The sequence below is a fragment of the Epinephelus lanceolatus genome, chromosome 19 (genome assembly GCF_041903045.1).
Source record: "Epinephelus lanceolatus isolate andai-2023 chromosome 19, ASM4190304v1, whole genome shotgun sequence".
In the NCBI taxonomy this organism is placed as follows: Eukaryota; Metazoa; Chordata; class Actinopteri; order Perciformes; family Serranidae; genus Epinephelus; species Epinephelus lanceolatus.
The window spans coordinates 35,044,561-35,315,308 of NC_135752.1; the positions used below are offsets into that span (position 1 = coordinate 35,044,561).

The 270,748-nt window shown below is 40.9% G+C and overlaps 11 protein-coding genes across 17 annotated transcripts; 6 read left to right on the forward strand and 5 right to left on the reverse strand.

Annotated features, from left to right (window-relative positions):
• Positions 1-919: 919 nt before the first annotated feature.
• On the forward strand, positions 920-38,441 carry ogdhb (oxoglutarate dehydrogenase b). Of its 2 annotated transcripts, none has more exons than XM_033646964.2 (23): positions 920-1,058; positions 3,173-3,596; positions 8,488-8,676; positions 8,919-9,012; positions 20,707-20,831; positions 22,354-22,508; positions 22,661-22,807; positions 23,110-23,200; positions 23,615-23,794; positions 23,889-24,017; positions 24,294-24,473; positions 26,121-26,273; positions 27,550-27,652; positions 27,756-27,884; positions 27,969-28,119; positions 28,400-28,527; positions 31,010-31,188; positions 31,377-31,448; positions 31,725-31,850; positions 31,944-32,016; positions 32,123-32,286; positions 34,624-34,778; positions 34,862-38,441. In XM_033646964.2, exons 2-23 carry the CDS (start codon positions 3,363-3,365, stop codon positions 34,980-34,982), a joined length of 3,078 nt encoding a protein of 1,025 aa, XP_033502855.2. In that variant the 5' UTR covers positions 920-1,058; positions 3,173-3,362; the 3' UTR covers positions 34,983-38,441. The 2 variants fall into 2 exon arrangements, with proteins under 2 accessions (XP_033502855.2, XP_033502856.2); XM_033646965.2 differs by having other exon boundaries at positions 20,716-20,831.
• Positions 38,442-42,686: 4,245 nt separating this feature from the next.
• On the reverse strand, positions 42,687-53,483 carry pargl (poly (ADP-ribose) glycohydrolase, like). Of its 2 annotated transcripts, none has more exons than XM_033646119.2 (16): positions 53,345-53,483; positions 51,459-51,865; positions 51,125-51,247; positions 50,880-50,969; positions 49,323-49,394; positions 48,284-48,370; positions 48,028-48,188; positions 47,851-47,930; positions 47,679-47,751; positions 46,177-46,252; positions 45,942-46,089; positions 45,718-45,796; positions 43,900-44,008; positions 43,617-43,713; positions 43,402-43,530; positions 42,687-43,328 (listed from the first exon to the last, which is right to left on the reverse strand). In XM_033646119.2, exons 2-16 carry the CDS (start codon positions 51,861-51,863, stop codon positions 43,210-43,212), a joined length of 1,848 nt encoding a protein of 615 aa, XP_033502010.2. In that variant the 5' UTR covers positions 51,864-51,865; positions 53,345-53,483; the 3' UTR covers positions 42,687-43,209. The 2 variants fall into 2 exon arrangements, with proteins under 2 accessions (XP_033502010.2, XP_078018074.1); XM_078161948.1 differs by having other exon boundaries at positions 50,880-50,966; positions 53,345-53,481.
• Positions 53,484-60,792: 7,309 nt separating this feature from the next.
• zmiz2 (zinc finger, MIZ-type containing 2) lies at positions 60,793-115,957 on the forward strand. 3 transcript variants are annotated; one of them, XM_033647037.2, is made up of 20 exons: positions 60,793-61,248; positions 72,356-72,457; positions 77,934-78,051; positions 86,254-86,456; positions 93,118-93,286; positions 96,620-96,823; positions 100,368-100,580; positions 100,666-100,749; positions 100,858-101,035; positions 102,130-102,271; positions 105,613-105,691; positions 106,026-106,157; positions 106,279-106,384; positions 107,836-107,993; positions 108,079-108,146; positions 108,231-108,299; positions 108,385-108,626; positions 109,987-110,108; positions 113,065-113,277; positions 114,348-115,957. In XM_033647037.2, exons 2-20 carry the CDS (start codon positions 72,408-72,410, stop codon positions 114,453-114,455), a joined length of 2,658 nt encoding a protein of 885 aa, XP_033502928.1. In that variant the 5' UTR covers positions 60,793-61,248; positions 72,356-72,407; the 3' UTR covers positions 114,456-115,957. The 3 variants fall into 3 exon arrangements, with proteins under 3 accessions (XP_033502928.1, XP_033502930.1, XP_033502929.1); XM_033647039.2 differs by having other exon boundaries at positions 60,896-61,248; positions 77,937-78,051; XM_033647038.2 differs by lacking the exon at positions 60,793-61,248 and adding an exon at positions 61,473-61,610.
• Positions 115,958-120,315: 4,358 nt separating this feature from the next.
• On the forward strand, positions 120,316-127,674 carry LOC117269580 (peptidyl-prolyl cis-trans isomerase-like). Its single transcript, XM_033646692.2, has 5 exons — positions 120,316-120,483; positions 123,789-123,819; positions 126,810-126,898; positions 127,009-127,181; positions 127,278-127,674. Exons 1-5 carry the CDS (start codon positions 120,415-120,417, stop codon positions 127,411-127,413), a joined length of 498 nt encoding a protein of 165 aa, XP_033502583.1. The 5' UTR covers positions 120,316-120,414; the 3' UTR covers positions 127,414-127,674.
• A 2,385-nt stretch (positions 127,675-130,059) lies between these two features.
• On the forward strand, positions 130,060-133,665 carry LOC117269579 (peptidyl-prolyl cis-trans isomerase-like). The gene is made up of 5 exons (XM_033646691.2): positions 130,060-130,224; positions 130,353-130,383; positions 132,936-133,024; positions 133,126-133,298; positions 133,383-133,665. Exons 1-5 carry the CDS (start codon positions 130,156-130,158, stop codon positions 133,516-133,518), a joined length of 498 nt encoding a protein of 165 aa, XP_033502582.2. The 5' UTR covers positions 130,060-130,155; the 3' UTR covers positions 133,519-133,665.
• An 11,569-nt stretch (positions 133,666-145,234) lies between these two features.
• Positions 145,235-153,498, reverse strand: dusp26 (dual specificity phosphatase 26). The gene is made up of 4 exons (XM_033646682.2): positions 153,138-153,498; positions 152,668-152,851; positions 147,390-147,601; positions 145,235-147,257 (listed from the first exon to the last, which is right to left on the reverse strand). The coding sequence occupies exons 2-4, from the start codon at positions 152,844-152,846 to the stop codon at positions 147,046-147,048; spliced, it is 603 nt and encodes a 200-aa protein (XP_033502573.1). The 5' UTR covers positions 152,847-152,851; positions 153,138-153,498; the 3' UTR covers positions 145,235-147,045.
• Positions 153,499-154,929: 1,431 nt separating this feature from the next.
• Positions 154,930-162,851, forward strand: ddx56 (DEAD (Asp-Glu-Ala-Asp) box helicase 56). The gene is made up of 14 exons (XM_033646681.2): positions 154,930-155,058; positions 155,665-155,826; positions 156,394-156,548; positions 157,521-157,691; positions 158,072-158,162; positions 158,335-158,576; positions 158,712-158,855; positions 158,993-159,106; positions 159,247-159,341; positions 160,427-160,500; positions 160,665-160,754; positions 160,849-160,954; positions 161,083-161,183; positions 162,337-162,851. Exons 1-14 carry the CDS (start codon positions 155,002-155,004, stop codon positions 162,418-162,420), a joined length of 1,686 nt encoding a protein of 561 aa, XP_033502572.2. The 5' UTR covers positions 154,930-155,001; the 3' UTR covers positions 162,421-162,851.
• Positions 162,852-164,801: 1,950 nt separating this feature from the next.
• Positions 164,802-192,240, reverse strand: aebp1a (AE binding protein 1a). Of its 2 annotated transcripts, none has more exons than XM_033646680.2 (21): positions 191,591-192,240; positions 185,205-185,450; positions 185,045-185,098; positions 182,433-182,498; positions 181,997-182,068; positions 181,728-181,784; positions 181,562-181,621; positions 179,471-179,548; positions 179,085-179,194; positions 176,402-176,541; positions 176,071-176,155; positions 175,840-175,984; positions 174,779-174,858; positions 174,564-174,687; positions 173,737-173,933; positions 173,330-173,503; positions 173,111-173,236; positions 172,773-173,019; positions 169,081-169,220; positions 167,583-167,682; positions 164,802-165,808 (listed from the first exon to the last, which is right to left on the reverse strand). In XM_033646680.2, the coding sequence occupies exons 1-21, from the start codon at positions 191,835-191,837 to the stop codon at positions 165,249-165,251; spliced, it is 3,108 nt and encodes a 1,035-aa protein (XP_033502571.1). In that variant the 5' UTR covers positions 191,838-192,240; the 3' UTR covers positions 164,802-165,248. The 2 variants fall into 2 exon arrangements, with proteins under 2 accessions (XP_033502571.1, XP_033502570.1); XM_033646679.2 differs by having other exon boundaries at positions 173,111-173,239; positions 191,591-192,239.
• A 9,304-nt stretch (positions 192,241-201,544) lies between these two features.
• Positions 201,545-210,043, reverse strand: pnx (posterior neuron-specific homeobox). Its single transcript, XM_078162381.1, has 3 exons — positions 209,894-210,043; positions 202,067-202,196; positions 201,545-201,969 (listed from the first exon to the last, which is right to left on the reverse strand). The coding sequence occupies exons 1-3, from the start codon at positions 210,041-210,043 to the stop codon at positions 201,545-201,547; spliced, it is 705 nt and encodes a 234-aa protein (XP_078018507.1).
• Positions 210,044-212,266: 2,223 nt separating this feature from the next.
• Positions 212,267-222,059, forward strand: ash2l (ash2 like, histone lysine methyltransferase complex subunit). Of its 2 annotated transcripts, XM_033646075.2 has the most exons (17): positions 212,267-212,373; positions 213,706-213,772; positions 214,212-214,357; positions 214,453-214,541; positions 214,661-214,755; positions 215,116-215,211; positions 215,952-216,047; positions 216,161-216,236; positions 216,445-216,462; positions 219,080-219,179; positions 219,573-219,790; positions 219,877-220,044; positions 220,229-220,422; positions 220,882-220,974; positions 221,058-221,156; positions 221,242-221,301; positions 221,403-222,059. In XM_033646075.2, exons 1-17 carry the CDS (start codon positions 212,315-212,317, stop codon positions 221,508-221,510), a joined length of 1,782 nt encoding a protein of 593 aa, XP_033501966.1. In that variant the 5' UTR covers positions 212,267-212,314; the 3' UTR covers positions 221,511-222,059. The 2 variants fall into 2 exon arrangements, with proteins under 2 accessions (XP_033501966.1, XP_033501967.1); XM_033646076.2 differs by lacking the exon at positions 216,445-216,462.
• A 3,178-nt stretch (positions 222,060-225,237) lies between these two features.
• grk5 (G protein-coupled receptor kinase 5) lies at positions 225,238-246,631 on the reverse strand. Its single transcript, XM_033646331.2, has 16 exons — positions 246,361-246,631; positions 245,532-245,621; positions 245,322-245,434; positions 241,851-241,928; positions 241,646-241,743; positions 241,476-241,568; positions 241,184-241,247; positions 237,013-237,153; positions 234,537-234,727; positions 233,276-233,313; positions 232,591-232,680; positions 230,100-230,308; positions 229,885-230,022; positions 229,199-229,336; positions 227,295-227,426; positions 225,238-226,047 (listed from the first exon to the last, which is right to left on the reverse strand). The coding sequence occupies exons 1-16, from the start codon at positions 246,410-246,412 to the stop codon at positions 225,958-225,960; spliced, it is 1,755 nt and encodes a 584-aa protein (XP_033502222.1). The 5' UTR covers positions 246,413-246,631; the 3' UTR covers positions 225,238-225,957.
• Positions 246,632-270,748: the final 24,117 nt, after the last annotated feature.

The following is a 270,748-nucleotide window of genomic DNA, read 5'->3' on the forward strand; positions in this document are numbered from 1 at the left end:
GAGCAAAGGGTGGCTATTTTGAAGAAACTAGAATATAAAACATGTTTTCAGTTATTTCACCTTTTTTTGTTAAGTACATAACTCCACATGTGTTCATTCATAGTTTTGATGCCTTCAGTGAGAATCTACAATGTAAATAGTCATGGAAATAAAGAAAACGCATTGAATGAGAAGGTGTGTCCAAACTTTTGGCCTGTACTGTATATAAAATTAAAGAAACTGATGTTTATCCAAAAATACAGTCTAAAAGTAAAATAAAATAATAATTACATTACTATTTTATATAAATGACATATAATTATAATAAAGAAACCATATTTAATGTTTATCTAAAAAAAATCAATCTAAAAATAAAATTAAATTAAATAATTATCATTACTATTTTATATAAATGATATATAAATATAATAAAGAAACCCTATTGGATGTTTATCTAAAAAATATACAATCCAAAAACAAATAAATAAAATAAAATAAAATAAAAACTTTATGGAAGTAAGTAAGAGACATAAATATTTGGATCTGAAGTCAATACTGAATATTGAAATTTAAAAAAACACTGAATTCATACCATAAAAATATTTTTATTTTGAAAACCATGTATCTGACATTTTAAAATGTGTGTTGTAAATAAATAAATAAATAAATATATAAATCATTTTCATATTTTAATTTCAAAGAGAAAACATCAGAACGTATGAATTTAGATAAATGGTTAAATTATATAAATTCAGTTGTGTTTAAACCACAATATTAAATATAAAGTGACTTTTAAAACTCTGTTAATATTTATGTTTCTTATTTGCTTCCATAAAGTTTTCATATTTTCTGACGCAACCGCTGTCGTCACAGGCCGGCGTGACGCAGATCAGCACCGGAGTGATTAGACAGTGCCCGAGCGCGAGACCCAGCTGAGCTCTCCTGCTGCAGTCACACACACACACACACACACACACACACACAAACAGCATCCTGCTCAGGACGGGACACAGCTGAGTTTGCTCCTCGTTCACTACACCGGCAGGCTGCGGAGGAAGCCACGCGAGCACCTGGAAAAGGTAACGAAATCCGAAAAACTCAACATTTGTTAAAGTTTTAAGTTAAGCGGTTAAAAATGAAGAGTTACGTGACTTTATCTGAGCAAGTGCCGTGTGGGACACCCGCACGTGACGCTACAGTTTTTTAAACAGCAGTTTGTATGCGCTCGAGCTCGGAGCGGTTGGTGTGTGTATGAGTAAACAGGTATAACTGCCGTTGTGGGGACATAAAACTGTTAAGAACGGCACATAATGAGGACAAAATGCAAATTCTCATAGCGCAAATCATTAAATTTCACGGTTAAAACTTTGTCTAAGTTCAGAACTCTTAAGTTAAAGTTAAGTTGGGGTTAGGCATGTATTTAATTATGATTAAAGTTAGTCTTTAGGAAATATATACAAGTGATGTAAAAAACGTACGGTTATGAGTGGGTGGTCTAGCTATATTTAGGATGCACAGTACCCACTGTAATGTACTGCAGTTTACTGTCTGATCTTGAACTAAGATAAAGTTACAGCAAAGTTTCTTTTTTAATCAATAAAAGGATAAGGATGGTGATATTCTTTAGTTTTATTTGGACATGTGTGGTGTCATGGAGTGCTGCAGGGATGACGTTTTTGTAAGCTAATGCGGAAGTTAGCATTGCTCTGTGTCCTTACTCAAATAGCCTATGGCATTTTCCATTGGATTTTGGATTAATGCAGAATATAAGCCTTGTGGCAAACAAAAGTTTAAGATGCTTGTTTTGTTCAGCAAGATAATGCTCACAAATTAACACAGTGTTTAAGATTTTTTAAGCAGAAATGCAGTCGCAAGAAGCAAAAAGCTAATGTTTGGATATAAGTTACACAAACCACAACACGGTCACATTTGGCCAGTTGTTAGCGACCGCCTTTTTTAGGGCATGTTAAAGCTTCAAAGTTCTTTAACATTTTATTTCATAGAACAAAATATGAAAATCTCTTAAGTTTTTGTTAACCAAAGACTTTATTTCAGGCATCTAACCAAAAACCTAGTTAAAAAACCCATCGACTGAAGGGGGATTTATACTTGTGCGGCGGACCCTAAGCTGTAGCCTACGCATGTGGCCTACGCCGTTGTGAGCATTTATATTTGTGTGGTGGTGTCTCTGTGTCACTCTGCAGTTACACCTCCAAAACACTAGTCGGCGGCAAAGGTTTCTGCGAAGCGCTGCTAAGTTTAGTTGATTAAAAACACACTTTATACACACATTAAACACACATTAAACATGGCTGAATTGAGACAATTTCAAACACAAGTACACAAATCAGCTTCACTATAACTCGCAACATTCACAGACAAAAAACTTGTCTTTTGCTGGACACATTTCTCCAGAAATACAACATGCTAATGTTATTAGCACAAGCCTATGGCATTTTACATTGTATAAATTAGCCTAGTGGTTAGCGGACTTCACTCTCTCTCTCTACTCATATGAAGCCATGAACAACAGCAACATGTAACAAAGGTAACAGTTACAAAGTTTGGCTCTATTACAACTCACAAGGTTCACTGACAAAACAACTATTTTTTACACTAATCACGTTTTCCAAACAAATATAACATGCTAACGTTATTAGCACAAGCCTATGGCATTTTACATTGTATAAATTAGCCTAGCAATGAGCGAAGATTTTCTCTGCTCATATGAAGCCAGGATAAATCACACACAAGACTTAAAATGCTATTTTTGTGGAGGCTTTATTGTCTTCACAATTTATTTTTTCTTATCTGTAAAATTAAAGTAAATAAAAGCTTTGTCTCCACCGAGGGAAATGGTTTCAGCTTACATTTCTGGGGAGGTGCGCGTCAGGCTGCGGCGTAGGGTATGGCGTCGATTTGACACAGAAGTATAAACCCACATTAGAGACGAGGGAACAAGGAGTGCTAAAATACTAACTAATTTTCGTGTTTTAGGACTTTAAAGAGCTCCATTGTTGTCCGGGATCAATTCAATCAGTGCCACAGACAGTGACAGAATATTGACGGACGGATTTCTGATCTTACCATGGGATTTGTAACAAAAATATAGCCTTATCCTTAATGATTTGCTCACAAGTTGCACTTATTAAGTAGCATGTTTCTGATGGACAATTACATTTACACTTAACAGGATCCGGTGGACGATCAGCAGAAGAGAAGGAGCAGGAGCTGTGGAGAAGTGTCATCAGGTTCAGCACAAACAGGAGTAATATAAGTGGCAGCTGCTGAAGAGCCTGGGGCGTCTTCTTTTCTGGAACAGCGTTGCTGTATTCTTCTTCCAGTAAGGGAGGAGGAAGAGGAACTGTGGCTAACCTGCAGCCATGCACCGCTTAAGGACTACATTTGCAAGGCTTCGGCCTTTAACAGCTGCGCAGACAGCCCAGAGCCAATCGCAGCCCAGACTGTTGGTGATCGAGGGGGGTTTAAGGACATTTAAGCCTGCGAGGTGCCAGAACACATCCGTGGCTGCTGAGCCCTTTCTCAATGGCACCAGCTCTAACTATGTGGAGGAGATGTACTATGCGTGGCTGGAAAATCCCAGGAATGTGCACAAGGTATGGAGCATATTTGTGTGTGTTTGATGTCCCACAGGTGTTAATTATGTTTGAAAAGTTGAATTTGCCTCCAGGGGCACGCTCATCCACACATGCAAAACAGGTTCAGTGCATTCCCGCAATTCACAATGAATCAGATGTCCCAAACCTTTACTCTGAATGTCTTCCACCTTCTTCCTGAGGGAACTAAAGAAAGATCAGTGGTAACAGACACCTGTCTAAAATTTAGTAGGGTTAAGGTACAAACTGACACTACCGGTATTGCCTGTGTTTGCTCAGGCATATTTGGATAGTTGAGCATCATAGCTGGAGGCAGTGGAGCAAAAGGTGAATGACAGATAGCACAGTAGATAGAATAACAATCACTGTGAATGTCCTCTCATCAAAGATGCAGATGGGCCGGTTATGTCACATTAAAATATGTTGAGCAAAGGAATCCCTACACCAGTGTTGTGCACGTTAACGCTTCACAAGAGCTAGCTCGAAGTTTAGTTCGCACACCAGTGACGGCAGTGTCGGCAGCCTGAATCTGGCCAGTTTATCAGGCCACTCATTTATCCAGAGTCTCAGAGGAATCGGGCAACTGGACACGGCCCAAGATATTCCTTCTGGCATGCAGAGTTTGTGCCAATGCTTGGCCAGGTAATTTGTGGCAACGGCCCAGTGATGGCAGTGTTGGTAGCCTGAATCAGGCTAGTTTATTTGGCCCAGTTCTGAGATGTCATTTATGCCGAGTCTCAGCGGAGTCAGGCAACTTGACACGGGTCGACTTATTTATTCCGGTGTGCTGAGTTTGGCCAGATGATGCTTTTTGGCTACCTGGGACAGATTGAAATTAACAAATTTATGTTAATTTCTTCTGTTTTATTATTGTTATTATATATATATATATATCTATCTTACCGAATAAAACAAAATCTTGTAATTGTAATTCACTTTGAGATATTTCCCAGGACTGATCGGCTGCTTCAGCTCGATGTGCAATTTCAAATTAGTTGTTGATGTGGCTGACACAACTTGCATAAAAATGTTTGATTTTTTGCGTTGGAATCCAAACTGATTCTGAAACTCCTTCAAATATTCATATAAACTGGCTTTAGTGATGATGTCACAGGTAGCTGCGAACTGCACTAGCCATACAGGTGATGTGTCAAAGTCTGTTCCCCTGTCGGAAAACTGCATCGCACCCCCCTCTGTGGTTAGATAGGGAAAATGGTGGTTCAGATATAGGTAGGGGAAAACATATCGACGGGAACGCAATCTTTCACACAACACCAGCATGCAAGGGCCATAAAACACAGAACCTGAGTGGAATTAACTGTGTGTTGAAAGTGAACGATGCTCACATTCATTTGTTGCAAATGGATACGTTCAGTTCACCGTTCATCAAAAACATTATCATGTTCAAAACGCACGTTCATGTATAACACTGCCCTCCACCATAACTGAGCAAGTCATGTTAACCATGGAAACAAAGAGGGAATTTTGTACTAACAGTACAGTAATTTTTTGTCTAACTCAGAATGCTGAAAGTCTCATATTAGCTTTGGCTGAACTTTGGCATGTATGTAGATGGAGTACTATGGATTTTGTCCCCCATCTGTACCACTGGGAACCTGATAGCGGCCAGTATAAACAGGAGGAATGAGTACAGATGAAATTAGATCATCAAAGCAAGATGTTAACACCCATGGTCCTATTCTATCCCACCTATTTTCAGAGCAACGTGAGTTGCACGTACAAAAATCAGTAACTGTATTGGTTTCAAGCAAGTTGCTTTATTTCTAAATACTGAAAATGCCCATTATTAAACTGTTATGACACTGTGGCAATGAGTTTACTTGTCCTTAGGCACAGCAGTATAACCAGTAGTAGTTGTTCTGGTAATTATAGTACTGCTTATGATGGCTGTAACCCAAGGCTATCATTGCTACTACAATAATAAGACTTCATAGCACATTGTAAACATTGTGCCACAATGATACTACTCTAAGTGCTGTAAAGGGACCAATTCAGGTTTCCACCCTCAGCCTGGAGATTACTTGAATTACTGACTCCATCCCATAATCACTTTCTCCAAATCTGAAATGACCTCACATGTATAAGTTCTGTAGACAAGTCAAAACAACACTGAACAGCTCTGTTGAATTCAACCTCATATATATACGCAGGACCAGCATTTACAAACAAATCCTCCCTAATTACTAGAAATGCTGAGTAAAAGCAAAGTTACCAAGCTTATCTAGAACTTTAAACTTTGCTTTTGGGGGGCCAAGTAGAACAACCTCAGCTTTACAATCAATAAACGGATAAACATTATTAAGTGGATTAACCCCGAACCCTTTGACAAAGACCTTCCCGTTGGAAAGCTGTTATAAAAATGGTCAAACAAGCATTTTGTGTAATAGCTGGAATGTTGTTCTTGTTGATGCAATGCCTTTAACGTACTTTACACTAAATACAATATTTATTGTGCCTACTATATTAAGTATGCCATTACCAGCTGCCTTTCACACTGACGTATGCTCAAGCAATAATCTTCTCTGCATACCTGTCTGAGCTACTGTTGAATGAAAGTTTTTCACAACATTAAATATGTTTTTTATGGTACATTATACATGTTAGCTCCTGTACTTTCCTCTTAACTGTACCTTACAGACCTGCAGTGAGTTTTGAGTATGTCCAGTAAGCTCACCTGTCATACTCAAAAATTCTTGCTAATCTAGTATACATTGGGACATTTCTCACATACACAAAATCCACATACTACAAGGTTAGTGTTATCTGTCATCACTCCAAACTGCTTTAGATGAAACCGACTGCATTCCTATGAAAACCCCGTGGTCTAGTGCTAGGTCTAACCAACAAAAGAAAGTTTGCTTTCACTTGTCTCTCCAGCAGCTGCTCCTCAAATTCATCGATCTGATCTGATGCGCTCTGATCAATCCAACCACAAACTGATTGAGAGGAAGTCTTGAATGTAATGATCAAAAAGTTTGTCGCTCAGTTGTCCATCCCGCATCTTAAACTCAGCAAACTGCTGCTGAGGTAAAAAGTAAAACTCTTGCAGAGTTCTGCCAGTGCTGCTCACAAAGGGACACATATGCACTCACACAAAAGGCAAAGTTTGTCAATCCGGTACATCTCGAACAACCACATCCCCCACACCCCCGCTGTCAGTTACTGCCACATATAGAGTCTAGTTCTGTGGGAAACACTGTACTGTGCAGCTGGAACGCACTACATACTCTATTTTATGTCATACTGACTATGAATTGTATGTAAGTATGCAATTTCAGACAAAGCCTGTGTCTTATGTAAGGGTTTGATCATATCAGTGTGGACTCAACAGGCACCCTGCAGTCATTGTCTCTTGGTAATGAGCTTTGTTACTGTGTTAATATCCTTAAGTGCTACAGTGGTGCGGTAAAAATATTATGTCACACTTTACCTGTAAGCTGATATCCCACTATAGAGGTAATGAAGAGCTTCCTTTACACTGTGACAACACTGATCTTAAAAGCCTCTCACTGCAGTAAGCCAATTACTCTCCACTGGGTAGAAACTCAAGTGAGAGGTCAAACACGGTCCACGACTCTGATCCAGACTAAAATATCTCAACTCTAAGATGGTTTGCCATGGAATTCGGTTCACACGGAGGATGAATTTTAATGATCTGTAAGTAAAATACCTTGACGTCCACTAGATATTTACTGGCACAAATACAGTAAAGGCATTTGAGGTTCCCAGACAATATGTACTAATAGCATATGTGATTCCCTGACTTTTCTTCTAGTGTCACCGTGAGATTGACATTTTTGGTCCAGAGTAAAATGTTTTGACAACTACTAGAACCATTGCCATGAAATTTAGTGCAGACATTCATGTCCCTGTAGGGCTATTGAGCTATATTGCTCAGGGGGGCACATTTTCAGAAAGCAAAGGGCCCAGGGGCCATTTACATTTTTACAACCTCTCTCTCTTCTGTATAACAGCCTGCAGTTCAGTCAAAGCTTCACTGAATTTTTGTCATGTGACTGTTGTACCCAGCCAAGTCATCCATAGCTTCCCAGTTGTGCTGAGGAGTGCAAAATGTAATGTTTTGTACAGGATCTGGTTAGTGCAAATGGTTTTTGGTGAAATTTTAAACAAGACATGTAGAAAGAAGTGATTTTGACAAAAAATATATCATTATTATATGGTTAGAAGTGGTTATTTTTCCCAAACAAAAGTATTCATCACACATTATACCTTCAAGTACTGTCGGAAATGTGAAAATCCGACCATCATTTTACAGAAAACATACCTTTAAAACCTGAGTAGCTTTTGGGGATTAGAGGCAATTGCAACAAGTGCACTGGAGCACTCTGCTGGTTTGAAGGATTTGTTGTGGCAAAATGTCTGATATTTTAAAATTTTATTTATTTGTAATTAGAACAAATCTACAGGTCGTGCCACCAGTTGAGTAGGCCTGCAGTTGGATGAACCCAAGGGTATTTTTGCTGCACCGTGAGGTTGACATTTTGGATTTTGAGTGAAATAGTCTTGACAACTATTGGTTCGATTGCAGGGAAACTTGCCAAAAAGGTATTAGATAAAATTTAGATCATTTCAGTGATCTCCTGCTTTAATCTTGGACAATTATCAGGTAAAAAAGTAAATAAATAATATTTATTACTAAATACTACATATTTTTATGCCTTATTACAGTCATGAAAAGCTGCTAGCATGGCTTGTTAGTGTTGTTGTGTTTGTGCATGCCTTAAGCAAGAGTTGTGACAACATATTGAATTATATAACAATAACATAGTAGTGTATAATATTATAATATTTGTTCAAACATGTTGAGTAATTTGTCTCCTGTCTTTCTCTCTCCTGTTTCTCCCTGCAGTCCTGGGATATATTTTTCCGTAACGCTAACGCTGGGGCTCCGCCTGGTGCGGCCTACCAGAGCCCTCCACCCCTCAGTGGGACTTCTCAGGGACTGGCTAGTGCCCGGGCACTGGTGGGGGCTCAGCCCAATGTGGCAAAACTGGTGGCGGATCATCTAGCTGTACAATCACTCATACGAGCATATCAGGTAAACTACACACACCTGAACTTATCATGTCACACAGAGAGTGCTTTTTGCCTCGCTATTATATGTCTATATGTCTATTATATGTCTGCTAACATGTGCAGACATATGTTAGGAAATCTTCTATGAAGATTTCAGCAGTTTGCAAACCACAGACAGATGCTAATCTGCAGAAATGGGTTGTTAAAGACAGACCTGTTAAACCCTCCACACATACTAACAGAGCTGTGTCACCCTGTGTGTAGGTACGAGGGCATCACATAGCGAAGCTGGACCCCCTGGACATCAGCTGTGTAGACTTTGATGATGCCCCGTGCACCGTTGGTTTCCAGAAAGTTGGTGAGAAATATGAACCTGCTTACATCTTTACTAACACTTTCCTCTCTGTTCCTTTTCTTCCTGCTTACCTGTCATTTTTATCCCTGGATCCCTTTTGTCCTGAAACACTTGATCTCTTTTTTTTTTCCCACCTATTCTTTGCCCATTCATTATATTGTTGAACACATCACGCACCTTTCATTGAGTGTCTTCTGCATTGCTCTTGTTACCCCTTTCTTTTCTTTTCTTTGTTCACATGACCCACCCATCAATTCCCGCGTAATATCTCACGTAATCTCCCTCCATCGATGGCCTCCCACCTCTTTTGTTTACCACCCATACTCCGTCTTACATGGTACATATACTGTAGGTACAGGGTCACCACGTGGCTTAGCTGGACCCTCTGGGCATCATGGCTGCTGACGTGAAGCATCCCCTCTTATATCATCATCTGCCACAATAAAGAGGGTGAGGAGAGCAAGTGTCACATTAGGAGGTGCTTTGTATTAAAGAGCAAGTGCTTGTAAACTTGCAAAATGCTCTCATCCCACCTTAAAAAAACTTGGCCACAATCTCTAAATTGACAGAACTTACACTGTCTAAGGACATCATTATTATGGTGTAATTGTGGAATTCTTTCTGACTTTTTTTCTGCAGCTTTTTAGTCATTTATACAGCAACACTTTCGAACAATTATAAAATAATAATACAAGTAATACTTTATAACCATTAATAAGAACATTTTGATGGTGAAAATCATTTTTGCAGGTGTATATCCTCCTTTACTATAGCTTAAAGATATAATATGTGACATTACGGCATTAAAATGTCTAAAAACAACTAGCCGAATGTTATATATATTTTGTTGAGTTATCCCAAACATTTCCAGCAATGTTCAAACCCAGAGAAATCTGTGATTATCTGTCAAGGACATGGTTCATGTCATTTGATCCCTGTCGCCTGTCAGTGGCATCATATCCCCTTTTGCTTATGCATCAGGGTTGTGGTTGTCTGCCTGAAGCTGTCATATACTGACTTTTATGTAGTTTCAAGCCAAATTTTCAGGCTGCACTTTTTAGATCTTGATTTTTTTAAACTATATATTCTTACTGGAAAGGATTTTAGGCATCTGGGTCTTAAGTTATCACAGAAACAAGCTGAGCAAACACTAGTGGCAGCTCATCTCCAGCCCCTGCCAGGCCAAACACTACTGATTTTTAACATGAAACTGCTTTATTCTGTGTTTTTACTGGTTTTAATCACTGGGTCCATTTGTTTTGGCGAGGTGGAGACCTCTGCAGATAATTCAGCTCCCACCAAACCCCCTCCCCAACAGTGGCGATTGCTCGAAGACTGCAAGGGAAGCTCAGAGTGGGTTGTTCCACTATAGCGAAACTAGACAGTCATTGGATAAATGCTCGGTTTTGTCCCGTCCATCAGACCCTCAGCGTCTCTGGGGGTCTATGGGGCAGTGGGCTGGCCTCGGCTGGCCTGGACGCTGGGCTTCTGCATGATGATTGGATGATCTGTCTGAGGCTGAATCCCTTTTTGATTGACAGGGAAATGAGCGAATCAGCGATCTTGAAATATAAACTGCCACCGGAGCATTTTTCAAGTTTCATTCCGTTGTTCCGAGTTGATCTGGAGACTTTTCCAATCCTCTTAGTGACTTTTTCTTTGTTAAAAATGACTAGTGACAAATCTAGCATCTTTTTCTGGTGTTATTGGAGACCCTACTCGTGTTTGGAGACTCTGACTTTTGTCGCTCTGCAGTTATTGTCCCCAACGAGCAGCGGGTGCTGTGAGCCCCTCCACCATCCCAAAGCACTCACAGGCAGTCACGCTAGCCTCACGCAGCAGCACCAGAGGGTAGAATTTACGTATAAATAAACGGACACATGTAGGCTGAAAATGAGCTTCCCCTCCTTGAAAGACCAGCAGCCGCCACTGCCCCCCAAACATCTGGATCTTAAGTTATCAGAGAAAAATGGTGAGCACACATTAGCAGAGCCCCTCCGTGGTGACCAGAACAGCATAGGAAACACAGATTTTACATGAAACGTGATTTTAACTTGAAACTGGTTTAGTTAGTGTTTTTACTGTTTTAATCACTGGGTTCGTTTTGGAGCAGAAGAGACCTCTGGTAAAAACCTCCTGAACAACAAACACTGATCAAATGCTCCAGAAACTGACTACAATAATGGCATTAATTCATCTTTTGTTGTTGCATTCATTTAGAGACCTGTAGCTGAAGAAAATTACTTATTGTACGTTTAATGGGTAGTTTATGAACCATGCCTACCAAGCACAAGCCTAGGCACTCAAAGATCAAAGACATCCTCATGTTTTTTTTCCTCCTGAGTATTTTAATATTCAGTATTTGCTGATTCTTCTGCATGGGAACACATATATTCCACTTGCCTTTATACTATCTACAATGCTTGAATAGGAAAAATAATGATTTGTCTTAAAACTACTCTGAAATCTGTTTTAATTATCTTGAAAACATCTTAAAAATCATTCAATTTAAGTGTGTGATACTCACAGACATCCTTAGCAGAAGGATTTAAGAAAATATAACCTGCACCACAGGTTCCTTTGATGCTTTCCTGTATGATTTTGAATAGTGTCTCCAAGTATTTTTTATAATGTCTGTGGAGAGGAGCGTCATTTTGCAGCTATTAATGTGGCAGGAATCTTTGGAAAACTGTGAGACAGCCTTGTGAAATATACTAAATACTTTTTGGTACAAGTGTCTCAAAGCTGTCACCTTGAACTGTGACACGGAAATAGTGCTGAAGATTTTTCACTGTTATCTGACATTTTATGGACTGAACAATACGAGAGGAAATAAGATTAGATTGAAGATTAATCGATAAACCCTCCAGTTAGTATGTTTAACCTTCAAAATGTTGCTGAAAGAGACACAAAAGATGGACAGAGCATTCACATGTGTTTGACAAATGACCCTCACAGGTGTTCTTAGTTTGACCTCTATCTCCTTCTGAGGTCAGTCCCAAACAAATTATTAAACTGCAGACTTTGTGGATTATCTTAGTAGAAGAAAGGATTGTTAAAGATTAACTAACATTATTGACTGCAATTATTGCTGCTTATTATAAAGAGTAAGTTATTAATAATTGGTCCTTGGTTTTTGACTTTCTAAGAGGCCATGACGATGAATCAAGTCAGTCTAGATTGTTATTCATTCATGTCTTTGTTTGTACCCTAATAAGTCATGTTTGGTCTTGCACGTGTGTATCCTGTTGTTCATATCAGTACATGCTGTATAGTAAGTCGCAGTTTCTGAGGAACGAAGATAAGACAGCATGCTTTAATGGCTGGTAGTTTGAGTGCTGTTGTGACTGCAGATAAATGGAGACTGTAAGCACGTTAGCATGGTGACGTTAGCATTGAGCTCAAAGCACTGCTTTGACTAGGATCAGCCTTAAAGAGCTGCCTGCATGGCTTTAGACTCTGGTTCATTTGTATTTATGTCCTCATTTATTTTACCTGTTTATTATTAGAATTGTATTATTAGAATTTCCTCAATGCTCATTGTTGACGAGGTGTGTACTGCAAGCTGAATTATCCGCAGTTGTCTCTGACTCTAAAAACGAATGGACCGGGTGACTTAAACCAGTAAAAAAAACTGAAAAAGCAGTTTCACGTTACAAATCAGTGTCTCTCCCACGTTGTTTGGCATGTTGGAGACGGCCTGTTTGCCTAGCAAATGTGCAAATGTGTGTTCACCTCTTCTCTCTGATAACCTAATGTGTGCTCACTTTATTTCTGGCAGACGTTCAAGAGGTTTTGAAGAGAACCCAAATTATCTGCAAAGGTCTCCTGCTCTCCAAAACAAACCCGGTGATTTACCCAGTAAAAACAATCAATAAAGCAGTTTAACGTTACAAAAATTCTGTGTTTGTCCGACGCTGTGACGCTTTGCTGATAACTTAAAATCCAGATGCTCAGGAGGTTTTTACCGAGAGCTGAATGGCCCTTTTCCGAGACAGTGATTGGTTTGTCCATCCTGGGCTACTGTAGAACATAGCTATATCCCCCTAACCCCGACACACTGGGCCTTTAATGTCTTTATAGTTGACCCAGTATTTCATATTTGGTGTTGCACATGTGTATCCTGTTGTTTCTTATCAGCCCTTGCTGTACAGCAGGTTATAGTTTCTGAGAGAACAAGATAAGAGAGCATGCTTTATGGTTGACACACACCACTTTCTGTACCTATCAGTTTAAATGTTTGGGAAGTGATCTGGCAATTTACTGACTTACTTTAGTTTGACTGTGGATTCAGGTGTCTGAAACACTGTTCTATTACTGTTACATGTTAACTAAACATTGACCTGTCAGTTATGTCGCAGTATTTCAAAGAGTTGGAACAATGTGAACAGTGTGTTTGCTGTGGTGTGTCCAGCATGCCTGCAGCAACCTGCCATTGTGTCCAATGAAAAGGTTGGGCCTCTGAGTTCAAACGCAGGCGATTGTCATGAGCTGTAATAGGATGTTTCCACAGTTAATAGTGGTATTGTTTAGTTTTTCTTTGTCCTGGTGGCGCTGAGGTTCACAGTGGTTGGACAATAGGTTGGTGTCAGGGTCCAGATCAGCCCTAAGAGAACAAATGAGAAGCTCTGTGCGAAACTTAACCTACAGTGTGTGTGTGTGTTTGTGCCTCTCCATGCCTCCAGAGTTCTCTCACCATAAAGAACATCTGTGTAATCTCACTGGATGTAGGAGGAGAACCTCAAACTTTGCTCTTTGCTCTTTTAGTGAGATCTAACCCTCAGCCTACAGCTAGGCTGCTTTCGGTCTGTAGGTTTCATTGTGAAGTTCAATTTTAGTTTCCTGTGGGTTATCATTAGCTCATTAACTAGTGTTTGGGTTGTCCCGGTCTCCTCTATGTTGGTTTTCATCTCTTCTTTTGGTAAACGGTGAAGAGCTGCAGGAATGGTACTGCTAGGAAAGGAGGTGTGTGTGTTTGTTGGCTCCTGCTAACCTTTGCTCAGCAGCCTGTGGGGTCAAACAGGATTTATAAGAGATAAGACTTTATTGTCTTCTGTCTGTACACAGTGCAGTACAGTACATTGAAGAACAAAGTTGTGTTTCCCTGGTACCCGGCGCAAAACAAAAGAATGAATGAACATAAGGTGCAGACAACAAGGTACAAAAAACAGGCACTGAACAATATCCAAGACAAGGTACAAACATATCATGCAAAAACAAACATGTAGTGTAATTAGGCCTGTCACGATAATCATTGACTTATTGTGCGATATATGGACATGACCTTGATCATTTTGGAGACCTCCATATCGCCTGTTTGTTTATATAAGAATGTCACCAACATTTAGGCCAACATGAAGTCAGAAAAACAAGGTTCCCATGGTCGTGAAATTCCTGGAAAAATTAGGACATCAGAAAAAAAGTGTTTTCTAGGCCTTGAAATAGTGTTACAGAATGTTTTGAAAAAGTTTTGAATATTCATTGTTTAAAACATCCCAAAACAGGTACACAACATCGACTAATTTAAAATCTAGTGTTGCACTTGATGACCGTTGAAATGTCACTAGTATCTCATGAGCTGTGTATGCAGCCAGTTGGCAGCGGGAATGTCTAACAAGCAAGTCCAGTTAGCAAATGCTAGCAGTTCACTTATCCACAAATGTCCGGGAAGTGCGTGTTTAATAATGTTTGGCTTTTGAACAACAAGTATAATACATGACTAGAGAGAGGCAGACTACAGCTGCCCTGGATGTAGGCTCTGCGCCAAAATATTTGACATTAGTAGCAACATGGGGGAAGCATCTCTGGAAGCTCAGTCTCACTCCGAAGTCATCGAAATCACTTTGGCAGTGACTTGCGGCATCAGAAAACCAACCAAAAGAGGCGTCCTTTAATGTCGGCATGATATGCAGCTGGTTTTCTGTTATAGTTTAATGGTGCCTGGCGCTGTCAGGGGTAAATGCGGTGGGGCAAGGATGAAAGGTAAGGTGGCAAATGAGTGGGGCGGACGGGACGGGTGGTGGATGGGTCCAACAACCATTGACTTTCACCCGAGAGAGCGGTGTTCGCGTCACGTAAGATTCTAGAGCCAAACGGTTCTTTTTTCCTAGACCTAACCACATGCTTTTGTTGCTGTACTTAACCACGTGGTTTTGATGACTAAACCCAACCATGTGTTTGTTGTTGAAGGAAAAAACGTCAATTTGCGGTGTTGTACTGACGTAGTGCGTTTGTATGGACGTGGAAAGTCCATAACCAAATGAGGTCGGAGTCAAGAGTGTTGTCTCTGGTCAAGGAAACCAAAGAAACGCTCAACGTACTGCTAGCATCTACACATCTTTCACGCCAGCTGTAGCCAGACCAGATGACATTACCGCTTTGTGTCTACTGTATTTGTAGACATTCTTTGTAGGTATTCAATTCCATATTCCACGCTTCAGTTTTGTTACAATATCTGTCCTAGCACATTGGAGTAGGAGCCTCATTATTTTACCCGATAATTACAAAATTGGCCTAACGTTACCTGCTTTAACCTACTTGAATAAAGTCATGAAAATGCAGTAAAACGTTGGAAAAGTTATGAAAAAGTTTTGAAAATCCATTGGTAAAAATGTGTGGGAACCCTGGAATAAACAGCAGAGTTTTCTCAGCCATTATAAGACTTGGGGGCAGTGATTGCACGAGACCATAGAGAAATAAAACAACACTTCAAAGACGTAGCTTGTCGGTAGTTTGCAGCTGCACTTTTTGAGTAGTAGAGGCACAGTCCTGACAGTGATTTGTGTGCCAACCCCTCGCAGTGAACCAAAAAGTCCTTTGTTTGTAGTTTTTCTCACCAATAACTTCATCCTCCACTTTGTAAATCCACCAGCAAACCACCAGGCTCCTATGCCGTCGATCCCCAGGAGCCGACTGCAGCACAGCAGCCGAATTATGGACATAACGGCCATGTTCTAAGCTTGTCCATTAGTTGCAAGAGGCATCAAAAGTTCATGATAGGATAAGTGCAGTGTTAGAACATTTTAAACACAAGTTGTGTAAATAAATGTAAACAAATGTACATTGTGAAAAGCAATGTCCTGAGGATGTTTATGTAGTAGGTTGTGCCAGTAGTCTAAGTAAAGTGAGGAAGGGTTTGAAGTGACACGTGCTTGTGTTTGTGGATGGATGTGTGTATGTGAGCGAGCTTTGTTTCCTCTGTTATTTGTCTGTGGGGCGGTTCACAGGTGTAGGGTTAGGGAGGAAAGTCTAAAGATCCCTTACGTAACGCAGAGAGCTGACTGTGGTGTATTGGATTGTAAAGCCCCTGTCATCAGCACAACACCCTGCAATAATGTGCTGACAGAGACGTACAAACACAGACAACTTATCTCTGTTTGGTGTAACCAGCACATCACATTCTTTAGATAAACACCAGCTATCATATCTTGTCTCAGATCGCTCCTCCTCAGAATATAGACAGTGTTTTACAAGCAAATCCAACCCAGCGGTCCTGTTTGTTGTTTGTTGTTTGTTTGTGTTTAGTTGGAAGCACACTGGCTGCCTGTGTGTTGTCTAACACCACTTATCTAATCCACTGTGTGGTTTATTATAGGGTCAATTTAAGAAGTTGTGCTTTTATTTTAGTTTATTGTTTATTAACAAGGATCCCCATTAGCTGACGCCAAGATGCCGGCTAGTCTTCCTGGGGTCCGAAAACTTTACAGTATCATAAAAATACAAATACAATTTAACAGATCACGCAAAACATATTTACACAATAAGAAAGCATACAAATAATTTAAAATAATACAAGGCTCAACATTGTCATCATTGACTCTCTAATAAGTGACATCTCAGCTTCTTTTTGAAGAAGGCTATACCTTGAGTTTCTGTAATGACTCTTGGAAGACAGTTCTGTGCACGGATGGCCCTGTGAAGAACAGTTCTTCTCATACTTTTGCCAGGGGTAGACTAATCAAGCTTCTACTTGCCCCTCTGGTGAAATACATGTGCATGTTCGATCTATAAATTATTTTATTAGGGACCTCGGCCAATGGACAGTATTCCTGATGTTAGCTTTTTCAACTTGCTGTATTTGATTTTAGCCAAGTCCAGTCAATATTTGTTTACATAAACTCACAAAGTCAAAGACAGTCAGTAAAATGACGAATTTAGAGTCATTAGTGGTAAAATAGAATTTGTTGCACAACATTTCTGAGGTTTTTTTGCTTATTTTATTCAAAAATGTGCTGATTGTTTTGAACCAAAAACAGAATCATGTACTACAACAGTTACTTAGCTTCCTTAAATGTACTTTTACCCTCATTTATTCAAAATGGAAAAAAAAAGTTATAAAATGTTTTTTAGTAAAACTGAAAAATTCACTGGGGCCAACTTCTCAACTGTGAGAATTTGCTCTCTCTTTCTTTAATGTGATATTACACTGAGTATTTTTGGGTCTTAGACAGTTTGTCGGACACTAGTCTCTATATACAGACTCTACATTCAGTGAATGTAGAGTCTGTAGGCAAACCCTAGACTCACAAGTCAGTCTTTAGACGCTTTGCTTAACTAAAGACTGATGACTTTCTCCCTGATTTTGTGTTTAGATGGGCGGATACAATTTCAGAGTTAAAAAAACTCCCTACATTGCAGAACCAATAGTAAATCTGCAGGGCGGTCCTTCGGTGGCTCGCTGAACTCTTGTGCTTGTAAACATAGTCCCACTAGAAACACGTGTAGCGGTACAAAATGGCTCAGCCACGCTCGCAGAAAACGCCGTCAAAGTTAGTGGATGTTTGTCACGTTTGTGGCGACACATTCTCGCCAACTTTAAGAAACAAACATAATCTTTTACAAGGCCATGACTCATCCGTCCGGCCGGACTATAGAGGCAATCGCCTCGTTGTTTACAAATACTTCCGGGTAGAAAACCAGCAGAGCATTTAGCTATATATATATATATATGTATACATATATATATATATATATATATATATATATATATATATATATATATATATCACATTTTTCACATCACTGTATCACCGTTTAGACTAATCCGATGTTTGTAAAGTCTATAAACACAATGATTGAACAAACATTACTATTTCTTAGCCGTTAGCGGTGTCTGTAATAGGTAATAACTCATTAAACGGTCTGTGAAAAAAATATTTTTTCCAGCGGATATCTTAGTTACAACATGATTGAGCTAGCAAAGCAGTTTTGTGTTGCTGTGTGGTATTTATTCAGTTTTGGGAAATGACGATGTCTAGAAAGCATCAGTGGCTGCAGCTGACAGGGACAGCTAACACTAGCAGCAAAGCTAACATCAGGACGTCATCTGTTAAAAGCCTCCCGTTGTCAGATACGACATGAAACTACTCCAGTTAGCTCAATCATGTTGTAATTAAGACATGTGCTGGAAAAAATATTTTCTTCACGGATGAGCACATGTTTGAAAAAACGGAGTTTAATCTCTCGGCATCCATTTTCAAGCTCTCTGTGTGTTTGTTTCCTTGCGGACGAGAAAAGGGGGAGCGCACATTTCCGAAAAGGCGTGTCCTTTTCAAAAATACAAGAGGTGTTACTTTGTTGCCGGCCGTTTTCGCCGGTGTGTTAAACACACTTTAGAAAGGAGTGTCCCCAGACTATCAGAAGGCGGAGATCTCTGATTGTCTGGTGGTGAGACCAGGCAAACCCTTGGAGGTCTTGCCTCCGGAAGAAGAGCGGAAGAGCCCTGGTTTCCGGTTGTAGGCTGTTTGTAGTCCGCGTGATATTGACCAATCACGTTTGAGCCGGCTGCAGTTGTTGCCAGATTGAACGGTCCGTGCGGTGAACTAACGAGGCATAACATAAGTGGCGTCACTGCAAACTCTGGTCGGACACAAAATGAAAACATTTTAAGACATTCAAGAAATTTCTGGGATGATTATGCTCTATTTTCTGACATTTTATAGACTATTCGGTTAATCAATATATCAATTAATTGAGAGAATAGAAATTGTAGAATTGATTTATTTCAGTTTATTTCTGGCATAATCTACAAGATTTTTAATCACTACATAGCAGATCAGCACAACATGCAAAAAATATGACAGTTGTCTACAAACAAGAATATAATTCAGCCTATAAGGAGAACAAAGTTTCCTGTCTTAAACAAATATTTACTTGGGTGAGTGGAGCAGTTTGTTTAGGAAAATTTCTCAGAAAATCAACAACTACTGATTGAACAAAGTCAGCAAAACTAAACTTCAAAAACCTTGTGTGTATTTTCTGTGGAATTAATACCAAATAACTTTGTTCATTCCAGCAAAACGTCCAAGAAAATTATGAGGGAAATTATAGACCTGTAAAATAAAACTTTGCCAAATTCGGAAATGGTTTAATAATTAAAAAATTTGTATTCATTGGATGCTTATTGAAGCGGTAATAAAGTGTTCTGTGAGTTAAATGGAAAGTTAGCAGTGCATTACACAGACAAAGGAATATAAAAGGGACGGATGTGCAAACAATTAAAGTAGAGCACAAAACAAAGACCACAGTTTCAGGTTATGACCATGAGGCAGATTTAAAGGAGGACACAGGACTTGCCTGATCTTGTTTAGGTTAGTTCACAGCCTCGGGGTCCTGGTGAGGAAAGCTCAACCATTTTAAGACTGTATTCAGTTCAGTTTTGATTCTGTAGTAACCACAAGAGAGTTTTGCCTCATAAGGGATTACAGGATATAATTAATTGACTGATTTTATACACAAAGGTCATTTTACCCGTAATGAGGAGCAGTAAAACTCTTTTAATAATCTAATAATCAGTCCAAAATGTACTCCCTGCTCCATCTGGTCTCATGTAGCTCAGTAACTCCAGCGCAGTTCAGGAGGTCAGATCCCACTGCTTCACACATGAAAATCAAAAGATGAGTAAACTGATCTTTGTACAATCGTGTTCTTTGCAACAGCTAATATCATCAATCAGAAGAACATTAATCTGCAATTAACTTGGTAAGCGATTAAAAATGCAAAATATTTAATGGTTCCAGCTTCTGAAATGTGTGGATTTATTGTTTTTCTTTGTCATTTTTAGATACATACAGTAGATAAATAGAGTAATTTACCAATCCAGGCAAGAAATTTCACTGTTACAACAACTTAGAGCACTGGTGCCCAACCTGGGGGTCCAGACCTCCACTAAGGGTTGCCTAAAGGCCCTGACACACCAAGCCAACAGTCAGCCATCAGTTGTTGGGCCATTGGTGAGAGTCTCTGTGAGATTTTGATGAGCATTTTTTCGCAATTTTATTTATTTTTTTGAACTAAACATTTAATCAGTAGTAGGACAATGAAAATTATTGCTAGTTGCAGCTCTTGTTCCTCTAAGGCTTATCATTAAAATGAGGGTAGATTAAAGCTCAAAGAGGCTGTAATATTTCTGTCAGGAGTCTGTCTGCAGCATTTTTGATTAAATGTAATCTGGCAGATTAGACAGCTGCTCAGGGAGTTAAAATAGCGAAGATGAAAATAAAAAAACACGGATCACAAATTCCAGGAAATCTTAAATTCAGTGGTGTTTCCTGTCCCCTCTTTTTTCCCTCCTCTCATCTGTTTCTCAGCTATACGTCACTCACATGGACTTTTTCTGTTTACTGCTATTTCCCCCATTGCCCCTCTCCACTTTGACCTGGTTTGCATGCCTGTGCTCATTACTCCTCCTGTCATGAGTTCACACAGGTGTTTACGGGCTGGTTGAATCAGACCTGGACAAGGTGTTCCGGCTTCCCACCACCACCTTCATCGGCGGCAACGAGAGCTCGTTGCCTCTCAGAGAGATTATACGACGCCTGGAGGTAAAATACTTTAAACTGGGTCATTCATGTAAAAATAAAAATCTAGAATCATGATAATAACTATTTATAGCACCTTTCATGCAGAGATGCAGTCCAAAGTGCTTCACAAAACAGGATTACAAGTGTATCCGCCCCCTGATTCAGATACGCTACAAAAATAAATGGGTTCACCTTTGGCCCATGCTACACCCTTCCACCATCATGAAAACCAGGCTGGTAGTTTTTCCATAATCCTGGAGACAAACAAGCAAACCTAACCGAAAAAATAATCCCCTTGGTAGAGGTAACGATAGCAATTGTCTGATAAAGTGGGATTACCCCAAATTAAAAACCAGAATAAAAATGTCTTTAATTTTAAGTTACCGTCTAAGATCAAGATTAGATTAGATTGTACAAGTACTGAGACAATGAAATATGATTTAGTATTTAACCATAAGAACAAAACGCCTTAAAGGGGTCATGCACACCAAAATAAAAATTCACCCATTATCTACTCACCCATATGCCGAGGGAGGCTCAGGTGAAGTTTCAGAGTCCATTTGTACTCAGTGATGAACTCAATAGATTTTGGTGGTCAAATGTTAAGGCCACTGTGACCCTGTCTGTCGCATTCTGGTGAACGTGATATCTTAAGAAGACTGTAGGGGATTTTCTTCAAAATTGGCACAAATGTTCACTAGGACTCTGTGATGAACTGATTTGATGTTGGTGGTCTGATATCAAGGTTACTGTAATCTTGCATCTGGCTCATTCTTGTGAAATCTCAAGAGTACCTTGAGGGTATCTCTTCAAATTCTTTTTCTTCAAAAGTCCACTTTGAGTCAAGGATGAACAGATGAGAATTTGGTGGTCAAAGGTCAAGGTTACTGTGAACCTGTCTGTCACATTCTCATGAATGCAGTATCTCAAGAAGGCCTTGAGGGAGTTTCTTCAAATTTGGCACAAACATCCAGCTGGACTCAACAGTGGACTGACTAGATTTGGTGAATTCATGTGTTAATCATGACAAAATTTCATACAAATCTGTAATAGGATAAAATGATGAAGTGATGACCTTTTCAATCCAAAAGGTCAAAGGGCAACTTTACTGTGACATCATAATGTTCTGCAAAAACACTTTGTGGCATTATTTAATGTCATAAGTCAGGAACAGAGGGGGAGACATTTGGTCAGATATTGAATTGGTGATTCCTATCTTGAGTGTTTACTTTAAAACTGTGCTGATTGTACAGATCTTCTGTGCTCCTGGGGGGAAGTTGTTGATGAAGTATCCATGTTTTCACAGACATATATGTCAACTGTAAGTGCAACTTGACTGGTGCGCAGAGGCGTACAACAGCGAAGCAATAAATCTGGTCGGAACATAAAATAAAAAATTATCAAAGGTCAAAGGATTTGAAAATCTGCGACAGATGAAAGTTCTCGAGGAACCAGAGGATCTTAAGAGTTTATGGCCATGAAGAGCTTTTAAAGTAATCAATAATATCTTGCAGCCATTCAAACCCTCTTCTCTGTCTTCCAGATGGCCTACTGTCAACATATCGGAGTAGAGTTCATGTTCATTAACGACGTGGAGCAGTGCCAGTGGATCAGACAGAAGTTTGAGACACCAGGAGTCATGCAGTTCAGTCTGGAGGAGAAGAGGACTCTTCTGGGCAGAATGATCCGATCCACAAGGTCTGTCTTTGTTTCTCCACATTCCTCAACACACCTCAGTCAGTAACTGGAAAAACATGCAAAGCAGCTTGAGGTGTTTCTGTGAGTTTGAGGAGGGGGATGTATTGTTCTGAGCCACAATATGAAGCAGCAGCACCACCACCTGTTCACAGGTTTGAGGAGTTCCTCCAGAGGAAGTGGTCTTCGGAGAAACGATTCGGTCTGGAGGGTTGTGAATCCCTCATCCCAGCTCTCAAAACCATCATCGACAAGTCCAGTCAGAGCGGAGTGGAGAGCGTGATCATGGGGATGCCCCACAGGTAAACAGTGGCATTATATCTCTTACAATAAGATGTCAAACTGGCGTTGTTGTCTAAAGCTTGGCAGACTATGCGTGTTTAAATATTTTTGTACGTGTGTTAGCTGACGCTACTTCTCATGCTGCTCACTCTCTCTGACTCACTCTTGCCCTGGGGCTGTTAAATACCAGATCTCAGTACTTGTCCCTAGCTGGGTCAATTGGAGGTTGCATCTGAGCCAGTTGTGGCCAGCGGGCTGCCAGTTGTGTAGGCCTGGTCTGTAGCTTTGTGTCCCTTCCTGATTTGTCTTTCTCCATCTCCAGGGGGAGGCTGAACGTGCTGGCTAATGTGATCCGAAAGGACCTGGACCAAATCTTCTGCCAGTTCGACTCTAAACTAGAAGCAGCCGATGAGGTGTGAACACCAACTGCTGAGACCAGAGCAAACTTTGATTAGTTTCATTAGTGATCAGTGGTTGTAAAGCTGCAAATACTAATTATTTTACTGCCAATTAATCTGTTGATTTGTGTTTGGATTGATTGATTATTTGTTTAAGACTATAACATATCACAGTTTCCTTCTTGTCATTTTGGGAGGTACACTTACCATATTGGTCTCATCTAACTCTTGGCAAGTAAGCGAATAAGTGTATTTTCCAAAATGTCAAGCTGGTCTCTTAAATTGCTTGTTTTGACCGAGCAACAAGCCAAAACCCAAACCTTTTTATAAACTACTGAATTAGGTCTAGTTGTAGCTGTGTCACGGAACATCATTGCCAAACAGTTTGTTTAAATATGCTGGCTTTAACTCTTGATTTTTTGCTCTCAGGGTTCTGGTGATGTGAAATATCACTTGGGGATGTATCACAAGAGGATGAACCGGGTCAGCGACCGGGAAATCACAATGTCACTTATGGCGAATCCATCCCACCTGGAAGCGGTGGACCCAGTGGTGCAGGGAAAAACCAAAGCTGAGCAATTCTACTGTGGAGACACAGAGGGCAAGAGGGTACACTGAGCTTCATATAAACATATCGAAATGAAACAAAAACACATTTGCTTGTGTTTGCAGCATGTTTGTAACCTGATGGATGATTTCACAGGTGATGTCTATTCTGCTTCACGGTGATGCTGCATTTGCAGGCCAGGGTATCGTGTACGAGACGTTCCACCTGTCTGACCTGCCGTCCTACACCACACACGGCACGATACACGTGGTGGTCAACAACCAGGTAGGCTCTGATTACGGGCTAGCATGTTATTGTATCCACATGTCTGTCTGATTTTGAAGTGGTATTAGTCCAAAGAGTTCGCCTAGATTAAAAAATAAAACCAGTTTAGCTACATTAAATGTTGTTTTCTCAAGGTGCTGACAACTTTTGAATACACAGCCTGAAATGACATTGAAAGACAGTAGATCTTGCTGGTTTGAGATTGAGCCTCACTGGTTAGAATGAGCACAGTATGATAACAGCTGTATGTAGTAATTAACTCTCTCATCCACACAGATCGGTTTCACCACAGATCCCAGGATGGCACGTTCATCTCCTTATCCCACAGATGTCGCACGAGTGGTCAACGCTCCCATCTTCCACGTCAATGCAGACGACCCAGAGGCTGTGATGTATGTGTGTAAAGTAGCAGCCGAGTGGAGGAACACCTTCCATAAAGACGTAGTCGTGGACTTGGTAAGTTTATAGGAGGTGTTGTTTATGGCTCTTTCATTATATGCAGGGGGTTTCCTCTGCTGAAATGATGGTTAGGGGATTTTTGAGGAGGATCCAAGGCAGAATGAAGTCATAGCATATCAAGACATTTTAATTACCTACTGGCATTTATTGCATGAGCTACAGCTTCTTATACATTAAAGAGAGGCCTGACAGGTCTAGGAAGTTAAACAACTGGCTGTGAAGAAAGTTTGTCAGTACAGTAGGAGTGCCAATGCAAATCACCCTCCCAGAGGCAAATAGTGTTTTGAATCTGAATTTGATTTAGATATGTCACCTGCATGCTCAAACCCGTCTGTTAGGTTCAGAGAGACAGGGAAGGTTTATGGCAGAGAAAGTAAACAAGTTATAAATAAAAAGCAGTAAAGACCTGCCTTTTTAACAGCTTAAAATATCACTGTAAGACAGGGCTAATGTGGGAAACCCAGTCTGACTCAATGGATGTACAGCCCCATTTGGCTACTCTTATTATCTGCGTTTTAGGGACTTTGTACAACATGTTGTACGAGCACATTGAAAGGCAAAAGTGTTTATATCTGATCCCACTGGACACATTCAAAGGCAAGGTGAAAAGCAGGTCAACATGCAGAGAGGAGGACGCAATATTGTTGAAATACAGGGAAATAATGGCACACATTTTCAGAGAGGCATTCATATTGTCGCACTTCGGTGTTCACATGAAAAGTGACAGAAATTAATAGCTGTGTCAGGAATAAGATGAGAGAGAAGTTCAAGCCCTGGGTCCTTTCTAATCTCAACACATCTGGACCATCACAGTGTGAGGTGGGTGTAAATGTCGGATTGTTGGTGTCAGGAAGTTAAAGAAATTGTTGGACACAACACCCCCATATCTGACTTCAGTAAATCGGGGGAATGTGTTTGGTGTTAGGGGCCGTTCACATGCCGCGTTTTTTGTGCCGTCAAATTAGATGTCAAGGTAGACATGCTAAAAGTGCGCCCAAAAGTGAGAACATCACCATCATGGGGTGCAAGCGTTCCCAAGCGCCTTTTTATAGGGGCGTGACAGCTGTGCCCAAAAACACTAGTTCCCAACCTAGGGGTCCATTAGGGGGTCACCAAAGCTTCACAGGGGGTGGCACCTCAAAGCTGATCAGCTCTGAACTCAGGATTTTGGGCAAGTAGGCTATGCTATGGTGCTGGTTATGGTCGCTTAACAATGTCATGTGCACCCTGTCACCGTGTCATTAAAAGCTGGTACAGAGTGGGCACAACAGTAGCACCCAGTGCCCAACCTTGCATTTTCCAGGTGGTAAAAGACCGGGCATATGTCCATACATCATCTGAAGGGCAGCTCTGATGGAGTATAATGGCCTATTCCTTTGTGCTCTTCCTTCCAGTATCTGTGTTATTGGGCTCAACAGGCTAAAAGTGGAGTTAACAGACAGACAAGAGATTTGACAAGAGACAAATTTGAGAGTATGGAAACCTTGAACTTGTGATAATTTGCCAAGTGCAGATCAAAACTGAAACTCAGAGTGACACACTTAGTTTTGCATGATAATCAATCAAAATGGACACTTGGTTGTTTGAACAAGAGAAATGTGTCATAAGAAAAGCATGTCTAAACCTTTGCTTCCTCACATTCAGGTCTGTTACAGACGTAACGGCCACAATGAGATGGACGAGCCGATGTTCACCCAGCCGCTGATGTACAAGCAGATCAAGAAGCAGAAAGGCGTCCTGCAGAAGTTTGCTGAGAAAGTCATCGCTGAGGGAGTCATCACGGCACAGGCGTATGAGGTAAAGCAACCTGCACTGCTGCAGATACTGCTTATCAGACATGCAAACATGTACAAGGCTTTGGAGCAGACAAGGTGGTTGTCCTCTGCTGTCGTGGTCGTGCACAGTGTGAGACTTTTTAACAGTTAAATTCTCAAAACAGCCTCTGTGTCACATTTACCTTGGGACAATTCTAAATCTCAAGGGGCTGTTTCTACATAGCTGCAGCACTCTATACTGAAAGAATAGGGCTTTATTGAAATTGCAAGATGATGTTTCATTGTCAGCGAGAGGAGACATAATGGAGCATCTCTGCAGTCTGAATGAAATAGTAATAGAATAGTCTGACACAAACAAAAGTGTTTTTGAGAGAGTGAGGTGGAAAGGGCAAAAACTGCTAATTTTTCAGTCTGTTCAGTTCTTCGGGCTCTTTTGTGCTATCAGCAGGAACAAGACAATAACTGATGACCTACAGGCACAAAAATGTAGTCCGTACATTTCTTCACATCTATTTGTAATTTGTGTGAAGTGCTACACACTTAAAAGAAAAGTGAATTAATTACTGTACGCTGAAGACATTTCAAAGCGATTAACCCTGCTTACACCTGGTATTAAAAGTATAATATGCAACTTTTTTGCTTTAAAATGTCTTAAAATGACCAGACCAAGACTTACATGATCCCAAATATTTCCAACAAAGTTCAAACCCAGAGAAATCTGTCGTTTTAGTCAAGGATCATATGGTCACTGTCGCCTGTCAGTGGCTTCATATCCTCTTTCCGCATGTGTCAGTGTTGTAGTTGTTTGCAAGAAGCTGTTATAAATTGACTTTATGTCGAGTTTTAAGCCAAAATTTTACATTACAGTTTTTAGAGCTTAGTCATTTATAACTGTGTTTTACCCGAATGAAGGATTTTTGTCAGCAGACGTCTAGATCTGTGGTGTATGTGTTTATTTGTGAGAAGTGGGGAAGTGAGATCTGATCACAAGTGGTCACTTGAGACGTATGAGGACACGATTGTAATGCCAGGTATCAACAGACAGGGTTAGAGCTTTCTATTTGAAATCAGACCACCCAAGATGAATGTTCATACCAGATGTAAACAGGGCCTGTTGGAGAAATGACTGAGGTTCCACGTAGTAAGCAAACACCTGAAATGTGGCCACAACTCAAAGGCTGTCACACCCTTTCACTGTCAGGAGGTGAATATGTTCTGCAACCTACACAGGCTTGTGACTAAGCAATGAGCTACTGTACATAAGACAGATACTCGCATAAGTTTTCCATCTCTTTCAGGAGGAAATAGCGAGGTACGACAAAATCTGTGAAGACGCTTACGCTCGTTCCAAAGATGAGAAGATCCTTCACATCAAACACTGGCTGGACTCACCGTGGCCTGGTGAGGATTCTTATATTTTTATTAATTCTTATTGTATATTCATCACAGTTTGTGTTTTTTGCGTGCATTGACCTGTGAAATCTTTGTGTTGGTATGTCTGTAGAGTTTTTCACACTGGAGGGACAGCCCAAAACTATGAACTGCCCTGCCACTGGCATCACTGAAGAAGAGCTCGTCCATATTGGAAACATTGCTTCCTCTGTGCCAGAGGAAGACTTCACGATACATGGAGGTACTGTCTGCTCTCCTCATCCTGTTTCAATGTCTGACAGTGTTGCCAGTCTCTTTTTAAATCTTTGTTTTGACGCTGTTTCAGGTTTGAGTCGCATCCTAAAGGGCCGTGCTAACATGGTGAACCAGCGAGTGTGTGACTGGGCTCTTGGGGAGTATATGGCCCTTGGCTCTCTGCTCAAAGAGGGGATCCACGTACGCCTCAGTGGACAGGATGTGGAGAGGGGCACGTTCAGGTACAGGTTCTGTTTCTCTCTGTGTGTTTTGGAGGTGTGTCCAGAGGTTTGTGCAGATGTGATTTCTTCCTCATGAGGATCTTTATGGCTTCAGAGAAACCCCCCTATCTACTGTACGTTCAGTTTTAAAGCATGATTTACACCAGTCGATTACAGAAAGACAAGGGTGAAAAATACTGGATGAAATAGGGCCGTCACTGTCAGGAAACAGACAAGGATTAATGCTGTTTTTGTTTTTACAATTTTTGCTCAACTTATCCTTTTTGTTTCTGCCTCACAGCCATCGACACCATGTTCTTCACGACCAGAACGTTGATAAGAGGATCTGCATCCCAATGAACTACATCTCCCCTGATCAAGCTCCTTACACTGTCTGCAACAGCTCTCTGTCTGAGTATGGAGTGCTGGGTGAGTAACATCGGCCTCTTTCACACAGGCTATGCCAACCTAAAAATGTCTAGGCATTACCCGAGGGAGCTGTATGAGAGAACACTTAGTTAAGTTGGATCAGACATTAAACGGACTTTACCTTGCCCGCTCTCCAGCACAAAATCAGTGTTATGTCCAATTGAGCCTATATGTGGATAGAGCAGGTAACTGTCCAGAGAATTCTCAGCAAGTGAGTGAGTGTGTTGATGATGTTTCTGTCATGCGATTTGCATGAAAGCAGAAGAAAATAAACATCTGAAGGTGAAGAAAAACAGTAATTTCAATCAGGAGAGACTCATTTTTTATAGTAAAAGAATATTTATTAAGGTGCACATAAGAATGAAAAATGAAGAAAGTCTTTGGCCATTAGACCCCGTAGAGATGGCATGATTTAAGGAGGGTGATGAATCCATAGTCGAATAGGGAACTGGGTCTAGACAATGATGGTGGTAGAGGTGGTGAACTTGAGATGAGAGGAACGTGGAGAAGGTGAAATGATCTGGATGAGTCGAGGAATGAGCCTTTGCTGAGCTTGTCCTGGACTCTTGATACAAGGTGGAGGAGGGCGAGACAATTCTGCCTAAAATGATGGCTGACAGCAGCAGAGGAGAGGGCAGGTTTAAACTTTTGCAGCAGCATCCTGATTGGCTGATAGAGATCGTGGTGATTTTTTTTTTTTTTTTTGAAGATATTTTTTGGGGCATGTTAGCCTTTAATTGATAGGACAGACAAGTGTGAAAGGGGGAGAGAGAGAGAGGGAGTGACATGCAGCAAAGGGCCACAGGCTGGAGTTGAACCTGGGCCGCTGCGGCAACAGCCTTGTACATGGGGCGCCTGCTCTATCCACTAAGATTGTGGCGAAGTTTGATTGGATAACTAGAAAAGCAGCGGGAGTTGGATGGAGAGAATTGTGAATAGGGATGCACTGAATATTCGGGAACCGAATATATTCGGCCGAATATTGCAAAAAAACACACATTCGGTATTCGGTGGAATAAGTTAAAAGCAAGGCCGAATAATAGCGGCTTGTTTTGATAACGCAATCAAACAGCGTGCCGTGACGGGCGGAGTAAAATGTCGGCAGTGTGGCGATCCGTCCGTCACCACACTCGCATTTGCGACTAAAAATAGTTTTGAGCGAGCAAAATAGGCTTAAATCATTCAGCACGCTGTGCGAGCAGCCTACAGATTTCAACCAGCAGCAGAAACGAAAGGCGAATCCCATCGGTTGTGGGTTGAACGGGGGTCACAGACATAGACAGTAATGTATTCCTGTCAAATACGGCGGCCATCGGCTTACCGGCTACGGATCAGTCGGCTCCAATAATATCCTCTTCTTGGCGTCATGACTGCCCAGAAGTACCTGAACAGCCGAGCCAGCTGAACACAAGTATGAGCCGTTCACGGTCCACAAACCTCACCGCACTTTAGGGATTGTTCTTTACTTATGAAGGGACTGTTCTTTACTTGTCAGGGGAGGAGGGTGGCTGGTTGATTCTTATTTTATTTATTTATTTATTTTTGATCCCCCCTATGTTAATCACTTATTGATGCTGTTTTTGAAGTATGAATAAGTCAGTAAGTAATTTATTCCATTGAAATATCATTGATGTATTATAGAAAAGTGATTTATCTTTTTATAAATGACAAAAGGCACATCTGCCTCATTTTCGCTGTGGTATCGTGATACTACTCAGAATCATGATATTTTCATTGGTATCGTACAGTGGGATCCAATTTTGGTACCGTGACAACACTAATCTGGAGGGGGTTCATCTGCAAAAACTAATGAAAAACTAAACAACGATATTCGGTATTCGGTACTATTCGGCTTCAGCTTCGGCCACAAATTTTCATTCTGGTGCATCCCTAATTGTGAATGGATGAGCACAAAGAAAGTCTTCCTGATTGAAATTACAGTAGGCTGAGCTTCATTTATACAGAGACATCAATGAAAATATGAGATGACGAGATTTGGGAACTTCTCTCTGTAAGGGCCGAAGTCAAAATGGTCAGACAAATTCAAGGAATAGCAAGAGACTTATGCCTTACCAAATTAAGAACCGGCTATGTCACCATAGTGTTATCCGCGTCATGTCCTGCCTCCTGCACTCTACAAGGTGCCACCCCTCACCTAAACCAAACAGAGTATTTTCAGTAAGTGAAAATGCTTCTGACACAATCTCCTGTTGTGCACTACATGCTACATGCTACATGCTATACAGTAAACAGAATCCCTGTGCAAAGATCCCCCAGAAGAAATTGTCAGTAGTTTTAAATATCTTGTAGCTGTGATTGATGGTTACTTCATCTCCACAATCCTCATTATAAAGATAGTATTACAGTATCTACAGGTGTTGCCACAACCAAGACTGATATCTTGTTATCTTTGAGTTTGTCACTTCCAGACTCATTGAAGATTGATTTGCTCATCAGTGAACCTGCTCTTTTTTCTGTGCAGGTTTTGAATTAGGCTTCGCCATGGCCAGTCCCAACGCGCTGGTGCTGTGGGAGGCCCAGTTCGGAGACTTCCACAACACGGCTCAGTGTATCATCGACCAGTTCATCAGCTCGGGTCAGGCCAAGTGGGTCAGACAGAACGGCATCGTGCTGCTGCTTCCTCACGGCATGGAAGGAATGGTAGGAGCTGAGAAACTTGTTGTGCCACATTCTGCTTTTAGCTGTGTCTCAGGCTGGATTATTTCTGTCTCATGATGCTGCAATGTCACCTTGTGATTAGGGCTGATCTACATTTTCACTGGAGCTGTGTTAAAAATATATAACGTGTCACCTCCTGATTGGGTTTCCATGTTATTTCTTTCTCTCAGGGTCCAGAGCACTCGTCTGCCCGGCCTGAAAGGTTTCTACAAATGTGCAATGATGACCGCGATGTTTTTCCTGTGAGTTTGTTTCAGAAACATCACATTTTATGCACCTGTCACTCCTTATAACTTCCGATTTTGCTCATATTCATCAGATTGAGACTCAATCCAGAACTCTAAAACTCTAATTGAATCTATACCAACGTGACCCCTCCTGTTTACATACTGCACTACGACAACAGAAACTGTAGCTCCAAAATTTACAGCATGCTTATCTCCCAAACAGAAGAGATCCTGTTCTGGGTATTCTTACTTGCCTCTGATTTTTATCCCTACTTATTTTTTATTTTTTAGGAACTGTCAGAGGACTTTGCAGTGCGTCAGCTGAATGACTGTAACTGGATCGTTGTCAACTGCTCCACTCCTGCAAACTACTTCCACGTCCTCCGCAGACAGATCCTGCAGCCCTTCAGGAAGCCTGTAAGTGGCACACCGTGAAACATGACTCAAAGCACAACATAATGTGGTTCAATGTCACTGAGCATGTTCTGTGCTCTCTTTTTATCTCCTCAGCTGATAGTGTTTACTCCCAAGTCTCTGCTGCGCCACCCTGAGGCCAAGTCCAGCTTTGATGACATGCTGCCAGGTGAGTACTGACAGAAAGAAGTACAGGATGTAAACTTCCACTCCTCTGATCTATATTGTAGTCTCTCTTTGTGTTACTGAGAGTCTGTGCCTGTGTTGTCCTGCAGCCACACACTTCAAGCGTATCATCCCAGACAACGGGCCTGCAGCTGCCAGCCCAGAAAAAGTCAAGAGAGTCATTTTCTGCACGGGAAAGATCTACTATGAACTGGCCCGAGAGCGCCAAAACAGAGGCATGGATGATGCTGTCGCTATTGTTCGCATCGAACAGGTAATGTCAGAGTGGAGGAGCTGTTGAGAGTAAAACTGCAGTGGAGACAAGAACTGGATGCACAGCAGGTGTAGGGAGGTTTTTTTGCAACCAAATAAAACAGTTTAATCTGCTTTCTATGGCATCTACTTTTGTTGCCTGGAGTTTGATGTTTTCCTGGAGGGTAATGTTGGCTGGTTGGTTTGCTGTCGCACACTTTGGTCCAGGTCATGTCTCAAATATGAGCCAAATTAGCACTGAAATTTGGTGGAGGTATTTCATCCCCAGGGGATGATTCATAAAGATTTTGGGCACCCTTTGACGTTTCTGATAATGCCATTATCAAGTCAAATTTTCTCTGCTCCTGACACTTTGATTAGAAACAAATGGTCAGATACCCATGGTATTTTCTGTTGCTGAAACTATAATATTGTGTTAGAGCAAGCAAAGCAAGCAAATTAGAAAACGGCTCACTGTTGCTCAAAAAAAAAGATTGGAAGTACTCAAAGTTTCGTAAAAATGGAGCAAGAGTGAGTGTTTTTTCAAGCAAGCAACATGATGAGGTAGATATCTTCTTCAGGAAGGACTGGAACAATCTCATGTTTTCTCGTTAGCATCCAGTTAGGACGAGGTGTTTCACAACTGGCGAATATTCACCCTTAACTACCCCTAACCTTAGCTAACATTTGTGTAACTAACTGGGGAAGGCAGCTAACGGCTAATTTGGTTCGTAGTGAAGTACAACAGATAGCTGAAATCAAGTGATGTGAACACAGAGGCTCTGGGCTCTGAACTAGCGTGAACAAAGACAGCAAAACTCTTACTTACTTTTCATACCGTCCACAGCAGCACAAAACCACTTCACTCCTTCTGTTGTTTATTTTCAACAATGACAGACCTACTTAAATGACACAAGTCACAAATACATATTTTCAGAAGTTAGTACGTGGTCCTAAATCCTCCCCTTGTTTGTTCTGTCTCTGTACAGCACTGAGAGAGTCTGCTGCCCACAGACAGCAATGATTTGCTCTCCATTTCTGACTCTCTGATGATTATGATAATAACAATAAAAATAACAGTAACATTTATTTATACAGCACCTTTCAAAACACAGTTTTAACAATTTTAAAAAAGTAGGTTTTCAGAATTGATTTAAAACCTGAGACTGAGTTTGCAACCCTGATCTCCTCAGGCAGGTCATACCAAAGTCGTGGAGCTCCGACTGCAAAGGCTTTGTCACCCTTGTGTATTAATCTAGACCTCGAAACAACAAAAAAAGATGCATCTGAGGATCTCAGGGTGCAAGAAGGAACATAGGGCAATAAAAGAAATATTGTAACTTGGAGCAAGGCCTCTCAGGGTTTTGTAAGTAATCAATACAATCTTAAAATCAATTTTACAAGCAACAGGGGACCAGTGTAGGGACGCCGGATCATGTTTTCTAGTCTGACAGCAGAGTTTTGGATGAGCTGGAGGTGCGAATGTCAGGAGAATCTTAACCCGATTTCAACGCTAATAGACTTATTCGACAAGGTGCCTGATAAAATTCCCAGAGCAAGTTGAAATTTTTGTTTGTAACTGTCCATTATTCACGTCACCTGGCACAAAATCACATCTTGCATAATCTTCGCTTTTGGTGTGAAAACCCTATTACAGGGAATTCCTAACTTGGATGAATTGCAGACAAGAGAGCAAGCAAACATCAGATTGCTTCAGTTTATGAAGATGTCCTAGCCTGCTCCATGTGTCAGGTAATGGGCTAAATGATGTGTTGCTTGTTTGCAAAAAATGTTCACCTGGTTCAGCCTATTATCAGGGCAATAGCAGGCCATTGTCCAGGCTCAGTCAGAGTTTAACAGGCTCCCTAAATGTTGTTATTGCTGATAGTATATCTGGACAATTTTTGTGCTCCATCCACCAGAGTTTGCTTGCTCGCTGTATGTTAGGAAAAGGTGCAAGGGAGGGAGAGGTGTGAGGCACGTGCTCAGTCATAACTCAGTCAAATCAGAACACACAGACATGAAAGACATGTTTTAAACATCCATAAATCTGCTTAGAAATCAGAAGATAGGCGCTCCTTACAACTGCAGAACCTGCCTGAAAATGAAAATGTTTTTACGTCTTCTTCAGTATCAAAGTAATCCAGTGATAGTTGTCTGTACGTCCTGTACATCTGGACGCTGCATACAGGAACTGCTTCTGTCTAATTCAGCATACTTCTAATGTAGACAATTTGCCAAACATAAAAAATACAGGCTTAAAAACAGCTAACGCTAACTGATGTGTGTCTCAACTGTAAACATGATTATGCCATACATTCTAAGTACTCTTAACATCAGATTTTTCCTCTCCTCTCAGCTCTCACCCTTCCCGTTTGACCTGGTGAAAGCAGAGACTGATCGTTATCCAAATGCTGATCTGATGTGGTGTCAGGAGGAGCACAAGAACCAGGGCTACTACGACTACGTCAAGCCCCGCATCCGCACCACCATTAAACGCACCCAGCCCGTCTGGTGAGTTCACCTTACCAGATATCAGTAAGTATCTCTGCTGTGAACGTACGCACGCTCACGTGTGTGTGTGTGTGTGTTTGCAGGTACGCTGGTCGTGACCCTGCAGCAGCTCCAGCTACTGGGAACAAGCAGACTCACCTCATGGAGCTGCAGCGTTTACTGGACACAGCGTTCGACCTGGAAGCTTTCTCAGGAAAAGTGTGACAGCTGGTTTACACCTCCCTCCCTCCCTCCCTCCCTCCCTCCACGCTCCCACACATCTGATTCACGCTGCCGTCAAGCTTCAGGTCTTCAGCGCAGGTTTCCCCCCATGAGACTGGCTTTGCATTGATGTGTGTTCTTCCTCAGTATATTTACATATCAGACCTGATATCAGGTGGAATCTCTAAACTAAACGCACAATGACTTCTAACACTGTTACCATGACGACCTCGTGTTCACAGTGATGGACACCACCACAGAATGTAATGCAGGTTAAAACAACAGCATTGAATGTATGAATTTATACAACATTAATTTGTAAGACAAAGAGTTTTATCTTCTTTTTTCATTTGCTCTTATTTTTGCAAAATCATGTCAACCTGCTCCGCAAATCCAGAATCAACCATCACACTGTGTGCAATCACCTGCCAGACAAATATGTGAATCATTTATTGATCTGTGACAGATTATTTAAAATAATAAAGAGTTAGGTCGGGCAGCCAGAGGAAATGTAGAAAGCAATGACAGACATTTTTTACGGGATAGCTTGACATTTTGGGAAATAAGTTTATTCACCTTCTTGGAGAGCGTTAGAGGAGACTGGTACTCGTCTCTTACCAGTCAGTTAGCTTAGCTTAGCATAAAGACTGGAAGTCCAAAAGTGACACAATCTGTTTAAGAGCACCTCTAACACTCACTAATTCACACGTAATATCTTATTTGTTTATCCATACAAGAATCAATTTGTTGAAATGACAATTCATGTTTTTAAACGGGTTTATTTGCTGCACTTTTTCTTGGCTGGGCGCTTTGACTTTTGTTAAAAAAAAAAAGGCATTAAATTTATTATAGTAAATTAAAAATAAGGCCCCAATTGGTACGAAAATGTCTAAAATCCATATTTAAAAATCTTAACCCTCATGATCCTGTTTAAAATAAAAATTAAAAAAAACTAGAAGCTATAAACTATTTGCAATGGAAGGCTAGGATTTCCGTCTTTTGTGCCATCACATTGTCTGTGTGCGATGACGACATTACATTATGCTACAAGCGGTCCAAAAGACAGTGAAAATATGCAGTTACGTCAGAGTGTTGTGCCGTCATGGCTGTGGGAGATTGTCATTTGCATGATCCTGTTTAAAATTGATCTAAAATAAAAACCGTAATAGCCAGAGCATTCTTTTTGCAGCAGTAGCAGCAGCAAGTTGCACATTGTGTTCTACCTTAAGCCCTTTTTAAACAGGAATTGTGCAAATTTGCAGGAAAGCCCAATCAGTCTTTTTTCAGCATTGGCAGTATAAAAACAAAATCGGGGAGTGCAGCAAAATGCCGCCTACCTACTTTTGTTTATACAGAATGCACCTTTTTCGGGGCAATGGGGGGCGTGAGCAAGTAACAACACGTGTAGCTCAGCGTGTGACGTAAACAGTGACGTGGGAGGGAAGCCGCGGCTGGTCAGTCCTTCGACGATTCTCTTGTAAGTTGGCCCGTTCTTCATCGTCCCCGTCATCTGACGGTTAATGGCCTCTTCGTTGCAAGGACAAGGAGGGCGCACAATTCCTTGTCTCCCCAGTTGCTCATCTTTACAGTGTCTGTCAGGTTTGTGTTTCCCTCTTGCTACTAGCTGCTCGCTAATTCCTGCTATCAGCTGTTTACTGTTTATCCACTGCCAGTGGGTCGCACGTGCGGCGTCATCAACAGCCCCTCCCACAAGTCATCAACAGCCCCTCCGATGGCGGAAGGCGGCCTCGTTCTTTTTAAACTGAAAAGGTTCCGCCAATATAGGCCCGTTTCCACTGAAGAAGTTCCTGGTACTATTTGGGGGGCAGGAACTTGACAGGAACGTCCTCTCGCTCGGCCCTCTCAACCGCCGTGTCTCCACTGAGAGGGCGGAGTAGGAGGAAGGTTCCTGTAAAGTTACCGGGCTCTGGATGTGACGTAATCGTTGCGCGACCATTTTGACCGGGGCGACACGGCAAAGAAACAACGGTTTGTCTTCCATTTCTTGCTTTTCTTCTTACGACTCCTTTTAAAAATGCGACTCCTCGTCTGATGAGTTTTAAAAACGCCGGCTATTTTGTCGCTTTCTTTTGACGTCACATCCCGCCTTGAGTATATCCAATCAGCACCAAGTTAACCCCAAGCCCCACCCAGGAGTTTTTCGGGGCCGTTGTGAGTACCTACTCTGAGGCAGGGACTTGTTTAGCCCCTGTAAAAGTTCCAGAACTCTGTCCTTCGGGGGTGGTTCCTGCGGTGGAGACACGCACACGCTGTATCCAGTCTTTATGCTAAGCTAGGCTAACCAGCTTCATATTTAGCGTACAGACATGACAGTGGTTTCAACTGTCTCATCTAACTCTCAGCAAGAAAGTGAATCAGTGTATGTCCCCAAAATGTCAAACTATTTCCTTTAACCAGGGATGCACAATACTGGATGCGCTTTTTTCTCTCCTAATTCCACTGAACATCAAGTCTCTCCTGTCGTGGAGTTAACACATTATTATCCCTACTCGTATTGTGACTGCCCACTGACAGACTCATAAAACACACTACTTTTAAAACAAACACATTCGCTGGGCAAAATAAGAAAACTGCTTCAACTCAGGTTACATGTTCAACATGCAGTATTTATATTTATGGAACATTTTCAAACTAAACTGCACAATTCTACGCTCTCTCTGAGATACACTAAAGACAAATAATTAAAGCGTCATCTGATCAGCCTGTCACAGTGGCAGGAATTCATTTTAAAGCCTTTGTCTACTGACACAGATGATGTGCCAGTATTGTCGGGCATTCCTACTTTAAACTGGATTTGAACATCTGGCAGTGTTTCACAGCTAAAATGTGATAGTGACCACATGAGCATCATAACCTGGGACTGGTGATAATTTGAAATGTTTAGGCCAAGTAACGATTGCTGAACAGTAGTACGGCTATTTTAATTAGCTTTTATAATGTTTGAGTCAGCGCCCACATGATAACTGTGACAAAATGAAACATTAATGTCTACCTTTAGTTAAAAATCTTGTTTCAGTCTGTAAAGAAACAGGTGAAGGGGCTCCGCATCTTTCTGCACTTTTATCTGAGTTCAGCTGTGACTTTAAATGACTGTGAGGGGAGGCTTCATACATCATTTACCACAAACACACCTCTTCTTTTACAGTTCATTTCTTTCTCATATACTCAGCTTTCTTTTCTCTATTTATTATTTCCTCCTTGGTTGACTCACCGTCCGGCCTCGGCCTCGTCACTGTATGTTTACGTCTTTGTTTGTGCCAAATCTAACAGATGACTTGAAATTATATTTCAGTACAGAAATCATGCCAATGCAAAGAGAGAGACTTGTGTAACGACATGATGAGATTCCTCAGCTCCTCAGATTTGAAGGATGTATTTATTTTCATAAAGTGTTTTATGTTTTGTTGTTTTCGATAAATAAAGATTATAGTTCCTGGTGAACGCGGCTGTCGTTGTCTGTTGAAGGCACTGAAACATGTTGTATATCCTGTCTGTCACACTGTGCTGTACTCAGGGTTCACACACGTTCTCAGGCACAAAGTTTTAGACTTTTCAAGGACCCATAATTTGAAAAAAGTCTTGCCCCACATGCCTGGCGTTTTTGAACATATCAGATTCAAACTGGTCGTCACACACTGACACATATCAGAGCTACGATATGTCGACAGTTTCAGAAAATAAATGTGCTGTTTTACCGTAACAATTTCATTACACACAACAAAATTCCAAGATTTTTCCCAAACTTTCAATGATTTTTACTGATTTCATGCCTTTTCCAGGCCTGGAAAATGTGACTGTGAAATTCCATGGCCTTTCCAGGTTTTCCATGTCCGTGGTAACCCTGTGTACTTTACAATTTTGAGGTACTTTCCATTTCCTGCTCCTTTGTACTTCTACTCCACTACGTCTCAGAGGGAAATATTGTATTTTTTCTACTGCATATAACTAACAAATTATTATATTAGTTGATTATATGCAGTAAAAAAAATACAATATTTCCCTCTGAGACGTAGTGGAGTAGAAGTGATCCAATAATACATCAAATTCCTAAAGGAATAAATGATTTATTTTAAATTCATGCCCAGTTTTTAGGGATATTGTACTTGCATTTTATTTGGCTGAACATATTTTGGATGATGCTTTTGTTTAGACATTGCTGACATTGGTCTTTGTGAAGTATTTTAATGCTTTATAATCACTCTAAAATACACAGAATCCAAATTACAATATACATTACTCTGAAATGGGCCATTCTGCATGAGCACTTCTTACATTTATTTATTTTTTTTTTCACGTTACTTATTTGTTTCCACATTGCAGAAAACATGTATACAAAAATACAGGAATTTTTTTTTTCTTTGTTTTCACCCCCTGGGAGCAACCAGTCAGATAAAATCCAGTATAAAATAATAATGTGCCCCCATTACAAAAAAGAAAGGAAACAACAGTAATCGACAAAGTGTGTGTTTGTGCACACTATTATACACTATTATAGCTGTCCTCAGGTCCTCGTAAAGCAAACCTTACCTTTTCTAGGTTCAAAAATTGTAATGTATCTCTGACCCAGTGTTTAAAAGAGGGGAGGGGGTCATCTGCATATTTTAAGTATATTTCAATGCAAATAGTTTAGCAATTTACTTAATAAAAAAATGTATATACTATTTCTATACTGGTGTGTTTCTACTTCTGTGCCATTCGGCCACTCTCTAGCTGTCCACCAGAGGCCCTCTGACTTCTCCATTTGTCCCAGTTACCTGTCATCAGTGATGGGCGGACCGATTATTTTTGAAGTATTGGTTCTTTTGAGTTGATATACAGTACAGGCCAAAAGTTTGGACACACCTTCTCATTCAATGCGTTTTCTTTATTTTCATGACTATTTACAATGTAGATTCTCACTGAAGGCATCAAAACTATGAATGAACACATGTGGAGTTATGTACTTAACAAAAAAAGGTGAAATAACTGAAAACATGTTTTATATTCTAGTTTCTTCAAAATAGCCACCCTTTGCTCTGATTACTGCTTTGCACACTCTTGGCATTCTCTCCATGAGCTTCAAGAGGTAGTCACCTGAAATGGTTTCCACTTCACAGGTGTGCCTTATCAGGGTTAATTAGTGGAATTTCTTGCTTTATCAATGGGGTTGAGACCATCAGTTGTGTTGTGCAGAAGTCAGGTTAATACACAGCCAACAGCCCTATTGGACAACTGTTAAAATTCATATTATGGCAAGAACCAATCAGCTAACTAAAGAAAAACTAGTGGCCATCATTCCTTTAAGAAATGAAGGTCAGTCAGTCCGGAAAATTGCAAAAACTTTAAATGTGTCCCCAAGTGGAGTCGCAAAAACCATCAAGCGCTACAACGAAACTGGCACACATGAGGACCGACCCAGGAAAGGAAGACCAAGAGTCACCTCTGCTTCTGAGGATAAGTTCATCCGAGTCACCAGCCTCAGAAATCGCAAGTTAACAGCAGCTCAGATCAGAGACCAGATGAATGCCACACAGAGTTCTAGCAGCAGACCCATCTCTAGAACAACTGTTAAGAGGAGACTGCGCCAATCAGGCCTTCATGGTCAAATAGCTGCTAGGAAACCACTGCTAAGGAGAGGCAACAAGCAGAAGAGATTTGTTTGGGCCAAGAAACACAAGGAATGGACATTAGACCAGTGGAAATCTGTGCTTTGGTCTGATGAGTCCAAATTTGAGATCTTTGGTTCCAACCGCTGTGTCTTTGTGAGACGCAGAAAAGGTGAACGGATGGATTCCACATGCCTGGTTCCCACTGTGAAGCATGGAGGAGGAGGTGTGATGGTGTGGGGGTGTTTTGCTGGTGACACTGTTGGGGATTTATTCAAAATTGAAGGCACACTGAACCAGCATGGCTACCACAGCATCCTGCAGCGACATGCCATCCCATCCGGTTTGCGTTTAGTTGGACGATCATTTATTTTTCAACAGGACAATGACCCCAAACACACCTCCAGGCTGTGTAAGGGCTATTTGACCAAGAAGGAGAGTGATGGAGTGCTGCGGCAGATGACCTGGCCTCCACAGTCACCAGACCTGAACCCAATCGAGATGGTTTGGGGTGAGCTGGACCGCAGAGTGAAGGCAAAGGGGCCAACAAGTGCTAAACACCTCTGGGAACTCCTTCAAGACTGTTGGAAAACCATTTCAGGTGACTACCTCTTGAAGCTCATGGAGAGAATGCCAAGAGTGTGCAAAGCAGTAATCAGAGCAAAGGGTGGCTATTTTGAAGAAACTAGAATATAAAACATGTTTTCAGTTATTTCACCTTTTTTTGTTAAGTACATAACTCCACATGTGTTCATTCATAGTTTTGATGCCTTCAGTGAGAATCTACAATGTAAATAGTCATGAAAATAAAGAAAACGCATTGAATGAGAAGGTGTGTCCAAACTTTTGGCCTGTACTGTATGTACGTGTATCAAACCTTTGCAAACCTCTGTCTCCATGACACTGTTATAGTACATCATGTTTGACAGCCAGTGCTGCTGCCCCATAGAACATCTCTTCAGTGCATTACCAGTCATCATGTATACGTTTATATTGATTAAGGTAAAATATTTAATTCAATTCATTGACTCAGCAACACACTTGTACATGCAGGTCTCCAGGGTGTCTACAAGTATCAGGCAGTTAGATTTAATGCTTTTGAAGACCCGTTAAAGACGCCTTTTAACCAAATTTAGGACCGATTTTTGGACAAATCATGTTTTACTTATTGAAGAAAGCACTGCAGGCAGGTAGCACATATGGGGTCTTGTGCAGAGGTAAGTGTTACGTAGGAATACGGTTATTACAGTGAGTTAAATTAGTCTACATTTTGTTTGCAGGTAAGTCCAGGTATGAAGTAAAATGACTATTAGAGAAATTAAAAAATGGATAAATGAGATTAGATAAAATATTTGTAGCAGTTACGACCTCACAAATTCAAATTTAAGACTACTTAATGACTTTAAGGCCTTATTGTTGTAACATTGAATTTCAGACATTATAACACTTTTAAGGAGCTGTAGACACCCTGGTGTTAGTAGGCTATGTGAGCTCAATATGATGTTACACTAATGAAATTTGACTGCACTAATTTGTCACTCTTCCTGGGCATGCAGCAGACGTGCCACTTTGAGAGACCAGTTCATCAGTGTCGTTCAGTGAGCTGCCAGGCTGTTTGGACTCCAATCTGATTCAGTTGCTTCTTGTTTCATCACTGTAGCAGGCGGCGTGAGCAGCACCCTACGATAAAAGCGAGTAGGTGAAAGGTTGGGGATTCATGAACACTCAGATGTTTGACACACCACACACTACAGAATCATCCATCACCACCTGGCATTCCACATCCAGCCACTCCCTCCTGCCCCGCCCACACACTCACCTGCCTCCCATTTCCCCTCATCAGCTCTGCAGCACATACACCAACACCTTCTCCCTCATCAGCTACCGGATTTTCTTTGTTGCTTTCCAGTGTCCGATACCTGGAACCTGTACCTGCCTCGTTCATGTTCACCTGTGGCCTGTTAAGTCCTTCTGATGGGACTTTTTACTCACACCAGTAAGCTCATGCACCTTTATTAAATTACTACATCTCTGAAATGACACTTTGCAACATGTCTGACGAATGTATTACAGTATAAATGCAGCACTCGTGTCACTCACACAGTATGGATCTCAGTTTATTATAGACAAACTCAACATTTAAACAAAGCAAAACAAAACAAAATAAATGATCAGGGTGTTTGATTTCAGTTTCACTTTGATTTATTCTTTCTGAGAAGTTTCCTCTGACTGTCCAGACGCACACTTCCAGACAGATGAAGAGAGGAGGTGATAAAACCAACTTGATTTGCTCATTTTAATCGACTTTAATCCTTACAGTTCAGGAAGCTTTAAGAGCAGCAGCAGGTTTAAACCCTCTTAAACCACGACAGCACAAGATGGTTTTCAGTGAACATTATCCATCATCATGTTTTCACGGCCCGTGTCTGAGTTACAGTTTCTGAGGACTCACTAACACACAGCTGCTGCACTGCTACACACTGTCATCAATCAAATTAGGGTAAAAATGAAAAAAGCAATACCTGTGATCTTTACAAAAAAAAAGAAAATTAAATAGCAACGTCATCATTTCTGTCGTGTCAGATATAAGTGCAAATTCAGATGCAGACTTAGACGAGATGTCGTCACAGCAGACTCCTCGAAGGTCTGAGGGTGTTCCTGATGAACTCAAACAGGTCCACATGGGACCAGCCGGATGCCTGCTGAGCAGCACAGTAGTCCTCCAGGAGTCCGTACAGCTTCTCTGTGAAGAACAGCAACATTAGAAACTTCTTTTCTAAGCTAACAAACATTTGTTATGTCCCGACATCACTCACCAACTGTAGTTCCCTCTGTGACCAGCAGGTGGTACATCTGCTGCAGGCCCTGCTTCAGCTGCTCATCCTGAAAGGTGAAGAAGGCCAGACCTCTCTTGGCCTTGGCTGCTGCCATCAGCTGGATCACAGCTGGACAGAGAGGAGGAGCTCAGGCTGAGTGTGTGTCATTGATAATGCAGTGAGAGATCAGTGGGTGGATGGATACAGGAAAGTACCTTTGAGCTGTGGGTCTCCGTTGAAAGCTCCACAGCCCCACTTCCCGGTGGCGATGTTGGGCTCGTTGTGGCCGTGACCCTTGAATCCACAGTATGCCTTCAAGGACACAAAAAAATCATGTAAAAATAATAACCGTAGCCTTTCCCAAGATGCAAACAATACACACTATGATAGAAATAATCCAGATGTGTTGTATGGATCTTCTTCCTCTGTGCCGTAGAGGTCAATTATTATTAAAATAAAGACCCAATCAACACCGACACACTCAGAGGTGATCCTGACCTTGTTGAGCTCCCGTGTGACCTTGATCATACTGTACTGGTCCCTCCTGTGTCTGAAGTGCAGAGCGTCAATGGCTAAGATCTGCCTCTTCAGTCGAGCCCACTCGTCTCTATAGAGATCAAACATGTGAGGAAAACCAAATACAGTCACATACAGTACAGGCCAAAAGTTTGGACACACCTTCTCATTCAATGCGTTTTCTTTATTTTCATGACTATTTACATTGTAGATTCTCACTGAAGGCATCAAAACTATGAATGAACACATGTGGAGTTATGTACTTAACAAAAAAAGGTGAAATAACTGAAAACATGTTTTATATTCTAGTTTCTTCAAAATAGCCACCCTTTGCTCTGATTACTGCTTTGCACACTCTTGGCATTCTCTCCATGAGCTTCAAGAGGTAGTCACCTGAAATGGTTTCCACTTCACAGGTGTGCCTTATCAGGGTTAATTAGTGGAATTTCTTGCTTTATCAATGGGGTTGGGACCATCAGTTGTGTTGTGCAGAAGTCAGGTTAATACACAGCCGACAGCCCTATTGGACAACTGTTAAAATTCATATTATGGCAAGAACCAATCAGCTAACTAAAGAAAAACGAGTGGCCATCATTACTTTAAGAAATGAAGGTCAGTCAGTCCGGAAAATTGCAAAAACTTTAAATGTGTCCCCAAGTGGAGTCGCAAAAACCATCAAGTGCTACAACGAAACTGGCACACATGAGGACCGACCCAGGAAAGGAAGACCAAGAGTCACCTCTGCTTCTGAGGATAAGTTCATCCGAGTCACCAGCCTCAGAAATCGCAAGTTAACAGCAGCTCAGATCAGAGACCAGATGAATGCCACACAGAGTTCTAGCAGCAGACCCATCTCTAGAACAACTGTTAAGAGGAGACTGCGCCAATCAGGCCTTCATGGTCAAATAGCTGCTAGGAAACCACTGCTAAGGAGAGGCAACAAGCAGAAGAGATTTGTTTGGGCCAAGAAACACAAGGAATGGACATTAGACCAGTGGAAATCTGTGCTTTGGTCTGATGAGTCCAAATTTGAGATCTTTGGTTCCAACCGCCGTGTCTTTGTGAGACGCAGAAAAGGTGAACGGATGGATTCCACATGCCTGGTTCCCACTGTGAAGCATGGAGGAGGAGGTGTGATGGTGTGGGGGTGTTTTGCTGGTGACACTGTTGGGGATTTATTCAAAATTGAAGGCACACTGAACCAGCATGGCTACCACAGCATCCTGCAGCAACATGCCATCCCATCCGGTTTGCGTTTAGTTGGACGATCATTTATTTTTCAACAGGACAATGACCCCAAACACACCTCCAGGCTGTGTAAGGGCTATTTGACCAAGAAGGAGAGTGATGGAGTGCTGCGGCAGATGACCTGGCCTCCACAGTCACCGGACCTGAACCCAATCGAGATGGTTTGGGGTGAGCTAGACCGCAGAGTGAAGGCAAAGGGGCCAACAAGTGCTAAACACCTCTGGGAACTCCTTCAAGACTGTTGGAAAACCATTTCAGGTGACTACCTCTTGAAGCTTATTGAGAGAATGCCAAGAGTGTGCAAAGCAGTAATCAGAGCAAAGGGTGGCTATTTTGGAGAAACTAGAATATAAAACATGTTTTCAGTTATTTCACCTTTTTTTGTTAAGTACATAACTCCACATGTGTTCATTCATAGTTTTGATGCCTTCAGTGAGAATCTACAATGTAAATAGTCATGAAAATAAAGAAAACGCATTGAATGAGAAGGTGTGTCCAAACTTTTGGCCTGTACTGTATATATCAAAGACTTAAAGCAAAGTGCTGTCGTACCTGTCGACGCGGTCCTCATGAGGTCCCGCCCACTCAAAGCTGTCACCGAAACCAGAGTAACAGCTGAACTTCTGAGAGCCTGAGGAACAGAATCAACCATGAGAAGACACAAATTGTATTTTCAGTAGCGGATTTATCCACACTTCAAAAGAAATTTCAGATGTATTTCAGTTGACTGGCAATATGAACACATTAATTAACTAATCATTTCATCACCACTGTACCTGTGACGATCAGACACTCGTTGTCGGCGAGTTTCTCAGTGAAGAGACGAGAAACGATCAGCTCTGGATTCATGAGGAACAAGATCTCCTCCTGCACCAGACCAGAGCCCAGAACACCTCCACCGATCCTGCTGGCGGCAAAATCCACCTGCACACACACATACACAAAGGAACACCTAAATAAATGCTGGACTGAGACAGCTGGGGATCGTCACGGCTTTGTGTCAGCTCTTACCTGCAGCATACCTGTACCTTCAGTCTCGATGGTACCGTGTGATGTGACGTACAGTTTAGGCATCGTCTCCTTACAGCTGTCACAACAAACAAGACAACAAAAGTTAGACTGATTTCACTGGTTTTGATACAGAGGATACATTTTATGAGCCATGCTAGCTGCTCCGCTGCAAGGACGCTAATAGTCAGTTGGTCAGTCCACCAGTCTGGCGAGCTCCCCCCCGAGGTCTGGCTCCAGGGGTGGGTGTCCCCATACCGGGTGAGGTCCTCAAAGTCCGAATATGCCATTTCATCAAGGTCTTCTTGATTTGCTCTTAGTCTGGCCCCTCCCCAGGGACCACTTTGCCTTGGGAGACCCTACTAGGAGCTATTATCCCGGACAAAACAGCTCCCAGGTCCACAGGGACACGCAAACCTCTCCACCACAAGCCCGTTTCCACCGCAGGAACTTCGGGGTAATTTTACGGGGCCGCAGGAACCACCCCCGAAGGACAGAGTTACGGAACTTTTACAGGGGCTAAACAAGTCCTTGCCTCGGAGTAGGTACTCAGAACAGCCCCGAGAAATTCCTGGTTGGGGCTTGGGGGCTACTTGGTGCTGACTGGATATACTCAAGGCGGAATGTGACGTCAACAGAAAGCGACAAAATAGCCGGCGTTTTTAAAAACTCAACAGATGAAGAGTCGCATTTTTAAAAGGAGTCGTTAGAAAAAAAGCAAGAAATGGAAGACAAATCATATGACAAATGGACTGACGAAGAGGTCCAGGTGTTGCTGGCATTTTAAAATGGTCGCACAACGGTTACGTCACATCCAGAGCCCGGTAACTTTACAGGAACCTTCCTCCTACTCCGCCCTCTCAGTGGAGACACGGCGGTTGAGAGGGCCGAGCGAGAGGACGTTCCTGTAAAGTTCCTGCCCCCCAAATAGTACCAGGAACTTCTTCAGTGGAAACGGGCTTCATGTTAAGGTGGCGATTCTGGTAGGAGGCCAGGGGGCAGACCCTGAACACACTGGAGGGATTACATATCTCATCTGGCCTGGGAACACCTTGGGGTCCCCCAGGAGGAGCTGGAAGGCGTTGCTGGGGAGAGGGACGTCTGGGGTGCTTTGCTTGGCCTGCTGCCCCCCTGTGACCTGGCCCCGGATAAGCGGAAGAAAATGGATGGATGGACGGACATTGCTACAAACATATGTCTGCATGTGAATCTGTAGGCAACAGGACAAGATTTTGACACTGAAAACGTTCTGGTTTTTGTCTCTCGACTAATTGGTATTCATTCATGTTTAAGCAGCAGGTAAACAGTCTGTGTGAGGAGCAGAAGAGGCAGACTGTAATGTAGTCTCAGAGTTTTGAATGAGCTACAGTAGTTGAGTCGGCCTGAAATAAAGACATGAATCAATTTCTCTGCATCTTTTTCATTTTCAAATGGTCGTACCTTAGCGATGATTCAGAGGTTGTCTGAAGCGCTCTGTAAATAAAGAGTCATAGTCGTAGTGTTACCTTCTCCAGTTGGGGATGTCCGCGTCTTTGAGACAGCGCCTCTCAAACGTCACCAGTCCTTTTGGTTTAGTGTCTGCGAACACATCAACAACAGTCACAGATCTTCACTGAACCGTCTCAGAGACAGGAGGAAGAGGAGGAGGAAGAGGAGGACGTTAAGCTTTAAACTCACTCTCATCTGTGACCACATGAAAGTAATGCATGATGGCCCTCAGCTTCTCTTTCTTCCTCTCAGACCACTGTCCAAACAGACTGCACGCAGAATGAGAATGAAGGATGAACATACAGGAAGTACACAGACTTAGTATTTTAAGGAAGCAGCCAGATGTGCAACAGATGTTTTCCTGACCTGGTGAAGTTAATGGACGGGTAGTTGTGGTACTCTGCGTTGGAGCTGGAGGTGTTGCGGTGAGGGAAGGTGCAGAAGAAGGCGTTAGCGAGCAGGCAGGATATCTGGACCTGTGACAGCGTGATGGCTGCAGTGTGTCCACTCTGAAGCAGCGGGATGGCCTGAGAACATACACACATACTTCATCACCATCATCATCATCATCATCATCATCATCAGTGTGAGCAAACTGCAGAGTGAAATGGAGCCTTCTTACCTTCTTCACGTAGTCAGGCAGCTTCAAGGCCAACGCAGCCATCTTTGGAAACAGTTTGGAGAAGTAGTTTTCTGATTTCGGGACACACTAGAAATAAAATACAATTTATTATCGTTGGAGGGTTTAAATACAAAACTGATTACATGTATGTAAAAACATGCATTCATATATTGTCTCTGATGGGTGACCATACTATGAGACATTGCAGTGTTTTTTTAATAAATGTTAACTCAGGGTATACATTCAAAATTGATACCTTTCCTTTAAGAGAAGCATGGTATCTTTATTGTTTTCCCCTAGTCTTTTTTCTTTTTACTGTAAATTGTATTTTTATTTATTCATTTTAAATTTGAATTAACATTTTTAACTTTATTTTTTATTTATATTATTTTTTTTATATCATTAAGTTTTAAAAATGTATATATTTTAGATGTATTTGTTTTAGTTCTTGTTATAATTTATGTATAATTATATATATTTATATATGTTAATATTTTATTTTTGTTTATATTCTAGTTGTTGCTTTTTTTTACTTAATTTTATTATCACTACCACTATTTCTCTATAGAGGATTCACCTCTGTTTATTTGCCTTTTTATGTTTGCCCTGTAAAGTTCAGTAAACAAAGTTGTGAAAAAAATAAAATCATTTTGTTTAATCACTGTTCCCACAGTTTTGTTACATTTTTATCTTTATTTTTATTTCTATTTTTCCAAATTATTATATTTTATAAGTGTATATTTTATATGTATTCTTTATTTTTATTTGTTATTTATCATTATTTTATTTTATCTTATTGTTTTATTAATTTTTTTTAACTTAATTTTATTATCACTACCACTATTTCTCTATAAAGGTATTCATATTGGTATAAATACCTCTATAGGTTGGTATTTATATGTTTATTTACTTGTCTGGCAGTGGGCATAGAAACTAGAACTACTGATTTATGTTTGTCCTGTAAATTTCAGTGAAAACAGCTTTGAAAAAATAAAAACAAAATGATTGAGTGATTTGAAGTGAACACATGGACACTGACCTTAACAAAGCTGGAGAGGGCGTCAAAGGACCACTGACCTTTGTACTTCGGGTTATATTTGATGATCGCTTCCTGGTGAAAGAGACGGAGTTTAAAAGAACACATTTCATGTTTATTACAGACGGATTAAAATCAAAATCAGGTTTATCACCAAGCAGGTTTTCAAATATAAGTTATTGCCTTGGTGTTTGGGGATATAGCAGTTAGCCTGTTTTTTTGCTAGCATTATCATCATAACAGTAAATCATAGACTGTAAATGCACCATGCTAACCGAGCTAGCAGCTAACATAAGGGTTAGCTCCACCGCCTTGTCCATATACAGTCACTTCTGGCTCCAAAAATCCAAAATGGCAAAGTTGAGGCTTCAAAACCATAGACTTTAATAATAACTAGATAATGGACTCCAAGATGGTGCCTAATCATCCCAATGCCATATGCCAAAGAGTTTTTATGGCTTCCGGGTTTACTGCCACAGTATGTGTCGTTTTGTTTTTTTTTCTCAGCTCATAGACTTTACATTGTGATGACATCACAGGTTTTTAAATCGCTTTTCTCAGCACTAGGAAAGCTCCATAAATAAAAACCCAACATGGTTCAAAAATTCAGAATGGAAACAGTCATAATGGACCTTGTTTGCAGTTTGAGGTGTCTTGTCAACAGTTTTACGGACATGTCTTTAACAATGGTGATCTAAAAATTTGCTACAAAGTTGAGCAGTGTTCCTTAGCCTGGAAATCCAGACCCAAATCTAGAAAGATTTAGGGTCTGGCTATGAGTAATGAAAATGGCCCAACTCGAGGGGCGGCACCAGGCATGCATTTGAAAATATCACTGCACGCAATTGGATAACACTACGACCAATCAGAACAATACACGGGGTGACGTATCCAGAGCTTAGCTACCAGCAGAGCTAACTGGTAGATTAGACTCTTGCCGTATTCGGTCGGCAAAACAGCAAAAACGTCCTTCTTGCAAAGGAAAGATTCGAGCGCCGTCTTCTGTTCGTCTTTTAGAGAAAAAGCCAAGTCTAACTCGTTCATTGTAGCGGCCAAAGCCGTTTCAAACAACTGGTGTTCATCTGTAGCCATCTTGCAATGTTTACTGACTGATTCCGGACTTCATCGTCGCAGCGTTGTCGTCATCTGTTTAGCTCGCCTCTGGCCCGCCTATATCAGATACATCGATGTGATTGGTGCAGCTTGGCTCCAAGGGCATGGGTAATGAGCATCATTACTGATTGCCAGAGTGATTCGCTGAGCAAATTCAAATTGTGCTCTCACGAGAACTCTGGATTGCCAGGGTAAGTGTTCCTGGGAGCCTGGGATTGAATCTCTTTTGGAGCCAGCCTCAAGTGGCCATTAGAGGAACTGCAGGCACTTGACTTCATTTTTCAGCCCCTGAGGTTGCTGCTTGGTCCAGGGAATTGTTCGCAATATAAAAAGAATTGTGCGAAGTGCAAAAATAATAACCCAGGATTTACAAAAATTTGAATCAGTGAAACCATTGGTCAATATTAGTATAAAAATGTGCAAATCTGTCCATGGCTGCAAACGTACCTCCACATCATCGACACTCACTGACGTCTTCTTGGCCAGAGCGCCCAGCTGTTTGGAGATTGCATCCCACCTACTGGTCTGGGAGGTCTGCTGTGGTCAGAAAAGATTCATCCAATCAACATCAACTTTCACTGCATTGATTTCCTTGTGACATAATTCATTATGTCGCAAGATTTCATTCTCTTGTGCATCAATTTGCAAACCAGCAGAGGTTTAAATAACATGGTGAATAGCCTCAAACACACCTTTAAGAATCCAGACTTCATCATGGTGCTCCCTTGTGAACACGGCATTTTCACCACGTTACTGAGCCACACGTCTCTCCCTTTCTGAGCAATGAGTCCAGCTCCACAGTTGAAAGCATCCACCTAAAAAACAATACTGATATATTAAACAATAATTACTTTCTGCACTGAAAAAAATCTGGGTACTAATGGGTACTGACTGAAGTAGAAGTCTTCAGTAGCATCTATGGAAACACTCAGGTAAAGTACTCCAAAACTGTGTCTCAGTACAGTACTTGAGTAAATGTACTTAGTTACTGGAGACAGAGAGAACTCTGAAGGGCCAAACTCTTACATCTACGAGGACATTGTGCGTCCTGCTAAAGCCCAGAGGTCCCAGCTTCTTGTCACGCAGTCGCTTCAGATCTTCCAGCTGACATGAAGTGTCCTCCACTTTCGTCCTTACCGCCTCCACCCCCTCCACCAGTACACCACTTACATCCTGGGGACCGGAGGGTGCAGAGGTAGAGTAGGAGGAGGGGGAGGCAGAGGAGGAAGGGATGGCAGAGGAGGTGGAGGTGGAGGAGGAGGAGGAGGGGACGGCAGAGGAGGTGGAGGTGGAGGTGGAGGAGGAGGAGCAGGAGCAGCGGCAGGAGCAGGCGCCTCCTTGACTTGTGCTTTCTTTGCCGTTGTGCTCTCTTTCAGGCTGAAGCAAGTCTTTCATCTGGGAGCTGTCGTTGCGGTGGCTGTGCTCGGCCATCTCTGGAGGGAGTCACACACAAACCATGACAGTGAGTTTAAAGGAAAGTTTCATCTTGAGCGTTTAGTTTGACCCCATGACTGACAGAAAAAACAGGATCTAGGTGACGCTTTGGAGGAACAGGAGGAACAGGTTTTTGATCAGATATTGAAGAAAACCAGTTTTCCAGTTGCTGAAATCACAAACCGGCTGCAGGTGTCTGCTATGATTTTCCCACAAAGACGTTCAAGTGCCTCGTCAAAAATATCACAAATTTCATCTCCTTCTTCTCCCTCATTGAATGTAACAGAATCTATGAATGTGCATATGCTTTTTTCATCCAATTTCATTTCAGTGTTCCACAGATGGAGAGAAAACGTTGCCAATAGTTTGGCCTTCTGCTAACCGGAGTCAAAGGATCACTGCTACAGCTTCATGTTCACATTTATGTTGCTAATGTTAGCTAGAGCCTTGAACCACAGCGTGTCCTCCGCTTCACTCCCCGCCACTACAGACCACCTAATCAGGAGAAGAGCGGGCAGCAGCTCCAGAAACTGACCCCCAGCCAGTCAGTGGCTGCAGTAACCTGAATCCAGCCAGTGCAAACCCAGCTCCGGGAGACTGGACAGTTTTGACTTCCTGCTGAATCACCAAACTTTCTGTTGCTGCTGATACACGGGTTCGACAGAAAGGCAGCCTGCTGTGACACCCAGCACTGGAGGGTTTGTTGAGTGCAGAGGTGTGAGTGTCTTTTAATATTAAACATTGACATGTGTTGTGATTATTTCATATTGTATTTTATGATTTTGTTTTATCTGTATTTTCATAAATGGATCTTATCAGCGTGTGGTTTTATCTTTGAGTGCTGCAGTAGGTGTTGGCCTCTGGTCACAGGAGCAGCTGGTGCAGTGGGAGTTCACCTGGTGAGTTGTGCAGATACAGTATAAGGTTTGGTGTGTCACTGGTAGAAGTTTGGGTGTTTTTCTGTTGGTAAAAGGGGTTTATTTTCTGTGTAGTTTTGGTTATACACAGATGGTATACTTCCAGTGTACTGGCCTATAGATTGGTGCTCCACACCTCCTGCAGCAAGGCGCTCTAACTTTTAATACCTTTAATAATGTTGCTGATAGGGAGCCTGAAATTAATAAAAGCCTGTTGTGGCATTTTGTTAAATTAGATTGGATGTTACACGTACATAAAAGCTCCACCTCAAACAGCTGTAACGTTTACAGTACTGTTTAACGCAGCACTTTCACTGTGAGGTGTTACTGCCTTCACTTCCAGTAAGTAAACACAGGATCTGAGTCCTCCACAGGTTGTTTGTACATGCGATCTTTCAAAAGTCTTTAGAAGCAGAAATACAAATAATGAGCCACTTATAAACACACACAATCTACATGTCAGCGACAGTAAAGCTTCGGCCTGATCCTCCACAACTGAAATCTGTCTTTACGCATGACATACGCACACTAGTGGAAACAGTTTTAAAGAAATATACTCACCTTCCACTGAAGATTCTCCAAATGTGTTCAGATTTAACGTAATTATCTTTAATTTCAGGGCTCATCGATGTAACTCAGTGAAAACGCCCCAACACGCACCAACTAAAGTTTAGTTTCACTTTACAGAGAAAACGAAAGTAAAGAGGGGCGCAGCTTCTGCTGCAGAGAAACTGAGTTTATACTTTCAGTTTACACTAAATGCTCCAGTGCGGGGAAATTAACCGTGTTTATCATATATTTAACATTAACTCATATAGTCGGCGGATTAATTCTGCTTTTAGGACACTTTATTAACATTTCACCGTCATCATAAACATGTAGTGGATAATTATCTTTAAGCATTCTTCATTTTATTATTTCACTATCCTCTTTTCCAACCCTTTCCACTTCCACCACTGCCAGATTGTCATGCATAAGTAGCGACAGTTCAGTTTATAATGAATATAATAACGTCTTTTTGATTAAAGCCTTATTGAGGTTAATTTTACCGAATAAATACCTAAATAAATGAATAAAATAAATCTAATACTGCAACATAGAGGCAGTGGATGTGTTGTTAGTTTTGTGCATAATCCCAACACATACAGAAGTTTAATTAATCTACTACTTCATGTAGCAGCACAATGCTGCATTTACTGGAGTTAAATTTTTGAACACAAGGCGGCAGCAGAGAGCCACGGTGATTAGTTTGCAACAGGGTTTCCACAAAACCACCAAAAATGTGTTCTCATATAATAATAATAGTATTTCAAAAGAGAAAGATTGTGCCTGTTGCCCAACTGCATTTATGTATTTAATAACCATAATTAGTGACAGTGTTGGGGAGTAACTCATTACATGTAATTCAATTACAAAATAAATGTAATTGTTATCGGATACAGTTCCTTAGAAAAAAAAAACAACAGAATATTGGTGATGACAAAGGGGTTACATCCAAATATATTCTATATATTCCATAATGAGATACAAACTGACTCACAAGAGACACAAAACCATCAAAAAATACACAAAATTACCCCAAAGAGAGACAAAATGATCTGAAAAGGACACAAAACAATAATGATGAGACATAAAATGACCAAAAAATACACAGAATTATCCCAAGGAGACATCAAATAACCTAAAAGGAAAACAATATCATCTAAAAGGGACACAAAATAACTATAATGACATAAAGAATGACTCAAATAAGATAAAAAATGACTCATAATAGATACAAAACCACCAAAACATAGACAAAATGTCCAACAAAAGACACAAAACCCTCCCAGACTACACAAAATTACCCCAAAGAAACACAAAACCACAAAAAAAGATGCATAACAACTACAAAGACATGCAAAACCACAATAAAGTCTGTGTGTCCTGCTCCAATGGAGACAAGGTGGAAGAGCCCTTCGCACATCTGTGCCCAGGGGCCAACTGTCTCATAATCCACTTGTGGTTGGGCCCCTTCTAAGGGTCCCCTGATAAATCTGAGGGGTTGAATATTGGGGTAGAATATTGGATAACTGAACCTTCTCAGATCTTGGACAGGATAAGAGGCCTGAGGTGGACACTGCTTTTTCCTATAAGCGGTCACATGACAGAAAGATTTATACTAATTGGTTTAGTCTTTAACAATGCATTTATAGACTTATTATATGTTTTCAATGTACAGTGGTATCTGGAAAGAAACTGTAGCTGTTTTATTTTCCTCTGAAAATTAGTGTACTATTTTATTGTACCTTTGTTTTACCAGGAAGGTCTTTTAGCAGACGTGCAAACTCTCAACAAGCATAAAATACAACATGAAAATATTTGAGTAAATGCACTCAGTTACTCTCCGCCTCTGCATGCTGGAGCCTGCCCAGGTTTTTACAGTAACAGCAGGGCACTACAGCTCCTGTCCAGCTGCTCCACATGTTTGGATCAATGAACCTACACAAAGTTTTAGCCGAGGAGTCTCCGATATTTCATTCACACGCCTGCTTAATTTCTGCCCAGATCAGAATAGAAGTGAAAGCTGAGTCCGTGGCACCAGATGGTCGTGGGAGTAACATGTAAAAAGATGAAAATCAGAGGTCGGAGGACAGAAGGGTGATCTGGAGTTCATGCTAACTGCGACAAACTGCTTTCAACCAGCGAAACGGCAGTATGAATGCACCATCAGAGGGTCACACAGATGGTTAGCTGGATAAAAAAATCTACATCAGGAGGAAAGGAAGCTGTTACAGCAGTGGAGGAAGTATTCAGATCATTTACTCGTGTAGAAGTACATGAACCACACCATGATAACAGTCCACTACAAGTCCTGCTTTCAAATTAAATAAAAATACACGAGTAGTATCGGCAAAATGTGCTTAAAACATTAAAATCAAAAGTATTCATTACACAGAAGAAGGCCTGGGGTGTCTGGGCTCAGCCTTAGAGATAGTGTAAGGAGTTCGGACGTCCAGAGGGAGCTCGGAGTAGAGCCATTGCTCCTTCACTTCGAAAGGGGTCAGTTGAAGTGGTTCGGGCATCTGATCAGGATCCTCCTGGGCGCCTCCTGTTAGAGGTCTTCCTGGCACATCCCACTGGTAGGAGGCCCCGGGGCAGACCCAGAACACACTGAAGGGATTACATATCTCATCTGGCCTAGGAACACCTTGGGGTCCCCCAGGAGGAGCTGGGAAGCGTTGCTGGGGAGAGGGATATATCTGGGGTGCTTTGCATGGCCTGGATGAACAGTTCTTGTTGAGGTCGCTTAGCAACCTCAGATGCAGCCTGCCTCTGTGCCGATACTATCGTGCATCCCTACAACAGTGCTAACCACTGGCTAACCACCGGCTTCCTCTCACAGTCCAAAGATATGCAGGTCACATTAACTGGAGACTGTGAATGTGAGCGTGAATATCTCGGTGTGTCAGCCCTGTGACAGTTCGGCGACCTGGGATAGGATCCAGCTCCCTCACGACCCTGGTTAAGAATATTTTGGATTGTTTTTTGTATTTTAATGTAAATAAGATTATGAACAATACCAGAGGACATAAAAGCACCAAAACAGCTTTTTTTAATCCACAAAACGGGCCAGAAGTGGATCTTCCAGACCCCTTGACAGAGGTATGGGCTGAGCCCCGAACGTCCTGGAATCCTAGAATCGCGACTGTGTATACCTGACCTGTGCGGAGCTGCTACAACTGGCCCCTGGATTTTTGCACTAATGGCTCCTGGGCAAAGCAAGTTGAGTATCCCTGGTGTAGTAATTTCACCCATCCTTTTATATTCAAAGAATGTCATCTAGAACCCACCTGGAGGGGCTCCATGGGTAGTAATGAATGACATTGCATAATGTTCTTCTTCCCTCTAATCATGGTCCTAGTTAACAGGTTAGCCTTGGGCCATGGTAACAACATTCGGCAGTCCTTGTCCACATTAGGGCCGGGGCTAATGTGGTCAAACGCAAGCGTCAACACTCATGGTTCGCAATCATGTTTTTAGGGGGTGGAAATTTTGTGACATAACTACTACAACACTACATGATTACCTCTCTGGCAAACGCTGGTGCAGTGGTCAGCATTGTTGCCTCACAGCAAGAGGGTTCCTGGTTTGAACCTAGTGTGAGGCGAGCCCCTTTTTTTGGGAGTTTGCATGTTCTCCCTGTGTCAGCGTTGGTTTCCTCCAGGTGCTCCGGCTTCCTCCCACAGTCCAAAGACATGCAGGCTAATTGGTGACTCTAAATTTTCCGTAGGTGTGAATGTGAGTGTGAATGGTTGTCTGTCTCTATGTGTCAGCCCTGTGATAGTCTGGTGACCTGTCCAGGGTGTACCCTGCCTCTTGACCAATGTCATCTGGGATTGGCTCCAGCCCCCCTGCGACCCCCATCAGGATAAGCGGTAATGGAAAAAATGAACTACTACTACAGCCTTTACTATTTTAAATGATACAGTAGGATTGAGAACCAAAAACTCTGGTCCAAATTAGAACAGAGACTAGAAGAACACCAGCGTTACATCTACATTTAAAAATGCCATTTGAAACATGGGTAAACATGTAAACATTTGAGGGTAACATCAATGCTTCCAACAATTCTTGAACACTTTCTTTAAAGACGGGTTCTTCAGAAACAAATGGTTGTGGGTAGACCCTCAGTCGGTCAGGAAGAACCCTTTTGGGACCCTTATTTCTAGAGTATAGATCGTAAATCAATACTGTTTGGGTTTTGGACTGTTGATTGGACCAAACAAGCTATCTGAAGACATCATATTGGGATTAAGGAACTGTAACAGGCATTTACAACTGTTTTCTGACTAAAATATCAATCGATTACATAAAATCAAGTATTATTGCTTGAGTAAATGGGAGGTCATTGAAGAGTGTGGGGTGAAAATTAGGATTTGTAAGGTTCCCAGGGATGATAATGGAGTTGTGGAGTAGCTGGAGGGGCAAACACTGTCATGTGTTCTTGTGATGATAGTCATGTGTGCTGCTATCCAAGCTGCGTACACTATACAGTACATGCGGCTGTGTTTTCCCCTCATGAAATATCATGTGTCTGTTAGGAAACAGCGGTTTAGGTAGTGCTTGGGTAACAGAAAAGGGTGGAGGACCTCGCTCGCTCCGCTGCTCAGTCATCCTGCGTCTGTGAGTGTTATTCTGGGTCAGCCATTTCCCTGGAATGTTCTGCCTCCTGCCAAAGAGAAGTCACTACAATGGCATGCACACATAACACTGCAGAAACACAGGGATGACTTAAAAAGGCCTGAAAGTGAGGAGACATGCCCCCGTGTACGTGTGTCTCTCCTGGTGGTGGCACATTTGCCTTCCTGTCTTCACCGCTCTCACGCATGAATATTGAAAAACAACACCTACAGTTATGAAATAAGTGTGTGTACAATATGGTGAGCCATCTGCCTGAACTCTGCATCACACTCCCATGAGCATAATCAATTTTTAGAGGGAGGGAAAGCAAGATGGCATGTTTTCCTGTCCTTTTCTTTATCCTCACCTCCATCAAAAATGCAGAAGCGAGATGAACGACATTCTTAAATCTGAGAGTGTAGCCAGCTTTGTTTTTTTACTCCCTCTTTGTCTCCTCAGCCCTCCCCATCTACCCTGCCCCCCCTTCCCTCTTTCTTTATTTCCTCCTGGAGGTCAGGTTGTTGCAGCACTGTCTCAGAGTCAAAGCAGGGTCAACGCCTCGTCTTAGGTTTTGTGTGGAGCTATGTGGTGGAGGAGTCAGTCACTCCGTCCTGTGACATTGTGAAATGACTGCAGTAGTAGACTGGATATTGTGTGTAAAGTGTGTGTGTGATTGTACTATGCGGCAGGTCGTGGGGGAGGAAGCAGCAGCAGCAGCAGCAGTGTGGAGTGTAGAGGTGGTGGTGGTGGTGGTGGTGGTGGTGGTGGTGGGGAGTGATATGGATAGTGTGGAGGAAAAAAAATGAAGAAATGGGAAATCTCGGCACCTGTTTCCAGGGCAACAGAGGTCTGAAAAACACAGGCAGGTTGGACTTTTTTATTCTCCACACTGCACTGCCCTCTGGCAAGATACTGCAGACACCTCTTAATGACTCCAAAAACACTCGCTGCCGGCCCTACTGCTGCTGCAGCTGAAACACTGCCTGGCTCGCAAGTGACACCACCACCACCACCACCTCTCTATGCGTGTGTGTGTGGAGCTAACATTGTTACACTTATATGCAGGTGAATAAGTGGAAATCACAGACCGTGTTGTATGCATGTGTTGTATGCATGGATCATACATACATGATAATGCACTGGTGATGTTACCCTCCATGATCATCACCACCACCTCCACCTCTCTATGCATGTATGAGGAGCTAATATTGTGACACATATGCATGTATGGATCATACATATGTGTCATGTTCGGGTGACCTCACTCTCCATGATCTCCTGCCCCTCCATCATGACCACACCACCTCCACCACCACCCTCCTCCCTGTGCATGTGTGCACACTGCTGTGGCACTTTCATTGTGACACATATATGCAGGTGCACTGGTGGAAATCACATACCGTGATGCATGCATGGATCATACATATGTGAGAATGCACAGGTGACATCACTCTCCATGATCTCCTGCCTCCATCACCACCACCACCCTCCTCGCTGTGCATGTATGCAGCTAAATTTGTGACACACATGCAGCAGGTGCATGAGTGGTGATCACACACCATGTTGCACGCATGGATCATACATGTGTCATGTGTGAGTGACGTCACTCTCCATGATCCTCACCAACCAACCGTCCATCACCATCACACCACCTTCAGCACCACCCTCCTCTCTGTGCATGTGTGTGTTTGCACTGCTGTGGTGCTTTTATTGTGACATATATGTGGGTGCATTGGTGGAAATCACAGACCATGATGCATGCATGGATTGTACATATATGTCATGTGTGCGTGACGTAATTCTCCATCATCCCACCCCCTCTCCATCACCTCGACCCCCACCCTCCTCTCTGTGCATATGTGCAGCTAACACTGTGACATATGCAGGTGCATGAGTGATAATCATAGACCATGTTGCATGTGTGGATCATACATATGTGTCATGTGTGAGTGACATCGTTCTGCATGATCCCACCCCTTCTCCATCACCACCACCACCCTCCTCTCTGTGCATGTGTGCAGCTAATATATAGGTGCATGAGCGGTAATCTAAGACCATGTTGCATGCAAGGATCATATGTAAGAATGCATCACTCATTACCTCCACCACCACCCTCCTCTCTGTGCGTGTGTTTGCACTGCTGTGGTGCTTTTATTGTGACACATATGCGCTGGTGGAAATCACAGACCATGTTGCATGCATGGATCGTACATATGTGTCATGTGTGAGTGACGTAATTCTCCATGATCCCACCCCCTCTCCATCACCACCACCACCACCCTCCTCTCTGTGCATGTGTGCAGCTAACATTGTGACACACATGCAGGTGCATGAGCGTTAATCTCAGACCATGTTGCATGCGTGGATCCAACATACATGAGAATGCATGACCCTCCATGATGTCCCGCCCCTTCATCACCACCACCACCACCACCACCCTTCTATCTGTGCATGTGTGCGTTTGCACTGCTGTGGTGCTTTTATTGTGACACATATATGAAGGTGCACTGGTGGAAATCATAGACCATGTTGCATACATGGATCATACATATGTGTCATGTGTGAGTGACGTCATTCTGCATGATCCCATCGCCCTCTCCATCACCACCACCACCACCACCCTTCTCTCTGTGCATGTGTGCAGCTAACATTGTGACACACACGCAGGTGCATGAGTGATAATCACACACCATGTTGCATGCATGGATCATACATACCTCGGCATGCACGGGTGACGTCATCCTCCATGATCTCGCTCCCCCCCTCTCTCTCCACCACCACCACCTCCTCCACCACCCTCCTCTCTCTTCTTCAAAATGATCTGCTGCTCTGGTCTGCAGTCAGTCAGTCAGCCCGCCGCCTGACTTGTAGGAGGAGGGACAGGAAAATGCCTTTCTCTGTGGGAGACATTAGCCCTGTGATCTCATGAATATATTACAGAGGGTCATTGTGCAATGAGGAAGGTATTGCTGAGCAGCAAGGTTATGGCCTGCCCCAAAGCACAGACTGCAACAAGCTGATTCTAATTGACTCGACTGGCTCACTTAGTGACTGTTTATATACCGCACGGAAGTTTACAATAAATAAGATAATAACATTTAAAGCGTTACGGATAGTGTGCTCACTCCTCTAAGAGTGTGGCACGTAAAAACAAAAAGACAAATATATTATTAATACGCTCGACAACACGGTAATCAAGCAGCCTTGTCTTGTTAGCCGGACTGCGACACTAGCTAGCCGTGGAGCTAACTGTCTACAACCAAGCGGCTCTTCATCGTCTGGCAGCTGGAGCAGGGAAAAAGGTAAGCTCTCATTACGTTAATTAAACATCAAGCTAGCCCTGTTAGCTCCTTAGCTAACTGCTTACGACATCGTCAAGCTAACCACTCACTTGGCGTAACGTAAAACAAGCTAACGTTACAAAGTTAGCAAAGTAGCCGTTGGCAGCTAACGGTGCCAGCGGCGCAGCCAGCAGCAGCTGCAGCGTGTTAAAGACCCTCCACAGCTCTTGTTTCCACTCACAGCCACTGACAAGACACATAATCCCAAACTTAAGGCTCCAACAACTGGAATATCACCCACGAATTACCCTTTTATTATCATTTACGTATTACACCGGCGGTGTGCTGCAACATATCTGCGTTTATCAGGCAGCTCAGCTCAGGTAGGTGAAACAAAACATCTGCTATTCTCATTTTTTGTCAGTGATGGGTAACATACAGAGAGATACTGTGGAGACAGGGAGGCTGCACTCCTCCACAGCATGCACACTGCTCAAATGCTTTGTTCTGCTTTGTACTGCTGCAAATTTGAGCAGCATGTTTTGTGTTTGTTGTTGCAGGAGCAGGGGGATTTTGGAGGTAGAGATGCGTTGCATGATTTGTGATCCCTCTGACCACCATCATGACAGATATTCTGCATGTTTTGGCTGATTTAGGATGCTGCACACAACTGTTGTGTTATTATGCATGTGTTGTATTGGCATTGCAGTGTGTTTTATGAGGTGCCTGTTTTCCCCCTCCTTGTGGACATGACTTCCTGAATGTGTCATGGGCACAATAACATGTTGTCTTGGCTGGAAGCCAGGCTTGAGTTGGTTAGTTTGGGTCAGTGTTTACATGAAAAGGCAAAGACATGTTGGATGTAGAGGGTGGTTAAAAAGACTGGGAGCTGCTAATGTGTTCAGGCAGCTGGTGTTTGGAGCATCCAGATGTTTTAGGGGCTTGTGCACCTTGTGTTTTATCTGTCACTCTATGGATACACTCAGTACAGTGATGTAAATGAGCCCTTTATTAGTGTTAAATCTGCCACATTTGGTCAAATATTTAATTATATGATTGATAGGAAATGAATTGGTAGTTGATAATCAGTCAAACATAACAAAAATGTGATATTTCCAGGTTCTTAAATGTGAGGATTTGCTGCTTTTCTTGGTCTCATATTGTAGTATACTTAATATTTTTTGGCTTGCAAACGTTGTTTGGACAAATAAAGACATTTCATGAAGTCACTTTCGGCTCTAGGATATTGTAAAAGACTTTACTCTTTGTTTTCTAACGTTTTGTAGAGACAATAATTCATCAGTTAATCAAGAAAACAATCTACATATTAACTGGAAATTAACATTATTATGAGTTGAAGCCCTAACTAATATATCACAGGTGTTGGCTGATCATGTTTTTGGACACTGTATATCAGGGATACTTAACTTGCAAAATGGCAGGAGACCAGGGGCCCATTATAATCATATTTATCATTGTATATAATAAATGAATTGCCTGTTTTCCTTTTGACATTTGCTGTCTTCACTCTTCTTTGCCAATCTTAGCCAAGAGGCAGCAGCTCCACATAGGTTAATGGTATGCAGGGGTGTCTCTAGGATTTGGAGAAACCTTTGTTGGGGGGCTGGGGGATCCTCCACGGGCACTGTTTTTAAAAAACAAGCTCTGTTTTAGGGATTTTTTTATGCACTCTGGCACCTTACGTACATTCAAAGTAAAAAAATTGCAAGTGTGATTAAATTTATTTTCAAAGTGAATTAAAAAATGGTCAGCGGTCGACCTGACAACCTGTCGTAGGCCAGATTTGACTTGGGTTAGGGCACCAAAACCTGGTGCCTATGCGACTGGTACCAAGGTGACCAAATCACAGCACAGATTTCCCCCCTCATTTCAGTGCTAGATTGTGTGCGTGGCGAGTCGAAAGAGAGAAAGCGTGGGTATGTGTCTAACACGTGACAGTTAGGATGAAGTGTCTGGAGTATGACGTTAAGTAGCAGTGCAATGTGACTTTCAGTTTCAGCTATTTGTCAGTGAATGATGCTACGACTCTTCAAGACCCAAGCCAAGTTCCTGTGTCTTGCTTGCCACCTGCTGATTAAAGAGAAAGGGTTAGACCAGAAATTAGCGAGCTAAGTTAGTATCCCTTAAATTGGACCCGTAGGGCAGACCAGCTATTCTTATTGTAGCAACAATCTGAGCTGCTCGTAAACAGATAATAGAGAAATATCTGGCTGCTAAGTCTCTCCTGTCATGAGTTTATATATAGTCTACTTTTACATTAAATTTGCCATTGCCCTTGTGTTGTGCCAGAAAGTGTTTAGGCACCAGTTCTGTCTTAAAGGGGTCCCGATACCTTTGGTATCTGAGGAAATCAATCGATATCCAACCCTAGATTTGGCCAGGCCGTAACCTGAATACCACAGCTGTTTAGGCTTTTCTTTTTGGTTAAACTTCAATCCCTAATCTTGATCCTGTTAACTCTAATCAGACACCTGAAGTGCACATCGTACTTAATGCTACGCTTTAAGCCGGCAAATGTGCAGTGGTGGAAGAAGTATTCAGATATTTTACATAAGTAAAGGTAGCTGTACCACAGTGTAAAAATACCCTGTTACTAGTAAAAGTCCTACGTTCAAAAGGTTAACGTTGGTATTTTTCAACCCTATTTTCCCATGGTTTTATGTTTGAGTGACTGATGGCAACAAACATTTTCAAAAATGGTCCAGTATTGAGAGCGCTGCAGCTGGTATCGGCCAAACAGGCTGCAATGTAATTCCTGCGGGCATTCGTTCAGTGTCAAGTGCTTATATTTGCCACTGACAGGCTCAGATTATTATTCAAAGTGTCTGGCAACATTATGGAAAGGATCCCTACAGAGATAGAGGTTTTTGTAACTGAGTAAGATCCTGAAATCGCTATTGGCAAACCCACAAGTCTCCATTGAAATAAACAGTAATTTTAGCCTGTATCGATCCAGTATATTTTCACATCTTGGGTGAATTAAGGGTTTATTTCAACCAAACCAAAGTTGGTGATTGTTGGAACAGTGGAACGACGAACCAAGATGACTTTTGTGAGTTATATTTTGCTTCTGTTGACTTTGAATGAAGTGTATTTTACATTTTCAAATTTATATTTATTTAAATCGAGTCTGGTAGCTTTGGCGATACTTATTTTGGGGCTGTTTCTAGTTAACAAAAGTGATCCTACTCTTTTACATGAAGGTCTGTCTCTGTTGGGATCCTTTCCATAATGTTGTCAGACACTTTAATAACAATCGGAACCTGTGAGTGGCAAAAACAAACACTTCTTGTTGGACCAATTTTAAAAAATGTTCCCATTTGTCTATTTTTAGATGTGAAAATAGGGTCCAGGTTGAAAGATACCAGAGTTACCCTATAAGTTTGAGCATCAAAATATACTTAAAGTACCCAAAGTAAAGTTACTTACTATGCAGAATAATATTTTGCAGGTGGAGCTCATGTTATCTACTTTATGTATAGCTGTGTAGCTTGTCAATTTCCCCTGGGGATCAGTAAGTTATCTTATTCTTACCTGTAGTAGATCATAATTTATTTATTGATTATATTTTCTATTAATGATCTGAATCTGCAGAGTAACTAAAGGTGTCAGATAAATGTAGTGGAGGAAGTTTCCGTCCAAAATGTAGTGGAGTAGAAATATAATGCGTCAGAATATAAAAGGAAAATATAAGTACCTCTAAACTGTACTTGAGTACTCGGTTACTATCTACCACTGTCCACATACAGCAACAACATATTAAGGTTCCTCCAGCCCTTGTATTTATCCGTTCTTTACAGTGTATGTCTTTTGTTAGTGTCAGACAGTCTTTTATTCCTCACGGTAATAATATCTTGTCTTTCCATTGTTGCGAGCTGACATTTGCCTCTCACAGTGACGGCTGCTCCTCTGTATTTAAGAGGCTATTAATTGGTAATCTCTCAGATCCCATTGAGACTCTTAATTAGCGCTTTATTAAAGGCAGGTGCTCGGCAAGATCAACCAGTTAAGCTTGTGTATTGTGCGGCATGTTTTCATCCAGCCGCAGTGGCCTTCTTCACCTATTCCTTTATTCAGAACAACACTTTGAGTTTCCAGACACTATTGTTAATAGATATTAGCAGTCTGGCTCTTCACTAAACTTAATGTTTCCATTAGTTGTGATTGTCGAATGTGTGTTCTTTTTATATATGTTTCCAGTTCTCTGTCAAACCAATTTACCCGTTAGACTCTTTTCACTAAGGTTTGTGCCACGTTATTAAAAATTAAATTAGAGCTGAAATGAGTTTAGTTGATCGACAGAAAATTTAAGTAATTGCCAACCATTGCCTTGTTTTACTTTCTCAATTGTGAAAGTTTTTTCTGTTTTATGTGAAAGTAAAATTAATATGTTTGGATTTTTGGACAATGTTAGCGATTCAAAATGTCACCAGGGGCTTTGGGAATTTGCAATGGTTATTTTCTGCCTTTCAATTGAGAAAATAACTGGTAGATCAATTTCTATTGAAAATTATTGTAGTCAATTTATTAGCAGTAGAAGGTCATAATTAAGTGCGCTGATTCAACTGTATGATCATTTTAGAGGATGTATAGTGGCGCTGCTGAATTGTTTGTGTTGCATTATACTGGCAGGTGTTTCTATTATTTTGTCCACCTCATTTACACCAATTTCAGCAGGTTAAATCACAGAAAAACACCTCTCTGTATGATGCCAAATAGTTAAATAGCGCAATATTTAATATACAAGAAATGTCAAATATATTCGTCATTGTAAGGATTTGCTACTTTCTTTGTTTCATGTCATAATAAATTGAATTAATTTGGGTTTCGGGCTGTTGGTGAAGCAAAACAAGTCACATTACCTTCTTTTCACTATTTCCTGACATTTCATAGACTAAATGTGACCTTGTCTACTCTGTTGTTGAGCTGAGAATGACAAAGATGATTGTGTTTTGGATGGCAGACCATTGTGAGGTTTATGTGAAACGGTGAATATTCAAAGACACATTTGAATTAATAGCTGTAATGAGTAATGTGACAGTGTTCTCGGCTCTTTTTGTTTGTTTACAGACACAGTTTGCTCTCTGACTGGCTGAGCAGGCTGCAGAATTAACAGCTAAGTTCGTCAGAAACCTTTTGATTCAGTCTAGTGTCAGAATAATTCACTGACAGAGACCACTTTAGTCGTAACTCTTGGCACATTATAGATCAGGTGGCTGGTTTTCTGTATTACATCATTCTTTTTATATCTGAATTTAGGGGTGGAGTGGACTTCGCGGAGGTCCGTCCGCTAAAAGTGGACGTCCGCAAGCCCTGTGCGCGAAAAGCACGACCGCGGGGACTCCGCTCCGCCCACCAGTGTCACACAAAAGACTGTTCGGCATGTATTTTTCACATCGCAGGGATTTTTCACGGACATTTTTACACGGAGTCCGCTCCGCTTATAGTACGCTCGAGTCTTTGGGGGTGCGAGTGCGCATGCGCCAAGGCCTCTACTGTAGCCTGGAGTTTGTTTAATAGTGACAGGGAGTCAATAATGGCGGACAGTTTAGTCTCAAAGAAATCAAAGAATGCGCCACTATGGCAACGCTTTGGCTTTGCGCCAGACGAAGGAGGCAGCCCTTGCTTGCACTGATTGAGTAAGCTGCAAAATTTATTTGTAAGGAATAAAAGAAACAACTTGTTACTGTCACCCTGTTGTCCTAAGATAGTTTTTTTTATTTTAAATGAGTCAATTGTGCCCCCCAAGTGGCAAATATCCAGTATTACCGACTTGATGTGGTTTTTTTTTTCCTCATACCGACCCAACCCTAGCAGTCACCACGTTTGCCCACTTAGTTGCCTGTAGAGACTGACCTCTGGTGGTGCATGTTGTGCGCTACATACAATACATCCACAGTACAGCTTTTCCATATGAGTTGGGGTCAGAATTGAAATTGTGGCTGGTGAATTCCAAAATCTACCAGCCACTCAACATATTACCATTGTTTTGTTGGCTGTTGAGTGAAGCAAATCCAGCAGGCACTTGCATATTTTATATATTTTTTATTTTATGGCTGGAGCTGATTTACAACCTTTATTGGAAAATTACACTGTCAGGATTTCTAAATACTCCAGTGTACCTTACTATCATGATACCACCCAAGCCTAGTGGGAATCTCGAAGCACCTCAGGAGTTGATTCATAGGGCTGCGATGTGATTATAAAACGAAAAGGGATACATCTTGATGCATACATTTTTTATTTCTGTACCTTATTTATTTTTGGGGGTTACTCCAACTTCATGTAAAAAAGTGAAACATGGTCTCTCATATTTGTCATACACCCAGAATACTTTAGTCTAGTTAGACGCAACTTCTTTACACTGTTGTCGTCCAGGTCCCTCTTCCCTTCAACTTCCCAGAAGCCAAAATGGTTCTACAACCAGCTTCTAGGCCATGGTGTGCTGCGGTTGCTCTCACTCAGCCATCCTCACCAAAATTCAAGTGGTTCCCAACTGGTGCGTCCTGGTCCAAAAGTAGGTTGAGGGTTCTTTCTGAATGGACCCCAAGTGATTCCCAAACGTGTCAAGTTTGTAAAAACCACACTTTATTTTGGAGTGCAATGAATTTCTGGCACAGAGCGTTTACTTTGAAGTACTGTTTCCTGCTGTAGAGTGAGTCACTAACAGACAGCTACTTGACAGAGACAGCAAACTAGCTCGCTGACATGGCCAAACGTAGTTATGATGCCGAATGTATTAAACTGTGTGGATCTTTAACAAATGACTAAGGAGAAGTCTGGACCCAGTGGCTGGACCAGTTGGGAACCACTGGCTTAGAACATAAACACAAGACGTACATGGTGACATACGTTACATTTCGCCATCCAATTGGTTCAGCCGTAAGGTACATACAGCCTGATCTGACAAACTTGTTACAGCCACAATGCAGAGAATTGGGTTTTGAATTACTGATTATTAACTTTTCTGCATCAAGACAAAATATTTTAAGAGAGAATCAAAATGCATCAAAAAACCATTTTCTTTTCTCCTATCTGAACTAAACTGCTACTGACGATTATTTTTCGTATCTGTTCATGTGCCGAATTCTGGTCCTATTGCAATTTTCCAGAAGATGTCCCTTTAATGTCTTAAACCTATTAACGGTGTGTATTTTTGATTTGTACCATCATTGATACTTTATATTTGCACTCTTTCTTCCTTTGTGCTGCAACTTCTGCACAACAAGTTCCCTCAGGATACATAATCTTCTATTATTTTGTCCAACTGACAGTCAAACACTCAAAAATAATCAATTTACAACAATATAAAACAGAGAAAAGCAGCTAATCCTCTCATCAGAGAAGCTGCAGCTGTTAAAGTTTTGGTATTTTTACAAAATAAAAGGCCCAAGATCAATCAGTTATCATAACAGTTGACGAGACCCACTGAAGTTAAGAGCCTCGTGGTGGTCTGACTGGCAGCTAATAAATTATGTAAAGTGTTTGTTTTTATATTTGATTAAGTAGCAGAGGGAGTATTTAATCATCTCTCCTGACTAGCTGCCAACGTCTCTTCCCCTCCAGCAGTTCATACATACTTGAACATTAATAGCTGTTTTCTCCAGACTTGAATTGATTATTAGTTCACTTGGATTTGATTATTGCTTTTTGGCTCCGGATGTCATCAGCAGCTTTAATAGAATCTATAGAGACTTCTGTATGTTTAGTGTTGGAAACTGTGTGTATTAATTATGAAATGTGAGTTTTTAGTGTCGTATGATCACGTAATACTATTGATTTGAAAGAGCTGCTTTACATCACTGTATCACAACAGTCAGGGCATACAATCATGAAGATATTGCAGTAAAGCATGAACCTTTAATTTTAATTTTAGTGGTGATTACTGCAGGGTTTAGTTTGAACTTTTCACTTGTTAGTGAAGATACAATGCCTACGTTTTCATACAGGCACCAAAAGTTCTTAAATGTTGATGTTTGCTAAACACAAAAACGTAGCAAAGTATCAGTCAATCTTTCTCTCTTCTGATGCAGATTCTGACGACACCATCGCTCTTTATCTCCGAATTCAATCTTTATCGCAGCTACCTTACCCTAACTCATTGAGGTAATAATAAAGAAGTATCAGAAAATATCAGAAGACGGGTGAACAAGATTACGAATCTCATCAGACATTAAATGCCAACTTTGCTACCTAACAGCAGAGCTTGACTCAAATATTCAACTGTTTGGATATTCATTGGTTGGTGAGGTATTTGGTTTTCAATTTTGGGACTCTGATATTTGCTTGTTTTTTGGTTTAATTGTATAGGTTGGGTTAAATGCAGAGGACAGATTTTGAGTACTGAGGAATAGGGTTGTTCCTGGTGACTAATTTCCGTGTCGACTTAACGAAAATTTTAATTAAGGTCAGTCGAGCAATCTAAAAAAGGAAAACACTCAGAAACAGTCAAAATTTATTGCTAAGTATTTGAAACATTGTCCCCCAAAAAATATTGTGTGCATTAAGAGCCCTTTGAAGCCTTTAATCACAATCTTCAACGACCATGTTGGATTTTAAATGCTGCTGAAGTACGAAACACTTTGCGCCGTGCGGTATGAATGTAAACCTGCACATTATCTGACAACAACTCACTTAAAGTTAACAAATAATGTACCACCTCAGAAAAGATTAATTGCTGCTGAATTCATTTTCTAGATCAAAGTGCTGCCAAACCACGCTGGTTTTGTGAGAGGACATCTCTCCAATTTAAAACTCCAGTCTACTCGAGCATTACCGTGGGGAGGGGGACTGCTGTCTGATGGCTCTGTAGCACCCACTAGTGGTGGCGGCTGCATGACAGTCAAGCAGTCTTTTACGTGAATACTAATATTTCTGGTGCCGACTAGTGAGGGGGCGGACGTTTAATCGTTAAGAATATTAATTGCACGCGTCCCTACTGTTTCCTATTCCGTTTCTGTGCTTCTGTTTGACAGCACTTGTAAGGTGTTGTCTCAGATTTGGAGCCTGTTATTATGAGCATTTATGTAGGTCTATAATTGATCCAAAGTAAGAGAAATAGTCGCAAGATATTATGTCACAACAAATGCAAAGATAGGACCTCATCAAGCCACACCCCTCAGGATTACAAACATGCGTAAATCACACCAAATCCTGCTTTCTTCTAACTGCAACCTCTTCAATTTAAAAGTCCAAAGCAGTTGGAGGTCCATATAACGTGCACAGGGTTCCAACTGTCATGGAAGACCTGGAAAAGTTATAGAATTTCACAGTATCAAAGTTTCCAGGCCTGGAAAAATCATGGAACTTTGTTGTGTGTAATGAAATTCTTTGAGTAATCTTTCATGTATAACCTTCAATGTAATGTAACATAATGGCAAATTTATTTTCTGTAGCTCTTGATGTAATGCAGCTCTAATATGCATCAATTTTGTTTACCATCATGTACATTTCTTAATTTCTTCCTAGTGTTTCCTCTCTCCCTCAATATATGCAAGCTGGCAGAAATAATGTTTGAAATGTTTGAAAAAGGCTGGACAAGTGGGGCAGTAAAAATAACTATTGTGGGTCATTGAAAAGTCATGGAAAAGTTTTGAAATTCTGTCCTGTAAAATGAGTGGGACCCCTGTGTGCAAACAGCTGTTTCATGGTATTATGTGGAGCTGCAACAGTTTGTCAATTAATTAGGGGTGTTTTTTGTCATTTTTGCCACATATTTGATGTTTCCAGCTTCTCAAATGTGAGTTTGCTGCTTCTCTTTGTTTTGGACTGAAATCACTTTGTGCACTGGCATTTTTTGGTTTTCTGATGATTCATAGACCAATCAAATAAGTCGATTAATTGACAAAAACAAGTTGAGTCTGTTAGTTGCAGCCTTAGTAGTATTTAAAAGGGAGGATTAGAAATGAATGTTGGTCAGTAAACTTGAACCACACTTCCTCTGTTATCTGTTACATCTGCATTTTGCACAAAAAGCTGGAGTCGCTCCAAACAAAACAAAACAATGTTTGTCGTGGCAGCAAGGGTCAGCCGAGGGTTGATGGAGCGCCCGCAGTGTTTTTGGCTGTCAGAGTGACGGCAGTAGCTCCGACACAAGAGAAAGAAGGACAAGAAAGGCGAGCAGTTGGATGGCGAGGAAGAGTTGCCGGGTAAAGAAAAGGTCAGGAAGTTGAGGTCAGAAGAGGCAAAGAGAGCGAGAGAACAGCGTGTCTCAGTCGTTCCACTGCAGGTACAGTGTGTGCTGTGATAGAGACAGACCCCCCCCCCCCCTCCACCACACACACACACACACACCCACACACCCACACACACACACACACACCCTCCACCCCCTCCTCTTTGTGTGGTTTCAGCTGTGATGGAAGTTACAAGGTGCCGTCTGGAGGCTGGCGATGCCTTTTGATAGGAGGGAATTCAGGTATAACGGTCATGTGATACGAGCAACCCTCCCCTCGTTCTGCACAAGATATGGGGCGTCTGACCCAAATCTGCAAAGTGCATAACCAAAGAGAAGAAATGAGAGGAGGGGGGATGTTGGAAAATTAGCATGTGTCAGTTGGTAGCTGTCAGATAAAGAGAATCATTAGCGGGTGCTGCGATGGAGTGAGGATGAGGGATGTGTCGGGAAATAGAAGAAAACATCTGGTATTGAAGGAGGGAAAGTGGCAGATAAACATGCAGGGGTGTTATTAAATGAAGCAAATCGCAGAACAAGATGATTCCTCTCAGCAGCAGCGGCGGCAGAACAAGCGTGTGCGTAAGCGAGCGACTGATTTGTACGTCGGTGTGCTGCTGAGAGAAGAGTCTGCCTCTTCACATCTCTGTTCTCTTAAATTCCTTTTGAAATCAGCAAGCTAAATTTAGCTTCCAGCACCCCTCCCCCCACCTCTGAGAGGTATCAGAGCTACAGCAGTCAGTGATAGGCTAACGTTTTGATGTGCACAGTCCACACACACACACGCAGATTAAAGTGAGTGGCTCTGAGTGGGAGGGCGCTGTGTCTTTGTGCTCACAGTGTGGGCTATAGTGATGATAAATTGTTGCTGTGCAGCAAATGAGCTCTGAGTAACCGTCTTTTTTATTCCATGTGTGTCTTTCTCCCTCTCAGGGCTGCCTCTTGAGGACAGTGGGGGCTCTCTCATGATCCCCCCGTTCATCCGATGAACCCCCTCAACTCCATGAAACCCTCCCTGCCTCCCACTCCACAAAGGTACACACACATACACACACACTCTGTTGTGACATTACGCTCAGTGTCCTCAGGTGAACCATGTGACACCCTGTCTTTGTTATGGTGTATTGTGCATCCCAGGGGGCCGTTCCCCTCTGGATACAGGGCACTGTTTGGGTCATCTGGGTTTTAAGTTTCCATCCAAATAAGGTGCAAATTTTAACCAAATTTAAGGAAAATCTGCAAAAGCAAATGTGCATTTCCATTTGCATACTGCAAATATTAAAGAATAATTTCAGTATTTTTCAACTTGGGCCCTATTTGTCCATGTTTTTTGTGTCTAATGGAAACCAAAAATTTAAGTTTTGCCACTGACAAGCTCAGATTGTTATTCGAAAGTTGTGTTCACACCAGGTGCGAATCAAACAATCCATTCGAGCGAATTACATGTAAAGTCAAAATAAAGATGCAATTAGACGCAAATTCCTGCTGGGTGGCATGATGGACACGATGTACGCGGAGCAAATGACGCAACATAAGCGGCATGACTGACACGAGTAGCACGATTTCATGTCATATGCTTATTTGCGAGAGTTGAAAAATCTGAACTTCAACCAGTCAGCATTGAGATCCTCCTGGGACGTGTGATCGCGTCTTACAGGCATGCGCATACATGCAATTTCTAGTGTTCAAACCCGCGCAAGCGATGCAACGTGAAAATTCGCATCACATTTTGTGCGAACACAACATAAAGCCCCTTTCTCAATGCACAAGAAAACCCACTAACATCTGGCTTTTATATTAAATGGGAAAGGTCACAGTCAGCATTCACTCCTGGGACAAATGCCTCTGTAGTAGTAACAGGTAGTTAAAGGGCTCCAGCTTTCAGTGGCTTCATTTGACAATGATGAAAATACAACACTCAGGTGGACGCATAATATTAGCCCCTTTGTCTGCGAGATGCAACGACAGGCAGCTGAAAATACCATCTGTCGCCATCCAAGCAGTGTGCAAACATTGTTCCAAATTTTGTCAGCATCGAGTCTGAGAGAGAGAGACTGAGTAAAAAAGACGTAACCACCTACTTTGTGACAATGAATGTGATACACCAGTAAAGAAAAAACGGCACTGGTCCATTGGCAATGGGAGATGAGTCTGTCGCCTATTTCTAGCGGGTTTACCGGTGTTAAAAAAAACCTGCGCACACATACTGATCTAGGTGGAGAAGGGGTTTAAGTGTCATTATGGAAAGGATCCCTACTAGGGTTGTCATGAGAACCGATACTTCGGTACTAAGTCGATGCCAACACACAAAAAATATGTTAGTACCTGTTTGTTTTGGGGTTTTTTTCGGTACAACTTTGACCTCAGTGGGCCGTGTCGATTCCTGTCGGAACTGACGGGGGTAGTATACGCGTGTCATACGGTGCCGAGGACGAGTGCCGAAGAAGAACACCTGTTCTCTGTCGTCTTTGCTAGAAACAATGGCTTTTACAAGTGCTGCTGGAGCCACAACACCTCAGCTCGTCGAAAAGTCAGGTAGTAGGAGTGTGTGGAGAGGGTCTCATTTACACCACATGTGCCTATCAGGTCGACACCAGTAGCGCGTAGAACGAATGCGGTTGTGAATGCTCTAACCCGTTAACATGCTCGCCGAAATGAAAATGCGAGTAAACAGCGACCGTTCGCGAGCACTACACGAAAGGTCGCTGTTCGGCCTTAGAGTTAAAGTTAGAGTTTGAAACAGTTTTGATAAAGCAGTGAATTTAGAAACACATGAGTTCTGTTTTTTGATTCTTATCATGGTATCAATTGAGTATCAAGAATCGTGAAAATTCACTGGTATCGGTATCAACTACTGAAATTCTGGTATCGTGACAAGCCTGATCCCTACAGAGATAGACCTTTTTGTTTAAGCAGAAACAGTCCCAAAATCTCATCGCCAAACCCACCAGACCCCATTTAAATAAACAGCAATTTTAGTGTATAGAGGCAGCATGTTTTCACACCTAACTGGGTGAAATTAAGGGTTTATTTCAACCAGACCAGATTTAGTGATTGTTGAAACAGTGGAAAGATGAACCAAGATGGTACTAATGCACAAAAACATAGGAAAATAGGGCCAGGTTGAGAAAGACCAAAGTTAACCTACACATCTTTATCAGCCTTTATACAGATCAGTTGATCGGCTGATGTGGTGGTCACACTGAACATAAGTATCTGTACCTTTGTTCAGTGACAGTTAAGTTTTTTCAAACAAGATTATCATGTCTTCAGCAGTGTTGACAAAACGCAGTGTACTTTGTGCAGATCTACTGTGACAGAAAGTAAGAGGAGGAATTTGGAGCCACAGATGTCTGGATTGTGTTTGTTCTGCAGCTCACGGCTCAGTTTCATTCAAGACTACAGTTTGATCCACAGCATGTAAAACAGCACTACAGTTTATAGTAGATCTTGTGACAGCAGCTATGAGAGGAATTGTTCTGCAAACTGACCTTTTGACCTGCTAGATTCATTTATAAAGTACTTCTGTAGTCTTACTGAGCACTCAAAGTGCACAAGGAGCCAATTGTGCATCCTACAAGGGCACTCGACATGTGGACTGCAGGGCTCGGGATCAAACCACCACCCTTTCAATTCGTAGACAACTACTCTACCTTCTGAGCCAAAGCTGCCCCACAAAAAATCATGAGCCTGATCACTGATCATTCAGACAATTAATCTGCAACAACCCTCCTCTAATTGCACATTAAGCCACAGCTGATCAGGCAGAAATACCAAATAAGAAAATTAGTCTGTGAAGAACAAGTCATGGCTTAAATTGGGCCAAATCTGTACTGGTGTCTGCCCAGTTTTAGGAGCTGGTTCATCAACAGTTGGTGGAGGTAATTCTCCAGTTGGTGCATTCACTGTGTGGAGAAGCCGATACTTCAGCAAGCTAACTAACTAAGCTAACCACGGGCAAACGGGCTAACTTCCCCATCCTCTCTCTCAGAGCTCGCCAGGGAAAGTGAAAGCCAACCTCAGGTTCAGTCTCGTTTTGGAATGAGCTTTGTCCGCTTGGCGTTTGTCTCACTTTATTTGGGTTTTTTCTGTGCTGTGTTCGCAGTTCTGCTGCGTATGGTTTGGCACCTGGTCACTACCTTTTTATAAAGTCGCAATCTTACTTGCGCGCTGCCTAAGAACGTCCAAGACACAGCAAAATAAGAAGAAAATCCAAACAAAGGGCAGAGTCTCTGCAGATAAATACATCACTACAAACTTCTGGTGGGTTATTATGGATGATTTAGAGGGATTACTTTTGTGTGAGTTCGTCCATTGGTTTTGTTTTCGGACAATCCTGCGTAAGATGCTTTTGCTGTCTCACAGCTATATCCCCCACCTTGTCTTGAAGTGTTGTAAACCTTGTGTGGATGGATGAAATCAGATTCAAAACAACACTATATACAGTACAAATGTAACGTTTGTTTCTAATTTGCCGCTCGTTTATTTCTGCTAGCTTAATGTCTGATATCAACCGAGTGTAATATTGCGTCAGTTGAGTGTGCTGCTAAGACATGTCTCAAACAGAGATGATGTTTTCAGTGTCAGAATGTTCAGAAGGTGTTGGGCTTGTGAAAAATGGGTCCAATATTTACTTCAGTGACTATGGGGTGAAGAAACAGTCATAATCTATACTCACTTTCACCTTTCCAATTGGGATGAACATACTCATGGTCCCTCCTCGTCTCCTTAAGGATAACACAGATACAGGAAATGGATCTTAAAGTGGACCGTCTTGGTTTATCAGCAGTCCCTGTGTGTTTCTCAAAGTCAAGGAAGGATCCTTAAATGGCTGAATTTCAAGGATGCTACGTCATCTAATCTCACCTAAGGACTGTTCCAATGTCAGGGATCCTTTCAGTTCTACCGAGGACTGAGTCCTTCATTCAGAGAATTTTCAAGGATGCATGTGTGTATGTAAGTGCCACAAAAGTTTCATTAAGCCTACCTGTTTGTGTTTTTTAAGTATAATCTAGAAATATATTGTCTCTAAAAGTCTTCACTCTGCTGAGGGTTAATGACGCACACCTGGAGACACTTGTTAGCTTGTTCCCGTGTGTGTCCACTGAATGACAGGAAGGACTCTTGCCTTGCTTCCGCAGGATCCATCCTTTGAAGTACTCATTCTACCAAGGACAGACCTTTGACTTTGAGAAACACCACCTTGTACTACTTCTGTCCTTCTTCTTCTTCTTCTGGTTAACTGGCCTTGAAGGTGCATTACCGCCCCCTGCTACAGGCGTATGGGTGGTTTAATTATATCCAGGATTTATCGAACGGTTACTGCATCTCTATCAAGGAAAATTATATCCAGATAATTCCCATTATAGTTTTATTGCTAAGCCCTAGTATACCTTTAACTCAGCATTTTCCAATTCAGCTTCTAGCACAATTACATGAAGGAGGCCACACACTTATTAAACACAAGCAGCATCATCAGAGCCATGAATAGAGTACTTACTATGATGTGAGATGAAATGGTGATACCTGCAGGGAGTAAGGTCAAACATATAGAATATAATTGCACAGCTAGAGTTCAAAGTAAAGTCATTGTTTGTTCTGTCAAAGCAGAAAAGAAATCTCGTAGACTGTGCACATTAAGGCCTGAAGAAAAGAAATGAATGAAACTATAAATTCAAAATGGTGTTAATCCAACATTGTGGGCATATGTTGAAGAAATGGGCACTTCCTTGTTGTTTACTTAAATAAACACAAGAGAAAATGAATGAATTCCATCAAACAGCTTCACATCCTTAACAGTGAGGCAATCGACGGTCGAGTGTCCTCTGTTCAGCCTTTTTGGCGGCAGCTTGATTAGGCTAACTCGAGCCAAAACACTCCTTTAATTGAGTGCAGCCACAAAGCCTGTTGACTGCTCCATTTCTCTGCAGAAAGCCATGAAAGTGAGAGACGTGTTGCCAACTCGCTGACACGACAGGCAGCCTCAGAAACGCAGCTGATTGTACAAAGAAGGGGAAGCAGGAGAAAGAACAAACGAGTGCTTCGATTCAGTCTTGTGTATTTGAAATTGGCTTGTGATTATTAACCCAAAAAAGTGTGCAAAAGGGATGGTGAAATATTAAAAAACACACCAGTCAAAGGGGTAAAGATGTCAACTTTATTACGCCAGCAATGTGGTCTGACAGTGATGCTGTTGTGGTAGTTTCCTGCAGAGGAAATGGTTTAGAAGGAGGAAGTAGAGGGTAACCTCAACTGTCAGATGAATAACCACGCTTAGGTTAATCGTTAGCTCACCGAGGTGTAAATGATGCACTTACGACCTTTAACTCAGTCCTCTCTGTGCTGCTGCAGCACAAATAACCCCTGATAACAAGCTGTTAAACACACTTTAGTTTTAATGAGGAAATAATAATGAAACACTGTCTGTGATGCAGCGACTGAGCTCTGAACGAATGCTCTCCCCTGAACCTTCCTAACCATCCCAGTAACTCAGCTTCGTATCCTCCTGCAGCAGTGACGGCCCCTTCCTGAATGACCCAGTCTCCTGGCAACCAGGCACCAATCAGCACCCAGGATCTCTCTCTGTAGTAACCACAGTGTGGGGCGTGACCAATCCCACACACAGCCAGGTAACACATGTCTCAGCACCCGGGGACACATTTCCTTTTCCTCCTCCTCCTCCTCCTCCTGTTTTATGTTCTGTAGCGACACACAAAAGGGCTTTTATTTATTTATTTATTTATTATTTATGTGTGAAATCAAAGCCTGTATTCACCAGACTGGTGCATCAACTGTCTCTAGCATATTTCTTGAAATATATATTTATGTTTTTATTTTTTTGTATTTTTTTGAGAGTATAGCAGGAATATGCACAAAAACACAGTCATAAATAATTAAAATATGGTAAATGGTGCTCATCAGTTCAAACATTAATACACATTCACAGCAATTTGGGATTCAGAATCTCGCCCAAGCATGCTTCACCATCAAGCTGCTGATCTTCCAATTAGTGGTCGACCTGCTCTACCTCCTGAGCCACAGCCATCCCCTTAATTCATTTTTTATTTTTGACATTTTACAACTATGCATATTGAGTTGGTTTTATGCAGTTAATTCAAGATATTTATTTGCGGTGTGCATATTAAGTATATTAAATATACACTGAACAAAAATATAAACGCAACACTTTTGTTTTTGCTCCCATTTTTCATGAGCTGAACTCAAAGATCTAAAACATTTTCTATACACACAAAAGACCATTTCCCTCAAATATTGTTCACAAATCTGTCTAAATCTGTGTTAGTGAGCACTTCTCCTTTGCCGAGATAATCCATCCCACCTCACAGGTGTGGCATATCAAGATGCTGATTAGACAGCATGATTATTGCACAGGTGTGCCTTAGGCTGGCCACAATAAAAGGCCACTCTAAAATGTGCAGTTTTATCACACAGCACAATGCCACAGATGTCGCAAGTTTTGAGGGAGCGTGCAATTGGCATGCTGACTGCAGGAATGTCCACCAGAGCTATTGCCCGTGAATTGAATGTTCATTTCTCTACCATAAGCCGTCTCCAAAGGCGTTTCAGACAGTTTGGCAGTACATCCAACCAGCCTCACAACCGCAGACCACGTGTAACCACACAAGCCCAGGACCTCCACATCCAGCATGTTCACCTCCAAGATCGTCTGAGACCAGCCACCCGGACAGCTGCTGCAACAATCGGTTTGCATAACCAAAGAATTTCTGCACAAACTGTCAGAAACCGTCTCAGGAAAGCTCATCTGCATGCTCGTCGTCCTCATCGGGGTCTCGACCTGACTGCAGTTCGTCGTCGTAACCGACTTGAGTGGGCAAATGCTCACATTCGATGGCGTCTGGCATGTTGGAGAGGTGTTCTCTTCACGGATGAATCCCGGTTTTCACTGTTCAGGGCAGATGGCAGACAGCGTGTGTGGCGTCGTGTGGGTGAGTGGTTTGCTGATGTCAGTGTTGTGGATCGAGTGGCCCATGGTGGCGGTGGGGTTATGGTATGGGCAGGCGTATGTTATGGACAACGAACACAGGTGCATTTTATTGATGGCATTTTGAATGCACAGAGATACCGTGACGAGATCCTGAGGCCCATTGTTGTGCTATTCATCCACGACCATCACCTCATGTTGCAGCATGATAATGCACGGCTCCATGTTGCAAGGATCTGTACACAATTCCTGGAAGCTGAAAACATCCCAGTTCTTGCATGGCCAGCATACTCACCGGACATGTCACCCATTGAGCATGTTTGGGATGCTCTGGATCGGCGTATAAGACAGCGTGTTCCAGTTCTTGCCAATATCCAGCAACTTCGCACAGCCATTGAAGAGGAGTGGACCAACATTCCACAGGCCACAATCAACAACCTGATCAACTCTATGCGAAGGAGATGTGTTGCACTGTGTGAGGCAAATGGTGGTCACATCAGATACTGACTGGTTTTCTGACCCCCCCAGACCCCCCCATTAAAGCAAAACTGCACATTTCAGAGTGGCCTTTTATTGTGGCCAGCCTAAGGCACACCTGTGCAATATTCATGCCGTCTAATCAGCATCTTGATATGCCACACCTGTGAGGTGGGATGGATTATCTCGGCAAAGGAGAAGTGCTCACTAACACAGATTTAGACAGATTTGTGAACAGTATTTGTGAGAAATGGTCTTTTGTGTGTATAGAAGATGTTTTAGATCTTTGAGTTCAGCTCATGAAAAATGGGAGCAAAAACAAAAGTGTTGCGTTTATATTTTTGTTCAGTGTATTATTGATTCCTGACAAAAGCAGTCATTTTAGCTCGCTGAACACAGGAGCTGCTGGTTTACTGCTGCTTCCATCAGTTAAGCCCAGTTCAGACCAAAGATTCGCAACGAAACGAGTTGAAACAGTCAACTACTTGCAACATACTGTTTTGCAACGTCTTAAAAACCTGCCGGTTCACACCAGTGCAACTAGATGGGATGGTGTATCATCTCTATGCAGCAACTCTCTGTACTTCTGTTCTGATTTGCAGCTTTTCAGGTATATTTTGCGGCTGAATATAATTTGTAGTATGAATGAGGATAGTGATAGTGAGATACTGGCTACAGCTGCATTTGTAGTAATGTTGAAACGGCAAGAAACATTACCATAACGAGCATCAGATGGATTCATAAAAAATACAACCCAGTAATTTCAGTAAGCAGCACCAACCAATCAGTCAATGTGTGTGTCCAGCTGACTTCACTACAAGCCGATTGGCTGTTGAAACAGGTGATATGCTTTACGTTCTAAAACCAGCCATATGTGATTTGACCAGCTGAGTTGCAGGTGACACCGTCAGCCGGCTTCAGTAGAGCTCAGACCGGCCACTTCACACTGCTGCAACTTTTCTCTGCAACGTCCTAGAGCGGTTTTGTCTTGCTGCAAAAGATTGGTCTGAACTGTGATTTAGTTAGTTTGTGTTATTGTGTGACTCTGGCATTTGAAAGGGTTAGTTCAGATTCACCAAAGTCACACAATAACGCAAACTTGCTGATGGAAGCAGCAGTAGACCAGCAGCTCCTGTGTTCAGCAAGCTAAAATTACTGTTTTTATCAATGGAGTCTGGCGGCTTTGACGAGAATGTAAATGGGGAACTGACGCCGTTAATGGAACGGGTTGTCTGACGGTAATGCCGGGTTCACACTACATGATATCAGCCTGATTATAGTCCAATGCAGTGTTGTACGATGTCGGCTTGGATCACGAACGACCGTAAGTGTTGTACGCAATAATCCATCGTTTCATCTCGTGTAGCATGACGCAGTTAACGACAACCGACATCCCGACAAAAAGTCTTGCATGTTTGATTTTCTATTTATTGTCACAGCCGTCATTTGGACCAATAGGAACACAGAACGACCTGCTGCTGTGGACAACTGCATGTCAACAACAGCTCAGCCTTTTAATATTTCCTCTAGGGACGTTACCACACAGAGTAAAAAGGGAAAAATGATAGTGTGAAACAGCAGAGGCACTTTGTCAACCCGCTGATTACTGCCATTAGCATTAAGTTAAGTGGTGGCACTTTTTACGTTACTAGAACAACATTTCGGCTGGCACATGAACAGACACCGTGACTAAAATAATAGTAATAATAATAAAAATAGGGCAAGAATAATTCGATGACATCACACACATTGTGAAAGGTGAGCAGGGATGATTGGTTGTGGACCAACGTGTAGTGTGTCATGTCTGTCGGCCAAGTCACGGCATGATTTTATGACTCCACAATTGTCTAATCTGACATAGTGACTGTCAGGACAGACAGAAATGTTGTGTAGTGTGAACCAGCCATAAGGTAGAGTGGTGAAAATATTCTAAATATAGTGTACAGTTAAATTGATGTTGGCTTTTTTAGGTGGATAAAATATGTTTTGCTGCTGATCCCATCCACAGCAGTACATTGCTTAGCTTCTGTGCCGGACTCTTGCCTGCTCCTTTAAACTGGGGGCGTGTGACTGACATCTACTGTATGTAAAACACTGTCTATGGATATGTGCCTCATACAACCCCACTTCAAAAGATCCAAACTATCCCTGTAGATGACATCTAAAGTGAATCAGAGAGTAATTTTTGATCACTTTAAACTAAGTGACGTGTACTTGACTTCCAACTGAAGCTAAAACTTTAATATTTATGAGAGAAAGTAGCAAAAATGTGGCACAGTCTGTAGAAGTAAAAAACGATTTTTATGTTTCTTTTTTATGGAGCCCCTAAAGTCCCCAAAAAAACAAAAAAACAAAAAAAAACAAAAAAAAAAACAAACTCGGGCGCACGAGATACTAAATCGAGCGCATGAGATTCTAAAACGTGCGCTCGACATACAGTTATTTCCCACGCTTTGATTTATTTGTGCATAGGGCTAAATGTTTCTGCAGAGGACAATGCCACATATCACCCCCTCCAACACACACACACACACACACACACACACACACACACACACAGACTGACAGCTGTCAGTCTGTGACTGTCGCTGTCTATGGTGCTGAAAGCTCAGACAGGTCACTGTCTGAGTCAGTACCATGGCTGTTTACTATTTATAGACGAGGTTACGTGACAGCTCAAACTGTATTTTGTGAATACAAACTATATGCTGATGTTGCAAATAGTACAGTCTATAAACAGTAAGCAACATCTAAAATGATCCTCACTAATAACAAATAATGAATTATAATGTAGCCTAATAAATCTATACAGTGCGACCACTAGATGACTGCCGGCTGCCGTCCAGTCCAGTACACAAGACACACTGATCTCTGTGAGCTCGTACATCATCTCCAGGTAGAACAATTACTGTAAAACACTTGTGGATATTTTAGTCTTACAAGTCAGACAATAAACTGCTTACCCTGCAGTCTGACTGCAGCAGCGTCAATACAAAAAGTTACCTCCGTTATTTCGGTGTTTATATTCTGCAGTGTGTTAATTAAAATACATAACACAGCATACAGTATAGTAGGCTACAAGTTATGTATTAGTGTAGTTGTATTTTAGTACTGTAAAGTGAATCCATTTGGACAGGAGACAAGACGTGCAGCAGCAGTAAATAAACCAATGCGCATTATAAAGAAATATAACTGACACGTAAAAAAACAACAACATTGTAAATTGTCAGGAACATCCAAAAGGTTGCAGATCCTGCTCTGTGGTCTGTGATATTTTGTTTATTTCACATAATTTCTAGTAACTTCATCAAAGAAATGCATTATTGATCCATACAAATACAACTGCCAGAGTCCAACTTTGTTGCTCGGGGGGGAGTTTCTTCAGTTTCTTCCTCCATCTCTGCCGAAGCCATCAACACCAGTTTAGTATCTCGTGTGCTCGATTTAGCTTATCTTGTGCGCACAAAATTGTTTTTTTTTTTCTTTTTTTTGGGACTTTAGGGGCTCCGTACTTTTTCATAAATACAGAAAGCTTGTAAGTCTTTGTATGAGCCCCAAATCTTTGAATCTTTGGATGAAAACTGCTGAAATAAACCACGTTAATTTAAAAAAAGTTCCCAAATTTATATTATTTTTGTTTTTGTGATGAAGACTGAAAAGTAGTTTTTCTTTAAAAAGTAAGTGTATATACACAGCAAGGTGATTTACAGTGGATAATATACATTAGCCCTTACCCAGAAAAATGCTCAAAATTTATTATATAATTTTTCCTTTGACTGATAGTGGCAATCATCAGTATTTTTAATGTGAAAAGAGTCTCATTTGATGTTTTTATTCCATTATATTGCCTATAATTTCATCCCAGTGTCGGTTTTTGACAGCCACTGGTTAAATTCATGTGTGGAGACATTTAAGATTTAATACAAATCAAACTTAAATTGAAATCAGGAGTTCTTAAACAGAAGGAAAATTATTTAAAGTTATCAATGGAGCAGACGTGAAGCTAAATCCACGTGGCTGTTTCTCTCCGATGTGACGGATCTTATGAAGTCGTAAATTAACACTTGAGAGCTGCTCTTAAAGGTCACTCCCACGCTTCACTGTAAGTAGGAGTGAGCGAGCTGCCTCATAAATGTGTCTCATTCTTCACTAATTTAAAAAAAAATAACAGTTGTACTCCTCAGTTGGCTCATTAGAGCATTTCTTAACGTATTAAGTTGGTCCCAAACTTCTCAGAGTGATGCATATTTGGCCTTTTTTATAAGTGTAGGAGTAAAAGCATTTTATCGACTTGAAAAAAAAAAATCCCCTGCAAGATGTAGGAGAGCTGCAAAGCATATAATAAGCATATCAAGTCAAGTCAAAATTTATTTATATAGCACATTTAAAAACAACCTCAGTTGACCAAAGTGCTGTACAGTTCATCCAAAGAATGAATGAATAGCAAAACCACAAAAATTATCAATAAGATCAACAATAGGTTTAGACAATAAAACATCAACACTAGAGTACAGGTAAAATACAAATAAAAGCTGTAAAAGACATGTTTGTCTCAACTAGAGGTGAAAGCAAGCGAAAAGAGGTAGGTTTTTAAAAGAGATTTGACTTGACTTGACTTGATAAGCATATAATATGGGAAGGACAAACATGCCTGGGCTGTTGGGTGTTATAATCTGTATTTTTACTTATTTTCTGACATTTTATAGACCAGACAATCTGCAGGTAATCAATAATCAATGTAATTGTCACTGTCATCCCATCAACTAGTGATTGCAGATACATTTGGAAAGGCGCCAATAGACTAACAAAATAAACGGACAAAATATCATTAAATTGATATTCTTACACCTGTTTTAAAAACTAGCTAAATAAACAGAATAGGGCTGCAACTGAAGATTGTTTTCACTACGAATTTTGTGATTAATTGATTAATCATGTAGTCTAGAAAATGTCAAAAAAATATGAAAAATGCTCATCACAAGTTCTCAGAGGTTAAAGTGACGTCTTCAGATTGCTTGTTTAGTCCACCCAACAGTCCAAAACCCAAAGACTATCATACATTTACGACATCATACATCACTTTCTATCATAAAACACAAAGAAAAGCTGCATAGTCTCATATTTAAGAAGCTAGAACCAGTAAATGTTAATTTTTTTTTTGCTTGAAAAGGGACAGAAATGACAAGTCGATTATCAAACTCTGCAACAGAACATTAAACCATACACCCTGTGAATCAAAGTTTCCTTCACTGAACTAAGACTAGCTTTAAGCTCGATGAAAACAGAATGAAACGTACCAAGCTCACCGTGACATGTTAGCTTGTTGCGTACGGTACAAACAGGTAAATGTCCACCACAACTGAACAATTGTAAGATTTCTTAACAAAATACACAATCCAAAAATCCAGACACCAGATCTCTCAGATGTTCGGTGACTACCTTGACGGCTGCATCAGACAACAGTTAAATGGAAATCCAGGTGCCAGGACAGCTGAGGAGCTTGAATGATCTTCACGGGGAAGAAAGTGAGAATGACAGGTGGCATGGTGCAGGCATTTATGAAGAGGGACGGGCTGACCCATGTCTCCAGACAATTGTGGCGTTATCAGAGCTTCCATGATTGGTCACTCCTAAAGGCACTTCCTGTAGTGACATATCGAGAGAGGCTTGAAAGTGAACCTTCTCAGTTCGTCTTTTCACTGTTTAAATAATCACTGACTCTGGTTTGGTCGAAATATGTTTTTAATTCACAGAGTTAGACGTGAAAATACACTTTTTTTTCTGCCGTTGCTGCTTAATGGGCACCTAAGCTGCAGCTCTTATTTGTTCTTCGAGGGCAGACCATTAAATTAGGGATTATAAAATGCCAAAAACAGCCAAATACACCAACCTGTGATGTACTCAGCCATCGACAACAGCTAATACAATCATCCAATCACCCAACCCCAGTTCAGCCCTAAATTAGTCTGTATTTGGGATTAAATTAAGCTTTTATTTTAACAACTTAACAAATTAGTCTTCGGTCTATCTAGAGCACTTCCTGGATAATTATCAAAATAAAACCTTACCAAAAACCACCAAGGTTTAAATCAACTGGTGTCAGTTATTTAGAATAATATCCAATTAGTTGTTTGAATGTGTTGGTGCACACACCATCACTGCTGAGAAGAGCTACAAGACTCAGTCCTTAATTTAACTTCATGAATGTCAGTGTCTTCCAGATGAAAACACAAACATCTTCGTCTTCTTTTTAGTTTCAGTTTAACTTGACTCTCAGGGTGACTATAACTGTTTCGTCTCCCACCTTCCTCTCTCCAACTGACTTAATTTCCCTCACTATGGTTCGTATGACTGTTCACTGTGGTAACACCTCTCTCTGTTTCCCACGTAGGTGTTCGGTGGCCCCATGGGTCCGGGTGAGAGCTCAGGTGGTCACATGATGCCTGGCGGCAGCCCCGGTATGGGTCCTGGCATGGGCTCTCAGTTCATGGGCCAGCAGTCGTATGGAGACGCTGTGTCTAAAGGCTACGGACAGCCGGTCATGTACGGACGTCCCAGTGCTGCTTACAACCCGGCCTCAGCCTACGGTGGAAGGTACGCTGCTTTTCTCTTCAGCTGAGTGAATTCAACATGCAATTATACTTTAGATATGACTGCAAAAATATAACATGTCAGGTTTTAAAGTGACAGGAAACTTGATTTATCTTTCTTATGTGTATGTATATATACGTACATGTGCTGTGCAAAGCAGCATTTAATGCAGAAAAATATCAAATGACAACTAAAATTAAGTTTAATATAATTTATTTTGGCCTTTCCTTCTGAAGCTCAGATACATATATATTGGCTTTATGATTAGATGTAAATTAAATCAAGAAAATAGATAAAGATCAGATAAAACTTTATTCACCTCGAGGGAAATTGCTGTGCAGCAGTTGCAGTATAAAGTAGGAAAGAGTGCATTTAGAAAATATAGAAAATGATTTGGAAGTTAAAGTCAATAAGGTGCAAATCCAAAACATAAACAGGTTAACAGTAAGGTGTATGAAAATAAAGTCAAGAAACAAAATGAAAAGTTTGCTTGAATTGTTGCAGCAGAAAAACAAGTCAACAATGCGGCGGTTTAATGTGACATTTGTGCTCACATTGACAGCTGTAACTGCAAAATATGAGTAGGTAAAAGTAAGTCAATGTTGCCATGTTACTGTTGCCACAATAACAAAACTCATAAGTCTGCAGCCATGCTATCTGAACTGTGAGGCAGCACTTAGGGAGAGTGGTGGTTTGAGCTAAATGCTAATGTCAGCGTGCTAACATGCTATTGTTTAGCATGTCTAGCGCCCTATCTTACACCAGGTGCAAAGCATCACACAGCATAGGCTTCAGATGACATGTGTTTAGGTGCATTGTTGGCGTATTGCTATTTTGAGGCAGCAGAAAAGGACTGCGCCCTTAAACCAACAAAAATCTAAAGTCTAAGGTCAGACTGGCGCAGTATTTTCCTTCTGTTTAAAGCAGTCGTTCCCAACTGGTAGGTCGCAGTCGAAAAGTGGGTCCTGGGTCCATTCTGTATGGACCGCAGGTGACTCGCAAAAGTGTCAAGTTTGCCAGAAACACACTTTATTTTGACATACAGTGAATTTCTGGCACAGAACTTTTATTTTGAAGTGCTGTTTCCTGACAGAGACAGCAAACTAGCTCAACGACATGGCCAAACACAGGTATGACTAGGGGTGGGAATCTTTGGGCACCTCACGATTTGATTACGATTACGATTCAGGGGCTACGATTCGATTATAAAACTTTTATTGATGCATCTTTAATTTATGTATATTGATGGACTTTTTCACAACACACATTTCTTTTTGTCTCACTGAATAAGCTTTCAATACTTGCAATTTTTAAAAACAGTGCATTTGTAATAAGAAAGAGTTGAATTCATTTCCATTATATTTTATTAAAGGGACATTGTGTAACATTTTCAGTTGTTTATTGGCAAAAATTGATGTCTGCATTCATAAATATGTCATCACTGGTGTACTATTACCTCCACCAATAATCTGACTTATTCTCGTAAAAGGAGAATTTCGGATTTGTTTGTACATTGTGCGGGTAAGTCGTCTGTGGGTTTTCCATTACGTTTCGCCATCTTGAGAATACACCCGCCAGCAAGGGACATACAGTCAGGTCCATAATTATTTGGACAATGATACAGTTGTTGTCATTTTGGCTCTGTACACCACCACAATGGGTTTTAAATGAAACAATGAATACCTGCTTAAAGTGCAGACTCTCAGCTTTCATTTAAGGCTTTTTTCCAAAAATGTAGTATGAACCGTGTAGGAATTACAACCATTTCTTCACACAGTCCCCCGACTTTAAGGGCTCATAAGTATTTGGACAAACTAACATAATCATCAATTAAACAGTCAGTTTTAATACTTGGTTGCAAATCCTTTACAGTCAATGACTGCCTGAAGTGTTGGACACATAGGCATCATCAGATGCTGGGTTTCTTCCCTGGTGATGCTCTGCCACCCCTTTACTGCAGCCGTCTGCACTTCCTGCTTGTGTTTTGGGTGTTTTGCCCTCAGTTTTGGCTTCAGCAAGAGAAATGCATGCTCAATTGGATTCAGGTCAGATGATATGACTTGGCCATTGCAGAACATTCCACTTCTTTGCCTTAAAAATGTTTTTGGTTGCTTTTGCAGTATGCTTCAGGTCATTGTCCATCTGCACTGTGAAGCACCGTCCAATGAGTTTTGAAGCATTTGGTTGAATCTGAGCAGATAATGTAGCCCCAAACACTTCAGCAGGTATTCATTGTTTCATTTAAAACCCATTGTGGTGGTGTACAGAGCCAAAATGATGACAAGTGTATCATTGTCCAAATAATTATGGACCTGACTGTACAGCACCGCCTTCAGCGTTTTTGTTGAGAGCCAGGCCAGCAATGGGTAACTGAGGAGCTGAAGGAGAGGAGCAAGAGGCGCTTCGTTACTACCCTGGCAAATTTGAAACAAAGTCCCACTCTTTGAGCATAATGCAGGATCATGCATATGCAGCATCATGGGAGACGGAATCCTTGTCGCCAAGAAAGCGCAAAAGGGAAAAGACAGCGTGACCGGCGAATTAAAAAAAAACGAAGGCCCACATCGGGGTAGCCTTTCCCAGGTAGAGAGAGCTGCTGAGGGAGAATGGTAATGCAATCACAGGCCAGCGCCGCTGTTGGCTGTTAGCCGCTGTTAGCGGCCAGTCGCTAACAGCCTCATCCCTCTCCTCGCATCACTGTGCCGCTGTTAGCCACTGTTAGGCACTGTTAGCCGCTGTTAGCGCTGGCCTGTGATTGTATTACCTTTCTCCTTCAGCAGCTCTCTCCACCTGGGAAAGGCAACCCCAATGCTGACCCTTGTTTTTTTTAATTCACCGGTCACGCTGCCTTTTTGATTCCCTTTTGCACTTTCTTGGCGACGAGGATTCTGTCTCCCGTGATGCTGCATAATACATGATCCTGCATTATGCTCAAAGAGTGGGACTTTGTTATGCTGCAGTAGTGCCGCTGGCCACTAACAGCTGTTAGCGGCGCAGTAATGCAAGGAGAGGGATGAGGTGTGTGAGGTTGAGCCACTTGTCAGTTGTCAAAGGACAAGACGTGATTGGTTTGTTTCAATTTACATCCGCCCCAACAGTCCTACGTTGTAAACACAGCCAGCATGGTGAGGAGGGGGTTTGTTAACTCGCGTCGCATGTGTCTGTGTAGGAGCCTGAATACTCCATGTAGTATCGGATGACACGGTTTCATCAGTGTTATCATAGCTTTTTGGTACACATGACTGTTGTTGCAATACGTGTTTGAAACAGTGAGGCGCTAGAGTGCGCCATCTGTTTGAATACAATATATGATTTCAACGTTAGATGGGAGAAATTCCTACACACTGTGGCTTTAAACATATAAATGGAAATGCTTGCAAACTGTAAAGTTACAACTTTGTTGTACGGAACCAAAGGTAACAACAGGTATCTTAAATCACAAGATAAAATGCGCAGTTTGAGTAACAAATGATTCGGTGACGACAGACGTCCACGCATCACATGTAACCGCGTTCCTACCTGCCTTCAACAGTGAGGCCATGACTTCTGTTTTGGTTTGATGGTAGAGTGTCGGTGAAATAGCGTCGGGATGGGATGGTGTATCTGGGCTCCAGTGTATGCAGCAGTGCTCGAAATCCCTGATTTTCCACGACAGAAGAAGGACGCAAATCCTTGGCAATAAATGCCGCGATGGCCTTCGTAATTCGCTTCGCCTTTTCAGATGAGGGTGGCAGCTTTCTAATTGCTTCCTCGATTGTTCTCTGGTCGGTAGCACCACTAGTTGCCGCAGCAACAACAGCCTGCCGTCTCCCTGACTCCTCCGTCAGGTGGAATCGAGTTACATGGCTTCTCATGTTTGTTGTGTTGCCAAAATATTTTATTTTAGCACAACACAGCTTACATATAACGTGGCTCTTGTCCAGTTTGCTTCCGCCGTCAGCGTTGTAGAAGCCGAAGTATTTCCACACATCTGCTTTTAAATTAGAAGAAGCTGTTCAGCTCTCACGGCGAGGTGGGTAGCGGTCAGCCATGTTTGTTTTCCTCTGTGTGCGTGTCGGCGTGTCCGCTCCAGGTGCGCATCCCAAAGTGTCCCGGAGATGACACGTACCGCGCTTCTTAGTTCCGCATTATTTAGAACCTTCTGTATTACTCTAATTAAGAGATTTAAATAATCGAAATTTGGACGTTTGTGAATCGATTCAGATTCGTCCACGTCCGAATCGCGATGCATCTAAGAATCGGAAATTTCCCCCACCCCTAGGTATGACAGTGACGTATTAGACTGTGTGGACCTTGAACTGGTGGTGACTACAGAGAAATCTGGACCCTGTTGCTGGACCAGTTGGGAACCACTGACTTAAAGAACACATTATTCACACAGTAAGATGTGCCTACAAACGCAGGTTCACAACGCTCATACACTCTGCTTGTTACACACGCACAGAGATGCAGATGGGTTGCAGGTGGGTGAAATAATACATAATTAATGAGGAACATATTAATAACATTCTGTAAAATGTGAACATAGCAGAGAGTAGAGCTGCAGAGCTGCTGTCTGACTCCCCATTAACAGAGAGGCTGTGCGCACTCACGCCCAAGGAGCAGCGTATCTGCTAAAAGTATAGTTATGTTTTCCCATGTCAAGTTTACTCTCACTTCTCCAATTAGATGAGTCCGCCATGTAAATAGCAGCGGGCCAGGTGCAGGCACACCTGGCTTTTAAAGGGAATGGGAGATGACATTCTGATTGGTTGAATTCATGTTACACTAGGGCTGCTCGATTATGGAAAAAATCATAATCACGATTATGCAAATGATTATGCAGCACATGTGATGACTTATATTGTTTACACGACAGTATGTCATTTCTGTCTCTACATGGTCGCGCGTTTACAATTCTCCTCTGCTCTCTGTATCGCGCACAGCGGAGTTCAGCCCCGATGCGCGCGCGCACACACACACACAGACCAACCTCTCTCGCTTTCCCTCTGCCATTTTCTGCACGCTGTTTTTGAAATCTTCCGCGTTCACCTGCCCCTCGCATTATTCGTAGTTCACCTACTTGGCTAGCTCGTGGAGTGAATAGAGGAGAGGAGAGGAGCGGGCAGTATTGCGCATGCACGGCTTCCGGGTGCGTTTGATTTGGAACACAAGACAATGAGAGTAAACTGACAAGAAGCGCATAATCGTTTTATGTTGATTATTTTGTTTTCATAATCCTTGAAAGTACAAATCATAATCTAGATTAAAATTCGATTAATGGAGCAGCCCTGTGTTACACCCAAAACCAATAGACGATTGATTAAGGGACTAAATACAACTAAAGGTTTCATTAGTTCTGCTGATGTATGGTCATAAACCAAAGTATGGGACAAGTATGGAATAAAGAATAAGCTCTGTGAATGTTTTAAAAAATCTGCCATATTAGGGCTCAACGATAAGGACTTACCACCAGGGCAAATAAAATGCCAGAAAGGAATGAAATACATCGTCTTTTCTGGAGCTAATGATGGAAGGAGTGAACCATGTCGCTTCGTCTTCCTCTCTGCTGAGAGTTGCACATGCACAGTACCTTTCTGGCTTCCGTCAGAAAATGGCAGCAGGTAAAGACAAAATTTATGTGCCTGAAAGTTGAGTTTAGTCGAGTGGCGTTACAGCAGTGGTCCCCGACTGGTTGGTTGCAATCCCAAAGTGGGTCACTGGTCCACTCTGAATGGACTGCAAGTACTTTATTTTGAAATATAAGGGATTTCCAGCACAGAGCTTTAATTTGAAGTGCTGTTTCCTGCTGTGGAGTGAGTGAGTAACGGACAGCTACTTGACACAGACAGCTACTAACTCGCTGACACGTCCAAACGCAGGTATGACGCTGAGTATATTAAAATGTTTTCACCTTAAACTAATGACTAGGGAGAAACCACTCCAACTATGTTTTGCAATGTGCCACAAGTTTGAGAGCTAGACGGATAAAATCTGACCTTTTTTCATGACGATTAATTTTACTCTTTGTTATTTGATAACCGCTGAGAAATAAAACACTTTGTGAGTAATAATTGACTTCAGGCAGGTGGATTTCTGACTCACTTGCTCAACCAGGCATGCGGAAAAAAACCCAACATAGTGTTGAGCCCTGCAGGTGTACCAGTTTGACCCGAAGTAATTCTTTACCGTCACATCAGATAAGACACCCAGGTAGAGAAATGTTCCCGATTTGCACCTTTTTCTCTGAGTGTTTCACAACCAGGAAATAAAGATGATAAACTCAAGTAAAGAAACAATGCAGGAGCTATTTACAGCAGCTAAAACCATTTCCAAGAATTGAGAAACAAAGTTAACGCTAACTTTTCGGAGAAAAGATTCACAGATTTGAGTTTCCTGTTCCTTTAACGCCGAGCACATTTTGTAAGAAACATTTTTCAAGCCTGACTTTGATCATGAAAGAAAAAGAAAAACCAAAAGAGTCTGATAATTGAACAGTGTTGTATATTGTGCTTTGTGCTATTTCTGCGGGGTTTTGCATCAACATATGTCAGCGTGGCTGCTCTCACCCACTGCTATGACTCACCGCTCATGACGAAACCACACACACACACACACACACACACACGCTGAGTTCACTTAGTTCAGCACCCACTCATCTTCCCGTCTTCCCCTCTCACTGCAGTTACTCTGGTAACAGCGGAGGTGCCGGTCTGGGCGTCCGTCCTCCCTCAGACTTCACTCAGGCTGCTGCCGCTGCTGTTGCCGCCGCCGCTGCCACAGCAACTGCCACTGCTACGGCAACTGTTGCAGCAATACAAGAGAAACAGAACCAGGAGCTGAACTATGGCCAGGTAAATGTCTCTGCCAGGTACATGTGTGTTTCGGTAGTAAAGCGTGGGATCTGCAGAGGGCAACAGTGACTTTCATTCATCTTTTTTTTTTTTTTTTTTTTGGCTGAACAAAATAGATCCAGTGCAAATGCCGCCTGTCCATGTTGGTTTTCTAGCATATTAAGGTATTATTAGGTAAAAATCACATTCATTATTTCCATAAACAGTGTTAGTTGGAGCTCTTCTACACCTTGGATGGACATGAAACTCTCCTGGTTGAATCATCAGCACAGGAGATGAACAACTGTGTTAGAAAATATTTGTTTTGTTGATAAAAAGTCTGGAAAATGTGGGGTGGAAGGTGGTGATTCCCAAGCTGCATTTCGACAGAAAACATCCAATCTCAGAGCTTAAAAGTGTGTGAAGTGCGTCGCTATCGGCAGTTGAGAAAACTGAAAACACAATCTGCATGAATTTAGCAACTATGGCATCATCTTTTGTTCCCAACTGCTGCCCCAGAGCCTTTTGAATTCAGCCATTAAATTAAGTCAATTTCTGCCATGTTTTAATGAATAAAACGTTCTATAAATCAGGCTATGAATGATATATGAACAAACCCCTCTGTAAAAACCTTCACAATATTGATATTTAAAAAAAACGCGGAGAAAACAGCCTTTAAAGATATGTATTGGAAATTTCCATACATTTTTAGACCAAAAATAAGACACTATAGGTGAGCAGGGTTAAAATTTTAACTGATATCACCATGAGACACCCCTATTTAATTACTTACATTTATACAGATATTTTCTTGTATTAGAAGTTTTCTGAAATTTAATGTTTAAACATACATATATCTAATTAAATATGCACATGTTTCATACATTTCCAGAACCAAAATCTTAACAAAAATATACACCACTACCACCACCACACCACTAACCTACAAGAAGACGTGTCAAATGTCAAAACTGGTGATGTTTTCACCTGTAGTGTTTCCTCTTTAGTAACATTCAGGTTGTCATTTAAAAGAAATTTTAAATACAGAATAAGGAAAAGCACTTCTGCCACTCTCACAAGATTATTTTATGACTGATGATCTTAAACTTTCCAGTAAACCTCTTAAGGAAATGTTTTATTTTCTGATCGATCCTTTTATTCTCTGTGTTTGGAAAATCTTGAAATAATGAATCATGCAATTGATTTAAAAGTTACCTGTCGCTTACTTAAACAAAGCTTTTACTTTTTACTGAGAGTTTACTAACTCATCAGTCAAAGTTCAGGATGGTTCTTCCTTTACAGGTTTAACACAGCGGCCAGTGTTTGGATGATTGTGATGTTTAGTTGCAGGGTTGTAGGAGGGGTGCAAAGCAGAAGCTGATTTTCTGCTGCCTACACAGATTCATGACACATGCCTCTTATTAACAGCAGAGACATCACATCATTTCACGCCGCTCTCTCTTGCCAGACTATTAACACTGTCGACTTGTTTACAAAATGAGAGTCGCTGCAGAAGCTCACAAACATGCTGTCGTTATTTCTGTCTCCAGTTCAGTAGAACAAAGTAAGTGGACAACATCATGCACCCCAATGTACAGATGTATTAATGCAGACAATCTTTACTCACTGTGAAGATTTAAATTAAATAAATCCTAAGACACACCCTCTGAGCTAGTTATGTGGCTGTGTTCATTATCCTTCTCAGAGGAGGAAATCAGTTCTAACTGGCCAAACGTTTTGTTCATTTTTAAATTAAAAAATTAAAGGGACACAAGACAAGCACTCGGAGACACAAAATGACTGACAAGAGAGACACAAAACAACCACAAAATGACCAAAAAAAATACAAAATTACTGTAGTAAGATACAAAATTAACTTAAAGGGACCCAAACAACTACAAAAGACACAAACCAACCTCAAAGAGACACAAAACAACCACTAGGAGAGACAAAATGACTTAAATAACTAAGAAAGAGGCAAAAAAAAAAAACTATATAAAAAAAGGGGCAAAGCAACCACAGAGAGACAGAGAAGGACTACAAAGAGACACAAAACGACCACTAGGAGACACAAACTGACACAAAATGACCAAAATAACTACAAAAACAGGCAAAGCCACCACAGAGAGACACAAAAAGACTACAAAGAGAAACAAAACAACCACATGGAGACACAAAATGACTACAAATTACATGAAATGACCAAAAAAGAGACACAAAATTATCTCAGAGAGGCACAAAGCCACAAAAAGATGCATAATGACTGCAAAGAGTCGCAAAATTTTCCTAAAGAGACACAAAACAACCACAAAATGACCAAAAAAACACACAAAATTAGTGTAGTAAGATACAAAATTAACTTAAAGGGACCCAAACAACTACAAAAGACACAAACCAAACTCAAGGAGACACAAAATGACAACAAAGAGACACAAAACGACCAAAACAGACACAAAATTACCTTAAAGAGACACAAAACGACCAAAACAGACACAAAATTACCTTAAAGGGACACAAAACAACAACTAGGAGACACAAAATGACTTAATTAACTAGGAAAGAGGCAAAAAAAAACTATTAACAAAAAAGAGCCAAAGCAACCACAGAGAGACAGAGAAGGACTATAAAGAGACACAAAGAGACACAAAATGACAATAAATGTCCAAAAAAGAGACACAAAATGACTAAATTACTAATTACTATACTAAATAACTTAAAGGGGACCCAAACAACTACAAAAAGTCACAAAACAACCTCAAGGAGAACTTTAAGGGACACAAAATGACCACTAGGAGACACAAACTGACACAAAACGACCAAAAACGAGATGCAAAATAACTACAAAAACAGGCAAAGCCGCCACAGAGAGACACAAAAAGACTACAAAGAGAAACATAACAACCACAAGGAGACACAAAATGACTACAAGCAGCACAAAATGACCTACACAGCCACAAAATTATCTTAAAGGGACACAAAACAATCTCAAGGTGACTACAAAAAGATGTTAAATGACCAGAAAGAGATGAAAAAAACCCACAACATGTCTGTGTGTCTGGCTCCTATGTCGGAGAGGTGGTGGGGCCTTTGCATATCTGTGCCCAGGGGCCCATCATCTCATAGTCTGACCTGGTTGTAATGCAACAAAATAAGAAAAACAACAAAGGGGTGAACACTTTGTGAGGCACTGTATGTAGTAACCTGAAGTCACCACAACTTCTGCTTGGTTTTAGTCCTTGTTCCACTTCTCTGGAATGATTTAGATCTGTCTGTCCACACTCTGCCACCTCCCTGTGCTGCCACCCAGCGAGCTTTGTTCCTTACCCCTGCTATTGTACTTCCTTTCCCTCCCAGATGGGTGGAGCATCCTCTTACAGCACCCAGTTCCTGTCTCATGCGGGCCCCCGCGGCCCTCCAGGGATGGTCTCTTCCAGGCCCGGGCCTCCACCTTCCAGCGCAGGCCTGTATCCCACTCACCCGGCCCAGGCTCAGAAGATGCCTCAGCACGGAGGGTATCCCGGTCCACAGCAGGGGCTCAAACGACCTTTTCATTCAGAGGTCAGTGAGGAGGGGGGGGTCACCAGTCAGTGTCTGCTCGCACAGTCAAAATACAGAAGATCTTTTTATATTCTTAATATTAGATAAGTAGGGAGCAGTTTTGATTCGAGCTGGTGCAATGAATTGATCAGTCAATCAGCAGGAAATGAACTATACTCTACACTTGACAGGTGAAAGGAGGGGGTTACGTAACCACTGTTCTCACGGCGGCAAGTTCACATACATTAGTCAGCTATAACCATAAAATGAAGGATGGTTTGCTGCCGTTTCATCGTCACTAGTTCACACTTAGCAGCTAAAGATTCAGAAAAGAATTATCTAATTGACTGCTGCTCTGAGGACACCACCGGCAGCTTTTAAGGTGGAATGTTTCCATGCTGCGTCACGCATGAGTTGACATCTTGAATCAGTCGACACACCTTAAACTTTGACCATTCCTTTAGTTTTTATTGTATCTACTGCATGACTCATGCGTTAGTGATGATTGGATCTTCAAGAAGAAAGTGCACTCTGCTAGCAGTACACCCCTGCTCCCCACCCTGTGAATATTTACTGACTGACGGACAAATTGTTCTGGTTAATTAAGAAGTTCCAGTGTATTTAATTTCATTTTGCCACACCCATAACACCCTATTGTTGGGGGGTGAATGTGGGGCGGTTTTTGCTGAGTGAAAAGGCGTCATGTGATCTGAGCTTCTGGGGTTGCAAGATATTTACAGTTCGATCACTGCCTCCAAAAATATCAGGGTTTCACAGTGTTACACAGTTATTGCTGTTCTTGTCAGTATCACTTGCAATGGCCCTTGAAGAAATTAAAACAGAAGGGGTTTTTTTGCTGAAGAAGCGCTTGATTTTAATTGAAAACCTTTCTTTTTGGAAGTATGTGTAAAAGGTCTGAGAGGCAGTGGAGGAGGAAAGATGTGCATGTGCAGGTTAGATTATCCGAGCCTGGTAAGACCATCCTCGCCCTGCTGACGCCCCAAACACTTCCAGTGGGCAGGAGTACTCGCCTTGACTACAACCTGTGGCCTGCCTTTTCCATCATCAACTACAGCGCAGTCCCTGATTGGCTGCTGGCATTGTCAACTCAAGCCATTTTTAAACAGGAATTGTGCAAATTTGCAGGAAAGCCCAATCAGTCTTCTTTCAGCATTGGCAGTATAAAAACAAAATCGGGGAGTGCAGCAAAATGCTGCCTACCTACTTTTGTTTATACAGAATGCACCTTTTCAATCAATCAATCAATCAAACTTTATTTGTATAGTACTTTTCATACATTAAAAATGCAGCACAAAGTGCTTCACAGAATAAAAAAACAAACAAAAATACTACATATTGAAAACCCGCCCCTCCCACCCCCACATATAAACACACACACACACACACACACACACACACACACACACACACACACACACAGTCAATATAGTCAATAACATGGCTGGGCACTGAGGAACCAGGTGAGGAAAGATGGGGAGCCATCCACACTGAGAGGTGTCACAGCCTACGGCCACAGGCAGCGCCGCCACAGAGACCACCTCGACCCAGACAAACCGAGGTAGGCTCCACACATGGTGCAGAGCCCCCCAGTACTCTAGGCCTGAGGGATGTCCAGGACGACGTCCCTGCGGGCAGACTGGACACACCTCTCAGTGTGGAGGCCCCCCATGAGGAAACACTGGAGCTAAAAACTAAAAACTAAAAGGCAATATGATAAGATAAAACAAGTATGAGATAAAATAATGATAAAATGCATAAAAGTGTAAGGATTTATAAAAAATTAAAGATTTAAAGATTAAAATAATATTAATAATAATAAATAAATAAATGAAGATTTAGAAACTTAATAATAATAAAATGCATAAAGATTTAAAAATAAATCATTTAAAAGCATTAGAAAGTAAAAATAACATATAATAGAAGAATTAAAAGAGTAAAAGAAATCAGTTAAAAGCCAGATTAAAAAGGTGAGTCTTGAGCCTCCTCTTAAAAACATCAACAGTCTCTGCAGTCCTGATGTTCTCTGGCAGGCTGTTCCATAAGTGAGGGCCATAATGGCTGAATGCAGCCTCCCCGTGGATTTTTGTTCTCACTTTTGGAACAATTAAAAGGCCGGTGCCGGAGGACCTCAGGACCCGCGAGGGTTGATATGATAAAAGCAGGTTAGATAAATAAGATGGCCCAAGACCGTTAAGACATTTAAAAACTAATAAAAGAACCTTAAAATAGATCCTGAAACACACGGGGAGCCAATGCAGCGACTTTAAAACTGGTGTAATGTGCGCCCACCCTCTGGTCCTCGTCAGCACTCATGCGGCTGAGTTTTGGAGTAGCTGCAGATTAGAGATGGTCTTTTTGGGAAGACCAGAGAGCAGGGCATTACAGTAATCTAAACGACAAGAGATTAAAGCATGCATCAGCACCTCCGTGTTAACCTGAGAGAGAAACGAGCGGACTCTGGCTATATTCTTAAGATGATAAAAACCTGTCTTTGTTACATTTTTTATGTGTGGAATAAAACTGAGTTCAGAGTCAAAAATGACGCCCAGGTTCTTTACACATTGTGCAGGTTTAAAATCTTGTAGTTTCGGGGCAATGGGGGGCGTGAGCAAGTAACAAAACGTGTAGCTCAGCGTGTGACGTAAACAGTGACGTGGGAGGGAAGCCGCGGCTGGTCAGTCCTTCGGCGATTCTCTCGTAAGTCGACCCGTCCTTCACCGTCCCCGTCATCTGACGGTTAATGGCCTCTTTGTTTGTGAGGACAAGGAGGGCGCACAATTCCTTGTCTCCCCATTTGCTCATCTTTACAGTGTCTGTCAGGTTTGCGTTTCCCTCTTGCTACTAGCTGCTCGCTAATTCCTGCTGTCAGCTGTATCCTCTTAATCCACCGCCAGTGGGTCACACGTGCGGCGTCATCAACAGCTCCTCCCACAAGTCATCAACAGCCCCTCCCGTTGTGGAAGGGCGCCTCGTTCTTTTTAAACCAAAAAGGTTCCACCAATACGTCTACCCTACGAGGCGGAAAATTGGGCACCTCGGATCAACTCGCCAATCCGGCTCTGTGTGTCTAAACACTCGCAGCTTACCGGCCCAACATTTGCCGAAAATCTGGCAGTGTAAAAGAGGCTTATGGTGAGAATCCCTGATTGTCCCCGATTAGATTTTAATTCTGCAAAGTATGGCGGCAGCGAGGCCAGACTGATTCACAGAGCGAAACAGAAGGTTGAGCTCATGTCATCAGGATGGTCTTACCAGGCTTAGGTTCTCTGTCCAGTTTGCAAATTTTATCCAACACCCCAGATAATCATCAATTTCCAGTTTCACGATCTACAGCTGTGAACTCAGTGCCCTCACTCATGAAAGAGGAAGTGAGAGTCTCGAGGTGCAACAACATCAACATATGTTTGTCAACAAAGAGATAATGTGACACAGTGTTACATGGTTTTGTAACACAGGTGTGAGGTTCAAGCTTCTGTTTGTATTCTGTTCCTTTGACTCCACGTATGTGTTTTGTATTTCTCAAATACTCCTCTCTCCTTCCCAGGGTTTCCCGGTGCAGCAGTACGGTTCTGGAGGGATGTCAGGGTACCCGTCTCAGCCTCTGCAGTACCCCACCGGTCCACAGCAGCGATGTGCCCCCTCGCCCTCTTACCCCTCCAGTCGGATGCCTCTCATGGGACAGTACACTTCTGGATCACACAACCCAGGACAATTCCCTCCTGGAGCCGGCCAGCCCAATCCTCCACAGTATTATAAGGTGAGCACTTCTATTTCCTCTGACTTTACAAAGCCTGGCTGTGTGGATCGTTAGCTGAGTGTCATGTTTCCTGTCTGTTCACCAGTCGGAGCCGTTCAATGGTCAGGGCAGCCTGCCGTCAGGAGGAGCAGGAGGATACAACGCCTTCACACAGGCTGCAGTCAACGGCGTAAGTCATGTATGCACTCGACTCAGTGCCTTATTCAATGACTGAGTAATGACACAGAGAAATGTACTGATGATGATGATGACACGCGTCCTCTTCCTCGTCTCTCAGCCAGGTCGGGGTGGAGTGATGCCTGGGTATCCCAGCTCGCCGATGGGAGGGAACCCCACGCCGCCGATGACGCCCGGGACCTCCATACCTCCCTACCTGTCCCCGGGTCAGGACACAAAACCCCCCTACCTCCCACCGGACACCAAACCCAACATCAGCGCCCAGCAGGTCTCGACAGGTGAGACACAAGTCTGCAGTAGTCTCCAGGCACGCTGCTGCAAGTGTTCACATCACATACACTACATGTAGCTACATGCTAACGTCGGGGAAGCATGAAATCTTGTTTGCTGATGATTTAATGTCTCTGATTTCGGATCATTTTCTTGCTGGAACATGTCTGGTTGTGTTTAAAACCTTGGTGTTTAAAACCTTGGTGATTTTTCCACAGTAGAAAGGGCCCCTATTCTCCGTTACAGTCATTACCTGGCTGCAACGTCGGTGCAGAGATGTGGAGATATGGAAGACCTGTAAATGCTGACCAGTCAGAGTAGACTTGGCTTTTTCGGGAGGTGTTCTTAAAGAGACAGGAGCTAAAGTAAAGCGTCTAAGACAGAGAGTGAATACAGGTTTTTCAGCACAGACAGTATGAGGACAATTTCAGTGTTAGCTGTTTAAGTTTGTGTAAATTTCAGACACATTCGCACTGTGAGGAAAATACTAACAGTGTCGGGGTGGAGGAGAAGCCTTATAACTGACCTGCTGCATGTATTTGAGGAGTTACCTGCATTGCCATCACTTCTGACGAACCAAGTAGAAGCCAAATTACAACAATGGCAGATTAAACAATGACAATACAATTTTCACACACGAGGAAACAACAGTCTCATCAGGTTGTTCCTTGTATTTCCTGCTGAGTGAATGTAGTGAATGAATGTAAAGACTGAGACTGAAGACTATGATAAAACAATAAGCAAACGAAGCTTATTTCTGTCCTTGTAGCTGACGCTCTCTCCCTTTGTCTTCCTCTTTTATAAAGATGCATCAAAAAGCCAACAATGTAACTTAAATAAAGAAGAATAAATGTCTGTCTCTCGTCAGCACTCAGTACTTCCTTATTTTATGAATGAAGTCATACTCAAGTTGTAGCAAACACAGGGTCATTCAGCTCTGCACACTTTGCCTGGTAGTTCCTGAACCATCCTCCGAGCAGGGACTTTTTATAACCCCGTTCACTATCATATAGGAACTAAATTTAGTTGCTTTGAGCTATGTTGGAAATGCATGTGAAGTTTCTCCAAAGGTTCTTAGTCTGCCTCTTGTTTTGCACTCCAGGTAACCCGAGTGACGACCTGCGTCTGACGTTCCCGGTACGAGACGGCGTGGTGTTGGAGCCGTTCAGACTGGAACACAACCTGGCTGTCAGTAACCACGCCTTCCAGCTGAGAGACTCAGTCTACAAGACACTCATGTTGAGGTAGGAAGACCTTCCAGTCACACACTCGAGCTACGGTTATAGCTCCATTAGGCCATTTAATCGGACTACTGTCCTTGTCCTAGTATACAAGCATGGAAAGAGAATCAATTTATTGTCCGACTCCGCTATGATAGGTGGCGATATGCCCCCTTTCAGCTTGTCAGTATTGGACCTTTTTCTGGTTGATCTATTACGTCACAGACCAAACAATCAAGCGTCGTCCAGCTGTTTTGCCACTTTTTTGAACAGGTCATCATTCCGTGTTTTCTTCCACTCCATTATATTTTGAAATATTTAATTTCAGCTGACAAAGCATGAACTGTTGGTGTGTCTCAAATCACATACTTCCATCACTACACTTCCATGTAGTATACTATGTGCACTATGTACTTATTGGCGTAGTGCGCAAATTTCGACAGGGTAGTGTTGTCTCAAACCAAACACGGCCGTTGTGCACTCACCGGAAATGAGTACCGCAAAATAGCTAGTTATAAATTAGCATTCGCATTATCGTTCGTGGTACCAAATCATTACAGACTGCTAAATTATCCCAATAAACATACTGCTGGCTTATACCCGACAACAATATAGTGGTGCTTAGTGCAAAAAATACGTGTTTGTACAATGCAGCGACGCTCACGGTTGCACAGTCCTTGGCCGCTATTTTCAGTTTGAAAAGTGGTCCCTCCCCTTCCGCTAAGTAGCCAAGATGGCGACCACTGAATGTGAGAAGTGTCCATAGTTCCACACTCAACTTCTTGACTGTTTTGAGTGCACCATCTGGGTACTCATAGTGCACTGCATTTTTCCATACTTCTCTGTGTTAACGCACTCAAAATATTAAAGGGAAATTTTGGTTTATTTCAACCTGTCTCCTATCGTCCTAAATTTGTTTCAAGTCACGAGTGACATAAAAATAATAGTTAGCATGTTAGCCGTTAGCCTAGATACAGCCGGGGCGCATAGTAGCGTCAGACCTGTTAAAACGTAAGTTTTATGTAAACGTGTTGTCTTACCTTACCGGTGTGCTGCCATGTTTGTTTACCATCTAGCTCTGCTTTCCAAAGCGCGGTCGAAATATCGCGAGAACAAGCAGCAACAGCTGGAAGGCAGAACCAGACAGTAGCCTGAAAAGTTCATTCATTTATTATATGAAAGATTTATAGAATAATGGCTGACTTTTTGCCAGACTTCGACTTTGTGGAGGAGGAATTTGATTTTGCAGAGTTTGATGGCCGCCCTTATTTATTTGAGCCAGAATACACTGACGAAGAGCTTCGTGAAATTGAAGAACGGAGGAGGAGAGAGAGAGAGAGAGGCGCAACAGGTAGAGGACGAGAGAGGAGGAATGGCTGCTGCAAGGCTGCGTAGCTCTGGAGATTGGTGGTGTACCTGTGAATGCTGTGCCCCAGTGCCCACAGAAGAGGAATGCCTCTGTTGCAAGGAATGGGACCGGTTGCAGCCTTATTTTCAAGGTCTGGATGTGACCAAGGACGAGACACCTCCACCTGGAGTAGTATCCAGCTGGGCTTTATCTAGAGCTCACGAGATTTCAGGCACGGTATGAGATCGCCCTGGATGGAAACCGTGGAGCATGTGCAGAGCGCCTCGGCCAATTTGGGATGCAATTGACTGTATACATGCAGGAGGAATTCAACTCCCAGTTGCATTACCTGGGTGTGTTAGTCTGACTTTGAGAAATTCGATTTAGTACAATTTCAGTCGGACTGACATTATTTGATTATTTTTATTGTTTTATTATTGACACCAAAACAACCATGGACCAAATACTCTCTAAACCCACGACACCCAATCCCACCTCGCCCCTCCCCGAGGCTGGCCAGCACAGACAAACAAATGAACACCACTAATTATACAAAATAGGCGTCAATATACAAAATATAAATCAATTAAAAAAACACTGAGGGGGCAATATCACAGTTCGATACCATAATAAGCACCTGTAGGCATTGGATCACATTTCTTGAAGTATAGACATTATCATAATAGTCCAAGAATGGTTGCCATTCATTGACTGATCCTTGAGTGGTATATCTGAGCTTTTCTAACTTCAAGTGAGCCATGACATCATTGACCCAGCAGCCAAACAGAGGGGACTTCCTGTTGAACAGACTGAGACGTTTTGCTAGCAGTGATGAAAAGGCCAAAGCACAGATCTGGGCTCAGGAGAGACCCGTGGCTCTGGGTCCATGGTTTATTTTACATGTGTATGAAAATGTCTCAGAAATCTTGTCCCAAAGTTGTCCCATCCTTCAGGTGTTTACTTGTATTTTAAAAGTCCAGTTTTAGTCTAACTGACACAATAAATTGATGTAAACGTACTGGCTTTCAGCGTCTTTATTTGTTGTTTTACCGTCATATGTTGCACAAAACGTGGTCAAAAAGTATTTTATTTTCTTCTTGTATTATTTGTTCATTAGGGTTTTTTTTTTTTTGTCTTTTTCTAGCGTCTTTTGCTCACTTGGTACGTTCCTTTTTTGATATTGTTTCTGACTGATTATGACTGTCTGAAATCAAGCCTGCTTTGTGTGTCACCACTGATCGGTACACACACTGTTGTTTTCATATCGTTGAGCCTTCAGACTGTTGCATCTTTTCATGAGTCTGATAAAAGAAGCTTTGCTGCTCATCAGTGTTAATAAAAGAAAGTTGATTTTATATTCTTGGGTTGAGTGCTGCGATCACTTTCACAAACCAATACAGTGCTGAAATCATTGCTTTGTACTTCAGAACAAAGAAACTTCTGTTATGGCATCATTCCTCACAGTTTTTCTAAGTTGCTTAATATTTCCTTGATTGCAAAGAAGACACACTTGAGAGACCTTTTAACCACTAAGGGATTGTTTCAGGTTTTCTGGTGTCCAGAAAACAGAAATATACCATATTTTTCTTCTCACACCTTAAATTACATCCAAAAGAAACACAAAGTGCCTCATTATCTCAGAAATCTTTGATAATTATAACAATGATAGTGTCTTTTTGGTGCCTCAGGACCCCCTTGAAAACAAGATCTCAAGGGGTATACCTTCAAAGTAAGATTTGAAATCATCATTTTTAACACCAGACTAATGTTCCACTTTACAGGACAGATATTTGGTAATTAACAAAACAATCATGAATTGTTTTGCTCCAGATTTTAGCTATAACCTTTTTAAAACTCTATCTGAGACATAACACGAAGTGTCAGTGTGAATTCAGAGCTCTCCGTTTCTCTTCCTGGCTGATTGTTAAAGCCTTCATGAAGACAAAAACCAAGTGAGGAATGTCTGATAACCCCACCCAGTCTGTGCCTGATAGCTGTGTTGTGTCGCCTCCTGCAGACCTGATCTGGAGCTGCAGTTTAAGTGTTACCACCATGAGGACAGACAGATGAACACAAACTGGCCTGCCTCTGTACAAGTAAGCGTCTTCAGCTGTTATATACATTTTATTACTTGAGTCTTGGCTATTTGTTTTGTTTTTTTTTTAAGCCCTCTTTTCCTATTTGTTGTCACCATAAGGACCGATTGTGTTAAAAATGTCATCACTGTAGATATTTGATACCTCCTGGATGCTGTTATTGACTGTTAAACTTTAATGCTGTGATAATTATTATTATTAATTTTAAAAGGATATGAGTTACTACAGTGTGTTAAAAGTTTTTAAAGGTCATGTTGTAAAACATTTATAGATCCAACAAGGCTAAAAAAGCCACTTGTCATTTAATTCTGTCCCTTTTTCTCATCTGTATCAGGTGAGTGTCAACGCAACTCCTCTGTGCATTGAAAGAGGAGACAACAAAACCTCCCACAAGCCGCTGTACCTAAAACCAGTGTGTCAGCCGGGTCGTAACACCGTACAGATCACCGTAACCGCCTGCTGTTGTGTAAGTAGCCTTTAGATGACAGCTTCCTGTCTCTGGGTTCGGCTCCCACAGTCCAGCACATTAAATGTCTCACATTAAAATCCCATTTTAAATAATGGTTTCTCCTCCCATCTCTCCGTAGTCCCACCTGTTTGTGTTACAGCTGGTCCACCGGCCATCTGTCAGGTCTGTCCTGCAGGGTTTGATGAAGAAGAGGCTCTTGCCGGCTGAGCACTGCATCACCAAGAGTGAGTTGTAATCTGTCGTTTTAATTTGAAAGCACTTTGGTACAAAACAGCCGTTGCTTTTTTTTTTTTAGCTTACCTGAGTGGATGTGTGTCCAGTGGTGAAAAGTAGCACAGTACATTTACTCAAGCACTGTAGTGAAGTACAGTTCTGAGGTACTGTACCTCTTTTAAACAAGGTATTTTTATCGGCCATTCAATAGACATCTGTACATAAATATAAAAATTTAAAAAAGGGGAAAATTACTACAAATTAATTAACTTGTGTGACATAAGTAGGGCAGTACAGCATGCCTCATTGCAATTTTTCAGTTTCCATTTAGCCACAAAAGTTAGAAATGGTTGTGAATGGATGTAAATGATACATAACATCCTTGATCCAACGTCCATATGTTGGAGAGTCCTTACATTTACACAGGATGAGTCTTCTGGCCAGAAGTGAAGTCCGCTTGGACTCTACTTAAGTTATCATCTAGAGGAGTTACTCCAAATATTGCCATGGACATAGATGGGGCAACCAGCCGGCCAGACATTGTTGAGAAAGTTTTAAGTATTAAATCCTAGAAATGAAATTGTTTCGGACATGTGACATAAAGTGGCTGAGAAGACTGTTGACACCTGTGGCATGTAGGGTCAATATCACTGCAAATCTTAGCCAACCAAGCTCTGGACCGGTGGAGTTGGTGCACAATCTTAAATTGAGCAACAGTGTGTCTCAGGCAAATAAAGGATGAATACACTTTTTTGAATTAGGGTTGCAACAATTAGTCGACCACTCGATGACTAATCGACTGTTAAAATAATCAGTGACTATTTTAGTAGTCGACTAATCGGTCTGAGTCATTTTTCATAGAAAAGTACTATAAAAGTACTCCAAAATACTCTTATTGCAGCTTCTTTTTATCTTGCGTTGTTCCTAACTTTAATAGATGATAACATATCAGGTATGGACTTCATCTGCAGATGTGACAATTCAAAAATGAGACCAAACTTTTTTTTAAGCCATGACAAAGGACAAATGTGTTCTGCAACAAACAGTAGCTGAGACGATTTCTGGAAATTTGCTCTGTGCTTTTGCCACTTGATTACCGGTAAAGAGGAGTGAGTCAGCAGTCAAAGTAAAACAGGCAAAAAATCAGGTTTTCAGCAACTGCGAATCACCGCAACCACGAGAGATCCTTGAGCATACAGTTATAAATGTGCACACAAAGCAGCAGTTTGAAAGACTAGTCGCAGACAGACAGACAGACAGACAGACACAAACAAAAGCAAACTTAATTTCATGAATTGATTATGAAAAATAATGCTGTCGTCTAAAAAGTTTGGGAACCAGTGGACACCTCTCCAGGTGTCTGAATTCAGAAGATGCTCTGAGCTGTCCTGAGCAACAGAACTACATTTCTCACAGAGCAGTTAAGTCACTGTACTCACATTTTATTGTCTCATTGTTTCAGTAAAGAGAAATTTCAGTAGCGGCACTATCCCCGGGACCCCTGGTCTGAACGGAGAGGATGGCGTAGAGCAGACAGCAATCAAAGTTTCCCTGAAATGCCCGATCACATTCAGACGAATCCAGCTGCCAGCCAGAGGTCACGACTGCAGACACATACAGGTAGGGGTCTCAAACACTCTTACATGTATACATGGACGTACACATGCAAATTAACTCTCACACATTGATGTCTTTCATGTTGCAGTGTTTCGACCTGGAGTCCTATTTGCAGCTTAATTGTGAAAGAGGGACCTGGAGATGTCCTGTGTGCAAGTACGTCCTGCATCAGTTTGTCACTGCACCTTTTAGCATCAAATCTTCTCAGCATTAAATTCAACTTGTTACTCTCCTTCACAGTAAAACAGCTTTGCTAGAAGGTCTGGAGGTGGACCAGTACATGCTCGGGATCCTCGTCTACATCCAGAAGTAAGTGTTTACATTTGGAGTTCATGTAAATAATTGGTGTGTTTATCCAGTGACTAACTAACCCGTCTGTGTCGTCCTCCCTCAGTTCTGACTACGAGGAGATCACCATAGACCCGGTGTGTGGCTGGAGGCCGGTGCCCGTCAAACCAGACCTGCACATAAAGGAGGAGCCCGACGGTCCGGTCCTGAAACGCTGCCGAACAGTCAGCCCGAGTCACATGGTCCTGCCTAATGTGATGGAGATGATCGCCGCTCTGGGCCCAGCGTCATCCCCCTACCACAGTCTGACTGCAGGGGGCAGGAACACCCCCGACTACAACAGGCCAGGTAGAGGCGAGACTGAGACTGAGACTGGTGGAGGAAGTATCCAGATCCTTTACTTGAGTAAAAGTACTATTACCACACAGTAAAAATGACTCCAAGTGAAAGTCCTGCAGTGAAAATGTTACTTAAGTAGATATAATCAGGAGGAAGTTACTTAAAGTATCCAAAGTAAAAGTACTCCGTACAGAAAAATGCCCTGTGTATGCAAAATTAATTTGTAAAGTAACTTGCAACCACAGCTTGAGAACTAAGGAGTGCTTCCTCTCCAGTGGAGTAGAAGTATAAAGTAGCATTAAATTTAAATAGACAAATAAAGTACAGGTACTCCTTAGTTCTCAAGCTGTGTTTGCCATACACTGATTTATTTTTTCTCGTGCCATCGTAGAGCTCACTTTCCCTTCCTCACCACACAAATGAGACAGAATTAGCTGCTAGCCACCCCACGGTCCCTTCGCCTCGCTCCCCACCACTGTGGACTGCTTCCCTGGGAGGAGAGCGGGCAGCAGCTTGGGAGATGGCTGGCTGTAGCAGCTTAAATTTGACCACCACAACCCCCCCAGGAACTGGTGTCACATCAGGCTGGTGGCCAACAGCAGCACAGGATCCAGTCTGTGTAACAGCAGCAACAGAAAGTTTGCTGATCTAGCAGGGAGTCTGGACTGTCCAGTCCCCCAAAGCTGGTGTTTGTGTTACTGCGGTTGCTGACTGGGGGTCAGTCTCTGAAGTGGTCTTTAGTGGCGGGGAGTGAGGCGGAGGACAAACTGTGATTCAAGACATTAGCTAACGTTAGCTACATAAAAGTGAGCTTGAAACCGCAGTGGTGAGTCTTTAACTTCAGTTAGCAGAGGGCCAAACTATTAGCAACATTTTCTCTCCTCCTCTAAAACACCTTGCTGACAAATGCTATACATTAATAAACAGTTAGGATGTCCTTATTTCTGCTCACAATTACACTATATTTTGTTATATAAATTATCGTTATAAGATATAGTTTATGTGTTATAAATTAAGAGAAATACTTTGGACTTTAAACTACATTCTTGTGGGTTTAAAAGTGTAAAAGATCTTTATAAATGTGGAGTAACGGATCTGTACTGTTGACTGGTGCTGTATGTAATGTTTGTAATCTTTGTATACACACACTGTACACAATGGCAGTGCATCTGCTCTTAGATGGGAAGTGACCCAGAACAACAATTCAAGAGCAGAGACCACAGAGTACAGTCTCAGTGTCCCCATCCCCCCTGCATACGTCCTACAGCTGGAAGCACTTTCTCTGCTCACTATTATGCAACAGAAAACAAAAGTCTACACTGACCTGTTTTTATTTGGAAGTAACATTTGTTTTGTGTTGGTCTCGTAGGGAGCCAGGGATTCTCCAGCCAAGCAGGATTCACAGACTTCCCCAACACTCCTGGCACCCCGACACTGGGAGAGTACGCCCCCTCTGGACCTCCTCCTCCAATCCCATATCAGTCTGAGCAGGTTAGACACCTTTAAAACACCTCTCTCTCTTACGTAACATATGTATGAGCAGGCTTCTGTCCGTCTTCTTGACAGAGGATCACTGTCTTTTCTGTTTGGTTCACTCAGTGCATTTTCTTTAATGGTCGAGTGGGCAACAATGACAACCAGAGTATGAATAGAAAACAGCCAGAAGGCTCTGAGCTTGTTTTACATACAGACCCAGAGTCAGTAACTGTCACGGAACTGAGGCCTGAATGTGACGTACTTAAAGGGACAGTTCACATCCAAATCAACAATCTGTATTTTCCCTCTTACCTGTAGTGCTGTTTGTCAAGTGACATAGTTTTGATGTGGGTTGCCGCAACACATTCTCACTCTGACCTCGTCACATATTGATGTTGGGTCATGGACTTTCCACGTCCAGATATGACGTGCAAGGTACCCTGGGTGTGTTGGTTGTTGACGTTCTGGGAAGCTGTGTCAACTTCTGCCTGTTACATGCATTGTCTTCTTTCAAAATACACTTCGGTTTTCACAGGAAATTTACTGTTAACATACACTCTCTTTCAAAATAAAAGCACTACGTCAATACGACAATGCAAATTGATGTTTTTTTTCCTCCAACAACTGATACACATGGTTGGGCTTAGGAAAAAAGAACAGGGTTTGGCTTTAGAATCTTATGGGACGCAAATACTGCTCTCTTGGGTGAAAGTTGGTGTTCGTCGGACCCATCTACCACAGCTCCTGCCCGCCCCAGTCGGACCTTTACCGCCTTAATTTTCATCCTTGTCCCACTGTGTTTCCCCCGATGCCGCTGGGCACCATTAAATTGTAACAGCAACCGGCAGCGTATCATGCTGAAGTTAAAGGAAGCCTTTTTTCATTGGTTTCTGACACCGCAAGTCACTGCCCAAGCGCCGGATTCCAGCGACCTCAGAGTGAGACTGGGCTTGTTGCCAAATGTTGGAGATATCGGCCATAAAGGTGTCTGAACTAGGACATCCCATTCTTATTAACGCGATATCTCAAGAACGTCTTCAGCAGCGCTCGACAGTGCGAGCGTTTCACTCGCATTTGCGACTAAAAATAGGTGTGTGCGAACTGTAAAAAAATATTTAGGGGCACATGCGCGCATAAAAAAATCAGCCAAAGCAGCCTATATTTTTGTCAATAAAAAAATATGATAATCTAACCGCAAATGTTGGAGGAACTCCAGCCGCCTTCCCTCTTCCCCGTGTGACGCGGTTATGGGTGGTTTTCCAAGCCACTGTTGGTACAATGAATATAAGTCCCACTGTCGGCAGCGCGGAAATAAGTCAAAGTGTAGAGGAGACGGACTGGGAAAAGCACCAGACCTCCAGGGAAGCCTGCTCCATTCTCCCCGCAGTTAGGGACTGTTCTCCAAGCTACTGCTGCTGGGCAGTGTGGAAATAAGTCAAAGTGTGGCGGAGATGGACTGGGTTATGTAGCGGACCTCCGGGGAAGCCTGCTCCGTTCTCCCCGCAGTTAGGGACCGTTCTCCACGGCCAGGCTGTCGGCTGGGTGGGAATAAGTCAAAGTGTGGCGGAGAAGAGGGACCGGGTAAAGCGGCGGACCTCCGGGGAAGCTTGCTCCGTTCTCCCCACAGTTAGGGACCGTTCTCCACGGTACCGCTGCTGGGCATGATGGAAATAAGTCCTGCAGAGTTTCAGAGGACCTGGAGAATGTTTTAGGATAGTAATAACATTATATAAGATAATCATATTGCAAAGATAATATATATATAAGATAATAACATTAAAGACAAAATTAAATTGCAATACTTTTTCAAAACTTGATGATTTTACCTTTCTGTACATTTTGTATACAAATTCATTAAATAATTTTGCTTGTAAATGTCTATTTGCATCACGTTTATTACGGAAAACACATTTTTTGATCAATTTACATTGTGCCCCTAAAGTTCTTTGTGCGCTCCTTACTCTTTCAACTTAAGAGCACATGTGCTCCTTGGGAAAAAAGTTAGCGTCAAGCCCTCGTCTTCAGGCAATTTCTTAAAATTTGGCAAAAATGTCCACTTGGACTCAAGGATGGACTAATTATAATTTTGGGTAGTCCTTCTGTCTGTACCATTCTTGTGAATATGATATCTCAAGAATGCTTTGACAGAATTTCTTAAAATTTGGCACAAACATCCACTTTGAGGTAAGGATGGACTGATTAGATTTTAGTGGTCAGTGGTCAAAGGCCACTGTGATCACGTCTGTCTCATTCTTGTGAATGAGATATCTCAGGAAGATCTTGAGGGAATTTCTTCACATTTGGCACAAACGTCCACTTGGACTGAAGTGATTAGAATTAGGTGGTCAGTGGTTAAGGTCACTGTGACTTTTCATCCATCTCATGTTTTTGGCCATAACTCTAAAATTCATACACTAATTATGACGAAATTTCACACAAATGTCTGATCTTGGGTGTCCACCTTGAAACTGTCATCTGATCTGTCATCGTCCTGATTTGCCTTCATAGTTTTTCAGCTGCAGCAGAAACACAAACAGGAACTCACTTTTACTTTCAGTTCCTGTGACTATTTTTGCGCCTGAATCTGCAGTGTTTGGTTGAAAGGAACCAATAGTTTGCTGCTGCGTTAGTCACCAACACTGACTGTCTCGTCCTTCTGGTTTGTGAGTTTAGTTAAGAGCCTTTAACTGAACCTGAAGGAGACAGCACAGACTGAGATTATATATCTGTTCACACACAGAGCCTCTAAACCACATACCACCTGTCGCAGTCAGCTGCTCGGCCGTCCTCTTCTACTGTCACACACTTCTGGTGCCTCTTAAGAAAAAAGACCAGAGGGATTACACCTCAGGCATAGAGTTGACACTGTGAATTTAATGTGTTGCATAGTAGAAACTTTTTATGTTTTATTTTTATGACCATAAAATTAAAATTCCCCTCTTTGTGTCCCTTCCTGGTGTGTCCCTGTCAGACGCCTCATCCTGGACGAATCGAACACTCCCATAACGTCCTCCAGCAGCACAGTTCAGGTGTTCATGGTAATCAGAGCCTCGGTGACGCCGGCAGTCCGCTGCCGCAGCGGAGCGTCAACACCCAGAATAATTCCCGGCTGCAGAGCGAAGGCTCATTCGGTCTGGGAGGCCCTGGAGCACAAGGAGGAGAGGGGGCCGACCATGCACTAGATGTGAGTGTTGAACCTGCTGATCATGTGCGCAGTTACATAAGAGCATGGAACTTTTATAGGACTTGAATGTGACTTGGTTTCACTTCATTTATCTATTAAACTGTTAACAGTGACATTTGGGACTTAAAGAGTAAGGTTGTTTTTTTTTAGCCTACACCTTATTTTCCACATTTTTGTATCTAAGTGACTCATGGGAGCAACAGTCCTCAACATTGGTCCTGTATTGAGTGAGAGCACTGCAGCTGGCATCCGCCAAAAAGGCTGCAATGTAATTGTTCAGGACATTTGTTCATCATCAATTTACATCCACCAAAAGTCTCAGATTGTTAGTATAAGTGTCTGACAACATTATGGAAAGAGTAAGATCCTTTTTGTTTAACCAGAAACAGCCCTGAAATCACTTATCATCAAACCCACCAGACTCCATTCAAATAATAAGCAATTTAAGCCTGTATAGAGCCGGCATATTTTCACATCCAACAGGGTGAATTAAGGGTTTATTTCAACCAAACCAGAGTTGGTGATTGTAAGAACAGTGGCAAGACAAACCAAGACAGCTTTTGTGAGTTTCATTTTGTTTCCGTCGACTTTGAATCAAGTGTGTTTTACAATGATAAAATTAATGTTTAGTCTGGTTGGTTTGATGATGGCGATTTCAACAAAAAGGAATCTTACTTTTTAACAAAAAAGTCCGTCTCTCTCGGGATCCTTTCCAAAATGTGCTCAAACACTTAAAATAACAATTGGAGAACAAAACGTTGTGCAATAGTTCAACCCCACTGACAACTGAAAGATCCCCTGAGCAACAGCTAAATAAGAACAGAAGAAATCAGCTGATATTCGTGAAAGAAACTGGCATCAAAATGTGTGCAGATTTTTACAGGAACAGGTTCCTGTTTCAGTGTCAAGTGCAAAATAATGTCTATAAATAGCTGTAATGAACAGGCATCGTGTTGCTTTAAGCTCCTCTTCAAACTTCATAATAGAAATGTTTTAATGGTGGTCAGTGTCAACATAGAACTATGCATTTTGTTTGATTTATTTTTTTATTCTCTCTGTCTGTCGTCAAGCTTCTTCCTGAGCTGACCAACCCGGACGAGCTGCTGTCCTACCTGGGCCCCCCTGACCTCCCCAACAACAGCAGCGACGACCTGCTGTCTCTGTTCGAGAACAACTGACCACCCTCATGTGTTCGTTCATCTTCCAGCTTCTCTGTTTGCTGTAGGCCTGCCCTCATCGGTTGAAGACGGCACCGTCTCTGTCTACACCCACCTCTTCTGTGTGTGTGTGTGTCTGTGTGAGAGAGAGTGAGTGTGTGTGTATGAGTGTGTTTTATGTTTGTGTATCTTTGTCTTTTTGAAGTGTCCTGCTGTACTTTGATATTCACTCTCAGTGCAGTAAACAGGAAGAGGAGGGAACACTGTCTATCATGAAGAGTTTAACAGTACAAACTGTAGGCACTGACTCTGCAGACCAGCATTTTCAAAACTATAGCACAAATCACAGGCTGAAGGATTTAAATACACAGTATTTAAGTTATAGATTTTATTAGTTGGAGTGGAGGATGGTGAAAGCCGGGGTGTGTTTATGAGGTGTTAAGGGACACGTTAACACAGTGGTTTCCAAACTTTCTTTCTGTCGGGGCGCCCTTTACACACACACACACACACACACACACACACATTCCTGTTGGATTACTTTGTAAAGTAAACACAGTATTTCTCTGCTGTTTACCTTGCGATTGAAATAAAAGATTATCGTTACGTTAAAGGGGAAATTCAACAAAGTTTATGTGGATATTTAGATTGAAGCAATAAATTTCTCAGTGGGTGCAAAATCTGTTCTTCCTGCACTCAGAGCCTTCGTTAGATGGTAATGTAAATGGAGGGAAGGAAGAACTACAGGATATCTTGCCGTGGATTTCTAGTCTCCACCTCACACTAAAATACAATATGGAATTTTAGGTAGTCAATGGAGCTGCCTCCTGAAAGTCAGAGATTCAAATCATCAGTCAGAGACACTTCTGCACTGAGATTTCAAGTTTTCTTTGTGCAGTGTACTGCTGTGGACGTTTTGGTCCCCAGATTTAGCAGCAGAGTGAGCGCTCCTCATTTTCACGCTGCTTCTCGGTACAGGCAGCTGCAGACACCGAGGCAGCTGCCCGGAGGAGGAGAAGCTGCACCATCCGGCTCCCAGATAGTGTCTTCTGCTTAGAGGTGGTGAATTTACAGCTCACAGCAACTTAATACGACACAGTCTCTGAGCCATTGTGCGTAGGACTGCGTAGGACCTGTCACAGCTAATTATGAGAACTAAAACTTTAAAATACTCTGACATTTCAAGCAGCCGCTTAGCGTAGCTTAGCATTAGGGGCAAACAGCTAGCCTGGCTCTGTCTAAAGTTAAAGAGAAAAAACCTGCTGACCTGATATAACACGTTATATCCTGTTTCATCTGTACAAAAGTGCCAAAATGACAATTAGCTGTACCCTGCTGCTGGTACGACTCTGCGAGCAGGAGAACTTGTCTTTCTCTATCAATACAGCACAAACTGAGGAATTTATTGCACACTCATTGGAGATCCACATAAAAAAGGTGGCGAAATTTCCCCTTTAAGTTTCCTGAGGTGTAAAAACCTTTCTTGTAGTATTTTAAACCGCTGTAAACCCCAACCCAGCCCCGATGCAACATCCCAGTTTGCAAACCACTGCATTAAAGGTTAAGGCTCGTGATATCAGCATCTCCCATGAAAAGACCAAAACCACCAATGTTGTAGTCCGTCTCTCAATACTGTCTGACTTCCTGTCTGTCTCAGCTCCAAGTGCACTGGTTCCTACTGGATGCTTTAATCTTAAAAGTCTCAGTATTTTCCTAAAACAGGGGGGAAACTATTTTCAACAGCAGATTAATCCACATATGAGCCCTGTTTCCTTCAAACACTTTCAGTATAGTATCTTTGGAACCAACAGTAACCCTTCAGACATGGTACCTAGACCCTAGTGTTTCCACTGCAAACACTACCCTTAAATGTGGGCGGGGTTGTTGTCACTCACTGCTCCGTCCAGCACTCACTGTATTTCCTCCTTTATCAGTCTGCACGTTGTTTATCGTCCACAGAATGAGGCTGCACGCCCACATTTTCAGAACAAAATAAAACTCTCTGTACAGCAGTGAGTGTTTGTGGCAGCAGGACGGTCAAAATAAACTAAGCTCCATGGCAGAGAGAAAGACTATATATCAGACTTTGACACAATACTTGTGAGCAGATACATTCACTGCTGGTTTTGGTGTTTTCATGGGATTTATAAACAATAAGAAAAGTATAGAAGATCACTAGACTTGACCTTTAACGAATAATGATGTAAGATAAGGGCAGTGGTCACGTTTTTGTTTCTCTGTGATGACGACGTAAAAGAAAAAAGAGTGACCTCCTCACGTGAGGAAAAAATAAAGATGTACAAAGACATTTTTTTAATACATGAAGTTGGGAGCGCGCTGAGGTTCATTATATCTCCGACATCCTTCAGCACTGTGAAATATATAAAACCTCCCATCTTTCCCTCTGTTTGGTTTCACCCTCTTTATAAGGGTTTTTTTTCCAAGCATACTGTAAATGAGTACAGCTGTGTGTCGTGGCATTTTCTGCCATTTGAAAGCTATTAGTATGTTTCAGTCGTTTGACATGTATAACCCATCATGACACGGGTTTATGTACTGTATAATCAGCTGTTTTCATTAGAGAACGTGTGTGTATCAAATGAATTGTTAATCATGGTAATTTTAATGTTATTTAGTTGGATAATGGATCATTGTTGGCACTGTATACATACCGTATGTTAGAAAATTATAAAGCAATTGTAAAAAGGTCATACTGATGCATGTATGACGGGAAACAGTCAGCTAACATTGAGTCGTGCAGTTGAAGACGCAGAGGAAGGAATTATTCTTAATACCACTTTGTAAAAGCTGACAGTTTTTTTTCTATGGATGATTTTACCCTTTGTGGTCCAACACGGCAACAAGAAATAATGTTCTTTGCCAGTTAAGCAACACAATAATGTTATATTTGGAAATTATGGACTATTTAACTGCAAATTTGCTAGAAACAAAAGTTTTTTAATATGTAAACTATTCCACATATTTTGTAACACATTGTAATTGCCATTATTTTCTATTTATTTTTTAATCATAATCGTCATTGTACCTACAGTTACCTTGTCCCTTTCCTGAATCTCAGAATCAGAATAAAAAATCACTTTATTTGACAAAAATAGTTTGTTTTGGAGGCTCTGGGATTTATTTAGTATTTAATCATGAGACATTTCATATGTGTTTAAAGGGACAGTTAACCCTTAAATATAAATCACATATTTTCCTCTCACCTGTAGAGCTAGCTATCAGTCTAGATTGTTTTGGTGTGAGTTGCAGAGTGTTGGAGATGTCTGCCTTCTCTGCAGTATAATGGAACTAGATGGCACTCGGCTTGTGGTGCTCAAAGCGCCAGAAAAATACATTTGAAAAACTCAACATCAATGTCTTTTTCCAGAAATCATGACCTGGTTACTCAAGATAATCCACAGACCTTGTGAGCAGTTTCTTGTAGGAACTATTTTCTTTCTACTGAACTACACTTGCCAACTGTATCACTACACAGAAGGATGTGTGCATCTACTGCCTGTTACAGCTCAGCTTAGGATGACACTGTTAATGTTTTCATCATGCAGTCTGGCTGTATTTGCACATTATTATGTAATGGATCACATTGTGAACATGGTTAGATTTAGGCACAAAACCCATCTGATTAATGTTAGGAAAAGGTCATGTTTTCAATCTGTGATGTCTGTGAAAAACAACCACTTTTTATGGCACTATCTGTGCTGGGAAACACTGTGGGTTCACTGAAAACATCTATGTTTGGGTTTAAAAAGCTGCAGGAAAAACAGAAATCGGTTGCTAAAAAACACCCATGTCTGGGGGGGAAAAGCAGCTGAAAAAACCAACAGGTTGCTACAAAACATTCACGTTTGGGGACTAAAAGATTGCTGGAAAAACAGCAGCAGCTTCTAAAAACATCCACTTCTGGTGTCAAAAAAGCTGCAGAAAACACAGCGTTGGATCCCTAAACAATACTCAAGTTTGGGGACTAAAAAGCTGCCAAAAAGCAGGGACAGGTGGCAAAAAAAACACTCACATTTGGTGGCTACAAAGACAGGAAAAATTGCAACAAGTCACTGAAAAAAAACCACATTTGGAGGCCAAAAAGTTGCAGGAAAAATGATAACTGGTTGCTGAACACTCACTAAAAAGCCACAGGAAAAAAACAGCAATGGATCACTTAAGACACCCACATTTGAGGTCTAAGAAAAAGGAAGAACAGCCACAAAAAACATCCATGTTTGGGGGCTAAAAAGCAACAAAAAAAACAGTGATGGGTTGCTAGATAACACTTGTGTTTGGGGTCAAAAAAGATGCAGGCAAAACAATGACAGGTCGCTAAAAAGAGCCAAAATGTGGGTTGAAAAAGCTGCATTAAGAACAGTGGAAGGTTGCTTAAAACACCCATGTTCAGAGACTAAAGCTGCAGGAAAAAACACCCACATTTTGGGTCTGAGAGGCGGCTAGCTTAACAACTATGGGTCACTAAAAAACACCCACATTTTGGGGTCTAAGAGGCGGCTCGATAAACAGCTGTGGGTCACTAAAAACACCTACATTTTGGGGTCTAAAAGGCGGCTCGATAAACAGCTAAGGGTCACCAAAAAACACCCACATTTTGGGGTCTAAAAGGCGGCTCGATAAACAGCTAAGGGTCACTAAAAACACCCACATTTTGGGGTCTAAAAGGCGGCTCAATAAACAGCTATGGGTCACTAAAAACATCCATGTTTGGGGGCTAAAAAGCAGCAAAAAACACAGTGATGGGTCGCTAGATAACACTTGTGTTTGGGGTCAAAAGAGATGCAGGAAAAACAGCGATGGGTTGCTAAAAAAGCTGCAATAAAAATAGTGGCAGGTTGCTTAACACCCACATTTTGGGGCTAAAGTTGCAGGAAAAAACACCCACATTTTGGGTCTAAGAGGCGGCTAGCTTAACAACTAAGGGTCACTAAAAAACACTCACATTTGGGGACTAGAATGCTGCACTGATGGGTCACTAAAAAACACCTGTGTGGGTTCGAAAAAGACACGGGAAAAACAGTGATGGGCCCCTAAAAACACCCATGTCTGGGGACTGAAAAGCAGTGTTGGGATGCTAAAAACAACAGTGTTTGGGGACTTAAAAGCTGCAGGAAAAACACTGATGGGTTCCTAAAAACATACACGTTTGGGGACTAAAAAGCCGCAGGAAAAACATTGATTGGTCCATTTAAACACCCACGTTTGGGGACTATAACGCTGCACTAATTGGTCGCTAAAAACAGCCACGTTTGGGGATTAAAAAGCCACAGGAAGTGTAGCAATGAGTCACTGAAAGACAACTGGTTTATGGTTTGCTGGCCCTGCACTGAGGATGTCACAGTGAGTACTGTTACTTCTTGTACTTAAAGTATATTTACCTGATAAACTTGTGAACTTTCACTGATTTAGAAAGCAGGACCTACACTTGTTGTGAAGTTTTACATTGTGATATTTTATTCAGTAAAGTATCTGAACACTTCTTCCACTACATAAGTAACTGAGTAAATGTACTCAGTCTGCCTCCTTTTTAAAGCACATCTGACTGTTTTGGTTTGACAGATGTTTCCAGATGAAATAAATGAGCTCAGATCATTAAACGTCACTTCTTATTCAGGGTGAGTTGGATTTAAACACCTTTGAGCACGAGTGCTTTCATTTCCCTGTTCATCCCCACAGAAGCCCCTCTGTGAGCTCTGCTCCGCCCGGCCGGGTTGCCGTGGAGACATCGCACCAACTCCCTGCGCTGCACCATTAACCCCGCCCCTCTCTGCTCCTATTGGTCCACTGTGAAGCCTCTCAGAAGAGCGTGTCTGTGATTGGCTGCCGGCTGCCTTTACATCAGCGGGGCACAGACCCACATTAATAAAGACCTAAATAGACACAGAGCATCTGAGCCGCTGTCAGGACCCACTCAGGAGCAGATCTCCATCAGATCCACATCACACGCGCGTTTATCAACATGGGGAACCCCAGAGTTTTCTTTGACATCACTATTGATGGAGCAAACGCCGGCAGGATTGTGATGGAGGTAAGAAAAACACACTTCACATTATGTCACTTTATCTTATTTAAAGGTCATGTAGGTGTAAAATCTGCAGCTGGAATATCTTTAACACCCCTCTGTATTATTTCCATAAGGCCAGCAGCTCTGACAGACATTTTGCAGTGCGTCAAGTTCCCATGCAGCTGTTAGGCTCCATTTTGATAGCCTTTTGCATGTATGTATATATATATATATATATATATATATATATATTTAGCCTATATAATTAGTCCTATATCCTCGTGTGGTGGTGATATGATTAATTGCACAAGTGCAGATAACGAAAATTAAATTAAAAACAAATCTCCCAGAGAGATGATATCCTGCTGGAAACGCCCTGCAGCAGCAGCAGCAGCAGCAGCAGTAGCTGGTGGTTATAATGGGTATGTCAGGCTGTAAATCACTGGAGATGCAGCTGATCTGATGTGTCTGCTAATGTGAACATAATTAGCGATTAAGAAACTATTTGATAATGATACAAATAAAAATGCCCAACAGTCTCAGATTTCAGCTTCTCAAACGCATGCATTGCCTTTCCTTATCATATATTTGAATTATGTGATAAGCTTAATATATTTGAGTTATTGATAGTTGTTTGGACAGAACAGGGCGTTTAAATAATGACACTGGGCCTTGGAAAACTATAATGGACAATGAAGAAAATTACTGTGACAGTAACTGATGATAAAAATAAAGTTGCAGCCCCAAGCACAATATGTCCTGGAGGGGACGGACAGATGCACACAGGGGACACGCCCTCCTTGATATTTAGAGCATGTGCATTTGTCGCCCCCCAATACAAACATGATAGCAGTAGAGGACAGTGATGGGTCACCAAAAAACACCCAAATCTGGGTGCTCAAAAGTTGCTGGAAAAACAGTGACAGATTGCTTAAAACACCCACATTTGGGGACGAAAAAGCTGCAAGAAAAGCAGTGTTGGAATGCTAAAAATGAACACTTGGAGACTAAAATGCTGCAGGAAAAACAGTGACAGGTCCCTAAAAACACCCACAATGGGAAGTAAAAAGCAACAGGAAAAACAGTGATGGGTCCCTAAATAAATGCTATGTTTGGGGACCAAAAAGCAGCAAGAAAAACAGTGTTGGCATGCCTAAAAACTCTGTTTGGGGACTACAAAGCCGCATGAAAAACAGAGACTGGTCTCCAAAAACACCCACATTTGGGGACTAAAATCAGCTGGAAACACAGTGACATGTTGAATACCCACATTTGTGGGTTAAAGCTGCAGGAAATAGGGACAGGTTGCTAAAAAAAACAAAAACGCCCATATGTGGGGCCTAAGAAGCAGCAGGAAAAACAGTGACAAGTCGCTAAATAAACGCCACATTTTGGGGCTAAAAAGCTGCAAAAAAAGCAGTGTTGGGATGTCAAAAACACCAGCATTTTGGGGACAACAAAGCTGCAAGAAAAACAGAAGAATCTTTAAAAACACCAACATTTGGGGACTAAAAATACGCTGGAAACACAGTGACGGGTTGCAAAGAAAAACCCACGTTTGGAGTCCAAAAAGCTGCAGGAAAAACAGCAACAGGTCTCTAAAAACACCAATATATCCTCCACCTTGTGTGTAGGGGACACAGCCCCCTCAATATTTACAACATGTGCATTTGTCACCCCCAATAAAAATGTGAAAGTAGTAGAGGACAGTGATGGGTCGCTAAAAAACACTGATGTTTTGGGGGCTACAAAGATGCTGGAAACACAGGGACAGGTTGCTTAAAACACCCACATTTGGGGGTTAAAGCTGCAGGAAACAGTGACAAGTCACTAAATAAACGCCACGTTTTGGGGCTAAAAAGTTGCAAAAAAAGCAGTGTTGGGATGCCAAAAACACCAGCGTTTTGGGGACGACAAAGCTGCAAGAACAACAGAAGAGTCTTTAAAAACACCAACGTTTGGGGACTAAAAATACGCTGGAAACACAATGACGGGTTGCAAAGAAAAACCCACGTTTGGAGACCAAAAAGCTGCAGGAAAAACAGTGACGGGTTGCTCAAAACACCCATATTTGTGGGTTAAAGCTGCAGGAAATACTGGCAGGTTGCTAAAACACACCTGCATTTGGATTATAAGAAGTGGCAGGAAAAACAGTGATGGGCACCTAAATAAACACCACGTTCGGGGACTAAAAAGCTGCAGGAAAAGCAATGATGGGTTGATTAAAACACCCACATTTCGGGGGGGTTGAAGCTGCAGGAAATAGTGACAGGTTGCTGAAAAACACACCTACATTTGGGGTCTAAAAAGCTGCAAGAAAAGCAGTGTTGGGGTGCTAAAAACACCAGTGTTTGGGGACTAAAAAGCTGCTGGAAACACAGTGACAGGTTGCTTAAAACACCCACAATATGGGGGTTAAAGCGGCAGGAAAAACAGTGACATGTCCCTAAATAAACGCCACTTTTGGGGACTAAAGAGCTGCAAGAAAAGCAGGGTTGGGATGCAAAAAACACCAGTGTTTTTGGACTAAAAAGATGCAGGAAAAGCAGCAATGGGTCGCTAAAAATGCCCATGTTTGGGGATATATAAGCTATATACTATAAACTTAATACATTTGAGAAATGGACTGTTAGATGGACAGAACAGGGCATTTAAATAATGATATTGGGCTATAATGGACAATGAAAAAAATTATTGTGACAGTAATCGAAGATAAAAAATATAGTTGCATCTTGTCTTAATATGTCCTAGACTATGGGTGAAGATTTTGGGGGGGACGCAGGGAACAATTTCCTCAGGCAGTTCGTTCCAGAGCCTCGGGGCCCTGACTGCAAACGCTCGGTCCCCCTTTAGTTTTTAGCCGGGCCTCTGGAACAGACAAAAGACCTTCCAGAGGATCTCAAAGTAGTCGTAAAAGTAATCAGTAAAATCTTAAATTCAATTCCAAGACATACTGGGACACACTTCCTCCTCAGTAGCCTCTCAGTGTACCTAGTAGTACGCCCACCTAATCTACTAACACTACTCCACCAAAGAGGCTGAAACTGGAGTGATGTAATGGCGTCTCTTGGTTCTGGTTAAAGCCTGGCAGCTGAATTCTGCACCATCTGTAGTCAGGAAATAGATTTTGAGAACAGAGGCTGCTGCAGTGCTCGAGGTGTGATGAGATGAGGGCGTGTGAAATTGTCTCAGTGTCTTTAAAAGTTATAATGGATGGTGCTGACTTTGGATTTAAGGTTCCTGATTTTTTAATCTTCTTCCAAAGTTTTACTATCTCACCTGCTTCTGCTGTTTGTCTCTTACTAACTGACACGTGTTGTGTTTTGCAGCTGCGGGCAGATGTGGTCCCAAAGACTGCAGGTAGGTACGCTTTAACAATAAAGAGACAGCTTTGTAAGTTCCCTGCATGCAGCAGTAACCACAGAGCTGCTGCTGCTCCACACACTGTTTTTTTCCACACACCCTATATGGATTCATGTTTGGTTGAGGAAACTATGCGTCCCCATTAGTCTTCAGCTGAGAATGTACTCTGAATATGGGTCGAGGCTGCGGGTGACTCAGTGTGAAGGCATTGATCAGAGGAGCCTGAGCAGCCATTTGCAAAGCTAACTGTACGTGTAGACAGTGATGTGCTGCTGAGCGCCACCACTGCTGTGATGATGATGAAGAAAAAGGAAAACTGCAGCTCCCGACAAGAAAACCTGCACGATGCATCAGTGACTGACTGCGACTGACTTTTGTCCCACTTAGCCATTATTAGTCGTATGACCTCATTAGACTCAGAATGGCCTGTATGGTTCCTTTGTGCAAACAGTAGCTTCTCTAGTGGCTCACATACTTCACCACATCCAATCCATGAGACAATTTTTAGATTATATTGTTAAATTTGTCCTGCAAATTACTTTATTTTTTCCATTTTGAAGTCTTTTATATTAGACATCAGCACATTTTCTAGCAAGTCTGCAAACATCAGACTTTTTTACACATTTAACTTTACAACTTATCATAAATGTAAACCCTCTGAGCAACAGAGCTGTGATTTACTGCAGTTTACCTCACACTAAAATGTCTCCTGAGGACACACAGACAGTTTCTGTGACTGCTTCCTTTTCTAATTTGCAAGGAGAAACCTGTCGTTCTCAAGGAATACAATCTGAGCAGCCATGGACGGATTACTGAACAGGTCTGCTGGGCACAGGCCCAGAGGGCCCAGAGGGGGGCCATATTTTGTGCAGTGTGTGCTGCAGTGGTAGACTGTCAGTGTGGAACAATCATTTTAGTTTTTTTTTTTTTTAATCAGAAACCTCAAACATCTGCTGGTTTCATGCTTCTTCTGCTTTGTCATACACAATAATAAACGTTGGTTAGATAAAATATACCACTTAAAGACGAGACCTTGAGCTCTGGGACATTACAGAAGGCATTTTTCACCGTTCTCTGATAATTTATTTACACAACAAGTATTTGATTAATTGAGAAAATGGTGGACAGAATCTTTAGTTGCAACCCAACTCTCATTACTTCCAGTGTGAACTATATACTAAAGTTCAGCAGCAGTTGTTCAACCAACAGCAGCACCTGAGAGTTTGGCTTCACCTGAGGCACAAATTGACCACAAAGAGGCGCAAACAACCACAAAGAGATGCACAGCAACGAAGAGGCATAAAAAGGCACCCAAAAAAGTTAAAACTACTGCAGAAATGCAAAATAACCACAAAGAGAACCAAAATCAGAAGTGAAAGACTACTAAGAGACACAAAACAACCACAATTCAATTCTAAACAACTACAAAGAGATGCAAAATTACCTCAAAGAGTTAATACTACCACAAAGACACAAAAGAGACCACAAAGAGAAGTAAACAACTACTAAGAGACACAAAACAACTACAAAGAGAAGCAAAACAACCACAAAGAGATGCAAATGACCACAACAAGATTCTAAACAACATACAGAGAGATGCAAAATGACCTCAAAAAGACTCAAAACAACTACAAAGAGCCACAAAATGACCTCAAGGACTAGTCAAGACTACCACAAAGACACAAAGCAACCAGAAAGAGAGGCAAATAATTACAAGATGGAAAATGACTACAAAGAGAAGAAAAAAATTCAGTAAGACACAAAATAACCACGAAGAGATGCAAAATGACTTAAAAGAGTCAAAACTACCACAAAGACACAAAAAGACCACAAAGAGAAGCAAACAATTATTAAGACATGCAAAACAACTATAAAGCGGTGCAAATGACTACAGAGACACACAAGCTCAGTAAGACTCAAAACATCTACAAAGAGATGCAAAACGACCTCAAAGAGTCATAACTAACGCAAATAGTTGCAAAACAACCTCAAATTGACACAAACAGTTACAAAGAGATGCAAAATGACTACAAATGATGCACATAACCACAATGAGACACCAAAAGGCCGCAATAAGACACAAAACAGCCACAAAGAGATGCAAAATGACCTCAAAGGTCAAAACAACCACAAAGATAAGCACACAACTATTGAGAGATGCAAAAAAGGACTCAATGACCACAAAGAGACTTAAAAAAACAACAGAGAAGCAAAATGACCTCAAAGAGTCAAAACTACTGCAAAGACACAAAACAACCACAAAGAGATGCAAAAATGAAAATCTCAGTTTTGTCAGAATTTAGCTGAAGAAAGTTGACAGACATCCAGTCCTTTATCGCAGCTAATAAGTTGTGGAGAGTGTTTAGGTTGCTAAGATCATCTGGCTTTACTGAAAACTGACTGATTACCTGGCCCAAGGGAAGCATATACAGTGAGAAAAGAATGGGACCAAGGATTGAGCCCTGGGGCACCCCATATAACAGCGGAGTGGACGAAGTGGACCGAGTGGACACAAAGAGCAGCAAACAACAACTAAGACATGCAAAACAACTATAAAGAGATGTAAATTATTACAGAGAGACACAAGGCGGCTTAAAGGAGACTCAATGACCAAAAAGAGACTCTAAACAACTACAAAGAGACACAAAACAACCTCAGTAAGACTCTAAACAACTACAAAGAGACACAAAACAACCCAAAGACTCGCAAAATCTTAAAGAGAAACAAACAACTACGAGCAGACGTGAAGGGACCACAAGCTGAAGCAAAGGACTACAAAGAGACTCAAGATGACTACAAAGAGATGCAAAACAACCCCAAAGACAAAAAACAACTACAAAATGACTCAAAACTGCCTCATAAAGACTAACAACCACATATTCAACAGACTGGCCAGTGTTAGTGCTTATTACTGGTGAAATGAACTTATTGTCTTATATTAGCTGGTTTATAAAGATTAAATAAAGTGACATGTCTTTATTTTTCAGAAAACTTCCGAGCTCTGTGCACCGGAGAGAAAGGCTTTGGCTACAAGGGCTCCACATTTCACCGAGTCATCCCTAAGTTCATGTGCCAGGTACGGTGAAGGCAGAAACCCGTGTCCTTGTTTACACAACGTCAGGTCTAGCCTGAACAGATGTTTCATTGCTGTTGAAACATATACTGAGTAAGCTTTTCTTATTTCAGGGCGGAGACTTTACCAACCACGATGGAACTGGAGGCAAATCCATCTATGGGGAGAAGTTTGCTGATGAGAACTTCCAGCTGAAGCACACAGGCATGGGCACTCTGTCCATGGCTAACGCTGGGGCCAACACCAACGGGTCCCAGTTCTTCATCTGCACTTCTAATACTGACTGGTGAGCTCCGCTGTGACCCATGTGCTGCCGCATTCAGGTCCAATCAACAGTTTCAGGTGTTGGTCTCACATACTAATCGGCCTTTCTCCTCTCCAGGCTGAACGGGAAGCACGTGGTATTTGGCAATGTTGTGGAGGGCATTGATGTTGTCAAGGCAATGGAGAAGCAAGGCACAAAGAGCGGCACCCCTAAAGCCAAGGTTGTCATTGCCGACTGTGGGGAACTGAAATAGTGCGACAGAGCTCCGTCAGTTCAGCCGGTTTTCCTCAGATGTGTCCTCTATCATCTACATCCTAGTATATCTTTAAAAATGGTGTCTATCTGCAGCATCAGTAGAAAAACACCCAGTTAACCAACTTTCTCCTCTAAAAATGTTTGTCTCCTGTGCTGATAATGGTTGTGTAATATTTTGTATCCTCTTTGTACCCTTATTTGTTAACAAAATCTGAATAAAATGATGCTGATGGTGTAAATAAAACAACGTGAAAGTTTACTTTGTGTGCGTCCCCTCATTCAGAAATACCTGCTTTGTTCTTACATTTTTTATGTTGGTGTTTCTGTCAATTTGAATCTGAATAATGTCAGTGGAAAGAAAAGAAGTAAATGACCTTCTTTTTAAAAATTATTATTGCAGTTGACACATTTTACCACTAGAGGTCACTACAGGTGTTAAATCAGTGATGTCATGTTTGTCATACCTTTGTATATTTGTTGTTTCAGTGTTTGTTCAGGTGATTTAATCTTCATGCAAAAGTTAGATAACTGGAAACACTGGTAGTTCACCTGATTCGGGATTTCCCCAGGAGAATTCAATACTTTTGAAACAGGTTAAATGTTGCTTTTTTTTTTTAATTTTTTATTTTTTTAAATAAATTTACATCTGCTGATACACACGGATGGATTACTGAATGGGCCCAGCGGGCAAAGGCCCAGGGGCCTAGAGTGCTGAGGGCCCCCCCTTGGTCTTCACCTGCAAAATGTCACTCAAATTGACATGTAGTGACCAGGGAGAGACTCAAAGTGACCACAAAGAGATGCAAAACATCCACAGAGACACAAAATGACCAAGAGAAGGCAATATTGCATTGTTTTCTTTGTTGCTGCCTGTTTTAACTCAATTACAAATGTAGAAAGTGAATGTGTATGTGTAGCAGCTGGTGCATACAGTATACATGGAGACACATCATATTGAAGCTAGATAAAAGCCCTAAGTGTCAAGGGCCCCCACCCCCTTGTCTTGGGAAAGACACAAAAAGACCACAAAGAGATGCAAAATTACCTTAAAGAGACACAAAGTTATTGCAGTAAGACACAAATATATTCAGAAGATACCCAAACAACTACAAAAGTCACAAAACATCCACATGGACACAAAATGACCAAAGAAGACCATGTTGCATTGTTTCCTAAGTTAGCTAGACATCCCCCTGCTCATTACTGTGCAGAATTAACTGTATGTAGTCAGGCCTCAAGAGCCTGGTAAAGGCCCAGGGGCCCAAAGTGTCGAGGGGCCCCTCTTGTCATCACCTGCAAAATTTCACTCAAATTGACATGTACCAACTAGGGAGAGACTCAAAATGACTACAAAATAACACAAAAAAAGACAAAAAATGAACTCAAAGAGACACACAATGACTACAAAATGTCCCCCATAAAGACAGACAATAACCTTTAAGACACACAAAATGACTACAATATGACCAAACAAGAGAGACAATGACCCGAAAGACACAAAAATGACAACAAAAAATAAAAAAACACAAAATAATGATCTTAAAGAGACACAAAATGACCTAGAAAAACATAAACTGACTACAAAATGCCTAAAACAAACAGAGAATGACCTTAAAGACACACTAAATGACTACAACATGACCAAAAAACACAAAATAATGACTTAAAATGCCTAAAAAAAGACAGAAAATGACCTAAAAAAGACACAAACTACTACAAAATGCCCCGAACAGATAAAAAAGGGTTAAAAGACACACAAACTGCCCCAAAAAGGACAGAAAATGACCTAAAAGACACACAAAATGACTACAAAAAGGCAAAACATGAGCTAAAGGAGACACAAAAGTACCCCAATAAGACACAAAATTACCTATAAGAGACCCAAATAACCACAAAAGTCCCAAAACATCCACACAGAGACAAACGACCAACAATATTATTTTGTTTATTTAATGTTGCCTGTTATAAATCAGTGATAAATGTAGAAAGTGAGTGTGTATGTGTAGCAGCTGGTACATGCAGACCGTATACGTCGAGACATTGCCCCTGTGCAGAAATGTACTGTATGTACTGAGGCCCAAAGAGCCCGTTCAGTGCCGGGAGGCACATAAAAACCACCTTACACTTTTCCTCCATTTTTGCAGGCGTGCCAAGCAAGAGGAGTGCCCTTTGTTTCACTTGAGCATCTGAACCACAAAATGTCTGTGCACAGCACTGCTTGGTGAGAGTTCATGCAACAGGCTTTAACATATATTCTGTATAAGTAGCTGGAGGCAAGTGAAGCATCTTTAATGGACTTTAAATGAAAGAAGGGTTTTATAGTTGTTGGTTAAAGCACATTTCTTTACACTTTGGGACACATCTCAACGTGAGTCATGTTCACAAGGCTACTTCAGTTTTCTTCCTCCACTAACACGCCTTTGAACCTCAGACACGTTTGCACACGACCGTTTCCAATCTGCTCATTTCCTCAAACCTGTCTGTCTGCTTCTGGCTCCTCCTCTGGAGCAGCCAACCAACTGCTCCTCACAGTCAACCCCGCCCACCTGCACTCCTATTGGCCCATTCTTGTGCCTTTAAAAACAAACATTGGCTGTGATTGGCTGTTAGGAGCCATTCCTTCACCTGTGCACAGACCCACGTGAGTACATGCACAGAAAGACGTCGATGAAGTGTGTGTGAGGCGTTGTTCATTCAAGTGCGTTTTCACACTGCAACCACACCACACGCGCATTGAAACATGGCAAACCCCAGGGTTTACTTTGACATCACTATCGGTGGACAAGCAGCCGGCAGGATTGAAATGGAGGTAAGACAAACAAACTTTTCTTAATTTATTTCAACTGTATTCATTTAATGACGCTTTAAAATCGGAGGTTAGGCTGTATTTTAAATCCACGCATGATGTGCAAAAGGCCAATGTGTTGTGTTTTGCAGCTTCGGGCTGATGTGGTCCCAAAGACTACAGGTAAGCTTTAAGTTGTACTGCACGCAGCAGGAAGTACAGAGCTGCTGCTGTTCTGGCTTTTTCCACACACCTGAGAGGGATTTATGATTGGCTGTGGGTCCTCACCTCAGAAGTGACTGTGAACATGGGGCGAGGCTGTGGTTGAGGCGGGAAGGGAGAGCCTGAGAAACCAGTTTCAAAGCCAAATGTGGGTGTTAACAGTGAGACAAAGAGTGCCACCGCTGCCATGATTAATGAGAAGGAGGAAGTAGCAGTAGTGTGAAAGGGGAAGAAGAGCTCTTGTTTGCTTGAAACGTGCAAGACATTTCCACATAGTCGCCGTCACACAGCCTGAAGGCAACTAGAAAGCCTACTTGATGCATTACTGACTGACTGTGTCTCACATTGCCACTTTAGCTATTTTCCCTCATTTGTAGTGGCTCAGACATCATGCTGTTACTAGCAGGCAAGCCATTTTAACATTTAGTCGCACCACACTTTACATTCTAGATGTCCATAATTGCATTCTTGCTCAGAGTGCTTATTATAGATGCTAACAATTCATCCTTCCTAGTAGAACTTATATTTTAGATACCTAAAACTTTATTTCGCCATGTCAAAATTCAATTGACGATATCTTTAAATCCCTAAAGTAGTTTTTTCATTTTGGATATCTGAAATAAAACTAGCAAAAGTAATTTCATTTGTCCCAAGAAGTCGTGTTTATTTTGACAAGGAAGAATTGAATAACAGATATCTGCAATACATATTCATTTACTTATTAAATGTTAAAACCCCTTGCCATAGGGGTCCTGACCACAAACGGGTGCTAAACGACACAGGACAACTACAAAGAGATGCAAAAAGACAGACTTGAGAATCAGATTTTATTGAGCCCCAGGGGAAAATTGGGAACTTTAGAGACACAAAACAACCACAAAGAGACACAAATGACCAGAAAGACGCTCACGACTTCAGAATCTGAAATACTCTGATACCTGGTGGGGAAATTGGCAACTTCAAACTGGACCAGAAAGAGGCTCAAAACAACTTTTAACATTTAATCGACCACAAAAAAACACATAAAAACCCACAAAGATTCATAGTGACTACAAAGCGACACAAAAGGACTAGGACGGGACTCAAAACTTTAAAGAGATGCAAAACAAACCAGAGACCCCAAACGACTTTAAAATCAGAAATGCTTTATTGATCCCTGGAGGAAAGTGGGACCTTCAGAGATACAAAACAACCACAGGGAGACACAAAGGACTAGAAAGGGATACAAACAACCCCAAAGAGACTCAAATGATCAGAAAGACAACAGAAATGCTTTTTTGATCCAAGGCGGGGAAATTGGGGACTTTGGACTGATTCAACATGACCAGAAAGAGACTTAAAACAACTTCTAAGAGATTCAAACAACCACAGAAGACAAATAAAACCAGAGACTCAAAATGGACACAGAAGGACTAGACATGGACTCAAAACAAAGACACAAAGGACTAAAAAAAAAAAACTACAAAGAACTAGAAAGGGACTCAAAATGACCACAAAGAGACACGAATGATCAGAGAGACGCTCAAAACAACTTCAGAATCAAATACTCTACTGATCTCTGGTGGGGAAATTGGGAACTTCATACTGATTCAAAACAACCACACAGAAACACAAAGACTGCAAAGTGACTACAAAGGACTAGAAAAAGACTCTAACGCCTAAGAGAGTCGAATTGCCACAAATAGGCACATAAAACCTCACAAAGGTTAAGAACGGCTACAAAGAAACACAGGACTAGAAAAGGACTCAAAACAACCACAAACTGCAAAGAGACTCAAAATTACTTGGTAAATTGGTAACTTCAGACTGATTCAACACAAAATGACTATAAGACTAGAAAGTGACACAAAACAACTTCTAAGATTCAAAAAGATGCATAAAACCCCACAAAGACATGGAAGGACTAGAAAGGGACTCAAAATGGAGTCAAAGAGATGCAAAACAACTACAAAGGACTACACAGGTTTTAAAACTTTCAAAGCAATGCAATCAATCAGACAATGACTTGAAAGGACTAGAAATTTACTTAAAACAACTTCTAAGATATTCAAACGACCACAAAACCTCAGTCTACAAAGACTCAAAATGACTTAAGAATCACAAGTTTTCTATCGATCCCTGGGGGAAATTGGGACTGTCTCTTTGTGAGACACACAAAATGACTGCAAAGGGATGCAGAAATGGATTCAAAATGACAACTGCAGGAACAACCAGAGACAAAACCATCACAACAGGACTCGGAACAACTTCAAAAAGATGCAAACAATTGTGCTCCAAATTGGCAAAGATACAAAACGACCACAAAAGACGTTACTGGTATGTAGGAGGGGGGAGGGTGCCGTTACATGTCTGGTGCTCACTGTCTCATATCGGCAGCATTACTCCATGCAGCCTGGCTGGTGACCTCAGGTGGTTTGAGACCCCTGCTCTAAATCAATAAATGGCGCTTTCTACTTGTAATGACTTTTTTTATTTATTTTTTATTTAGTGAAGTGCCGTGTCTTATTTTACAGAAAATTTCCGAGCTCTGTGCACCGGAGAGAAAGGATTTGGCTACAAGAAGTCCAAGTTTCACCGAATCATCCCTGGTTTCATGTGCCAGGTACAGCGAAGGCAAAGTTTTTACAAGTTCAGATGTCGGCAGAGCTGTTGCATTTTCGATTCCTGTTGCCACCTATGCTGAGTCTTTTTGTTTTTTTTAAGGGCGGGGACTTCACCAGGGGCAATGGAACTGGAGGCAAATCCATTTATGGGGAGAAGTTTGCTGATGAGAACTTCATGTTGAAGCACGGAGGGAAGGGCACGCTGTCCATGGCGAACGCCGGGCCCAACACCAATGGGTCCCAGTTCTTCATCTGCACAGCTGACACTGAGTGGTGAGTTCTTTGACCTGTGGGCTGCTGCATTCAGGTCCAATCAACAGTTTCAGCTCATTTCAGATGTTTGTCTCTCCTCATCAGGCTGGATGGGAAGCACGTGGTGTTCGGCAGAGTTGTGGCAGGCAATGACGTTATTGACAAAATGGAGGCCCAAGGCACTAGAAACAGTGGCAAAACTAAACAAGATGTTGTCATTGCCGACTGTGGTCAACTATAAAAGTGCAACAAAGCTCTGTTGGGTTTATACTTACTCAGCCACATTCGTTGTGTAATAATTTGTACGTTCCAAACTGTCCTTAAGGACCACACTCAAAATCTGGATAAAATGATGTGGATGGTGTAAATAAAGCAACATGAAAGCTGACTTTGTACGTCTGCTCATTCAGTATCTGATTCTTCCCTCGGTAACACCTGATTTGTTGACATGTTTTACCAGTAGAGGTCACTAACTCAACTCTGGAAAAAGGACTGTGGCTGTCATGTCTGTTTTTGTACTGTGGTGGAAAAAGCGACTACAAGTGAAAGTCCAGCATTAAAGAGTATTGATTGCACAGTAAACTGCTCCATGCTGTCAGTGTTTCCTATTCTGATGTTTGTGGGTTAAAATTACTGCTGCATTAATATGTATGTTGCATTTTCTTGCTGTAGGATGTGCTCATTTTAACTACCTTACATACTGTTGGCTAGTTTCATCTACAGCAATGCATCGTATTCTGTAAGATGTGTTTGTAGCTTTGCTGTCATGAAAACTACCCGGAAGTATCTAAGTGGCAGCCATGATAAGAGCTGGTCGAATTCTCTAAATTTTAAGGAGAGGTGCTTCAGTGCTTCCTTTGTAATCTCCTTTAGCATCAGGTACGACCATCGTCGACCATACAGGTATGGACCATCGTTTACCAAAGGAAAGGAGATAATTCTGTCTCAAGTCCTTGCAGCGGCAATATTTAAAGCGACCAAGCGACGCACCATTGACAAACTCATGATTAGGAAAGAAAAAGCTCAACATGACTGAGAAAGGAAGCAGATCACCATGTAAGTTACCTTTGTTTATGAAGCATTATACATCTCATGCCATAACTTGTTCATATGCTATGTTTTCAACTTTAAATATTATGTTAAACTTAGACATGAACTATGAAGATTTCGCTACTGTTGGTGTACCCTCCGTCCACAGCTTTGTTTAACTTGTTTTATAGCAGGATAAACAAATATACAATGCATTATTTTAATTTTCCGACTTTCGTGTGAATGAGAAAAAACGGAAATCCACGTGCTTTTCCCGTTTTCGTCTTCAAATGGCTAATTGAAATAGAAATTAAACCAAAACCAGAAACCTACTTGTTTTTCGCCTTTATTGTTATATCTATATTATCTGCCCCTACTGCGTCTCTAAACATTGGCAGCGGCGATGGGATGGGATGGATAGATAGACAGGTTCAAGAATATTATCTAGACCTGCTCTATGTGTAAAGTGCCCTGAGATGACTTTTGTTGTGATTTGGCGCTATATAAATAAAATTGAATTGAAAATATTAGATAATCAATGAAGTACGGTGCTGTGCCTCGTGCGTAAATACGCAGCTTCCCACTTTTTATTCCCCTGTACAGTGTTTCCCTGTAGAGCTACAGTGGAAGGTTCATTACAAAAAGTAACGTTAAAAGATATCTGCTGAGGTTCTTAAATACTTGCAGCGAGCACCTCACCCCACAGCAGAAACAATAAGCGCTTTCTCCATATAGACGCTGTGCGCATTTACGCACGAGGCGCAGCAGCGTCACTTTTATTATTTTTCACTTTTATTATTAATATTATTATTTATCTATATCTATGCAGTAGGGGCACATAATATTGATATAACAATAAAGGCCAAAAACAAGTTGGTTATTTGTTAGGGTCTAATTTCTATTTCAATTGCCCATTTGAAGAAGAAATAAATATGGATTTCCATTATTTTTTATTCACATGGAAATACAAAATAACGCATTTAATATTTGCTTATCCTGTTATAAAACAAACAAGCTGAACACAGGTGTGGGCGGAGGGGACACGCACTCGTAACATATGCTCAGTGTGAATCAGTCATTTATTCATTTGAGCGTTGTTGTATTGCCAGCCTTTAGTAATATCATGAATTCATTTTACTACGTAGGTTAGCAAACTCAGTGCCCTCTTTTAAATCATTTTTGTTTCAGTTTGTGGCTGTTAGCCTATATTCCCTTTTTAATTAAATTCCGACCTTAGTAATTAAATAATATCTTTCACCGTGTTGTCCACGTTTGTATATCCTGCATGAAACAACACGATGAGAGGGCGCATTATCTAAGATGCGCTTTTTGTAGTCCATCTTCAGAACACTGTAGTATCACCACAGCAGAATAACATCCGCCGTCGCATCATTACGTAGCCCAGCGTCGGTGCAGTTGGATTCTCTCAGCATCGCAGTTGTCTTTCCCTAAGTCCTTATGAATTCTCCTTCACATCTTCCCTTGACCACATGACGTTTTCCATCGAGGTCAAGGAAAAGTGGTTAGGAAAAAACGATAGGAGGGACTTTTAGACCGCAGCAATGGTCTTCTGCAGACCTTGGTTGGAACCAGTGGTTATTTGACTTCCTGTTGCCTTTCTATCATCTTGAACCAGTCTGGCCATTCTCCTCTGACCTCTGGCATCAACAAGGCATTTTGGCTCACTGGATATTTTCTCTTTTTGGGACCATCCTCTGTAAACCCTAGAGATGGTTGTGCTGAAAATCCCAGTAAATACTCAGACCAGCCCGTCTGGCACCAACAACCATGCCACGTTCAAAGTCACTTAAATCACCTTTCTTTATTATTCTGATGCTCAGTTTGAACTTCAGCAGGTCGTCTTCACCATGTCTACATGACTAAATGCATTGAGTTGCTGCCATGTGACCAGCTGATGAGCTATTTGTGTTGAGCAGGTGAACAGATGTACCTAATAAAGTGGCCGTTAAGTGTATATTTGGATGTATAAAACCTCTAAAAGCCCACTGGGTCGTTGGCTACCTGCTTGAGCTAACATTAGAGTGCACAACCGAATATAAACGTTTGTCAGTATGGATATGCTACACATTATTAGCTCAGTTAGATTCTCCACATTTGAATCTTTTAGTTCATTTAACTGAAACTATGTGCCCCATGCCTGTAAATTAAGATTTAAAGCAAGCAGGTCCTGGTCTCCGGAGATTACCATGTTGCACCGCCATGTTTCTACAGTAACCCAGAACAGACAAACCAAACACTGACCCTAGACATGGCCATTCGTGTTTTCATGCTGGCCACCGTGGTTAGCATCCCCTTTGTAATGAGCGTCATTGGAGAAACACTGATTTTTAAATGTGAAACTTCTTTCAGTGTTTTTACCAGTTTAAATCACCTGGTCCGTTTGTTTTGGAGAGGAGGAGACCACCTGAACTTCTTTAAGTTTCCTGAGAAAATAAGTGGGCATACATTAGCAGGTGTTAGGTTGGCAGCCTGTGTTGGACATGCCAAACAGCATCAAATTTGTAACCTGACACTACTTCATTCAGTGTTTTTACCGCTTTAAATCACCTGGTTTGTTTGTTTTGGAGAGGAGGAGACCTCTGTGGATAATTCAGCTCCTGGTGAAAAGCTCCTGAATGTCTGAAGTTATCAGAAAATAGATATGAGCAAACATGGGCAGGTGCTGAGTTAGTGGCTTGTCTCCAACATGCCAAACAGTGTGGGAGAAATATTGATTTGTGTGTGAAACTGCTTCACTCAGTGTTTTTGTTTTGGAGAGGAGGAGACCTCTGTTGATAATTCAGCTCCTGGTAAAAACTTCATGAACATCCGGATCAGAAATGATCAAAGACTAAAGGTGAGAACACATTAGCAGGTGCTAGTTAGCAGCCTGTCTCTGTCAAGCCAAACAGCATTGGAGAAACACTGATTTATAATGTGAACCTGCTCTATTCAGTGTTTTCACCAGTTTAAATATCCTTGTCTGTCTGTTTTTGTAGAGGAGGAGAAACTTCCTGAACATCTGAATCAGAAATGAGCTGAGCACACATTAAGTTATCAGAGAAAAAAGATGAGTGCACATAGCAGGCACTGGGCTAGCGGCGTGTCTGTAACTTGTTAAATGGTGTTGGAGAAACACTAAGTTACTGGCATGAAACTGCTTTAAATCACTTGGACCATTTGTTTTGGAGAGGAAGAGACCCCTGCAGATATTTCGACTCCCGGTAAAAACTTCCTGAACGTCTGGATCTTAAGTTATTAAAGAAAAAAGGTGAGCACAAAGGTGAGCCTACTTGCCAAACTGTGTTGGAGAAACTGGAGAGGAAGAGACCTCTGTGGCTAATTCAGCTCCTGGTAAAAACCTCCTCAACAATGAAAACTGAGGGAATTCTAACCAGGAGAAGTTACAGATGGCTGCAATCTGATATCCTCACCACTAGATGCCGCCAAATCCCTGCAAATCTTACACTGCTCATTAAAGAGGATAATGCTCTCTGTCGGAGCTTGATCAAATGAATGATTGGAAATTGATATGTTATTTGACAGCCTAATTTTTATACAAGTAATATTCATTTTGGTTTAAATGAACAATTTGATATCTCCTACTCTGCTGAACAGAATTAAAAGCCTGTCCAAACTTTAAAAAATCAGGGATATATCTTGAAGTTTTACAGTATTTATCTTGTAAACAATATGTGATTTACCTCTGGGATGTAAGGGAGTAGATGTATAAATCTACTTTTATGTAATACCAAATACAATACAACAGCTCTGAGAGAAGTTTTTATTTATTTCTGATTAGTACAGAATTTATCAAAACAAAGTTATCAATCAATGCTGAGTGTAATTCACAATAAAAACATAGAAACAAAAGTCTAAAAACCACCTCGAAGTACACAGATTAAGGCATCAACATCTCCTTTGCCAGTTTCTCCTTCAGTGAACCTCAAAGAGAGTGATACAAAAATAAATCCAAAAGAATTCAAGGTTTCCTATAGAAAGGTCTCTGTAAGAAAACAAAGATATTACGAGAATATAAACAGGGAATCGAGACCAACGACCAATCACGGCACAGTAAAACCACAAAAACAAAACATACAGATCCAATACAGCAAAGGTAAAGATCGTAATGGGTTAGAGAGGCCCTGTCAAGAAAATATCCTTGGATAGTTCAATGATTTTATACGTGTTTCCTCTGTGTTTTAACTGAGTGGAAAGCCTCTGAGAAAAGGCAGATTCTGCTGCACCAGGGCTTTGTGGTATTCAAAGGAAGTTTCTGTTTTCCTGACACAGAATGTAACATAAGAGGAGTTTTGACGCGCTGATTCTGGACTTGGGGAGTAACTTCATGCCGTCACAGTTCAATCCAAATATTATACAAAAAGTGCCAATTTAAAACATCCAGGGTCTCATGAAAATATCTTTCATGCGACAGGGTTGTCGGGGTCAGATGTGGCCCCTTGGGTCATCTATTGGTCCCCAAGAAGCCAGCTGTGATGCAAACGGGTATCAGTTTAACACACAATGCAAACAAATTGTCCCTTAAACTGGCGATAGTGCATTCCAAGGCCAAGATACAAAACACTCTTTAAAGGAATAGTCTGACATTTTGTTACATATTTGCATTGATGGAGAGAGTTAGACGAGAAGATCGATACCACTTGCATGTCTGTGCAGTAGATATGAAGGAGGTTAGCTTAGCTTAGCATAAATAGAAATAGGGAAGCAGTAAAGGGACATTTACACAAAAAAATCGCCAACAATAATTAGAAATATATCACTTTAAAAATCATTCGTAACTCTAGTTGGTGGCAGAGTCCACACCACAACTATAACAACAACAGTGGTGAACAATGAGCAATTTGATGAACGACAGAAACACTGACAGCATGTACTCGGTGCCACTGCTGACAGAACGTTATCGTTCATCATTGTGGATGCTCACATCGGTGTCATTATAGTTATTGCTCTTGCTGTGAACGGCACTTGGTCCTCTCCAAAGTTAAAACTAGTGTTACCGCCTCTCGGTTGTATGCCTCATCTGTAGCCATGACGGTCGAGTGTGGACGCTTCACACACATCTTCAGCCCGGCAGCACAGACAATCTATACAATCAGAACAGTTTCAAGATGGACACCCAAGATAAGGGTCACCAATTCAGTATCTGACCAAATGTCCCGAACGATCTGGCCCCGAATTGTGGCATTGAACAATGGCTAGCCTATCCTATTAGACATTTGTGTGAAATTTTGTCATAATTATCATATAAACTCTTGAGTTAGGGTCAAAAGTATGTTTTCTGAGGTCACAGTTACCTTGACCCTTGACCTCCAAAGTCTAATCAACTCATTCTTGAGCCCAAGTGGACGTTTATTCCAAATCTTAAGAAATTCCCTCAAGGTGTTCTTGAGATATTACGTTCACAAGAACGAGACAGATGCATGGTCACGGTTACTTTGACCTTTGACCGCCAAATTCTCATCAATTCATGCGTAAATCAAAGTGGATGTTTGTGCCAATTTTGAGGAAATTCCCTCCATGTATTCTTGAGATATTGGGTTCATGACAATGGGACAAATGAGGTCACAGTGACCTTGGCTTTTCGTTTTAACCACCAAAGCCCGTCCTTGACTCAAAGTGGATGTTTGTGCCAAATCCCATCGAAGCGTTCTTGAGATATCGTGTTCACAAGAATGGGACTGAAGGAAGGACTACCCAAAAACTTCCAGCTATTACCGGTGCGGAGGCATTACAAACAATGGATCATCAACTGGTGCAGATGGTGCCTTTGTACTTGCAACTTTAGCCTCAGTTTTTTAGCCTGATATTACACAGCCATCAGGTGCATATTTTAAACATTTTTAAAAGGTTTCTTGTATTAAACAAGTCTTAAGACAAATTTTCAGTCAACTTACAGAGTTAACATTAATCAACTAGTTCAGCTGGGCCTATACGGTACCATTTGAAGCCGGTTCTGACCTGATTTTTGAGCCACACAACTCATATTAGAGTCGGACCGAATTTCAGCTCATTTGCTGTGTGGTGTACAGGGGGGAGTGAGGACAGATCAAGGCCTGAACAGCTGCTTTTGTCTGTCTGTCGGACATCCAGATGACTTTCTAACATGTCAGAAATTTCGGTTAGCCGTCCTAGGACTGTCGCAAAGTTAAAGCGGAGCCATGATTCGATTCCCCAAAGATCAGTGCCTTTTTTCTCACTGTGCCTGTGCCAAGTGGCAAAAAGAGCATCTTAAAGTGCCATGGTGACACGACGCGTCATGTGGATATAAAATATAAATATGGAGGCCAGGTTCATCCGGCTGTGGCAACAGCATGCACGCCTCCTTGATGTTTCCTCCTCGTATCAAAACCGATATGACTGGAAGAAGCGTTTTAGAAGATAATAATGCCTTAGTGTTAACTGTACTGGTGTAACATTACAGACCACTAGAAAACAAACTTCCACTTGCCTTGGGGCTTTTGAACAAATCTTTATTGATAATTGTGAATAGTTGGAATGGTCCACAGGGGCTGATGGGCTGTTTTATTTTCTATTTCACATATACTGTGTGAGCATTTGTGGCGTGGCTTGACGATCAGACCATAAAGTGTTTCCCTTTGCTTCCAGTCTTTATGCTAAGCTAAGCTAACCTCTAATCAGCTCCATACTTAGTGCACAGATATGAGAGTAGTATCAACCTTTTCACCAAACTCTCAGCAGGACAGCAAATAAGCCAAAAAATGTAACTATACCTTTAATTCTCTACAGACTGTACAAATCCACTGATCAGCTTTTTATTTACATTTTTCTGCATATGAGCCGAAAAAAGTTGCTCACCTCTTTTCCCCTCCACCCGTACTTCATCATGGTGATGTTGAAACAGCACAGACGAAGACTACGAGTCACACAAAATGTGTTTGGTACTTGAGGTAATCATTAATAACACACACACACGAGGGTATCTGAAAAGCTGGTTTGAATTTCAGCATTGGATCCTCTATTGTTTTTCATTAGCATGAGAACACAAGCCTCACTTAACACCAAGACAAAAGAGCGGACTTTGCAAGACTCGGCACTGAACACTGTGCACTCTCCTGACATCCGGGCAGTTGGTAGCTTTTGCAATGGCACATTTGTGGTATTGTCTCCCACTGCATGTCTACTCTAAATGCTTCTTGTGCTGGCATATTACATCATCACTTCGAGTCTTACTCTGGACAGCTAACAGTCACTGTAAAATTGAAGTGATACACCAGACTGGAAGTCATTTAAAAAGCCTTGTTAGAGTCTGAAGCACCATTCGGACTGGGTTTAGTTCTCTAGGGGAGGTGGGGTGAGTTTCTATTGAAATTCTACTGTCCTACAGTGAACTGTTTGCTCCTCCTGTAATTTAAATCCCAACTGGAGTAATATTTTTCTACTTAAAGTGGGTCTCTGAGTTTTTTTCACAGGAAAAGCTGCTTGTCCTTTTACTTTTTATGATCCTTTTTTGTGAAAATGAAGTAGCCTAAATGTTTTTGCTAATTTGATAAATTGAAACAGGCTAACCTTAATACAGGCCAATATGGGGAACAATATTACAACCATATAAAGCCATCAGGAGAGCAAGACCAAGGTAGATACTGGCATTCTCTTTTATGCTTATTATTGCATTTTTTAAGCCCATATTTGTTTACATCCTGGCAAACTGGCACCACTAAAGGTGTGCTGAATTAGCCATTAGCTGTTCCTATTAGCACCCATGGATGTGCAGAACACTGAATGGCTTACTGATTAATTACTGAAGCGCTTTTTATGGACATTTCTGCTAAATGGACATCAGAGATAGTGATATCCTCGAGAACTGTAAGGGCCGTTTCATAGTCAACGCACGCAACGCGAGCAAGCGACGCGAGCAATGCACTTCCTTTCATAGTCAACACATTGAACGCAAGCGACGTGGGCGACACTTGAAATGCAATACATCGCTCACGCAATAGGGGGTAGCAGAGTCACCAGTACATTCCGGCTAGCTAGTACTGCTGTGGCTAGCTAGTACTGCTATTTGCAGAGCACTAGAACTTTCATATAAATGGGGGTGTGTCTGTACGAGTTCACAAAGTTTTCCTCCGCCATATTTCATACCTGCTTCTTCTGTGAATAACAAAAAGTGGTTAATTTCAAGGACGTCACTTGCATTATCACCTCCGCTGGCAACGCATGGTATTACACGCATCACTGTGTCGCGTATCAAAAAAATGGACAACACATTTTGAGTCGTAAGCACGCATCATTTCACGGCCAATGCGTCTTGATGCATCCCAATACGTTCACGTCTGCGTGCCTTTGCGTCGACTGTGAAACGGCCCGAAGTCACACTGGATCTAAAAGTATGTGTTTCATGTACGTGTTTTCCGATTTGCCAGACTTTGTCCTATTGAATGTTCATATCTCTTACAGAAATTTCCTGATGGTTAAAAGGCCTCTGCAGCAGTGAGTCAAACTACTGGATTACTGTGAACTGAAGAAAACTCAAAAACGTGATGATTCTCAGGCAAGTTCTGAAGCGCTTTTTTCCCTATGATTTCCAAGCAGGTTTATGGACATTTATCTTGGATGGACATCAAAGATAATGATAAAGATATCCTCAGGAACTGTAAGTCACGCTGTATCTAAAAATGTGTGTTTCATATCTGTGTGTTCAGATTTGACTGAGTTATGACTCCTAGAAAAGGTGTGATTTTTGACTCACATTCACCTCACGCAGTATCTTTGCCTGGCTTCGTCCTGCTGAATGTCCATTTCTATTACAGACCATATCCTGTAATTTTCTGATAGTTTAAAGTGATGAGTTAAATTACAGAGGAGAACAGTAAATATTTCATTCCTCCACCTCCGCCTGTGATGTCGACCCCGTCCAAATGGGCTTAAGTCTCCTCTCTACTTGATGAATTTCAGATTATCACGCACAAGATATCCAATAAAAAAAAGAAGTCAAGAAGGACTGTGATTACTTGAAATACATTGGATTGAAACAATACACTGAACTTGAAACAAAAATCATAGTATACTGTAATACTGCATGTTGCTATTCACAAACTCATCACAGATAACAATTGTGTACAGATTGTGTGACAACACTGTAATACAATAATCAACAGGCTACATAACTGTGCTGGTTTAGACCTGGGCTACAACTAGTGTGTGAGTTGTTCAGAGCACTTAATGACACTTGCTGAATGTAAAAAAGTAAGTCTAGGGAAGACCTGCAAAAGACTTAAACTACGGGGAAGAATCACTGAACAGGAGTCTTCTTACAGAGGGCTGATATCACAGGTTTTACTCTCCATTTTGATTACAAAAGACAGTATAGCCCATGTGTGGACAGAACCAGGTGTGGTAACCTCTGGGGCCCACACAACATCAAGCGTGGGGCTCCTTGAATCCCAGCCCTGAGCTCCAGGCTGGCTGATAGGAACACTGCAGATAATCTCTCTTAAATGAGACATCAATAGCACTCAGATGATTTTACTGGTAGCACTTGGGGCCAGTGGCGATGCTTTTCTCTCCATTTTAACCAGTTAGTTGGTCTGTTGTTAAATCCTGCACACTGTTGATCACTTGTACTCACTTTATCAATATCGGTCCTCAGACTTTTTTTTTTAATTAATTTACCTGACGAGCAAGAGCACAAGTTTGGTTTTAGAAATACATTTTTTTAAACAAACATATAAATGTTTTTTTTTTCATTTATATGCATTTATATAATTTTGCAAATAATACATTATGATTAAATTGGTTATCACACTTAGCATAATGTAAGTATGTCAAAAAAAATCTGCACAAATCGCAACAGAAACCTGGTACTTTTTTTGATAAATATTATTTATTTTAAGGTCCAGTGTGTATGTTTTTTTTAGTGTATAATCATCCAAAAATAAGGACTGTTGTGTTTTTGTTACCTTAGAATGAGCCCTTTATATTTACACAAGGAGCAGGTTGACGTATATGGAGATCGCCATGTTGCACCTCCATGTTGCTACAGTAGCCCTGAATGGACAAACCGAACTGGCTCTAGATAGGGTAATTTGCATTTTTGCGTCGGCCATCATAGTTAGCAGCCCCTCCGTGATGAGCAGCGTCAAGAAAACACTGATTTTTTTTAACATGAAACTGCTTTATTTTGTATTTTTACCAGTTTAAATCACCTGGTCCATTTGTTTTAGAGAGGAAGAGGCATCTACCTACAATTTGGCTCTCGCTACAAACCTCCTATACGTCTGGATCAGAAAAAGGTGAGCACACACTTTGCAAGCACTCTGTCTGCAACGTGCCAAACAGGGTAGGACAAACACTGATTTGTAACAGATTTGTATGAACATTGGTGTGTACTTCGCACAGAAAAGATGTGATCTATAAAAACAGACTTGATGGGAAAAACTTTGACCCATGTTTACGAACATTTTGGAGATGGTGAATTGGCGACGCAGATGGTGATTGTAAATATTGTTGAATTTCTTTTGTCGCATGCCATTTTTGGCTTTTGTTTGTACATACATATCGAGTATGGATCCTGCACACTAATTTTTGAATGAGACCCCTGGTCAGTTTGTTTTAGAGATGAAGGAAGAGGAAGGATGTCTGTGGATAATTCAGCTCAGTATGAACACTGAAGGAATTCAGCTAGTTGCAATCTGCAATCCTTACCGCTAGATTCCACTACACACTGGACATTTAAATCAAAATTATTATTCCCCATGTCAACTGTGAACCTTTAAACAAAGTAAATATTTTTTTTTTCATCTATCTTCACTATAAAGAGTTTGTTTTCACTGCATGATCTTTAATTGATAATCAGTTGAGTCTTTTTAGGAACATGATCTGTAAATAAAAACAGCTTAAGTATTTCAGATGAGCACTTGGACATTTAGAACAGTACGAGGACACAGTTTGGTGGTCTTTTAGTAAAAAACTGAAACTGTCAAAGTGAGAAGGACAAAAATAGGATTTTAAAAACTGAGACAGACATTCCCCCCTTAGCGGAGGTGGAAATATCACCCTTGCTTATGAGGATCGTTGAGTTTGACCTGCTGACTCAAATCGTGTCAGTAAAGTGAGTTCATGCGACCAAAAGTTTGCAGGATCTTTTTTTGGTTGTTAAGACAAGTGAAAAAAGTCGACCAGTGAGATAAGATTATTTCATCTCGAATAATTCAGCACATTTTAAGACCTTTGTGGAATCATTGACAGATTTCTAGAAATTTCCTGAAACGAGAGAAAATGCACCAGAGATGAGACTTCATGACTTGATAAAGGGTAACTTTGGCATTCTTCAACGTGAACCCCATGTTTTTGTGTTTATGTGACGAAAGGGAGAAACAGTTTTTGAAATTGGTCCAGCAGCCGCGACACAGACTGCAGTGTAACCACTTGGAGCATTTGCGCACTGCCATTTTACTTTACTTTAAGTGTTTGTTTTTGCCACTGACAGGCTCAGATTGTTATCGTTAGTGTCTGACAACATTATAAAAAGGATCCCTACAGAGATGGACTTGTTTGTTAAAGAGTAAGATCCTTTTTAACCAGAAACAGCCCCAAAATCATCAAACCCACCAGACTCCATTTAAATAAACAGTGATTTTAGCATCGTTAAACACACTTCATTCAAAGTCGACAGAAGCAAAATAAAACTCACAAAATCCATCTTGGTTCATCTTTCTACTGTTCCAACAATCACCAGCTCCGGTTTAGTCGAAATAAACCCTTAATTCACGCAGTTAGATGTGAAAACATGCTGCCTCTATATGGGCTAAAATTATTGATTATTTAAATGGAGTCTGGTGTGCTTGCCGACAGCAACTTCGGGGCTGTTTCTGATTAAACAAAAAGGATCTTACTCTTTAACAAAAGGGTCTAACTCTGTAGGGATCCTTTCATAATGTTGTCAGGCACTTATGACAACAATCTGAGCCTGTCAGTGGCAAAAACAAACACTTAAAGTGGACGTACATCGACGGTGCGCAAATGCCCTGAGTGGTTACAAAGCAGCCAGTTTCATTGCTGTTAGACTAATTTAAAAATGGTTGTTCCCATGAGTCACTTAGACACAAAAACACGTGAAAATAGGGTCCAGGTTGAAAAAAACCCAAAGTCGGCCTTTAAGGATTCCTGCAGTGTTTTGGTAACGATGGATACCATTAAGAGTTAAGCTTTAATTGTAAAGTGGTAATAAAATATCAAGTACAAGTCAAGTGGAATGGTCTGAAAGTTGATTAAAATTAGAAGTAGTAGACTACTCTTGAATAAGGAGAACCTTTTTGGCTTGTGATCATTCTTGCCAAATTATCGCCTCCTCGTCACCAATAATGTAACCAATAGAACTGACTAGACCTGACTTTAATGAGTTCGTCATTAATGGTGCTGAGAGTTCCTCTGGCGTTAAATAGGTGTCACGTCATAAGGAATGAGAGTTACACCATCCATGTTGTTTCAGAGGTTTAAACACAAACAACAATATGAAATTAATAATAAATAAATAAATAAATAAATAAAAATGAATGAACTGAGTCTGAAGATACTGATATCAGTCAAATCCTGCTGCCACTCTGAGCCACAGTGTCAGAAACCCACCACTTGCTCCTAACTTGGTCCCCTTACCTCCCCCAGTGTAACCAGTTCAGCTGCTACCTCAGGTTGTGTTCAGGTGTGTGTGTGTGTGTGTGTGTGTGTGTGTGTGTGTGTGTGTGTGTTGAGAGGACTTTCAGCTCTGCGGCGACATCTTACGGCTCTCCCTCAGGATGCCGTCCAGGCCGTTGAGCTGGCGGAGGAAACCTCGGTTGGGGATGACGCCTCGGTGGTCCTTCACTGTTTTAATGGCCTCCACCAGCGTCAGGTTTTGTCTGATCATCAGGTAGGCCAGCACCAGAGTGGCAGAGCGACTCACTCCCACAGTGCAGTGGACCAGCACCTTACCTACACACACACCAACACACACACAATGTGAACTTGAAATTGTGTATTTCCATGTTGTCTAAGTATTATAAAGGTTGTACTTTGTGACTGTAAACGCCATCCACACACTCACACACACATTCACAGACTAACCTCCACTTGTGAGGGCTTTGTGGATGAACTCAGCAGCAGGATAGAAGTTGACACTCATGTCGAAGGTGGGCGAGTCGTGAGCCTCGATGCCGTGATAGGTGATGTTCATGCCGGCGTAATACTCGGCTCCGCCGCGCCACTTGCTCTGAGCACAGTTGAGGATGTGTGTGATGCCAAGTTTGGCCAGCTCACGCCGGTCTGATGCAATATCTCTGCAGAGAGGAGATTTTTACAGCCCAGGATCAGTCCATTAAAAGAGTTTCACATGATTCCTATGTTGAAGTTAAAACCACATGTACATAGGCAGCTGGGTCACACAGCACCATGCAGATTTTTCTGTTTGACTGACAGTTGTGTGTGTGTGTGTGTGTGTGTGTGTGTGTGTGTGTGTGTGTGTGTGTGTGTGTGTTTTAACTACACAACTCCATATTCCAGCTAATTTAATGTAAATGAATATATGACAGTGGTGGAATACGATACAACAATGTAAAAATTCTCTGTTACAGGTAAAAGTCCTGCATTTAACATACTGTTCTCTTATCTTTTTTTTTAATGAAATATTGGACAGTTTTTCCTCTTAAGGCTGCAGTTATTCAAACCATTCTTTGCTGACTCATGGGACACAATGTGCAATAATGTGACATTAAGGAAATTTCATAGGCATAATAATGAACATTCTGTATTAACCGTGCAAACTTGCACAGCATATTTATAAGTGATCCTACTATATATATGTATACGCCTACAAGGAGACGCAAATCAACCAAAAAAGACACAAAATGACCACAGAGAGACACAAAATAACTCCAACAAAGTGCAAAACATCCACAAAGAGACACAAAACAACCAAAAAAGACACAAAAAGACCAAAAGAGATGGAAGGGAACTGCAAAGAGACTCAAGACTAAAAAAAAAAAACGGGCTGAACATCCACAGTACGACATAACACAACTACGACACTGTGCATCATATTTATAAGCAGCCCTAAAATATATGTATACTCCTACCAAGTAACACAAAACAATCAAAAATGATACAAAATGACCAGAAGGAGATGCAAAGAGACTGCAAAGAGACACAAGATAACTATAAAAACTGGCAAAATATCCACAAAGAGACAAAAAATGACAACAAAAAGACACAAAAGACCAAAAAGACCACAAAGAGCTCCAAAGGAACTGCAAAAAAAACACAAAGGGAGACATTAAACGACTACTAAGAGACACAAAATAACCACAAAGAGACACAAAACAACCACAGGGAGACACCAAATGAACCAAAAAAAGACACAAAAGACTGCAAACTGATGCAAAGAAACTGCAAAGAGACACAAGATAACTATAAAAACAGGCAAAATATCCACAAACAGAAAAAAATGACTACAAAGAGACACAAAATGACCACAAAGAGATACAAAACAACCACAGAGAGACACAAAACAACTACTAAAAGACACAAAATGACCACAGAGAGACACAAAACAACCACAGAGAGACACAAAATGACCACAGAGAGACACAAAACAACCACAGAGAGACACAAAATGACCACAGAGAGACACAAAACAACCACAGAGACACAAAACGATTACTAAGAGACACAAAATGACCACAAAGAGACACAAACAACCACAGAGAGACACAAAACGACTACTAAGAGACACAAAATGACCACAAAGAGACACAAAACGACCACAGAGAGACACAAAACGACTACTAAGAGACACAAAATGACCACAAAGAAACACAAAACGACCACAGAGAGAGACACAAAACAACTACTAAGAGACACAAAATGACCACAAAGAGACACAAAAAAACCACAGAGAGACACAAAAGACTACTAAGAGACACAAAATGACCACAAAGAGACACAAACAACCACAGAGAGAGACAAAACAACTACTAAGAGACACAAAATGACCACAAAGAGACACAAAACGACCACAGAGAGACACAAAATGACCACAAAGAGACACAAAACGACCACAGGGAGACACAAAATGAATCAGAAAAACACACAAAAGACTGCAAATGGATGCAAAGATACTGCAAAGAGAGACAAAATAACTACAAAAATGTCCAAATTCCACACAGGGAGACACAAAATGAACCAAAAAAAGTCACAAAATTATCCCAGAGAGACACAAAACAACCACAAGAAGACACAAAATCTCCACAAAGTGATGCAAAGACACACAAAATAACTACAAAAACAGGCAAAACAACCACAAACAACACAAAACGAAAAAACAAGAAACAAACAAAAAATGATCTCAAAGAGACACAAAGCAACCACAGGGAGACAAACAAACTACAAATAGACACAAAACCACAAAAAGATGCACAATGACTACAAAGGAATCCAAAACCACCACAAAGTCAGTCTTTATTGCTCCTGTGTCGGAGAGGTGGTGGGGCCTTTTGCACATCTGTGCCCCGGGGCCTCAGTGTCTCGTAACCTGCCCATGTATGTCTATTAGTTTTCAATGTAAAGTTTGAATCTGAAAAGTCCCCACTAACTTAAACAAATAAATAAATGCAGTGCAGTAAAATGTGCAATATTCTCCCCTGTGATGTCGTGGAGTGAAAATATCAAGTAGCCTAAAACTGAAACACTCAGACAAAGTAAAACTGAACATCTGTGCAGAGCTTGAGGAAACTGCCACTCCCTCCTGTGCTGCAGCATTTTCCCGCCATTTCCAGCACGTAGCCTTCCCCGCCCACTAAGTCACCTGCTTCCCAGTTTAGCCCAATATAGCTGGAGGCTCATGTTCCCTACTCCTCTATCAGACTGTTAAGTCAGCATCTGCACCAACATTGTTCCTTCTGCCTGCCTGGACCTGCCTGCTGACAAACTGACTGAACTGTAGCTCTCTGTGTCTCTGTGTGTCGTCCTGTGCAACTCTCATGACACAGTGTTGAGGCACGTAAGCATTTGCACTTTCTGCAGCTTTGTCCTCTACATCTTAGAAGTTCATGTTGAACTTTTATGTCCAATGCATTTATTGCAAATTTTTTTCTAGTTATTGTTTTTACAGATACAGATTAAAGGTCCAGTGTTTAGGTGGGTATATTAGCATTTTACTGAATATAATATATGTTTTCTTTAGTGTATAATCACCTGAAAATAAAAATTGTTGTTTTCATTACTTTAGAATGAGCCGTTCATATCTACATAGGGAGCAGGTCCTCGTCTATGGAGATCGCCATGTTGTACCACCATGTTTCTACAGTAGCCCAAAACGGACAAAACAAACAGAAGCTCTAGATAGGGCTGTTTGTGTTATCACATTGTCCGTCATGGTTAGCAAAACACTGCTTTATTAAGTTTTTAATGGTCTGTTTGTTTTGAAGAGGAAGATACCTCTCTGAATAATTCGACTTCCAGTAAAAACCTCCTGAACATCTAGATCTTAAGTTCAGAAAAAAACATGAGCAAACATTAGCAGGTGCTAGGTTAGCGGCCCATGTCCGACATGCCAAACATCATTAAAGAAACACTAATTTGTAACTTGACACTGCTTTATTCAGTGTTTTTACTGGTTTAAATCACCTGGTCAGTTTGTTTTGTAGAGGAAGAGACTTCTGTGGATAATTCAGCTCCTGGTAAAAACCTCCTGAACATCTGGATCTTAAGGCCCAATCCCATTTCTACTCCTTAAATCTTCCACTTGGTATTGAGTGCCCTCGTTTGCGAGATAACCCTTGATGAGGGAAGTGAGAAATATTAGGGTAGAGATCTTTCCCTAAGAAATGAGACACCACTTCACGCAAATCAGCGTGGCCGACATGCAGGCATATGTCACGTGTAGTAGTGACGTCTGATGAATCAACACAGAAGAAATGCTGAAAACAGGAGGCGCCTACGACGTCTTCTAGTTCTGATCGATTTTGTTCTGGTAAGTCGATTTGTTTAAATATTTTGACACTGTGTTCAACTAAGTTGCTGATGAGTTTACGCTAGTCCAACCATCTGTTGTTTGTATAGCCTACATTCCAATCGTACAGCAACAAAGTGTTTCCCAAAACTTGCCGACGTTGCTGACTTCGCAAGGTGTTTCATCTTCCACTTCGTTGAAAGTGTGGGTCGGGGCTCCCTTGGAATCGAGGGCGGGTTTTAAGTGTTGGAAACCACTTCCACTACGTCAATTCTGCGCACAACCAAGTGCAAGTGAGTTTTTCTCGGGGAAGTGTGGGTATTGGGACAGGCCCTAAGTTATCAGAGAAAAAATATGAGCAAGCACTGGCAGGTGCTGAGTTGGTGGCTCATTCAGTGTTTTTACAGGTTTAAATTACCAGGTCTGTTTGTTTTGGAGAGGAAGAGACCTCTGCAGATAATTTGGCTCCTGGTAAAAACCTCCTGAACATCTGAATCTTAAATGATCAGAGAATGAAGGTAAGAACACATTGGCAGGTGGTAGTTATTAGCCTGTCTCCAACAAGCCAAACTGCAGTGGAGAAACACAAATTTGTAACTTGACCCTGCTTTATTCAATGTTTTCACCAGTTTAAATCACCTGGTCTGTTTGTTTTAGAAAGGACGACACCTCTGCGGATAATTCAGCTCCTGGTAAAAACTTCTAAATAACTGGATCTTAAGTTATTAGAGAAAATACGAGCAAACATTTGCAGGTGTCCATTAGCAGCCTGTTTCCAGCGAGCCAAACTGCATTGGAGAAACACTCATTTGTATAGTAAAACTGCTTTATTCAGTGTTTTTACCAGTTTAAATCACCTGGTCTGTTTGTTTTGGAGAGGAGGAGACCTCTGTGGATAATTTGGCTCCCAGAAACCTCCCGAACAATGAACAGTGAAGGATTTCTAACCAGGAGAAGTTTAAACTGGTTGCAATTTTGCAGTCCTCACCACTAGATGTCACTAAATCCCCCTAAATCTTACACACTGGACCTTTAACACACAATATAACTTATATTTAACAACAATTTTCTAATAAATTAAGATATATTGTTGTAGATTAAGTTTACTAGCAGTATATAAAGTTAATAAAATAAGCTCCACCTTTACTAGCTGCAAGAGTAGGGATGTTTAATGCATACATAATCCAATAATATAAATTTATCATTCTGAAATTGGTATTCTCCGTAATTAGTGCTTTTATTTTTGGTGCTGATTTGAAATTGTCAATACTAATGTATATTTACTTTACATACACTTTAAACGCAGGACTTTTGCTTGTAACAGAGTGTTTCTGTGCAGTTTTGCTTCTTTGGCTGCTTATGATGAAATAAATACAGCTGAGCCTGATGTAAACTCACTGATCTCCAATATAGAGTCGTGGCCACACTTCGTCTGCATGGTTGCATGCTGTTTTGCCCGTACACAGGAGCCTCTCCAGCTCGGACACGGTCAGGGTCGGGGACTGACGCTCAGAGTCCTTTCGGTTCGGAGACCTGGAGCTGCTCCGGGACCGGGAGAACCGGGACATGAACGCCATTTAATCTGAAAAACAAAAGAAAATAACAGATTTCTCTCTTTTAATGTTAAACCAAGGACCAATAAGAAAACATACAGAATAATAGAATAAAATAGAGTCGAATATTATTTATTTATGATGTGAATATTATCATATTAGATTATATAACAAACATTAACCTGTAGCTTTGTTTTGGTGACTAATCAGCTGCATGTCTCCCTGTGGTTTACACTATAGGGACCCCTCTGATACGTGCAGTAACGCATGCAGGCCCAGTGTCTCCCCATGAACCGTGCATGTTTATTTATTTACCTGTGTGTTGTTTTATTCGGTGTGTCGGTGGTGCTACAGGGCGAGCTGCTCCGCGGCCATGTTGACTCATTGATTTGCTGTGGGAGGATGGATGAGGGGATGAGAGCATCCACCACCAGACATCTTCAGCTCCGAGCGCAGCTCCTCAGCACCATCTTCTTCTCACCAAGTCCTCACTGAGACACTTGACTCCACAAACATGGCTCCGGTGTTAAAGCCACATTTATGCTGTTTTCATGAAGATCCAAGCCGCTACAGGTGACGTGTGTGTTTCAGCTCTGCTGGAATTATCCTTATTTTTATATTTAATTGTTAATGAGGGTCCATGTGACGTGGTGCTGCAGTGTTTGGGTGGTGCTTGTCGCCATCTTCTGGTGAAATATGGGAAATCAGGAGGAAAAATGAAAACAATCCTACAGGTCCATTCAGCAGTGTTGGAGGAGACCTTTACTCAAGTAAAAGTACTAATACTACACTGAAAAAATACTCTGTTACAAGTAAGTTCTGCATTGAAAATGTTAACTATGTAGACAAAAATTATGTAGCCATATTTAGGACAATAGGCTGCTTAACATTCTTAGGTTTTAATTTAATTTTGTGTCATTTTATTTAATTCCTTTCATAATATATTTCAATCTATTTTTTTTAATCTCTGTTTATTAGTTTTTTTAACTAAATTGAATTGAACTCAATGAAACATTTTAAATTTAAATTATTATTTAAATTAATTTAAATTATTTTATTTTATTCTTCTTCATCTTCTAACCGCTTCATCCTCTTGAGGGTCGCGGGGGGGCTGGAGCCTATCCCAGCTGACATCGGGCGAGACAGGTCGCCAGACTATCGCAGGGCTGACACATAGAGACAGACAACCATTTACGCTCACATTCACACCTACGGACAATTTAGAGTTATCAATTAACGTAGTCCCCAATCTGCATGTCTTTGGACTGTGGGAGGAAGCCGGAGTGCCCGGAGAGAACCCACGCTGACACGGGGAGAACATGCAAACTCCGCACAGAAGGGCTCCCTCGCCCGGGATCGAACCGGCAACCCTCTTGCTGTGAGGCGAGAGTGCTAACCACCACACCACCGTGCCGCCCTTTATTTCATTCTTATTTGATTTAATTTATTTTATTTCATTATTTTAGAATATATTTCATTTAATGTTTTTATTTCTGTTTATTTTATTTGTTTTATTTTTTAAACTAAATTGAACTTAATTTAATGATTTTCAAAATGTAATTACATTTTTATTTTATTTTATTCATTTTGTTTTATAATGTTATATTTATTATAATGTTTCATTTAATGTTTTATTTGTATTGATTATATATTTTACTCTTTCTATATTTTTATTTTATTTCTTTATTCAAAATGTTATTGTTTTTATTTGAATTACTTGATTTCGTTTTATTTTAATATTTTATACATTTATTTATTTATCAGCTAATAAACAAGTAAATTTGTTTATGTCATGCCATTTTAATTTTTATGCAAAAAAAATAAGAGGAAGAACAAGGAGGTTTATTTATTTGTTTTTATTTAAGGAGCTTTACTATATTTATTTATTTAATTTTTAATTTAATTTATTCAAACTTACTTTTTTATTTTATTTAATTTTTATTATTCAATTTTACTTTAATTTATCTTATTTAATTTTATTTTTATTTTATTTTACTTTACTTTATTTCATTTTATTCTATTTTACTTTATTCATTTTTATTTTATTTTACTTTATTTTATCTTATTTTTTATTATTTTATTTTATTTTGTTTTATTTCATTCGTAGCTTTGGAGGAGGGACCTGGGGGCGTGACGTAAAAATCCTGCGACGCACGTGTGAGTGCAGCGCGGTGTAGAGATGGCTGCTGAAAGGCTTCAGTTTCATGAAATGGGCTTAGACGACCGTCTTTTAAAGGTAACAAACGTTTGACATTGTCAGTAAATGTTGAATAAACTGTTAGTGAAACGTTGAACGTCCATTTTGAGAGTAAAAACCGGAGAGAAGAGACGGAAACTCGACGTAAATAAAGGAGGAGTTCCTAACGGCTGAGCTAACTTGTCTCGTGCATCGTGAACTATCACAGATGTGACGTGAATAAAAACGTTAAACGTACTGAAAATTAACAACCCGTATTTTTTATAGCTGTAGGAGAGTTCACATCATTTTCAGCATGAGATAAACGTTTTGTTTTGTGGTTGAAACGCTTCCACTGATACATGTTTGACAGTTCATAACAACAAATTTAAAATTAACGCTTAAAAACCTATAAATGCGACTTCCGGTGTGACACCAAAGTGATGATTAGGGTTTTTTGCATACGTTGTAATTAATTATAGTTTATCACTTTATTTGATTTAGTGTCACCAAAAAATGTTCCTCCACAGTATTTTGATTGGGGTACAGATTTTGAAAGCTGTGCACTGGCAACGTCAGATCTGAGATATACCTGTACAGGGACATAAAGCTGCCATCATTTGTTTACCCCTTTAATGAATCCTTGTTGTTATTATCTTGATGTAGGCGGTTGCAGATCTGGGTTGGTCCCAGCCCACTCTGATCCAGGAGAAGGCCATCCCTTTGGCTCTGGAGGGGAAAGACCTTCTGGCTCGAGCCCGCACTGGATCTGGAAAGACTGCTGCCTACGCTGTGCCTGTCATCCAGCGCATCCTCGCCTCCAAACAGGTGAGATAAAAACAGACATGATGATTCACTGAAGTGACTTAGCTTTATTCTCATATCCAGTGCAAAAGACACAGGGCTGTCACTACTTCTTAAATCTTCCATAGAGATATTTAAAGGTGTCAGCTCTGATAAATATGAATTACATACAAATAGATTTCACGGTTTCAGTTATTTGTATTAAAGACTGAGCTAGTTTCACACCTGCTCATGTGTTTGGGACAGAACGAGTCACATTTATACCTGAACAACTGGCTCAGTCTGACCCAAACCAACTTGTCTTGTGTTTTTGTTGTATGTTTGGATCATTTGCTCCAGTTGTCTTTGTAAATCTAATCTTATAATCTGTACGCCTCGTCTAAGATTAGTTGTGCAGTTTGTGCACAACAAACGACCCCTCTGTCCTTAGACCCTTGATTCAGATCAGGAAAAACTCCCCAAAACTAAAACTAAATTGATATTTGATTCAAACCCGAGATTCTCTCTGTGTGATACACATATCACCCAGCTGTTCTTAGTCCTTTCCATCCTCCTCACTGCTCACTCTGTGTTTGTTATCGTTCTCTTCAGAGCGTCCGTGAGCAGGACATCAGAGCTCTGATCCTGGTCCCAACCAAAGAGCTGGGTCAGCAGGTTCAGACCATGATGAGACAGTTAACAGCGTACTGCTCGAGGGACGTCCGAGTGGCCGACATCACGGGGAAGGCTGACCTGTCGGCACAGAGGTCAGTCCATTTATAAACGCATTTGTGTATATATACAGTGTATTCATATTACTAGATCCATAATTCTGCAGTTATTAAAAACTGCACCACTCCACACTGTACTACATTTTTACCAGGAGTAGAACTGTGCTCCTTACTGGGAATTGTAGAAGCACCAGCACATTTAGGAGCACTTCTTAAATCCAAATGCAGTGCAGCACATTCTTACATTCTCTGTCCCATCTGTGTTTCAAATAACTGCTTTGGTAATAAATGAACAGTCTAGAGAAACAGCAGTGCGCGGATTCATTTTATTTAAAAGGAAAAAGTCACAGACTGGAAGCTACCGACCTCTGAAGTTCACTGGTGTTCACTGGGAACACAGGGAAACTTTCCAATGTTTACACCTCAACGATTTATACAATAATGTAGCTCTATCAAGGTGCACAAGTGTGGGACTTGAATTTTGCGATATTCAAAACTGATACAGTAAAAGTGCCTGATTTTGAGTCAGACATGTTTTTAATTGAACATTTACCACTGTCGAGATTTTTCCAGCTGCCCAAAATTAAAAAAATAAAGTAATTTTTACTTCCAATTTAGTGAGATTTCTTGATTTATGTGTATCAGGGACTGTTTCAACGCATTTACCATAAAGGTCAGAATATGGGGGCAGTCAAATTTTGGCAGCAGGTGGCTGGACCAAGGATGTGTGAGTGAAGGCTGGCTTAATGCAGAAACACTGCCTCTGGACCGCTCGAGAAGTGCAGGAGGACAGGACTCGATCAAGCTTGGCTGGCAGAGAAACAGACTGCAGTCAAACTAGCTGTTAGTTTCGTCTCCATAGTCAAAACAGCTGCCGTTAAAGTTGTAGACAGACACAGGCAGAGCAGAGCAAAGTCTCAGAGTAAAAACTCTCAAGATTATTCCCCTGTCTGAGGTGTAACTAGATATATAACTGTGTGGTTGATGTTGTGTGTTGTGTTCGAACAGGCCTATCTTAATGGAGAAGCCTGATGTGGTTGTGGGGACGCCGTCTCGCGTGCTTGCCCACCTCAACGCCCAGAACCTGGTCCTGCATTCGTCCCTGGAGATGCTGGTGGTAGATGAGGCCGACCTGGTCTTCTCCTTTGGCTTTGAGGCAGACCTGAAGAACTTGTTATGGTGAGAACACACAGACTGATTTTAAGTCACTTACCCGAGGCAGCTGTACATGAGATTTTCCCACACGTGGGGAGTTTAAGGAGTTGTTCCTAACCTTTTCTACCTCTTAAAATGAAGAAGTTATGGTCTGAGTGTGGATATAAGAATGCTTTTTCCTTCTCGGGGTGTTTCATAAGAAGGATTATTAGAAGCTTGAAGAGGTGAAAATGCAAATAAGTGGTCAAATTATTACCTTCAATCATTTTGTGATCCCTCAATTTATCTTCAGAGTCAACTGCTGATTTGATCTTTAAAGTTGTAGTTGTAAATTTTGACCACTAGAGGGCAGAATAACTTTAAAAAATAACCTGCTCTGTGTATTTTTTTTTGTGTTTTAACAGTCATTTGCCAAAGATCTACCAGTCGTTCCTGATGTCGGCTACTTTCACTGAGGATGTTCAGACCTTAAAGGAGCTGCTGCTGCACAACCCTGTAATATCATACTCACATTCATAATTATACAAAGGTTGTGTGTATTTGAGGAAACAGTTGCACGGTTTTAGTTTAGTCCTCAGTAGAAGCTGCAGTCAGAGAGTAAAGATACTGTACAGTGAGTGTCGTTGGGTCTGGTTCTGTCCTCACACCTGGATCTGTGTCCTCTCAGGTGGTCCTGAAGCTCCAGGGCTCTCAGCTCCCAGACAGCAGCCAGCTGCAGCAGTACAGCATCAAGTGTGAGGAGGAGGACAAGTTCCTGCTCATCTACACGCTGCTGAAGCTGCGGCTGGTTAAGGGGAAGACGCTGGTGTTTGTGGGAGAGGTGGACCGATGCTACAGAGTCAAACTGTTCCTGGAACAGTTTGGTATCCCCGCCTGTGTGCTCAACTCAGAGCTGCCCGTCCAGTCCAGGTGAGAGAAGAGGGCAGTGTTTCTTCATGTCCTTCAAAGTGCAGCTCCTGTTATCTTTACAGTAGATGATTCAGTCCAACATGATAATCCTCTGTCTTTCTGTTGATACTGATGTTTCCCTCCACCTCTCTGCAGGTGTCACATCATCACCCAGTTCAATCAGGGCTTTTACGACTACATCATCGCCACAGACGAACAGAGTTTGGACGACCCCACAGCTGCTCCACAGACAGCTGCAGGCAAAGGGAAGAAGAAGAAGGGCACAGAGAGAGGAGGAAAGTGAGTTGTGCTTTTGTTTATTTTAAATCCACAGTGGTCACTGATATTCGATAAAGTTATCAAACAGCCAGAGTTTAACGGCTTCTGTACAGTTCGGTGACATATTGAAGGTAATTTCTGTGTGATGTTTTTTAAAGGTCGAAGGACAAGGAGTACGGAGTCTCCAGAGGAGTGGACTTCCAAAATGTTGCCAATGTCATCAACTTTGATTTCCCCACAACTGTAGAGTCATACATTCATCGAGTTGGAAGGTTAGTCGTGTTTCAGTTCAGTTATACTTTTCTTCACCTCAGGATTATGAATGCTTTTATTCTGGAGCACTGCAGAAGAAATGCATCTCTGATAAGAATCAAGCCCTGATATAGTTTTTTTATTTATTTCTTTTTTGCAGAACGGCGAGAGCAGACAACCCAGGCACTGCTTTGTCTTTCATCGCTCAGACTGAGCTTGATTTGCTGTCAGAGGTGGAGGAGGCGCTCACAGGAGGTAACAAGGACTTCCCTTAAAGCAGTTTTACTCTTAGGGATGTGATTGAATTTGATGTTAGTGACATGTTAGTCAGGTTATTAGTCAGTCCCTCCAGGATTTTGGAGAATTATTTGGGGATTATTTTTTGGCCTAAAATAATTTTCCAGCAGCTTTTCTAAAGTCTGCAATGAAATTATGTGAGCTAGAAAAAAATGCATAAAAACTTATTGTGATTTTTTTTTTGTACTGTTCATTAAAAAATCAATGGCAACTTTGTCCAATACATATTTTATGCATATGTAATCTCACCTCGATTTTTCAGCATGTGCAACAGATCTGGATGCTGTAACCTCTGTCATGGTGATTTGTCTCATTTGTTGTCCACGTGTTTCAGACATTTTCCGGGTGTATTTTGCAGTAAAAAAGTGTTTGTGATGATTTGTGACAATTGATGACTTTCATTTGTGCTCCTCTTCAGTGCAATTTATTCACTGAGTGAAATGACGACGTTTCGACCGCTCGAAGCGTCGTCGTTTCACTCAGTGAATAAATTGCACTGAAGAGGAGCCCTGCAGTGTGCGAGCCTTTCTTTATCTGGTCAGCTTTCCACATTTTTGAGCTCAGAACCTGCACAATTTTGTTCATGGATGTGCGTGCTTTTTGCTGCTTTTTCATTTGTGCTCCACCACAACGTTGCACGCAATACAAAATGGTTTATCTCTGCCTTTCTGCAGAACATCAGGGACTTCTTTAGGTCTTTAGCAGTAATTTATGTTGATAAAAGTGAGATGTCTGTGCTGCATTCATCTGCAACTCCATCACCAAAAACAAGGAAGTGAGTTAGGTGACATTGTGCGAAGGACTGCTATGATTGGTGAAACTCACGGGAAACTACAGCGATTGGTTGGGGTGATTAGAGAAAACTGCAAGGCTGCACGATATTCACAGGGATTGGTTGAATTTGTGTTAACTGTCACTATCGCACATCGCACCATCCTGGAGGGACTGAATAGTGTTCAGTCCATGAAAAACAATGGAGGAGCTGACTGTGTATAAATATGTTTATGTATTAATATGAAAAATGTGTTTTGTTTGTTTTTTAGATAACGCTGATTCAGTGCTGAAACCTTACCAGTTTAAGATGGAGGAGATTGAAGGCTTCAGGTACAGGTGCAGGGTGAGTATCCTCATCTTGTCAGGACGGATGGTGTTTCTTCTCTGCTGTGTTTACTTCTGCTAGTGTTTATAAGGTAAAAAGGTTAAGAATTTAAAAGTACATTTGTTTATGGTACGCCTACATTTGAATTTCCCGTCTACCATTTCTAAATACTTTGTTTGCAGGACGCCATGCGCTCAGTGACGAAGCAGGCGGTAAGGGAGGCCAGACTGAAGGAGATCAAACAGGAGCTGCTCAATTCAGAGAAACTCAAGGTGAGTGATGGCTACTTCTCTACACAGAGAGGAATGATGGAGGTTGACGTGTGAGAGGACGTTTTGTGATTGGATGTTTTCTGCTGTCACTCAGACATATTTTGAGGACAACCCCAGAGACCTGCAGCTGCTGAGACACGACAAAGATCTCCATCCTGCTGTCGTCAAACCTCACCTGAGGAACGTGCCCGAATACCTCGGTAAGACACGAGCATCAAAATATATCTAAAGTAACAATAGTGAACGTACCTTCGCACAAATTTTATATTATTGTGTTATAACTATTATTATCCGTCATTTGTAACCCATCCTTCTCACTGATCTTCAGTTCCTGAGACACTAAAAGGTGTCATGAATCCACTGTCACACCGGAGGAGGAAGAGGAAGGAAAAATCAAAACCAGCCGGAGTCCTCAAGAGCAGTTTCAAGGTCAGACTCAAAAAACAAACAAACAGAATGACATAAAGGTAACTGTGGTTCTCAGTAGCCATGACATGAGAAAACATTTGAGGGCTCTTTGATGAGCAGAGCCCAGAGTTTGCACGTCTTGTAGATATTATAAGTCAGGTTTTAGTTGTACTGTGTAACTTTAAAAACTGATGAGCTCTGGAGTTATGCATGACAGAAAACCTGCACCATCCTCAGATGTTGCTGTTATTTATGATTGTTCTACAGTCTAAGGTCAGTGGCTGATAAAATGGTTTTAAAATGGTGTTTTAATTGTGCCATGTGAGAGTGAGCCCACATTCTCAATGTCATGTTCCCTGAGCCTCAGAAAAAAATGCACATGCACAAAGCTGATTGCCCTGCTGCGGTCTGAATGGCTGTTTGCCACACACTGCTGTCGTCACTGGCTTTTAGTTGTCAGACGTTTCTATCATCAACACCATCAGCAATGTGGACTGTCTTCAACAGCACATATTATAAAGTTTGTCTTAAGAAAAACTTGAGATTAAACACTTATATTATTGTCACAAACCAAACCTCTGGTAAAAGTTAGCAGATTTAACGTGGAGTGGTTTTCACGACTGACTCCTAGCTTGTCAGAGATTTTTCCCCCTGCTTCCCGTGGGTGTTTTTCGGATCGGTCATTCCTGGTCAAGAACAGACTTTAAGGATGTCGAGCATCTTACTGAGGAGATTGCTGAACATGAACGCAGCGGGACAGCGCAGTAAAATTGTTCAAACATAGTTGCCTAAAGTGACAGCGCATACAGGAAGTTGAGGAGAACAGGTAGGTGCTCAGCCAGATTTTATCACAGGTGTTAAACTGGGAAGTGTGAAATAGTGCAATAAGTCATATTGTGTAGTTTTCAGGTTGTGCATCTGTGCAGAGTAGTAGTTACTCCACCATTTTCTTCTACCTATATCTGGGTTTTAGACTCGTAGACACTATAAGACATCACCATGTGCTCTGGGAACTATCTTCTGACTTCAAAAAAAAACTAAGAATATAATCTGTAATGGAAATTATCAGTAGTTGCAGCCTTGTACTATCAGTGGTCAAACTGTTTTTCCTGTCAGGTTTGAAAGTAATGATACAGTGGTTGTTGGCTACAATAATTGATCGTCTCTCTTGCAGAAGAACATTCGGGGGAAGAACCCACTGAAGAGTTTCCGATACAGCGGAGGGAAGAACAGGAAAGGCAAAGCAGGCCAGTCGTAGCTGCAGTTGCAGTACACATGAGTGTGTATCAGAGACTTTGACCAGGAGGACGCTTCGGTCTCCACCGTACAGATACATATAAATGGAGTGGACTCTGGATCAAATGGGTTTTTGGAGCTTTGTGGCCCATGGACGAAATGGACAATAAACACGGACTTCTATGAACTTTAAGACAAGTCAGAAATGTTTGAGGTTGGATTTTGTTAAACATGATATAACGTATCTTGAGGAATACAGTATCTGTATCATCTCTTTTCTAATGCATCTCTTCTGGAAACATCAGAAATGTTAATTAAAATGATTTCTTCTCAAAAATTGAACACTCATATTGTTGTGGATCATATTTACAATGCTAACATACTGATGTTTAATATTGGAAAGTATTTCAATCACCACAATACATGTTGTCATAATAAATCTCACAGATACTTCACGTTTGTATGTTATTATGTCGCTGATACGTTAAAACTTCACATTTTTTATAAGGATTGAACAACACTGTGGTTAACGTGGTAAGGTTGAATTGCAAAATCCACTTGGTTATGATTAGGAAGGATCTTGTTTTGGCTTAAAGTACCTGGTTTTGGGAGCAAAATCCTCGCTGGAAAGCAGCAATGTCTCTAAAAAGTAGCTGCTTTTCACGGCACTATCCCAGGAGGAAACACAGGGTTGGTAAAGAATGGGTTAGGTGGCTAAAAAGCAGCTGGAAACACAGCGACGACTTGTTAAAAAACAACTGGGTTTATTGATTGTTGGTCTTGAACAGTGGGCTGCAGCTTGGCAGGCGTCTCAAGGAGGTGATTTACCATCCCCTCCACTTCCACCTCCATGTGACAAACCCATCTCATATATTACGTCACTTTAGAAATGCTGATATGATGCATTTAAAACGTACATATGTAACCTATCTGTGGTTTGCAGAAATATACAATGCCAACCATTCTTCTTGCAACTGGGATGTTCTACCAGGTCACAGATTTTGGCAGTTGAGGTGAGAATGTGATTCCACTTCCTGCAGCTGAGCAATGAGGAACATGTCTACTCTCTGTGCTGCATGAGACGTGATATGATACATGATATGTTCTGTGGTTGTCACAACAGAAAAGAAAACATACCAGGAAAGGACTGTTTGTGCCCCTAGTTCATTAATTGTGCTTCAGTATCAGAGTGTTTTCAGGCACAGGGAAATGTTTGCTGTAATTAAACTTTTACTTAAGGGTCATTTCCTGTTTGGTTCAGTTTCTAGTTTTGGGTATCTTAAAAGGGTTTATTAACCTGCCATTGTTTGGAGAGAGCTGTCCTCAACTGCTCAGTTTTTAGCCTCATTGTAGTCTTTAGCTCTTACTGCCTCTCTGTACTCTGTGCTCAGGTGTGTGCGCTTGCGCGAGACTGTGAGACATGGGCACTGCCTTCATGTGTGTTCACGTGTGTACACAGAGGCAGTTACAGGCTACAATGAGGCTAAAACAGAGTTCAAATGATGTTTTTCCAAACAACTTTTTTTTTTATGTCGGGGCTTCAGGACACTTGGATCACTACGGACGAGCAGTATGGAGATACTTTGTGGTTTCAATTATGTGTTTTTGGACGTTTGAATCTGGGGCGCCGTCAGCCTCCATTAGGTGGAGTTGTGTTGCTACCCCCTCTCCCTTTGCATCTCCGCAAGGGATGTGAGGACTCTTAAACATCCCCTGAGCCTCCCTCGGCATATGGGTGAGTAGATAATGGCTGAATTTTCATTTTTGGGTGCACTATCCCTTTAACTATAACTCGATACCAGATGCACCTATTCATCCCAATGGAGTTGCTCACCTGGCCCATAAGCCAAAAAAGTTTCCTATCTTCTGGGTTTGCTTCCACAGAAAGCGGCCCACTGAATATGCACAGTAGTGTTTCTCATAGACTTTACGTTTTGAAAGCGTCATGGATTTTTTAATCGCCTTTCTTGGCTTGAGTAAAGCTTTACAAACATAAACCTGTTGCTCAAAAAATCACAGTAAAGATTCATAATAATTCACCTTGTTTTCAGTTCAAAGTGTCCTGTCAACAATTTTACAGACGTGTCTTTTACAATGGCGGTCTATGGGGAAAATGCTTTTGGATTTTTTCTGCTGCAGTACCGCGAGTGGCCACTGGGAAAAATTGGGGGCCCGGTTGCAACATGGTGATCTCCATGGACGAGGACTTGCTCACTATGTGGATATTAATGGCTCATTCTAAGGTTATAAAAGCTGAACAATTGTTATTTTCTGGTGATTATTCATTAAAGAAAATATACTGACTATATAATATTCCTTTTCTGACAATATGTCCTCCTAAGCCCTCCACACTGGAGCTTTAAGTCAATATGCGATCCACTGAATAATACACAGACTAAGATATTTTAGAAAATAACTTCATTTTAATCAAATGCATTCAGCAGTACATTAAATCAGTTTAACTGAGGCCAGCAATCACACTGTAAAGCCATTAAAGAAACATAAAGATATACATATATTTCTAATGGAGAGGTACCTAATCATATCCCGCTGGTGTTGCTCCATGCTGTATACTGTTTTTTGAATTAAAGTTGTGCTGTATCGTCTCTGCTCGGCAGAAGCTTTCTATTTCAGATCAATTCTCTGTGAAGAATCTTCCAAAAACATAGTTATCTCATGGACGTTCCTTTAAAGTCACATTTATTTTTCTCACAATCTTTACCCAAAGACGTTCTGAGGTCTAAATATTTAACAGCCTTTGTGTGGTGTGATTGTTAAAGCTGTGATGTTGCAGCAAACTGAAGTGGTTAGTAAGGTCTTACATAGAGGTGATGTCACAGAATGTGGTAATCAATCAATGGTGAACTCAAAGGGATAGTCCTGTGTGGGCGCCGACTCAAAGATGACGCTGTCGAACGGGTTCTCTGTCATCCAACTGTCCACTGGAAACCAGGAGTCGTACCAGGAGGTGGTTTTCTCTGTTTCGGGTGTTGTTGTGGGGACTGTTGTTGTTGTGGTTGTTGTGGTTGTTGTGGTTGTTGTAGTAGGAGTGGTATTGAGCCCGCCTCGTAATCTCTGCTGACGCAGTCGGCGTAACCGCATGATCCTGAGCCGCCTGAGTCGCTCCGCTCTCTGGGCTCTGGCGTGATTGTAGACGGTGGTCACCTCAGGAGTGGTGGCTGGAGTTGTTTTCACCACTTTGGGGACCAGTCGGATGGGCCTCTTCCCGTTGAGCGCCATGATTTGTTTGATGCGGTCCCAGTTGGATTTGGCTAAGGTGAAGCTGCAGGAAGTGGCTCCAGAGTCGTAGCCCACCATGCATAGTCTGGTCTGAGGGGTGTAGCCGTCAGCTTTGGCTGTCACCCTGTACTCTCCGGGATTCAAGAGCCGCCAATAGTCACCACCCGAAGCTAGAATGGGAGGAGGTTAATGGTTAGGACCTGAGATTGTTTCAACATGCAAAAACTGAACAAAAAAGCCATGATTGTTTTCTGAAATATAAACATTAGAGATGTACCCAAATCTGAATATGTTAGCTACTGCTAGCTAACCTAGCACCACTGAGCTAGCTAATGTTACAGCTCAGCCGAGGAGGACATCATTAATGTTAACATCTGATGCTGTCACGAGCACGACCCTCTCGGCCATGAGTAGATGTGCGCTTCCTTCTGTGCGGTGATCAAATAATGCGATGGAGGGGCGTTGGTGGCTTAGTGGTAGAGCAGGCGCCCCATGTACAAGACTGTTGCCGCAGCGGCCCGGGTTCGAATCCAGCCTGTGGCCCTTTGCTGCATGTCATCCCCTCTCTCTCTCTCTACCCCCCTTCACGCTTACCTGTCCTGTCCATTAAAGGCAAAATGGCCCAAAAAATATCTTAAAAAAAATAAAATAATAATAATGCAATGGAAACAGATATTTATACTACCTAAAGTTGCTCATTATCATTCAGGAAAAAGATTTGAAATGACTGTGCATTATGTTTCTTGAAATTCATATAATTTTGGATCATTTATGTTCAGTGTTGCATATTCATAGATGGATGGAGCCTTTTGTCTGTTGATTCCGTTTGTATTTGTGGACGTTTTCTGAAAGCGTACGGGTAAAGACGAAACGTAGCAGTACCGCTGGGGGTCGTTGGGGCTGTGTAGCGTAGTTCAAGCAAGACATAACCATGGGAAACGATGAAGACATTTCAAAAACGGTGGAATGAACGATTAGTGAAAAAATTTCTCAGTCAACATGCCTCAATATATAAGAATGGCCTCACAGAACATCCCCATCTACATTGCTGCCTTCGTTAAAAGGTACGTTATTACGACCTCCTTCACCGTTGCATCGTTTGTTGTTGTCTGAAACTTTTGACTTTCTCCTCTAGTGCCACCTATTGGCTGTATCTATGCTGTCATTAAGGAAGCATGGACGTATGAGGGCAGTGACATTTACAATAATTGAAACAGATGGATCTATTTTCATATGTAAAGGACGCCTTAATGAGCCTAGTGTCCACCGACACCCTACCAAGTATTTTGTGGTTGTTTAAACATGGGGAAATAAATGTGGCATTAGCAGATGAAAGTCCCCTGAAAAAAATAAAATAAGTCCTTGAAACACCTAAAAATATAATCAATAAATAAATAAAAACCCTTTTATTCATTTACTAAACTATACTGAACCATTTATATATTTGTATTTAAAGTAAAAAGTAAAATATGAGGATGCCTAAATATATTTCAGAGTCAATTACATGCTATTATTATATCAATTTAATGCTTTGAAGGCACAATAAATTTATTTATTTATTTAATGTTTATTTAACAGGGACGATACATACAACATTGCCACAAAAAAATAGTCAAGTATGATGCATATAAGACGTCTAGCTTCAGCTAATGCATTGTCATTGAATATTAGGATAAAAGATAACGATTTAACATGACTTCTGGTATAAACCACAGCCACTCCCGTCTTATAGCACTAAAACGATAGATACTTTTTCATCCAGAGGGAAATTTAGGCACCTAATAGCTTATTACACAATGCAAACAAAAACATAGATAAACAAAGACATCGAAAAATATAAGCATAAGAATGAACACACACACAGCAGTGAAATGACAGTCTAGTCCCAGGACCAACTCAGAGAGCTGAGAGAGAATTCATATATATATACATATATATACATACCAGTTCTGACATCATGCCGTATTCCCTCCACAGATATGGTGGCATTAGACAGTGGATTTCCCTCCACGTCTCTCACGACACCCTTTATCCCTCGATTTACCTGCACAGGAAACAGCACATCAGTTCCAACCACAATACAATCTATTTTGTTTCAGTGGGACACAACTTTAGAGCTGTAGAAATGACTTGATAGAATTTTATGTGATTATCTTTCGAATTAGGTTTGTGTGTAGAAAAATAAAACAATCCAGTGTGAACTGGTTCAGTCTATGCATTGCTTTTAGTTTATTAAACTGTGTCTCTGGTTCAGATCTGCTTCTTCCACCAGATGACGCCAGTGTCATTAAAGGGAAATTCGGTTTATTTCAACCTGTCTCCTATCGTCCTAAATTTGTTTCAAGTCACTAGTGACATAGAAATAATAGTTAGCATGTTAGCCGTTAGCCTAGATACAGCCGTAGCGTCAGACCTGTTAAAACGTAATTGAACAGGCATCCTTTCAAGTGCAAAGTTAGTCCAGTAAACAAGCTTTTTTTCCACAAAGACCGCCTGTGTGGTGCCATGTTTGTTGTTTACCATCTAGCTAAGGCTGCAACCGGTCCCATTCCTTGCAACAGGGGTATTCCTCTTCTGTGGGCACTGGGGCACAGCATTCACAGGTAACATTACACCACCAATCTCCAGAGCTAAATCCTTGCAGCAGCCATTCCTCCTCTCTCGTCCTCTACCTGTTGTGCCTCTCTCTCTCTCCTCCTCCGTTCTTCAATTTCACGAAGCTCTTCGTCAGTGTATTCTGGCTCAAATAAATAAGGGCGGCCATCAAACTCTGCAAAATCAAATTCCTCCTCCACAAAGTTGAAGTCTGGCAAAAAGTCAGCCATTATTCTATAAATCTTTCATAAAATAAATGAATGAACTTTTCAGGCTACTGTCCGGTTCTGCCTTGCAGCTGCTGCTGCTTGTTCTCACGAGATTTCAGCTGCGCTTTGGGAAGCAGAGGTAAACGGTAAACACACCGTAAGGTAAGACAACAACTCTGAAGACCACCTAAATGTGGAATGTTAGTATATAGGCTTTCCACATCGAAATGAAATGCAAACCAGCAAAGCCGGTTCTAGTAACAGATCCATGAGTTTAAGGGTTCATCAGATGCCACAACGTTGTACTAAGGATTATGATACTATGAGGCTGGATAATACAACTCTGGAAAATTCTCACAGTGACAACTGTTTTATTTGTTGCCACAACAAATAGTATATAGAGCATCTCTCTACCTTACCAGACAAAGCACTTTACATTTGCCTCTCATTCAATGTGGAGCTGCCATGCAACTCAAGGTTCATTGTCTTGCTCAAGGAAACTTTGACATGTGGACAGAGGGATCCATGGATCAAACTGCTACCTTGTGATTGAAGAACGACCCGCTCTACCTCCTGAGCCCTGAATTGATGTTCAAAAGATTTTGGGTTAAGCTTATACTTATCAGTTCATTTCTCACTTGTTCCATGAAGGACAACAGAGCCTCGCGGTTGTTCTCCCACTCCAGAGGCAGCTCACTCTCATGAGGAAACTTGTCACAGCCCAGGAAGATGGACAGCTCAAAGCAGTTGGTGTGCAGGTAGCTGAAGTCATTCATACCTGTGAGAGAGGAAAGTGTCAGAGGAGGGTTTGATAAGCGAGGTAAATTGTATTTTAGTGCATCAATACATTTGACACACCCAACAGCAACATGTCTAAAGCAATGCTGTGGTTTCTAAGGATGACAAGCATTTTCGGCAATCAGCTTGGCTAAAATCAAGCCTTACTTGGTCACTTACAGGCCACATTTCTGCCTTCGCTGTGGCTCAAAAACTGACATCCATAAAAAAAGTCTGGTCACATTTTGAACTGGTGTATCTGCTGATTAATTCTGTACCTGATATGTTATGACCCATTAACGATAGGCAGCATACAAGATGAAAACAAATTCTTGTTTTGTTATCTGTGCTGCCATCTTGACTGAAAGGCAGCCAGGAAGGACAATTCCAATGCGTGTATTGTCTAGAGTGGACGAGATCAGCTCTGGCAGCCACGTTGCAGCTGGAACATGTGTGCCTGGCGGAGATCTGCACTCTACTAAGTGCACTTTCTAATTGGGAAATTTTTATTGTTGAGGGTAGGAACTATGAGATTTTTGGTTTATTCAGAGTAGCCAGAAAACAGTTTACGGAAAGACGTCTTGCTATTGAGTTTTGGAGACCCACAAATGTCTCATGTTTCATTAATTTCCATTGGATTGAGTTGGCAACACAAGTCTTGGCAGCTGGTTATATACACTTTGGATACCATTAAGTTTGGATTACCAACTGGGCAGAGCTGGTAGTTGCCCCAGAAAACCTCTGTAGTTACTGTCTGTTTGTTGCTTTTTGGTGGTTTGAATATTTGCACATTTCTTTTGGGAAATTGCAGCACTTAAACACAATATCTTGGTCCTTCATTATTATGTAGTCTTGTGGCCTTGTTTTAGTCTGGGAACCAGACAACTCTGCAAGCTCTTGTTTGATTTGCTCAGGCAGATGCATCTGGACTTCCTCCCGTTCAGACTGATTTTCACCTGTCCTGGCCTGTTTTAAGCCAATCACAACCATTTATCTCATATGGAGTGGGTTCGAGAGGATGACCGGCAACTTGTAGAGCCTTTGCGCTTTACGCAAAATGCATAATGATGTCATTTTTGGCTTGTGCACCCTTGAGCTGGGGACACTATGGTGAGCACAAACCTAGCTTGGTAAGGAGGAGTGCTGTTGAGGCATTTTGGGAAACAAGATGGCTGCAGTTGATGTGGAACTTTCTGTTGAAGTACTGTTTTTAAATTCTATTGGCAAAAATGGCAACACTTGTTCATGGACATATTGGAGCTACACCATCATAGCTCATCTCTGCATGCTGTAGTCTGTTTACATTTGTTTGTCGCTCAGTGCTATGTCACGCTTCGTTGCTCTGATTGGTTGTTGGTCTATCCAGTTGTGTCCAGAGGCAATTTGGTCTACAGCTGCCAAGAACACTGCTTGGAAATCTTAAACAAACGGAGCGGTTCCAGACTATGTGACATTTGCGACTTGGTCCGGCAATGTCAGGCTAGCTTTGTCTTGTAGAGGGGCCTAAACTCTAGTTTTAAACCCTAATTATTCTAGTTAATAGAAGGCTCACATGGTGTACATAAATAGTAGTGTATCACGATAAAGCCCAAATTATATTTAGAGTGACATACAGTACAGGCCAAAAGTTTGGACACACCTTCTCATTCAATGCGTTTTCTTTATTTTCATGACTATTTACATTGTAGATTCTCACTGAAAGCATCAAAACTATGAATGAACACATGTGGAGTTATGTACTTAACAAAAAAAGGTGAAATAACTGAAAACATGTTTTATATTCTAGTTTCTTCAAAATAGCCACCCTTTGCTCTGATTACTGCTTTGCACACTCTTGGCATTCTCTCCATGAGCTTCAAGAGGTAGTCACCTGAAATGGTTTCCACTTCACAGGTGTGCCTTATCAGGGTTAATTAGTGGAATTTCTTGCTTTATCAGTGGGGTTGGGACCATCAGTTGTGTTGTGCAGAAGTCAGGTTAATACACAGCCGACAGCCCTATTGGACAACTGTTAAAATTCATATTATGGCAAGAACCAATCAGCTAAGTAAAGAAAAACGAGTGGCCATCATTACTTTAAGAAATGAAGGTCAGTCAGTCCAGAAAATTGCAAAAACTTTAAATGTGTCCCCAAGTGGAGTCGCAAAAACCATCAAGCGCTACAACGAAACTGGCACACATGAGGACCGACCCAGGAAAGGAAGACCAAGAGTCACCTCTGCTTCTGAGGATAAGTTCATCCGAGTCACCAGCCTCAGAGATGGCAAGTTAACAGCAGCTCAGATCAGAGACCAGATGAATGCCACACAGAGTTCTAGCAGCAGACCCATCTCTAGAACAACTGTTAAGAGGAGACTGTGCGAATCAGGCCTTCATGGTCAAATAGCTGCTAGGAAACCACTGCTAAGGAGAGGCAACAAGCAGAAGAGATTTGTTTGGGCCAAGAAACACAAGGAATGGACATTAGACCAGTGGAAATCTGTGCTTTGGTCTGATGAGTCCAAATTTGAGATCTTTGGTTCCAACCGCCGTGTCTTTGTGAGACGCAGAAAAGGTGAACGGATGGATTCCACATGCCTGGTTCCCACTGTGAAGCATGGAGGAGGAGGTGTGATGGTGTGGGGGTGTTTTGCTGGTGACACTGTTGGGGATTTATTCAAAATTGAAGGCACACTGAACCAGCATGGCTACCACAGCATCCTGCAGCGACATGCCATCCCATCCGGTTTGCGTTTAGTTGGACGATCATTTATTTTTCAACAGGACAATGACCCCAAACACACCTCCAGACTGTGTAAGGGCTATTTGACCAAGAAGGAGAGTGATGCGGCAGATGACCTGGCCTCCACAGTCACCGGACCTGAACCCAATCGAGATGGTTTGGGGTGAGCTGGACCGCAGAGTGAAGGCAAAGGGGCCAACAAGTGCTAAACACCTCTGGGAACTCCTTCAAGACTGTTGGAAAACCATTTCAGGTGACTACCTCTTGAAGCTCATGGAGAGAATGCCAAGAGTGTGCAAAGCAGTAATCAGAGCAAAGGGTGGCTATTTTGAAGAAACTAGAATATAAAACATGTTTTCAGTTATTCCACCTTTTTTTGTTAAGTACATAACTCCACATGTGTTCATTCATAGTTTTGATGCCTTCAGTGAGAATCTACAATGTAAATAGTCATGAAAATAAAGAAAACGCATTGAATGAGAAGGTGTGTCCAAACTTTTGGCCTGTACTGTAAATTGCCTCATCTGTATGCGCTGATGAACATGTGCATACACATTCATGTATGCAGACACCAACTGTCACATAAACAGAACTGCTTGCATGTCTGTGTTCAGTTTTGGGTACATTCGATCCTTAACTGACAAAGAAAACCAGTTCATAGATGTCCTGTGTGGGAGTACTGGTTGGTTGATCTCAGAGTAAGATATAATGAAGCTGCCATCCATAGCTTGGTTTGCTTTGTGAACTGTACTTGATGAGGACCCCAAACAAATTAATCCGTCCGTGGATACCAGCAGAGGTAAAGATGATACCCTCTGTGTCAGCACTTACTGCCCACCACTGGATTCCAGCTGGCTCTGTTGATGATGCCCTGTGCCGCGGTGACATCATCGCCATGGCAGGAGCCTCGGTAAGTCTCCGTCATGGTCAGATGACTGTGGGCGTAAGACATCGCCAACCATCTGAACATGGCGTCATCAGGAGTCTCCCTCAGAGATCCCTCATTCTGCCGCTGGATGCGAGCCCACGTCTCCTCGTTCATCTCAGAGTTACCTCTCCAGCGCCGGCTGTCGGTCATCTTTGACATCATCAAAGGGATATGGGGTTATTAAATGGCTGCTGAGGTGATCTGTATGTTTATTTAGTTCTTCTATGTAAAATTGACTTACAGAAATTGGTGGTCGCTGCATGTCAAAAGGATACGCGACCAGTTTTTCTCCTCCTTGCAAATTAGCTCCCAGAACAAATGGGTTGCGCTCCATCCAGGCAATGATGGCTTTTGTCTCAGTACCAAGCTGCTAAATAAGGCAAGAAGCAGAAAAACATTTGAGCTTCAGCACATCGTGTAGATTCAACGTGGCCCTTGGTGGCATTGTGAACAAACTCACAGAGCTATTGAGAAAGTTTTCTGGGAGTGGGATGTGATGATTGGGCACGATACGAGGGACCCAGCCTCTGTCCTCAGCTCCCCACAGGATGCTGTTGAGGTCTGGGAAGTTCTGGAAAATGTCGTAACCTTCTTCGGTCCAGTGGCCCAGAGCCCAGTTCCCCATCTCGGAGCCCTGGAGGACAAAAGGGAGGCCCAAATTAGGTCTCAAAGTACATATGTGCACTTAAGCAGAAGTAAATAAATACTCCTTGGATGCCCTTCCAGTGGAAGAAACGTGCCCTACGTACTAGAAAACATTCCGCCCCTGCCCCTCAGACAGCCTGAGTCCGACACTGACTGAGGCTACCAGTGTGTCACCCCAAGGCACTGAAGTTACACTAACAGTGAATGTATGTTTCATCGTACCATCTCAAACGCCAGCTCGTAAGCATCAGGGTTGAGTGAAGGCACCAGGTGTATTCTCACTCCGTCCACCAGGCGGCGCACTCTGGGGTTCTCGTCATTGTACTCTTTGCACAGAAACTGCATCAGCAGGAGGAGAAGCTCTCGACCTAGTGCCTCGTTACCGTGGAGACCGGCCGTGTACCGAAATTCAGGCTCACCTATTGACAAAAGGACAGCACCCAGTTTTATTAACACCAAGATAGGTGGCTTTATACCCTGCTTACTCAAGATTACCCACAGACCTTGTTGTGAGTAGTTTCATGTAGGAACTATTTTCTTTCTACCAAATTACACCCATCAACCATCTTAAAGCACAGAAGGAAGTGTGCATCTACTCATGGACAAGAGGCTTGTGCTCATGACAGCATGAGATGTAAACAGCTGTAATGTTAGCTAGCTCAGTGATGCTAGGTAAGGAGTAGATGCACGCTTCCTTCGGCGTGGTAATATGGTTGATAAGTTTGGTTTGGTAAAAGGAAAGTAGTTCTTACATGATCTGATCACAACAAGGTCTGTGGATTATCTTGAGTAACTGGGTCATGATTTCTGGAAAGAGACATTGCTGCTGAGTTTTTCAAATGTATTTTTTTTTTTTTGGCGCTTTGGGCACTACAAGTCGAGAACCATCTAGTGTCATTATACTGAAGAGGAGGCAGACATCTCTTTGGCCAATGTCTCCAACACTCAACAGCTCATGCCAAAACAATCTAGATTGATTTATAGCGCTACAGGTAACAGAAAAAAATCTGTATTTTTTATTTTGGGGTGAACGCATTTGTGTCTCATACCTGTCTCGTGCTCTCCGGGGTTGTCAGAGATCTCCATGGCGTACATCTTCAGGCCCTGAGAGCTTTTACCAATGTTGTAGATCCTGGTGATGTTGGGACACTCTTCGTTTATCACCTTCATCATCTGGAAGAGATTCAAATCTGTGATATTGTTTGTGCAGATTTATCAGTTAGTAAGGCATTTTATTTTTGATTAATGTGACTTGAAAACAGACCTGTCTCATCTCCTTGTAGTTGTGGTGTCTGAAGTCCAGGTCGTCGGAGGAGCTGACCTCATTCTCACTCTGGTAGCTGCCTGAAAGAAACAACATGTAGGCTAAAATTTCTGCTGCTGAGAAGATTTTTACTGCTAAAGAAAATAAAAAAAGGCTTTTTACGGGCGTTCACATGGACAGTTTATAGTTTGGAAGGTAAAATTATCCATACTGCGTTGTCGACTCTGGCAACAGTTCATCCAACCCAACCTGTTAGTTAGTTGTGCTTAATGCTAATTTGCAAAATAATTTGTGGTATCAAGTATATGTATATGTTATATTTGATGTAGTGGAGTAGAAGTATTAAGTAGCAGAAAATAAAAGTACTTAAGTAAAGTAGAAGTACCCCAACATAGTGCCTCCCTAGAAGCCAACATGACCTGGCCCAGCATCGGGCAAAACTTGGCACACCGGAAGAAATAACTTGGGCTGCATTCAGTTGCCTGACTTACGTAAGACTCGGGATGAATGATGTCCTAGAATCAGGCCAAATAAACTGACATAATTATGGCTGTCGACATTGCTGTCACTGGGGCGTTATCAAAAATGACCTGTCCAAGCATCGGTCTAAACACAGCATGCTGAAAGAATTAAGTTGGGCTTGGTCTGGTTGCCCGACTCTAGTTGAATGAAGAACCAGAACTGGGCCAAAAAAACTGGCCCAGCTCCGGCCGCTGACGTTTCCATCTCTGTATTAAGTACAGTAACTGAGTAAATGTTCTTAGTTTCTTTCTACCACTGGGAAATAGTGGAAACTCTTTGCAGGTTTTCTGTGACTCAGTAATGTAACACACGTTTAAACACAGAGGTTATGAAGTTCATATTGTGAAATACTGTTTTTCTTCCAGAACAGGATGACATATTCCTGTAAGGAATGAGAAAACTCAGTGACTCATGAGGTCATGAAACCTTTGAAAAGCTTGTGAAACACTTAAAACTCAGATTCCCAGCAGCTTAAAGAGATGTTTACTCCTGAGACAGCAGTCAAGTGGTGTTGTGATGTTGCTGTGTGTGATACTGACTGGGTAGTTGACAGGCCAGGATCTCAGCTCTGAGACACAAGCTGCCGTTCCAGCTCTGAGGCAGGATGCGGATGTAGCGTGCCACCATGGGCGCAGCAAACTGATTCATCACCGGCGTGTCCCTGTCCACGTTCCCGTAGAACAACTGCAGGAGAGGATCACACATGTAAGTCTTTCCGTTGAAGATCAGCTATCACTTCATTTGTATATTTTAATTTCATTTCCACTCACCCATTCAGCGTAGCTGTCGTGCAGTGTAGTCCAATCACGGCTGTCGTTACTGAAGGCCACGTAGTAGGACGACACAAAATCCTCCCTGGAAAGAAAATTAGATTTATAAGTTTGTATTTGTACTAATCTGTATGGAAGCTCATTTCTGCCAGGAGAAGAAAAATAAAAATATGGGATGTCAAAATTATAAGAAAGTATTTCATCTATTATCTCTGTTTTCCTGCAGTAATTGGCGTCCACAGTCCAATGATACTCACATACAGAAAATGCTAAGACAATAAATCACAGTAACATCAATACGTGCATGTTCTGAGGTGGAGTTTAGACTCACATTTGCTCCGAGTTTCTTCCCTGAGTGATGACCCCAGTGAACTCCACCTCTCGCCGGGCATCCACCTCAAACCAGTGGTTAGTCTCCTCTGGCTCTGCGCACCACGCACCGCCGTACAGATCCTCCTCATCATCAGTGCCCTGCATCCAAACACAACATTTCTTAGGCCCAGTTTTTCATCCAAACTCTTCATCAGATAATTATGGAATGCCATTTATTTCAATATTATATCAATAAATATAAAAAATACCTAAAAAATATATAAATATGCCTATGGAATCAATCCTGCAATACATAAATGAGCTGAAGCTGAAGTGTTTGGGGCTACATTATCTGCTCAGATTCAACCAAATGCTTCAAAACTCATTGGACGATGCTTCACAGTGCAGATGGACATTGACCTGAAGCATACTGCAAAAGCAACCAAAGACATTTTTAAGGCAAAGAAGTGGAATGTTCTGCAATGGCCAAGTCATATCATCTGACCTGAATCCAACTGAGCATGCATTTCTCTTGCTGAAGCCAAAACTGAGGGCAAAACACCCAAAACACAAGCAGGAAGTGCAGACGGCTGCAGTAAAGGGCTGGCAGAGCATCACCAGGGAAGAAACCCAGCATCTGATGATGTCTATGTGTCCAACACTTCAGGCAGTCATTGACTGTAAAGGATTTGCAACCAAGTATTAAAACTGACTGTTTAATTGATGATTATGTTAGTTTGTCCAAATACTTATGAGCCCTTAAAGTTGGGGGACTGTGTGAAGAAATGGCTGTAATTCCTACACGGTTCATACTACATTTTTGAAAAAAGCCTTAAATGAAAGCTGAGAGTCTGCACTTTAAGCAGGTATTCATTGTTTCATTTAAAACCCACTGTGGTGGTGTACAGAGCCAAAATGATGACAAGTGTATCATTGTCCAAATAATTATGGACCTGACTGTATATATAAAGAAATGTAAATATTAATGAGTCAATACAATTCAATTAATAAATGAATGTTTGTATGTTTTTATTTTAAAACTGAACATTTTTTTAAAAGCACTATGTTTATTTTAGGGGTCTTTTATTTCATAATTCCACGTTTATTTTTTAATTTCTGTTTCTTATTTTCAAATGAATGGGGTGTGGTCATCTCACAGATTAACACCCAAACAACACCAGCTCATTCTTGTCTCATTTGTGGTCTGACAACAGAACAGAATAAAAGTCTCCTGGAATACATTTGGAAATCTGAAATAATATTCCCTAAAAATAAAAAAAAGTAAAATGATGAAATAAAGTCCCCTAAAATAAATAAATGTATAATTGTGTAATAAAAGACAGGATCAATAAATAAATGTGAAATAGTGAAATACAAGTGCCCTAAAATAGAAAAATGTGAAATAATAAAAGTCCCCTATAATAAATAAATGTGAAATAATAAAATAAAAGTCCCCTAAAATAAATAAATGTGAAATAATAAAATAAAAGTCCCCTATAATAAATACATGTGGAATACTGAAATAAAAGTCCCCTGAAATTTAGAAAAAAAAAGTAGAACTATGAAATAAAAGTCTCTAGAAGTAAGAAGTACATTTGGAAATCTGAAATAATATTCCCTTAAAATTAAAAAAAAAGTAAAATAATAAATAAAGTCCCCTAAGATAAATAAATGTAAAATTATTAAATAAAATTCCCCTAAAATAAATAAATGTATAATTGTGTAATAAAAGACAGGATAAATAAATGAATAAATGTGAAATAGTGAAATAAAAGTGCCCTAAAATAGAAAAATTTAGAATATGAAATTAATGTCCCCTAAAATAAATAAATGTATAATTGTGTAATAAAAGACAGGATAAATAAATGAATAAATGTGACATAGTGAAATACAAGTGCCCTAAAATAGAAACATTTAGAATATGAAATTAAAGTCCCCTGAAATTAAAAAAAAAAAAAGTAGAACTATGAAATAAAAGTCTCTAGAAGTAAGAAGTACATTTGGAAATCTGAAATAATATTCCCTTAAAATAAAAAAATGTAAAATGATGAAATAAAGTCCCCTAAGATAAATAAATGTATAATTGTGTAATAAAAGACAGGATCAATAAATAAATAAACGTGAACTTGTGAAATAAAAATGCCCTAAAATAGAAAAAATTTGTATATGAAATTAAATTCCCCTAAATTAAATAAATATGAAATAATAAAAGTCCCCTAAAATAAATAAATGTGAAATAATAAAATAAAAGTCCCCTAAAATAAATACATTTGGAATTCTGAAATAAAAGTCCCCTGAAATTAAAATAAAAAGTAGAACTATGAAATAAAAGTCTCTAGAAGTAAGAAGTACATTTGGAAATCTGAAATAATATTCCCTTAAAATAAAAAAAATGTAAAACGGTGAAATAAAGTCCCCTAAGATAAATAAATGTAAAACTATTAAATAAAAGTCCCATGAAATTCATAAAAGTGGATTTATGGTATAAAGCTATGATTAATGATAATTATTTTTTGAAATATACTGACTCATTTATATATTCATAGTTATGCATTCTTGAATTTATTTCACAGGCAATTATATTATTTATGTATTTATTTATTTAATATTGACTTAAATGGCATTCCATACATAACTGCTTTGAGAGTAGACACCCCATTTTCCCAGTAAAGTAGTTCTTAGTAGTTGTGTTGGACGTCTACCTGCATGTTGAGTCGTCCCCTCTGAGCCGTGAAGCCGTGGTGAGACTGAGAGGAAGCCAGCAGCTGGTCGTCCTCCACCCGGTGAGACTCCAGGCCCAGAGGAGGACACTCTGAGTGCAAAGGCAAACACAAACAGGATTTGTTTAACGTTCCAGAAAAACACTCTGATTCAAAACACTCGCTGGCTTCATTCTTGAGGCAGCAGAGCGGCCGCTAACAAGTCTGACAGGAGCTTTTTTCTGTTTAATGTGTCGCAGTAAAACATGTTGTTAAAGACAAAGTACTCGTTAAACAAAAGGCTCAGTGGATTTACAACTGCACCATGGTGAGACAGTCTTTAATTTCAGAATTTAAAAACTGAGAAACAACTTCAGCAGTTCTCTTACTTTTAGGTTCAACAGGTATTGCGATCTGCCTCAGTCTCTCCTCTTCCTCCTCCTCCCACTTCTTCCTCAGCCGCTCAGCTTCAGAGGCGTAATGAGAAAACAACATGTGTCAAAACATGTATTCACTCTCCAGCCACACACAAAATATTTCCATATGTGCTTGTACAGTGCACCTTCATTTCCACTCATACATTCCTCATGTTTCCTGTCCAAAATATGGGTCAGTCCAGCCTGTGTGAGCTAATACCTTCAGCGCTGTTCTTGGCGAACACTCTGGACTTTAAAGTGGAGTTTTGTAACTGTTTTATTTGATTTTACAGGAAATACCAAAATGGTGTGTAAGACTGAGACGCAGTTATCAAACTGATCTTTTCAGCCGCCTCCCTCCTGCCTCTTGATATCATCATAACATCAGACAGCTGGTCTCAGAGGTTTACATAACAGTCCACAACAAAGCAGCCGTTAGAAATCCGTCCTTGCCCCTCTATTTTATCCCTCTCTATTTTCCTTATCATTCCCAATAATAACAAACCACTGAAGAATTTGGAATAAAAATAACTCTGGTTTATAATTTTCATATCGTCAGCAAACTCGCCCATTGGTTCCTATGACGTGAATCTTTAAAAACACAAATATATAGTTTCATTTTTATGTCTCTGCCTCGGCGATAGCCTTAGCCAGGGGCAATATGTTTTGGTTTGTCCATCTATTTATTCATTCGTCGCATTCTTGTGAATGCAATATCTCAGGAATGCCTTCAGAGTTTGTTTTTTTTTTCAAATTTGGCACAAACATCCACCTGGAGTGATGGACGAACTGATTAGAATTCAGTGTTTAAAGGTCACTGTGACCTGGTCTGCCTCGCTATCATTAACGCCATATCTCATGAAGGCCTTGAGGGTATTCCTCAGATTTGAAACAAATGTCCACTTGGACTCAAGGATAAACTGATTAGATCTGGGGGGTCAAAGGTCAGTGTGACCATGTGTCTGTCTCATTCTCGAGAACACGATATCTAATGAAGGCCTCGAGGGAATTTCCTTAAATTTGGCACAAACGTCCACTTGGATTTTGGTGGTCAAAGGTCAAGGTATCTGTGACCTGATCCATCTCATTCTTGTGAACGCGATATCTCAAGAATGTCTTGAGGGAATTTCTTCAAATTTAGCACAAATATCCACTTGGACTCGATAATGAACTAATTTTGATTTTGGTGGTCCAAGGTCAAAGGTGTCTGTGACCTTTTCCAGCTTTGCACTCACAGACAGAACTTGTTTATAGGATTATTTTTATGCCGCCACACCGGCAATAGCTATGGCAGGAGGCATCATGTTTTCTGGTTGTCTGTCCGTCAGTCTGATGAACGCAATATCTCAAGGGATCTGTAGGGAATTTCTTCAAATTTGGCACAAACTCCACTTGTACTCAAAGATGAACGGATTGGATTTTAATAGTCAAAGGTCAAAGTCACTGTGACCCAGTGTCTGTTTCATTCCCATGAATGCAATATTTCTTCAAATTTGGCACAAACATCAACTTGGACCCAACAATGAACTGATTAGATTTTGGTGGCCACAGGTCAAGGACAGTGTGATCCTGCATCTGTTTCATTTTCATGAATGCGATATCTCAGGAATACTTTTGGGGAATTTCTTCGGATTTGGCACAAACATCAACTTGGACTCAACAATGAACTGATTAGATTTTGGTAGTCAAAAGTCAAGATTACTGTGACCTTGGCCGTAACTCAAGAATTCATACACTAATTATGACAAAATTTCACACCTATCTATAATAGAAGAAAATGGTGAGGATATGACATTTTATATCCGAAAGGTCAAAGGTCAACTTCACTCTGACATCATAATGAAAAATATATCATAATAAAAACACTTTGGGCCATTACTCAACATCAAAACAAGAACAGAAAGGGAGAAATTGGCCAGATACTGTATTGGTGACACTAATCTTGGGTGCCATCTTGAATCTTGTGTGACGCGTTTATGTTTTAGAATTTGTAGCATTTGTTGAGGGCTATTTTCAGCAGTGGATTAATCCACACAACTTCCCGTAAAAGTTTAAATTAAAAACCTTTTTCAGCCTTTTCTTTTCGGGCTCTCTCCTCCTCTTCTTCTTGTTTCTTAGCAGCCACTGTAAAGACAGAATCAGAGACACAGAACAACTCATCACACTGCTACGACCAAGAACTGCAGCATATTAAGTTATTGATGGGAAGTTATTATAACGATGGACGTACAGTCGGCGTAATCATACTCTTCATACCAGGGGCCGATATATGGGGCGGTGGTTTCCTCTGAAACAGAAGCACATACATGATTACAGACTTTTCTTTAATCCATGATGACCCCTCAAAGTATGTGAAGATATAGGTACACATAAGCAAACAAAAAGTATCTGAAATAAATAAACAATTGTGAGACTCTTTACATGAAACCAAAATTCATCATACGCGTTTTTACAAACTTTAATCTCTTAACTCGTCATATACAAAGAATTAAAAAATACCTGGTATATACATGATGACCTCAGTAGTCGTGGCTTTCTTGTTATCAGGGTATCCACCAGGCCTGATATCACCTGCACAGCAAATACTGTATTATAATCATTTTTCAGCAATACCTCTCCCATCAAACAAACAAGAAACTCCACAGCAGCACATTTATCACCACAGAAGTCCACTGTCATTACAGGGGAAATAAAGCTGCAGGAAAAAAAAGATTCTACTGTGCATTCCCTCCTTCAAAATTATAGTCTTTACCCAGTAGACTGTCTCTTTATTTGCCCGTTGAAAACATCTAAATACTAAACATGTTCCTCCATGTTCTTCTCTATATAAAATGTCACAGCCTTACTAAACCACTGGAACCCTTTAAGCTTCGTCATAAAAGGCTTCATAAAACTTTTGGCTCTGAATGAGTGCATGTTGATGAAAAAAACATACGTCCGGCATCCCAGTAGTCGGCGTCGAGCTCACTGCGGGTTTTTGTTGGAGGTGTTGGCTTCTTTACTGCATAAAAAGAGACAAGGAAGTTGTTAGTTTTATAGCTTTCACTGAAATCTATGTAAGGATGACACCATTTGCATATGTGCAATTTGGTAAGAGAATGTCCTGAAAGTCCTGCTTCAAAGAAATATTTAAGTAAAAGTACAAATGTTTTAGCATCAAAATATACATACAGTACCAAAAGTGCTCATTAGGCAGAATAGCCCATTTTAAGAAATACATGTTACAGTATATCTTTGGATTGTAATCATTGACGCATTAAAGGGATAGTTCAGATTTTTTGAATAGGGGGTTTATGAGGTTTTTATCCATGGTCAGTGTTCTAGCTACAGTAGATGTCAGTCAGCATGCCCCCAGTTTGGAGAAGCAGGCTGGAGTATGGCGGCAGCTGCAAAACATATTTAAGCCACCTAAAAAAATCAATATCAATTTAGGTCTATGCTATATTTAAAATATTTTCACCTCTTTACCTTGGAAGTCGTAAACAGCTTTAGCTCCCAGTCTAAGCTATCTTCAAAGCCACCAGACTTCATTGACAATAACAGTCATTCTAGCTTGCAGAACTCGGGAGCTGCTGGTCTACCGCTGCCTCGATCCATTAATTTGTTTGTGTTGTGTGATTTTGGTGAATCCGAACTAACCCTTTAAAACATGGGTCTTCAACAGGGCATTGACAGTCCCAATTGGGGGTCCTCAGAGTTACTGCTGGGTAGCTGTCAAATTATTGTTTGATAATTTCTTTCTTTCTTTTTGTTTTTTTAAGATTAAAATATGTCTGAAAAATCCAACCCATTTTATTTACAGTACGGTGACAGGTTTACTGTTAGGTTAAATATATTAATCTGTCAGTAATTATTATTCTAATAGCTTAGTTGGTATGCACCATATAAAGGTGTATGTATTCATTGCTCTTCTGGCTGCCCTATATGTTATTGTAGGAAAAGTTAGATATGCAACTCAATTCTATATATGTGGTAAGGGGACCCTGCTCTGTCTCTCTTCAAGCTGAGGGTTCTGCTGCTTTAAAACACCAAAGTCACACAGTAACACAAACAAACTAACTAATTGAGGCAGCAGTAGGCCAGCAGCTTCTGTGTTCTGCAATTTTAAATTATTGTTTTTCTCAATGGAGTCTGGCTTTGAGGAGAGCATAGTTACAGCTTAAGTTTACTGTTGAAAATCTCTGTCTGACAGCAAGAAAAGCAGTGAAAAAAAATCTAAATATAGCATACACTTGAACTGATACAGATATTTTTTTTAGGTGGTTAAAACACATTTTGCTGCTGCCCCCGTCCACAGCAGTAAATTGCTAAGCTTTCATGTGGTCCTATGCCTGCTTCTCCAAACTGGGGGCGTGCTGACTGACATCTACTGTATGTAATACACTAGCCCTTTTTAAACAGGAATTGTGCAAATTTGCAGGAAAGCCCAATCCGTCTTTTTTCAGCATTGGCAGTATAAAAGCAAAATCGGGGAGTGCAGCAAAATGCCGCCTGCCTACTTTTGTTTATACAGAATGCGCCTTTTTTGGGGCAATGGGGGGCGTGAGCAAGTAACAAAACGTGTAGCTCAGCGTGTGACGTAAACAGTGACGTGGGAGGGAAGCCGCGGCTGGTCAGTCCTTTAACGATTCTCTCGTAAGTCTACCCGTTCTTCACCGTCCCCGTCATTTGACGGTTAATGGCCTCTTCGTTTGCGAGGACAAGGAGGGCGTGCAATTCCTTGTCTCCCCAGTTGCTCATCTTTACAGTGTCTGTCAGATTTGTGTTTCCCTCTTGCTACTAGCTGCTCATTCCTGCTTTCAGCTGTTCCCTGTTTATCCACCGCCAGTGGGTCGCACGTGTAACAGCCCCTCTCGTTGCGGAAGGTTGCCTCAGTCTGTTTAAACTAAATGGGCTCCGACTACCCTACAAGGCGGAAAATTGGACACTTCGGATCAACTCGCCAATCTGCCTCTGTGTGTCTAAATGCTCACAGCTTGTCGGCAAAACGGCCCAACATTCGCCGAAAATCTGGCAGTGTAAAAGGGGCTACTGACTATGCAACCCCACTTCAAAAAAAAAAATCCAAACTATCCCTTTAATATGGTCATCACTTTAATGTTGCAGCTGATGAAGGTGGTGCTCATTTTAATGAATTTCTATACCGCTAGGTAGCTTGTGAATGTCCCCGAGGATCAGTTAGTTTTATTTTAATCTATAATAATACATCATAATTTCTCTATGATTATATTTTGTATTATAAATCTAAATCTGCAAATAACTTAAGCTATCAAATAAATGTAGTGTCGTAGAAGTATAAAGTAGCTTAAAATGAGAATGCTTTAGTAAGTTAAAATGACCTCGACTTGTACTTCAATAGAGTACTTGAGTAAATGACTTAGTCCCTTTGAATCTCAGGAATATTAGGAATATTTGTTTGTTTGATGGAAACATGTCGTTAGAGTTTTAACCGTGATAAAGTTTCTGCTCTCGTCTAACTTTTATGACTAAAGCTTTATATTTTAAGTGAGCAGTAAAACTGGTTCAGTGACCGTTGAAAAGTCTCACCCAGGCCCGGCTCGACAGGCTCCTCCCATCCCTTTGGGGTCGCAGGTCGAATCACTGCAAAGATCAAGTTACAGAGTTAAAAGGTCTGTAATCCCACCATCCCATCAGACCAAACACAGACAGAGAAGTTGCAACCATGAGTATAATGTTGTGTACATACGTGTGCCCCAGCCCAGTTCAATCAGCAGTCTCTCCTCCTCCTCGTCCAGAGAGGGATTCTTGGTATCCGGCCGCACTGTGGTCATCACCTTCGGTTTCTTGGTGGCTTTGGGCGCCTTTGGCTTCTTTGTGGGTTTTGGTGCTTTGGGTTTTTTGGTGGGTTTTGGGGCTTTGGGCTTTTTAGTGGGTTTTGGGGCTTTCTGCTTCTTTGCTTTGGCTTCTTTCTCAGCTGCTTTCTTTGCTCTGGCTTCAGAGAGATGAGTCAAAAGAGAAAAACAACCAGTTATTTGAAGCCAGTGAAAAATATGTGTGTATATATTTCTGAAAGAGAGTATGGCACATAAAGCTGCTTTGAAGCTTTTTTAAACATTTCATTGCTACATGAACTTTTACTGTCTTTCTTCTTTTTATGTTCGTACAGGCGCATTTGCAGCAAACGTCACACTGCACCTATAAAACAAGTTACAACTCAGACAGACGTCCCTAACACATAAACGCAGCAGAACCTGGTTCTGACGGAGAGTTTGGCCAGTTCATTGGTTTGTCTTGGTCTGACACCAAACAAGAAAGCACTCAGAGTGGAGACCATTGCCAAGGCCTAATAATCTCCACAGGTGTTCCTTTGACAGTCAGTACTGTACAGACATAACAGAGTCGTTACATAAGAGCAGACAGAGTTTGATTTGATGGCGGAGTGAGAGGAGTGTTTTTACCTCCTGGGAGAATGACAAAAATTAAATCAGTTTGATTAAAGGAATACTTCACCCACAAATGGACCATTTGTGAAGCAATTAGTGATGTCATGTTATGTTGAATTTGTGAAGAAAGCTTAGTTTTTCTCTCTTGCCTCCATAGTGGACAGCAAACAAATTGAACAACTTTTAACAACAGCAAAAACTATATCAAATCCAAGTTTCATTTATCTAATTGTATGCTCGGCACTTCACAAACACATGCATACATTTTTATCTGTAAAAAATCCCCCTCAAAAATGTATGTTTTTGTTCTAAGCATCAAATTTCAACCAAAGACTTCAACAAGAGGCTGCACACAGTCGCTACCCCTGGATGTTGTTCGCCAAGAAATAGTTCTATAACCAGATTAAACACAGATTGTTCCTGTTTTCTGTTCATGTATGGTTAAATAAATAAGATTCTGTATGTTAATAAGTGAGCTTTGAGGGTGCAATTTGGTACATTCTTTAACTTTGGACAGAGCCAGGCTAACTGTTTTCCCTGCTTCCAGTCACAGCTCTCTACTTAATACAGACATGAGGGTGATGTCGATCTTGCCATCTCACTCTCTGAAAGAAAGCCCATCCATCTATTTTCAACCACTTATCCGAAGCAGGTCACAGGGACCGCAGGCTGAGCAAAGTATTCCAGACGTCCTCTTCCTAGCAATGCTTTCCAGTTCCTCCTCGGGGAGCCCAAGGCGTTCCCACGCCAGATCAGATGGGTAATCCCTCCAGCGTGTTCTGGGTCTGCCCCGGGGCCTCCTACCAGTTGGACGTGCCCAAAAAACCTCTAACAGGAGGCGCCTAGGAGGATCCTGATAAGATGCCCGAACCACCTCAACTGACCCCTTTCGACACAAAGGAGCAGCGGTTCCAGTCACCCTATCTCTAAGGCTGAGCCCAGCCACCCCATGGAGGAAACTCATTTCAGCCACTTCATCTGTGACCTCATTCTTTCAGTCATTACCCAGAGCTCATGACCATAGTTGAGAGCTGGGACGTAGATGGACCGGTAAATCGAAAGCTTTGCCTTCTGGCTCAGCTCCCTCTTCACCACGATGGTCCGGCACAGCACCCACATCACTGCATAAGCAAACAAGACCCCAAGATACTTGAACTCCCTCGCTTGGGGCAACAACTCCCAACCCCAAGGTTCGACAGTTGGTTGGAGTCGCCTTTCCAGCACCCAGGACCAAACTTTCCTGGGAGGCTGAGCAGTGTGTTACCCCTGTAATTGAAGCACACCCTCCGGTCCCCTCTTTTAAAAATGGGAACCGCCACCCCGGTCTGCCACTCCACAGACACCGTACCCGACCTCCACGTGACGCTGAAAAGGCGTGTCAGCCAAGACAGTGAAGTGGTTAGTTCTGTTTGCAAGTTTTAATTAGGATTTGTTCACATGTTCAGAACTTGAAATCACGAGATCAAGCCTTGTTTGAGAAAATGAAGAGCTGATTGTTCACTTAACTCATCAAATTCATTTGTTCACAAACATTGAGAAAAAATCCAGCATGTATTGTTTGTGCAAAGTAAATATCCTTCAAACCCAGCCTTTAGTTTCCAACCTCTGAAGATCTATGAGGTTAACAGACACACTAACAGAAGGATGGAGGCGATCTCAGAACCTTCAATCAGCCTCAGCGTCACATTACACCTCCTCAACTGTCTGATGAGAAACTTCTTACGGACTTAAAAGTATAGAATAGTTGTTTTCATGTTAAACTACGTAGAACATTACAGGGGGGAGATCTTCAAAGAGTGTTGGGCTTCAGGGTTTTTAATCCACCTTTGTTATGCAACCATCATCAGACTCCAACGCAGACACAGAGGGCGGCTTGTTTTCTTCTGCTAGACATGTTTCCTGATGTTCCGCAGGTCCTTAAACACAACAGTCCCTCTCTGCCAACCCATTACTCACCCCCGCTGTACTGCAGCCACCTTTCATTACTGTCAGTCACCTTTTCTTTCTGTGACTGTACACAGAAACAGCATTGTACAACATGTGTATTATATGCTGAGGTCCACAAAACCTTTTCCTGTTTTGGTTTCTCAGACACAATTATGGTTTTATGTCAAATGCTTTCTTTGCAAAATGATGTGATGGTAAAATACAAGCAACGCAGGATTACCAAATAGGCACAGTCTGCATGTCTTGTAGTCGACTCTGTGATAAAATCTTTAACAACAAAATTCTATCACAAAACACTCAGTATATGTGGAGATATCTCATTTTGGACCAAAGTGGTGGACAGACTAACTGACCAACAAATAAAACAGAATAAATATATGTCAGAAGTACATGTAAGTATATCAAAATGCTAAAGAGGATATTGATCCGGTGTGGGCTGTGCAATTTTTCTTGTATATAAAAATTTAGAATTAAAAGTCCCGAGTGAATCTGTGTTAAATGGCAGATAGACATGCACCTGTATAGAATCTTGCTAGTCTTCTGACCACTCAAAGCACTTAAACACTACTGAGTCACATTCACACATAGTCACACACTGGTGGCTGAGGCTACTGTACAAGGTGCCACCTGGTACTCAGTAGCCATTCACACACACTCTTGCACCAATGGAACAGCCATCGCAAGCAATTTGAGGTTCAGTATCTTGCTCAAGGGTACTTCGACATGTAGACTGCAGGACCTGGGGATTGAGCCGCTGATCCTCTAATTAGTCGGGACAACTTTGGCTCAGAGGTACAGCGGGTCGTCCACTAATCAGAAGATTGGCGGTCAATCCCCTGCTCCTCCAGTCTGCATGTCAAAGTATCCTTGGGCAAGATATTGAACCCCAAATTGCTCTCAATGGCTGTTGCATTGATGTGTGAGGGCGTGTGAATGGTTACTGAGTAGCAGGTGGCACCATGTATGGTAGCCACAGCCACCAGTGTGTGACCGTGTGTGTGAATGGGTGAATGTGACATGATGTGTAAAAGCGCTTTGAGTAGTTGAAAGGTTAGAAAAGCGCTTAACAAGTGCAGTCCATTTCCCATTTACCATGGCCCCCTCTACCTCCTGAGCCACTATGCTGGATGTCTGTATACGAATGTAGAGCTCGTAGGTGACAGGACAAGAATTCGCTATCAGAAGTTTCTGGTTTCCATTATCCAAGTATCATGAGTCATTATGTTTGAACGGCACGTTAACAGTCCGTGTAGGGAGGCAGAACGCATTGGCTGGAATGCAGTCTTGGAACCCAATGGCTCTGTCTGACAATGACTTAGCTTTATATTAGCTTTTTTTCATGTACTGTATGTGTATTTATATGCCGTTATCTGTTTATAGAGATTAACCAAAACGATGGGTGTGTGGAAGAGGAAGTCTTTGCCCTGGTGTCCGCTGGTTACACTGGCTTAGCCCGAAATAATGTCCCTCACCCCTGGAGGCTTTAAGATGGTAGCTGATGAGTTCTGAGATTGAAGAAGTACTGGCTGGTTTTTGGGGCTCTGGGCATAAAGTCTTGCCTGGGTCCAGACCTTTGAATTTGCCTAGTCCATTGTGTTGACTGGTTTCTCTGGCATTGTTTCATGAACAAGACATTTCTTGTTTGAAGAACAACTGATCCAATGAGCGCCATGGAGCTGCCAAGCTGTGCACCAGAATGCCAAGCACTATAGACAAGATAATGCTGCTATCAAGGCTGTTCTTTATTGACATGTCTTCTCAGTATTGCCTGACATTATAGTTGGTTTTATCTTGATTCCGCTCCACTCCTGAAACCCTGATGAAACCAATATGTTGGCATGGCTACGCATCACTGTGGACTTGTAGTAAAATGTTCCTAGATTCATGTTGGTTTCTAGTGATTGGTTAGAGAAAATTGAATCGCCCTTACCCTCGGCAACCAGTTAAAGTAGACACATTGTCAGACTGAAGATGAAAATGTGCCATCATGTGTTACACATGATGGTGGGTCAACGACTCACGTGATCTCAACGACTCTGTAAGGGTTCACACCCACACAGAGTTTAAAGTCTGTGACTCCGTACCAGTCCGTTAGAACTTAAGAAGCCTCTTGGATTAGAGGCGACACGTCTTCAAGAAACTCAAGTCCAGTCGCCTACCATATAGCACTTATGATTACCATGACCTGGATGACTGAGAATCTTCACCAACATGGAGTATAACGAGCTGACAATTCTGTCTGATATCAGGCAAACATATCAGGCGTATTGGGACCAAACACTTCTGGGGACTCCCTCAGAGAACCTTCTCACTGGGGAGCTGCCCTGAGAACACATTCAAGGGCTGTTTTTCAGTTTGCATTCGCACCACAAATAGGATATAGGCCAGCCTATGCCTATTTCGCTTTGGCGAGTCAAACTTGTGCTGTATTTCCCCCGTAGCATACATGCTCATTAAAGCCTGGAGTTCACTGTAGGTCCATTTATCCTTGTTGTCTTACTTTCTTCCCTTAAAATGGTGGTTACCGGTGCTCCATTGACTGTGTTTGAGTTCTCATCATACACTTATATCACTAAAGGTTCCTCTTTTGCTGGCAGAGTACCTACTATGAAATAGGGGCTTAAAATGGCGTTTTTAAGACCTATGATAGGTCTTAGTTTTGGCAGTGCAGACAGAATAAAAAGGGGCTTCTCCGACCTTCAAAAAAGTTCCTGCCTGCAGTCTAGATTTAATGGGAACTTTTCGGTTTGGGTCCAGAGTGTAGAGACCCAATTACACATTTTCCAGCCATGCATACAGCACATTTTCTCAGAGTAAACACAAGATAACAACATTCATTCCTTAATTCTAGGGTTGGAGATTTGTAAATCTGACTGTGAAACAGGGCTGATAAAGATATTGCATGCTCAGCAAAGCCTTCTCTGGATAAACAAAGCTTTGAGAGAAATGAAAAACTGTTTTGGGTCTCAGGTTTAGTTAATTATGGCCTTTTATGTAACTCAAATCAGCCACACATGAAAAGCTCTGGCTGCTAAGGCATGCGGTTTTGCTTCATGCAGCGGAAAGTTCAGAGCATCATTTGCATCGATGCTACTGAAAGTGGGCCGTCTCATAAATCCTGTCTGCTCACTTATGGAAAATCGTAGTGGAAATATTTCTCCAGCTACTCAGGCTTTGTATTTCTCACAGATGTGTCTTTTTCTTGAGACATAATTGAGGCACAGACGCCACTCGACACTGTAAAAGCTCATTCTCTGATCATGTTGCTGGACAAAACAAGCCTCTAAAACTTTTATGGTTGTGTTCTCGACCTGGCACAGCAGAGCAGGTCATGTTAACAGTGGTGTGGTCAGGCTGCCAAGAAAATGTCAGACCACCAACTGCAAGGTTCTGCCCCGTCATCTCTGAATCACTTTCAGCAAAACAAACCCCCCAACTCCTTTTGTTGTTATGGATCATGTGAGGAACACATAAGGCTTTAACATGTGGAAGTTAGAGACAAAGGGTTCAGACAGAAAGCTGGAGCCAGAGACACAAGATAACAGAGTTCAAACCAAATGTTTTCCTGCCTCAGAGACTGATGGCAGTCTTTCCTGTCTGTGTATCCTCAGTGTCTTGGCTGCAGAGCAGAGGCCAGGAAAGGTCAAGAAAATCTGCACATTTATTCCCTTGGATGCTTAAATTCAACCCAGTTAACATCATCTGAAGAGCAGACTTTATGTCTGTATCAGCTCCTTCTTACCTGCCTCAATTTCCTCAGGTGATTTCTTCTTCTTTGGTTTTGTCTTCTCTTCCACCACTTCAGCCGGCTCATCTGACATTTCAGCGTCCCCCTCCTCCCCCTTTCTCCTGTTCTTGACCAGTCCTCGTGTTTCCCTCACCTGAATCCCACCTCTGGAGAGTTTGTTCTCCTCCACATCTTCTTGAGCGCAGACCAGAGCGCAGCACAATGTCAAACCAACCCAGACGACCAGCACCTCAGCCCTCATTCCTCCGGTAAAAACTCTGCAGACTGGGATGAAACAGACCAGAAGTACTCCAGAATCTTAAACTAGCTGTAAAAACAACTTTACACGCACAGTAACTAACATCTGACCCGCAGATGCAGAGATTCAGCTTCTCTTGAGGTCCTCAGGAAGTCTCATAAGACATGAAAGAAATGCAGAGAACAAAAGGATGAGCTTGCAGAGGTCTAGAGAGCTTCCTCCTCTCTGGTGGCGAGTCAGCGTGGAGAGAGGAAGAAAATGTTGTGGGCTGGAAGTTTTAAAGCAGCCTCCCGGTCGTGCTGGAGCAGAGGAAATGCATCTGTCTGGAGTGGATTTTCTCCAGCAGCAGCAGCAGAGCCACACACCTCCCTCCTATACTCTCCCACATACTCCTCAGTCACATCTCTCCCTCATGGCCCTTCACCCCCTTTTCCCCTCACCCATCTCTAAGCAGAGGGGAGGAGCATCTGCCACATGTGACATTCCTAAAACAGAGAAAAGAAAGGAAGGAAACAAAATTAAAGAAGGGCATTATACTCTGGTTTTGCAGTTGTTCATGGAGGGACTAGGAGACTATAGAGTGACTCAGAGTCCAGTAGATGTGGGTTAGACCTCAGTGAAGAAAATAAATGATGGAAAACATCTCTTTAAAGACAATTGAAACAAGCTGAGGCTCCACAGTTCTTCTGAATAGAAAAATAGACACCAGGATTTCTACTTGCCTCCTACTAGGAACTGCAAAGACATGAGAAGTAGGCTTAACATGAGGTCGTAAACCATGTGTACAATACAATAACAGATGTTGTTTCCCTGGGTAGTTGTACAAACTATTTGTAGTTTAAAGAAAGTGTATGTAACTTTAAGTCCACACACTCAGGGGTTTTGTTGCTGCAGCCTCACTTCCTCTGGTACGACCAGGAGTTATCCTCCAGGGCTGAAAAATGAAGCCGACACAGAAGTGCCAAAACCTTTATTTCCTCTAATGGCCACTTGAGGCTGGCTCCAAAAGCAAGTCAATCCTCATAGACCCCCATGTTAAAATGTCCAACTTTACAGGTTGCAGGTCCCAAGATGGCATCTATTCAGCCAATGGATTTGCTCACACGGTGCATACGCCAAAAACAGTTTCTAGCTTGTGAGTTTACTTCCACAGTATGTGGCCCACTGAATATGCAACATAGGTCTCTGTAGAGAGGTGCTGGCCCAGACTGGGAGTTCCCGCTTGGCTCATAAACTTTACATTGTAATAACATCACGGATATCTAAATAGCTTTTCTCAGCTCCAGGAAAGTGTTACAAATATAAAACCTCCATTTCTTCTGTTTTAGCTTCTCTGCACTGGCTCCCTGTAAAATCCAGAACTGAATTTAAAATCCTACTGTTAACTTATAAAGCTCTAAATGGTCAAGCTCCGTCATATCTTAGAGAGCTCATAGTGCCATATTATCCCACCAGAACACTGCACTCTGAGAACGCAGGGTTACTCGTGGTCCCTAAAGTCTCCAAAAGTAGATCAGGAGCCAGAGCCTTCAGCTATCAGGCTCCTCTCCTGTGGAATCATCTTCCTGTTACGGTCCGGGAGGCAGACACCGTCTCCACATTTAAGACTAGACTTAAGACTTTCCTCTTTGATAAAGCTTATAGTTAGGGCTGGCTCAGGCTTGCCCTGTACCAGCCCCTAGTTAGGCTGACTTAGGCCTAGTCTGCCAGAGGACCCCCTAGAATACACCGGGCACCTTCTCTCCTTCTCTCTCTCTCTCTCTCTCTCTCTCTCTCTCTCGTGTCCTGTTACTGCATCTTGCTAACTCGGCCATTCTGGATGTCACTAACTCGGCTTCTTCTCCGGAGCCTTTGTGCTCCACTGTCTCTCAGATTAACTCATATCACAGCGGTGCCTGGATAGTGTGACGTGTGTGGTTGTGCTGCTGCCGTGGTCCTGCCAGATGCCTCCTGCTGCTGCTGCCATCATTAGTCATTAGTCATACTTCTACTGTTATTATACACATATGATCATAGTCACATATGTACACTATCAGATATTAATACATACTTTCAACATATTGTACCACAATAGCCAGAATTATAACTATAATATTATTACTTTCATTAATTTTGCTGTAAGCTACTGTCATGTCTCTGTCTCTCTGTCTCTCTCTGTCTCTGTCTCTCTTTCTGTCTCATTGTGTCATACAGATTACTGTTTATCATGTCGATCTGTTCTGTACGTCATCTATTGCACGTCTGTCCGTCCTGGAAGAGGGATCCCTCCTCAGTTGCTCTTCCTGAGGTTTCTACCGGTTTTTTCCCCTGTTAAAGGGAGTTTTTCCTTATCCGCTGTGAGGGTCCTAAGGACAGAGGGATATTGTATGCTGTAAAGCCCTGTGAGGCAAATTGTGATTTGTGATATTGGGCTTTATAAATAAAATTGAATTGAATTGAAATTGAATGGAGTCATAACTGACCTTGTTTGCAGTATGAGGTGACCTGTCAAAAGTTTTACAGACGTCTCTTTTATAATGATGGTTTATGGGGAAAATTGCTTTTTGGGCTGCTGGGGATTTTTTCGCTGCAATACCACAAGCGGCAACTTGACTGCAAGGCTGAGCAGCGTTCCTGTGGGCCTGGTAACAACCCTCGTCAAATGACATGTTTCACTATGGAATTTCATCCATTCAGTCCAACATCTTTCCAAGAGCCTGAGCCGCACGATTGAAGTATTTTATCCACATTCATGTTAGCGGACGGCTAACTGGAAGTTAGCTGCTATGCTGGCAAAAGTCTGTAGTGCACCTGCTATATGGACCCACCGATGTGGAAGATGTGGGTATTTTTTTTCCTGGGAAGATAATTTTTTTGGCTACATGTGCCATTAAGTAACTTTCATAGCAATGAATGAGCACCCGCCGAGCTGAGGGTGACTGATTCCCAGTGCCAGCATAAGCCAAGTGTTAGCTCTTGGGCATCAGTCTTGTTTTGGGAGAGCCACAACTCACTACGATCTCATCTGGCTTCTTTGGGGAGGTGACTGACGCCAGAGGGCATGTTGCTGGCCCTCTGACGGAGGTCGGAGCCTCTTGTAGCCAGCAGAGCCCTGAGCTTGCCCAGGAAGTGGTGTGCTGCATCAGTCGACTTTTTAGAGAAACATGGTTCTCACAGGACAGACACGCTACAAACATATGATGATCTGATAGAATATGATGCATTACTGTAGATTAAGCTACCTAACTGTTTGTAAAGCAGGAAAATGCAACAAACAGATGAATGAAGCAGTAATATTAATCAAAAAAATATCATGTATAGATATACAGATTTACTTCACTACGAGTACTTTTACTTTGGTAAGGTTTTAAATGCAGGTCTTTAACTTGTAGTGGAGCATTTTCACTGCGTGGTATTAGTACTTTTACTTCAGTAAAGGATCTGAAATTCTTCCACCATTGGTTAAAACTAACAAGAGTGAACAATGCCTGGAAGTTACATGACCAGAGTTGATCCCAGATGAAACAGCTGTTGTTATTCTGTTTTATGGACGTGAGTCATCACATGGTCTCGTGGTCAGCGGTGGTGTGATGATCACTTTCTGACACTGAGCATTTCTAAAGCCAAAGTCATGGTTATTGACTTTAGAACAAAAGACTAGGAGTCAAGAGTCATGCTAGCGGCTCGATGCGGCTGCACAGGAGTGCTTTAAATGCTGCTATAATGGTTACCACCATGATAGCATTTTCTGTGGCGAAGTGCAGCCTCCCACAGCCACTAGCAATGGTGGAAGAAGTATTTAGATCTTTTACTTAAAGGCACAATGTGTAAGATTTGAGGGGATTTAGTGGCATCTAGCAGTGAGGACTGCAGATTGCAACCAGCTTAAACTTTTCCTGGTTATGATTCCTTCAGTGTTCATTGTTCAGGAGGTTTTTAATGGGAGCAAAATTATCCACAGAGGTCTCTTCCGCTCCGAAACAAACAGACTTGTAGTAGCAGACTGGTTGTCTTGTTCTTTTATTACTGAAACCTTTTGAAGTATGGTGTATTGAGTGCGTAAAAGCATCACTTTTAATGTCTTCATCTTAATTAACATCAGTTGATCATCTGCTGGAGTCGAGATGACGAGGCAGAACAGAATGTCCCTCTGCTGACTTTATACCATGACTCAGTCTGTTCATTCAGACATAAATACTTCACATCTGGTAACAGTTTTTCTGACTGTATGACCCGTCGCTGACAATTGAAAAAGTATTGTGTAATACGATTTCACTTTATAATATCACTCAGATGGCTAAATCCACATCCTTTTGATATTTATCGCATAAAAACATTTCATGCATGGCTCCTTTTAAAGTGTAGTCCAGAAGCCCAGCAAAACATTTTCTAGAGCTTACGGCATCTGCTCTGGTATCGCAGGTCAACACTGACAGTCAGGGCATGTTATCTTGCAGACGGAGTCAGGATTTAAATGTTTTGCCTCAAGATTCAGACCAGTTGGAGCCGTCCAAATTACTTCACGTTTGATTTTTACGACAAGAATGTGGACAAATATGAAGGTGACACTGTCTGAGCTGGTTAGCAATCTGCTGAAATCAGTCTTCAAAGCTGCACTGATCAATATTTGTACATAAACAATGGATGCAATTAAAGGGGTTGTTCGTAGTGACAAACCCACAAGATAGTTATCACCAGAATCTGCAGCTCTGCAGCTGCTCTCAGAGAAAAAGCTGTAAGAAGCAACTGCACACTACCTGCTCAGCAGCAAACAGCAGATAGGCACAGTAAGAGACTAGCTGGTGAACATGGTGGAGCATTTAGCAGCTAAAGAGACAGATATTTCCCTCAGGAGGTGGTGGAGACCAAAAACAGAGCTAAAAGAGAAAGAGTATTGCACTCATTCATTGAAGTACAAAAACAAGATGAGAAACAGGACATTAATAAATGCTAGCGTTGCTTTCCATCTGCTAAATGAGTAAATAAGGGACTGCTTGCTAACACATTTGTCACTAAATTAATTATGCATCAAAGAGGAAGAAGAAGTGGACTCTTTGTTTTTACCTGATGAGCAGTGGTCGGTTAGGTCAGGCAAGTGCGTCAATTAGTAAGTGACCTGTCTATGCAGCCCCTCAGTGGCTTTGAGCTTGAGCCTAACCGCTACAGTTATGTTTTCAGCTTGTTCCGCTGCCTCAAGAGCCCCCAAAAAATGAATATGCAACTTTAAACATTGGCCACCATAAGATGGAGCAGCACACTGATGATGTCAGAGGGCTGTGATTGGTTGATTGCAATGTTAATCCAGGAATGCGATGTAGGATGTTGATCCAGGAGCATGTTCTACCCCACAAGATCACATCGTGCCTCATCTCTTGCAGGTCCAATGGTGTCAGAAGCTTTGTGAGATTTCATTTTCCAGCTGATTCAAGAGAGTTTTTTTTTAAGAGTTTATTCAGCTTAAGAGGAAGAGGAATGTTTTTCAACACATAGAGGAACACTTCATCTCTCAGTTTATCACAAACATTCAACATCAACACATCTGGAGATACATGGTTTTCAATGGACAGGAAGGGGATGGAAAAACTGTCATCTGATCGGTAACTAAAGCTGTCAGACAAATGTAGTCCAGATGTCCGAGCTCCTTATCCTATCTCTAAGGCTGAGCCCAGACACCCCACGGAGGAAACTAATTTCGGCCATTTGTATCTGCGATCTCATTCTTGCGGTCACTACCCAGAGCTCATGACTATAGGTGAGGGTTGGAATGTAGATGGACCAGTAAACTGAAAGCTTCGCCTTCCGGTTCAGCTTCCTCTTTTTTACGTGTCCAGCGCAGTGGCATCGTCACTGCAGAAGTCACACTAAACCGCCGATCCATCTCACGCTCCATTCCACCTTCACTCGTGAAGAAGACTCTGAGATACTTAAACTTTTTTGTTTGAGGCAGTAACTGTCCCCAACCCAGAGGGGGCAATCCACCAGTTTCGGGCAGAGAGTGATGGCCTCAGATTTGGAGGTGCTGACTCTACTTGTTTAAATGTACTTAGTTACATTCTACCTTTGGTTTTATGCAGAAAAGGACAAAAAAAAGGCCTTTTGCTTGATGTCACTTGTTTTCTGTATCAGTTGTGTTTGATGGTGCTGACTTCATGGAAAACACTCAATTTGTTTCCATTAGATGTTGACTCATTTCTGCGGACACGCTCATAATTTTCCTTTTTCAATCCTGTGTGTGTGTGCATGTGTGTGTGTTTGCAATAATAGCCCCCTCTATCTCCCGTTTTGTCCAATCGTCTGCATTGTTTTCTTTGGCCTCCATCTGTTTCCAATACCTCACTGATGATGGAAGTGATTTCAGACCTGTTTCAGTCCAACCGGCCTGCCAACAGCTGATGGTAACATGATGTTTCATCTATTCTGGAGATATGATGATGTATTTGTGAAGTGAAGAAATCTCAGAATTTGTAGCACCTGGAAAAAAGTCGATGTTAAATCAAGACTTTTTTTGTTTTTTATGTTTAAGCTTCTTTGTTTTTTGTTTTTTCCTCCTTTGTTTCTGATTGTTTAAAACTAAATACTTGTCTGAATTGTCTCTCTTAATGAATGGATGTTTAGGAGAGTTCAGAACCCCCCCGACATCTGAGGATGAGAGTCTGCAGTAAATTACAAGCAGATGTGCTCGAGAAAGAGTGAGTGTGTGTGTGTGTGTGTGTGTGTGTGTGTGTGTGTGTGTGTGTGTGTGTTAGAAAGACTTATTTTGTGTGTGTCTGCTTGTCTTTAAAAATACTCTTAGTACAGAATGAGTTTAACTTGGCCAAGAAAGAATCAGGATGTCCACTTCAGACCATCTGTTCACACACACACACACACACACACACACACACACACACATTTTGATAGTGCTTAAATTGATCTGAAGCCAGGAGAATAATATGTCGGACTTACGAAGCATTTGAGTAGCAGCGAGTACACTATACAGAAATGAAACAGTGATCTCAATTAGACACAATAAAATAAAATGAAAGATTATAATTGAATTCAGTCCACTCGGGAATATAAACATGGGGGTGGGGTGTGTTAGCTGGGGAGGGCAAGGTCTGAAGAGGTGGGTTTTGAGGGCCTTTTTGAGTGCTGACAGTGTGGGGATGTTTTTAGATGTGGGTTGAAAGTGAGTTGCAAAGAGAGGCTGCAGTGACTGAAAACGCTCTGTCACCCCAGGTTTGGCACAAGGTCCTGGGGATTTGGAGGAGTTTGGCATCAGCAGAGCGAAGACATTGGAGTGGGAAGTGGTGTTGGAGGAGGTCAGAGAGATGGGGCAGAGCCAGGTTGTTAAGGGCCTTGAGGAGAAAGTTCCTCCTAGGTTTAGAAAAGGGTTCAATGAGCTTCATTTTTATTTTACAACATATTATTTGCTGCTAAGTGGCCGTGAACTTGTTGTGAACAGTTGAACACAACTGATCCCCGCAGGACTCCACTCAGTCTGGACTGTCTCAGGAAGGTTTCTGGGTTGATGGTGTTTGGCAGGGAGGTAGGAGGCTCAGTTATCTGTGAGTGTAGCTGTGCTGGAAATAAACAGTCTGAACTCAGATCAGTTTTCTGTGACAGAGATGAAAGTTTAGTTTGAATCACCAACTCTGGGAGAGGACACCAGTTTAAAGATTAAAAAAAAATCAAAACATGTAGAACACGTATTTACTATAATGCCATGAATGTTCCTCGACAAAAATGTTAACAATTTTTGTCGACTACAACTAGAGTAAAACTATGGAGAATAAAAATTACTAAAATATGATTAAAACTAAAAAGATTTTTCATGCCAAGATTAAGATAAAATCTAGAATAGCTGTAAAAATTAACATTGCGCCTCACTTTTCATTTAGTCAAAATTTAAATTTGTTCCAAATTTATAACCAAATACCAACAAATTCCCATCAGCCTCAGCTTTATTAAAGGTCCACTGTTTAGGATTTAAGGATTTAGGGGGATATATTGGCAGAAATGAAATAAAATACAGTAGGTATGTTTCTTTATAATTATCAACATACCAAATGATTCTCTTTGCACGCAGTCCGCCATGTTGTTTCTGCAGTAGTCTAGAATGAACAAATCAAACACTAGCCCTTTTTAAACAGGAATTGTGCAAATTTGCAGGAAAGCCCAATCAGTCTTTTTTCCGCATTGGCAGTATAAAAACAAAATCGGGGAGTGCAGCAAAATGCCACCTACCTACTTTTGTTTATACAGAATGTGCCTTTTTCGGGGCAATGGGGGGCGTGAGCAAGTAACAAAACGTGTAGCTCAGCGTGACGTAAACAGTGACGTGGGAGGGAAGCCACGGCTAGGTAGTAAGTCTCTCGTAAATCGGCCCGTTCTTCACCGTCCCCGTCATCTGACGGTTAATGGCCTCATCGTTTACGAGGACAAGGAGGGCGCGCAATTCCTTGTCTCCCCAGTTGCTCATCTTTACAGTGTCTGTCAGGTTTACGTTTCCCTCTTGCTACTAGCTGCTCGCTAATTCCTGCTATCAGCTGTTTCCTGTTTATCCACCGCCAGTGGCTTGCACATGCGGCGTCATCAACAGCTCCTCCCACAAGTCTTCAACAGCCCCGGTCTGAAAGGGTTCTGCTAATATTCCTACCCTACGAGGTGGAAAATTGGGCGCCTTGGATCAGCTCGCCTTTCTGCCTCTGTGTGTATAAACGCTCGCAGCTGGCCGGTAAATCGGCCCAACATTCACAGAAAAGGGGCTACTCACTCTAAATAGGGCAATTTGCATTTCTTTGGCCACCATAGTTCTTCAGCACGCTTTGCACACAGAAATTGTAGTTGGTTACATTCTGCAACCTCACCACAAGATGGCACTACATCCTACTCACTGGACCTTTAATGTTTAGCCTATTAGCTAGCATGCTAACATGCTAAACTAAGATATTTTTCCATATTAAATAACCTATGTTAAGACCCAAGGCCTGCTGTGGACACTTATATGAAACCAATCAATCATCCACATGTTGTATGATCATGTGCCAGCTATACTGTCAGCCTTTCAACAAGTGCAGACCAGATTTTAATGTGCATATGTGTTGTACCCTAACAGGCTGTTCTCATGCAATGACCCCAATGACATGATGCGGTTTGACACCCTGACTTCTCCTCTTTTCAATCCCCTTTAGTACTGACTCACAGACCATCAGGGTCATTTTGCCCCTCTAGACCATTAGCCTCACACTTGCACATTATCTTGAAGCAACAAATGAAAAAACACAGTTCAGGAGGTGTTTATATAAAAAAATAAATAGCTTTAATTGATTATATTTCTTAAGGGATGTATGCAAATGTATCAGGATCTGGTTTATTGCCAGGTAGGTTTACAAGACATTTGTGTTTTGGTGCATAAACACGAAATATAAATATATAATGGAAATAATTACAGTAAAAAAATACTACCTAAAATTTGTTCCAACAAGTTGATTTTAAAAATCTTTGACTCTTTCATGGCACCGCGTGAAGGTCAGTGAGTCAATATATTTTAATAAACAGCTGACAAACATGAACAATTTAATAAAAATGTTTATGAAAATAAGTTATAGCGTAATTACATTAGAAAATATTTTAAACTCAGTCCAGTTTGGCACTGAAACAGCTCTCCTGAATAGTGATAATAGTGCCATATTTTGCAGAACTTCTTCCCTGGAAATGTTGACATGTGGGTCCGTTATGTGCTCAGTCACTCATGATGTGTAGTAATGATGATAAGGCAGCAGCGGCAGTGGCGCAAACAGCTGCAGCGGAGCGCGCGGCTGGCAGTACAGCGGGCTGTAGGTCAGAGATGAGCAGACAGCCGGATGTGAGGAGAAGGAGGATGATGAAGAGAAGCCGTGCTCCCCTTCTGCGTCCTTCCCCTGCAGCTGCTCCTTCTTCCACTTGGTGCGTCTGTTCTGGAACCAGATCTTGACCTGGGTCTCGGAGAGGCGCAGGGCCGAGGCGATGGTGTGCCGCTCCAGCACCGACAGGTAGTGGCACCTGTGGAAGCTGCGCTCCAGGATCTGCAGCTGCTCCAGGGTGAAGGCGGTGCGGATCCGACGGCTTTTCGTCTTGGAGCTCTGAGCTGCCTTCTTCTCCTGGGTGCTTTCACCTGCCGGGGGATGCTGCTGCTCTCTGGGTTCATCTGGGAACAGAAAGTCATGATTACATTTTCTGGCTCGTAAAGAATAAAGTTGTGCAGGTTTCTTAGGCCTCAAAGAGTGTCTCACCTGCTGTTGCTGCATCCTCAGCACAGATTATTCTCCTTGTAAACTTTGTGGGATCCAAAATATCCTCCACAGAAAAAGGTGTCCTGTGGGTGAGCGGCAATTTGGCTGCAACCGGCTGCATTTCAGCTCTCTGTGGAGCGATCAGGACGCAGTGTGTGTGTGTGCCTGAGCTCCTCTGGGGTTTATATAGCTATACACCCTGTGCACACGCCACCGGAGCTCCTCCACATTTACATTTCATTCAAAAAGTTACCCAAATGAAGCCATGCTTATTGCAGGAACAATCGCAGCCCATGTCTTTCCTGTGCGTAACGCAGACACGCTCCGGCCCCGTGGGACCCCCGTGTGGGCACTTGAAAATGTAAATGCGCGCTCTCAGCTGGAGGAGCACTGAGCCTGTTATTTATTGCCGGGCATCTGGTTAAAATGTGCCCCCTTTCTTTCCCTCCGTGTTCCTCATTGTGGTGTGGCTTGTCAGTATTTGCAAATGTGGGATTTTACGCTGGTAGGACACGTGAAGGCTGCTTGTGATGCTATTGATGGACTCATCAAAGGGAGAGTTTGAGCCTTTTCTCTCTTGTGTCTCAGTTTCCATAGAGCCCGTTTGTCCTGGTGAGAGTAACATTCCCACAAAGCAACACTCGGTTTAATTAGAAGCCAGCTAACAACTTTATGAGAGCTGCTGCAGGACATCTGATCACTGCAGCCACCTCAGGCCTGCTGCTGCAGATGAGACATGTCAGGAATATCAGACAGCCTAAAAGTGTGAAAAACTGAATTAAAAACTTCAATTAATGTATGAGTTAAAAGAAAATTTACCGACTAATTTTGTTTATTATTTCTCATTCATCCAGCAAAAATGCAAAATATTTTCTGTTTCTCACATGAGAGGATTTTCTGCTATTGTTTTATTTTAGGTAATTTAACAAATGACTACCATGAGCTTGGGACTGCATGGAGACAGTGTGGACAACAATTTATTAATCAAAGATATTATTGGCAAAATAATGATAATTATAATATTTTAGTTTTTTTTGTTTATGATCCCTCTGTTGTATTTATTGTACTTTATTTTATTGATTTAATTTTGTTTTATTAGATTTTATTAAATTAAATTAAATTAATAAAAGATAAATAAAGTACAAAATACAATAGGAGGATCATAAACAAATAAAACTAAAATAAAACAAAAATACAGAAAAATTAATTCATATATTATAATTATTATTATGCTATTGTAATACAGTAAGAATAATCTTTAAGTGCTACACAAAATATTAAATTATGTTGCTGATATCAAAGCTCAGAGTGAGTTAATGTCTTTACGTGACTGTGGAGTTATTCTGTTCAGGCAGGTGAAAAAGATACAGAGCTGAAGAGAACAATATACATTACATTTTATTTCAACTTTCTTTAAACAAATAAATGTTGCTGCACCTCTTCACTCCCATTGTCCCGTCAGAAACTCCTGCTGTGCAGCCAAACTTTGCTCCAACACACAAAACTTTATTTTATATTATAGAGCAGATCTTTAAGTTTTCAAAGACATAAAATATGCCAGGCTGCATTTTGTTTAAAGAATGATGCAGAAGAATATTTCCATGTGCAGGTATAAAACCATATGGCTTCAATTAAGTGCTGGAACAAGCTGATATAGAATATGTATGATGCTGTCAAACAGAGTGGAATAAGAACATTTTTCTCACTTTAAATCTGTAAAGTAGCAACAGGTGTGAAATAAATGTTGTGCAGTAGGATTATAAAGTAGCATTGAATGGAAATCCTCAAGCAAATTTCAAGTATCCTAAATTGTACATGTTTGAGTAAATGTATTTAGTTACGTTCCATCACTGCCACTTTACATGTGTTTATGTTTAATTGGCAGAATCCACAGTTTGATCTTCCTCCAACTGCTTCATTAACTTTACAATTCAGATAACAGTCCCATCTTTAAATCCACATTATTGCTCATAGTTTCCTAATACCCAGAGAGGCTGTTCCTCTTAGAGTAAAGGAGGGTCCGTGGGGGGTTCAGAGTCGAGGAGTGGTAAGTGATCCTGTGGAGGGAGCTCTTGAAGGTGGCAGCTGCCAGTGTGCTCCCAGCTACAGACACCTACAGAGCTGCTGGTATTGAAAGGACAAGAGAGGCCGGCCCACCAGGACAATTAGTAGATGTCACCAGTAGGCTTGACCCTCTCTGACCCTGAGCTTTGTTTCTGCAGGACAGTCAGGAGGGGGGGGGGGCAGGATGAGGTGATGAAGAAATGATGGAGACAGAGAATGTACGGGATGAGAGGTAACTTTGTAGTAGTCCTGGTATGATATCGGGGTACACATCTACATGTATATATTTTCTTTGTTTGTTTTCATATATGGGCAACAGGTGTGGCATGTCACATTGGAATTTAAGATGGCGACTTCCTGTCATTTATTAGAAGTCTGAGGAAGAGTGATTGAAAATGTCACCGTGCACCTTTTTCTTCTAAGCTGGAGCTGCTTGGTGTGCAGACTTATAGGTTTTCTACCCTGCCAGATGTTCCTTTGGTCCAGCACCCCCACATTGGACACTGGGATGTGCGTGTCTTCTGTGCTGTTTTTGCCAGAAGAAAAGGCTCTCCTGTTCCATTTCTCCCAAATCTCAGAGGTTACATAATCAGTTTCCCTCCTGAATATTTTCAGTCTGCCAACTGCAACAGTTAGAAGCAGCTCTTCACTGTGCAGCTAAAGATACTGGTCTCTTGATAAGGATAGTATAACCAACCCAGTTGCCAAAAAAAAGGTTTGCATTGGTTTCTGAAAACATACATTACACTTGCATATTATTATTTAGTGAATATGTTGAAACCTCTTCTGAAGTCATTGAATGCTGCCAGTTTGTCAGACACCTTTTGCTGAAAGATACCTTTTGCATCAGCATGTAATGTGGCTGGATGTAACTTTCCGCCTGTTATGAGATGCCGCCAGTGGCTGGACGGCGCCAGTTGCTGCTGTGATACCCCGCTGGACAGCATGAGGTTGAAACACTACCGGTAACGACATAATATAAGCAGCTGGACAGTCCTTATAGGTGGGTGGGATTGGTGGTGGATGGGTCCAACAACCCCAGGACTTTCACCAGGGAGTGCAGTGTTTGTTCCTGAAAGCCAAACCAAGTTTTTTTTCTTCTAAACCCAGCCACGTGCTTTCGTTGACATCCCAGCTTGGTAGGCGTCCTGTAACATCAACAGCAGACGTAGACGGATACCTAGCACATAATATGTGGACGTGAAAGGCCACTGACAAAGCGGCAATGTGTGATGACTTGGGATGAGAACGTGTTGTTGAAACTTAACAATGCTGTGGTGAAGGTGTGGTTATGTTACACAATGTAATGTTGCACAAAAAACACTTGTCGTCGTCATGTTTTGGGTTTTAATGCCCAATTTGGGTGGCACAATCCCTGCTGGAAATGCAGCAAAAGGTCACTAAAAACACCCATGTATGGTGGCTAAAAAGTTGCTGGAAATGCTGCAATGTCTTATTAAAAACAACTGCACTTCCTGGCACTGTACCCAGTAGAAACACAGCAACAGGTTGCTTAAAAAAACACTTTTTGGTGGCAAAGAAGCCCAATGTGTCAGTAAAAAACATCACTATTAGTGGCACTATCCCAGCTGGAGACACAGCAACAGGTTGCTAAGAAAAACACCCACATTTAGAAGCTAAGAAGCTGCTGGAAACACAGTGATGACTTGTTGTATTTGTTGGTTTCGAACAGTGATCTGTAGCTTGGCAGGCATCGCGTCTAGGTGTCACGTAACCCACCATCCCCTCCACCTCCTGCCAAAGTCAGCTCATATGCTACGTCATTTAAGCAACACTGATGTGATACATATGAAATATTGTGTTCCATTCCCCTGTCGGGAGTTATTTTTCAATTGTCACTGGCTCACTATACATTATCCTGCTTAGAACATGGCTTACTACTAAAACATTCAGTGATGTGACACAAAATAATGATTAAAGCACGTTTTATTGATTCAAAATTCGCAAAAAGAAATGTCAAACATCAAGCGTTGTGTCCTCTCCAAAAACGTTAAAAGTGATGCCCTGAAAATGCTGCATTTTGCCACTCCGATCCTATTTGGCCTGTGTGGACTAATGTTAACTGATTTTGATGCTCCTCAGTCTAAGGCCGTTGCTATGGTGTCCCGAGCAACGGAGCAGCAGCGCAACGGTGATACCTCAAGAAATAAAGACCGCAGAATTTTGTTGATTGACCAATCAGAATCAAGTATTTAAGAGTGCTATGTTTTAAGCAAATGTAATGTACCCATAATGTATAGAAAGGAGCAATGCCAATATTTTCTTCTGGCGACTGGGCGGATATTTGACACTACATTTTAACTGTCATGATTAATTCAAAAAATATATATTCTGGAGCAAATAAGGACAGAAACAGTCTGTGACATTTTTGACATTTTTAAAAGTAGAATGGCATAAAATTAGATAAGTTGAAATATTTTACATAAAATAGTTTGATCACTAAATATCAACACAACTTTTGGATCAATATTAAGTTGGTTCAACTTAAGCTTATCGAAGGCAAAGCAAATCATGTAGGTTGTACTAAACTAATTGAGTTTGTCATGTTATAAAAGAGGACTGACTAAGTAAAGGCAGAAATGGAAGTACTTAAATTGTTACATTAATGTGTTTAAGTTGAACCAGTGCATTGTTCTTTTAGAGTGTGATAGAAAAAGTTGTTGTGACCAAGTTGTTGGGACATTGATGACATTAATGATTTATTTTTAAGAAATACAATTTTGACATGAGATAAACAAGTAAGTCCACAGAATACAAATTGAAACAGGATAAAAAACAAAGACAAAGAGTCAGATTTGACAAGAAGCAGTTCAAGTTTTACATTTAAACTGTAAAAATCTTAAACCTTAAAGTGAAACAAACAAAGTTACGTGAGGTCAGAAACAGTGACCTATTCATAACTTCCTCACTTCATCCCAACGCCACAGATGTGTCTCCATTTCAAGAGGAGAGGGGAGGAGAAAACACAACTATTATCTCCCTAACAATGGCTTAAAGGCATTTATTGCAGCACCCAGGGGTGCTCTTAGCATTCCGGTGCGCTTTTGTGAGACGTCTGCTGGCACACTTTGCCTTTGTGCTCGGCGTCTCTTCACTGGTGCCTGAACGGCCCCACAAAACCTCTAAATAATGTTTGACTTTCAGAACGTAAGTGGGGTGGTCTCACGCCACCACAAAGCTTTTTATTTAGCGCTCTTCACTTTGTGAACAGTAAATGGAAATGTTTAACAGTGAAGAAGACATTTGCACATCCAAACACCTGATCAGCTGCTGGGTGTAGACGTCAGGACCAGACTGTAGATAGATCTGCTCACTGCGGCCGTGCACATCCTGTAGGTGTGTCCACATTTTCAAACAGATTTGGTGTTAAACATGCCCTGCTATTGCTGCTGTCCTCTGGTAGACTTCTGCTCTTATGTATTTGTTCTTTAACTACACTGAGAAAAGACATGTCTAACTTTATTCTGAGTATAATGACAATGAAGATTATTCTGAGTCTGGGTGTGATTAATGTAACAGGTTGCTTTAAATACACAAGGTAAGAAGACAGTATAGCACAGGCCAGGGGTCAACAACCTTTGCTATCAAAAGAGCCATTTTTGACCAAAAATATATTTTTTAAAATTTTCTAGAGCTGCAAAATGTACCTGAGCCCAATCAACATTACTGATGGCTGTACGTTTTACCGCAGGGTGGCTACTCTGCAGGGCGCTGTTTATCATTGTTTAGTACTTTACCTTTGCAGAGTTGGCAGTGGAAGCAAACAAATCTGCCCTGGCACTATAAAATTCTTTATTTTACTATGAAATTTTTTACTTTTATGGATTTGAAATCCATAGTCAGTCTAGCTCGGGAGAATCAGGACTAGCTACTGCTCTTGAGGATGGACAGAATTTAGTTGGAGTAAAAGGCCCCAGGCCGTAGACATACTGTATGCCACACATTTTTGTTGACGAAACGTTGGACCTTTTTTCAGTTTATAGGCTCCACATTCTCACATTTGGAGGATGTAACAATTTCTTTGAGTCTTCAACAATGATTCTTCTTCTTCTTCTTCTGGCTGCTCCCTTTAGGGGTCACCACAGCCAATCATCTGCCTCCATCTAACCCTATCCTCTGCATCCTCTTCTCTCACACAACTGACTTCATGTCCTCTTTCACTACATCCATAAGTTTCCTCTTTGGTCTTCCTCTAGGGTCCGTGTATAATTCGTTCATTCCATTTTCAATTTAAAGTCAAAAAATGAAAAAACGGTTTGTTTTTTCATTATTCGTTTAATAATCAAATTCAAAAATACAAAAAAAGGGTTTGTTTTTCTTACTTTTGCTTTTATGCTCACATCAAAAGTAGCAAATCCAAAAATGGGAAACGATTGAAATTTGATTTTGATTTTTCATTTGATCCAACTTGTGTGACCCGGAACTATTTTCTACAGAAGCGCATTGCATTCACTGGATAAAAAAAAAAAATTAAACGAGATAAGGATCTTGTAATTACGAGATCTCGTAATTACGAGATCAGGATCTCATAATCTCCCGAACGTAATTAAGTAGGCTACTTACAATGGCATGAAAGACAATCTGACAATCTACGAATTTATTCTCGTAATATTATGACTTTAATCTCATTAAATTACGACTTTAATCTGATAATATTACGACTTTATTCTCGTAATATTACGACTTTGTCTCAGTTATGACTTTATTCTCGAAATATTACGACTTTAATCTCATAATATTTCGACTTTATTCTCGTAATATTATGACTTTAATCTCATTAAATTACAACTTTAATCTCATAACATTTCGACTTAATTCTCGTAATTTTATGACTTTAATCTCATTAAATTACAACTTTAATCTCATAACATTTCGACTTTATTCTCGTAATATTATGACTTTTTCTCAGTTATGACTTTATTCTCGAAATATTACGACTTTAACCTCATAATATTTCAACTTTATTCTCGTAATATTATGACTTTAATCTCATTAATTTACGCCTTTAATCTCATAACATTTCGACTTAATTCTCGTAATATTATGACTTTAATCTCATTAAATTACAACTTTAATCTCATAACATTTCGACTTTATTCTCGTAATATTATGACTTTAATCTCATTAAATTACAACTTTAATCTCATAACATTTCGACTTTATTCTCGTAATATTTTGACCTTTTCTCAGTTATGACTTTATTCTCAAAATATTACGACTTTAATCTCATAATATTTCGACTTTATTCTCTTAATATTATAACTTTAATCTCATTAAATTACAACTTTAATCTCATAACATTTCAACTTTATTCTCGTAATATTATGACTTTATTCTCGAAATTTCTGAATTCTTTTTTCTTCAATGTGGCCCTAATACTCTGTCGTATAAATGAGATAAGGTGTCTAATTTTTTTTATCCAGTGAATGCAATGCGCTTCCGTAGAAAATAGTTCCAGGTCACACAAGCTAGATCAAATGAAAAATCAAAATCAAATTTCAATCGTGGCCCATTTTTCGATTTGCTATTGTTGATGTGAGCATAAAATCAAAAATAAGAAAAACAAACTGTTTTTAAAAAAAATTTGATTATTAAACAAATAATGAAAAAACAAACCGTTTTTTCGGTTTTTTGAATTTTGATTTCAAATTGAAAATGGAATGAACAAATGATACACGGACCCTCTAGGCCTCTTGCCTGGCAGTTCCAACCTCAGCATCCTTCTACCAATATATTCACTACCCCTCCTCTGAACATGTCCAAACCATCTCCGTCTGGCCTCTCTGACTTTATCTCCAAAACATCTAACGTGAGCGGTCCCTCTGATGTCTCCTGTCTTCTCCTCAGTGTCACTGTCTCTAAACCAGACGACATCTCTGGTCTCACCGCCATCTTGTTCACCTATCCTTTTAATCTTGCTGGTACTCTTCCATCACACATCACACCTGACACTTTTCTCCACCCGTTTCAACCTGCTTGCACACGTTTCTTCACCTCTTTTCTACACTCTCCATTGCTCTGAACTGTTGACCCTAAGTACTTCAAATCCTCCACCTTCTTTATTTCTACTCCCTGTAACCTCACCGTTCCACTTGAGTCCTTCTCATTCACACACATGTATTAACTAACCTTCATTCCTCTCCTTTCCAGGGCATTCCTCCACCTCTCTACATTTTCCTCCACTTGCTCCCTGCTCTCACTACAGGTCACAATGTCAAACAATGCAAACATCATAGTCCATGGAGATTCCTGTCTAACCTCATCTGTCAACCTGTCCATCACCATAGCAAACAAGAAGGGGCTCAGAGCTGATCCTAGATGCACTCCCACTTCCACCTTAAACTCCTCTGCCACACCTACAGCACATACAATACACAGCTCCTCTCTCTGCACCCTGTCACATACTTTCTCTAGATCTACAAAGACACAATGTTTCCTGTACTTCTCCATCAGCATCCTCAAAGCAAATACTACATCTGTAGTACTTTTTCTTGGCATGAAACCATACTGCTGCTCACAGATGCCCACTTCTGCTACAATGGCACCAATGATTTTCCTGCGGTCCTGACTTTTTGTTGTAGCCTGTTCCTGTCCTGTTTGATGGGTGATCCAAGCCTCACAGTAATGGACGTGCAGAGAACAGACTGGAAATATTGGAGGCTGTGTAAACATCCTTTGAGTAAGCTAGATGTGAGTTATTTTAAACGTAGCTCTTAGAATAGCTGTATGAATATGACTTTATAATGGCAGAGTAATGTTACCAGTTTAGTGAAGAACATTTACTCTAATTTAATACAAGCTGACGGTTTACTATTTGTGGTTTTATTTTGGTGTATGCTTTCACTTGTGGAAACTTTGCATGCAGTGGATGTTTCTTTTTTTTCCCCCCAGTTGAATGAAGATAAACTGTCTGGAGGTGAAGATGGTGCTTTGGTCAGAGAAGATTATAATTTTTACGTGTAATGGTGGAAGCTGCATGGAGGCTGGCTGCTGTGGATTTGTAGTGAAATCCACTCGTAGTTTCCTCGCTGGATGATAGATTTGTGGTGAGGAGGAGATGCCAGAGGGAGCAGCCAGTGATTTTGGCTGAAACCTGACGACGTAGGAGAGTCCAAAGAATGAGAATCCACCTCAGACTCATTAATCATGTTCTCTCACTGAGATACGGCCACAGGAGAAAACTGCTGTCAGAATCCACACTTAACACTAGTTCATTTGAATGTGCATATTTAAGCAGAGTTTTAATGTTCCATAGGCCCATTTATTCCCCCACCCTGTACCCCTGCGCACCACTGTCTTATTGTCTATAAATCTCACCGTGTTGTTATTCTATATACATACTTTATAGAAAAATAGATAATTGCACAACACACATTGAGAGCAACTTATAACTGGAGTCAAATTCCTTGTAGACCTTTACATACTTGGCCATTAACGCAGGGTTTAACTGTTGAAACAAATGTAAAGTGCTTTTAACTGTACATTTTAAATGGAGATATAATATTAAACAACAAAGGGAGAAGTGGTAATAAAATAAAAATAAAATAAAGTCAAATACATAACTTTACAAGGGGAAATATAAATGTATCTCAGTTATCTGATACAGTGGGAAAATGAATTTGAATATTGTGTAACTTTTGTGCTTTTTTTTCTTTTATTAGCAGTATTAAATATTTTATGTTTATAGTTCAAATTTGTTTAAGACAGAAAAGAAGTTGGGGGAAGATTTCAAGATTATTTTCTAATGTATGAAAAATGTTGCCAGAAATGTGATTACATTACAACAGAGTTCATAATTTAAAAAAAAAAAAAAAAAAATTCAAGATCATACCAAATCTGTTTTTATTTTTTAAATGTATCTATTATTATTATTATTATTATTATTATTATTATTATTATTTATTTATTTATTTATTTTTATCATTATTATTATTATTATTTAAAAGCCTTCTTGTCATAATAATTTAGATTAGTAATATAATGTAATTTAATTTTACTGCCAGTTGTTATAATATCTGTAAAGACAGAAGCTGGAAATATAATGAGATATTTTGTGATGATGTTTGCTGTGTGAACCTGCGGTGTCGCTGCTGAGCGGAAACACGTCATCGACCCGGAAGTTGTTTCCCCGAACTCCTTTTTTTGTTTTCATTGATTTGAAACATGGCGTCTGAAGGAGAGGCGGGCAGTGCTGCTACCACCGAACCGGAGACGGGAGAAGGGTATGTCGCCTTCATGCAAGATATTTTCCATTGTTACGAACGTGTAGGCCTTGAGTCTGATAATATGTGAAGATTTAAACGACATTTCCGGTCTTGTTTAGCCATAAACGCTGTTAGCAAACTAGCTAGCTAGCTAGCATTAGCGCTCGACAGAGAAATCGTTACAGCTCAGCTGGTCTTTGTAAAGAGACAACATTAAAATATCTGACAGGTTAATGTTAGCCTGTCTGCCGGCAGACATAGTATAGTCTACTGAGGTTAATTTAAACCTTTATAAGCATTTAAATGTCCCTCTAATAATCATATATATGAATAACCCCCGTGCACCAGACTCCGTTTGAATATTGATAGTTTTAGCGAACACAGTGTACTTCTGATTATTAGACTTTTTTTTAACCATTATTCATTTAAACAACAGAGTGTAAAAACAATTCAGCATACAGCTGAAAGTATACAAAGATACAGGGGGATACCACACCATACAAAGATAATATCAGACCTACAGATGTCAAGTGTCTTAAAATCAAAGAGCAGGTTCATACAGTGTTCAGTATCACAGAAATAACCAATATGAGGTTTATTACTGCTACACTTACAATTATGAATGAAAGACTGAATAATTACCAAATGAATTAGGAAAAAAAAGGTTTGGCTTCTTTTCTTGGGTACTTAATGAAACCAAACACCACATTTTCCAATAATAAATCTTAAGAGATATGGTCCATGATAAATCTGCATGTAGTGATTGGCTGGGTAATATTTATGAATATTTTGAAGGACACCTCCTTAACCTTAGTCACAGTTAGGTATTTATGTGGCCGAGTAGAAGTTAGGAAGTGGCAGAAAACGGAAATACTGAAGTACAAGTACTTCAAAATTGTGCTGTACTTGAGTAAATGTACTTAGTTACATTTCACCACTAGATAGATCCAATAGTAAGTGGAAGGCAGGTGAACACGTAAGAGTTGACATGGGACATTTGTCTCTTTATGTTGAAGCATTTCACATTTTTACAAAAATATAATACATACATACATAATACATAATTGTACAGTTGAACATGAGCACATTAACTGAAAAAGTGTAATTGGTTGAGAAAGGATGCAAACAAAGCAGAAACTCTTTGTTTGGAAATAAATACGAATACTTTGTACAAGTAACTGGTCGGTCATAGGTTAGTGACTTTCATGTGTTAATTAAGACCGGTGTAGTGTGATATTCCAGGGCTGTTTCAACATTTAAGGAGGATTTTATTCTGCTGTTTTAACCAGGTGATGTGAACTTGCCACCGTTGCATATAAATATGTGATGAATCTTTCTGTTGACTTTCAGGGATGCTACATTTGGGGAACTACCCACCAGCATGGATACTGAATCATCAAATGGCAAAGAGGGAATGGTAAAATGGTTTGATAATGTCATTGGGTTGCAGCAGTATACTGGTTTCAAGGTATGCTGTGATATGAAAGTTGACGGTTATCATGCTGTGTACATTTGTTTATTTAGGTTATTAAAAATAAAATGCAACTGGAAGGCGACTCTCACCTTTATTTTCATTATTTTCAAAGGGGAGACTTTTTACACATACTAAAAAGACAGTTTCAAGTTTGTGTTTTAGTAATAAAATGTTTGTATAACCAAAAAGAACTCTCCTGTTTTCATCTCTTTCAGGGTCATTCTGACTGATAATAATAGCAGTTGTGTAATACCATGAAAATGTCATACTGTTGCAACCCGATAATGTTATTTTGACTTTGTTTTTACTTTGTGTTTTCTTCAGTGACTTTGTTGTGAACATGCTGTTTTTAATAAGCAAACTTTCTGTCTCTGTCTCACAGGAAACAGCTGGCGAAGGCTCGGAGGCTGCTGATGCTCTGACTGGATCTGGAGATGAGGAGAGTGGGAGACAGCTGGGAGAGGTGGAGCTGCAGTGTGCCTTGTGTATGAAGTGGTTCACTGCAGACACGTTTGGCATCGACACCGCGTATGTATATTTATTTTTCATTTAATTACCAGCAGTTATCTGAGTATACAGTACTGATATCTTTCATGATAATATCTTCTCTTTCTCCTCTACAGGACCTGTCTTCCCTTCATGACTAATTATGTGTTCCACTGCAATGTGTGCCATCACAGCGGCAACACGTACTTCCTCAGGAAACAAGCAAGTAGGTGTTCTCTGTGTTACAGACTACCTCAAGTTAACAAAGCGGGGGATTTAGGTTTGTTGAATTTGCAATCAGCACTCTCAGTCTTTTAATAGCTAGTGCTACTGTCTGTGTTTTAGACCTGAAGGAGATGTGCCTCACAGCACTGGCAAACCTGACATGGCGGTCCAGGACACAAGACGAGCACCCAAAGACAATGTTCTCCAAAGACAAGGTGAGAGGAACGTGTTGTCATAAACTTTTGTTGGTGCTGATGTGGATCTCTGAAGCCCTATTACTGAAGTGTAGTTGATATTGGGTTTTTCAAATCAACTGGACTTGATAGGTGTGGCTAGATTTATACACATAGAAAGTGAAAGTGACCAGGAAGTGTTGGCTCTGTGCACGAATGAAGATTAATTTACCATAAAAAGGAGATTCTCGCATTTTTCACTGTTTTGTTATGTAGTGCTGCTCGATACACAACAAATGGAATTATGTAAATGTTGACTTCTGAAAAAATCATGTTAACAATCCCTTAATGTGGTTATGAATACCAAATTAATAATGGAAATGTGTGTCTGGCTTTCTGCAGGATATTATACCATTCATTGACAAGTACTGGGAGTGCATGACAACTCGTCAGAGACCGGGGAAGCTCACCTGGCCCAACAACATAGTGAAGACAATGGTAATGTTGAATCTCCACTACCTGCTGATTTGTTGCAGCCCCAAACTTTTGATCACTTTATGGAGGAAATCTACAAATGGATCAATGTGATATGCATCGTTACTGAGAGTATTTTGGAATTTTGGTGTCATTTCCAAGGCCACGCCCCCTTTTGTGGAAAGAAACGTGCTGTCACATAGGGCTGGGTGATATGGACAAAAATTACGTCTCGGTATTTACAGTCTGAATGTCGATACATGATATATATCTCGGTATTTTCTACTAAACGGGCTTCAGTTTCAAGTCAAAGCCACGTTTGAGACGTCACAAGCAGTTTTATAAAAAACAGACTGTGATAAAATAAAATTTAAAGATGGATTTTTTTACCTGTAAGAAAATATACAGCTGCACAACATGTAAATGAAAAATGATATAAAATAAATGGCAGAGCTGTACGTTAGCTTTTTGCACACAGCACTGGAGCTACAGAGGTTTAAAGGTTTGCAGCAGAGGACACTAAACTATAACATGACTATAAAAGGATCAAGTAGGTTTGAAAGGAGAGTTAAAGTAGTTTTCCCTGGCCTTCCAAATGAATCTAGTGCTGGAAAATGTTTTAGATATTATTTAGGCTGTTAATCTTATTTATGCATATTGCATCAACAGACAGGCCGAGGAAGGGAAGAGACACTTTGTCTGCGTTATATACATCTTGTATATGAACTGTCTGTGTTTGTAATGTGCTTTTGTTCATTTTCCAGAGTAAAGAGCGAGATGTCTTCCTCGTCAAGGAACACCCTGACCCCGGCAGTAAAGACCCAGAGGAGGAGTACCCCAAATTTGGCCTGTTGGACCAGGTATTCATCACTCAGCTGTAGTACAGGATGTAGGAAAGAGGTTTGTGCTGCAGAAACAGAAAATGCTTGTTTATTTCTGAAGTCTGATTTCAGTTGTTCTTACTCTTCTGTAGGACCTGGGAAACATTGGACCCTCATATGACACACAGAAACAGACCACTGCTGCTCCCACTGCTGGTGGGCTGAATGGTAAGGATTGAAAACAAAATCTAAACTCAAGAAAAATATAAATATTTTACTTGTAAAACAGATAAAAAAGTATGTTGCACCATTCTGTATCAACAAAGGACAAGGGGGGAATTTTTCACATCTCTGGTTAGTATATAAACTCCCCAAAGCTGCGAGTGAGAGCCTGTTAAATGTGATGACCATGGCCATTTTGTGCATTGTGTTCCAGGTGGATCTGCTTTCTCAGGTGAATATGTGGTATTTTGGCATCTGGAGCTGATCAGTGTGTTTTTGTGTCTTGTAACCCTCTGGATTGAAGTTGGCCCTGAGGCTCCTTAATAAGCATCTTGTGGGCAACTTCATCCACGTCCAGTTGTAAACCCCCCCCCCCCCTTGTCTGCGCTCTGCATCTGTTTGGTCCCCCCTCCCGAAAGCTTTGCCCGCCTTTGATCGGTGAACATAGCTTCCTTGTCTCTGGCTTGCTGCTAATGGGCTCTGAAATCCCTAAAAATCTCCTCACTGAAATGACCCTCTGCTTTCCATACGACATCATATGTGAGAGCCGAGTGCCATTTTTTAATTTGCCATTGGCCTTCATCCAATGCTAATTAGCCTCATCCTCTCTCTTCCTTCTCCATTTGGAATTTTTGTCATCAGACTTTAAGCCACATAGTCCTTCATTCTGCCAAATGAATTATAGTAGATGTTTAAAAGTGCAGAACTAGTCCTGAGACTTTACTATGTAGCTGTTGGCTAAACATGAGGGTGTTTTTTTAAGATGATGACAGGTTTAAATGGCGGGTCCATTTTTAGCTTTTAGTTGTTGTTATTACAGGGCTTTGTTGATGACTCGATTCTGATCTGGTCAGTTACAGCACTTCACGGTCTGTTCCTGCAAAGAAAATTCATTCATTCATTTTTAACCGCCTGGAAAACGCAAGGTCGGGCACTGGGCTCTACTTTTGTGTCTTTTCTGTGCCAGCTTTCATGAGCCTGGCAGCAGGTTGCATCTGAGGTTGCTAAGCGACCTTAACAAACAGCATATTACAGCCTATTTACGTGAAATCCTGAGTGCAGAGCTGATCTTCTCCAAGGCACTGTTTATGTGTGTTGGACTTGCTCTGGCAGCTCTGCACCAAAATGATCAACATTTCCATTTTTACCACAGACTGATATTTACAGATGAAGGAAAAAGTATCTGTGGGCTGCGATTGGTTGTTCCTCGTCTCATGACATGCGGTGTGTGCTGCTGCATTCAAAAAGCTGAACTGGGTTTATCTCGGGGCGCAGCTGTTGTGCCCTGAAATATATGTGCTCAGGAACGCATGCGTGCTGTGACGGCATCACTCTGGCATTTGAGTGTGCCTGCTGCGTGTCTACCTTGAAAACGATGAATTTGAGGGCTCAAAAAACGCGGCATGTGTACAGCCCCTTAAACTGGCATTGGAGGTCACCAAAACGATGTCGGTATAAAAGGTACAGCTGGCAAGTCGAGACCATATATGGGACATGTGTGACGTTTTGACAACATGTTATGTGTGCAACCCACCGTGGGGAGATTTAAAAATCAGATCGTAGCAGTTAGCAGCTAACTCAAAGCAGGAGAACGGTGGCCTAAGTCACTGCTTTTTGTTAACGGCTGAGCAGACATTTCCGTTTGTAAAACCCAAACAAGAACGCAGATGGACCCGCCCTTGAAAAATAACTATATGTTATTATTATGTGCCGTATGAGTGGCTCAACCTTAAGTTCAATAACCATTTACCTTTCTCAGATGTTTAGGAACTGTTTTCTTTTCGTTTATGTTTTGTTATATATGTTCATGTGCTAATAACTTAACAAGCTGACCTTATATGGTTTTACATATTAAATAGAGAAACAGACACAGCTTTTCAAAAAAAAAACCTTGAACTACAGCTATCTTTTTTATGGCTTTGTTTTGTTGGTAACCAGGTGCCAATGGATAAATCATTTTTTATGAATATGAAGGAATAATAATTTTTCTTGGAGCCTAATTACGTTATTTATATTTTCCATCTAGCTGATATTATTTTATTCTTTGGAGGAAGTAAGTAGAGAATCTGATCCCATCATCTGTCTCCCTAAAGATTAGTGTTTCTTAATGAGAGAACGATGTGGTTTACATTAAAGAGGCTGATAGTGTTTGGAAAATGCCACGCCAACTAATTCCTGCCTTTTTGTGCCTGCTGTTTCCCTGTGTACACCAAACGCCTAATAAACTGCTTCCACTTTTTGTATATGTGTGTGTGTGTGTGTGTGTGTGTGTGTGCTCAGTGGCATTGATGGTGTGGAAAGGTTATGAAAAGACTTCTCTATGACAGTAGAGATTTTCTGAATTGATAGTGGCCACATCGTCTAAAATGGTGTGTCTTTGTGGGGAGGACTGACATCTGTATACAGAGTGTTCTCAGTAGTCCTCTGTCCTCTCTCCAAATGTAGGCTGTACTCTGGAGACTTGTGTCTGGAGCACTGCTGGTCTTATGATCCTGTTATTAAGTACACCAAGCTAAAACTACTGCAGTCTAATATAGCAGTCCGTCATGAAGGTAGGAGTCAGAGGAGAAAGGTGTTTTAAACATTTGAACTCACTGGTATAAATGGGCTGGACAAAATATCAGAAACACCTCTTACTGTAAGGCAGTATAATTCAACAGCATCACAAGTGAATGACCATGAAGGTGAGGTTGGATTTAATGCAGGGCTGCTGTATTAAACTGCATTGATGCTGCCTTTGCCACTGACTGCCTGTGTCTGTATGGGTGTGTGTGTGTGTGTGTGTGTGGTGTGTGTGGTGTGTGTTTCTTAATGTTCAGGAGTGTAATCTGTCTGGTGTTGTTTTGAAGGTGCTTTGGCTCCTGGTCCGGGAAAAGGAAGAGGGGCCAAACGTAAACAGCAGCAGCAACAGGAAGGCACAGCTGCAGGAGCCACTAAGAGAACCAGAAGGTATAAGAACTGTCCGTGCATACACACACACACGCACACACACACACACTCCATGTTAACTAGAGCTGGGTATTGGTACTCGAAACCTTTAAGGTATCGACTAAAATATCCTAGAAGGGGAAAGTAGAGAAAAAAGATATCTAATGAAGTACTTTATTAATCGGCATCCCTTTAAGAGTACTGATATTGATACTGGCATCCATGTTTTTACAGACATAGATATAAACTTTAACAGCAACTTGACTTGTTTGTGGAGGCATACGACCACGAGGAGTTTATTCTACCTCGTTCTGGTCTTTTCGTGGGATTATTTGACGAACTAAGTACTAAGACTGGTAGTATCGCTTAAAAATGAAGATGTATAACAAATTTCTACTCCTTCCCTCATCGCAGCGACCCTCTGTTCTCGGCCCAGCGCCTGCCTCCTCATGGCTACCCACTGGAGCACCCGTTTAATAAAGACGGGTACCGTTACATCTTGGCAGAACCAGATCCTCACGCTCCAGATCCTGAGAAGCTCGAACTGGACTGCTGGGCTGGCAAACCCATACCTGGTGATCTGTACAGAGCCTGTCTGTATGAGAGAGTGCTGCTGGCCTTACATGACAGAGGTACCGCAAAGTTGGAACACATTTCTAGTCAGCTCACACCATGTTGGTTTGTCGTGTACACAACTAAATGTATGTTTGTGTTGCAGCGCCTCAGCTGAAGATCTCTGACGACCGTCTGACTGTGACTGGGGAGAAGGGCTATTCTATGGTGCGAGCCTCCCACGGTGTCCGAAAGGGCGCCTGGTACTTTGAGGTCACAGTTGATGACATGCCTGCAGAGACGGCGGCCAGGCTTGGTTGGTCTCAACCACTCGGTCAGTGGCGCTCCTCTCTTACACAGAACCTCTGTACAGTTAGGAAGAATATGCAAATTTGAGTTAGAGGAGAGAGAAATCAGTTGTCATTTGCCGAGTTTTTAAATAATGTTTGCAGTCTAGTTAAAACACAGATCGAGGCAGGTATTTATTCTAATTCTTGAAATGTTGTTATTTATTGTAGGCAACCTGCAGGCACCTCTGGGTTATGACAAGTTCAGCTACTCGTGGCGCAGCAAGAAGGGCACACGCTTCCACCAGTCGATAGGAAAGCATTACTCCTCGAGCTACGGTCAGGGAGACACGCTGGGCTTCTTCATAGAGCTGCCCGACGCCACAGAGACCGCCAAAGCTCTGCCTGACACATACAAGGACAAGGTAACACAATGAGAACTACGCTGAGGCTTCATCCACACTAATGTGTTTTCATTTTGAAACGCGTACATTTTGCCAGTGTCCACACTACTTGGCGCTTTCAAAACCCTAAAATGGAGACTTTTGAAAATGCTGCTGACCCTGGAATGTGTTTCAGTCTTGATGGGAAGAAAAGGAAACTTTTGAGAAAGATGACGCAGACACACATGTTCACTTCCTGATGAATGTCATCGGTCATGTCTCCTTCTCTGATTCGTCACACCTCTATCACGTGACTCTTTTCCAGAAGAAATTAAACTGCCTTGACTAGCAGTGGTCTGTAACCATGCTAAAATTCTCGTGTGGACAGAGATTGGTTTTGTTTAAAAGCGTTGTTTTAAAATGAAAATGTATTAGTGTGAGAACGTAGTCTGACTCAGCACACATCATCACTCTCACATCTCGAATCTGTTCTGTTTTCAGGCGCTTATTAAGTTCAAGAGCTACCTGTACTTTGAGGAGAAGGACTACGTGGACAAAGCAGAGAAAAGCCTGAAGTCAATGAGCCCCAGCAGGGTGAGGAAACCTCTCTAAAAGTAAAACCAGTGTGAAAATATGGTGCCGTTTGCTGCTGTTGATGCATGGATCCTGTTTTCCAGATGATATTCTATAAAAACGGAGTGAGCCAAGGACTTGCCTTTGAGAATCTGTTTGAAGGCATGTACTTCCCCGCCATCTCACTCTACAAGAGCTGCACGGTCAGTACGCACGTTGTGTTGGTGATTTTTTGCTTTCTTGATTCTTTTTTGTTTGCTTAACTTAACCCTCTTTGTCTCTTTTCAGGTGTCAGTCAACTTTGGGCCACATTTCAAATACCCTCCAAAGGACCTCAAGTACCAGCCGGTGAGAGAGTCTGTAAAGAATCACGTCCTCGCCCAGGTAACACACCTCACACTGAGCTGTTGGATTAATCCTCTGTGGTTGTTTTCCTCTCTCCGTCTCAGATGAGTGACATGGGCTGGGGCGCTGTGATCGAACACACTCTGGCTGACATGCTGTACCACGTGGAGACAGATGTGGATGGACGGCGCAGCCCTCCGTGGGAAGGATGAGCATGGCTTGATAGTCAGTACGCACACACGCCCCAGTCAAACAATTGTTCCGACCTCTGACAGTAAAATAAAAGCACCACATGCTGCAGCAAACTGTAGCTCAGAGAAGTTTTTCTCTGCTCTTGCGATATTCGTTTCGCAAGACATGAAGAGAATAATGAATATGCTCTAAAAAAAGGCTACACCAAGCTAATATTGAATGGCTGCGTATCTTTGTTTGTTAACGTGCCATCAGCAGACATTCCGCTCTGAACATCTGACAACTCAATCAACGTATTTTTGGTGCTCCGCTCTCAAATATGTATATTTTGAAGTTATTGTTTTGCTGTAGAGAGATCTCTCTGGGTATCAAGTCGAACCTCTGACGCTCTGCGTATTGTTGCGGCCAAACGGACCCACTCTAACACTTCACACATCATCTGTAGACAACTGTTAATTCTGCACTCTTTCATGTATTCAGTGTTTTTTGCTAATTTTATTTGTTTTACAATGTGTGTCAGTTATTTACTGTTTTATACTCTGGGTTAAATAAAAAAAATGCTACATGGACGAAGTTGAACTCATTCATTAAATCTGGATTTCAGACAAAGATTTGTGCATTTGACATCAAATCAGTGTGGCTCATGAGCCTTTAAAATGAAGTAGGGGTGAAACTAACAATTATTTTTAGTTATTTATTAATCATTTGTGCTTTAAAATGTCCAAAGTCGTTCATTGCTTGGTTTCTGTGGCGATACTCCTGCCTGCTTCTCCAAACGTAGGATAATGATGACCACTGTCTGCTGCAGGTAATATACTGACTATAGCTACGTACTTCATAAAAACCCACTTTAAAACTGAACTAGTGGTTCCCGACCTTTTTGTCTTGTGAGCCTTTAAAATTAAGTGGGGCTGCAGCTACAGATTATTTCCATTAGTAATTTATCTGTTAATTATTTACACAATTACTCATTTGTTCTATAAAATGTCAGGAAATACTGAAAAATTTAAACAAATTCGAGGTGTCGTCTTTGAATGTCTTGTCTCATCTGACCAACCATCCAAAACCCAAAGATATTGTCATATAAGACTTCATAAAATCGGCAAATATTCATACTTGGAACCAGAAGGAAATGTGAAACCAGTGTGTTTTGGTCATTTTTGTTCAGGATAAATTTTATATCTAACAGCTTATCACTTTATCATTTAAGCATGATAATGAACAAGGCCCACGTATGAACCCTCAGAAGTTATAGCCTTTGTTTACTGTAGACATGAGTAGTTTTTTTGGGGCCTCAGTAGAAAGAAAAAACAGTGCTTATATGCCTTGCTTATTTCTCCTTTTAATCTGAATAAAACTGTGGCTAGTGTAGAAGCAAAAAAGTCAAGGTCCCGAGCCGGGCCGGTTAGCTCGCGACACGTAGAATCAGATGCAACTGAGTTTAATGTGCTCGCAGGCAACAAACACATCACAACCCAAATGAGCCAAGCTCCGGAGCAAGGCTGGAATTTCTTTGTTTGCGCTCACTCTTTTATCGTAGAATTTCTGCTGAGTCATCTCTTTCCCTTAATCCTTCCCACTTGGCTCTGATCGTAACATATCCCACCTCTGCTGAGTCACTTTTTCTCCACCATAATGGTGTCATATTTCTGCTGAGTAATGTTTTTCCTAGATCTAAGACCGCCTCCTCTTACTAGGGTCATTCTCAGGACAAGCTGTAATTCCCCTAATTTTCCACTAGTGTTTTCTGAACCCATCCTCATGCTATTTTTAGAAATAATTCACAGTGAGTCCTAGGTACTTCTCCACCACAATGCTTAAGTGCTCAATGAGTGTGTGTGTGTGTGTGTGTGTCATAAGAATACATGAAATATTAAACCAGTGTGTAATTTGTCAGTTGCACAGATTATATTGCTTCAACACATATCTTTTAAAGGTCAGCTAAAAGGTACAGTATATGTCTTCAGTAAATCAGTACATTACACTACAGTCGGAACAATTGGATAAAAAAAATCTGGCGTATTGTATGTATATATCAGCCATTTCAGCTAAAACAGCACAACTGATTAAATAATTTTTAAACATGAACATAAACTGTATAAAAGACGTGGATGTAGCCTGTGGATGGAAATCTGAAAAGTAAAGCCAATGCGGAACACGTTTATTATTGTAAACTAAAACAAAAATAAGCAGTGAAAAATATTGTCGCAAACTGAAGCTAAATACAGGGCTCCCACAGTCATGGAAAACCTTGAAAAGTCATGGAATTTCACAGTTATATTTTCAAGGTCTGGAAAGCTAAAAATATCAAAGTCATGGAATTTGTGCATTGAAATTATTACAGTAATTTTCCCAGGATAACCTTCAACATAATGTAACATACCGGCAAATTATTTTCTGTAACTGTCAATGTAACATAGCTCTAATATGTGTCGATGAGTGACAATGTTCTGTCTCTTCCTTCAGGTACGCCTATTAGCTGAAACTATGTTTGAATAGAGTTTGAGTCTGATATGTTGGAAAAAATGTTGCGCAAGAAAAAAAAATGTTAAGGGTCCTTGAAAAGTCATGGAAAAGTTTTGAAATTTTGTCCATGAAAATGTGTGGGAACACTATAATGAAAACAATATCCTTTAAGAACAACAAAAATTAAACTGACACAACATTGCCTGGTTAAAAAACCCCAATAAAATTAAATGAAAAGAAATGTAAAGTCAGCTTTAGTTTTTTTGGCTGTAACATTGTACAACCAAAAAAGGAGGCAGCAGCAGTTTCCATCAACTCTTGTGACACTGAACCACAGAAACTGAACAGACTTGACATTCTAGGAGATGACACTATGCTGCAGTTGCTTCACATCGGACTTTAAAGAAGTGCAAAGATTAAACATTATGGCCGTTCCTACACAGTACTCCAACCATGCAGTCTGTATGTTTAAGTAACTACGCACTTCTGAGACATTATACCTGGCCACAACATTCTGAAAAACTGAAACTGAACTAAAACGAAATAGGAAAACGAATTGAAAACTCAAAACTATTTTAACCTTAATGCAGAAGTGCCTCAAACCTGCATTCTTTCTAATGGCCATCAGGGGGCGACCCTACTGGTTGCAAAACCAGACTTAACACTTGATTTATTACCTTGGTAAACATCTTCCTCATGAGTTAATGGTCACAATCTCTACTTTCAACTGCTCTTCAATGCAGCATGATGTTTTGTAAACTATGGTTACATTAAGAGTTAAAATAGGGTATGGTTGTTCAAAGCCTCTACGCAGCGCCAAGGCTGTAGTCAATGCAAGACGCTCACGCCATTGTGTGCATTTATATCAAAGATGTATAATGATTTATACTTTTGCAGTAGTGTGTTCGTTGCTCTTAAATCACACCTCTAGAACACTAGGTAGTGATGGGGTTTCTTTGCCACTGTGTTGGGTTTCTGTGAAGTGCAGAAAAATTGGATTGAATCAAGTAACACACCTAAAACACATTAAACATGGTTTAGTAGTGACACTATTGAGCAAACGTACAAAAATCTCCTTATTTAACAAAGGTAACGTTACAAAATTTGTCCCCATTATACTCAAGAGGTTCCCCAACAAAACAGTTGTCCTAAACCAGACGCGTTTTCCCCTACATATACAACATGCTAACGTCATTAGCATAAGTTGTTCACATTTTACACTGCATAAATTAGCAGCTAGCTGAATTTTTCTCCACTTGAATGAAGCCAGGATAAATCACACACATCTCAAATGCTTTATTGTCTTCACAATTTATTGTTTCATATCTGCAAAATAAAAGTAAATAAAAGCTTTGTTTCCACTGAGGGAAATGGTTTTCAGTTTACAAAAATAAACAGGAAGTCTGCGTTGCTGTGATGTGTAGTTACATTTCTGGAGAGGTGCACGTCCACGCATCTATGCAGAGCCTGGGCACCTTGTGATTGACAAGTCGCTACCATAGCAACCTGTCAATTAGGATGGAGGCGTAGTGAGTATTCTCCACAGCTCCACCCTCTTGTCAAAATATGGTCACTTCTGGCTCCACAAAAACGAGATGTTGATGTCGAGATGCCGAACTCGAGGCCTCAAAACAGTAGTCCACGAACCAGTGGGTGACATCACGGTGGCTGCGTCCGCTCCTTTTACAGTTTGTTGTCATCAAGTAGCTTCAAACTGTATGTTGTGCGAGTTGTTTAAAAATTCAAGTACTTGACAAAATGCCACTAATTTGATTTTATGTCGTTGCATGTGAGTAAATGACAGAACAGCAAAATTATACATCTTGTTTTTACCTGAGAAGAAACAAAGTGCTCGTGTAAGTGAGAGGAGAACTGTACAAATACAAAGAAACCTTTGCTAAACTGTTATTTACAGGTGAGAACAGAACTGCCTTCATTGTCTTTTCCAGTGGATGTTTGTGCCTTAGAGTCTTTAAAGCAATGTCTGTGCCGTGAGCGTCCTCAGAGGGTCGTGCTGACCAGTCCTGACTTCATGAAGCTTTCATGGGACACCAAGCTCTGTTTGCTTTCATCTGATGGATCTGAATGATGCTGTTGGAGGAGAGAAATATTCAGCCTTTACAGAAATACTCAGATACCTTGAGAAACAGTAGAGCAGTGGTGGAAGTAGAAATCCTCGGTTACTCTGTTCTTCTCGTCCACTACATCTCAGAGGTAAATGTTGTATTCTATACTAGGGCCTACCTAATGGTTGACCAAAGGTTGACTGGACCATGTGGGCATTTAATTTGAAAGGACGGACACAGGAAGAGGCCATGCTCAGCAGTCAGACACACTTCGCCTTGCTGTGAACTTTCCGGATAGTTCACACACGGGCTCAATTTGACATTACAAACTTTGTTCTTGGGAGCTGGCAGAGTAAAGTCCGTTTGATGTCCAATCCAACTGATTTGGACATTTGCATTCTCACGCACAGCTCCCGGGAGTGATGTCTAGATAATTTCAGGTTTGCAGTGCATGTGTGAAAATGGCTACAGTGACAAGGCTAACTGTTAGCATCACACGGCTAACATAAAGGTTATTATCAGGTTTCGCTGGGAGGAGAGTGCCTCAGGAGATAGAAGAAGAAGCTTTATTGTCATTGTACACACGATACAACGAAACTTTGTTTGGCAGCAATTCCTGTAGCAGCTACCGTATATCGAGTGTCTTAAATAAAATGAAAAATATATATATATATATTAAAATCAGAAGTGTGCAAAAGAGGCAGTTATAAATATATAATCAATAAATATATATAAAGTGTGTAGTGCAGGGGAGCAAGTGGTCCAGTTACTGTCCTTGCAGCAATCTCTTCACAGCCATGGGGAAAAAGCTGTGTTGGAATCTGTTTGTGCGGGCCCGCATGACTCTGAGTCTGCCAGAGGGGAGGGTGGTGAACAGGGAGTGTCCTGGGTGGGTGGTGTCATTTCTGATCTTTGTGGCCTGTCTCAGGAGACGGCTCGAGCAGATCTCGTCCAGGCGTGGGAGTGGGGAGCCAACGATCCACTGAACCGTCACTGATAGTCATTTAGCACTCCTTCTTACCTGTGTAACAGAAACGCTGAGTCTAATACTTCTAAATCTCACATCCTAAATTTGTTGGAGCTAGTTTACTCTTCTTGCACTTCTGTTTCACAGCATTTTGTAAGGGGTTGTCGCAGACTCAGAGCCCGTTGTTATTAGCATTCATCTTTAGCACCTAGTGGAATATTTTCACAGTGTGGTGTTTGGACTTTTACTCAAATAAACAATCTGAAATCTTCGTCCAACGCTGTAGTAAAAATATTCTTTCTTACGTGTCTGCGGAAGATTCTGTCCAGCAGGCTGGGTTTGGGTCTCTCAGGGATCTGAGTCCAGTCCAGATCTGCAGATCGAGACCCCTCAGGGCCAAAAACGTTCAGCTCCCTGAAACATCCCGTCTCTATCACCTACAAGAAAAGAAAGATAGTGAGGTTGTGACACCACCACAGAGCTGAGGGGTGAAACATGGTTCTAGAATAGGATAGTCTTCAAAATAACTCACAGCATCTCTCTCTCAGCCCTGCTCTAACTCATTGCCACCTGCTGGTTTACTCTGTTCAGGTGTGCTGCTGCCTTTGGTAACGAAGGAGGAGGGAGTTGTTTGGGGAGGGTTTGTTTTCATTTTGTTTGTGGAGGAGGAAGCTGAGGACAGATGCGGAAGCTGGACACACTGCCATGGGAAAAAACTCTTGTTTATGGTGTTTCCTCAACCGGCTGAGGGCAGAGGTATAACCAGGGTGTGTGGAGCAAACTGACAAGATAAGACCGGGTTGTTTCCTTTCCTGATTCCAACCCAGTGAGTTTGATTCCCCTTTTTTTGGGATACATTTCTTTTTTGCAATATATTGCTTTTTCCTGGTTTCTATTTTTGCATTTTAAAAGATTAACATTGACACTTTCCTCACTTTCCTCACTTCAATTACTTTCATTAAGGAAAAGTGTTTTAAGCTAGACTAAGAGGATAGTTATTGAATGAATGAATGACTTTTTTTGAACCAAAAATTAAAAAAAAAAAATAATACAAAGATAACAGTGTCCGAAAAGGAGAAGGTAGAAGTAAAACATTTATGTCCCATACCCCTTTCTTACATTTCTTCTTCTAACTCCTATATTAGTTTAAAAAAAATCCCAAATTTTTTTACAACTAATATACTACTATCCCCAGTCTATTTACCAACCAACTAAATAAATAAGAATTTAACCCAGTTTATTTACAGTCCAAATACCACCCAGTGTTATAAAATAAATTCAAAACACACAAACACACATTAAACATGGCTTAATAGAGACAATTTCAAACTCAAGTACACAAATCAGCTTCACTATAACTCGCAGCATTCACAGACAAACACTTGTCTTTATCTGGACACATTTTCCCCACAAATACAACATGCTAATGTTATTAGCACAAGCCTATGGCATTTTACATTGTATAAATTAGCCTAGCAGCTAGCGAACTTTTTCTCTTCCAGGGACAACAGCAACATGTAACAAAGGTAACGTTACAAAATTTGGCTCCATTACAACTCACAAGGTTCACTGACAAAACAACTGTCTTATACTAAACACGTTTTCCAAACAAATATAACATGCTAATGTTATTAGCACCAGCCTATGGCATTTTACATTGTATAAATTAGCCTAGCAGCTAGCAGAGATTTGCTCAGCTCATATGAAGCCAGGATAAATCACACACAAGACTTAAAATGCTATTTTTGTGGAGGCTTTACTGTCTTCATAATTTATTGTTTCTTATCTGTGAAATTATAACTTCCTAGGAAGTGAATTAGTTCTCGCTTTAAACATGATAATTGCAGTTTTAAATTTGGCCAGATCTAAAAATTTCAATACACATGACTGTAAAACAGTGTGTTTGTGTGTTACCTGTACTGTTAAAATAGACACTCCTCCAATTGCCTTTGTAATTTTTTCCTGTATTTACATTTGGGGAGGGGGATAATATTTAAATAAATATTGTTTAAGCATTATTTAAGTTTCCTTTTAGTACTTTCCTTAGCTGGTGTCAGAATTCAAATTTTTTGCTCATTCCCCTTTAATCAAGTTAAAGTCATTACTGTAGGTTTTGAATTTAACCTATAACTAGGCTTTAATGGTAAGCTGATTGTTAAAAGGTTTTATAGATTCTGTCTGGACAGATATTGTGATGTTATGGACGTACCTCATTTTGCCAGGTTATAGGGACGCTGCCTGTGTTGAACTTGGAGTAGAAGAAGTCGTCTCTCTCGTCCAGAACGACTCCCTTCACTGTAGAAAACTCATCAATGTCCTGCACGTCGCTGCAGTACACCAGTCTGGGCTACAGGAGGGAAAACACATCACGACATACAGTGAGATGAGTTATCACCCCCCAGTGGTCGAAGGTAACTAAGTACATTTACTCAAATACTATATTTAAGTACAATTTGAGTTGCTTTACTTGAGTATATTCGTTTTCTGCAACTTAATACTTCTGTTCTACAACACCGCAGAGGGAAATATTGTGCTATTTACTCCATTATATGTATTTATTTAATACAGTATAATACAAAATATAGTCAATAGATAGTGGTATTTTTGTAGGACAACATAAAGGCTATTGAAATTAACACTTTTTTTAAAGATTATTTTTTGGGATTTTGCCTTTAATGGATAGGATAGGGGAGGGAGAAAGGGGACAAAAAGCAGCCAAGGGCATCAGGCTGGAATCGAGCCTACGGCTGCTGCAGCAAGGACCAGTGCCTTTTCTTGTCGTAGAGTATACACTGTCCATGTCAGATGTTATGGGATAAAGCCGATACACATATGTGCAGAGGCAGTCTTTGTGTCTAAATCACTTTAAGTTGGATAAATCATCAGAATACTTGCATCAGGTTTGAACGAAGGCTCGACGAGTCCGGCCTCCAGCATCCTGAAGTTGATTTTTCGGAAGAAAGGATGCGACTGTACTTCTTTCCCCCCTGAGCCCCAGCAGCCCAGCCTCTGTTTTGGGTCCTTGTTCAGGAGCTACAACACAGGAAATAGAACCTGTTGATTCCTTGAAAGATGGACTTTGGATTTGATCAAGCAGTTTCTGGACTTACCGAGGAGCAGAGGTCTTTCACCTCCTTGCTGAACTTCTCACTAAATTCCAGCTCCTCTGTCTGAATCCTTCTCTCCATCTCGGAGGGTTTAGGATGCTCTCCTCGTGCTCGGAGTGGGGGCTGCCCAGCAGTCATCTCATAAATCAGACAGCCGAGGCCCCACCAGTCAACGCTCATCCCGTAATGTTTTTGGCTGATCACCTCAGGAGCTGAAATGAGGATGCAGATCAATTAACTCCTGTCTGCAGCAGCTTGTAATGTAATGTAGATGGGTTAATATGGGTGTTACTGTAGAATTTTTATGTGGCTTACAGAGGTTTTAATCCCATCCAAACACCACAGATTAATTCATCAATAACAGAAACGACAGTAAGTGTTTTCCTCATTAAATGTGCCAGCCTAGTTTGGGCCAAAGTAAACCACATCAATACTTTTCTACATATCAGGTTTAATGATGTCAGAGGAAATGAAGAAAAAAATATATCAAGGAAAAGACTGGTTATGTTATTTTTACATGTGCAGCAGAGGTGCATGTGGGACACCAAACAATCAGGAAAGGACATCTAGATAACCAACACATCCGCATACCTTAAAGACAAAATAGGCCATATGCCAATGACTGGCATATGCATGTACCCATAGATCTGGAGTACATCCAATAACTACTATTTAACATTGTGTAACAGTTGCAGTTGTAAACACGTAGTTAACGTTATGAAAAGGTCGCAGTTTGTTTAGTTTTATGCATCAAAACTACTTGGTTAGGTTTGTAAAAGACTTAAAAATACCTAAGTGAAGTATGTTACATAAATTAACTTGTGCATGATAAAAGTTAAAGAGTTAAAATAAGACAATGTTGTATTTTCATACAGGACACAAACAGCAGTTTGTCAGCTAACTAAGTACTAAGTAAGTACTACTGTTTAACGTTGGGAAACAGTAGCAGTTTGGTTAGGTTTACCCACCAAAACTACTTGGTTAGGATAGGAAAAGATGTTTGTTTCATAACTTACATACATGATATCAGCTATGTCCATTACATTAGTAAACTGTCGTAAGGGATTCGAAATAATTCAGTGCTGAGTTTTGATTTCACACAGGACACGAACAGCAGTCTCCTGGGTCAAAGTTTTGTAACTAAGTACCAACTAACAAAGTAAATACTATGTAATGTTGTCATTGTAATAACGGTCACAGTTTGGTTAGGTTTACCAACCAAAAGTACTTGGTTACATTTAGGAAAAGATAATTATGTGGGCTAAAATAAGTATGTTATATAACTCAATTTACATACGCAAGTTAACTTAACGTTACCTATGAGATGTAAGCTGGGTAGGTGACATGAGTTAATTTACGTACGTTAGTTGAAATAAAGCAGCGTTGACTTTTGGTTTCACATGGGACATGAACAGAAGTCTCCTGGGTCAAAGTCCTGTAACTAAGTACTAACTAACAAGGTAACTACTATTTAATGTTGTGAAACAAGAAAATATATTTTGGATTATAGTAAGTATGTTTGTTACGTAACTTATGTAGGTAAGATAACATCTGTAATGTACGTGTTATCAGTTATGTGTATTACAGGAGTTAACTTACCTATGTTAATTAAAATAAGTCCGTTACGACTTGCAGGTAAGATTACATATGTTATGTACGTGACATGAGTTATGAACATGACATGAGTAAACTTATGTCTGGAAGTTAAAATAAGTCAACGTTGACTTGGTTTTACATGGGACACAAACAGCGGTCTCCTGGGTGAAAGTCCTTCAACTAACTCACAAAGTAAATACTACGTAATGTTGTAAAACGGTTGCATTTCGGTTTGGTTTAGGAAAAGATCATGTTTTTTTTTTTTGTTTTTTTTTTAACAATTATTTTTGGGGGCTTTTTGCCTTTAATTAAGCTGGAATCAAACCGCCGGCCATTGCAGCAAGGGCATTGCCTTTGTACATGGGATGCCCGCTCTACTTGCAGAGCTACTGGGCCCCGAAAAGATCATGGTTTTAGTTACAATAAGTAAGTCTGTTATGTAACTTGAATAATGTATGCAAGTTAACTTAATGTTATGTACGTGAAGTACACTACCTAAGTTAACTTTTGGTTTGACACAGGACACAAACAACAGTCTCCTGGGTCAAAAACCTGTGTTTGATCCGTCTATCCACTCCAACCTCCTCGCTACATGGACTTTGTCAATTTCTATGCTGCACAACCTGACTTCTTCCTTTGTTCCAACGTAGCCTAAAGATAAACATAAATAGGTGTTGTAATAAACTGATTGTGCAAACAGCCTAAACCCTGACTGCTGAAGATTGAGAACAGTTTGGACCTCAACTTTTATCTCTTGGGGAGTCTGGTTTTCTTTATAGCTTCACAGAGCCGCTTGCAGAAATTAGCCTCTGGGGCATTCTGCTGTAACAAAAGCCGACAGACTCTTGGTCCTTTGCAGACTTTGGCTGGAAATCAATAATGTGAGGTACATACATACCCATGTATCCCAGTGTGCCCACTCTTCCTCGCACCAGTTTCCCTTCAGACAGCCTCACAGCCAAGCCCAGGTCAGAGATGCGGATATGTCCTTGAGGGAACAAATACCAAAAAATTCACTGAACTGGTTTAGATTTTTTTTTTTATGACGGACTTTCCCTTCTGCTCAATGAATTCCTTTACTTCCCTCCCCTTTGGCTCTGCTGAGGCACGCAGCACAATCTATCACTGGTTCTTGGAAATAATACAATAACCATGTGACACTGTAGGCACTCTAACCAGTAATTTGTAATTACGGAAACACGTAAAAGCAAAAGGTAGTGCCAGGTCTCCAAACGTGCTGCCAAGAATGCAGGAACAGGTGCAGAGGTTTCTTAAAACAGACACCACACCTGATTCCCACAGGCCTTTCACTTCCTCAACCTGCCTTTGTTTGAATCCTTGTCAAAATACCATCAACATGATTGTCTGGCTTAACTTGAATTGTTATCATTTTGATCATTACTAGACTAATTTAAGAGCTAAAAATAGTCAAGAAGGTGGCTGTTGAACATTTCATCATATTCTGCTTACGTAGTTTGGAATCTGATCTTCCTGTAGGTCATTAGTGAATGTTAGCTGTTGTGTATGATCTATTTATTGCACACTTGAAAAAAACAGGAGGTGTTTACTTTGACTGTACATACCGTTGTCATCCAACAGAATGTTTTCTGGTTTCATATCCCTGGAGGTTAAAACAAAACAATAGATTTAGTAAGTGCAGGACAGTACATTTACTGAAGTAGTGTACGTAAGTACAATTTGGAGGTATTTGAACTTTGCCTTTCATGCCAGTCTCTGCTTCAACTCCACGACATTTATCTGACAGCTGTAGTTACTTTACAAATTAAGATTTTTGCACACAAAACATACAACGAGCTTTTAAAATATATTTTATAAAATATCACAATTTGTTATTAATTCAATATACGTCTGTCCCATTCCCACAATATCTCAGGAATGCCTTGAGGGAATTTCTCCAAATTTGGCAAAACATCCTCTTGGACTTAATTATGAATTGAATAGATTATGGTGGTCGGAGATCAAGGTCACTGCAACCTTGTGTTTGTCTCATTCTCGTGAACACCTTACAGGGATTTTTTTTTTTTTTTTTCAAATTTGGCACAAACGTCCACTTAGACTCAAGGATAACCTTAGTAGAATTTGGTCATCAAACATAAAGGTCTCTGTGACTTTGTCTGTCTCATTCTCATGACTGCAATAACTCAAGAAGACCTTGAGGGAATTAATCAAATTTTGCACAAAGGTCCACTTGGACACTGGAATGAATTCATTTGATTTTTGTGGTCAAAGGTCAAGGTCATTTTGACCTTGCATCCATAACATTCTTGTGAATATGGTATCTCAAGAGGGCCTTGAGGGAATTTCCTCAACTTTGGCACAAATGTCCACTTGGACTTAAGAATGATTTGATCAGATTTTGGCGGTTAGAGGTCAAGGTCACTGTGACTTTGCGTCCGTTTCATTCTTGCAAACACACTATTTAAAAAAGGCCTTGATGGAATTCCATAACTTAGGCACAGACGTCCACTTGAATGATTGAATGAACTGATTAGATTTTTGTGGTCAAAGGTCAAGGTCACTGTGACCTCACACAACATGTGTTGGCCATACCTCAAGAGTTCGTACACTGAGTATGTCAACTTTTTACACAAATGTCCAATATGATGAAATAATGAAGTGATGACATTTTATATTCATAGTCAAAGGTCAATTTCACTGTGACATCATAACAGCAAAAACACCCTTCTGGCCATTACTCAGTGTTATAAGTGAACATTGACATTTAGTCAAACACCAAACTGATGACATTAATCTTGGGTGTCCACCTTTACGCTTGGGTGTCCACTCCCTCCACCACCGTTGCTGAGGCGGACACACACTGACCTGTATAATATTGACTTCTGGTGGAGGTGCATTAAACCACAGCAGACCTCTGCAGCGTAGAAGCACACTCTGTCTTTGTCCAGGCCGGGCTCTCCCATGTTGTAAATATGAAACCTCAAGTCCCCGCCACTCATCATGGTCAGAACCATACAGAGGGCGTGCTTGGTCTCGTAAGCGTATGCCAGGTTCACCTGGAATAGAGAATGAAGGCGTGCATGTTGAAGTGTAAATCACTTAAAGTGTGAGTCTGAGTTTGAGGCTGGCAGTATTTTATATTGGTGTTGTTATGAGTGGATCCTCTGTAAGGTCTGTCCATCAGTTCTTTCTGACTTCCTGTCTGTAGCTTTCAGCCCCATAAAGTTGTCACAGCTACCGATACTTCAATACATTTTTAATACCGCGTGTTTAAAATGATAGAACCTCTTTTAACCCAAGGCTGCACAGATTAAACAACAGGTGTTCTTGTTTCCATGGAGACTGCTGTGCTGTGTCTACAAAGTGAAGCAACACAAATAAGAAAAGAAATATACTAAAAGCAATAATAACAGCAAAGAGTGTGTAGGCCTACAAGGTAGGGAAAACATTTAAGAAGAGCAATGATAATTTTAATTAGTATTAACATTATAACAAATGCTAAATGTTTACTTTTTTCTTTTAACCGTGGTATAGAATGAATTGTTGAGTATCATTTGTTTATACAAATATTGTATCAAAGTTTAAAATTCTGGTATTGTGACGACATTAGCTCTTTCAACACAAAACACCTCACAAATATCATGGTAGTTTTTATCAAAAAAAAACAACAGCATGAAACAGTGTTTGTTAGGGACTATTTTCAGCGGCGGATTAATCCCCATTTGGTGCTGTTGTGGGAATTTGCGGCAGCAGGACGGTGTATGTGGGGTTGAGTCATCTACTGCAACAGTGTGGCTCACTGATGTGTTATCGATGGCCACAAAGACAATACTACAGAAAGGTTTGGTTTGTGATTTGTTGACAGTAGAATGCAGTAGCGAGAACACTGACGAAGACCAGACAAAGAGCACATGTAAGTCCTATTTTAAAGGCATTGCATTGGCTGTCTATTGGTTTTAGAATTGATTTTAAGATTCTCTTATTAGTTTGCAAGGGTGCTTTCACACCTGCCCTGTTTGGTTCGGTTCAACTGAGCTCAAGTTTGTTTGCCCCCTAAGTACAGTTGGTTTGGGCAGGTGTGAACACAGCAATCACACTCAGGTGCGCAACAAGACAACCGGACCGAGACCTTCTTGAAGAGGTGGTCTGAAGAAGGTGTTCCGACCTGGATGTGAAGCAACTGCAGTCACATGACACATTGTTTGGGTTGAACATGAGCATGTTACAGTCCTGGAGGATTATTAATGTGCACCTCCTCCTGTACTGCCTTAATATGCACATTCAGCACATCCAATGCATCAAAACATTGTTTTCTAGTTGGAGCCGCGCCTCGTTTTCAAACTGTATGCTTTGACTAAAATGAACAATGACAGCAATATAGTCCACGAGGAGCAGCGCTAAAATCAACCTGCGTAGTTGTCCCTCCATTGTGACATTAGAAAGTGTCACATTTATCTTGCAAGTGTACTCTTCTTCAACGTTTGCTTTACTTCCTGGATTTTTCCCACGTGGAAATTCTGACCAATCAAGAGCAGCTTTCTCGCACAAGGCATTTGATCTGGTCCACTTGTAAATGCTGCCGTGAGAACACAAACCAACTCTAGGCAATTATGCAACTTTGGTACAAAATTAGTCCCTGATTCAGACCAAGACAAGTCTAGGTCTGAAAGCACCCTAAATCACTGAATGGCCTGGCACCAGCTTATCTCTCAGACATGCTTCTTAGATATGTACCCAGCAGGTCCCTTAGCTCCTCTACTGCTGGCCTCTTGGTTGTCCCAAGGATTTCAACAAAACATTTCCATGGGGAATCAGCGTTTAGCAACTGTGGCCCAAGTCTATATGGCACATACTGCCTGAGCATCTGAGAGACTCCTTTGATTTAATTTAGAAAAATGCTAGAAAATCAATAGACTTATCCTTAATTTTTTTGGGGTTTGAAAGCTTTTAAAAGCAATGGAAAGCAGGCAGAATATGTCTGCAGAATCTGTAGGCGAGGAGAGGATATTCTGCTACTGGAATCATTCTGGTTTCTGTTTGTAGTACGAGTAGTATTGACCAATCATGTTTGGGCGGCAGATAAACAGTTCTGTGGAAAGCGAAAGAGGCAGAAGGCACTGGCTGAAATGCATCCGAGGAATCCATGAATCAGCATTCATACCCAGATATCTATAGAGATTAGTTGTTAGGTTCTCTGGATCTGTCTCAAGCTGCTAATCAGAGTGTTAACAATTAGTGGCATACGTAAGAGGAAGTCTTGACCTGGATATTCACTCTATCATTGTCAGATGATAGTTGATGGGTTGCGAGATATGAAAGGGCGTAATCGTAGTAATCTCACCACAAATCGACTGTCCAGCCCTTCCAGGATCTCTTTCTCGTTGAGAGCCATGCTTTCTCCTCTCCTCTTCTTCACATGAGTCTTCTCCAGCTTTTTGCAGGCGTACATCATTCCTGTGGCTCGCACCTGACAAGCCCACACCTGCAAGACAAAAATATGGTCAAAGGACAAATGAAAGATTATAGTGGTGTTTGAAAGAGATAGTGTCCCAGTGAGTGTTGCACTTCCATAAAGCTGGAGACAGAATAAAATCAAGTGAGATATTCTGCATAATACTTCCTGGTTTGGGTCAAGCTCCCAAAACGTTGAATCCTAAACAGCATCTCACTGATTGGTAAATGCCCTCGACTCTCAAACTCCACTTCACCAGTTTGTAATGCCGGCTTTTGGCCTTGACTTGACAAAACAACAATTGTTACTTAACTGTTTGACAAATGGAAATGGACTCTGTGACTGAGTTGTGACACGTACATTTGGTAGAATGTTCCTTTAGGGTTGCTGTTTTAACAGATTGTTGAAAGAGGGAGCTAAAGAAATGTGTGGATTGCTTTTGTTCAGAGATGATGATGGTCTGCAGACTTATTTCCACACCAGGACGGCCCAATGTCAGTTGTCTGCAACTAATTTCGTTTGTATTTTGATTTGTTTTATGGGATTCGATTTGCAGAAATTGGCCTTAAATGAAACTGCATGATTAAAGGCAGTCAGAGAGGTCGGTTTAAAAACCAGAGGAAATCCACTGATGAATATATTTTGTAGAATTAAAGTTATATTATGAATTAAAAACAGACCTCTAGTAGTATCTCAGGCCTCTGAATTGCCGCCTTCACCTCCAAACTTTTCAGGGATTCTCAAGTCTAGTGTTGTACTCCTTAGTTGGAGAGACAGTTGACCAGTCAGAGCTATGTTAGATAATTAAGGGCATCTTATTAGACTGTGTTAGTGGACAGATGGCAGGAAACAGGAAATAAGGGAGACAGTAATGCAACAAAGGTCCCCTGCAGGGTTTGAACCGGGGCAGCCCGACCAGGCAGCTTTGTTAGTGAGATTCAGTGGGCCAGTATACTTCTTAGACTAAGGGGTCTGGGGCCGGTTGCACAAAGCACCTTAGGTGAAGATTTTCCTTTAAATCCGAGTTTCCTTTAGATAAAATCAGTTGCACAACACACTCTCAAGTCTTCTTCCGTTTTTCTCCTTACCTGGGTCTTATACTTAAGGAATTGCTTAAAGTTCATGAAACCGGTGCACGGAGGACCTTAGCAACCAAAGTAAACAAAAAACAACATAAGGTACCTCAGACTACATCTTAACAGCAACATAAGTGAGTGTGTCAGTGAGGGAAATTAAGGCATCCTGAGGTGAACTCGATGGAACCCTTAATGATGAACAATTGAGTTTGCATTTCAAATTTTACCAGAGGTCAATTTCTGATTTGGAGTTGGATCACTTAACATTCTGAAGCTGGGCTGTTCCAGCCCTGTAACAATTAATGATTGCTCTGATGTTTTATGCAGTGTTTTATACCTTTCCAATCACTTATTGGCAAGGTATTTCATGTACGCAAGTCAACAGTACACCTTGTCATTCACCGGGTTTCAAACGCCCTCACCCATCTGCTGAGCATTGTGGTTAATTTCCTTTCCAATCGTTGCAGTTTGCTTTCAACCTTTCAAGAGATCCTGTACAACACCCCTAAGTAATTTCCTTAGCTAAGGAAAAACTAAATCTTAAGTGTCATACTTAAGGAGCAAACTTAGGGTGCTTTGTGCAACCGGCCCCTGACAATCACACCCACCTCACACTGTAATGGATCAGCTGTGTAAAGGTAAGAAATGGGCGCCAGGGTTGAACTTCGCTCTCTAGTTTCCTTCTCTCTAACTGAGCAAGACTCGACCATAAAGGCTTTGTGCGTTTAATTCACCTGTAAATATAAATGTTTTTTTGTTTTGTTTTTTGTCATGAGTGCTTTCATATAGAACACAAATATTAAGTGGTAAAAGAGCAGTGTATGTTTAGGTTGGGGTTTTTTTTTTTAGATCGAGGTCAATTTCTTCTGATCTTCTGCATGGCAGATAAAGGTTTTAACCAATCATTTTGTGTGGAACAGACATCGTGGAAAGGATCTCCAACGATGACAGGCCTATTGTAAAAGTCCACACGTGTGTATCACTGCTGAAAGGAATCGCTTTGTATTTTGCATTTTTATGTCATTTAGTCGTCACGCCCCCGGTGTGTAAAGGCCTTAAGAATGTCAACATCCCCTTTTCCTTACATAACTGCTTAGCTACCAAGCAAATAGTGACAGAGAAAATGTTGAATGGATGAGAAGGAGATGCACAGAGCCACACAGGTTATTGCAAGTCAAACAAAAATGCTTTAACCCTAAAATGACTTAGATTGTCCTGAAAAAGTTAGCAGCTACTAGCGACCTCTCGCACAGCTGCCTGTCAGCTAAAGATGATGTTGGCAGGCTTTTTACTGACTGGTAAGTGCAAAACAAAGTACCTCACGTGCCATGTAGATAGTTCTTGTTGAACTGATGAACAGAGGTGGGACCAAGTTATTATTTCGTAAGTTGCAAGTAAGTCTCTGGTTTCTTTGATTGCTCCAACGTTACTTGGATAACTGAGGCAATTCTAGAGCTAATACATGCCAGTGAGTGCTGACATCCAGGGATGCGTGCATTTATCAGACCCAAAACCCATGCAGGGTGCCCCCCGGGCCACTTTGATGACTCTTGATAACCTTGAGTTGATGGCTGGCCTTCGTGGCGGCGACATCTCATTCGAATGTCTGCCCTATCAACTTTCGATGGTACTTTCTTTGCCTACCATGGTGATTACAGGTAAAAGGGAATCAGGGTTTGATTCCGAAGAGAAAGCCTGAAAAAATGGCTACCACATTCAAGGAAGGCAGCAGGCGCACAAATTACCCACTCCCAACTCAGGGACGAAAAATAACAATACAGGACTCTTTCGAGGCCCTGTAGTAGGAATGAGTACACTTTAAATCCTTTAACGAGGATCAATTGGAGGGCAAGTCTGGTACCAGCAGCTGCGGTCATTCCAGCTCCAATAGCGTATCTTAAAGTTGCTGCAGTTAAAAAGCTCGTAGTCGGATCTTGGGATCAAGCTGATATTCTGCCATGGGGCGAGCTACCGTCTGTCCCAGCCCCTGCCTCTTGGCGCCCCCTAGATGCTCTTAACTGAGTGTCCCGCAGGGTCCGTTGACTTTGAAAAACTTAGAGTGTTCAAAGCAGGCCCGGTTGCCTGAATTCCACACTCAAGTCCCAAGTCCTAAACTTTGAGTTTCAGGGTGCTTTCACACCTGCCCTGTTTAGTTCGGTTCAATCAAACTCAAGTTCGTTCACCTCCTAAGTGCGGTTTGTTTGGGCAGATGTGAACACAGCAGTCACACTCAGGTGCACCAAACAACCGGACTGTGACCTTCTTGAAGAAGTGAACTTTTGTTTTGTGCAACTTCAAATGTTGAATGAAGCTGGTAGTTGGTGCGTCTCCATCTGTAATTTTCAGCTCACACGTTTTGCACACTGTCATTCATTTTCTGTTGACCACAGCACAGTATTTGTATGCAGGAAAATTGTCTTTTGGTATATTTTTTCAAGGTAGTGCTCAGTAACGTAACGTTAGTTTTTCATGGTTCTGTCCTACAGCTTGACTGGATGCTGTCGGATTGGTTTCAGCTAAATGGAACTGGGGAATTTACTGTCAACTTGCAGGGAATAAATAGTGTTAATGTTAGTTGATTCAGGAAATGAAGGGAGATAAATTTATTCGTAGCACATTCTATGAATGCTTCTCAATCTCTTGGCTTGTGGGTAAGCGATCACGTTTTTTAAAGTCAGAAGGCTCAAGCCATAGTGAAGTGACGAGTCATCTGTGTTAAAGTTCAAGTCGAGTTGCAGGTTTTTGATTTTGTCAAGTCGAGTCTAAAGCCATCAAATTTCTGACTCAAGTCCAAATTTCGAGTTCACACCTCTGCAAATGAAACGCCCAACCTTTCCAATCCTAGAGACAGATATCTCAAAACCTGGACAAATACAACCACCAAACTATATATACATTTGTTTAATTTGGATGAAAGAACTCTTTCGGTAATGTCCATAAGACAGAAATATTTTGTCATTAAGGTGATGCAACTGCGGTCTTACCTCTCCGAATCCTCCTTTTCCCAGAAGTCTGTACTGTCTAAATGTCTGCTTGGTGATGGGCTGCCTTGAAGAGAAAGACAGGTTGTTGTTTTCACTCTGAATGGATTTGTTTCTTTGAAAAAAAAAAGGAAGTCGTAATGGAAACTTGATGCAGTTTAATGTGGCACAGAGTCAATAGTGTGTGCAGCGGAGCTTCCAAGTACAAGCTGATAAACCAGCTACCCAACAAACCACATCACACATAGTTTATAGGTGTCTTATTTCCTTATTCCAGAAACACCCACACACTGACCTCTCCAACATCTTCCACTGTAGGAAACGGTCAAAAAACATGCTCTCCTGGTACTGGAGGAAGGGCTCGCCACACAAGTATTTATGTAGGTCTCTAATACATGAAACAAAGAGGTTAGCTTGTGAAAACATACGCAAACGTATAGCCAGAAGGAGCATTTATGGACTTACTCCCTGCAGTCTTGGAAGACGTCCATGCAGGGGTCGAGCTCCAGATTCTGTCTGCAGGTCTGTTCATGCTTCAGCACGATGGACACACACTGATTGGACTGAAGACACAAGGATGAAGAGGTTAAAACAGGTTTTTGTAAAGATATCAGCAAACTGAAGTAGTTGGTGTAGAAGTAAAGATGTGTTTTCTGTGTAGCTGTCGGACCTGACTCCAGAGGAATCTCTGAATGATGCTGTAGCCGAAATCTCTCCTCTCCTCATCGCACTTTGTCTCAAAGACGTCCTAAAGGAATGAGAAATGGATGCGTGTGTACAGGAGCAGCGTGTGAATGTTTTAGGTTAGTAAGAGGCAAAAAAACACAGCTCCAAGTGATCACATCCAATGTACTGACTCTGTGGTGGAAAGTAACAGAGTACATTTACTTAAGTACTATACTTAAAAGGATAGTTCAGAGTTTTTAGAGTGGGGTTGTATGAGGTACTTATCCATAGTTGGTGTATTACCTACAGTAGATGTCAGTTGACACGCCCCCAGTTTGGAGAAGCAGGCAGGAGTACCGCCACAGAAGCTAAGCAATGTACTGCTGTGGAGGGGGGCAGCGGCAAAACATATTTTCGCCACCTAAAATAATCACTATCAGTAAAGTATTTTCACCACTTTACCTTGCTGTCAAACAGCAATTTTCGATGGGGATCTGAAGCAGTTGTATTACTCTCCTAAAAACCAGACTCCATTGAGAAAAACAGTGATTTAACATTGCAGAACACAGGAGCTGCTGGTGTACTGATGCCTTGATCAGTTAGTTTATTTGTGTGACTTTGATTTTTTAAAGTTTTAGTTGGATTACCCAAAGTCCCACAGTAAGACAAACTAACTAACTTATTGAAGCAGCAGTAGACCAGCAGCTCTCATGGTCAGTGAGGTAAAATTACTGGTTTTGTCAGTGGAGTCTGGTGGCTTTGACGAGAGCATAGATGAAGCTGTAAATAGCGTCCCCATCGATGTTGGCTGTCAGATGGAAACGTAAAGCTGTTAAAATATTCTAAATGTAGCACACACTTAAAATGGTATTGATGTTTTTAGGTGTCTAAAATATGTTTTGCTGCTGCCCCCATCCACAGCAGTACTTCTGTCTGCTTCTCCAAACTGAGGATGTACTGAACGCCATCTACTGTAGGTAATACACTGACTATGGATATGTACCTTATACAACCCCACTACAAAAAAATCTGAACTATCCCTGTAAGTATAATTTAAAATACTTGTATTTTATTTGAGTATTTCAATTTTATGCTACTTTGTGTACTTTTTATCTTCACCACATTAAGAGCTACAGTTACTTTTCAGATTAAGGTTTTACATACAAAATATATGATCGGTTGAGGAAAAACAAGCCATTGTTAAAATTAAACTACTAAAAATACATGTAGTTAAATTTGCTCCGCTGACCATTGGCAACATTAAAGTACTGCTTACGTATTAATACATCGACAGTAGTGTTCCAGTAAAAAAGTAAAATGACACTGACAGTAGCCATTCCGCATTATGAGTATTTTCACTTCATATATTAAGTACAATTTGTTGCATAATAATTATGTACTTTTATTTAAGAGACATTTTGAATGCAGGACTGTAACTTGTAATCAAGTGTTTTTATACTGTGGAACAGCTACTTTTAATTGAGTAAATGATTTTAATTTCTTCAACCACTGATCAGAACATCAGAACTATATGTCAGAGACATCCTACCAGGGAAAAGTAAAACTGTGCCAAACACACAGCGCCCAATTCAGTGTGCATATTGAAAAGAATAACTTTTTCTGTGTTGTTATTCTCCCTCAATCTAAACGTTGGTCTACTTTTCATAGTTTCATAGATTCTATATAGTCATGAATTAGAGTGAAGACTTTTTCTGTCCTTATTTACGATATGCTCCTGAATATATTTTTTAATTTAATCATGACAGTAAACATGTAGTGTCAAATGTCAGCCCAGTTGCCATAAGAAAACGTTGGCATTGTACGTTTCTGCAAACCACAGATACATTACATTTGAATGTACCATATCAAGGTTTCTGAAGTGACATAGTAAATAAGCTGACTGTCATCAGGAGGTGGAGGAAATGTGCAAAAGAAAGGATCATCACTATATTTCCTGCTGGATTAATGGCACTAACAGTGGCTGTTATATACCAAGACATCACTGCATTTCCAGCTGGCATAGTGCCACAACAAGCAGTTTTTTACTGAAACATTGATGCATTTCCAGCTGGAATAGTGTCGTAAAAAGCGTTTATTTTTAACAGAGACATCGCTGCATTTCCTGCAGTGATTGTGGTACCAAAACTGGGTATTTTAAGTGAAAACCTTATCTTTTCCCAACCATAACCAAGTGGTTTTGTGTCCAAACCTAACCACATATTAACTGATAAATTGTTGGAATGTAAAGAAACGTTAAGTTTCAACATGACCATTACATAATAATCAGATGTAACAGGGTGTCTACAGCTCCATAAAAATCTTAAAATGTCTTAAATTCAGTGTTACAACAATAAGGCCTTAAAAGTCATTAAATAGTTTTAAATTTGAATTTGTGAGGTCTTAACTACTGCAGACAATTTTTAATTTCTCTTGAAATTGAGTGAAAATGAGTGAAACCTTTCTGTGTAGAAGTCCACATTTCTAACGTTACACATGTTTAAAAAAAATTATAATCCTGCCACTTTACTTCAGTCTTACACTCACCTGTTGGCAAAATGTAGGCTGACTTAACTCACTCTAATAACCATGTTTCTACATAACACCTATCTCTGCACAAGAGCACACGTATAGGCTACTACTTACCTGCAGTGCTTACATAAGTAAAACATGTTCTGTCCTAAATTTGGTTAAAAGCTGTCTTGAATGCGTCTTAAAAGCATTAAATTTAACTGTCTAATACTGGTAGACACCCTGTGTAACTTATTCATAGTTTGCAGAAACGTACACAGCCAAAAATTACTCTGGCTATTTGGTTGCAAATACAGAGTTTTGTAAACCACATTTTACAGCTGAACACTGTGGTACTCATGAAGCTCTATTTCCAGTGATCATTTATGATACATGGCAGCCATCTTTATGTTGCATTTAATGTTTGTTTTTTTTTAACCACAAATGTATTAATCGTTGTTTCCGTGCACTGAACAAAAAAAGTTCTTTCTCCATCCAAATATTGCTCAACTAAACTTGAGTAAATGTTGTGAAATACACAGATGATGGAGTCATGGCACTTAAAATGTGTCTCATTTAGAGTTTTATAATTTAACTCTTTTTACTGACTTACTTTTACGCCAGCAGTCTTTATGTTGCATACGGTATTTTTCCTTCCTTTGTAGTATTTCCATAAATGTATTAGATGGTGCATGATTGCATTTGCATGCTTGTATAGTATTACAGATTCCATCAGGTGCTCTCAGGACACAGTGTGACCTGAGCTGTGACTGCAGTGATGACTTGTGATGGACAATTCTGGACTTTTGTCTCCTACATTTGATGTTTTTAGTTGATATAATTCAGTATTTTTATTGTTTGTTCTGACTGTACACTGCACCACAACCTGCATGCATCTGTCTAACATGTGATCTATGTTTCCTCCAGTGGAAATCTTTATGAATAGGTTCCACAGTCTAAAGTGTACCAGAGCGTCCTGGAGGGAGATGTAGTTCTGCAGGTCAGGTCGACTCCGACAGAACAGCTGGAACAGCTTCTTGCCAATCGGCTGCTTCACACACATACTGCAGTAGTCTCGCTCTGACGGGAGAAATTACATATGATATGAAACCACGCAACAAACCCTCCTTAACCAGGTGTTGACTTATGAAACACACACACACACACACACACACACCTATGTTCATGGCCAGGTCCATACACTGACTGATGTGAGGAAAGCGAAGCATTTCTTTCCATTTCCAGCTCCTGCCTTTACTTCCTCCACCTGCACACAGCGGAGACAAAACAAAAACACTGTGATGTTGTGTAAACGCAGGACTGAAGTTATAACTCAAGAGTGACATGTCTCTCAGCGGTGTGTCATAAACGCGCAGCCTAGCCCGTCAGGTTTCAGACAGTGAATGAACTATTAATAGCTCAGGGAACAGGTAAGCAAAGCCTGTGGGACCACATTACTCTGCAACTTAACTTTCGGACTTAAATGGCCATGCTGTCACTGGAACGTTTCATCTTCAGGTTCAGTTAGTTAACAGTGCATGTTTACATTACATTAAGGGAGAATTTAATCCTTTATTTTACTGAGAAATGATCTGTTTCTGGTGTTTGAGTGAAGCTTTCTGCTCAGTTTTCTTCAAAGATTTCTTCTTCTTCAAAGATGTGAAATTGAGGACAAATGAAGCCAGATCAGTGAGGATTAATCTAAAAAAAAAAAAAAAAACAAGGCCTAAAAGTCATATCAGTGATCTGTGATCAGTTTCATCACTTCTCATCCGCCATCACCATGTTGTTTGGGGAAGTCACCGTCCTCAGTTCACCCAACCAAAACACAACAAGAGATTCCTGTGACCCTGACGGATTATGTCACAAAGAATGAAGGGAGAAAAAATGCAAATTTAACTTTAAAAACTTCCCAAAAACAAATGCAGCATGTCTTTAAATTTGTCTTTTATTTGGTCTAAATATATTAATGAGAAATACCAAACATCTGACATCCAGTTACATACCTTCTCTGGCTTTAATAAGAGCACTATTCGCCACCATGCTTTCAATCTCCATGTAGGACTGCGTGTTTGTTCCAAAAGTTGCCCCGGTGTGTTTGTCCAAACGCTGCGGTATGATCCAGTGTTCATGCACTGACTGTAATAAATTAAGAAGTCCTCACCAGCCACAATAAACAAATAGCAACGGTCCAGTCGGTTGAGTTGGAGTGATGAGGTGTGTCGCTTGGCTGCTGTCTAACCTGCAGTCCTTGTGACTCACGAATGAATGGAGGTGAAGGCACTTTTTGTACGACAGACAGCGTCTTCCAACCACAGGACACTCCCTTGTCATCACAGAGGCGGGACAAACACTAATCATCACCTGAGGAACGTGTAGAGTCAGAGTCAGGACACAAAACAGAGTCATCATTTGCATTCAGGCCCTTACATAACAGGAAGCATAAGTCACTTTAACTGTACTGAATTGATGTGAGCAGAATGTGAGTAGATTTTACCAGAAACACAGAAAATCAGTGGTGGAAGATACACTCAGAGCTTTTACTCACATGTTTTTACTAACACATCTGTTACAAGTGAAAGTCCTGCATTTAAAACTTTTCTCTAGTAAAAGTACAAAAATATGAGCATTTATGTCTAATTAAAGTAGCAAAAGTTAAAAAAGGTAAGTGTGTAGGATCCATACTAAAAGCCAAGATTGACGTGCCCCAAAAAATATTCGACAGTTTCTACAATCAGGCTTCCACCTCACCATCTGCGCTGCAAACATCCTGTCTCCAAAATGTTCATAAACACGGGTCAAAGTGTCTCCCATCAAGTCTCTTTTTGTAGTTCACCACTTTTCCACATGAAGTGCCGTACGCCTCTTTCAGGCCTCGTTTTGTGCGTACGCAGTGTTTAGAAATGAGACCCCAGGTCCATTGAAAGTCACAGAAACAGAAAGGTGACATCAAAATGTTTGCTTTATTCACCTGCGCTCAGCTGCTGTGTTAAAACATCGGAAAGACACTAACCTTTTCTGGTGAGGGTAGCAATTCTGTTTTATAGTATCAAAAGTCGTCTGTGGACTAAACGCATTATTAAACTCTGTTAGACAGAGATATTGGAAAGGTGTTATTTCTGGTTAATACACAGGATTCAGCAACATTTTGATGTTAGATTTAAAAGTCTGTGATGTGTGATGGTAGCTGGCGGCCAGGCCACTGTTCAAGACCAACAAACAACAAAACTGGATGTGATCTATGAAGTCATTCTTGCATCTTACAGCAGCTTTTGAGCCACTCAGAGCCAGGTGTTTTTTTAGTAACATCTGTGATCTTTTTCCAACCATAACACAGTAGTTCTGTTGCCTTAACCTGACTGCTGACCCCTAATTGCTGCCCAACCCTTCTGCATCAAGATACAACACAAAAGGCTGCCCCGATGTCATTTTAGTAACGCCGCGGCTTCTGCACAAGTGAAAAAATACGACGAGTGGGAATGGGATCATGTTGCAAATTACTTTTATTTTTACTGAAAAATAAATTTGTGTATCAGAACTCAGTTTCTTCTTTTTCTCTCCCATTAATCATCTCAGAGTTAATTTTGTTGATGACCAAAAAAAATTCCACCAGTGACCTTTTTTTCCATGACGAAAACGAGACGATGACGAGCTAAAAATAGATCTTGATAATGAAAACTAAGACAAATCTATGCTACATTTTTGTTGACGAGATGAGACATGACGAAAATGTTTGTGGTCAACTATCAGACATTGAAAGCAAAGAATAGCCGTTCTTGTAATTATCTTCAAATGATGCATGAGTGACAGGCTGGTAAACTCCAGCAGATTTTGTTAGCCAGCAAAAACACTCACACTGGAGCAGCGTCAGCCGTTGGTGCGAGTTGTGAGCTGTAATTCAGCAGTAGATGGTGGAGCTGCTGAATGGATTTGTGGAGTTTGCAGTTGCAGCGGTGGCTGTTAGCAGCTAGCTCCGCTTGTTAGCCGCTGAATGGCAGCAGAGCAAACAGCCACCGTCTGCTGGACTTCACAGCTGATCCCCCGAGGACTCCACTCAGTCCGGACTGGAAGGTTTGTGGGTTGATGGTGTTTGACAGGCAGGTTGGAGGCTCAGTTATCTGTGAGTGCAGCTGCGCTGTAAGTAAACAGTCTCAACTCAGATCAGTTTTCTCTGACAGAGATGAAAGTTTAGTTTGAATCACCAACTCTGTGAGAGGACACCAGTTTAAACCTCCAGACTAACATGTTGCAGATGAAGAAAGAAGTTATGTTTCTGCTTCTTAACAGTCACATGGATAAGTCAGAGTTTACAGTTAACCTGGGTACAAATAGTTATTCGTGCTGTCAAAGTTTTTGAGCTTTTCAAATGATCAGTGAGTGTGTGCTAGTAAATCAGCCCTTAAACCTGTCAAACACTGCTGGAGACATGACAGTTTGCAGGTGTGCAGAAATTAATTGTAGCTGTAGAAAAATCTGTCTAAATGAAATGTTTATACAACCTGTCACCTTGATTCTACTTTCGGATACATGAATTAACCTCACTGGATTAGTTTAAAGATAAAAAATAAGTTTAATCTCAAGACTAAGACTGAGACCAAATCTAAAATATCTGTCAAAATAAACACTGAATCATCTGATGACCCCTCAGATTTATCTGGTGACCCTTTGGTGACATCCAACCCCTAGGCTGAGAACCACTGGACTAAACTAGCTAACTGTGTATGGAACACTTACAAGTACTACACTGCTTGGTTGATCGACTGATTCAACAGTATAACTAATAAAATAATGTAAAATATATTTAATTTGCAGAAGTAATTTTGCTTTTAATGGAATATTTATACATTGTGGTATTAGTGCGTATACTGTAGTTCTTCCGCTACTGTCCAGATGTGAATTTACTCTGCAGATATTATGGGGAGGAGAAATCCTGACACCTAGTGGACAGATGACACTATTGCAGCTCTGCTATACCTGCTCTGTGTGAGTTTGTTAAGATTTAAAATCAAATCACAATCATTAGGGTCCGGGCAGCTAAGCTAGGTATTCTTCTTCTTCTTCTTTCTTCTTCTGAGGAAATCATACTTCCCATGGGTGAAAACTCACCAAACTTTGCACAAAGGTCCAGTCTCATGCCAGATATCCTCAGCTGTAAACTCAAGCCAATAGTCCTGATGGTGGCGCTACAGCAAGCGTCTAAAGTTCAAAACTTTGAAAATTCATAACAAATCAACCATACGTGCTACAACTTCGCAACTTTCTTCAAACTGTAGCCCCAATACTGAAGAAACTTTTGTACATTTAAACCTATTAAAAATTATGAAGTTCATCACTCTGTTTTTTTCAAAAACTGTAAAACTTCTTAAACCTATCTCCTCCCACAATTTTTGCTCAATTGGTACCAAACTTGCTACAGAGCATCTTCAGTCTGTCCTACAAAAACTATGTTTCTCAGATTTTTGATTTATCAAAAATTGAGCCTACAGTGCATCAAAATGTTTGACTGTAAACGGTACTGTAAACATATACATGCAAATTCTTGCTAAATAAATCTTCAATGTTCATGAAAAAAGACAAAATTCTAGAGTCATGGTAGATGATGTGTGGCAAATTTCAGAATTTTATCTCAAAAACTGAATTTTTGACAGCATTTTAAATTTTGCTCTAATGTGAACAATTGGAGTCAATGTAAAAATGGCAATTTTAAACATCAGTTTTTCACTTATGGAGCAAATCAATCATTGTTACAAACAAATTACCAACATCTCCATGCTGTCTAGATGCAATATGTGTATTTTCAGATTTTTGTCTTAATAACTGAATCTTTTACAGTGGTTTCAAATCTGCCTTTCCATGCATGGATGGCTGCTTTCCTACACAGCAGTGAATGGCTTACTCAATTTGTGAAGCCACTGTTGAGTTACTAGTTGCCAATTAGCTCAGAGCGGTAGATGACCGTCTTAGGTTCCAGAGGTTGCTCAGAATTGCCTAAAAATGCCCGGATCCGACCCATCGCTGCGTAGCAGCTATAATCTTCTGTTTGATTTTTAACAGCTGTAGTTTGATTTTAGGTGTCTGTTTTTCTACCAAACTGTTTGCATGGATGTTATTATAATCAATGAGGTTTAATTTACCAACATAGATAGTTAATTTTGACCTATGTCTTGTATTATTGTGCTAATCTTAACATGCCTTTAAAATATGTCTATACTCACAGCTTCAAGCTTAGAAAAAGTCCTCTAACTTTAAATCTTCACATCTTAACACGTCTTATAATTGTATTTATACAGGGAAGAAATTAGCAGTAACATTGCGTGTTAGAGTTAAACCTGGCCTGACTCAGTTAAAAACTGGTTTTGAGCAGGTTCCTGTTGTGCAACAAAAACACATTACAATACAGAATAAAACAGAGGCAAAACAAAAAAAAGCATAGGCAGCTGCACAGACAATGCAGAATAGAGGACTTAAGTGGAGGGGCTTGTCCTTCCATTATGTTTCGTCCTCCTCTTCTGCATTCCTGGGTTTCTGCTGCCTGACACATTCACTCAGCAGCTCATCTCTGGGGGCCATCTTCCTTATGTATTCCTGGGTCTTGGTTGTTTTGTCTTGGACAGTGGCCCCCTCATTCTGCTTAGTGTACAGTCCCAGGGTGCTGGACTTGGCATAAATCCTCCATGCACTGTGAGAAGCTTGGTCATTGTTCTGTTGGCTCTGTGGTTATTTTAACTGCATATTTTTCTGAAGCAGGACGAGACTTTTTAGCAGAGAGTGAAGGCTCTGTGGATATAGTTTGTGTTCAGGTCTTCACTGTGCCCTTATCCTGTGAGATTTTTTAAAAAGTTTATGCTTAAAAAAAATCTAAACTTGAAAATTACCAAATAAAGCCCCAAATAAATAGCCCAAAAAATATCTTTTAAACAAAAAAATGTTTGCTGCACCATTTTAAATCAAAGGCTTTGATGGCCCATAGCAGGGGTCGAAACCTCCAATTTGGGAGCCATAGTAGTGGAGTGTTTAGAAGAGATTTGGCACCTTCTGCTGGTCAGGAGAGGAACTACATCCTAGAAGAAATGGTATTTTACAAGGATAGAAAATATATTCTCTAACAAGACATAATTTAGTGCAGCAGAGTTTGTTTTGATACCTCGAAGCTGTTTGACATCATCCCAGATCCACTGTCTTCATTTATGTTTATTTATTTTTTTTACACATGACATCTACTTCCTGTCTGTCTGTCCAGAGAGAGTGATGCCTCCTCAGTTGCTCTGCCTGACCTTTCTAACATTATTTCCCCATTTAAGTTTTTTCTGAGGGAGTTTTTCCTTATCTAAATCAAGGGTTTAACCTTTACAGATTGTAAAGCCTCCTGAGCAACGTAACACTGGGCTATATAACTAAAAGGCTGCTGAGGTCACTACACTGGCTCCCTGTATCTTTCAGAAATGATTTTAAAGTTATTTTACTTGTTTATAAAGCTTTAAATGACCTCCATGCATCACTTTATGTTCCAGTCAGATCGTTGAGGTCCTCCACTGCTTTACTTTAAATGTTCCTCATGTGTCCCATAAAAGTACTGGTGAGAGTGCTTTCTGTTTTTAAACGAAAGACCTATCTTTTTAATGTGGCTTTTAATGTAGAGTATTGATTTTTACCTTTTTTTTTAATTTCTCCTGTTTATTTTTATTCTTTTTTATTTATTTATTTACTCTCTTTATATTCTATGGAGTTTTAATCATCTTTTTTGTGAGATAAAAAAAGAAAATAGAGATAAAAATAGAGGATAAAGTTAAAAAAAATCAAAAAAGGCAAAGAATAGAAAAAATAAAATAAATAGAAATAAAAAATAGAGGACAAAGAAAAAATCGAAAAAAAGAGAAAAATAAAATTAATAGAAATAAAAAATAGAGGACAAAGAAAAAATCTAAACAAAAACAGAAAAAGAAAAAGAAAATTAATAGAAGTAAAAATAGGATAAAGTACAAATCAAAAAAGAAGAAAGAAAAAGAAAATAGAAATAAAAAATAGAGGATAAAGAAAAATATTTTGAAAATTAAAAAAAAATAAAAATAAACAGCACATGAAAAACTGTCTTCACTCTTAATCTGTAATTATGTAAAAAAAAATACATAATAATTTATTTGTTAATTATATTTTATTGACTGATTCTGCACGGTAACTAGTGACTGAGGCTATTTAGTAAATGTATTGGAGTAAAAACTACAAATTTAGCCTTTCCAGATGTAGTTCAGTCAAAGTATAAAGTAGCAGAAATTTGAAATACTTAAGTAAAGTAGTTTGTTAGTTTTTTTTCTGTTTTGCTTGGTTTGCTTTTTTAATGTTTTATTGTCTTGTGTCTGTGTCATTCCAATTTTGCCATGTGATGCACTTTGGGCTGCACGTTTGTATAAATAAAGTTGAGTTAAAATTGACTTGACTTGTTAAGAGATGTAAAGTTTGAGGTCACAGCTGTCTGGATGCTGCTTTGGTTTAAAAGCGGAATATTTGATCAAACAGTTGAATGTTCTGTCTCCTCGTGCATCGTGTGTTCTCTGTCATCCACACCAGTGCCCACAAACACCAGCAGACACTACAACCAGGCCGACTGCTCCACGCCCAGCGACACCCTGAGTGGTCCAGCAGATATAACTGTGTGAGTACGTCCTACATGTTTACATCAGTTATTACACCACAGTCACTGCACAGAGTGTTTATCAGCTGATATCTGATGGACAGTGGTGAAGAGGTAAAGAGGTTCAAGGTTAAACAGGAAATGTTAGTGAAATGTGACAAAAACAAGATAACATGACACTGGATCACATGACTGGAGTAGATCTCACATTTTTTAAAACAGAAAACATTTTTAAAATGTTTTTGAGGAACTAGTTAAAACCAGCTCACTTCCTGTGATTTGCATTTCAAACCCAAACTGTGGGATGATGGAAAGTCTCAGTGACACAGCTTCATGTGGGAGAATCTGAATGCCAGCTGGTTATTTCTGCCTCTGAACGATGCCACAGAAGAACCTGATGTTCTGTGTCTAAAACCAGTTCTCCGTCATATTTGGGATCCGTGTCAAACTGATGATGGGTCACTGTAACGCTTTCAGTTTCCTCGCAGCGTTGTAAAACAATGTGCTCCCTGTCTGCCTGCCCAGAGCTCTGTTCATACAGAGGCCAAGTCATCTTTTAGAGAGGGAATTATTTCACTGGAACTTCTGCTTCTGTCTGAAGAGCATAACGTCAAATAAACAGCTAGAGAGCATATTTCGAAGCTTTTTTGCCCTTTATTTAACCAAAAAGCCACGTTAATATTAAATTATCTAATGTAAATCTAATTTTTCTGATCACAATAAGAAGCAACAATAAATTACAGAATAATTAAAGTAAATTTATATTTTGACCCGTTGGTAGCACTAGATGAAAAGTGGAAACAACAGTGGAAAGTAATAAAGTAATTACTCTACTGAAACTGAGGTTCTTATACTTTACTAAGTATTTCAACTTTCTGCTACTTTAGACTTTGACTTTACTACATCTTAGAGATAAATTTTGTACTTTTTACTCCACTACATTTACTAAATAGCCTCAGTCACTGGTTACCAGTCAATGAATTATAATCAACAAATTAATTATTATGTTTTTATAACATAATTACAGATTAAGACGAGACATGCACTGTTTATTTTCATTTATTTTTATTTAAAAAAAAAATTTTCCTTCATTTTTAATTAATTAAAAATTACATTTTCTTTTTCTCCTTTTCCCCAATTTGTTTCTTTATCCTCTATTTTTTTATTTCTATTTTCTATTTATTTCACTTTTTCAAATTTTTTCTTTATCCTCTATTTTTTATTTCTATTTTCTATTTATTTTATTTTTTCCTCTTTTTTATGTTTTCTTTATCCTCTACTTTTATTTCTATTTATTTTTATTTATTCTCTTTTTTCTTTTTTTCTTTATCTCTCTATTTTTAATTTCTATTTTCTATTTATTTTATTTTTTCTCTTTTTAATTTTTTTTCTTTATCCTCTATTTTCTATTTCTATTTTCTATTTATTTCTATTTATTTTATTTAGTCTTTTTTTTTCAATTTTTTCTTTATCCTCTATTTTTAATTCCTATTTTCTATTTATTTTATTTTTGTTTTTTTGGAGACACAATAGGCTGTATACAATGAAAAAAGACTTGTGTTTAAAGTCAGAGGAGTTCCTCTTTATCACACTGAAGCAAACATATTTGTGTCACACACTCCAGTTCTCATGCTGAATGTCTTTGGATGATCAGGTTATGTTATAAATTTGGATGAAGCAAAGCTGTCTCCATTATACACACCATACATCCTCTCAAGTGTCAGTGTTTTTTTTTAGTGGTTTTCAATTGGTCAACAGCTCATGTTCACACGTTTTGCCTCCATAACATGTCTTCTTTCAGACTAATGGAAAGAAAACATCAAAATACACATTTAGGTGTTAAATTTAGTTCAGATTTCTGTTCTTAAGATTCATGCAAAAAGCACAAATTTAAGTATATAATGCATGTTTGCATATGAGAACATAAAATGTCAGGAAACTTGTAAAACAAAACATAACTGTCTTCATATAAGTAATCAGCTGGGGAGGTTTTTCTGTGATGCCTGTTAATTTAAATTGTTTACTCTAGTGTCATTTTTTTGGTTTAAAATGTGTGAAGGTTTACAATACGTATCGTTAAAGGCTGTTGTTTCAAAATTAGTTTTTTTTCTACTACAACCAGGCCGACCGCTCCACGCCCAGTGACACCCTCAGTGGTCCAGCAGAGTAAACTATGTGAGTACGTCCTTCTCACAAACAACTCCTACATGTTTACATCAGTTATTACACCACAGTCACTGCACAGATAGTTTATCAGCTGATATCTGATGGAAAGTGTCAAGAGGTTCAAGGTTAAACAGGATTTCTGTAAATCACAGTGTTTTCATGTGAAATGTGGCGAAAGCAAGATAACAGTATTTTCTAATTCATGAAGTGATAAAAACTGACATCCAAAAATCACACCGAAATGAAACAAGAATTTTGAACCTGGCTTTATGTAATGTTCAGATTTCGATTCTGGAAATGTAAATCAGTGCATATTTAATTAGACAATGCCCCATTTTCATATTTAAACATTAAATTTCAGGAAGCTTCTAATATAAAAAATAATTGTCTTGCTATAAGTAATCAACTGATGAAGTTTCACTGTGATATCTGTCAGTTAAAAATTTCACCCTATTCACCTGGAGGGTTTCCCTTTAATGCCGAATTTATACTTAAGTGTTGAATCGACGCCGGCCTAGTGGAAACAAAGCTTTTATTTACCTTTATTTCACAGATAAACAATAAATTGTGAAGACAATAAAGCCTCCACAGAAATAGCATTTTAAGTCTTGTGTGTGATTTATCCTGGCTTCATATGAGCAGAGGAAATATCTGCTCGTCGCTTGGCTAATTTATACAATGTAAAATGCCATAGGCTTGTACTAATAACGTTAGCATGTTATATTTGTTTGGAAAATGTGTTTAGTATAAGACAGTTGTTTTGTCAGTGAACCTTGTGAGTTGTAATGGAGACGAATTTTGTAACGTTACCTTTGTTACATGTTGCTGTTGTCCCTGGCTTCATATGAGTAGAAGAAAAGATCGCTAACTGCTAGGCTAATTTATACAATGTAAAATGCCATATGCTTGTGCTAATAACGTTAGCATGTTGTATTTGTTCGACAAACGTGTTTAGTATAAGACAGTTGTTTTGTCGGTGAACCTTGTGAGTTGTAATGGAGCCAAATTATGTAACGTTACCTTTGTTAAATGTTGCTGTTGTCCCTGGCTTCATATGAGTAGCTGCTAGGCTAATTTATACAATGTAAAATGCCATAGGCTTGTGCTAAAAACGTTAGCATGTTGTATTTGTGGGGAAAATGTGTCCCTGCTGGAAAAGCAACGACAGGGCGCTGAAAAGCCTTAATAGAAGAAGTGATTCTCTTTCACCTCTTCAGGCCTCTAAAACTTTTTGAATAACAACCCAAGATGAAAAGTTATTTTAGGGGTTGAACTGCTATAAACTCACATGCCAACCTGTGATGAGGAGTCACGAGCTGATATTGCCTCATTTTGTGGGCTCATATGACGAAAGTTGTGAATCACTGAACTAAAAACATCAAACTCTTGGCATATTTTCACTGCTTTAATAATCTTTTAGTTTCAACTTGTGTTTATAACTCAACAACAGTGTGTTACATGTCAAACACACTACCTGAGTGTGTGTGTTCAAACATGCATTTTGTAGCTCTGGACATTTTTGGGGAAAAAATGTATGTTGTAAATGTGGTCAGAGGGTAAATCAGCCTCTTGTGTTCAGAGATTTGATAAAATATGTGCTTTTAAAAGTGAATGTATGAGAGAGTCATCATCACCTGGATGATTAGTGACTCACTATTTCGACATCAGCCTTCGATCTAAAAACGCATACATCGGATCGGAAACACATGATGTTCAGAGTGAAGGGGAAGCTCAAGGCTTTTTGGTTAAGACTTCCTTATTCTATTAAATGCCACCATCAGCATTTAGGAAGTCAGGCGTGCGAGGAAAGTCTCAGTTCACTCTGTGATAACACAGGGGCACAATTCTCGCTTTTCAATCCTGGACACATCTGAGGATCGAGAGATTTCACACAGCAGTCAGATGAGGGTCTGTGGTGGGCTGCTGCTTTGTGGCCTTATGTGTCTCTAATACGTATGAAGCGATCATGAGTACGCTCAGTAAGAGAGGACCTCTTCATCACCCAAATTCACCAAATCCATGAATAAAGAGGAGTGAGGCATTAAATATCATCAGTGGTTAGGGGTTTTAATATTTTGTTTCCTGGAGTCACAGAGATGTCTTTGGATACTTTAACCAACAGGAAAATGACTGTAAATGACGTGCAGAGGTTTTTATAAGACAGCATCTGATTAGCAACGATCACGACACCTCGCTACAGTGCAACGTGATCTGAATTTAGACGCAAAGACTCCACGTGCAGCTTTGATTTTCAGTCTGTCGGTTGGTCCGTCACTGGATGGAGTTGGACGGATCACCATGAAATGTTTTACTTTATTTTACACTCAGATTCACTTCGGTGACAGTGGTGAAAGAAGACCTTTCCTTAACCCTCTGGAGTCCATGGACGCACTGGTGCATCCAAATCACATGACCGATTTAAGATGATGTAGCAGCAAGACACAGCCTCGCTGAGTCTCTGTTTCAACTTGGGTCATTGGCAGTATAAAAGCAAAATGCCGCCTGCCTACTTTTGTTTATGCAGAATGCGCCTTTTTCGGGGCAATAGGGGGCGTGAGCAAGTAACAACACGTGTAGCTCAGTGTGTGACGTAAACAGTGACGTGGGAGGGAAGCCGCGGCTGGTCAGTCCTTCGACGATTCTCTCATAAGTCGGCCCATCCTTCACCGTCCCTGTCATTTGACGGCTAATGGCCTCTTCGTTTGCAAGGGCAAGGAGGGCGCACAATTCCTTGTCTCCCCAGTTGCTCATCTTTACAGTAGCCATGTTTCCATGAGCCTGTTTAGATGCGCATCTAAAGTATCACATCGGAAAATTATGATGGAAACGCCAAAATTCGAATTAAAATCTGATTTGCACAAATTAAAATGCGATCGCTTTAGCGGGGTTTTGGTTGATTCGAAAAAATGTTGATTCGCTAAATGGGGGATGGAAACAGTTATGTTCGAATTAAGTCTGACATAGCGCACCTCTCTCCATGGTGATATCCACACTCCGGGTCGGGAAGGCGGTAATGCATTTACAAGCTGGTTGCCAACTGCCAGAAAACGTAGAAGAAGAAGAATGCGAGACTTGTTTTGTTTCCGGTTCTGAGGAAAACTCGCGCGTGTTCGCAGTTTTCACCAAAGTCTGTACATTTAATGGAAACACACAGGATTCGTATTTCTTTTAATGCGCATTTCCTGATGATTCAAATCACTTTTGGATGGAAACATAGCTACTGTCTGTCAGGTATGTATTTCCCTCTTGCTACTAGCTGCTCGCTAATTCCTGCTATCAGCTGTTTCCTGTTTAACCACCGCCAGTGGGCCGCACGTGCGGCGTCATCAACAGCTCCTCCCACAAGTCATCAACAGCCTCTCCCGTTGCGGAAGGCCGCCTCGGTCTTTTTAAACCAAAAAGGGTTCTGTCAATATGTCTACCCTACGAGGCGGAAAATTGGGCACCTCAGATCAACTCGCCAATCCGGCTCTGGGTGTCGCTCGCAGCTTGCCGGCAAAACGGCCCAACATTTGCGGAAAATCTGGCAGTATAAAAGGGGCTAGTGACTCTGAACCTTTAAGGTCATCCAGGGCCACCACAGAAAACATTACAGTTTTCACAGGCTGGATCACACCCCTCCTTGAAAAGTGAAAATAATCTTCACGTGTTAAAAATGTGTTTTCCTTTCTCCTGTCATACATCATACAAACTGTCAACAACTTTGAAGTCACTTGTGACCTGAATCCCTCCATCGGAAATCAAAGCCCACACACAGCCCAATCCTGTTTCCTCCACTTAGCCTTCAGCAAGATCCATCTCCACAATTAAACATCTCCTGTCCTGAGCTGACCTCAAACTCATCCACACCCTCTTGTCCTCTACGCTCTCAGTGAAGTCTGCTGCATCCTCTTCCTCTTACCCTTCAGTCTTTTGTTTCTGTGTGTTCACACTTGACAACATTCAAAGAAACCTTTTGTGTGTAATTTATTCGTAAGGTGCTGCTTTTACTTGGTCACAAGACACCACATCTTATCTTAGCGTAAAGACTGGAAACAGCGTGGCTCTGTCCAAAGGTAACAATCAGCACCTTTAAATCTTACTAAATAACACATTATATTGTTTGTTCTTATTCCTTACCAGGGTTAAGGTTACAGCCAGGCTAGCTGTTTCCCCCATTTCCTGTCTTTATGCTAACCTAAGCTAAGCTAACGTCCCTTGGCTCTAGCTTCATATTTACTGTACATAAAAAAGCAGAAAAGACAAGTGACTTTTTAACCACCAAACACTGCTTTTTTAGTGATCTGCCGCTGCTTTTCTAGTGGGAATAGTGCCACAAAAAGTGGTTTTTCACCGTGACATCGAAATGTTTATAAGGGGCCTCTTGTTGTTTTTTACAGCAACGTTTTAGCCACCAAACATGGGGCTTTTAGCAACCTGTTGTTGTTTTTCCACCGGTGACAGTGTCACCTAAAGTGATTGTGTTTCATGGAGACATAGCTGCGTTACCAGTAACTTTATAGCCACCAAATGTGAGTGTTTTCAGGGGCCCCTTGCTGTTTTTACAGTGGCCGAAAAAACAGCGGCAGGTCGCTAATAACACCCAAATACTGGGTGTTATTAGCGACCTGCCGCTGTTTTTTCGGCGAGGTGTTGTTGCATTTTCTAGCAGCTTTTTAGCAACCAAATCGAAGTATTTCTAAGGGACCCCTTGCTGTTTTTACAGCAGCTTTTTAGCAACCAAATCGAAGTATTTCTAAGGGACCCCTTGCTGTTTTTACAGCAGCTTTTTAGCCACCAAATGTAGGTATTTTCAAGGACCAATTTCTTTAGCCAGCAGCCAGTTAGCATTAGCTTAGCTTAGCTGGAAACAGATAGCGTGGCTCTGTCCAAAGGTAACATGTGCCTTAATCAGCACATTTAAATCTCTCAGATTAACATGTTATATCTTGTTTGTTCAATCGTGATTAGGCTTAAGGTTACAGCCAGAATAGCTGTTTCCCTATTTTCTGTCTTAACGCTAAGCTAACATCCTTTGGCTTTAGCTTCATATTTACCATAGAGACATGACAAAAAAAAAAAAAGAGAAAAGACAATTTGATCTTTTTCGGGCAGTTATGTATGGGGTGCCGTTTGTAAAGTGGCTCACGCTGAAAATAACATCAACATTTTGCCACATTTAGCTTCAAACAATGTTTAAAAAAGTGTTGTGAATTTTTTAACGTCACCTTTTACCACATTTACAGCAATATTTGTTAACTTAGAAATATATTAAATAGTTAAATCTAAATATTAAATCTAAATCTAAATGTTAAATCTAAATATTAAATCTAAATCTAAATGCTAAATCTAAATGTTAAATCTAAATATTAAATCTAAATCTAAATCTAAATGTTAAATCTAAATGCTAAATATAAATCTAAATGTTAAATCTAAATATTAAATATAAATATAAATGTTAAATCTAAATGCTAAATATAAATCTAAATGTTAAATCTAAATTCTAAATATAAATAAAAATGTTAAATCTAAATGCTAAATATAAATATAAATATAAATTTTAAATCTAAATATTAAATATGAATATAAATCTAAATGTTAAATCTAAATGCTAAATATAAATCTAAATGTTAAATGTTAAATCTAAATGTTCTGGGTGAAACTAAATATTTAGCTAATATGCAAATTCACACTGCCAGTCACCGGAAGTACCAAAATAAAAGCTCGAGATGGTCAGACTGTGTTTATAGAATCAAATAACGAACTAAAACCAACTTATCGGGGGAAATGGACACTTGAACATACATTAGCGTGAGAATAACTACCTAAAATAACAAGAAACGTGTTTGGAGAAATTTTATTTGATGTGTACTTTGAGTTGTTAGTGTCCCCTCGGAGGGAATCACCTTGTTGTTTACAAATACTTCCGGGTAGAAAACCAGCAGAGTTTAGCCACATATATATATGAATATCTCACATTTTTCACGTCACTATATCACCGTTTAGACTAATCTGGTGTTTGTAAAGTCTATAAACACTATGATTGAACAAACATTACTATCACGTTCTGAAATTAATAACATGGTTATCGTAGATTAGCGGGGCTAACCGTTAGCTGTTAGCCCCGTTAGCGGTGTCTGTAATGACTCTAACTCTAAACGGTCCGTGAAAAAAAATATTTTTTTCCAGCAGATGTCTTAGTTACAACATGATTGAGCTAACTGGAGTAGTTTCATGTCGTATCTGACAACGGGAGGCTTTTAACAGATGACGTCCTGATAGCTTTGCTGCTGCTGCAGCCACTGATGCTTTCTAGACATTGTGATTTCCCAAAACTGAATAAATACCACATATCGCAACACAAAACTGCTTTGCTAGCTCAATCATGTTGTAACTAAGACATCCGCTGGAAAAAAATATTTTTTTCACGGACCGTTTAAGAGTTAATGAGTCATTACAGATACTGCTAATGGTGCTAAGAGCTAACGGTTGTTAGCTTAGCTTAGTTGTTAGTCCCTCTGAAGGGACACTAACAACTCAAAGTACACGTCAAATAAAATTTCTCCAAACACGTTTCTTGTTATTTTAGGTAGTTATTATCATGCTAATGTATGTTCAAGTGTTCATTTCCCCCGATAAGGTTTTAATTCGTTATTTGATTCTATAAACACAGTCTGACCATCTCAAGCTTTTATTTTGGTACTTCCGGTGACCGGCAGTGTGAATTTGCTAAAAATGTTAAATGTTAATGTTAACATTTAACATTTAGATTTATATTTAGCATTTAGATTTAACATTTAGATTTAGATTTAGATTTAATATTTAGATTTAACATTTATATTTATATTTATATTTATATTTAGCATTTAGATTTAACATTTAGATTTATATTTATATTTAGCATTTAGATTTAACATTTAGATTTAGATTTAGATTTAATATTTAGATTTAACATTTAACATTTAGGTGCCACATTTAATATTTAGATTTAACTATTTAATATATTTCTAAGTTAACAAATATTGCTGTAAATGTGGTAAAAGGTGACGTTAAAAAAATTCACAATACTTTTTTAAACATTGTTTGAAGGTAAATGTGGCAAAATGTTGATGTTATTTTCAGCGTGAGACACTTTACAAACGGCACCCCATAGTTATGTGTTCCACAGTTCCTGGATCTTATAGCCTATATTTTTTTATCGTTATTAATATTTTAGGGTTTTTGTTATCACATTTTATTAATTAAATTATGTCAGAAGTTTTTGTTGCAATACTTCTGGCTGCATCCCTGCATGAAAGCTGCTATACAAACAAAACGATCATCATTTTTTATTTAGTTAGTTTTTATTATATCATTACATGTGATTCAAATGTAGTTTTTGGAAAAGACCCTCTCACACGTACATCTCATTTTTGAGGTGGTTCCTTTTCCTTTTTTAAATCACAACATTAACGTCAAACACTTTTATTGATTTTTATTGTTCGATTCCAACCTCTGGCCCTTTGCTGTGTGTCATTCTCCTTCTCTCCTCTACATTTCCTGTCAGTCATTAAAGGCAAAAAAACAAAAAATAATTATAATATTTATAAACCCTGGGGTGACCTCCAGCTCACCTGGTAGAGTGTGCGCCCCATATAGACAGAGTCCTTTGCAGTAATTCGGGTTTGATTCCAATATCTGGTCCATTTGCTGCGTGTCATTCTCTCTCTTTCTCCCATCTTTCCTGTCAGTCTTCAGCTGTGCTATCATAACAGGAAAAAAACACCCAAAAACTAATCTTCAGAAGAAAAAAAATGATAAACTCCTGTGTAACTTCATCTTCTGAAAAGGATTAAGAGGCTATCTTAAATGTTTTTGGAAAGAAAGGAAAAAAGTGTTTGAGGGAAAAAACACTTGATGGTATTTAATCTCTGGTCTGGAGGGTTATCAAGGATGAGACAATAGGTGGAAATGTTTTGGATTTTAGGCCTACAGACCCTTGAAATTAAAATACAAAGACTGATGTGAACATAAAAAATAATGTCCTGGCAGTTGACCCTCTCATCACTGAGGTTTAAGATTGTAGCAGAAAGCAATGTAAACACAATTGTCTTTTCGAAAAAACACACCTGTGATCAGTTATGTAAGCCCATAGACTGTATAAAAGAAGTGGACGTAGCTGTGAGGTCACCAGTTGGTTTGTGGATTACGGTTTTGAAGCCTTGAGTTTGGCATCTCGGTTTTTTGGAGCCAGAAGTGACCGTATTTGGCAGCCCAGTCACCAGAAGAAAATGTTAGCATTGTCGGTTTCTGCAGACCATTACATTTGTATGTTTCATGTGTATGTATCATGTAAATGTTTGTAAAGTGACATAGTGTATGAGTTGTATTTGTCATCGGGTTGTGAAACTGCGAAGCTGCAGACTACTGTTCAAGACCAACAAACAACAAAACCAGTTGGTTTTTGGTTGGTTATTGCTGTTCTGCCACCGGGGATAGTGCCACAACAAGTGTTTTTTTGTTGTTTTTTGCCAAGACGTGGCTACATTTCCAGCAGCTTTTTAGTCACCAAACCTAATTCTTTTTTAAGGACCCCTTGCTGATATTACGGTGACTTTTTAGCCACCAAACACTGTTTTTTAGTCACCTGCCACTGCTTTTCCACTTGGAATAATGCCACGAAAAGCAGATGTTTTTCACTTAGACATCGCTGCATTTCTAGCAGATTTTTGCAACAAAACCAAAGTGTTTTTAAGGATCCCGTGCTGTTTTTCCAGCAGCCATTTAACCACCAAACACTTGGTTTTATTAGCGACCTGCTGCTGTTTTTCCACTGTAGATATTGCGACTATAGGCGATTGTTTATCGTTGAGATGTTCCTGGATTTCCAGCAACTTTCTAGCCACCAAACTTAGGTGTTTTTTTAAGGAACCCTTGCTGTTTTTCCAAGGATTTTTTTAGCCACCAAAAGTGAGTGTTTTCTAAGAAATGCTTGCTGTTTTTACGGCAGCCTTTTAGCCACCAAACATGGGGGTTTTAGCAGCCTGTTGCTGCTTTTCCAGTGGGAATAGTGCCATGAAAAGTGGTTGTTTTTCACTGAGACATTGCTGCATTTCCTGCGGCATTCTAACCACCAAACCAAAGTGTTTTTTAAGGACCCCTTGCTGTTTTTCCAGCGGCCTTTTAGCGACCTGCTGCTGTTTTTCCACTATAGATAATGCCACTAAAAGTGATTTTTTTTCCCGTTGAGATGTTCCTGCATTTCCAGCAACTGTCGAGCCACCAAACCTAGGTGTTTTATTAAGGAACCCTTGCTGTTTTTCCGGGGAATTTTTTAGCTACCAAAAGTGAGTGTTTTCTAAGAAACTCTTGCTGTTTTCACGCCGGCCTTTTCACCACCAAACCAAAGTGTTTTTTAAGGACCCCTTGCTGTTTTAACAGCGGCCTTCTTTTTACTATTGCTTGAATTGGTCAAATTTGTATGCAAATATTATCTAACAAGTTTCAACCATAAAATTTGATCAGGTTTTGTACCTTGTCCACTTTTGTGTCGGGATCGGCTGTAAACTGACTTGGCAGAGATGGCTGCCGTCTTGTTTTTGCATGGCTGAGTGTACTGTGCTTTTACTACACTAGAATTGTTCATAGTGTCGACGAATGAGGACAACAGTTTCTCAGTATAAAGTATAAGGTGCAGCAAACCCAAAATGAGAAGAATAAGAATCTGAGGGTTAATAAAATACACTGCTCTGAACCACAAAAGTGTAAGTCCACTCTAATATAAACAGACTGAGCCCATTGACATCTTCAATGGTGAATGTGGACAATGATGGACAGACTTTCTCATGAGATTGGCAGCTTTTTAGAGCCCTAAAGTGACTTTGTTCAAAAGAAGTGCCAAGTGACAGACATTTCCTTTTCCTTAATGTTTTGAAATTGATGTAAACTTACAAAGCTGAAAAATAGCTACAAAGACCAGACAAAGAACACATAAAGACTGTTTCCACCAACTTATTTTTTTATTTTTTTTGTCTGTGACTTTCAGGAGGCAGCATAAACCTGACGACTGAGTGAATACACCAGACAATACAGTATAGCACTAGTCAGTAAACTGTGGAGGGAGATGAGCCCAGTCGCCAGAGGAAAATGTTGGCATTGTACATTTCTGCACCCATATGTTACTTTTGTACATTTCATATGTATCATATCAACATATCTAAAGTGACGTAGTACATGAGCTCAGTTTAGCATCAGGAGGTGGAGGGGATGGTGGGTGGTGTGATACCCAGGTGAGACGCCTGCCAAGCTGCAGACCACTGTTCAAGACAACAAACAACAAAATCAGTTGGGGTTTTTTGTGAGTCATTACTGTTTTTCAAGCAGCTTTTTAGCCACTAAATGTGGGTGTTTTTGAGCGACTTCTTGCTTTTTTACCAGCAGGCCTTTAGCCACAGAACGTGGGGCTTCTCAGCGTCCAGTTCAACCCAGTCTCACTCTCACAACGTTGTCAAGATCCGGCGCTCAGGCAGTGACTTGCGATGTCACACCTTGACAAAAAAGCTGCTCTTTAACGTCGGCATAAGACGCAGCCGGTCACCATTATTGTTTAACAGTGGCTGGTGGCGTCAGGGGAAATGCGGTGGGACAAGAACAAAAGTTAAGACGGGTGGGTGGGTCCAACACCAATTTTCACCTGGGAGAGCAGTATTGGCATCCCGTGAGATTCTAAAGCCAAACCCTGTTCTTTTTTCCTAAACCCAATAATGTGCGTTAGTTGTTGAAGAAAAAAAAACATCAATTCACAGCGTTCTACTGACGTAGTACTTTTATTTTGAAAGAGACTGTATGTAAACGTTAAATTATCTGTTAAAAACAGAAGTGTATTTTGAAAGAAGACAATGCATTTAACAGGCAGAACTTCACACAGCATCCCATACCTCAACGTCCAACACACCCAGGGTACCTTGCACATCGATTCAGGACGTGGAAAGTCCATGACCAAACGTCAATAAGGTGGATACAAGGTTGGAGTGAGAATGTGTTGGATAGTGCCACGAAAAGTGGTTGTTTTTTGCTGAGACATAGCTGCATTTCCAGCCAGGATTGTGCCACCAAAACGTGATCTTTTCCGAACTATAATCAGTCAGTAAAAAAATTTGCCAGTATTCCCACTGGAAACACTGACAGGTTTGTAAAACACCTGTGTCTGGTGCCTTAAAAGCAGCTGGAAACACAGCAATGACTCGCTAAATCACAACTGGTTTTGTTGTTTGTTGGCATCGAACAGTGGTCTGCAGGTGTCTCATCTAGGTGTCAACGCCTCCACCATCCCCTCTGCCTGGAGCTGACAAAGTCAGGTCATATACTATGTCACTTTTAAAATGTTTATGTGATACATACGAAACGTACAATCCCAACACATTCTCACTTCCACCTTGTCACATATCAACATTTGGTCGTGGACTTTCCACGTCCAAATACGATGTGAAAGGTACCCTGGGTGTGTGTTGGTTGTTGACGTTCTGGGACGCCGTGTCAAGTTCTGCCTGTTACATGCATTGTCTTCTTTCAAAATACACTTCAGTTTTCACAGGAAATTTAACGTCTACATTCAGCAAACATGTCAAGCTTGTAAAAAATACACTTCATTTTTAAATACAGTTCAGGCACAGAGCTTTAATTTTGAAGTGCAGTGTCCTGCTGTAGAGTGACGAAGGGACAGCTGCTTAACAGAGACAGAAAAATAGCTGGACCACACGGCCAAACACAAGTATGATGCTGAGTGGATTATACTGGTTTAGTGCACTTACTCAGTCATCAGGTTTATGCTCCTTCCTGACTGTTGAAGACAAAAATATATGTGCGAGTAGGTGGGAACAATCTTTTGTGTGCTTTGTCCGGTCTTTGTAGGTTTCAGCTATTCTTCAGCTTTGTTCTGAGCGTAAGATGTACGACAACTGCAGGGCATTAAGGAAAAGGAAAAGGCATCCAAACATTAAAACAATTATATAGACAGGAGGGAGGTACAGTCTACTGCCAAGCGCTCTCTCTTCTTTTGAACAAAGTCACTGAAGGACTAAATCTCGTGAGAAAGTTGTGCAGCCTTTAAATTATGACTTATAAGCACAGGTTATGTCCATCATTGTCCACATTCGCTTTGTAGATGTCACAATACAGAAACCATCATGATATAGTTTAAGTGAGTGTTTATGCTCAGTACTATAATATGGGCCCTTCAGCTCTGTGGGGAGAAATCCAAAAATCAAATGCCGAAAACAGCATTAGAAGCTCTATGTGATAATATTAGAGGTGGCTGAAACGGATCTCTTATTTGTGGCTGAGAGCGGTGTATTGTGTTAATGTACTGTTGGTATTAAAGGTCCAGTGTGTTGGATTCAGAGGGATATATTGGCAGAAATGGATAATATATCTGAAAACTGAAATTACGAAATGTTACCTTAGATTGAGCTGTTTATATCTACATAAGGAGTGTCTTTGTCTGCAGAGATCTGCATGTTGCACCTCCATGTTTCCACAGTAGTCCAAAAACAGACAAACCAAACCAAACGCTCGCTCTAGGTAGGTCACTCCATGACAAAAGCGTCAGAAAACCACAGATCTTTTTAACATGAAACTGCTTTATTCAGTGTTTTTACTGGTTTAAATCACCTGGTCTGTTTGTTTTGGAGAAGAAGAGACCTCTGTAGATAATTCAGCTCCCAGTAAAACAACCCGGTCTCATTCGGAAGTTGTTGAAATCTGGTGCTTAGGCAGTGACTTGTTGCGTCAGACACAAAAAAAGCAGATCCTCAATATCAGCATGATAAGAAGCCGGTCGCTGTTATAGGTCCCGTTCATACGACAACCATTTCAACGGAAAACGGTAAACTTCAGTTGCATTTTGGCCGATCGTTTACATGACAGCGACGTTTTGGGTGCCTGAAAATGCAACCTTTTTGAAAACGGGTTCCAGACTGCAATTTTTTGGAAACAGCTCCGTCTCCATTGTCATGTAAACTTGCAATATGCAGTTCCTCTGAAAACGGAGACTTTTCGCACATGCGCATTACAGTTCCAGTCACTAGGCATGTGCGAGAAAGTCGACCATCACAACAACAATGGCGGACTCCCGAGCTCTGCTTGTGCTGCTCACCCTGTTGAATTTATCAACACTGCCCCATAATAGTGTAGATTTACTGTAGCAACTCCACCTCGTCTCCATCCAGACAACCGTTTGTACGGTTGCCATTTTGTTTGTTTATACATCGCCGCTCTGTAGAAGGAAGCGTAAGCGTCACACCGCTAACTACTGGTCTGGCATGTATACTGCAGTGCTTTCGCGTATCATGCCGATGTTAAAGGACGGCTTTTTTCATGGGCTTCTGACGCTACAAGTCACTGCCCAAGCGCCATATTTCGACGACTTTGGAGTGAGACCAGACTCAAGCAACACCAGCTTTCACCCAGGAGATTGTTGCTCGCATCCCATAAGATTCTAAAGCCAAACCCTGTTCTTTTTTCCTAAACCTAACCACGTGCTTTTGTTGCCTAAACCAGTGTTGTACCTACGTAGTGTGTTTATTTTGAAAGTGACTGTATGTAGACATTAAATTTCCTGTGAAAACTGAAGTGTGTCTTGAAAGAGGACAATGCATGTAACAGGCAGAACTTGACAACACACCCAGGGTACCTTGCACGTTGTATCTGGATGTGGAAAGTCCATGACCAAACATTGATGTGTTGCGTAAAAACCTCCTGAGCAATGAACACTGAAGAAATTCTAACCAGAGGCCTGCACCACGAAGCCAGTTCAACTTACCCAGGATATCTTTTTTTTACCTGGTTTGACTAACCCTAACATTGGACATCTGGATAACTGGTACTGCAAAGCTGGTTATCAACTAGTTCAGTCAACTCTGGGTTTTGCTATCCAGCCACGAGTGCGTTCATGTGGAAGAGGAGGGGCTGTTAATGACAAGCGACATCATCAGAACCATGAATGAATTTTTTGCTGTTTAGTTGATAAAACTCCTCTGAATATGTCACATAAACACTTTAAAGTAACACCAGACTGTTTGTGCTGCTGAAGCAAAGAGTGGAAAAGTAGTTAATGATTAATGAGGTCTATCTGACGGAAATGTTGCATTTATAATAAGAGGAGCCAATTAACAGTGTGTGGATTATTTTACTAAAAAAATATTATCTGTTTTATCCTAGTTCTCATCACACAGGTGTCTCATGTTATGTTGAGCTGCAGTGATGGGATCAGAGTGTAAACGATCTCTGTGTTTGTTAGAAGCTGTTTTAAAACCAGTGGAAACAGATTCTTCTGACTTATAACAGCACATAAACTCCTCTTTTTTACCTGAGACTCCGGAATTTCTTTCATGGATGCTTTGTTCTTCAGTGATCTGATTGGTCAGAGGTCAGGGTGTTGACAGGCACTACTCCGGGTAGGGTTGTCAAAAGTATCGATACTAACAGCGCACACCACCTCAGCGCCTGTCGGGCGTGTGCGACGGGTCCGGCGGACACGCGCTCTGCAGGCAGCGTCTGGCAGGCACGGAGCCCTCGCTGCACCCCGGCTTGTCGTCGCTGTGCATGCATGCACACATTTCTGTTGCTGTAATATGGCCTGCGCGGCTGCAGGAGGATCAGAGCAGCCAGTTTTGGTCAAAAATGATAAAGGAAAAAGCTTTGGAAATATTTAGTGAAGTGAACACAGCACGCTGCAGACGGCAGGTACAGCCCCTCCCCTCACTATGAATAGTTTCTCTTGATTTGCTTTGACTTGTATGTATGTACACAAATTCTGTTTTATTTATTTTGCTGTGCATTGGCTGCCGCCTGTCCTGATTTGTTAATGTTATTTTTTGTTGTCTGCCCCTTATACCCCGGGGAGCGGTCAAAGGGAATAAATAAATGAAATGAAAACTAGCAGCTGGTGTCACCAGCATCAAACTAAATATGTAACTTCTACCATTAATGTGGGAGCTAAGCAGAAAACTTTATCAGTCATGCCCGTCTGTAACATTAATAGACAATGTTAGTTTAACAGGACAACACAATTATGTGTGTCTGAAAAGTTATGTTAACTGTAAAGTTACAGATTGAAGCTGAAAAAATGTTTGGTTTCTCCCGTAACCCCTGGTTCTCTGATCACATAGTGAGGTAGAAACAGGAGCATCCTGAGCCTAAACTACCAACTCTATTTGATCAGCAACGAAAATATGGTGCCAATTCACCACACGCACAGAAAATAAACAGGGCTGTAGATAAATACATTTGTATGGACAGATCTTGTTTCTGGTTGTTATTTATTTTGGGGGGATTTTTTGTTGTTATCATTGATGTTACTGTTCTGATCTTTATTTAAAAAATGACATGCCTCTTAATTTTTTGCTGCTGTATCGAGTATTGAATATTTTCCTGGGTATCACTATCGAGTTTGAAATTGTGACAACCCTAGCTCCGGGGCGGGTTAGCTGTTCAGCATCAGTTACCATGGTGATTTATCCTGGTAAAAAGAGAACCAGCTTCTTACTCTCACCCTGAAGTTACCTCGCTAACTTCTTCATAGTACAGGCCTCCAAAGTTTCAGCTGGTTGCAATCTGCAGTCCTCACCACTAAATCCCCTGAA

Bases quoted from the DNA above. Each gene is read 5' to 3' on its own strand.
- pargl (XM_033646119.2), bottom strand. From the start codon at position 51,863: ATGGCCGAGCACAGCCACCGCAACGACAGCTCCCAGATGAAAGACTTG. The intron at 51,248-51,458 runs GTAAGAGTTTGG...ATTGTTTTTTAG, and splicing joins CGCACAATGTCCTCGTAGAT to GTGGATGCTTTCAACTGTGG. The intron at 46,253-47,678 runs GTAACACTACGA...TTGTTGTGACAG, and splicing joins GACATCCCCAACTGGAGAAG to CTGTAAGGAGACGATGCCTA.
- LOC117269579 (XM_033646691.2), top strand. From the start codon at position 130,156: ATGGCAAACCCCAGGGTTTACTTTGACATCACTATCGGTGGACAAGCA. The intron at 130,225-130,352 runs GTAAGACAAACA...TGTGTTTTGCAG, and splicing joins CCGGCAGGATTGAAATGGAG to CTTCGGGCTGATGTGGTCCC. The intron at 130,384-132,935 runs GTAAGCTTTAAG...CTTATTTTACAG, and splicing joins TGTGGTCCCAAAGACTACAG to AAAATTTCCGAGCTCTGTGC.
- ogdhb (XM_033646964.2), top strand. From the start codon at position 3,363: ATGCACCGCTTAAGGACTACATTTGCAAGGCTTCGGCCTTTAACAGCT. The intron at 31,189-31,376 runs GTAGGAGCTGAG...TCTTTCTCTCAG, and splicing joins CTCACGGCATGGAAGGAATG to GGTCCAGAGCACTCGTCTGC. The intron at 32,287-34,623 runs GTAATGTCAGAG...CTCTCCTCTCAG, and splicing joins CTATTGTTCGCATCGAACAG to CTCTCACCCTTCCCGTTTGA.
- ash2l (XM_033646075.2), top strand. From the start codon at position 212,315: ATGGCGTCTGAAGGAGAGGCGGGCAGTGCTGCTACCACCGAACCGGAG. The intron at 219,180-219,572 runs GTATAAGAACTG...CCCTCATCGCAG, and splicing joins GCCACTAAGAGAACCAGAAG to CGACCCTCTGTTCTCGGCCC. The intron at 220,045-220,228 runs GTCAGTGGCGCT...TATTTATTGTAG, and splicing joins TGGTTGGTCTCAACCACTCG to GCAACCTGCAGGCACCTCTG.
- zmiz2 (XM_033647037.2), top strand. From the start codon at position 72,408: ATGAACCCCCTCAACTCCATGAAACCCTCCCTGCCTCCCACTCCACAA. The intron at 78,052-86,253 runs GTAACACATGTC...TTTCCCACGTAG, and splicing joins CCAATCCCACACACAGCCAG to GTGTTCGGTGGCCCCATGGG. The intron at 100,750-100,857 runs GTAAGTCATGTA...CTCGTCTCTCAG, and splicing joins CACAGGCTGCAGTCAACGGC to CCAGGTCGGGGTGGAGTGAT.
- ddx56 (XM_033646681.2), top strand. From the start codon at position 155,002: ATGGCTGCTGAAAGGCTTCAGTTTCATGAAATGGGCTTAGACGACCGT. The intron at 158,577-158,711 runs GTGAGAGAAGAG...ACCTCTCTGCAG, and splicing joins GAGCTGCCCGTCCAGTCCAG to GTGTCACATCATCACCCAGT. The intron at 160,755-160,848 runs GTGAGTGATGGC...GCTGTCACTCAG, and splicing joins TCAATTCAGAGAAACTCAAG to ACATATTTTGAGGACAACCC.
- pnx (XM_078162381.1), bottom strand. From the start codon at position 210,043: ATGGCGGTGAGACCAGAGATGTCGTCTGGTTTAGAGACAGTGACACTG. The intron at 202,197-209,893 runs GTAGTGAATATA...ATCGCTCCACAG, and splicing joins TGGACATGTTCAGAGGAGGG to AGAGCTGAAATGCAGCCGGT. The intron at 201,970-202,066 runs GTGAGACACTCT...ATGAACCCAGAG, and splicing joins TGAGGATGCAGCAACAGCAG to AGCAGCAGCATCCCCCGGCA.
- LOC117269580 (XM_033646692.2), top strand. From the start codon at position 120,415: ATGGGGAACCCCAGAGTTTTCTTTGACATCACTATTGATGGAGCAAAC. The intron at 120,484-123,788 runs GTAAGAAAAACA...TGTGTTTTGCAG, and splicing joins CCGGCAGGATTGTGATGGAG to CTGCGGGCAGATGTGGTCCC. The intron at 127,182-127,277 runs GTGAGCTCCGCT...TCTCCTCTCCAG, and splicing joins TGCACTTCTAATACTGACTG to GCTGAACGGGAAGCACGTGG.
- aebp1a (XM_033646679.2), bottom strand. From the start codon at position 191,837: ATGAGGGCTGAGGTGCTGGTCGTCTGGGTTGGTTTGACATTGTGCTGC. The intron at 173,934-174,563 runs GTATGAGACACA...TTTTGTCAATAG, and splicing joins CCCCGGAGAGCACGAGACAG to GTGAGCCTGAATTTCGGTAC. The intron at 165,809-167,582 runs GTATGTATATAT...CTCCCATTCTAG, and splicing joins ACGGCATGATGTCAGAACTG to CTTCGGGTGGTGACTATTGG.
- grk5 (XM_033646331.2), bottom strand. From the start codon at position 246,412: ATGGAGATTGAAAGCATGGTGGCGAATAGTGCTCTTATTAAAGCCAGA. The intron at 234,728-237,012 runs GTGAGATTACTA...TCTCTATTCCAG, and splicing joins GGCTGGACAGTCGATTTGTG to GTGAACCTGGCATACGCTTA. The intron at 229,337-229,884 runs GCAAGTATTCTG...TCCCTCCTGTAG, and splicing joins AGCCTTCGTTCAAACCTGAT to CCCAGACTGGTGTACTGCAG.
- dusp26 (XM_033646682.2), bottom strand. From the start codon at position 152,846: ATGGCGTTCATGTCCCGGTTCTCCCGGTCCCGGAGCAGCTCCAGGTCT. The intron at 147,602-152,667 runs GTGAGTTTACAT...TCCTCTCTGCAG, and splicing joins CGACTCTATATTGGAGATCA to AGATATTGCATCAGACCGGC. The intron at 147,258-147,389 runs GTTAGTCTGTGA...GTGTGTGTGTAG, and splicing joins CAAAGCCCTCACAAGTGGAG to GTAAGGTGCTGGTCCACTGC.